The 224,648-nt window shown below is 44.9% G+C and overlaps 1 protein-coding gene across 2 annotated transcripts; it reads left to right on the top strand.

Moving 5' to 3' along the window:
• Positions 1 to 62,013: 62,013 nt before the first annotated feature.
• On the top strand, positions 62,014 to 222,812 carry LOC147105148 (ras association domain-containing protein 5-like). 2 transcript variants are annotated; one of them, XM_086011241.1, is made up of 6 exons: positions 62,014 to 62,611; positions 105,064 to 105,182; positions 203,295 to 203,405; positions 207,387 to 207,684; positions 209,015 to 209,130; positions 217,104 to 222,812. In XM_086011241.1, the coding sequence occupies exons 1-6, from the start codon at positions 62,104 to 62,106 to the stop codon at positions 217,251 to 217,253; spliced, it is 1,302 nt and encodes a 433-aa protein (XP_085867367.1). In that variant the 5' UTR covers positions 62,014 to 62,103; the 3' UTR covers positions 217,254 to 222,812. The 2 variants fall into 2 exon arrangements, with proteins under 2 accessions (XP_085867367.1, XP_085867368.1); XM_086011242.1 differs by lacking the exons at positions 62,014 to 62,611; positions 105,064 to 105,182 and adding an exon at positions 151,407 to 151,956.
• Positions 222,813 to 224,648: the final 1,836 nt, after the last annotated feature.

Consider the following 224,648-nt stretch of genomic DNA (forward strand, 5'->3'; position numbering starts at 1 on the left):
CTATAGAGAGAGAAACAGAGTTAACGTTTCAGATCAATGACCCTTGCTGCCTGACCTGCTGAGTGCACGGCCGCTATTGCAACGGCACCGGACCTCAGGCGCTAGGCAGGGGGAGGGGCCGGAGAGAGGGACAGAGGGGAGGGGAGTGGGAGGGGAGTGGGGGAGGGGAGGGGAGGGGGTGGGGGAGGGTAGGTGTGGGGGTGGGGGAGGGAGACAGGGGAGGGAGAGGAGGGGAGGGAGAGAGGGGAGGGAGAGGAGGGGAGGGAGGGATAGGACAGGGAGAGGACATGACAGGGAGAGGGGGCACACACAGGGGCAGGGAGACCAAGCGCCACAAAATTGCCCTCGCAACGCGGGGCTCCCCAGCTAGTATATTATATACAGGATATATTTATAATATAACATTTTTAGATGCTACCTGTCAGTGATTTCAGACATGCATTCTACTGCAAACTCATGTCTTTGATTTTTAAAAACAAAGGTCATTTGCAATAAATGGGAAAAACTCCAAAACAGAAATTCGGACCCACAATGCTGTAGTGTATGTACCTTGAAGAAGGAACTATATTCTGCAGCCCCTGTATACTGCAGTACCAGTAGTGACCACCCCTGTATATAAGCCTGTGTAGTAACTTTGTATAGTAGTTCCAGTTTTGTCTCCATTCAGTAAACACCTGTTATAACCAACTTCTGCAGACCATGTCTCAATTACACACGGACGTTACAAATGTTTGCAGCTCTTAATTGCGTTTTCCATAAACAGGGGGACCTATAATAAGAGGGGACAGTAGCATAGTAGTTTTATATTACTGGATTAGTAATCCAGAGGCTTGGCCTAATGATCCAGAGACATGAGTTCAGATCCCACCTTCAAATTCAGTTAATTAAATAAATCTGGAAGGTAGTATCAGTAATGGTGACCATGAAACTGCTGGATTGTCAATAAAAACCCAGCTGGCTCGCTAATGTCCTTTCAGGAAGGAAATCCACCGCTCTTACCCGGTCTGGCCTATATGTGACTCCAGCTCCACAGCAAAGTAGTTGACTCTCAACTGCCCTCTGAAATGGCCGAGCAAGCCACTCAGATGTATCAAACCGCTAGGAAAATCAATAATAATAAAACCGGACGGGCCACCCGTCATCGACCTAGGCACCGGAAAATTGCCCAGGTGTGTCCTGTCCACCAAAAGTAGGACAAATCCGGCCAATTACTGCCCCATCAGTCTACTCTTAATCATCAGCAGCTGGATTAGCGCTATTAACCGGCACTTCCTCGCCAATAACCTGCTCACCAATGCTCAGTTTGTGTTCTACCAGGACAACTCGGCTCCAGACTTCATTACAGATTTGGTCCGTACATGGACAAAATTCTAGCTGAATTCTAGATGTGAGGTGAGAATGACTGCCCTTCACATTAAGGCAGCATTTGACTGAGTGTGGCATCAAGAAGCCCTCGTGAAATGGGAATCAGGGGAAAATTCTCCACTGGCTGGAGTCATACCTAGTACAAAGGAGGATGGTTGTGGTTGTTGGAGGCTAATCATTTCAGGACAGTGTCCTAGGCTCAACCATCTTCAGCTGTTTCTCAATGATCTTCCCTCCATCATATGGTCAGAAGTGGGCATGTTCCCTGATGATGACCCTCTAAGAGAAGAAATTCCTCCTCATCTCCGTCTTAAATGGGCGACCCCTTATTCTGAAACTATGCCCCCTAGTTCTAGATTCCCTCACGAGTGGAAACATCCTCTCTGCATCTACCCTGTCAAGTCCCCTCAGAATCTTATATGTTTCAATAAGATCACTTCTCATTCTTCTAAACTCCAATGAGTATAGGTCTAACCTGCTCAACCTTTGCCCATAAGACAACCCCCTCAACTCAGGAATCAACCGAGTGAACCTTCTCCGAACTGCCTCCAATGCAAGTATATCCCTCCTTATATAAGGAGAACAAAATTGTACACAGTACTCCAGGTGTGGTCTCACCCATGCCCTGTACAGTTGTAGCAAGACTTCCCTACTTTTATACTCCATCCCCCTTGCAATAAAGGCCAACATTCCATTTGCCTTCCTAATTACTTGCTGTAATTCCATTCGCAACTCCTCAGATAATGAAGCAGTCTGTGCCTGCAAGACCTGGACAACGTTCAGACTTGGGCTGATAAGTGGCAAGTAACATTTATGCCACTTAAGTGCCAGGCAATGACCATCTCCAACAAGAGACAGTCACCTTGACATTCAACAGGATTACCATCACCGAATCCCCCACCATCAACATCCTGGGGATCACCATTGACCAGAAACTTAACTGGACCACCCACATAAATACTGTGGCTACAAGAGCAGGTCAGAGGCTGGATATTCTGCAGCGAGTGACTCACCTCCTGACCCCTCAAAGTATTTCCACCATCTACAAGGCACAAGTAAAGAGTGTGATGGAATACTCTCCACTTGCCTGGATGAGTGCAGCTCCAACAACACTCAAGAAGCTCGACACCATCCAAGACAAAGCAGCCGCTTGATTGGCACCTCATCCACCACCTTAAACATTCACTCCCTCCACTACTGGCGCACCGTGGCTGCAGTGTGTACCATCTACAAGATGCACTGCAGCAACTCGCAAGGCCTCTTCGATAACGCATACCAAACCCGCAACCTCTACCACCTAGAAAGATAAGGGCAGCATGGGCATGGGAACACCACCACCTGCAAGTTCCCCTCCAATCACACACCATCCTGATTTAGAAATATATCACCATTCCTTCATCATCGTTGGGTCAAAATCTGGAACTCCCTCCCTAACAGCACTGTGGGAGTACCTTCACCTCACAGACTGCAGCAGTGCATGAAGGCGGCTCACCACCACCTTCTCAAGGGCAATTAGGGATGGGCAATACATTTTGGCCTTGCCAGCGACACCCACATTCCATGAATGAATTAAAAAATGAGTCAAGGGGAGGAACTTAATGGATTTAATGTAAGTTTTTTAAAATGCTAATGGAGAACATAATGGGACTTAAGGTCGATAAATCTCCAGACCCTGATGGCTTCCACCCTAGGGGATTAAAAGAAACAGGTGGAAGGAAGTGCAGATCTCTTCTTAAATAACAATAGAAAATGCTGGAAAAACTCAGCAGGCCAGGCAGCATCCGTGGAGAGAGAAACAGAGTTAAGGTTTCAAGTCTGGGACCCTTCATCAGAACTGGAAAAAGCTGGAGATGTAACAGATATTAAGCAGGTGCAGAGACAGGAGGGCATTGAAGGAACATACTGTGCTTTTGTAAGAGGCAGGAAAGATAAAATGTTGCAAATGGGAATGGCAAAATCATACAGCATGAAAAATGGGGGCAGGGGTTATAGTTTGAAATTGTTGAACTCGATGTTGAGGCCAGAAGGCTTAAAAGTGCCTAATCGAAAGATGAGGTGCTGTTCCTCGAGCTTACGTTGAGCTACATTGGAATAATGTAATAGGCCGAGGACAGAGAGATCAGAGTGGGAGTGAAGCGGTGAATTAAAGTGACAGGCGACTGGAAGCTCAGGGTCACCCTTACGGACTGAACGGAGGTGTCCCGCAAAGCAGTCGCCCAATCTGCGTTTGGTCTCCCCAATGTAGAGGAGACCGTATCGTGAGCAGCGAATACAGTATACTAAATTGCAAGAAGTACAAGTAAATCGCTGTTTCACCTGGAAGGGTGTTTGGGGCGCTGGACAGTGAGAAGGGAGGAGGTAAAAGGGCATGTGTTGCATCTCCTGCGCTTGCACGGGAAGTAGCCAGGTGAAGGGGAAGGGCTGTTGGGGGTGATTGAGGAGTGGACCAGGGTGTCGCGGAGGGAGCGGTCCCTTCAGAATGCTGAAAGCGGAGGTGAGGGGAAGATGCATTTGGTGGTGGAATCACGTTGGAGGTGGCAGAAATAGCGGAGGATGAACCGTTGAATGTGGAGGCTGGTGGGGTGAAAGGTGAGTGCAAGGGGAACCCTATCATGGTTCTGGGAGGGAGGGGAAGGGGTGCGAGCAGAAGTGCGGGAAATAGAACGGACATGGTCAAGGGCCATGTCAACCACAGTAGAGGGGAATCCTCAGTTGAGAAAAAAGGAAGACATGTCGGAAGCACTGGTATGGAAGGTGGCATCGTCAGAACAGACGCGGCGGAGACGGAGAAACTGGGAGAATGGAAAAGAGTCCTTACAGGAAGCAGGGTGGGAGGAAGTGTAGTCCAGGTAGCTGTGGGAGTCAGTGGGCTTGTAGTGGATGTTTGTTAAAAGTCGACCGCCAGAAATGGAGATAGAGAAGTCAAGGAAGGGAAGAGAAGAGTCGGAGATGGACCATGTGAAGGGGAGGGAAGGGTGGAAATTGGAAGTAAAGTTAATGAACTTATCTAGTTCAGGGCTGCCTCACAGCGCCAGGGACCCGGGTTCAAATCCAGCCTCGGGTGACTGTGCAAACTCCACACAGACAGTCACCCCGTGTTTGCGTGGGTTTTCTCCGAGCGCTCCGGTTTCCTCCCACAGTCCAAAGATGTGCGGGTTAGGTTGATTGGCCATGATAAAAATTGACCCTTAGTGTTAGGGGGGATTAAATACGTGTGGTTACGGGGTTACGGGGATAGGGGTTGGGTGGGATGGCTGTCGGTGTAGGGACCGGGTGCTAGGGTTTGGATGATCAGCCATGATCTCGTTGAATGGCGGAGCAGGCTCGAAGGGCCGAATGGCCTACTCCTGCTCCTATCTTCTATGTTTCTATGTTTCTATGAAACGGCACCAATAAATTAACGATATACCGGAAAAAGAGGTGAGGGAGGGGACCTGAGTAGGACTGGAACAAAGAGCGTTCCACATATCCCATGAAAAGGTAGGCATAGCTAGGGCCCATGCGGGTTCCCATAGCAACACCTTTAATTTGGAGGAAGTGAGTGGAGTCAGAGGAGAAGTTGTTCAATGTGAGAACAAGTTCAGCCAGGCGGAGGAGGGTGGTGGTGGATGGGGACTGATTGGACCTCTGTTCAAGGAAGAAGCGGAGCGCCCTCAGGCCATCCTGGTGGGGGATGGAGGTGTAGAGGGATTGGACGTCCATAGTGAAAAGGAGACAGTTGGGGCCAGGAAACTGGAAACTGTTAAAGTGACGGAGGGCATCGGAAGAGACGCGAATGGAGGTGGGAAGAGACTTCTTCTTCTTCTTAGGCAGTCCCTCGGAACCGAGGATGACTTGCTTCCACACTAAAAATGAGTTCTCAAGTGACCGATGAGTCCAATGTGGGTCCTACAGTCTCTGTGGGGCAGACGGTGGTTGAAGGGGCGGGTGGGTGAGGGGCTTGGGTTGACGTGCGCTCCTTTCACTGTTTGCGCTTGGCTTCTGCTTGCTCCCGGCGAAGAGACTCGAGGTGTTCGGCGCCTTCCTGGATGCTTCTCCTCCACTTTGTGTGGTCTTGGGCCAGGGATTCCCAGATGTCGGTGGGGATGTTGCACTTTTTCAAGGAGGCTTTGAGGGTGTCCTTGAAGCATTTCCTCTGCCCACCTGGGGCTCTCTTGCTGTGTCGGAGCTCCGAGTAGAGCGCTTGCTTTGGGAGTCTTGTATCGGGCATGCGGACAATGTGGCCTGTCCATCGAAGCTGATCAAGCGTGGTCAAAGCTTCGATGCTGGGGATTTTGGCCTGAGCGAGAACACGGACGTTGGTGCGCCTATGGCAGGATCTTGCAGAGGCAGCATTGCTGGTACCTCTCCAGTGCTTTGAGGTGCATGCTGTACATGGTCCATGTCTCTGAAGCATACAGGAGGGTGGGTATCACTACTGCTCTGTAGACCATGTGCTTGGTGTTGGGTTTGAGGTTCTTGTCTTCAAACAGTCTCTTCCTCAGGCAACCGAAAGCTGCACTGGCACACTGAAGGCAGTGTTGGACTTCGTCACCGACGTCTGCCCTTGTTGACAGTAGGCTCCCGAGGTATGGAAAGTGGTCCATGTTGTCCAAGGCCTCATCGTGGATTTTGATAATCGGGGAGCAGTACTGTGTGGTGGGGGCAGGTTGGTAGAGGACCTTTGTCTTACGGATGTTTAGTGTAAGGCCCATGCTCTCGTACGTTTCAGTGAAGGTGTTGACAATGGTTTGGAGTTCGACCTCAGAGCGTGCGCAGATGCAAGCGTTGTCTGCATTCTGTAATTCAATGACAGCAGATAGGACGACCTTGGTTCTGGACTGGAGGCGACGGAGGTTGAGTAGTTTCCCGTTTGTTCTGTAGATTAGCTCCACTCCAGTGGGGAGCTTACTGAAGGTGAGATGGAGCATTGCAGCAAGGAAGATCAAGAAGAGCGTTGGTGCAATGACACAGCCTTGCTTGACCCCGGTCCATACGTGAATTGGATCTGTGGTGGATCCATTGGTCAGGATCACGGCTTGCATGTCATCGTGAAGCAGGCGGAGGATGGTGACAAACTTTCGAGGGAAGCCGAATTTGAGGAGGACACTCCATAATCCCTCACGGTTGACAGTGTCGAAGGCCTTTGTGAGGTCAAAGGAGGCACTGTACAGCGGTTGGTGCTGTTCCCTGCATTTCTCTTGTAGTTGACGTGCGGTGAAGATCATGTCCATTGTGCCCCTTAGTGGGCGGAATCCACATTGCGACTCTGGGAGGAGCTCTTCAGCCACTGGGAGAAGTCGATTGAGGAGGATTCTTGCGATGACTTTTCCTGTGGCAGACAGCAGGGAGACTCCTCTGTAATTACCGCAATCGGACTTGTCACCTTTCTTGAAGATGGTCACGATTACGGCATCTCTGAGGCCCCCTGGCATGCTCTCCTCCTTCCAAATAAGAGAAATGAGTTCATGTATTCGCGCCAGTAGTGCTTCTTTGCCATGTTTTAGTGCCTCGGCGAGGATTCCATCTGCTCCTGAGGCCTTGTTGTTCTTCAGTTGTCGGATGGCCTTTTCAACCTCATGGTGGGCTAGGGTTGTGCTGAGGTGGTGGCGGGTAGCATGCTGTGGGATGGCGTTGAGGACACTCGCGTCGAAGACAGAGTCTCTGTTAAGGAGATCTTCGAAGTGCTCCTTCCAGCGGGCACTGACTGCCTCTCTGTTCTTGATGAGTACCTCTCCGTTCTTGGCCCGCAGTGGGGTAGGACCTTGGGTGCTTGGGCTGTAGGTGGTCTTGACTGCGCTAAAGAATCCACGCACGTCATGGTTGTCGGCTAGCTGCTGGATCTCCTGCGCTTTCTCCACCCACCATCTGTTCTTTAGGTCGCGAGTTTTTTGTTAGACCTTGACCTTCTGTAGAGCTGCTTTCTTGCTCTCGAGTTCTGTTGCTGTTTCCAGATCAGGAATGCCTTGCGCTTGCAGCTTATTAGCTCCTGGATCTCCTGGTCGTTCTCGTCGAACCAGTCTTGGTGTTTCCTGATCGAGTGACCGAACGTCTCTTCACAGGTGCTGATTATGGAGGCCTTGAGTGCAGACCAGGCGCTGTGGACACTCTGTGTCTCTGAATCACCGGGAGTCGCCAGCTTGGTTGTGAGGCACAGGCTGAATAGAGCTTTCTTAGCAGGGTCTTTGAGTGCTCCAGCATTGATTTTCCTGTGGCATTGCTTCTGTTGCCGCTGCTGTTTTGGGGCTATATTGATGGAGATGACAGAGCGGATTAGGCAGTGGTCTGTCCAGCAGTCGTCAGCTCCTGTCATGGCGCAGGTGATGCGGATGTCCTTGCGGTCCCTCGCTCGGACGATGACATAGTCCAGCAGATGCCAATGATTGGAACGATGAAGCCTAGTGCTATTCTCTCTGACGGAACAAGGTGTTGGTTATGACAAGGCCATGTTCTAAGCATTTCGTCAGGAGGAGGGTACCGTTGGAGTTGGCTTTCCCTACCCCCTCTCTGCCGATCACACCTCCCCAGAGGTCTGTGTCCTTTCCAACTCTGGCGTTAAACTCGCCAAGGAGGATCAGCTTGTCGCCCGTTGGGACTCGGGACAGGGATTGTTCGAGGCTGGAGTAGAATTCCTCTTTGGTCTCATCTGTGGCTTCCAGTGTTGGGGCGTACGCACTGATGACCGTAGCGCACTGGTTCCGGGCTAGGGTGAGCCGTAGAGTCATGAGGCGTTTGTTTATTCCACAAGGGGAGTCTCTGAGACGTTCAACTGGCTCATTTTTTATGGCGAAGCCGACCCCATGGAGGCGGTGATCTTCTTCAGGTTTGCCTTTCCAGAAGAAGGTGTAACCACCACCTTGCTCCTTGAGGTGGCCTTCCCCTGCCTGCCGGGTCTCGCTTAGGGCGGCGATGTCCATGTCAAAACGTCTGAGCTCCCAGGTAATGATAGCAGTACGGCGTTCCGGTCTGTCGCTGTTGGGGTTGTCCGTGAGGGTCCTGACGTTCCAGGTCCCAAACTTCATTTTAAAGGGTGTAAGATGCCTGTGCGTGAATTCTTTTAACATGGGGTGGCCGTTGCAGACCTGCTACCATACGGGCTTGACAGAGCAAGGTCTTGGTTCAATGGCAAGGGGATCCAAGGTGATTGGAGACCAGGCTCTGCTACATCTGCCTAGCACACACACACAAACATACTCCTCCCTCCTTCCCTCAGGTCCTCTCTGCTTGGGTTTCATAGGCTGCAGTGTGGTCCTTCCGACCCCGCTGCTGGTCCACGCTGCGCTACTCCTGGGCCCCGTCCTTGCCCCTGGGCCTCATCCTTGCTCCTGGGTCCCGACCTCACTCCTGGGCCTCGACCTCGCTCCTGGGTCCCGTCCTCGCTCTTGGGTCCTGACCTCGCTGCTCCTCACGTCCCTGCTCCTGGGTCTCGACCTCACTCCTGGGCCCCGTCCTTGCTCCTGGGCCCCAACCTCACCCCTGGGCCTCGTCCTCGCTCCTGGGTCCCGACCTCACTCCTGGGCCTCGTCCTCGCGCCTGGGCCTCGTCCTTGCTCCTGGGTCCCATCCTCGCGCCTGGGCCTCGTCCTTGCTCCTGGGTCCCATCCTCGCTCCTGGGCCTCGACCTCGCTCCTGGGTCCCGTCCTCGCTCCTGGGTCCTGACCTCGCTGCTCCTCACGTCCCTGCTCCTGGGTCTCGACCTCACTCCTGGGCCCCGTCCTCGCTCCTGGGCCTCGTCCTTGCTCCTGGGTCCCATCCTCGCTCCTGGACCTCGTCCTTGCTCCTGGGTCCCGTCCTTGCTCCTGGGTCTCGTCCTCACTCCTGGATCCTGCCCTCGCTCCTAGGTCCCTTCCCCGCTCCTGGATCCTGTCCTCGCTCCTGGGTCCCGTCCTCGCTCCTGGGTCCCCTCCTCGCTCCTGGGCCTCGTCCTCGCTCCTGGGCCTCGTCCTCACTCCTGGGCCTCAAACACCCAGTGTAGGCCTAAAGCCCCGAATAAGATGCCACAGGCCCAGTGTTTGCCCCGGTTAGTGACTGCCCGGGTGAGCGGGGTCACTGGCCGCCATCTTGTGAAGCCTTGATAACCTGTGAATTACTCCAGTTCTCCTCTCCCCGACTCCCACTCTCTCTCTCCCCGACTCCCGCTGGGGATTGCAGATGTATTTTGTCATAAATCGCAACTTCTACAAGAAGTAACTCAGGAAGTACTACTGGACGGCCAGCTGAGGGCACTGTCCGAGGAGTATAAATGCTTGGGCGTGGGCCCAACTTGGCCAGAGACAATCTGGAAACAGGAAGCTAGTGACTACTAACTAGACCGTCATGTTTTGTTACAAGTCGATTAAAGCCTTGCTTTATGTTTAACCAAGTGTGTAGTGAGTCTTTATTACGTCAATTTAATCGACTTGTTATCGTCTCCGTGCTTTGGGTGATTCAGAACAACTAGCTGCAACTCGAACCGCAGAAAGGAACTTGGGCAAGAAATTGATCCATCATGGAAAAACTCCTTAGACCCGCTCGTCTCAACCTGGACCCGAATGCACCTGTGGCAGCGAAGGTATGGAAGCATTGGTTTCGTACCTTTAGCAACTTTCTTGAAGAATGTGAGGCGGATGCCCCTAATAAGTTACGAATGCTTATTAACTACGTATCCCCTCATGTGTATGATTATATTGAGGACTGTATAGACTACGACGCTGCTATCCAAATTTTACAGCAGCTATATGTCAAGTCCCCGAATGAAATTTTTGCTCGACACCTACTGGCCACAACTCGGCAGCAGCCTGCGGAATCACTCAATGAATTCCTCCAGAAACTTCGCAGGCTCGGCAAAGATTGTAACCTTAAAGCGGTTACAGCTGAACAGTATCAAGAGGAACTAATCCGCGATTCCTTTATCAATGGGATTGCGTCTCCTTTTATACGTCAGCGTCTGCTGGAAAATAAAACCCTCAATTTACGGGCTGCTTATGACCAGGCGTGTTCCCTGGACTTGGCCAAGAAGAATGCAGACACTTATCTCCCACCACGTGCACGGACGATGGCTACCACCTTTAATGAGTCTTTCGATAGGTCTCGGGCGGATGCCCCCGCTGATGATGACTCTACTCTAATGGACGATGACCCTACCCTAGAGGCCTTTGCTGATGACAACCCCACCCTAGCAGCATCCTGGCAATCAGGAAGAAAGTGTTTCTTTTGTGGAGGTACTTTCCATTACAGAAAATTTTGCCCGGCTCGTAATGCGACCTGCAATCATTGCAGCAAGAAAGGACACTTTTCCAAGGTATGCCAGTCACGGGCCTCTTCTAACAAGAAAGGCCACTCCTCTAAAGTATACCGGTCGAGAGCTCCTGTTAGCTTCACAGCTGCTATCTATGGAGCTGCTCCTCCCCCAAGAACCACTGCTAAGGCTACAGCTGCCGAAGGAAAAATTACCCCTCCTCCCATCACAGCTGTTTTTCCCCAAAGTTTGTCCCATGCAGCCATGAAGGTTTCAGTAAATGGGCACACTCTAAGCTTGCTAATCGACTCCTGCAGCTCTGACAGCTTCATCAGTAAGTGGGCTGTCAGCAGGTTAAAACTGCGCATTTATCCCTCAGACAGGGAGATTGCAATGGCTCTGAAGACTCTGACCACCAATTCTTCTGGCTTCTGTCTTGTCAACCTCATCCTCAATGGCCGCACTTATCTCTCCACCCGGCTCGGAGTACTCGAAAACTTATGCAGCGATGTGCTTCTGGGACAGGACTTCCAGAAGCAGCACAAAAGACTCACTTTTGAGTTTGGAGGGTCGAAGCTGGAGCTTACCATTTCTAAGGTGCCGTTTTGTGCGCTCTCGGCGGCCTTACTCGGTGAGCCCTCCCTGTTTGCCAATCTCTCCCCCCGCTGTAAACCCATAGCCACCAAATCGCAGCACTTTAGCCAAGACGACCGAGCATTTATCGAGGCAGAAATCTCTGGCCTTTTAGCTGACGGTATTACCGAGCCGTGTTCATCTCCCTGGCGGGCTCAAGTCGTCATTGTGAAAAACCCTTTAAAATAACATAAGAAACGTCTGTGTATTGATTATTCGCAGACTATTAATCAATATACCGAGCTGGATGCCTACCCACTACCACGCATAGATGACATGGTCAACAACCTTGCCAAATACAAGGTATTTTCAACCTTCGATTTAAAGAGCGCGTATCATCAGGTACCGCTGAAAGACTCTGACAAAAAGTATATGGCCTTTGAGGCCATTGGTCAGCTTTATCAGTTTCGTCGCCTTCCATTTGGGGTCACCAATGGGGTGGCCGTCTTCCAACGGGCAATGGATGGCCTAGTCCGGCAAGAGAACTTGACGGATATGTTGTGTTTGCAAAGATAATCCAGAGGCCGTATGAAGAACTCAACTCATGTCGCTTTTAATGGCTGATGCAACCACACTCTTACAGGCAAAAGCAATCGAATATCTATATCCAATGTCAGACATAATATAACGATAACAGCACTATCAAACTTCATGTGCTCAGGCCAAGGCAATCGAGTACCTATCCCCAATGTCAGACATAACATTTCCTCCCCCCTCACAGAATTTCAAACGTGAAATGTAGTGACAAAGTCCTGTAGGTGGCCAGGGCGAGAACGTGTACGAACAGGCCGAGGTGCGGACTGGTGAAGAGCAGGCCGAGGTGGGGACTGGTGAGGAGCAGGCCGAGGTGGGGACTGGAGAGGAGCAAGCCGAGGTGGGGACTGGGGAGGTTTTGGCTGAGGCACAATATCCGCTTGAGGGTTGGCTGGCTGAGCCACATGTGCATCTCGCCACTCTGGGGGTAAGGCTTGGGGATTAGATCCGTGTAATCCCGCATCAGCGGGTGCTGGCACCTTCCGAAAGCGGCTGGCATGCCACCGAGAGCCGTCAGTGAGGCAGAAAGTGGTTGGTCCAAGTTGGCGGCTGATTTGGAGAGGGGAGGACCAGAATGAGGCCATCTTATTGTTGCGGTGAGGCCTGCGGACTCTGACCCAATCGGAGACTGAGCTGTTGGGTGCCTTGGCCCTCTTCAACTGGTCGAAGCGGAGTTTCATCTTCTCCTGCTGTCTAGCGACTGTGGCTTGAGCCCGTGGAGCAGGGCTCTGAGCTAGCGAGGGGCGGAGCCTGCCAAGGGGCAGCATGAGCTCACGGCCTAGTATGAGGGATGCGGGTGAGACCCCTGTAGTGGAATGCTGGGAGGCTCTGTAGTGCAGCAGTGTGTAGAGGAGGGCCTTGTCAAACGCACACCCCTGGGATAGGTATGCTCTGAGGCCATTTTTCAGTGTCTGGTTAAAACGCTCCACCCCCCCATTTGACTCGGGGTGGTAGTGCGCCGTGCGTATGTGACGGATGCCCTTGCTCTCAAGATAAGAGGAGAGTTCCAAAGAGACCATTTGGGGGCCATTGTCTGTGGTGATGGCCTTTGGATGCCCCCAGCGGGAGAAGAGGGACTCAAGGATATCGATTATGACCCGAGAGGTGACGGAGCCCACGGCAGTGACCTCTGGCCATTTTGAGTGCAGGTCATAGGTCACCACTAGGAACCGTTGATGGTGGGGGACACCATGGATCTCCCCGCAGACGTCCAGCTGCAGGTGCTCCCAGGGCTGAGAGGGCCAGGCAAAGGGTTGCAGGGGTGGAGGACCTTGGTGGCCAGTCTTGCCACTTACAAGGCAGGCTGCACAGTCCTTGACTAGGGCCTCGATTTCCCTGTCGATACCCGGCCACCACACTAGGTCTCGGTATCGTTGTTTGAGCTTCACTATGCCCAAGTGGCCCTCATGCGCCATGGATAAAACACGCACACGAAGGGCACTTGGGACTACAGTGCAGAGCCCACGTGCAACACAGGAGTCATTCCAGCAGGAGAGCTCCTCTTTAACTCTGGAGTAGGCAGACAGTTCCTCAGGCACCTTGCGAGGCCAGCCATCTCTGATGAAGGTGCACAGCTGGGAGAGGGCCGGATCCTATTCAGAGGCCTCTTTGAGCTCCTGGAGAGAGACTGTGGTTTGGAGAGGCGTGTGCAGCATCTGGACGATATCCTGTTCCACATGTTCAAACCCGACGAGTGGGGCTGGGGTAGAGACAGTGCGGGAGAGCAGATCTGCAACAACATTGTCATGTCCTGGTGTGAACTGGAGACTGAAATTGTATTGGCGGAGGCGGTCAGACCAGCGGTGTAGACGCAGTGGTCTGTGGCCCGTGCCGGATGTTGACAGCAGGGCAGTGAGAGCCTGGTGATCGGTTCGCAGGGTGAAGGCACGGCCATACGTGTACAGGTGCCACCGCTCACATGCCCAGACGCACGCCAGCGCCTCACGCTCGCCTACTGAGTACTTCTGTTCAGTGGGGCTAAGGGCTCGGGAGGCAAAGGCGATTGGTTTCTCCACTCCATTCTGTATCTGCGATAACACTGCCCCCACAGCTGCAGCGGACGCGTCGCAGGTGATGAGGGTGGGGCTGGCGACGTCAAAGTGAGCCAACACTGGAGGCGACGTGAGCTGCGATTTGAGGAGGCGAACAGCTTCCGTACAGGCTTGTGACCACACCCAGGGCTCATCCTTTCACAGGAGCTGGCGCAGTGGGGCTGTGGTGGCTGAGTACTGGGGCAAAAACTTCAGGTAGTACCCAGTCATGCCAAGGAAGGAGGCAACCTGTGCTGCAGAGCTGGGTTCTGTGATGCTGTGAATGGCATCCACGTTTGACTGGAGTGGGGATATACCGTCAGCCGACAACCGAAACCCCACAAATTCAATCTCTGAAACAGCAAGGACACACTTTTCGCCATTCAGTGTGAGCTTGTGTTTTGCTAGAGCCGTGAAAACTCTGTGAAGGCGTTCGTCGTGAGCGGAGGTCAAGGGCCCATGCACGACGATGTCATCCAGGTAGATGGCCACCCCAGGAATGCCCGCGAGCACAGAGGACATCACCTTTTGGAAGCAGCTGGGTGCAGAGCTAAGTCCAAATGGCAATCTGGTGCACCGAAAGATGCCAGCATGTGTCACAAAAGCAGTGAGGTCCCTGCTGCTGGGGTGGAGGGGAACCTGTAGATAGCCCTGTCGAAGGTCCAGTTTCGAGAACACGATGGAACCATAGAACTGCGCTGTGAGTTCCTCTGACGTGGGCAGTGGATATTTGTCAGGGATTACGGCCTTATTCACTGCTCGAAGATCGACACAGACGCGTAGACCACCTGACTTTTTCTTTGCGACCACCAGGTTGGAGACCCATGGGGAGGCATCAACTGGTTCGATGATGCCAGCTTCCAGTAGCTGCTTTAGTTCAGCTGTGACCCCGTCATGGAGAGCAAACGGGATGCAGCGCAGTGGCTGAATGACAGGGGTAACGGTGGAGTCAACCATGGGCTGGTGGGTGAAGGCAGTCAGGCAGCCCAGACCCTCGAAGAGTGCTGGCCATGTTTGGCGCCACGGTGAGGCGACGTGCAGAATCGCAGACCCGCCGGTGTCCAAGAGAGAAAAACCCAGGGCAGTGAAAAGATCCAGTCCCATCAGGTTAGCTCCTTGGCGTGCCACATGAAAACAAAAATCTGGCAAAACTTTTGTTCCATAGCGTACAGTGAGGTTGACTGAGCCCACTAGTCCAATTTTCGAATTACCATACCCGCAAAGGGCAGTGGAGGGCGCAGAGAGTGGCAGGGAGCTGAAAAAATGTTTGAATGTGTCCACATTCAGCAGTGAGACGCTGGCACTGGTATCCAACAACAGAGGGATGCACACATCATTCAGGTTAATTGTGCATGACTTGAAAGACACTACTGGCCCAGAGCTCACGTTGTGAATTATAGGCCAACTGCTTGAGGACTGAGTGTTCATTTGTAGCAACAGGGGCAGAGCGGCAGACGTTGGCAAAGTGATTTTGTTTTCCACAATTGCGACAGGCTTGGCCGTGCGCGGGGCAATTCTGCGTTCTGGTAGCATGTGAACGAGATCCGCAGTTTCCACACTGTTGCCGCGGTGTCGCGCATTGCTGCCGTCGTGCGAGCATTACAGTGTCAGAGCTGTTGGGGCCGAGGGCGCTGTCACTGGGTGCGTGTGCTAGTTTCGCTGCACATTCGGCTGCAGACTCCACTTGAAAGGCAATGTTAACTGCCTGTGACAATGACAGATCGTCGGACTCGAGTAACAGTCTTTCACGCACTCTCACGTTGTTGGTGTGCTCTATTAGTTGATCACACACCATCTCGTCTTGTAGTGCACCGAACTTGCATGAGCTAGCTAACCCCCTCAAATTAGCCACGTATTGATGCACCGACTCGCCGGGAAATTGGTGACGCTGTCTAAAAATGAATCACCGCAGGAGGACACTTTGTGGGGCAGAGAAGCGTGTGCTTAACAGAGCCACAGCCACATCATATGTTTGAATTGAGTCTGCTGTGCATAATGTCCCAAGAACACGCTGGCCCTCCGCTCCCAAGCAATGGGATAACAGTGCCTTTTTCCGTGCTGTGCTCACATTTTCTAGTCCGAGAGCGATGAGGTAGGTTTCAAAGGACTGTAACCAGCAAACCCATGGGATTGGGGGCTCACCGGGTAGTGCAAGGAAGGGAGGAGGTGGTGGAAGAGAGATTTCAGCCATCCTCGTCGCCAAATGTTGTGTTTGCAAAGATAATCCAGAGGCCATATGAAGAACTCAACTCATGTCGCTTTTAATGGCTGATGCAACCACATTCTTATAGGCAAAAGCAATCGAATACCTATATCCAATGTCAGACATAATATAACGATAACAGCACTATCAAACTTCATGTGCTCAGGCCAAGGCAATCGAGTACCTATCCCCAATGTCAGACATAACAGGATACCTTTCCATATTTAGACAGTATCACTATTGCCGGCCATGATCAAAAGGAGCATGATGCCAATCTTCAGAGATTTTTTGACGTTCTCCATCGTCGCCACTTAACATTAAACGAATCCAAATCGGTGAAATTGGTGCCATCAGTGAACATTCTTGGCTACTGGGTGGGCAACGGTGTTATTAAACCGGACCCAGAGCGACTTCGTCCACTTCAGGAGCTCCCTCCCACTACAAATCTCGGCTCTCTTCGTCGGGCACTTGGCATGTTTGCTTATTACGCAAAGTGGATACCTCACTTCTCCGATAAAATACAGCCCCTGCTTCATGCAAAGTCTTTTCCATTGGAAGCAACGGCTATTTCTGCCTTCAACCTCCTCAAATGACAGCTGGAGAAAGCCACGCTTCGCTCCATTGATGAAAACCTTCCTTTTGTGGTCGAATGCGATGCATCGGAGGTGGCGATCTCGGCTACCTTGAATCAAGGTGGTCGACCCGTGGCATTCCTATCCAGAACCTTGCAGGGTAGCGAGCTCCATTACCCCCCCGTCGAGAAGGAGGCTACAGCCATCATCGAGGCTGTACGCCAATGGAGTCATTTTCTTGCTCGGCGTCATTTCACGCTCATAACTGACCAGCGCTCTGTGGCCTTCATGTTGGATAACCGGAAGCGCATGAAAGTCAAAAATAATAAAATTCAACTCTGGAGGATGGAGCTGGCCACCTTTGGACATACTATCCGTTACCGACCCGGCAAACAGAATGTGGCCCCAGATACCTTCACACGGGCATTTTGCTCTTCAATGTCAACGTCGACTCTGGCGGATCTGCATATGGACTTATGCCATCCTGGCATTACCCGTATGTTGCACTTTGTGCGCTCCAAAAATCTACCATTCTCAACGGAGGACATAAAGAAAACATGCTCCTCCTGTAGGATTTGTGCAGAATTGAAACCACAATTCTTCCGCCCATCAGATGGCTTACTCATACATGCAATGCAGCCTATGCAGAGGCTCAGCATAGACTTTAAAGGGCCATTGCCTTCGTCGACGCGGAACACCTACCTACTTACGATGGTAGACGAGTATTCACGCTTTCCCTTTGCCTTCCCCTGTCCTAATATGCTTACCTCTACGGTAATTAAATGCCTCGATCAGGTCTTTTCCCTTTGCAGGACGGCCAATTTTATCCACACGGATCGGGGTCCCTCCTTCATGTCGAGTGAACTTAAAGGTTATCTCTCCCAACGGGGAATCGCCTCGAGTAAGACGACACCATATCACCCAATCGGCAACGGACAGGTTGAACGATACAATGCCATCATCTGGAACGCTGTCCGTCTGGCACTGAGGTCACGCAACCTACCAGACCAGCAGTGGGAAACTGTGCTCCCCGACGTGTTACACTCTATCAGGTCTCTTCTCTCCACATCCACTAATGTCACGCCTCATGAGCGATTCTTCAAGTTCCGGCGTCGCTCTACACATGGGACATCTCTACCGTCATGGTTGGTGGCTCCAGGCCCTGTGCTACTCCGGAGGGTCGTCTGGTCTGCCAAGAATGACCCTCTCGTTGACGAGATGGAGTTAACGGAGGTAAACCCCACGTATGCGCACGTGCGGTACCCTGATGGCCGGAAGTCCACCGTCTCGCTCAGAGATCTGGCTCCCTGCCCAACCGGTCACACGGGCCCGAATGATGAAGGATCCCATGACGATGATGTCAACACTCCGCACCCCTATGAAGATGACGCCCTACCTGGGACATCGAGGGATCTGCCGGCAGTGCTACCGGATCAACTCAGGGAGCCGAATGCTCCCCGTAGGATGGCCGCCCGAAACCAGGATGCCGGACAATCTCCGGCTATGACCCAGGATGAGGCCAGCTCTGCGCCTGTGGGGACCCACACCCGGAGTCATGATATTCCCAGACCTCCACAGGATGATCAAGACGACGCGGACTCTACCGACTTACCGGTACGGGCCAAGTGACCCAGGGACCAGGACACGGTCCGGGGAGACATGCCTTCCGGTCACAAGCAGAAAGCTAAACAACTACGGCTATTTTTGGTCCGCCTAGTCCGTTAAAGGAAGACTGGACTTCCAAACCTTTTAGGGAGGAAGAATGTCATAAATTGCAACTTCTACAAGAAGTAACTCAGGAAGTACTACTGGACGGCCAGCTGAGGGCGCCGTCCGAGGAGTATAAATACTCGGGCGTGGGCCCAACTTGGCCAGAGACAATCTGGAAACAGGAAGCTAGTGACTACTAACTAGACTGCCATGTTTTGTTACAAGTCGATTAAAGCCTTGCTTTATGTTTAACCAAATGCGAAGTGAGTCTTTATTACGTCACATTTATAATAACTTTCCAAAGCTCTTTGTGAGACCTTTTGTGAGCAAATTAGCTGTTGTGTTTGCCTACTTAACAACACTTCAAAAGTACTCCACTGACTGTGAAGCACTTTGGGACATCCTGAGGATGTGAAACGCACTTTATAATTGCAAGTTTTTTCTTTGTGTCTTGCATGCAACTTTCACACTCCAGTTGCTAACTTCAGAGCGCCAGACTTTAGGCAAAACAATCTTTTTAAAAAAGAGAAAGAAAACTAGTTATTCATCTGGAAACTAAAATTTATGAAAAAAAGTTCCCTTTTTTCACATAGTTACATAGTACGTAGTATTTACAGCACAGAAACAGGCCATTCGGCCCAACAGAGGCATGGAGTACAAAAGCCAGGAAATTATGCTAACTTTATTTTTTTTAAAGTGTTCAGGCCCAGCTGGAGTATTGTGTCCAATTCTGGGCACCACACTTTAGGAAGGATGTGAAGACTATGCAGAGGGTACAGAAGACATTTACTAGAATGGTTCCAGGGATGAGGGATTACAGTTACGTGGATAAACTAGAGAAGCTGGGGTTTGTCATGAATCTTATCATTCATGAAGAAATGACTCATGAAATAACACTGGGCAGCCAGCTAGTGGCGCTGTCCAAGGAGTATAAATACTCGGGCGTGGGCCCAGCTTGCCCAGGACGTTTCTGTAACCAGGAACTAGTGATGTAACTAGAATCTCATGGTTGATTAAAGCCTTGTTTTATACTCAACCAAGTGCTTAGTGAGTTTTCTTACGTCAGGGTTGTTCTCCTGGGAGCAGAGAAGGTTAAGAGGAGAACATAAGAAATAGGAGCAGGAGTTGGCCATTCGGCCCTTCGAGCCTGCTCCGCCATTCAATGAGATCATGGCTGATCTTCTGCCTCAACTCCATTCACCAGCCCTATCACCATATCCCTTGATGCCCTTACTAGTCAGAAATCTATCGACTTCTGTTCTGAATATACCCAATGACTGAGCCTCCACAGCTCTCTGGGGTAGAGAATTCCAAAGATTCACTGCCCTCTGTGTGAAGAAATTTCTTCTCACCTCAGTCCTGTGTAGCGGTTCGTGTAGATCGCCACTAAATAAGAGAGTTTGACTTCGACGAACTATAAATAAGTTGTTTATTTACAGGAACAGGCTAATTACATCAGGTAAGATAGCAGGTAAGATGGATGACTGTAGGAGCACCGTGGTGTAGGTCTTGTCCCAGCGGGGACTCCACAAGGACTGAGTTCGCAGTCCTGTGGGGAGCCTGATGATGTCATCGCGTTTGTGTTGTGGCGTCATCACGTTGTTCGCGTTTCCCGCGCTTAGGGCATCACGTGATGCGCGTCGTTGCGTCGCTGGCCATTGAGGCCGAAGTCGGGAGGCCGGGCTGTGCCGGTGCTTGCCGCGGGAGCGAAAGATCGCGTCGCTCCCGTCGGCTGGCCGTTGAGGCCGAAGACGCTAGGCCGGGCTGTGCCGGTGCTTGCCGCGGGAGCGGAAGATCGCGTCGCTCCCGTCGACTGGCCGTTGAGGCCGAAGACGCTAGACCGGGCTGTGCCGGCACACGCACATCACGTCGTACGTGACGTGACGTCAGCGCGCTAGGGCGCGTCTTAAAGGGGCAATGGCCCCAACAGGTAAGTTAAAAGGGCAACGGCCCCAAAAGGTAAGTTAAAGGGAATTATGTGTCTCAATGTGAGGGACAACCAGTGGTACCGCCACACCTGAATGGCCTACCCTTTATCCTGAGGCTGTGGCCCCTGGTTCTAGACTCCCCAGCCAAGGGAAACATTCTCCCAGCATCCACCCTATCAAGCCCTGTAATAATTTTGTATGCTTCAATGAGATCCCCTCTCATTCTTCTGAATTCAAGAGAATACAGGCCTAGTTTACTCAATCTCTTCTCATACGACAGTCCCGCTATCCCAGAAATCAATCTCGTGAACCTTCGTTGCACTCCCTCTGTGGCAAGTATATCCTTCCTTAGGTAAGGAGACCAAAATTGTACACAGTACTCCAGGCGTGGTCTCACCAAGGCCCTATATAATTGGATGGAGTAAAACTTCTTTACTCCTGAGATTTGACAGAGGTGTTTAAAATCAGGAAGGGTTTAGATAGAGTAAATAAAGGGAAACTGTTTCCAATGGCTGAAGTGTCAATAACAAGAGGGCACAGATTTAAGTTGATTTGCAAAAGAACCAGAGGCCACATGAGGAAAAACTTTTTTACACAACGAGTGGTTAGGCTTTGGAATGCACTGCCTGATAGGGTATTGGATACAGCTTCAATAGTCGCATCCAAAAGGGAATTGGATAAATTCTTGAAGGAGAAAAAATTGCAGGGATATGGGGAAAGAGCGGGAGAGTGGGACTGACTGGATTGCTCTTCGAAAGAGCCAGCGCAGACTCGATGGGCCGAACGGCTTCCTTCTGTGCTGTACTATTCTATGATTCCAGGCCGGTGTTTACGCTGCAATAACTTCCCCACCACCGATGTTAGGCTGACTGGCCTGTAGTTTCCTGATTTATCCCTCTCCCCTTCTTGAATAGAGGTATAACACGAGCAACCCTCCAGTCCTCCGGCACTACTCCTGTATCCAAGGAGGATTGAACGGTTGTGACCAATGACTCGGCTATTTCTACCTTTGCTTCTTTCATCAACCTCGGATGCATTCCTTCTGGATCAGTTAACTTACCAACTTTCAGTAATGCTAATCTTTTTAGTAAATCTCTAACTATTACTATCCTGTCCATAACTTCCCTCTCCTCTTTTAGTGTAACCTTCACACCATCTTTTCTGAAGACAGATGCAAAGTACTCATTTAATACTTTAGCCATGTTCTCTGCCTTTACATGAAGATTTCACTTTGGGTCCTTAATAGTGTACTTTGCAGAAGGAACTATATTCTGCAGCCCCTGTATACTGCAGTACCAGTAGTGACCACCCCTGTATATAAGCCTGTGTAGTAACTTTTGCATAGTAGTTCCAGGTTGTCTCCACTCAGTAAAGACCTGTTATAACCAACTCCTGCAGTCCGTGTCTCAATTATACACGGACATAATACTGGCGACGAGTAGATCTGAACTTACCTACAGTCTGCACCACCTCATGGGGATCCATCCCCGAAGCGAAGTTATCAGAGGTCGAGGCCAGAAGGAAGAAAGAAAAAATAAATAAAATAAAATAAAACGAACAGAAGAAACGGGCGTCGACCGTGGGCATCCGCCTCTGATTCATCGGAGTTGAAGATTTGCAGGAGAGGCTGTCGAGAGCGGGGCTTGGTTATCCTGTCGATGGTGTTTCAGCTAATCAGGCTGGTGGCAGGTAGTACACTGATCCTTCCTGGGCTGCGGCGGTTTAGAGCTCGATCAGGTGGCTTTTCAACGGGGCCGAGCAGCGTTGTCGGGAAGAGGAGAGAGAGAGAGGGTGGAGCACACAGGGCGCGGCCGGTGCTACGAAGCCGGGCAGCGTACAGACCCGAGAAGAGGGAGGCAAGTGTCCCGCAGGGTTGCTCCGACGACGGGGAAATAATAAAAATTAGAAACGCAGAAAGCCGCGAGGAGCTGCAGTTTACCACGGGAACCGCGGAGAGCGGCGTTAGCAGCAGCGCGGGGGGGAAGTGCGCGAAGACCATAGGGCGTCGCCATCAAGGCATAAAACAGCAGCAACAGCGCTAGCAGCAGCGGAGAAGACAGAAAGCGCGGGAGGCGCCATCTTAATCCAGCGGGGAAGAAGGCAAAGCGCGGGAGGCGCCATTTTGTTAAATCGGGGAAGAAGGCAAAGCGCGGGAGGCGCCATCTTAGATTTCCAAGATGTCGAAGACTGGCAATATCACTGCCTTCGATAATGCAATAGAAGACTGGACCACGTATGTGGAAAGAGTCGAGGTATATTGCGAGGCAAACGAAGTAGCCGATGAGAAAAAGGCATCGGTACTACTAAACTTAATGGGCGCAAGAACGTACGGCCTATTGCGGAACTTGATTACTCCAGCCAAACCGAAGGCGAAGAGTTTTAACGAAATTGTTGATATCCTACAGGAACACCTAAATCCTACACCGCTGCTGATAGCAGAAAGATTTAAATTCCACAGGAGAAATCAGCATAAAGATGAGAGCAATGCTGATTACCTTACGGAACTACGCAAGCTATCAAAGCACTGCCAGTTCGGAGCAGGACTGGCAGATACCCTACGGGACAAATTTGTCTGTGGACTCCTGAGTGAAGGAACCCAGAAGAGGTTACTCTCAGAGAAAGAGCTGACGCTAGATAAGGCTTTCAGCGTGGCAGTATCGTACGAAGCAGCAGCAAGGGGAGCTGCGGAAATACAGCAAAAGCCACAGGAATATGGCACCCACGAAATGACACGGGGATTTGAAAAATGTTATTGCTGCGGCAGAACAACCCATGACCAGAAGGACTGCTGGTCCAAGGACAAAATATGCAGGCAATGCGGAAAGATGGGACACATTGCACGAGTTTGCAGGTCTGGGAAGAAGACTAACGACAACAAAAAGGCTACTAAGGAACAGTACAGGAAAGTACAAAAGATGACGGACAGTAGTTCCGAAGACCAGATGAGCGATAGTGAATCCGGAAACAAGAGACTAAGCTGTCTCAAACTTCACAACGTAATTGCAAAAGAGGATCACCGAACCATTTGGGTCACCCTCACGATAGCAGGGTCCCAAGTCAAAATGGAATTGGATACAGGATCAGCTCTGACCGCCATGAATCGACGAGACTACGAGCGGCTATTCTCACACATACCCTTGAAAGAGACATCCATTGTCTTGAAGACGTATACGGGGCAAAAAGTATACCCCAGAGGAAAAATAAGGGCGCCTGTCGAATACAACGGCAAGGAAATACAGAAATTGTATCTGTACATACTGCAAGATGGTGGACCACCGTTAGTGGGACGTGAATGGATCAGAAAGATAAGTTTAGACTGGCACTCCATTCAAGCACTGACGGTGGCTGGTAAAAAGGATGACGACGTCACTCCTGGACGATTGTCAACAATCTTAGCTAACGCCAAAGAGGTATTTCAACAAGAACTGGGAACTCTTAAAGGCGTAACCGCCTCGATAAAAATAGAAGAGAATGCAATTCCCAAGTTTTTCAAAGCAAGACCGGTACCATATGCAATTCGCCCAGCCGTCGAGGCAGAGCTGGAGAATCTGGAGAATGCAGGCATGTTATCTAAGGTAGACTGGAGCGAGTGGGCGACACCCATCGTTCCTGTCATGAAGAAAACGTTAAACAATAAGTCTGAGGAGCCAAGGAAGGTTCGCATCTGTGGGGACTTCAAGGTGACGGTGAACCCAGTCCTTCACACAGTACAATATCCTCTTCCGAGGATAGAAGATATTTTTGCCTCACTATCTGGAGGGAAGCGTTTTACAAAAATTGACCTAGCACAAGCATATTTGCAGATGGAGGTTGAAGAATCCTCCAGGAAGTACAGGTAGACTACCTTTTATCCGAACTTCCGAAAACCGAAACCCTCTAAAAACCGAAGGTTTTTTCGTTCAGCGTAAGTCGTGCGCACGACATGACCAGAGTGGCGCACGACCCCGACCCCCGCCGACGACCCCCCGTGGACCCCCCCGCGGACCCCCACCGACCCCCCCGCCGACCCCGACCCCCGTCGCCGACCCCCCGCCGACCCCCCCGCGGACCCCCACCGACCCCGACCCCCGCCGACCCCCACCGCCGAACCCGACGACCCCCACCCCCGACCCCCCGCCGACCCCCCTGCGGACCCCCGCCGACCCACCCCCGACAAATTTCCCAGTCTTACAAAATACCTTCCGAAATCCGAAATTTTCCGAAAACCGAAACACGGCTGGTCCCGAGGTTTTCGGATAAAGGATAGTCTACCTGTATCTCACGATAAACACTCACAAATGTCTTTACCAGTATAATCGACTCGTATTCGGAGTAGCATCAGCTCCGGCGATGTGGCAAAGAGCGATGGAACAAGTCCTGCAAGGGATTCCGGGGACTCAGTGTTACTTGGACGACATCCTAGTGACAGGTGAAGATGACAGTGAACACCTTGCCAACCTAGAGCAGGTGCTCACTAGACTAAGAGAACATGGGCTACGAGCCAATCGCCCCAAGTGCGAGTTTTTTAAGAAACAGATATCGTATTGTGGCCACGTGATTGATGAAGAGGGGTTACATAAGTCCCCTGACAAAATTGAAGCGGTAGTTAAGGCTCCAGCGCCTGAAAATGTGTCGCAACTGAGGTCATTCCTCGGATTGGTGAATTACTACCATAAGTTTTTACCGAATTTGTCCACAATTCTGCACCCACTGAACGCCCTACTACGAACGGGAGTAGCATGGAAATGGAGCAATGAATGTAAGCGGGCCTTTCAGAAGAGTAAGGACTTAATCACTTCAAGAGAAGTATTGGCTCACTACAACCCATCACTACCGATAAGACTGGCATGTGATGCATCTCCCTACGGCATTGGAGCAGTACTGTCACATAAATTCCTTGATGGTTCAGAGAGGCCGATAGCTTTTGCGTCACGCTCGTTAACTTCAGCCGAGCGTAACTACGCCCAGATTGACAGAGAGGCCCTCAGCCTGGTGTGGGGGGTGAAGAAGTTCAATCACTACCTGCACGGTCAGAAATTTACTCTACTAACTGATCATCAACCTCTTGTCTCCATTTTCAACCCTCAGAAGGGCGTACCGATAATGACAGCACAACGGCTACAGAGGTGGTCCCTTTTCCTAGGGGCACACCAATATGACATTGAGTACAAAGGAACTAAACAGCATGGGAATGCTGATGGATTGTCGCGCCTACCGTTGCCGACAGTGGAAGAAGCACCTGCAGTGGATCCAGTGGAGCTTTTCCACTCGACCATAGTCGAATGTCTCCCTGTGACGAATGCAAACATAGAAAAGGAAACACGAAATGACTCGACACTCTCCTGGGTCTATGATTTAACGGTGAAGGGATGGCCAGCACATGGCGAACCACTGCTGCCAGCATTCTCGCCGAGAAGAGAACAGCTGTCAGTGTGCAGAGGAGCCTTGATGTGTGGATCCAGAGTAGTAATTCCACCCAAATTGAAGGATAGAGTGCTCAATGAGCTTCATGAGGGTCATCTGGGAGGGGTAAAAATGAAGAACTTAGCCAGAGCGTTTGTGTGGTGGCCGGGAATCGATAGAGAAATCGAAGAGATGACCAAGAGCTGTACAGGATGCCAGAAGGTCCAAAACGCCCCACCACAAGCCCCTCTACATCCATGGGAGTGGCCCTCATCTCCATGGCAAAGGGTGCACATTGATTTTGCTGGTCCATTTATGGACTCGATGTTTTTAATTGCGGTGGATGCACATTCAAAGTGGCCAGAGGTAATAAAAATGTCCTCAACCACCACAGAAAAAACTATCACAGTCTTACGAACCATATTCGCCAGAAATGGGCTGCCTGAACAGATTTGCTCTGACAATGGACCACAGTTTGTGTCTGAAGAGTTCCGGAGGTTCTTAAAGAACAATGGTGTTAAGCATTACACATCCGCCCCATATCATCCAGCCACCAATGGGTTGGCTGAGAGGTTCGTTCAAACATTCAAGAAGGCTTTCAAGGCAATGTGTAATGAAGGTATACCCCTACAACACAAGGTGGATAACTTCTTGTTTGCCTACCGGAATGCGACACATGCGGCTACCAACCAAACTCCAGCCATGATGTTCTTCAATCGAAGACTACGATGCCGCTTGGATTTGGTTAAGTCAAACATCAGAAGAGATGTGGAGAACAGGCAGTTTCAGAATATGAATGAAAGGCCGACCAGGAGTTTTAAGATAGGTCAACCAGTTTTGGCCCGGGACTACCGCACAGAGAAATGGCAGCCAGGAACGATCTGTACACGGCAAGGACCTCTAATGTATACCATGGACGTTGGAGAGAGCATTGTAAGACGCCATGCTGACCAGATTCTAGAGTCACTGGAAAACGTCAATTCCACACCACGAGCCGATACGCCTGGTCATGAAACCGAAGTACCAATTGCATCTACCTCAGAATCGGTGATATTGGAAGCAGACGAACCAAACAACGACGTTGATTCCGAATCAACTTTGCCAGAAGAACCTGATACCCCAAAGAGGCGTTATCCAGACAGAATCAGGAAGCCTCCTCAAAGACTGAACTTATAATTGCTTAACTTCAACTAATGTATCTAGCAACTGTAATTGTAAATATGTTATTTAATTATTAATCGAATGTTATGTACTGTTTAGCTAAAAGGGGAGGAATTGTAGTGTATGTACTTTGCAGAAGGAACTATATTCTGCAGCCCCTGTATACTGCAGTACCAGTAGTGATCACCCCTGTATATAAGCCTGTGTAGTAACTTTTGCATAGTAGTTCCAGGTTGTCTCCACTCAGTAAAAACCTGTTATAACCAACTCCTGCAGTCCGTGTCTCAATTATACACGGACATAATAAATAGGCCCAACTTTTTCCCTTGCTAACCGTTTACACTTTATATGGTTATAAAATGTTTTAGCGTCCAATTTAATGTTGCCTGCTAATCCATTCTTGTAACCTCTCTTTGCCTCCTGTATTAACTTTTTCAATTTCCTACTCTACATTCCATACTCTTCCTGGTTATGCCTTCCATTGCCCCATTACTGTACAGCATGACCATGTACAGCAGGCACCTCAAAGCACTGGAGAGGTACCACCAACGCTGCCTCCGCAAGATCCTGCAAATCCATTGGCAGGATAGGCGCACCAACGTCGGTGTTCTTGCTCAGGCCAACATCCCCAGCATCGAAGCTTTGACCACGCTCAGTCAGCTCCGATGGGTGGGTCACATTGTCCGCATTCCCGATACGAGACTCCCAAAACAAGCGCTCTACTCTGAGCTCCGGCACGGCAAGAGAGCCCCAGGCGGGCAGAGGAAATGCTTCAAGGACACCCTCAAAGCCTCCTTGAAAAAGTGTAACATCCCCACCGACACCTGGGAATCCCTGGTCCAAGACCGCACAAAGTGGAGGAGAAGCATTCGGGAAGGCGCCGAACACCCCGAGTCTCTTCGCCGGGAGCAAGCGGAAGCCAAGCGCAGGCAGCGCAAGGAGCGCATGTCAACCCAAGCACCCCACCCACCCGCCCCTTCAACCACCGTCTGCTCCACCTGTGACAGAGACTGTAGGTCCCGCGTTGGATTTATCAGTCACCTGAGAACTCATTTTTAGTGTGGAAGCAGGTCATCCTCGGTTCCGAGGGACTGCCTAAGAAGGAGAAGACTGCTTTACCCTGCAATCACCTTTTCCACTCTACCTGTGCTAGGTCCCCCTTCTTAAATCACAGTCCACTTGCCTGGCTTCATTTCCCAGAACCAGATCCAACACTGCTTCCTTCCTTGTTGGATTGGAGACATATTGATTGAGAACGTTCTCTTGTACACATATCAGAAATTCCTCTCCTTCCCTACCCTTAGCACTATGTTTTTCCCAGTCTATATTAGGGTAATTAAAGTCTCCTAATATTACTGCTCTATATTTTTGTTACTCGCCTTTGAAATTTGCTGACAAATTTGCTCATCCATCTTCTTCTCACTGTTTGGAGCTCTATAAAAAAACTCCCAACAATGTAGCAGCTCCCCCTCTGTTCCTCAACTCAAGACAAATCAATGAATTCATCTAGTATATCCTTTCTATTTAAAACTGTAACATCATCCTTAATCAATACTGTCAGCGCCTCCTCTTTTCTTTCCCTATCATTCCTCAATACTCGGTAACGAAGAATATTAAGAACACATTCCTAGCCTTGCTTGAGCCATGTCTCTGTCTCTGCAATGCAGCCATGTCATAATCCCATGCAGCAATTGTGCCTGCAGCTCACCAACCTGATTAGTTACACAACGGACAATGAAGTACGTACAATTTGATACCTCCTTCGTCACTTTTGATATTTTCCTCTGTCTGGGCCCGGCAATTATTGGGATATTTCTAAAATCCGCCCTTTCCCCGTAGCCCTGCAAAATTTTTTCCTTCAGGTACTTATCCAATTCCCTTTTGAGAGCAGTGATTGAGTCTGCCTCCACCACCCTTTCAGGCAGTGCATTCCAGGTCATAAACACTCACTGCGTAAAAAAGTTATTCCTCGTGTCGCCTTTGGTTCTTCTGCCAATCACCTTGAATCTGTGTCCTCTGGTTCTCGACCCTTCCGCCAATGGGAACAGTTTCTCTCTACCTACTCTGTCCAGACCCCTCAGGATTTTGAACACCTCGATCAAATCTCCTCTCAATCTTCTCTGCTCCAAGGAGAACAACCCCAGCTTCTCCAGTCTATCCACCTAACTGAAGTCACTCATCTCTGGAATCATTCTTGTAAATCTTTTCTGTATCCTCTCTAAAGCCTTTACATCCTTCCTAAAGTGCGGTGCCCAGAATTGGACACAATACTCCAGTTGTGGCCGAATCAGTGTTTTATAAAGGTTCATCATAACTTCCTTGCTTTTGCACTCGATGGGCAGGATTTTCATTGGGCCGTGGAAGCGGGATTGGAGGCGTGCAGGGGGTTAAAATCCCAAAATCGGGGGTCCCGACCCCATCCTGCCCCCAACCTGCCTCCATGCCAGTTTCAAAGGAGGTGGGTGCCCGCCCCGCACTGAGACCCGCCTACCCGAGGCGGGAAGGGGATTAGTGCCAATTAACTGCCTGTTTACAGGTAGTTAACAGGCAGTTTTTAGCCTAATCCCTATTTTTATTCCTGAAGTGTGGGATTCCCAACGGCTCCAAACCACGCCAAGTTAGAGGAGGCGGACCGTCGGGATGAAGGACTTGGAGGGGTCGAGATGTCCGGTGTTCAGGTGAGTGATGGGTGCATAAGTGCAAAGGTAAGTGTGTTTGGTGTGTGTAAAGTGTTTAAATAAGTTTTACTTACATGTACTTACCTTTACAGCCTTCCTTCCTTCAGGTCTCGGGAGTCCCTCATCTCACCGGCACAGAAAGCAGAATCAAAAATTGCAGCATTCAGCTTTCTGTTCCGGGGAGATCTCTAATTCATCCTGAGAGGAAGGAATTAACTTGTAGTATAGATTGTCAGTGTTTCACAGCTTCAAACAGCTGTAAAACGCTGATATTTCATGTCAAATGGTCTTGTCAGATGAAATTTCAATCTGTGACGTCAGCTGCCATGTGGGAGAGACTTGTCGGCACTTTACAGCCTTCTGGACTCAATATCGAGTTCAACAATTTCAGATCATAACCTCGGCCCCTCTTACATTTTTACATATATATTTTATCCACACCTTTGTTTCGTGCCCTTCCCTCTTTTTTTCCCCTCCCACACGGCAGCTGTCTCTCATTCTGACAGCGCATTTCACACCTCATCTAGAGCCGTCTTTTGTCTTTCCACTAGTCCTATCACCATCTCGTCTGGTTTTGAATACCTCTTAATGTCTCTTCACTTCTCTTTTGTTCTTTCATCCCCATTTTCCAGCCCCCAAACTGGCCTTTTAATCTGTTTCATTTCCTGTGTTTTTTCAGTCCTGGCGAAGGGTTTCGACCTGAAACGTTGACTCTATTTCTCTCTCCACGGATGTTGCCTGGCCTGCTGAGTTTTTCCAGCATTTTCTGTTGTTACCCTAGTACTGTGTTGAGTGGCGGATGACTTTCGGCCCAGTGTTCAGGTTTGCAAGGGGTTTTGAAATCACTGTTAAAGAAACTGCCGTTCCATTGTGCATTTGCTTGGATGTTTTTGCATACACAATGCCCAGCTTTTTGTTTTTCTGTTTCATTTGGATTGTTTTCACCTTAAAAGCGAAAACTTAAAAAAAGTTTTTTAAACTGTAGTACTGTTTGTCGCCACCATGTGGCGCAAGGTATCTCTTCTGCTTGTTGTGTGAAACTGCAGTCATCAGAAGCTTATTTTCCCAGGATAACATGTCACCCCCACTGTACCTCTTAAATGTTTCATAAAAGTACAAGGAGAGTGTAGTGTATGTGCCTTTAAGTCAGAACTACTTTTACAGCTCCTGTATACTGTAGTACCGGCAGTGACCACACCTGTATATAAGCTTTGCGCATGCCTCTGTACCCCCAGTCTTGAGACTACCCTCCTCCAGTAAAGACCTGTTTATTGTTAATGTACAGCATCCGTGTGATTATTTAATAACAGCATATCCACTGAACCACGGATCCAACAGAGTCACTTCCTCATTTAGTGGATTCATTCTATGAAGTGTACGTGGGAACCCCCTATCTCTTAACTAGACAGATGTGACATTGCTAGCTTGTTTTTCGGCCTTGTGTAATCTGGGATTTTCCAAACTTCAACAAAGGCCAGGAGGAACTACAGACTTCTTCACACAGAGAGCTGTGAGGCGGTGAGATTCACTTTCAGGGTTAGTGGCTGATGCAGAAACTATGCCAGCATTCAAGAGTAGATTGGGTAGGTGGATGAAGGAGAAAGGGTTGAAGGGATATGCGAACAAGGTGGACAAGTGTGATTGGAACTAATGCTTGCGTGGAAGGTGAACACCAACACAGACTGGTTGGGCCGAATGGTCCGTTTCCGTTCGATGCATTTCAGCCCCGTTTCCCATATTACAACAAAATCAGCAACATCAACCTGGCTGGAGTGGACCTTCTTGTGGGTGGTGTGTTTAGTGCCTGATCTTCACTGGTTTTTACTGATGGTGAATAGATGCCATAGATCCAACTGTTGCTATATTCACATTCCCAATAGTCTTTTGTGTTTTTATAATTTTGCTTCGTTTGCCCAGGACACAAAGCTTTCCATCATCCTGGGTGAATGAGACATAAATAACCTTTAACAGAAGTAGCGCTGTCACAAAAACAGAAAAACTCCTGCTAAAAGCTTGAGTCACATGGGGAGAAAAAATGCTCATCAATGTTGAAAATAAATGGTGAGAAGATGGTCGGGTAAAGGAGCTCCATTTAGAACGTAAAGGTTGTGTTCTAAATGAATTTTGCGTTCTAAATGAAGCTCCTTTACCCGACCATCTTCTCACCATTTATTTTTAACATCGACGAGTATTTTTTTTTTCTCCACGTGACTCTAGCTTTTAGCAGGAGTTTTTCTGTTTTTGTGACAGCGCTACTTCTGTTAAAGGTTATTTATGTCTCATTCGCCCTGGATGATGGATAGACTTGCTTCTGCACAAATATTTTGGGCCACTTTAACTGAAATCGTAGAGGCGCATTTTGGCACAAACTCCATAAAATTGTGAATCCTCAGATAAATCCACAAATCCCCACGGAATTCACCTCAGCAGCAGCTGAAAATCTAATTTTCCAAATAAAAAAAATATATAGGAAATCCCCAACCACTGCAACTTTTAAAATGGTCTTCCGCCTCAATGAATATGGCGTCTGTTTATTCTCAGCGCAGGCAGATGAGGGCCAAGATTTTTAAAAATCTTTTGTCCCCCCTGCCTGACTGTTGATATATGTGAGCAGTAGGCCCTACAAGAGAACCTGTTTTACCCTCCCAGATTATTAATGATATCGGCATTGCATAACAGAAATGAAGGAAGGCTTCCTCGGGTCACTATGTCTTAGCGACATGGTGAACATAACAGGAACATTTCAACCGACTGTGACTTCTACAAAATCATTTTCTTTTTAAGAAGCCTTTTCTGATTTTGCTACTAATACCCATACAACGGAATTCTTCCTGCTATCTGTGCATTTTTTGCTAACTCATGGCAAGCAGTGGAAATCTTCCACCCATTATGTACTTGCCAAGATGAATGAACGAGTTCAAACTTGACAACTACTGTAAATGTTACGTCAATGTTCCTGATTTTTATCTTGACTTCTTGCGGTGTTCCAAATAAACACTGATTTTCTCCAAATTTACCAAGGGTTTTTTAGGTGCAATTCTCACCCCGATCCAGATGATCTCCCAGTTTTTGACACTAAAACTAGAGCTTGAATCACACCTGAAAAAAAATCTAGTGGGGTTGGGGGGGGGGGGGGGGGGGCGGCGGTGCTGACATTCCAATGGCTCTGCTCCACCAGTGGAAGTAAGGCAGAGTAGGACCAAACTCTGCCCACTCTGGTGAATGCTGGCTTCATCTCAAATGGTGGGGATGGGGGGGGATCATTGGCATGTTTGCGGCTGGTGCATCAGCGGCACCCGCTCTCTGTTGGAGGCCCAGAAAGTCAGAGTGACGCCGCGGCAGTGACAGCCCGGGAAGCAGTTACCGCCACGACTCCACAAGGTAATTGATCACCCCTCCGGGAGCAATTGCTTTCTTTCCCGGAAGCATTATGGAGCCTTATTGAAGGCCCATAACAGGACATCCCCTGAATGTATACACGTGGCGTGTACCAGCGCCATTATGGGCGCCCGTCAGGTGAGGGGTGCACAGGAAAAACCAACGCTTGTAATCCACTAGTACCGCGGCTGGCTCAACTGGTAAGAATACTTTAAAATTAGGCCCAATCAGTTCCCTTTATAAAGTGCAGGGGGAGGGCGCCAGGGTGATATTATTGATACAGCCACAAATTTTTACTGGGTTCCAGGCCAGGACCCAAGCCAAGGCCCCTTGGTGGGCCCTACTTGTGCCACTGGCACACGTGTATGCCGGCTGAATTTTGACTTCTAGGTCACTCAGCAGTAGAGAGGCTGGGGCCAAGGAAATTCCTCCCCTTGGGAATGACCTCCTTTTGGCCCCGCCTGCTATGATGTCAGGGGCCATGTTTAGAGAGCATGGAAATTCCAATTCCCCAAACTCCTGCATGAATTACCAGCAGGCCCTAATTCTGAACATAGACCTGGCATCCCCAGGTCCTGCCAGATATTCCACCGGCGTCCAACTCCTGCCCCAGTAGAACTATTGCAGCCACAAAAATCTGTCTGTAAAATGTGCTGTGTTTGTTATATAAGTTTAATCAAGAGGACGGTAAATCTTAATATTGGCTGTGCTTTCCAGACTATAAAGCAACCACTGCCCCTTAGAGTACAGAAGGTTTGAAAGGAATTAGATACAGGAAACTTTGGTTTATCCGGAGGTTGTATGGCCAGAAACTTTGCTCTAACGGCAGAAATCAGCAGCCGTTTTAGTTCGTTTTTTTTTCTTCTCCTAGCATTTTGTTAACAGGCAGGCTCTGGAAAGCGTCTTTGGAGCTTCGCAACAGCTTCAGAGACGCTTCAAGGTACGGGCCGAGTGTTTACGAGCTGTTGCTGAGCAACAGTGTTTGTTGTCAAATACGGAGATTTTCATCTCCGTATGCTTCAACGTTGACTTTGCATGCCCGGCACTTTTGATAGATCGGCAACACGCCGGTCCCGTCGGTGCCGGATATCAGAACTTTTCCTGTAATACTTTGTAACTAACCAGAACTGCACTTTGAAACAAAATATTGGGTGACTTACGTACACTGTGAAAGATGTTGAGCTAACTAAGGGTGAAATTTGAAAGAACTAGAAATGTTAGTAGACGTGACAGGGGGAAAAATTCAGTTGTTTGCGCCTCCCGTTAACGCCTTAAGATGGCGCTAATGGGGCGCAAAGCAACTAGCGCCCGGGCGCGGCGATATTTGCGCCGCTCGCGAAATTAACTAGACATTTTGCGGCAGCGCTAAGCACTACCGCCACGATCTCCTGCGCCGGCAGATCATGACGTCAGTCGAGTGCGCAACGCCCCGGTAGCGCCCGGGACCGGATATTGAGTGGCGCCCCCTGCCTTACCGCCTGCCACTAGCAACGACAGGTTGAGGGGAGCGTTATGCTGTCAGAAAGGGACTAGGGGAGCGCTATTTAAAGGTGACCGCTTCCTGCCTTTATTTGTTGGTGACATTTTTGCACCACGCATTCTGAGAGAGAGAGAGAGAGAGAGACTTCTGGAGAGATTCAACGCTGTGTGAAGGAGTTTTGGGTACTGAGCAGCACTTTGCAGGTTCATTTTGATTTGCCCTTCCTTGCTTCGCCAGCACTCTGAGTTAGCGTCTCGCTGCTCGGCCTTTGCACCTTAAGTCAGGTGTGAAGCGCCTGATTTAGCACTCCAATCAACTCCAGGGGCGATAAAAGCCAAGTTTGCTGTCGGAGGTGATAATTAGCACCAGGCGCTAAACTTTGCGCACGGCCGATAATGGCGCCCCAAACGGGGCGATACTGAATTTTCCCCCTTAATATTTGCAAGCATTGTGATGCAGAAATCAACAAAACAAAGAATATCGTAAATTATCAGGGGTTATTTTCAACCTAACGGTGTAAATGTTAAACTAGCGTCACGGATCAGGTGCCCATCAGAGAAACCACCTGATTTTCCTTTCAGAGTTAAAATGGAGGTGGCGGACTTACTGCCCTGTTCCAGCTCTGCCGCCACTTTTCGTGGGGCCTTCCGCTGGGTGGCCAAGGCTCCTGCCTGAAGCAGGCGGGAGTCTCGTTAATCTATGCCAATCAGGGCCCTGTGACGTACACAGCACCCCATTGTAATTTTAACTGCCGACCGGTGGAGCGTGCGCCATGGACAGCAGAAGAGGCCCCAAAAAGGTAAGTGTTAAAGTTATATTTGATGTGGCCAGGCTGGAGTGCTCCACCGGGCCCCACAGGAATAACAGGATCTGCTGCCACCCTGGGCTCCCTCCTGCCGCACTTCCTGCCCGGTCAAGCCGGCGGCGGGGTAACGAGGCCCCGCCCTCAAAATGGGCCTGCTCCTCCCACCGCCGGGATCACGTGGCCAGCCTGCTTTCTCTGCCAGTCGGCCGCCCAATAGTTAAAATCTAGCTTGGAAGAACTGAGAGGGGACCTTGTAGAGGTATGAAAAATATCAAACGCTACAGTAAATCTGACGCGCTACTTCAAGGTGAACTGTGAAACTAAGGAAAGAGGGAATATAATCAGACTGGTGAGAGACTGATGGCGGGAAGTTTGATTTTTAAAAGGTTAACATTTGGAATGGATTTCTGGTAAAGTTGTGGAGTTATTTAAAAGGTGGTTGGATGTTCTTCTGGGGCTGTTGCTGGGTGGATGAGGTAAGATAAGCCAAGCGAGCTTTATTTACTTTGTGATAGTGTATCATTATTCTAACACACTCGCAATTACTTAATGAGCCTGGAGGTCAACATTTTACTGCCATAGACCCAACTGCAGCCAATATTTTATTGTATATAGAAGTGCCATTACAAAATTGCAGCACTAATACAGTCGACAACACAAATGTTATTTGTTTTAGGCAGAAAACAATCGAAGCATCATAGTGATGGAGCATGATTCTTGTTCATCACTGACAGGGAACGGTAATGCAATGCCCTTCCTGCTATTTTTTCTCCCCTTGTTGTCTTCCCGAACAAATATCTCCTGCTTCACAGGTGCGTAATTGGACAAAAATTGATACCGAGCCAAAGAAGGAGACATTAGGACAGGTGACCAAACGCTTGATCAAAGAGGTAGTTTTAAGCAGTGTCTTGAAGGAGGAGAGAGATGTAGGTACAGTCATCTCAGAGATTATGTACCACATTAAAAAAAATCAGGGGGGAAAAATTCAGTTGATTTGCGCCTCCCGTTAGCCCCCTGACTTACCGCCGGACGCTATGTCCGACAGGGTCAGGGGGGCCTACCTGCGGCCGGGGCGGTGCAAATTAAAGGGAAGGTGCCGGGCGGCCATTTTTGTTGCTGGCCGCCTGCCAGCACCTGCCCGCTTTGCCGTCCCCGGCCTTCTGTGCAGCTCCCCCGCGAAGTGCCGGTTGCGCTCCGTGAGCCCGGCACTTCTCTTGAGTGCCGGGCTCATTTGCCGGTACTCCGATCCCTGGTGGCCCAGCTGGGCACCGGGTCGCGCTGCGTTAGGCCCCTCCCCTTTAATAGCGCCATGACATTCACTTGCAGCGCCCCGAGAGGGAGGGGGAGCGCTTCCAGTAGTGCCCCGCCTCCCTCTTGGTGCGCTACCGGTGAATTTCAGGAGTGGGGGGGCGCTAACTTTTTCGGGGTGCTAAAAGTAGCCCCCCGGCGAAGTTAGTGCCTCAAAGAGGGCGCGGCCCAATTTTCCCCCCAGACCTCTGACCCAGTGGATTCGGAATTCCCAGTGGTTTTTACGCCACTTGTCTTCTTCTTTTCCGCTGACTTTATAATTAGGAAGGAAAATTTAGTTCAACTTTTTGCGTCACAAAAGACCATTTCCTCTTTCCCAGAAGTGGATTTCGATGAGTATCTGAATATTAATTCCGTGGCAGAATCTTGTGTGTTGTGCCAGTAAATAAAACTTTTTTTGTGCCATAGTACAGAGACTAACACAAAGTAATATTTCCTGCCATGTATTTATCAGTTGAATGCACTGGATTTGATGGGCTTACTTAGTGTCGGGTTGCCAATCCAGGAACATAGCTATGTGTTCCTCTCTCCAATACAAATTTTTAAAACAAAGGGAAAATCATTGGGTTATCAGCCATACATCCTGCATTTTATGAGGCAAATTTCCTTATTCCTCGTAGTAGACAATCCTAGGAATGCTAGTCACTACATTCATTCTGTTACAGATATGCTAGTTGTTGTGAGTGTATAGGCTCCTGAATCTTTGCAGTACATAAGAACTTAAGAACATAACAAATAGGAGCAGCAGTAGACCATTCGGCCCTTCGAGCCTGCTCCGCCATTCAATAAGATCATGGCTGATCTTCTATCTCAACTTCACTTTCCCGCACTATCCCCATATCCCTTGGTTCCCTTAGTATCCAAAAATCTGTCAATCTCTGTCTTGAATATACTCAATGACTGAGCATCCACAGCCCTCGGGGGTAAAGAATTCCAAAGATTCACCACCCTCTGAGTGAAAAGATTTCTCCTCATCTCAGTCCTAAATGGCTGACCCCTTATTCTGTGACTGTGACCCCTAGTTCTAGATTCCCCAGCCAGGGGAAGCATGCTCCCAGCATCTACCCTGTCAAGTTGCTTAAGAATTTTATATGTTTCAATGAGATCACCTCTCATTCTTCTAAACTCGAGAGAATATAGGCCTAGTCTACTCAATCTCTCCTCATTGGACAATCCCCCATCCCAGGAATCAGTCTAGTGAACCTTCGTTGCACTCCCTCGAAGGCAAGTATAGCCTTCCTTAGGTAAGGAGACCAAAACTGTGCACAGTACTCCATGTGTGGTCTCACCAAATCCCTAAATAATTGCAGTAAATACGACAGTAACAAAACAATGATATAATTTAGTTATTACATACTACAACTTTTACTTTTGGATGAATCTTATGCAGATTCGACTCTGACTGAAAAATACAATGGGAATAATGTGGCATTGACCTCCCCTATTGGCTCTCTGGGTAAGAACATTGCCCGATGTAGCGCTACAGCTACTTTTATATTGGTATTGATTGATTTCATTTGGCTTCTTGGAGACTGGCAATATTCAGCTAAATTCCACCATTTGCATTGCTAAATCTGCCATTACAACAAGTGACTACACTTCAAAAATACTTCATTGGCTATAAAGCGCTTTGGGACATTGTGAAAGGCGCTATATAAATGCAAGTCTTTCTTTCAAATTGTAATAATATGCAAATGATGAAAATACATCATCTGACGTATTTCCCATCAGTTGTACCATCGCAATGCTGGACACCAAGTTCATCCCTGGTACCCAGTGTTTCTATGGATGGCGCAGAGCCATTTATAATTTAAATGCCCAAAACCCTTTGCAATCAATCACTGAACTATCGTAGGCATCAAAATCCAAAAAATATATATTTTTGATTTACACTGGCAGCACTGAGGTCAACCTCAGCCAATCCCCACCCCGACTCCAGGGGGATTTCCCATTGGAGGACGGGCAGTCCATCAAATCATGTAAATAACCCCGAGGCTGGAAAATTAGCTGGAGTCAAGGGCACATCTTTGTGGCAAGAGGAAGTGTTGCCATGTCAAGGATACGCTTCAACTCCACAAACACGGAATATCTAGGCTCGGCTGATAATACCATCTGGGTTCGCTGCAGGACCTTCCACGGTTAAAAAGACGACTGACACTTTGGGCTGGATTTCACCAACCTCGGCGGGTCCGTGGCGGGCGACGTCGGTGGCGGGCGACGTCGGTGGCGGGCGACGTCGGTGGCGGGTCCCGGCCCCACTGCCGGCTCCAGCCCGCTGTGTAGAATGAATTTACCGTGATTGGGCTTGTTAAGCCCGCCCAGCGCGTTTCCCGGCCAATTGAAGGAAACGGGTCTGATGACGTCATTTGATGACGCATCATCAGCCAGCTTACTTAAAGGGACCATGGCCAACTTTAACTTGAAAGTTGTGCTGTCAGTGTTCTACAGCATTGAGGTGCTGCAAACACTGACAAGCACTGCACAGAGGTGCACGGCTGCACCCAGGCTCTCCCATGACTATGGAGGGAGTCACAGCACACAGGGAGGTCCTCTTCCCTTCCCATGGGTGGAGAAGACCTCCCTAGGAGATCAACACAGCCTGGTTGCACATTGCGGAGGAGGGCACAAGCAGGGATGTGGTCAGGAGGACATGGGTGTAGTGCCACAAACATTTCAATGATCTCAGTAGATCATGAAATGTTAGTAAAAAGTCACACTCAACCTTATCCTGCTGTGCCTCTCATCACATCCCCATCACTCTGCCTTCCCTACCCTACTCCTGCACATCCTTACTCACACCAACTTACCTTGCACCTCCACCCTTCCCTCTTTATCTACATTATCACATCCCCATCTCACTAGTCACCCCTCACACTCACCCTCATCCTAGTGCAATCATACCAACTAATAACACACAAGCGTAGGCACTTGGGTGTTTTATCCCATGTTCATGTAAAGTTTCTGTTAATGTGCTGTCAAACACTGAAACATTTATTTTCAACACTTTGCGTTCTTGGACGGATTTGTGTGCACCTTTGGAAGTGGCTTAGTGAGTTGCAGTGAATGGTGAGAATGGTACCCCCCGCAATGGTGATGAGTGTGAAAGGAATGGCTTGGACATTGTAGGGATGCTTTATGGTGCTGATGTGGGGTGGTGCCAACCTGGCGCATCATGTGGCAGCCAGGGTGTACAGCATCAAGTGAAGTAAATTTGGCTACGGTGAGGCCATCCCTGGCCTCCCGGGCAGCAGTGTGGTCGGGTGCTGATGCCCTGTGTACTGTGCAGCATCAGTTGATTGTGGAGAAGGTTGGTGTTGTTGTTGGTGCTGCTGATGTGCCTGGTGCTGCTGGTGTTGGGGCTGACTGTGATGGGATTCTGAGGACCAAGGTGAGAGAGTATAAAATGCACCCATGCTGATGGAATAGATGGCAGGTGAAGTAGAGATGACAGAAACGATCTGTTAATGGTGGGAGAGGTAATGAGGTCAGACTGTAAAGACTTGCAGCATTCTGAATCTGCAGTGGAAATGCAGTTTAGAGAAGCTAGTGGCTAAGGGACCATTTCTCAATCAGCTGGGAGCTTTGATTTGACATTTGAAGCTGTCAACTCATCAGCTGAAACAATGGCCACTGACCTCCTGCCTCAGCTTCACGGACGAGGTCTAGGCACAACGGGAAACCGTTGGACGAATTGTCAAAATCAAAAAGCTGGGATAAAAGCATTGTTAAGTGGCTGTAAACAAGCCACTAATGATTTTAATTGCCTCCCCTGCCGCTGCGTGTTGGGTCTGCTCAGCGCTGACAGACCTGACATTTGGTAAAAGTGCGTGGCGGCGGGTTGACAGCGGGGTCCCGACCCGCTGTCAAAAAAAAACATTTTCCCACCTGACCCGCCACCGATCGCGCCCGCTGACCCCCCGCAAAATTCCCCCCTTGCTGTCTATGTTCACTCATAATTAACAGCCCTTTGGGCAAATTACAGGAGGGATGCTGGTGCCCACGGAACATAGCAAGAATGAGGATCTTCAGGAGAGGAGGGGGGAATAAAAGGAGGAAATAGGCAAAAAAGAGGGAGCTTTATCTGAGGAAATTAAAGAAAGTGGATATTATTGTTTAAAATGAACAGATTAACACCTCCATTAAAATAGTGAAGTGAGAAATTTGATATGAAAGCGTTAAACATTCAGATGATAACATTTTTCACAGTACTGTCCACACCTCAGTGTCCAAGTGGATTTAACATAAACCCCTCTAGCTTTGTATTTTATTTTAGTTCAAGTCTGCTTTCTAATCATTCTGCCTGCACCGACCCAGACAGCAGGTGCTGTTGGTATCTTTTCTTGATATAAACAAAATAGCCTTCAAAGCCAAAGTAGATCAAAGCAAAGGCATGTAGCATGACCATAGTTTGATAACACAAACCTGCCCTAAGTTATTTAGACACTAATCATCACTACAGAATGACTGTCAATGATATCCACATGCAAAAATGTTGCGCCATGTACTGATTAGTGGACAAGCATTATGACACATTATAAAGGCACGCTGCTGTGTCTTTTAGCACTGCTACAAAGTGCTGGATTTTTCTGTGTTCTGAACCATTATAAAGATGAACACTAAATTGTAAGCAAATATTCACATGTTCAAAATTGTTATTATCCTTCAATTAGCTTCGGTAAGCATTCATTTTGTAGTCTATGCATAACAGTAATTGTCACACAGTGCACTCCTGTAGTTGCAAAATAATTAATTGGGGAGGGTTGTGGGTTATAAATAAGAAACGTGCTTAGTGATGCCTGGGCTGCTGGCATTCTTGTAATGACATCAGGAAGCACCATCAGCAGAGGTGACCTGACCACTCAAAACGGAGCCATTCGATTTATTAAATAACACTGATTTGCTGCCTATCTAAGTATATTTCTTGTTGCAATTTTTACCCAAAAAAAGGGAAATATAAACTGATATGATCTACCTGAAGCATGTCTTATCTCATACAAAATTGTGTCCCTTTTTGTGCATGCTAGATGGGGGAAGAAACACTATCAGCCCATGGATGCGAACAGCTACCCTGATTACAACTGGTACATTGTTTTTTCATAAGCCATCAAATGCAATTTGCCTGTGCACAAATATTGACTGTGACCCTGGTAACTGCTGTGGGCCCCAAGTGGTTTTAAGTTGCAAAACACAATTACATTAAATTTCATATTGGTCAGACTCTCACACTATTTTATTATCGGAGAAAAGAAAACCTACTCATATGACATATTTTAACGTTTGCGATTGATACCGTGGTATAGTTCGTAGACTATAATAAAACCAGCAAATGATGAGGCTTGCTCAAATGGGCAGTCGAAGAAGCTGATGGGGAGCTTACTTACCTCAATGTGAAATCAATGCACCATTACACCAAGCTAGCAATAATAATACTAAAACTGACATATTACATATCCCTGCACACTGCAAGCATGAGAACAGGAAACTAAAAATAAATAAGTATAGGAAAAGAAAATACGGTAAAATCAATCAATAATAAAGAGAAAGATTTTTTTAAATTCGTTTATGGGATGTGGGTGTCGCTGTCAAGGCCAGCATTTATTGCGCATCCCTAATTAAAGGAAGTAAAAATTAAGAACTGATGCGAAACAGATGAATCACAAGGCAGAAGGGCAAGACCGAAAGAATTGGGGTGTGAAAAGCATTTAAATATTTACAGGTCAATGATTACATCCCTAGATTAATTTATAGGGCAGGTTATTTACACAGAGTTTAGGTGAGAGCATGGTTAGTGTTACATTACAGATTAGTTGATGTGTTGAAACAATCAATGGGCAGGTTTACACAGATGTGACTAGGAAACGGTTGGTTTTGCAAAATCTATATATTAATGTGGATTATGATGTTAAATAATGTGGTAAGTGGATTCCAATAAACGCTCAAGCAGTTGTAAACTATCAATAGATTGGGCTATCAGTTAAGATATTGCAGGTGCCACCTGCACTTGTTAGGTGTTTTTGTTGTAATGAATGCAGTATTTTGGCACAATATTTGACATGGTTCATTCTTATAGCTTGCAATAGCTTATGTGTCATTGTATCGATTTATATATTTTTAGACCCTAATGGTTATTTTTAGCCTCTTGTCTCCCTAGTGATAAACTTAGCAAGTGAACTGTCGAGTTTGAAGCACCAATTTTATGCTGCTATGTAGAACCACAAATAAAACAAGGTAGTTTCACAAAGTATGCCAAAATTCAAAAGGGTATCTACTTGAAGAAGATACCCTGAACCCCTTGTGAGCTAAAAAGATTCCTGAAGAATTATGAAGCTAATAGATTGAAGACTATAGGTGTGGACACTCAAGCCTAGATTTTCGGCTATGACTGTGGTTTAGACCCAAATGGCTACTTTAACAGACTCAAATGGAGGTATGCTGTTTTTACCCATTTTTTGGAGGTCAGTTTATTAGGTTCAGATTAGATGGGTGCAGGGAACACAGTAGGGGTTATATTTTGACTAACAACAGAAAATGCTGGAAAAACTCAGCAGGCCAGGCAACATCCGTGGAGAGAGAAATAGAGTCAACGTTTCGGGTCGAAACCCTTCGTCAAGACTGAAAAAGCACAGGAAATGAAACAAATTAAAAGGCCAGTTTGGGGGCTGGGAGAGAACAAAAGAGAAGTGAAGAGACATTAAGAGGTATTCAAAACGAGACGAGATGGTGATAGGACTAGTGGAGACAAAAGACGGCTCTAGATTAGGTGTGAAATGCGCTGGCAGAATGGGAGACAGCTGCCGTGTGGGAGAGAAAAAAAAGGGGGGGAGGGCCAAAACAAAGGTGTGGATAAAAAATATTTTGACTATCGGGCAGCCGACTGGCAGAGCACGCCAACCTATTGCCCGGTAAATAAAAGTTTGAGTGAAATATTTTCAATTCATAAGAACTCCATTACTGCAAGATGCTGGGAATGCTAGTAAAAATGGTCATTTTGGATGTCTATCTTCCATACCTCTTGATGATTGAGATCTACATAGGAAAGGTCACACTACAACAGAACAAGTATGCTTACCTATATTCACTAGCTATAAAAAGTCACCTATGTTTGAACTGAGTCAGACTGAAAGTGAGCTGAGTGACAGATTTGAACGCAATACTGGGCTGGGCACATTTAGGGAATGTGGTATGCCAGAGATTCCTGATGGTGATTCAGAAAACAGGTAAAACGCATGTTGAAGGCAGATTGTGCTTTTATATTTGTAAAAGCAAGGGTTGAATGGAAAGCCATTGCACAATGCAAAGAAACATTGGTGCAGATAGGCAGCAGTTACATTCTTGACTGTAACTTGCAGCAAAAGTAATTTTTAAAAATACCAGGAGAAATGTAGCAGAAACAAAAAACACAAATATAGTAAACTCATTTCAACCTTTGTCCTTCAACAAACTTTTGGATAGAAAATGTTAACAGCAAGCGAACAGTACCTACACATATAGCTCTTTGATTGATTCTTGGTCGCTGTTGCTTTGAGAATGCTGTAAACTAATTGGTCTCATCATAGTAATACTGTTATTTTTTGCATTTTTGGAAATTGTATTGCAATGTTAAATAAGACCTGTAATCATTTATTTTTAATAATAGGGAACAGTGTAGAGGAATCTATAAAGAAAAACATCAACACATTGATATCAGAACTTATTAAAGTGGTAATAGGGCTGTTCAGGTGAGAGCTGAATCACATTCTGAATCCGAAGTGACCCGATCTGGGCCAATTCTGATTCATATACAAAAACCCAAATTTGCTAAGTGGGTACTTTAGTTTAAAATTTGGCCTCAAAAGACTTTTATTTTAGGTTCTGCAAAGCCATTCAAATTGCTCTACGACCAGAAGCATACGGCGCCAGATTCTGCTGAAAAACTAACAGCGTCTGACTGGTGCACACCATTATTAATGCACAAATCGGCCAGTAACTCATAGCGAGGAGGAGTTACCCTGTGAGTTGCGAATTGCCACAAGTTGCTGGTTGATTTGTGCCGCTCCGCCGCAAAAACCTCCTCGTGATTTTCATGAAGTTGCTGTATTTCCATATTAATGGCCCATTAAGCTCACTACAGAAAGTTAAATCTAGTAATTAATGGCATAAGTACCCTTTTAACGATGTGATAATTGTTAATGACTGACGATCAACCTCTCTTGCCCAGAAAGGGAACAATTATAAGTATGGAGTTTCATCATTTCAGGTTGTGAATTGTTATGAGATTTTTAAAATGTCAAATTTTAAACTTTTACATTTTTTTCTTACTTTTCCTTTCTGTTTCTTTTCTCTCTCTCTTAATCCAATCTTTCTTTCCCTCTCTTTATTTTGCTTTCTATACATGATTTGACATTATATTCACCCACTCTAATTCACCCTCCATCTCAGTCTTTCCTCTGTTTATTTCTCAATCCTTTAATCTCATAGGTTAAGGAGATACACTGTTTGTCCCGTTGTTCACCAAGGTCCCAGATGTTCCGTTGCCCTTGCTGTGCCGTTATCAACTCTCACTTCCAGCAATTTTGTGGGCAAAAAATGTTAAAACCTAAACTTGCAGGAACAAGTCTAACTAATTGGCCACGCTGTGAGCTGCTCCGCTCCAGCAAAATCTAGCCCATGATGAACTGTACAGTTCCTGACATATAAATTATCTCCCTAAATTCCATGGTATTTCAGTATGTGCTGTGCCCGAGAAACTGTAGGAAGATTTTTTTTATTATTCGTTTATGGGATGTGGGCATCGCTGGCAAGGCCAGCATTTATTGCCCATCCCTAATTGCCCTTGAGAAGGTGGTAGTGAGCTGCCTTCTTGAACCGCTGCAGTCCGTGTGGTGAAGGTATTCCCACAGTGCTGTTAGGGAGGGAGTTCCAGGATTTTGACCCAGCGACGAAGGATCGGCGATATACTTCCAAGTCAGAATGGTGTGTGACTTGGAGGGGAACTTGGAGGTGGTGGTGTTCCCATGCGCCTGCTGCCCTTGTCCTTCTAAGTGGAAGAGGTCGCGGGTTTGGGAGGTGCTGCCGAAGAAGCCTTGGTGAGCTGCTGCAGTACATCTTGTAGATGGTACACACTGCAGCCACAGTACGCCGGTGGTGGAGGGAGTGAATGTTTAAGGTGGTGGATGGGGTGCCAATCAAGCAGGCTGCTTTGTACTGGATGGTGTCGAGCTTTTTGAGTGTTGTTGGAGCTGCACTCATCCAGGGCGGGTATCACCGCTGCTCTGTAGACCTTGAGCTTAGTGTCGGGTTTGAGGCCCTGGTCTTCAAACACTCTCTTCCTCAGGCAACCGAAGGCTGCACTGGCACACTGAAGGTGGTGTTGGACATCGTCATCGACAACTGCCCTTGTTGACAGTAGGCTCCTGAGGTATGGAAAGTGGTCCACGTTGTCCAAGGCCTTGTCGTGGATTTTGATAATCAGGGGGCAGTACTGTGCGGCCAGGGCAGGTTGTTAGAGGACCTTTGTCTTACGGATGTTTAGTGTAAGGCCCATGCTCTCGTATGCTTCAGTGAAGGTGTTGACGATGGTTTGGAGTTCGACCTCCGAGTGACTGCAGACGCAAGCGTCGTCTGCATACTATAGTTTGACGACAGAGGATGGAACGACCATGGATTTGGACTGGAGGCGATGGAGGTTGAACAGTTTCCTGTTTGTTCTGTAAATTAGCTCCACTCCAGCGGGATTGGCCTATCCATTGACAGGATAGGTGCACCAACGTCAGTGTTCTTGCTCAGGCCAACATCCCCAGCATCGAAGCTTTGACCACGCTCGATCAGCTCTGATGGACGGGTCACATCGTCCACATGCCCGATATGAGACTCCCAAAACAAGCGCTCTACTCGGAGCTCCGACATGGCAAAAGAGCCCCAGGTGGGCAGAGGAAACGCTTCAAGGACACCCTCAAAGCCTCCTTGAAAAAGTGCGACATCCCCACTGACACCTGGGAATCCCTGGCCCAAGACCGCACAAGGTGGAGGAGAAGCATCCGGGAAGGCGCCGAACACCTCGAGTCTCTTCGCCGGGAGCAAGCGGAAGCCAAGCACAAGGAGCGCACATCAACCCAAGCACCCCACCCACCCGCCCCTTCAACCATCGTCTGCCCCACTTGTGACAGAGACTGTAGGTCCCGCATTGGACTCATCAGTCACATGAGAACTCATTTTTAATGTGGAAGCAAGTCATCCTCGGTTCCGAGGGACTGCCTAAGAGAGAAGAAGAGACTCATCCAGGCAAGTGGAGAGTATGCCATCACACTCCTTACTTGTGCCTTGTAGATGGTGGAAAGGCTTTGGGGAATCAGGAGGTGAGACACTCGCTGCAGAATACCTAGCCTCTGACCTGCTCTTGTTGCCACAGTATTTATGTGGCTGGTCCAGTTAAGTTTCTGGTCAATGGTGACCCCCAGGCTGTTGATGGTGTGGGATTCAGCGATGGTAATGCCGTTGAATGTCAAGGGGTGGTGGTTAGACTCTTGCTTGTTGGAGATAGTTATTGCCTGGCACTTCTGTGGTGCGAATGTTACCTGCCACTTATCAGCCCAAGCCTGAACGTCGTCCAGGTCTTGTTGCATGCGGGCATGGACTGCTTCATTATCTGACGAGTTGTGAATGGCGCTGAACACTATGCAGTCATCAGTGAATATCACCATTTCTGACCTTATGTTAGAGGGAAAGTCATTGATGAAGCAGCTGAAGATGGTTGGACCTAGGACTCTGCCCTGAGGAACTCCTGCAGCAATGTCCTGGGGCTGTGATGATTGACCTTCAACCACCACAACCATCTTCTTTTGTGCTAGGTATGACTCCAGCCAGTGGAGAGTTTTCCCCCTCGATTTCCATTGACTTCAATTTTACTAGGGCTCCTTGATGCCACACTCGGTCAAATGCTGCCTTGATGTCAAGGGCAGTCACTCTCACCTCACCCCTGGAATTCAGCTCCTTTGTCCATGTTTGGACCAAGGCTGTAATGAGGTCGGGAGCCGAGTGGTCTTGGCAGAACCCAAACTGGGCATCAGTGAGCAGGTTATTGGTGAGTAAGTGTCGCTTGATAGCACTGTCGATGACACCTTCCATCACTTTGCTGATGATTGAGAGGAGACTGATGGGGTGGTAATTGGCCGGATTAGAAATGTCCTGCTTTTTGTGGACGTTGAATAGTGAAGGAGGGTGCTCAGCCAGGAATATCTGTTATAATATTCATTTCAAAAAAAGAAAACCTGTACTGTTTGTAAACCTCATGCTGCACTGGGGATGATGATTCTAAATTAACCATCCAAAATAATGGATTGAAATTCTGAAGTTTTCAAAATATACAGTGGTATTGATTGATTGATGCTTTAACCTTCAAGATGCAAGAAACAGGAGTGCCATATCTGTTCAGTCAGATAAGGCACTGCCTCCCCTTAGTTATGCAAAGATCGTCTTTGAAGCATATATTCATCATCTCCACATACTGCGCATCAATCAGGGGGGAAAGCAGGCTTAAGATCAGAACAATACGGATTGCAGAATCTGCAGAATTTCAGTGCAAGCCACTTTGATTGTAACAAGTTTAAACAATTTCCTGTGTTATTGTTTAATAATTGGGTAAAATATCAGACCTTGATCCTTTTTCTATAAACATCTGAATAATACATCTACACGCTAACAATTTAAAAGACAGCAATATTTAATGGTCCAGCCACGACAACGACAATGACATCTGGATGTTTATTTCTTCAGGAAAAAAAAAACTGTCAAAGCTTCCTTCCTCTTTCGAAGAGCTAAGATGTAGAATGAATTGCCTGTAGCTTTATGATTTACACTGTCCTTCATCCTTGAACAAAAACATTTAATGAAACACCTGTTCTCAGCAGTTCAGTGTGGTATGCAGTAGAAGGTTCTGTAGTTATTTTTAATCCGTTTTTAAAATGCGTTTCACATTTTGTTATAGCAATACATTTTGATTGTAAATTTCTACAAAATCCATGCTTTTTCTTGTAAATTTTTCTGCAGCTATGTATTCTATATGGACAAGATAGCGCCAAATTATATGTAGTGTTGTGTTTCTGCATTGACTCAGAACATTTTACAGACATTCTTTTCTAGAAACTGCCTGTGATATTTCCCTGATCTAACAGTGACAGTTGACAATGAAAAATTATGCTGCGACTCCAGCCAGCAGTTCTGTTCCACATGTATTAGCAACTGTAAATATCTTGAAGTCTTATGATTACTGGTACAAAATTCTGTGGGGGAGAAATTCGGTTGGTGTCGCCACCGATTAACGCCTAAAGAGGCCGAGAAGTGGGGCACTAGCCAATTTCCGGGCGGGCGCAGGGTGCCTAGCGCCTCACCCCATATTGACCATGCATTTAGCGCCGGCGCAAACTCGTAGCGCCCGCTCATGGGCGCAGGCAGATTATGACATCATTTCAGTGTGCAACGCCTTTTGGGCGCCCCGGACCGGAAATTCAGTGGCGCCCCCCTCCGTAGCGCCTGGCGCTATTAGTGACAGCTTACAGGGAACCTTACCCAATCGCTCTCGGCCTGGGGGGGCGTTATTTAAAGGGGACTGGTGTGGTTTAAAAACGGCAGCCATTTCTGGAGCACAACTTCCTCGAGAGCTACAAAGAGTTGCTGAGCTGCACACTGAGAGCCATTTGACCACTGAGCCAGCGCAGGCAGACGATCTTCAGCCTTCTGACCATCACCATGCTGTTGGTGAGCCTTAACAACGGGGAACCTTCCTGTGGGCACTTATTATGGGGGCTGCATTGGAGGGGAACGTCCTGCTGCTGAATCATCTGGAAAGGGCACTGAGACGCTGGGAGAGGGGGGCGGGCATGGCCAGACGGAGGAGGGCCAACAGACGTCGCCACAGCAGACCTTACACTGGCAGGGTTTTCCTACATGAACATGTCGGAGGAGCAGTGTGTCAGAAGGCTGCGATTTAGAAAGGAGGTGGTGACTGAGCTGTGCCAGCTGCTTCAGCCAGATCTGCAGCCTCAGATAAGGTGCAGGACATCTCTGTTGGTGGCTGAGAAGATGCCTGCTGACCTGAACTTCTACGCGAGCGGCTCTTCTCAGGCTGCGCGTCAGAGGCTGATCAGAAGTAGCTTCTAGGCCCCTCTCACGGAATGCTTGCTGCCATTCCAAGAACAGGAATGGAACCGGTCTGATACCCCCAAGCCTGTGAAGGGCAAGATGCATGTAAATAGCAGGCATGGCCATTGTAAATGAAGAAAGTGTTTCATTACACAAAATGTGATTCCTTCAAACATGAGAAAGCTATGGCAACAGAAAGCAAAACTAATACATTGACACATAACTGCCTCTCACACCCGGGAGACTGTCCAAAACATAAATCACATTCCGACCATCTTCCTTGGCCTTGATTCCACTGCGCCAACCAAAGCATCCAATGCCCCATCAGTGAGGCGTTCCGCCCTCTGCCTCACCCTTTCCATGTCTTGCTAGGCTGGTGCGCCACAGGTAGGCTCCCACCGCTTTGAAGGCCTACAAGGCAGTGAGTGTGTCTGGTGATGCCAATTGACCTGCCCCTTTAAGAGCTGGCCGGCGCCACTGTGTCTCAGGGAAAGTGATTATTGACAGCGCCTGTGCTGCGCCCCGCTGCCGCTAAATTGGGTTGCGCCGCCAGGTGAGCGCCTTAAGAGCCTCGTGCAGCGCCTGATTTAGCGCCGCAATCACCCTCAGGGGCGCAACGACCCAATATCGCGCCAGGTGGCGCTAAATCGCGACTGGCGCTAGGCTTTGCGCTTCGCCAGAACTAGCGCCCCAAACGGGGCTATACCCAATTTCTCCCCCTGTGTGTTTTATTATTTGATCAAATAAAATGTAATTTAACAGCAACAATATAAGTGCCCTCTTAAAAATTAAGCTTTAGCTAATTCAGCTCTAACTGTCTGAGCGCTATAAGACCTAGGGGGAAAAATTCAGTTGTTTGCGCCTCCCGTTAGCACCTTAAGAGGGCGCTAATGAGGCGCAAAGCAACTAGCGCCCGGGCGCATCGATGTTTGCGCCGCTCACGAAATTAACTAGACATTTTGCGGCGGCGCTAAACACTACCACCACGATCTCCTGCGCCGGCAAATCGTAACGTCAGTCGAGTGCGCAACGCCCCAGACCGGATATTGAGTGGCGCCCCCTGCCTTACCGCCTGCCGCTAGCAACGACAGGTTGAGGGGAGCGTTTTGCAGTCAGAAAGGGACTGGGGGAGCGCTATTTAAAGGCGACCGCGTCCTGCCTTTTTTTGTTGATGACATTTTTGCACCACGCATTCTGTGAGAATGAGAGAGACTTCTGGAGAGATTCAACGCTGTGCGAAGGAGTTTTGGGTACTGAGCAGCACTTTGCAAGTTCATTTTGATTTGCCCTTCCTTGCTTCGCCAGCGCTCTGAGGTAGTGCCTCGCTCCTCGGCGTTTGCGCCTTAAGACAGGTATGAAGCACCTGATTTAGCGCTCCAATCATCTGCAGGGGCGATAAAAGCCAAGTTTGCCGTCGAAGGCGCTAACCTTTGCGCACGGCCGATAATCGCTCCCCAAACGGGGCGATACTGAATTTTGCCCCCCTATAGTTTTAATAAAAGTTTTTTTTTACTGCTACATACACTGGAATAGTCCTACCTGCACCTGTCTTATGCTTTCTCTGGCTCTTGAGCAGAAAAAGAGAGAGAAAATACTTGTAAATTTCACAGCAATGTGAGCCATGAAGAGAGAAAGAAATGGAGAGAAAAAAACAGAACGTTGGACCAATTAGCTTAATGTCGGTGGTAGGAAAGATATAATGGAATCCTCACTCAAAATTGTAATAGAAAAACATCTAGAAAATGAAAATATAATAAAGAGTAGTCAGCATGGATTCCAAAAGGGAAAGTCATGCTTGAACAGCCTTACTGAATTCTTTGAAGAAGTAACAAAATGGGTAGATAAGGGTAATGTAGTTGACATAAGATATTTGGATTTCCAAAAAGCCTTCGATAAGGTACCAGATAGTAGACTCACGATTAAGACCAGAACATGTGGAGTCAGGGGACAAGTAGCAGAATGGATAGCAAGCTGGCTACAAAACAGAAAACAGAGAGTAGGGGTTAAAGGTAGTTACTCAGATAGGCAAATGATGGAAAGTGGTGTTCCACAAAGATCAGTGCTGGGACCACCATTTACATAAACGATTTGAACTCGGGAATCAGAAGTACAATTTCAAAATTTGCGGATGACACCAAATTAGGGAGTGTAGTTAATACAGAGGACTGCGACAAAATACAGGAAGACATTAATAAACGTGCAGAATGGGTGTGTAATTGGCGAATGAACTTCAATATTCAATAAGTGTGAGATCATACATTTTGGTAGGAAGAATAGGGAGGTCACATACTCCTTGGAAAAGAAGTGTCTAAATGGGGTAGAGAAACAGAGGTGATCTGAGGGTACAGATACACAAATCACTAAAAGTAGCAACGCAGGTTAATAAGGCCATAAAAAGGCAAACAAAGCACTGGGGTTCATTTCTAGTGGGATAGAATTGAAAAGCAGACAAGTTATGTTAAACCTGTATAGAAACTTGGTTAGGCTACACTTGAAGTACTGTGAACAATTCTTTTCTCCATATTGTAAAAAGAACATAGAGGCACTGGAGAAGGTGCAAAAAAGATTGACTAGAACGATACCAGAACTGAGAGGTTATATCTATCAGAAAAGATTGAACAAGCTGGGGCTCTTTTCTCTAGAAAAGAGAAGACTGAGGGGTGACCTGATAGCGGTCTTTAAGATTATGAAAGGGTTTGATAGGGTAGACGTAGAGAAGATGTTTCCACATGTGAACAAGTCCAGAACTAGGGACCATAAATGTAAGATAGTCACTAATAAATCCAATAGGGAATTCAGGAGAAACTTCTTTACCCAGAGGGTGGTTAGAATGTGGAACTCGCTACCACAGGGAGTAGTTGAGGCTAATAGCATAGATGCATTCAAGGGGAAGCTAGATAAGCACATGAGGGAGAAATAAATATAAGGGTGTAGGAGTCTACGTACTCCTAGCAAAAAATACTGAACTCGGAGAGGTTCAACAGAAAAGGTTTAATTGTTGAGGCTGCATGCTGAACACAAAATGGAGTCAGAGGCTACACAAAGTACGACTGCCTTTCATCAGTGCACAGCTTCGACTGCTCCTCCCCCGCTCTGGGCTTAACTATGTTGCAGATCAAGTTTCTTAAAGGTGTGATCCTTCTTAAAGGCATGACGCCTGATTAATAGCCTACGGACCGGAAAGCGGATTGTGTCCTTTCTGTGATCGGTACGCCACACAGCTCCCACCAGAATCCGCTAGTAGGGAGTGTACGAACCGGCGTGGCGGCTTGATGGCACGGCCGGAACGGCTCGGGGCGGTCGGACGCGTCGGGCTCTTAGGCGGTCTGCCCCGCGGTGGGGGTTGGCCCACTTGAACGGGTTCGTCGGGCTCTAGGTGCGCCAGCTTGAGCCGGTCGACCGACACCTTGTCAGTTCTGCCGCCCACTTTGAGGAGGAAGAACTTGTTCCCCGTCTGGAGTACCTTGTAGGGTCCGTCGTATGGGGGCCGTAGAGGTCCTCGGTGGGCGTCATGGCGCACGAAAACAAATTTGGCCATGTGCAGGCTAGGTGGTACGCGGGTTGCTTGTTCGCCGTGCCGGCCGGTGGGTACCGGAGCGAACTGTTGTGCTCGGTTGGCGAAGGCGCGGCGTTGCTGGTCAGCCGACCAGGGGGTCGTGGCGGTGGGCAGGAACTCTCCGGGTACACGCAGCGGCTGGCCATACACGAGTTCTGCCGCCGAGGCTTGCAGGTCTTCCTTGACCGCGGAGCGTAGGCTGAGTAGCACCCACGGGAGGCGGTCGATCCAAGCCTCGTCCTCGAGGCTGGCGCGGAGGGATGCCTTCATGGACCTGTGAAATCGCTCGCACAGTCCGTTGGCTTGGGGGTGGTAAGCCGTGGTGCGGTGAACGGCCACCCCGAGGTTTCGGGCGATGGCGGCCCACAGATCAAAGGTGAACTGCGGGCCTCTATCCGACGTCATGTCGGAGGGGACGCCGAACCGAGCGACCCAGGTACCGATGAACGCCCTCGCGATGTTGGCGGTGGTGGTGGACGTCAGTGGAATGGCCTCGGGCCAGCGGGTGGTACGGTCCACGATTGTCAGCAGGTGCGTGTGACCTTGTGATGGCAGCAGGGGGCCGATGAGGTCGATGTGGACGTGGTCGAACCTTCTTTCTGGCACGGTGAACTCCTCGAGTGGGGCTTTGACGTGCTGGTGGATTTTGGCACGCTGGCAAGCTATGCAGGATCTGGACCAGATGCGCACATCTTTGCGCAGGCCGCGCCAGACACGGTTGGCCACCAGTCTAATGTACGCGCGGGTGCCGGGGTGTGAGAGGCCGTGGACGATGTCGAACACCCGTTTTCGCCAGGACGCCGGGACTACGGGGCGGGGTTGCGCCAAGGAGGTGTTGCATTTGACTGTGACGGCGGACGGGCGGCAGGCGACGTCGGTCAGTCGCAGCCCTGAGAGGGTTGTGGGCGCGGAGAGCAGATTGGGGTCGGTGCATTGCTCCGCTGCCAGTTGAGCATAGTCCACTGCCAGGTGGGCGCCGTGGACGGCGAGGCGGGATAGGCAGTCGACCACCACGTTGTCTCGACCGGCGATGTGCCGGATGTCCGTGGTGAATTCGGACACCGCGGTGAGCTGGCGTTGTTGCCTGGCTGACCATGGGTCCGCAGATTTCGCCATCGCGAATGTCAGGGGTTTGTGGTCGACAAGTGCGGTGAAGGGGTGGCCCTCCAGAAGAAATCTAAAATGGCGGACTGCCAGGTACAGTGCGAGGAGCTCGCGGTCAAAGGCGCTGTATTTGGCCTCCGGGGGGTGCAGTTGGCGGCTGAAAAAGGCCAGCGGTTGCCAGGCCCCGTCGACCCACTGTTCGTACACGGCGCCGACTGCATGGTCGGAGGCGTCCGTGGTGAGGGCCACCCTGGCGTTGGGCTGTGGGTGAACGAGCATGGTGGTGTCGGCGAGCGCCTTTTTGGTCGAGTCGAAAGCGGTCAACATGTCCGCCGACCACTCGATCGCCATTCTGTCTTTCTTACCCCGGAGGGCCTCGTATAGGGGCCGCATGAGGGAGGCCGCTCCGGGAATGAAGCGGTTGTAAAAGTTGATCATCCCCAAGAACTCCTGGAGGCCTTTGATGGTGGTAGGCTGGGGGAACTGCTGGACGGCTTGCACCTTGGCGGGCAGGGGAATGGCTCCGTCCTGCGTGATGTGGTGGCCGAGGAATTCGATCCTGCTGAGGCCGAATTGGCACTTGGCTGGGCTGATGATGAGCCCGTGCTCACTGAGCCGCTGGAACAGGGTGCGGAGGTGCTCGATGTGTTCCTGCTTGGAGGAACTAGCTACCAGGATGTCATCCAGGTAGACAAAGAGGAACTTCAGGTCCTGGAGGACTGAGTCCATGAGCCGCTGGAAGGCCTGGGCCGCGTTTTTGAGGCCGAAGGGCATTCGGAGGAACTCGAATAGCCCAAAAGGGGTGATTATGGCCGTCTTGGGAATGTCCGTGGGGTGGACTGGCACCTGATGGTAACCGCGCACCAGGTCGACTTTGGAGAAGACTGAGCGGCCGGCCAGTCTAGCCGAGAAGTCTTGAATGTGCGGTATGGGGTACCGATCCGGCGTGGTGGCGTCGTTTAGGTGCCGGTAGTCCCCACAGGGGCACCATCCCCCGTCGGGTTTGGTGACAATGTGGAGTGGGGAGGCCCAGGGGCTGTTGGAGCGGCGGATGATGCTGAGCTGTTCCATCGTGGCGAACTCGGCCCGCGCGATCTCCAGCTTGACCGGGTCCAGCCTGCGAGCGTGGGCATACACCGGTGGGCCTGTGGTGGGGATGAAGTGTTCTACCCCGTGCTTAGCAACCTTCGCGGAGAAGGTCGGGTTGGTGAGGGCTGGGAACTCAGCCAGGAGTGCTGAGTAGTCGTCCGTTGAGTGGGCGCGGCACTGCCATGCCATATCGGTGGGTTGGGGGAGGCCATGGCGCCCGGTATTGGTGACATGGTGTTCATGTCCACGAGGCGGCGCCGAGGCATGTCGACCAACAGGCCGTGGGCTCACAGGAAATCTGCACCGAGGAGCGGGGAGAGCACCTTGGCGGTGATAAACTCCCAGTGGTAGTGGCGGCCTGCGAGGTCGATGGTGACGGTGCGGGTGCCGTACGTCCGGATGTCGGTGCCGTTGGTGGCAGCCAGCGCAGGGCCGCGGCCGCCTCGCTGGATCTCGAGGGCGGACGCGGGGATGATGCTGCGCTGCGCGCCCGTGTCGCATAGGAAACGGCGTCCGGAGGCGCTGTCCGTAACGTACAGCAGCGCGCCTGCTTGCCCCACGGCCATCGTGTAGGCCGGTGTGGGGGCGGTTGGAAACGTGCAGGGATGGCTGCAGCGGCGTGCCCGTGTGCCGAACCGGGTATGGAAGTAGCAGTAGCCCTGGGTCGGAGGGCTTGGGGGACGTGGGGGCCTGGGGGGCCTCGTGGCCGAGCTGTGTGGCCACGCGATAGAGGGTGGAGCGCGCACCGACGCTGCGGAGGCCAGGTCGGGGGTGATGGCGTGGTTGGAGCTGGCTGACGGGAGCTTATCGGCTTCGTCGGCCAGGGCCTCAAGGTCCGTGAGGCTGGACGCCATGATCACTGGGCGGATGCTGGGAGGTCGTTGGCGGATAAAGAGCGTGCGGAAGAGGGAGCTGGGTGGTTTCTCGTCGGTCAGAGCAAGCATGTGTGAGAGCAAGTCTGACGGCGTGGAGTCACGGAGGCCCGGGAGGTCAAGGAGGTGGCAGTTGCGCAAGAATTGGGAGGCTGTGAATTTTTTAATGAGCGCGGCCTTGAGATCTGCGCACTTGCCTTCCTCCAGAGGGTTTTGTATTGTTGTCCAGACTTTCGTGATTGTGGAGCTGCCCAGGGAGGCGAGGAGGTAGTCGTACATCGTTGCGTCATCGGAATTGCGATTTGGCTTGAAGGAACCAGGCGGTGGCCAGGTTCTCCCAGAACTCCGGCAGCTTCACAGAAACTGCGTTTGTGTCAGCCATGGTTACGCTTAGGAGTTGTCCTGAACGTCGGGGTCACCAATGTAGGAGTCTACGTACTCCTAGCAAAAAATACTGAACTCGGAGAGGTTCAACAGAAAAGGGTTAATTGTTGAGGCTGCATGCTGAACACAAAATGGAGTCAGAGACTACACAAAGTACGACTGCCTTTCATCAGTGCACAGCTTCGACTGCTCCTCCCCCGCTCTGGGCTTAACTATGTTGCAGATCGAGTTTCTTAAAGGTGTGATCCTTCTTAAAGGCATGACGCCTGATTAATAGTCTACGAACCGGAAAGCGGATTGTGTCCTTTCTGTGATCGGTACGCCACAAGGGTATGTTGATGGGGTTAGATGAAGAAGGGTGGGAAGAAGCTCTTGTGGAGCATAAAACGCTGGCATAGATCTGTTGAGCCGAATGGCCTGGTTCTGTGCTGTAAATACTTTGTAACTTTGTAATTTAAAGTTATGCCCCCCTAGTTCTGGACTCCCCCCACCAGAGGAAATAGTTTCTTTCTATCTACCCTATCAAATCCTTTAATCATCTTAAACACCTCAATTAGATCACCCCTTAATCTTCTATACTCGAGGGAGTACAAGCCTAGTCTGTGCAACCTGTCCTCATAATTTAACCCTTTTATCGGGGTAGTGTTTCATCAATATTTCTCTCTCAACAAACACCACCAAAAATAGATTATCTGGTCATTCATTCATTTGTTGTTTGTGGGCTCTTGCCAGCCACAAATTGGGTGCTGTGTTTGCTTACAGCGCAACACAAATGTGTAGGCAACCAACACAGCAACAGTAAGTGCATTTAAAAATAATTAATTGTTGCAAAAGTGTGGTTAAGGCAAAATATGAATCGGATTTCTTTTATTCTTAATTACCAGTGCGGACGAATGACACCACAGTGGCAACTATTCATGCGGGCATTCTGTACCTATGAATACAATTAATAATCAATCAGAAATCCTTCTGTGAAAAAGTCCTATCACACTGCTTCACAGACCAGAACCAATTTATGATTTTATGATGTTTAAATCAAACACTCTGTAGATTTTCAATGCCAGTGCCAGCATGAGCTCCTGCTTACTTCAACACTTGAAATCTGTATGGAGTGCTGATATTTTTCATCCTAATCATAAATATTATTCCACTCCACCTCCTCATTTAGGTCCTGCAAATACCAAACATTGTTCTCTGAGAGAATGGCCCAAAGCCGCTGCAATGCCACTCTGGAACTATGTCTGAGGAAGTGAGCCAAGAATGGCCCGGTCACATTTTCTCACTTCATGTGGAAAATGTTTAATTTCTGTGCTTTGTCTTTCCTTGAAGTTCTGGTTAACATTCTGTGTCATTAGACTGCCCACAATAGAATCATAGAACCCTACAGTATAGAAGGAGGCCATTCAGCCCATCGAGTCTGCGCCGGCTTTCGACGAGCAATCCAGTTTATTCCACTCTCCCGCTTTTTCCCCATATCCCTGCAATTTTTTCTCCTTCAAGCATTTATCCAATTCCCTTTTGACGCTACTGTTGAATATATATCCATCACCATATCAGGCAGTACATTCCGAATCCTGACCACTCATTGCGTACATTTTTTTCTCCTCATGTCACCTCTGGTTCTTTTGCCAATCACCTTAAATCTGTGCCCTCTGGTTATCGACCCGTCAGCCATTGGCAACAGTTTCTCTTTATTTGCTCTATTTAAACCCTTCATGATTTTAAACACCTCTATCAAACACCTCTGCTCTAAGGAGAACAACACCAGCTTTTCCAGTCTATCCACGTAACTGTAATCCCTCATCCTTGGAATCATTCCAGTAAATCTCTTCTGTACCCTCTCCAAAGCCTTCACGTCCTTCCTAAAGTGTGGTGCCCAGAATTGGACACAAGACTCCAGCTGGGGCCGAACTAGTGTTTTATAACTTCCTGGCTTTTGCACTCTCTGCCTCTATTTATAAAGCCCAGGATCCCATACGCTTTATTAACTACTTTGTTAACCTGTCCTGCCACCTTCAAAGATTTGTGCACAAGCACCCCCTTTAAAATTGTACCATTTAGCATGTATTGTCTCTCCTCATTCTTCCTATCAAAATGTATCACCTCACACTTTTCTGCATTAAATTTTATCTGCCTCGTGTCCACCCATTCCACCAGCCTGTCTATGTCCTCTTGAAGCCTATTACTATCTTCCTCACTGTTTACTACACTTCCAAGTTGTGTGTCATCTGCAAATTACGAAATTGTGCCCTGTACCCCCAAGTCCAAGTCATTAATGTATATCAAAAACAGCAGCAGTCCTAGTACTGAACCTTGGGGAACTCCACAGTATACCTCCCCTCAGTCCAAAAAACAGCCATTCAACAAAACTCTCTGTTTTCTATCCCATAGCTAATTTTTTACTGCCCCTTTTATCCAATGGGCTTCAATTTTGCTAACAAGCCTAATATGTGGTACTTTCTCAAATACGTTTTGGAAGTCCATATACTACACTGCCCTCATCTACTGTTACCTCATCAAAAAACTCAATCAAGTTAGTCAAACATGATTTGTCATTAACAAATCTGTGTTGGCTCTCCTTTATTAGTCCATGCTTGTCCAAGTGGCTGTTAATTTTCTCCCGGATTATTGTTTCTAAAAGCTTCCCCACCACCTACATTAAACTGACTGGCCTGTAATTGCCAGATTTATCCTTCTCCCCTTTTTTGAACAAGGATGTAACATTTGCAATCCTCCAGTCCTTTGGCACCACCCCTATTTCTAAGGAGGATTGGAAGATTATGACCAGCACCTCTGCAATTTCTACCCTTTCGTCCCTCAGCAACCTACGATGCATCTCACCCGGACTGGGTGGCCTGTCCACTTTAAGTATTGCCAGCCTTTCTAGGACGTCCTCTTTATCTATTTTTATCTCATCCAGCATCCTGGCAACCTCCTTGTTTACCATAGCTTTGGTAAAGTCCTCTTCCTTGGTAAACACTGATACAAAGTACGATGTTCCGATGAAAGCAGTGCAATGGTGTACCCACTGGGTGTTCCACAGTTCCTGATCATGATGGACAGGGCTGCTGGTTCTATACTTCATGCTTGTACATTGCGCACACCTATAATGTTGTTCACTCATTAACTTCTCAAGGACCAATACAGCAATTCTCAGACACAACTGGGCTAGAATGACCTATTTTTCTGCTTATTCTTTTAATACATTTTCTTACATTTCCTTTCTGTCTTTTTCTCTATCTCTCTTAATCCGCTATCTTTCTTTCCCTCTTTTTATTCCTCTTCCTGTCTATATTTCGTTTGACTCTTAATTCACCGTATTTCCTTCTCTGTCTTTTGCTATGTTTTTTTCCTCTATCCTTTTCTTTCATAAAGGAGATAAGCCCTTGGGCACAATGTTCACGAGGTCCCAGATGCGACATTGACATCGGTGCGCCCTTATCAGATCAATGTTCTCGAGATATGTGACGCAAATATAATGCAATGTCAATTGTGAGCATCGAAGTTCACTTAACGTCATTCGCCAGCAAACTCGCTATTGCAGCAATTTCTGGTCCAAAATGTGTGGTAAACGCAGACACAAAACCATGTTCTAGCACTGTGTGGCACTACATGTTGTAAAATCAATATAGTAAATTAGACTTTTAAGGGACGTCAAAAACAAAGGGAAGAGAAAGGAAATTTTGAAACAAAAAAACTAAAATGATTAAAAAGGGAGGAAATAAATCAAATAATAACTTCTAGTGTCTACAGATAATGGACACTCAGATGTTCATTAAGTTTTAAAGTAGGAGAGGTAATAGGAGAGAAATGATGAAACACCACACCAGATAGAAAATGGGAGCATTTCCCTGAAATCTGGTGTTCATTTCAAGAAGGAAGATTTCCCTGAAATCTGGTTTTCATTTCAAGAAGGGAGATTTCCCTGAAATCTGGGGTTAATTTCAAGAAAGATTTGCCTGAAATCTGGGGTTCATTTCAAGAAAGATTTGCCTGAAATCTGGGGTTCATTTCAAGAAGGAAGATTTACCTTAAATCTGGTGTTAATTTCAAGATTTCCCTGAAAACTGGGGTTCATTTCAAGAAGGATTTCACTGAAATCCGGGGTTCATTTCAAGAAAGATTTGCCTGAAATCAGGGGTTCATTTCAAGAAGGAAGATTTACCTTAAATCTGGTGTTAATTTCAAGATTTCCCTGAAAACTGGGGTTCATTTCAAGAAGGATTTCACTGAAATTTGGGGTTCATTTCAAGAAAGATTTGCCTGAAATCAGGGGTTCATTTCAAGAAGGAAGATTTACCTTAAATCTGGTGTTAATTTCAAGGTTTCCCTGAAAACTGGGGTTCATTTCAAGAAGGATTTCACTGAAATCTGGGGTTCATTTCAAGAAAGATTTGCCTGAAATCTGAGGTTCATTTCAAGAAAGATTTGCCTGAAATCTGGTGTTCATTTCAAGAAGGAAGATTTGCCTGAAATCTGGTGTTCATTTCAAGAAAGATTTGCCTGAAATCTGGTGTTCATTTCAAGAAGGAAGATTTTCCTGAAATCTGAGGTTCATTTCAAGAAGGAAGATTTGCCTGAAATCTGGCGTTCATTTCAAGAAGGAAGATTTCACTGAAATCTGGGATTCATTTCAAGAAGGAAGATTTGCCTGAAATCCGGGGTTCATTTCAAGAAGGAAGATTTGCCTGAAATCTGGCGTTCATTTCAAGAAGGAAGATTTGCCTGAAATCTGGGGTTCATTTCAAGAAGGAAGATTTGCCTGAAATCCGGGGTTCATTTCAAGAAGGAAGATTTGCCTGAAATCTGGGGTTCATTTCAAGAAGGAAGATTTGCCTGAAATCTGGGGTTCATTTCAAGAAGGAAGATTTTCCTGATATCCGGGGTTCATTTCAAGAAGGAAGATTTTCCTGAAATCCGGGGTTCATTTCAAGAAGGAAGATTTGCCTGAAATCCGGGGTTCATTTCAAGAAGGAAGATTTGCCTGAAATCCGGGGTTCATTTCAAGAAGGAAGATTTGCCTGAAATCTGGAGTTCATTTCAAGAAGGAAGATTTGCCTGAAATCTGGGGTTCATTTCAAGAAGGAAGATTTTCCTGATATCCGGGGTTCATTTCAAGAAAGAAGATTTCCCTGAAATCTGGGGTTCATTTCATGAAAGATTTGCCTGAAATCTGGGGTTCATTTCAAGAAAGAAGATTTCCCGGAAATCTGGGGTTCATTTCAAGAATAATAATTTTAAAAAATGACCAGCAAAGGCAGGGGTTTCCCTCTGGGGCGGGAAGGAGAGTAAAAAAAGCATCGCTGCGTGAGGAGACCGTGCGTGTTTGACTGAAGAAAGCCCCTGATTAGTGTTCCTGCAGCAAAAACCCACGCGCAGCTTGTCGACTGCAGGCTGAGTGAGTGGTGCGAGCGAGCGAGCGCGGCCAGTGAGCAGCAGCCGCGCGCGCCCAACGGCTCCTGCTGTCGCGGCGGGGGAGGGGGAGGCGCGCGCGGAGGAGGCGTGGCGCGCGCGGAGGTATTTAAGAGGCAGCCGCGCGCGCCCAACGGCTGCAGCTGTCAGCCTGGGCTAAGCGCGAGCGACTGCTGCGTGAAGCGAATCATAATCAATATTAATAATAATGCCCATAGCGTCCGCCGCGCAGTCACCAGCACCGCCGCCTCTGGGCAGCACACACCTCCGCTATTCCTTCGCCGAGCAGGAGAAGGAATTCGGTCCCCCCCGCGTCTCCTTCCACCAGAGGCCGAGGACAGTGAGGCGCCCGGCCGGCGACATGAGGCACCATCCCCGCGGCCAATCCGACCAGCTCCTGCTGCGCTGCGTCTTGCTGGGCAACTGCAGCGAGATGCCGGCTCACCACGCCGCCGCCGCCGCTGCCAGTCAGAGTCTGGCCAAGCTGGGCAGAGGTGGTGGTGGAGCAGGAGGGATGGCGCTGGGCTGCCGGGTCAGGGTGAAGCAGGGAGCCCATCGGCCCCGAGATGTTCGCACCATCTTCCACCAACCTGAGGATCCCAGAGTGCCGGAGGAGAGGGGAGAAGGGCATTGCTTCGTTCGGTGCTCTGTGCACACCTGGTGCGACCTCTGTGGCAAGCAGATTAACCTGTGCAAAGAAGCTGTCAGGTGTAAAAGTAAGTACAGTGCAGCTGCAATTCCGTGACTAATATTGGGCTACAAATGACTATTATCTTAAAAGTTTGATTCCATTTTGCAAAATGTATATTGCAATAATTCTAATCTAGTAGGTGGCACAATTTATTTTCTGGATATGTTAGCGTTGTGCATAAATGCAATCCAGCCATTTTCCAATCTTAAACCTGTAATTGTTGCTGTTGGTGAGAACGTACTACTCCCCTGCCTGTGCTTGTTTGGGTGTGGAGCTATTTGTTGATGTCAGTCATGTGTAGACTGAATTACCTAGGGAACTGTCCAATCTTCCCGATTTTGATTGGTTTTGGCTCGTCATTTATCGCCACTGTACAAATCCATCCTTTGCTTCCCCCTTCCCACCCCGCTCATTCCTGCCCTGACGGGAAGAGAAGTCTCCTGGAGGAGGGGGAAATAAATGTTTTTAAATGAAATGTACCAGTGTACACAATAGATCTTGACTATGATCAATTTGTTCTCATGCAAATTTGAAAAGGGTAAACTGGACAGTATGGAAAACAAGTCCTGTGCGTGTATCAGATAAAGACATTTTTTGATTTTTTTTCAGTGAGCAGACTTCATAACTTATGAGTTGCAAATGAATTATGGTCATTGCCTTGAGTTGGGTATAGTTTGGCTCGGAGAGCCCCCAGGGATCTTAATTTGCTCTGTTTATATCTTGTATATTATTAAAAATCTTACATAGGATATGTACTCCCTGTTCACAAATATTACTTTCTGTTGCCACAATTTTTGGTCATGCTTTTCTGTTCACATTTACCATTGTATATTGCTATGTAATCATTTTCCATTCAATGTTGCTATATTAAGGGGTAGTTGCAGGCTCTGGACACTAGGCAGCTGGTTGGAGTAAGTTTCTGAAGTCTGTCTGTCTAACTGCTCAAGGGAAATGCCATGGGCAACTTGTGTTACAATAAGTGGAAAATTAATTGAACAATGTTTTGCTGTCAAAATAATGGAAAGGCTAATGCTGCTTGCCATTATTTATGTGCAAATGGTATACAGCAACTTCAAGCAGATGCGCGGTCAAATTCAAATATCCAAAAGTTGCTGTCCGAGTTGCGCCAGTCCGCCATTAGTTTTGCGAAAATGACGTCTCGCTGTCTGCCTCACCATTGAAATGCATTGAATGGCATGAAGTTGCTGTACTTGCGTGGTACATACGGACTAAACTCACCATAGAAAGTTAAGTCTTGTCCATTCCAATCTAAGTACCCTTTTAATGACATGCTAAGTGGTTTTTTTTAGTTTTGCTCTGTGTAGCTTTTTTAGTATTCCCTCTCTTAATCCAATTTTTATTTCCCTCTCTTTATTTCTCCTTCTTTACCTGATTGGACATTGCATTCGCCCACTCTAATGTACACTTCCTTCTCAGTCCTTGCACAATCCTTCAATCTGATTGGGTAAGGAGATCCACAGTTGCTTGCCCTGTTCACTCAGGTCCCAGATGCCCAGTTTCCCTTGCTGCGCTGTTAGCAACTCGCACTTTCGGCAACTTGCCATGCAAAGTTTTTTAAACCCGAAACATGCAAAGGCAAGTCAAGTCTAACAGCAGATGCTGTTAGATGCCCTGCTAAAGCAAATTATGGCCCAATAAGATAAAAGTTAATTAAGTAAAGAGGTCAAATAATGGGCATGATGATGTACTATGTTACTTTGTGATTTATTTTTAATATAGCTAGAGGCAGTACAAATGCCAATTGGACTATTGGTTTGGCTTTAGAATATCTATGTTTATGCTGCTTCTGCCTGTGCGCTCATAACGTTAAAATGAACTGCCCAGGAAGCAGAGCTTTGTACACATGTCAAAACACCAACAAACACAGAACTACTAGGTCTCTGAACTCAATGTGATGTCTAGCCATCATATAATTCTGGACTGCTGACTGCGCATTGCACTGAGATTGATATCTATTATAATGATCCTCTTAGATTGTTAACAGTTCCAAAGAATGTCTTCTGGGCTGGACACTTTGCAAGTTTCCTGCTCATACGCCACAATGTTGAAACAAACATCAACAACTTGCATTTATATAGTGCCTTTAACATAGTAAAACATCCCAAGGTGCTTCACAGGAACGTTATCAAACAAAATTTGACACTGAGCCACATATAAGGAGATATATTAGGACAGGGGACCAAAAGCTTGGTAAAAGAGAGAGGTTCTCAGGAGCGAGAGGTAGCGAGGCAGCGGGAATTAGAGAACTTGGGGCCCACGAAGCTGAAGGCACTGCTGCCAATGGTGAAGCGATTAAAATCGCGGGTGCACAAGAGGACAGAATTGGAGGAATGCAGAGATTCCGCAGGGTTGTAGGGCTGGAAGAGGTTAGAGAGATAAGGAGGGACAAGGCCATGGAGGGATTTGAGCACAAGGATAAGAATTTTAAATTGGAGGCGTTGCCAGACTGGGGATTATTTATGTAGGTCATCGAGCACAGGGGTGATTGGTGAAGGGGACTTGGTGCGAGTTAGGACATGGGCAGCAGGGTTTTGGATAAGCTGAAGTTTACGGAGGGTGGACGGTGGGAGGCCGACCGAGAACATTGGAGAAGTCTTGTCTGGAGGCAATAAAGGTAGGAGCAGATTAAACATTGGAATCACTTTATTACAGTAATAATATGAGGAGCAGAATTATTACAATAATGTTGATCCTACAAGAACTGAAATAAATGCTTAAGACACAACAATTAAAATTAAAAAAGTAAACACTTTGATTTTACTGACCGTTGCCCTTATTCTCTCTTTCTCATTTCCTCTCTGTCCTACTTTTTAACTTTAATTTTTCTTCTTTTTCTACCTAATTTTTCTTCTTTTTCTACCTAATCAAACCTATCTTTTCTTTAATTGAACCTTTCTTTAAAAAAAAAAAGCTTTTCAAATATTTTACTTATCTTTATTCTTTGTCCATTTTGGCAGTGGGATCAACATTTCTTTAAAGGCAAATTTTTTAGCCAATCGGGGAACATAGATTTGTAAAATTAAAAAGGTTGCAAACATATCAACATTTAATGTTTTTTATGTGCCAAAGTCGGAAGAGGCTCTGTGAATGAGTAAACTTGTTGGCACTGGAAGAGTTAATAACTGTAAAAATCAAAACAATAATGAATTTAGTAGTGCTATTTTGTAGCAGTGTGGGACTGCTAAATTAAAATTACAGCAGGTATATTCACAGTTAATAACTAGAGACTAAAGAGCTGATTTTATTAGCCTGTATTACTGGTGTGGAGCCTCACTTGCTGAGAATGTCTTATTGAGAAACAGGTGCAAACCCCACAATTTGCCTTCTGGAAATTTGGCCCTCTGACATTTTACAATGAACTGGAAGATAAGCGACGGTGGGCAGTTGTTTTACTGCAAAATAAACCAAAAAATAATTTCAGACCGCAGGACCTGTATGCCTGTAGGTTTTTGCTGTACTATCAATGTTTCTGTTTATTGAAATAGTTAGGTAAACTGCTCCCTGTCTAATCACAACAGGCAAGTAAAATAGCCTGACTGCTGTATATGGAGTTATGACATGACCAATGGTACGGCAAAATTGATTAACACAAAATTTCTGTAAATCTCAGCATCAATATTTATTTTCTTTCCCTCCCTCCTTTTCCTCCCCTCACTCCCTCCCTCCCTCCTTTTTCCTTCCCTCCCTCCCTCCTTTTCCTTCCCTCCCTCCCTCCTTTTCCTTCCCTCCCTCCCTCCTTTTCCTTCCCTCCCTCCCTCCTTTTCCTTCCCGCCCTTCCCTTCTTTTCCTTCTCGCCCTTCCCTCCCTCCCTCCTTTTCCTTCCCTCCGTGCCCACCCCCCCGCTCCCTCCCTCCTTTTCCCTTCCTCCGTGCCCCCCCCCCACTCCTTTTCCATCCTTGTAATAGCATAGGGAGTTCCAGTCTGCTGCTTTTTGATATTATCTTGCTTCTTGGTTGGGAGGGATGAAGCTCTTGAGAATTGCCCAAACTGTGACCCATTTAGTTTGGAGATTCTGGATGCTAAGGCTTCATTGTAGAGGGTTACATGTGAGAGCAGGGAACTTATTATTGATATTTGTGAAAGGCGGCCATTTATATTGCCTTTAATGTTAATTAAATGAATAATCATGTCAAAAATAACATTCTTGCAATTCTCAACATTAGAAAGAAAGAGGATAAAATGGTTAACATTGAAGGTTGATTTGGTTTAGTTTAGTAGCAGAGTGATGAAAGATAGTGTAGCCTATGTCCTTTATATTCTTTGTCCCAATTTTTTTTTGCTGTATAGCAAAATTGTAAATGTATTTATAATGCATGCGCTTATAGTTTCGCTCTAGTGAACAGCGGAAGCCTTCTCCTGTTGATCTTACAGGTCAGGAAAAATGTCAATACAGTTTGTCTTTTGTGGTCTATAGATTAGTCTGTGTGGCCAGAACAAGTATACATCCAAAGCAGTAATGCAGATGATAAAATTTGTGTTTTCAGAAGTGTCGTTTTCTGTAAAATGTAAAATGTTTGTTTTACAACATAAACGTTTATATTCTCTGAACTGTACATATTGGAATATGCAGTAGCAATTGACCCATTTCACTGCAAGTTCTGTTCTGTTTGAGCTCGATTGTTTTTGGGTAGTTGGAGTACCATCACTGACTGTCCCGCTCCGATCCTGGGAAGGAGAGGTATTCAACAAGATAATCAACTAAAAGCAGTAGTTAATATATTAAAAAATAAATCTGCTAAAATAAACAAGTCACAGGAAAATAATTAAGATATAGCAATAAGTGACAATAGTTGAGAATGCAGACCCATTTCGGGCTAACTTGGGATCCATAGCAATGTTTCTACGGGGCTCATAAAGGGTCACACTACCATCTCAAAGTCAATGTGGCTCAGCTGGTGGGGGGAAACTCTGATCTCCCATTAATTAATTAAAAATAAAACAAGAAAAAAGGGGGGAAAATCACATGAAAACAAAATATCAATCTAATTTTATTACAAATTTAATCTGTTATTCTTTCCTTTGAAAACAGCCTAGAATTTTGAAATCTTGACCTTCGATTATATAACAGTTGTGGCGTGAAATTCAATCCTCATTTTTCGTTTGGGTACCGCATGCATAATTCTGCATGAGTTTCTTACGCTTGGCCTTTAACAAGTTCTTAGCAAGCAGAAAGTCTTTATTTTACAATTTTTGTGAATTTCCTGCAGCCTATTTTTACACAGGAGTATTCCACACGGCATCGATAACAATGGACAAATAGTTGTTCATGCTTTCTACGATATTGCGCCATTGTTAAAACACATCTACATTTTCATTAATGAACAGAGGAATATATAGCTCATAGTGTGAGATTATTATTGTTTGTGATTTCTGTAATCAGCAGACACATTAAACTTGAAAATGCTAATATGCATGTGGAAAATACATTGGCCCAGATATTGCAGTGGTAATGATGGCGAAACTGTCAGTGTTCGCTGTCATTACCCCTCTGAAATTGACAGCAATTTCAGGACTTAGCGCATGCGCAGATAAACGTGGAAATCCTTAAGTTGCGGTCAGTCATTCACTGCTCCACCAGAGGTTGCGTTGTGGAAGTCCCCAGAGCTGGCAGTCAATTGAAATCACATATAAGGATGAAAACTTCCTGTTCTGCTGGAATATCGCTGTTAAATCCCCCCCCCCCCCCAATAAAGTTAGCCTTGTTGAAAGAGGTTTAACTGGGTTTTTAATGGGTATTGACTGCAGAACAACTGTTCTGGCCCTGAAAAACTAATGTTATATTTGTGGAATGTCAAATTTTTCCATTAATATGATTAAGAATTACATAGTTTAAATTTTTTTAAAGTTTGTTTATAATAATTCAGCTTCTACCTTAATCCTATGTGTATGTCCCAATCTTTATTTTGCTCTCTGTAAAATTTATAAAAAGTAAATCAGAATCTGTGTATTTTACTTCTTGGTTTGCTGTCTCTGAGAATTCTTCAATGTGATTGGCTGCTTAGCCAGTTTGATGACATCACTGTTGCTGGACTCTGGAGATTCACTTGATTTGACATCAGATTCAAACAAAGATCGGGAGAGCTGAAATGATCACAGAGATCACTAGATCATTGTGGACAGCTTTCTTCGTGGTCAGCATCGAGCATCGTCGCTTTGTTGCTGACCGCAAATTCCGGGCCATCATATATTTTAATGTATTGTAGGTACATTGTGAAAACAACCCGTATAACTTGATGGGATGGGGCATGAATCTCCAAAGTAAAAATCAGTATTTCAACCAATCTCCAATTACAAAAAAGTTCAAATGGATCCTTAATTTAGATAGAACTCTGCTTGATAGTGGTGTAACATGTTGGTGCTCCAACATATAGCTGCAAGGGTTAAAAAACAACATGGTTTGGGGGGGAAAAAACACAACACTCATTTCTCAAGCTAGAATCAACTTGCAGAGGTACAACAATATCAGTCTTTTGAGGGCCACATGTGGAGCCTCTTTTGTACAAACATGATTTGTAGAGTTTCCAAGTCTCTCACATCTGGTATGAGACTCAAGCCCTGTAAGATGTACAACTGCCCTGTGAGATGCACAAATTTGGCAAGAGCATTACATATTTCAGTTTTTGGCTTGCAGATATGCTGACGGAAAAGGTACTTTAAGAAATATGTAAAATGTTTAATTCTCATTGAGCATTTAACAGTCTGCCTGTAAATATACCATTGAGAGAAATAAGTCATCTGTCCCTAATCTACTGTTTGAGACTTTGAACATTAGACCCCAGTTTTGTCTGTGGAACTGTTGTAATAAAAGCTGAATGTTTGCAGCTTTCCCCTGGTAGAATGAGTAGATGTTTTGCTATAATTATGGGATGTTGATTTCCTGAAATGTTACTGTTCATAAACTAAGGAACATATTGTAAATTGTGTCATTTCATGGAACTACATTTGGTTTAATTTTCTCAACATAAAGGCAGATGCAAAGTCCATGAAAATAAAACCTTATGTATGACATAATTTATAATAGTTAAATAATTGATTTATTTTATGGGCAGAAATCATAGTTTACTCTGTATTCACTTTTCAATTGTGTAACTCTTCACATGACAGTAAGAAAATAGGAACAGATTAAATCTATCAGTCCGCTGCTTTGCTCTACTGAAACCGTACCTAATTATTTCATCAATATAGTACAAAGGGTGTACTGTCACTTCACTTCCTATTGCCATATCACATCTTCATCCTAATTTGATATAGGTGATCAACTGGTTTGACCCATTCATGTAACACATTCTTAGTACTGTCGAACTTGTAAAATGTCCTTTTTAAAATGGTCAGTTGTTGCCTGACTCAATTGTAATCTCATAGCTATGGTAAAGCTCTATGATGGCCACTCAAGGGATTATTTAGCAGTGGCATTTATTGACAAATAACTTCTTATAAACAGGCTTGTTATCCTTTACATACTGGATTTGGGTTGCATTATAGTGATCCATGTGGACAGGTGACCCCTGAATCGATCTCATTTAATCAATAAAGTCTGGTCGGAGAGAGTTTATGAGGCAATGCTGGATGAATATTAAAAAAGAAATGGTGTTGGTATGGGACTGTTTGTTTCTTAATGTGCCTAAATTAAATTTTTAGTCTACCTGTTACTCCGTCACTTAAACTTGAACAAGGAAGACAAATCCCAAGATGGATAACATTTATTTTCAGTACTAATAGTGAACTGATCCATGGGATAGGGAAGTGCAAAAACAGGGTACAAAGGATTAAATGCACTAAGAATGTGGACAAAGAGCTAATGATGGATTGGAAATTGAGGGATAAACAGACTGGTTTTAATGCAAACTACCAACGTCTTTCATTTTGCCAACACTACAAGTTAACTTGACCCAGGCTAGTTGGCAGGTGGAATATTTCTGCTGTTAAGTACAAGTAAAGTTAGAAATATTTCTGTAACTACTATATTTATCACCGCACATTTTATTTTGTTTATGGTTCCTTTCCTATATTAACTTATGTATCTGGTATAAAGCTGGTCAGACCTCAAACAACTGTGAAGCCAGTGACAGCCCAAGGCCAGAACTAAGAGTTGTAGTCTTGAGTAAAACTTTCAGCACTGACTAGGCATTGCTAGGATATTTTGTAAACATAGTAGACACTTGCAACTTAATGTGCTACTTTTGAACATGTAGCAAGGCGTGTGGTGCTAAAGGAGAGCTTCTACTGAGTCCCAATGCAGGTGCTTCACTTGCAATGTTAACCGTGAAGAAGTCTGATACAGCAGCATTTGGAAAATCACATTGGATTAAAAAGAATGATTGAAGTATTAGAAGCAACATGGGGTAGTTTAATTAAATCAATAATAATGGTACTATATTAAGCAGCAGAGGAAATGTGATTAAAATTAGTAATGACAGCACTGCATTAACGAGCAGCCTGAGACTTACTGAACAAAGTGAAAAGGAAAGACAATGCAAGTAGCAGAGTAAGAAGGTATGTGGGAAATGTTGGGAGCTTGCTAACTGGTAATGCTATAGTGTTGGGAACTAAACTCCTCATCTTCAGTAGGCTAAATATTCTAATTTAGCTCAGCTCGACTACTTTACAATAAAATGGACTGTCATTTAAAAAAAAAATGAGAACACTGCACCTGTAGAGAAATATTTTGTACATTTGTACAGTATTTCATATCCTAGCATGGTATCGAGAGGAGCAATAGTAGCAAGAGCAAAACCATTCTCTCTCGTAGTTTGCCAAAATGTTGGTCTGCGGGGAGGGGGCAGATATCCCACTGTATTCAATTTTTGTCATTTACAATTGCTAAAATTAAAATAACATACTGACCTCCATTTACATATATTCCAGATTTCATGATACTGTACTGAAGTTTTTGTGATATTGATATGGTGCATGTGTAATTCCGTTCAGATACGTACATTTTATCCAAAACCCTCATTTAACAGTATGTTTAAAATCCTTTCTTCAGTGATTTCATACTTTAAAAAAAAAATGTCATTTGATCTTTTTGCTTAGTGTTAAATCAATGACCAAGATTCATTACTGACATGCATTGATTCTTGCAATACTCATCAATACACGCATTTAAAAATATTAAAATTGGCGCCAGACAATAACGTATTAACAAATTCCATTCTCACTACTTTTCTTTTCCTTGACCTGGGAAAATAGATTTATGACCATAGTTGTGTGTATATGACCGTTGGAATGGTTATGATTAAATAGTTCCTTATGTTAGCGGTGCAGGGAGAGTGCTTTGAGGCTGTGACTGATATTACATTCTTTTACTGCCAAACATGTCTGTTGGCTCATTTGATCTAACCTGAGCACATAACCGAGTCACAAGATGCAAAATGTAAATAAATCTATTTTCCAGCAATAATGGAGGAAACCGACAAAAGCAGAATAGTGGAAACCACTTGAGCATTTAATCTAGGAGCAGAAACTCTGTGAGGAATCATGGATATGAGCCCTTATCCTTCCACTCTGAGGTACAACACATTAGGCCTGAATTTGCGGTCGGAGGCTTCCCGACCGCAAATAATTGAAAAACATTATTTTTATATTCATTTAAGCTCTTACGCTGGTAAAAGCAGACCGTACACCAGCTTTTACCAGGCGTAAGAATTTCATGGGCATTTGCTGGGCAGTAGTTGGGCAAATAGCCCAACTCTCTGCCCGCGAATGCCCTTTTCCTGGGGATGGGTACGGTCTGTCAAGAAGATTCTTGACAGATCATAAATTCCGGGTTTTTGCGCATGTGATTTGCGTGCAAAAACCCGGAACTTGCGTGGCCCTTATGGGTGTGTACGCACCCGTAGGCCCCAGAAAATACGAGCCAATGTGCTACACCATTATAACCTGCCTTGGGTATCTAACGTTTAAAATGGGTGTTGTAGTTAAATCTATATATCAAATCAACAATCTGTGGGGGCATTACACAAATTGCATTGCAAAACAATTTAAATTATATAGGATACATGGAGTGGAAATCGGGGTGTAATATTAGGTACCAAATTGGAGCCATATATAGGGTAATGGGTTGTATGGAATATTTATAACGATAAGAGTTGATCTCCTGTGGCATTGTAGTCATCAAGACTAATCTGATTTTTTTTTCATGTAGAGCAGGAATTGGGAAGTGGGGGGGATTATGGAGGAGTGAGGGGGATGGGCAGGGTGGGGTAAAGGAATGGCAAGGGAGAGGAATGGTGTGCTGAGGAAGGGGAATTTCCATCAGTAGGCATAAGGAGGCTGAGGCTTTGAATAATTGGCCATCAGGAGAGGAGAAATAGAGCCAGTGGTTGGGGTGCTGTGGCTGGGAAATTCTGACATGGGGAAATTACCATAAAAGTGGAAATAAAAACAAGAGAACTACCAGAATGATTTGAGGGATTGGATTATGAGGAGCAATTATGTAAATTGGGCATGTTCTTCCTGAAAAGGAGAAGATTGAGAGGTGATATGATAGCTGTTTTAAGGATTCTAAAGGGACTAGATAATGTAGACCATGACCAGCTATTTCACCTTGTCCTGAACAGTAGAACCAGAGGAAGAAACCTGCGGGTGAAGGGGGATAAATTCAAAACCAATCTGTGGAAAATGAGCGAGTGATTCCTGCTCGGCTTGGGTGACTCTATGAATGGTGGAGAGGCAGGGGTGCTTGCTTATCAGGCGGTGGTGGGAAGCTGTTGGTTTTGTTTCCTGCTTTGTTTCACCGATTGTTTCACTCAAGTGCTTAGATTTCCATTGGTGCTTCAGTGATTCTTGATACTCGCCGGCTACTTGGACTCGCTGCCTTGTAGCAAACCCCCACCTATAATTTTTGAATGTGCTCCGATGTCTGTTTCTTCTTTTTCTGGGGTGGGTGTGTTCCCAATATATGCTTCAAGGTGGTGGGTGGAGGGAGTGTGTGCTGCAAACTTGTTCAATGGTGGAAGAGGGGGGAGTGGGGAGCGGCTGAAATCTTATTTGGGGGAAGGTTGTCAAAATCTTGCTTGTGGGGAAGGGGCTGAAACCTTGTTGGGGTGGCGGGAGATGAAGTCTTGCTTGGGGTGGGAGGTGGCTGGGCTTTGCTCGGTAGCGGCAGGAAAGGTGGAAAACTGTTTTACTGTACTTCCGGCCATTTACAATAGTTTAGAGGCTTTCTACAGATGTGATTTCTCTGATTGTAGCCTTCTACATTTTTCCTTTGGGCCTCTGTTCCTTTCCATAATTCACTTTGGTTCCACCCATTTACATTTTTTTCCTCTGTGGACCGCATTCCTTCAGGCATTCACAAGCACACTTTTTGTGAACTTCTTTTACTTTGGCTTTCAATTTAAAGGCTTAACAGATTAAGTCATTTATTTTGCATTTGCTTCATTTGACTTTTTTTGATACCACAGATAGTAATTCTTTCTTGGGTCAGATATGAATAATTTATTCAGAATGCCATTTGGACAGTCACGTAATGTTAGGTGGTACTGCATTGTTTTCAATTTGTCATGTATTGATACATTGACAGCACCACCTGCTAGTGCAGTACCTTTTGGAATCCTGAGGCCACTTGCCATTTTTAACTATAACAGATAATCTAATTCAGAGGCTCGGTTAACATGAAAAGCCTTCTCCTCAAGCCCAACATCAGAGTACTAGAATCTTGAAATGATCCACTTCTGTCAGTTATATATTTAGCGCATTTCAGTGTATATGTTTGTAAATTTGTTTAATCTTACCTTTCTTAGCATGATTCCATGAATGAAATGTTCATGAGGTAAGGAGGTCATGTACATGTTGCTAGACAGCATTGGTCTTTTAAGTGCATTGCAGCTCTAGTGATATTGTGGATATAAAGCTGTCCTCCTCATCAGTAATAATGATAATGTTGACTGAAAATAATTTCAGTGTCTTCAACATTTTTTTCCACTACAGTTGTGAGATATTGCATTTTTAGCCCCTTAATCATTTCTGTGGCCAGCTGTAAATTGAGAGCTGGTCACAGATTAGTGCCATTAAGCTGTCTTATCATCACTTTGCTGCCTGGACCACTTACAAGATAACATGTTGAACTGTAGGACGACTTTATTTGATGCGAGAAAATCGCATTTAGAATTGACCTGCTCATGTGTATGATGTGACATATGCCAATCTTAGGCTTTGACTGACTGAAAAACTGGACTTAGGATCCAAAATCCAGTTTCCAGGATTTAACTTCCACCTCTGGAAAGGAGGATGGGAACCAGGAGGCAGAGGAAAATGGGTGTGTAAAGTGTTTTTAAAAATTTTTAACCAAGGAAAGGTGTCGAGTAAATTAGATTAGATATTAAAGTTAAGTTTAAAAATAGGAGAGAATAAGGAAGGAGAAAATGATTTAAAATTTTTTTTGAATGTTACCGCGAAAAAATAACAGCTAAGAGAATTTATATGCCAAGCACGTTTTCATAGGTTTAGGGTCTCTGGTCTCTTGATTTGATACTTCAGTATGATTTTAGTAGATATGGGAAAATTCCATGAAGTCCCAAATCAGGCCCAGTTTGCAGTGGTCTGTCTTGTTTATATAAAAAAAAAATAGAATGTTTTCTGTAGAAAATTGAGGCACATTGGAGCAAACTGAACTGACTAACTCCACCCCACCCACCACCGCCCCCCCCCCCCCCCCCCCCCCCCAACCCCAGGCCCAACCCCCCACACAAACTAAAGAATAGCAGTAGTAAGTAAGTACAACATACTTGGGATGGAGTTTGGTTAATTTGAGAGTCTGTAGAGTAAAGTGGCACATAGCTACTGACGGTACACACTGCATACCACACTATGGTGCTAACTCCCTACAGTCTTAGTTTTTTGGGTTGCTCTAGTCTAAGGTGCTTCTTCTCATCAGCAAGTATGACCACAAACCGGATAGAGATGGTTGTGTATTTTAGAAAAATTATTAGGAGAATCAGCAGATTTTTTTGCAGTTTCCCCACATTGGGTTCTCTTTCAGGAAGATTAAAACTGCGTTGGAGCTCTGAGGGTGAGTTTGTACTTGTGAGCTCTCATTAACTATTTCTTTAGTGATTTAAACAAACTTTACTATCACGTATTTAACTATTGGCTTTTAGAGGAAAGTTCTGTTTTTGGGAATTACATTAATTATTAGAATATATAAAAGAAGGCAAGAATAGCAAACTTCTATATCACCTGTTTTGATCACAAATATCACTACAACATATCTTTGTGCAAGCTGTTGTGATATGAAAATGCAGCAGATACCAGGCGTTTGCAAACTTTTGGTAAAAGAGGCTTAACTTTTTGATCCCTCTAAGTTCAGAGACTTTTTTTTGAATCCTAGAATTAATTTTTCAAATGCAAGGTTTGCACTTTTCAAACGTTTTAAACAGCCTTCAATGAATATATTAACTACGTGTTTTTTTAATCAAATAGAATTGTAAGGCTATTTTGTGAAATTAATGATTTTACTTGTTCTAATGTTAGAAATTGTCACAAGGGAAAGGGTTTTGTCAAGTAGAAATAAAACAAGACCAGATTGCGAAACTTTAACTTGTTTTGATTTAAACAGTGGTATGCTATGCCCAGCGTGACCATTTCCTACTGATTGGCACTTTATTGCCAGAATGTTGTAGAACTATGCATTTCTCTAGAAAAAGAAGTCACATTATTCATGCAATAGTAGTAAAGTATAGATATATTTTTTAACCATGAAAAACTGACATTGCTGCATAATTAATATTCAGTTATTATAATGACAAAACGTTTGGGGGACCTGAAGCAAAAATGCATTGAATTGAGAATTTGTAGTTATCCATTACTTTTCCTGGTTTTGGAACTCTTGTTATCTATTTATAAATTAAAGAGCAGTTTTTTTTTCTTAACTACTTTACTGCTCCAGAATAAAACACTCCACTATGTGGCAATCTCTGGGTAATAGCTGCTTCTAAGAACCTTATAGAATGCCTTGTTTTGTAAAATGCTCCTCCAAGCACCTGGAATTAATGTCTGGTGATGTTCTTGTCCTGGGGCAGACATCAACCAAATTACTTGCCTTATAATATATATCTACCTCCTTGTGAGTAAAAAGTTCTATTCACATTTACCTACCCAGTTCTCATAACTCTTCAACCCCTTTAATATGCCATGAACAACGAATGGTCGATTGATATTTAAGGCCTGGAATATTTTATTTAGTGCCTTTGCAGATGGATTATAGAAGTAACAAAGTATAACTATTCCTTCACTCCCCTGTCCCTATACAGGAATATTAATATTGCCCATTTAAAAAAATCAAATTTTGGACAGTTATTATTTTCCAATTATTTTGTTAATCTTAAAAGGAAACACAGGCTTCCCCCAGACCCCTGCCCCCATTTCCCAGTAATCCTGTAACAAAAAAACATTTATGGAACACTGATACAAATAAATGTTAGAACAAATGATCATGAATTAAAAAGAAAACACCAGAATGAATTATTGAAAGTGTCACTCATGTCAGACATGAATTATGCAATTTTAATCTTGTGTCTTGGCTGAAAATGAATACATTATTGTACTTGTAACACGATGCTTCAAAGAATGAAAAATCATTGTCCTTCAGTCTTTGAGAAGAATATATGTTTATTATTTTACCTGTCAAAGAACATCCATTATCTTCTCGATCAAGTTTGTTTAGCTTAACTTTAAGGAAAGATTCTTAACCTTCAGTGGGAGTAAGCTGCTGAGCAAATGAAATTTGAAATGGTCGCTGGCAACTGCTATAAGCGAGGAGGCCAAGTCGAATTCTAGAACTGCTCTCTCTGGATTGATCTCTGCATGGGACTTAGAGATTTAATAGAATCAATGAAGCATTGTAAATGGAACTGTAACCCATGTGGTATGCAACAGACTATCAGTAAATGCATCTCAAGGACACTTATTAAGGGGGAATGCAATGAGCAAGATCCCATATTTAAGTTTTGAAACATATTTTTGCTCTATTAACTATATCTAAAACAAAGATTACAGAAAATATAATGATTGACTAACCACATCATAAAGTCCTAGTGGTTTCACAATTTTGGGCACATTAGCCTGTTTGACCTTAAATACTCATAGGATTTACAGTTTCCTGCAAATTCCTGTTTGATTTCCGCCACAAAAATAGCTTCAGTAGAGAATCTTACCCAATATTTTAAGGTGAGGTGCCATTAATAGTCATTAGAACTACAGTTCATCCCTGGGGGATGGATGCTGGGGGGGGGGGGGGAGAGATTAACTGACCTCACATTTGAATGACATTACTCTTGGTGTCACTCAGTATATTTTGGCGTTAATTTTAATCCATGAACTTGTATATCCATATGTTCACACTTGCCTTTTGTAATCAATATATTGCAGACTAAAGATTTAAAAACCTGACATTTGGCTTTATTCAGCAGGTCGTGGTCCAACTGCAATAGATATCTATTTTTGTCATATTATCAATTTTAACTTTTTACTTATTTTTCTGATGATTTTCACTGGCAGGATTGGTATGGGCTCCTCCTCCACTCCTTTTCCATCCTTGCCTGTGTCTTCAAAAAAAAATGGATAAAAAGTCTCATAGCTGTATGAAGTTTGACTAAAAGTTACAATAATGGAAAGAAAAGTCAGACTGACTGCCAGGAGGAAAGAGAAATCCAATTTTGGAAGTAGTTTGAAATAGCAATTACCGAAACATTACGTGATCTGTCTACTCTGTCTGCATATGACTGTCTGTATGCTTTGCTATACCCACAGCATAGATACTGTGCTGAAGGCATCACAATACCATATGGGCTTCTCTGGAGACTGGCCCCACACCAACCTGTTCTGATAATACTGTCTCACTTTGACAGAGTAGCGTCGAGACTTGATTGTTCTTCAATGCAGAGCCTATGCATAGCCTATTTTAAAAGGAAATTTTTCTCTGATCAAACCAATAACATTTGTAAATTCAAGACCCGTAAGAGCTTTGACTCTCTCGCTTCCACTCGTTAATGTTTCAGCTTTCCAAATATGTCCATCTGCATCATTAGGGATTATTTATATTGCTAATGAGGAATGTTTATAAATTAGAATTAGAGAACTGAAAAACATAGAACATTTCCTAATATCTAACACTCGGGGAATAAACTGAAACAAAATGATCATATGTTGGATTATGGCCCAGAGCTAATCATAGAATCTTACAGCACAGAAGGAGGCCATTTGGCCCATTGTGCCAACGTGTGTTATGACGAAAGGTCACTGACCTGAAATGTTAACTCTGCTGAGTGTTTCCAGCATTTTCTTTTTTTATTTCCGATTTCCAACATCCACAGTATTTTGCTTTTTTATTAATCTTTATGAATCTTGCTGTACTTTATTTGTGTAGAATCTAACACCCTGTCAGGGAGTGTTAATTAGTTTGAGGTATTTTTAAATACATTTTAAATCTCCTCCTCAAACCACTGAACTGTATTTCACCTCTTGTTTCAATCATTTATCACTTAAGTTTTACATAGTGTTGCAAATCAGTATTTGAGTATTGCCAAAATGCCTGGATAACGCTTTGATTCGCTAGTGCTGTACCATGAAATGTGGCAGTGTGAGGGAAAGTGTGCCAAAATCACATGACTGTAACCATGATGCATTATCCCATCTCTCCTCCTCGACTTCTCTGCAGCCTTTGACACTGTTGTCCACACCATCCTCATCCAAAGTCTCCTCTCTGTTGTCCTTGCTTGGTTTCATTCCTACCTATCCAATTGTAGTCAGAGCACTGATACCAATGCCACCTCTTCCCAACCCCACACTGTCACCTCTGGAGTCCCCCCAAGATCTGTCCTTGGTCCCCTCCTCATCCTCACCTACATACAGCTTCTTGTGACATCATCCATAGGCATGGGATCGACTTCTACATATACGCTGATGACACAAGTTCTACCTCTTCACCACCTCTCTCGACCTTTCCATTATCTGTGCTGTCAGACATCCAGTACTGAAGGAACTGTGATTTCCTCCAGCTAAACATTGGAAAGACCAAAGCTATTGTCTTCAGCTTTCATCTCAAACTCCATATCCTTGCCACCAACTCCATCCTCCTCCCTAGCCACTGTCTCGGCGGAATCAGACCCCGAGCTGAGCAGCTGACCCTCTTTCCTTTCCACTTCCGTAACATCGTCTGTCTCTGGCCGCTGAAAACCTCATCCATGCCTTTGTCATCTCCAAATTAAATTATTCCAATGTTCTCCTGGCCAGCATCCCCTCTTCCAGCCAACATAAACTTCACCTTCTTCAAAACTCTGCTGTTTATATCCAATTACACGTAATCATCACTCCCAACCTCACTGACCTACATTGGCTTTTAGTCTCCCAGTGCCTAAATCCATCTGTACACTTGAAATCCCTATATCTGTAACTTGCTCCAGCATTAAAACCCCCTCCTCCCTGAACTCTCCATTCCTCTGAGTCTGGCCTCTTTACATATCCTCTCCTCCCTTCACCTCACCATCAGCAGTGGGAGTCCATCGGTAAATCCCTCTGCCTCTCTATCTCCCTCTTCCCCCTTTAAGGCCTTTCTTAAAAGCTACCTATTTGACCAAGCTTTTGGACACTACTCCTGATATCGCTCTCTTTGGCTGAGCGTCTATTTTTCCTTGCACCTCTGAAATGCTTTGGGCTGTTTCTCTTCGTTAAAGGCACTATATAAATCAAGTTAAATAAAAACAGAAAATGCTGGAAATACTCAGCAGGCCAGGCAACATCTGTGGAGAGAAACAGAGTCCTGAAACGTTAACTGTTTCTCTCTCCACAGATGCTGCCTGACCTGCTGAGTATTTCCAGCATTTTCTGGTTTTATTTCAGATTTCCAGCATCTGCAGTATTTTGCTTTTATATAAATCAAGTTGTTTGTTTATTTGTGTGTTTATGCAGGCAGTGTATAACATATCCTGCATTCACTTTTGCTGTTTTTTGGAGTCACAGATATTTAGAAAAAAGAAAATGCTAGATTATTCATTGTTTATTTTATTGCTAGGCCCTTTAATATTTGCACAGTTACAAATCAAACTCAGCAGTAGTGAGGAAGCTGTTTCCTAAAGCCAGCTTATCAGTGAGAACAAAAGCTTTGCCATTTGGCTTTGCACCATTTGACAGGAAGAGGGGGATTTTACAAGATTATGCCACTGGACCAAGAATTTTAACTTGAAAATATAATGTGTTGTCTTTTCATATTTCAGACGGGTAGTGCATTATTTTTGTTGCGTCTCCCTGCTTTCAAATTGTACTAATAAGAGAAGGGGAATAATTTTTAGAAACTAGAATTAACATGATGGAAATAACACTGCATTTTCTGTTCAGAGGACTGAATGCACCACAGAACACCAGCCATCCTCGGTTGTAAACGGAAACTCCCATTTGAATTCTGCTGACATAAGAAAACTGAGAAAAAGCAGAAATAGCTGGTGGAATTTTCAGTTATTGGTTTTTAGTGAAATTCCCCATTTATGCTAGTGCAGGTTCTGCTTTGCCTGGGATTTTCCACAAATAGAAGAGCTATGCAAGTTATTTCCCTAATTTGAGCTGTGTGTTTTGGCACAGGTTCTTGTGTTTGATTTCACCGTTGTACCCACTGAGCTGCCAACTGCTTATGTCAGACTCTGTGATCGTTCATAACATGAGATTTTAAAAAGATAAGTCCAGTTGGTTGTAGAGTCTGGGTGAACATTTTGGAAAATATGTAACACTGCAGCCAGAGTTTTACAATCTAGAATATTTTTACTTCTGGGGTAACACTGTACTTTTCTCCCCAGTCCTTCATCTCCCTATGTCAGACACAAATTATAGCCTAAATAGCAGGCAGATAACCGTCTCCAAAAATCTCCTTCAATACTGTTCTAAATTAGTTGCTAGAAGATATGTGACCCAAGGATGAAACCACAATGATGCTGTTTAAATTTTTTTTTTTTTTAACAATATAAAGTTTGTGCAGTAAAGTTAAGTGACCCTTGTAGAACAGAAGAACATGGAGCAGGAGTAGGCCATTCGGCCCTGCTCCGCCATTCAATGAGATCATGGCTGATCTTCTGCCTCAACTCCATTCACCGGCCCTATCGCCATATCTGTTGTGTATGTACCTTTAAGGGAATAACTGGTCTCAGACTGCAGTACCGGCAGTGACCACCCCTGTATAAAAGGCACTAGCAGCCTTCTGTAGTTTCAGTTTCCAGGTTGTCTCCATTCAGTAAAGACTTGTTATAATCAACTCCTGCCGTCCGTGTCTCAATTATACACGGACATAATATTGGCGACGAGCAGATACGAACTTACCTACAGTCTGCACCAGCTCATGGGATCCATCCCTGAAGCGAAGTGAGCAGAGGTCGAGGCCAGAAAGAAGAAAGAAACAGTAGAAACGGGCGTCGACCGTGGGCATCCGCCTCTGAGTCAGCGGAGTTGAAGATTTGCAGGAGAGGCTGTCGAGAGTGGGGCTTGGTTCCTGTCGACGGTGCTTCAGCTAATTGGGCTGGTGGCAGGTAGTACACTGATCCTTCCTGGGCTGCGGCGGTCGAGAACTCGAGCGGGTTGTTTGCAACGGGGCCGAGCAGGGTTGTCGGGAAGAGAGAGAGGGTGGAGCACACAGGGCGCGGCCGGTGCTACGAAGCCGGGCAGCGTACAGACCCGAGAAGAAGGAGGCTAGAGTCCCGCAGGGTTGTTCCGACGACAGGCAAATAATAAAATTTAAAAAAATTAAACGCGCAGAAAGCCGCAAGGAACTGCAGTTTACAACGGAAACCGTGGGAAGCAGCGCTAGCAACAGCGGGGAAGAAGGCAAAGCGCGGGAGGCGCCATCTTAATCCAGCGGGGAAGAAGGCAAAGTGCGGGAGGTGCCATTTTGTTAAATTGGGGAAGAAGGCAAAGCGCGGGAGGCGCCATTTTAGATTTCCAAGATGCTGAAGATTGGCTATATCACTGCCTTTGATAATGCAATAGAAGACTGGACCACGTATGTGGAAAGAGTCGAGGTATATTGCGAGGCAAACGAAATAGCCGATGAGAAAAAGGCATCGGTACTGCTAAACTTAATGGGCGCAAGAACGTACGGCCTATTGCGGGACCTGATTACTCCAGCCAAACCGAAGGCGAAGAGTTTTAACGAAATTGTTGCTATCCTACAGGAACACCTAAACCCTACACCGCTGCTGATAGCAGAAAGATTTAAATTCCACAGGAGAAATCAGCATAAAGATGAGAGCAATGCTGATTACCTTATGGAACTACGCAAGCTATCAAAGCACTGCCAGTTCGTAGCAGGACTGGCAGATACCCTACGGGACAAATTTGTCTGTGGACTCCTGAGTGAAGGAACCCAGAAGAAGTTACTCTCGGAGAAAGAGCTGACGCTAGATAAGGCTTTCAGCGTGGCAGTATCGTATGAAGCAGCAGCCAGGGGAGCTGCGGAAATACAACAAAAGCCACAGGAATACGGCACCCACGAAATGACACGGGGATTTGCAAAATGTTATCGCTGCGGCAGAACAACCCATGACCAGAAGGACTGCTGGTCCAAGGACAAAATATGCAGGCAATGCGGAAAGATGGGACACATTGCACGAGTTTGCAGGTCTGGGAAGAAGACCAACGACAACAAAAAGGCTACTAAGGAACCATACAAGAAAGTACAAAAGATGACGGACAGTAGTTCCGAAGACCAGATGAGCGATAGTGAATCCGGGAACAAGAGACTAAGCTGTCTCAAACTTCACAATGTAATCGCAAAAGAGGATCACCGAACCATTTGGGTTACCCTCACGATAGCAGGGTCCCAAGTCAAAATGGAATTGGATACAGGATCGGCTCTAACCGTCATGAATCGACGAGACTACGAGCGGCTATTCTCACACATACCCTTGAGAGAGACATCCATTGTCTTGAGGACGTATACGGGGCAAAAAGTATACCCCAGAGGAAAAATAAGGGTGCCTGTCGAATACAACGGCAAGAAAATACGGAAATTGTATCTCTACATACTGCAAGATGGTGGACCACCGTTATTGGGACGTGAATGGATCAGAAAGATAAGCTTAGACTGGCACTCCATTCAGGCAATGACGGTGGCTGGTAAAAAGGATGACGACGTCACTCCTGGACGATTGTCAACAATCTTAGCTAACGCCAAAGAGGTATTTCAACAAGAACTGGGCACTCTTAAAGGCGTAACCGCCTCGATAAAAATAGAAGAGAATGCAATTCCCAAGTTTTTCAAAGCAAGACCGGTACCATATGCAATTCGCCCAGCCGTCGAGGCAGAGCTGGAGAATCTGGAGAATGCAGGCATGTTATCTAAGGTAGACTGGAGCGAGTGGGCGACACCCATCGTTCCTGTCATGAAGAAAACGTTAAACAATAAGTCTGAGGAGCCAAGGAAGGTTCGCATCTGTGGGGACTTCAAGGTGACGGTGAACCCAGTCCTTCACACAGTACAATATCCTCTTCCGAGGATAGAAGATATCTTCGCCTCACTATCTGGAGGGAAGCGTTTTACAAAAATTGACCTAGCACAAGCATATTTGCAGATGGAGGTTGAAGAATCCTCTAGGAAGTATCTCACGATAAACACCCACAAAGGTCTTTACCAGTATCATCGACTGGTATTCGGAGTAGCATCAGCTCTGGCGATATGACAAAGAGCGATGGAACAAGTCCTGCAAGGGATTCCGGGGACTCAGTGTTACTTGGACGACATCCTAGTGACAGGTGAAGATGACAGTGAACACCTTGACAACCTAGAACAGGTGCTCACTAGACTACGTGAACATGGGCTACAAGCCAATCGCCCCAAGTGCGAGTTTTTTAAGAAACCGATATCGTATTGTGGCCACGTGATTGATGAAGAGGGGTTACATAAGTCCCCTGACAAAATTGAAGCGGTAGTTAAGGCCCCAGCGCCTGAAAATGTGTCGCAACTGAGGTAATTCCTCGGATTGGTGAATTACTACCATAAGTTTTTACCGAATTTGTCCACAATTCTGCACCCACTGAATGCCCTACAACGAACGGGAGTAGCATGGAAATGGAGCAATGAATGTAAGCGGGCCTTTCAGAAGAGTAAGGACCTAATCACTTCAAGAGAAGTATTGGCTCACTACAACCCATCACTACCGATAAGACTGGCGTGTGATGCGTCTCCCTACGGCATTGGGGCGGTACTTTCACATAAATTCCTTGATGGGTTAGAGAGGCCGATAGCTTTTGCGCCACGCTCGTTAACTTCAGCTGAGCGTAACTACGCCCAGATTGACACACAGGCCCTCAGCCTGGTGTGGGGGGTGAAGAAGTTCAATCACTACCTGCATGGTCAGAAATTTACTCTACTAACTGACCATCAACCTCTTGTCTCCATTTTCTACCCTCAGAAGGGCGTACCGATAATGATAGCATAACGGCTACAGAGGTGGTCCCTTTTCCTAGGGGCACACCAATATGACATCGAGTACAAAGGAACTAAACAGCATGGGAATGCTGATGGATTGTCGCGCCTACCGTTGCCGACGGTGGAAGAAGAACTTGCAGTGGATCCAGTGGAGATATTCCACTCGACCATAGTCGAATGTCTCCCTGTGACGAATGCAAACATAGAAAAGGAAACACGAAATGACCCGACACTATCCTGGGTCTATGATTTAACGGTGAAGGGATGGCCAGCACATGGCGAACCACTGCTGCCAGCATTCTCGCCGAGAAGAGAACAGCTGTCAGTGTGCAGAGGAACCTTGATGTGTGGATCCAGAGTAGTAATTCCACCCAAATTGAAGGATAGAGTGCTCAATGAGCTTCATGAGGGTCATCTGGGAAGGGTAAAAATGAAGAACTTAGCCAGAGCGTTTGTGTGGTGGCCGGGAATCGGTAGAGAAATCGAAGAGATGACCAAGAGCTGTACAGAATGCCAGAAGGTCCAAAACGCCCCACCACAAGCCCCTCTACATCCATGGGAGTGGCCCTCATCTCCATGGCAAAGGGTGCACATTGATTTTGCTGGTCCCTTCATGGACTCGATGTTTTTAATTGCGGTGGATGCACAGTCAAAGTGGCCAGAGGTAATAAAAATGTCCTCAACCACCACAGAAAAAACTATCACAGTCTTGCGAACCATATTCGCCAGGAATGGGCTGCCTGAACAGATTTGCTCTGACAATGGACCACAGTTTATGTCTGAAGAGTTCCGGAGGTTCTTAAAGAACAATGGTGTTAAGCATTACACATCTGCCCCATATCATCCAGCCACTAATGGATTGGCCGAGAGGTTTGTTCAAACATTCAAGAAGGCTATCAAGGCAATGTGTAATGAAGGTATACCCCTACAACACAAGGTGGACAACTTCTTGTTTGCCTACCGGAATGCGACACATGCGGTTACCAACCAAACTCCTGCCATGATGTTCTTCAATCGAAGACTACGATGCTGCTTGGATTTGGTTAAGCCGAACATCAGAAGAGATGTGGAGAACAGGCAGTTTTAGAATATGAATGAAAGGCCGACCAGGAGTTTTAAGATAGGTCAACCAGTTTTGGCCCGGGACTACCGCACAGAGAAATGGCAGCCAGGGACGATCTGTACACGGCAAGGACCTCTCATGTATACCGTGGACGTTGGAGAGAGCATTGTAAGACGCCATGCTGACCAGATTCTAGAGTCACTGGAAAACGTCAACTCCACACCACGATCTGATACACCTGGCGATGAAACCGAAGTACCAATTGCATCTACCGCAGAATCGGTGATATTGGAAGCAGACGAACCAAACAACGACATTGATCCCGACTCAACTTTACCAGAAGAACCTGATACCCCAAAGAGGCGTTATCCAGACAGAATCAGGAAACCTCCTCAAAGACTGAACTTATAATTGCTTAACCTCCACCAATGTATCTAGCAACCGTAATTGTAATTGTAATTAGTTATCATTTAGTTGTTAAATGAATGTTATGTACTGTTTATCTAAAAGGGGAGGAATTGTTGTGTATGTACCTTTTTAAGGGAATAACTGGTCTCAGACTGCAGTACCGGCAGTGACCACCCCTGTATAAAAGGCACTAGCAGCCTTCTGTAGTTTCAGTTTCCAGGTTGTCTCCATTCAGTAAAGACTTGTTATAATCAACTCCTGCCGTCCGTGTCTCAATTATACACGGACATAATAATATCCCTTGATGCCCTTACTAGTCAGAAATCAATCGACTTCTGTTTTGAATATACCCAATGACTGAGCCTCCACAGCCCTCTGGGGTAGAGAATTCCAAAGATTAACCCTCCTGTGTGAAGAAGTTTCTTCTCATCTCGGTCCTGAATGGCCTACCCTTTATCCTGAGGCTGTGGCCCCTGGTTCTAGACTCCCCAGCTAAGGGAAACATTCTCCCAGCAAATGTAAGTGTACCTTTGTATACCATAGCACACTAGTGGCATGATATCAACACTACAGAGACACTATACGCAGCAGAAATTGTCAGTATAGCTTTACCTGCTTTTCTTGGATAGTATAGACTTCTTATGGAGGGATTTTCCAGTATTACATGGTATAATTAAATTATGTATCCACAAGTAACTGTAACATGGACATGTAACTTTTGAAATCAACTCTGGTGATTGTTAGAAGTACTAGAAAATTTGGGGCAGTTGTTCTTTGGTGCCACAAAGCAGGGCAAACATTTCTTGTAGCCTAATTATATGCTCCAACAATTTCTCCAGTAATTTCAATTTCTGCATGCAAAGAAGATTCTAGTTAATGACATTATCAGGCAGGAAGGTATTGGCATTCTGTGCATTCTTTTTGTATTGAATGTTGAAATGCAGCTGCCACAACTTTTGTATTCCTTGTTTTAAGCCTGAAGGCCCGATTTAGGGACTAGCAGCTTATATGTTGCCGCTTCAATCATGATATTATAGAGGACTGACTGCCTAGCTTTTTGTCTCTCAGCTGGTATAGAGAGTAGACTCTAGCATGAACCCCATATACTACAATAATTCAGTCCATTAAATTCTATCACGAGTCTGAGAACAAGACATGGATTCTCTGTACAGTCCACCAAACAAGGTTATCAGATTCCATCAATATGATACAGGCTATGTGCAATACTCAGGTACAAATTGGGCTGTTTTTTTTAAGAATTCCAATCTTCTGTCAGCTCTCCTAGTTATTTTTACCACTTGTTTGCCCAGTCTAGTTTGAATGTGATTTCCAAACCAAGGGGCAGAATATTTTTATGATGGAGGAGAATTTTGTATTCTCCTAGGACAGATACAGGTGGGCAATATAACTTTCACTCTTTCCTGATAGACCCATTGACTTGGTCTTCTCAACATTAAAAATGCAGTTTGTCCACCCATTTTCTATATCTCCCTGCATTATGTGACAGATTAATGCTTCAAGTGGAAAGAACATTAACCTGTCTTTTTCTCTTTCTGGTGCTGGCTAGCCATCTATGTATATCTAAGATTTTATGTGTTTTCTTACAATGTTGTGAACATTGCTTATCTTTCAGATGGAGAGGAGATATCAGAAAAAACATAATTTTGATAATCAGTATTTGTGTTGATGACAAACAATGGGATCAAACACTCTTCTTCAAGAGACTCATTTTTTGGGGGCATTGTGATAAAAAGATTGCCTTTTCCTTGCATCCTTTTAAAGAAATTGTGAATCCAGTTCCACAACACACCAAATGTGCCACAAGGGTCTAGTGTCTAAATGACACCAGAATACCATAAGCTGTTAGTTCTGAAATCATCAAGGGTTCTAACTACATGCAAAGGCATTGAGAGAATCACTCCCTTTCTAACTGGGTGCTGTTGTGTGCAGATGAAAAGGGAACAATTTTGAAATAATGCAACCAGGGACAATACTTTTACTGCATGTTTGCATTGCTGAAGAATGTAGAGATCTACAATACGTACTCAGACACTTGGAGCTGATGAGATTTTAAATGATTGAGGAGAGCTGACCGAACAGTTGTGTTTTCAGTCCTTAGAAATTGAATGTTACTAAATTGTTTAAAATGGGCTTTGCATTGTCTGCAATTTTAATGTAGACAATACAAAACAAGAGCACTCGTATCTGTAACACTTTTCTTGGTTTCTTTTGTGTTGGGATAGGTTAGGATAAGATAGCATTTAGTACTGAAATAAACAAGTATCCTCTACATGCGCTGTTCGTCATATTCTAAGTAAAATTTAAAATGTATGCATGGACTGACTATATTTGATCAACACTGCAGTGGTCAAAGATATAACCCAAAACTTGATGTTCAGTGAAAGGGAAATTTTCAGTGGAAACTTTTCTTCTCATTAACTAAGTTAGCAACCATTGAGCAACAAAGAATGTCTGGCTTTAGTCCAGTGCAGCATAGTGTTCGTCCAGTAAAATAGGTGTCAGCCAGTGGCATTGATTGAACTACAAGTAGTTTTACAAAGGGATAATATTACAAGTCCGATTGAATTATTAGATTGTCCCAGTTTAGAAACTGCCAATGTCTCTGTTGTCCGTAAACTACACTTGTGTACTTACTGATTAGCTTTTGAAGCTTGTATTTTCCTGAATAATATTTCTGAGCAGTAGAATCCTATTTTGTATAATCAGGTCTGGATGAATAAAATGTTGTTTATCGCAGAATGGCCTGACCAGTACTTAGAGGAGTGAAGTGTGTTTTTTTTCAAAATTTAGTAGTTTCAACTCTTTTTTTATTGAGAAACCTAGGTGAAAGGTGACGGCGCACGATGCAGGACAGCAAAAAGTTGAAAAGAGTAGGAATAAAGGCGAGATAAATCGAGCAGTAGTAATTAGGTGATAGCAAGCTCATAGGTTGTATGAGAAGGGAGCAGAAGGAGCTCCATAGTTTTGAGGTGCTGGGAAAAAATGAGTTAGACTAGGAGACTGTATGATGAGTCTTGACTCGGCACAGTTTTGTAGTGAGAAAGAAAAGTACGTAGGATTGTGTGTTGAGAGCTTGGGAGCAAGAAGTGAAGAAAGTGCAAAGGAGCAGTCCTTTCGCACTATCAATAAAATAAGGATAGATCAGGAAAGGTTGGATGTTCTAGATAAGGGAAGGATCACCTATCAGATAAGCTTCTGTGTAGTAGGTTAACTGGGCAAGAAAGATAATTACAAAGAAAAGATTGGCCTATATCAAGACTAGCATTACTGATGCAGAGCTCATCGGGAATAAATTTGAACTGTTTCGAGCTGGAATTTGCTCTTTAGGCTCAGATGTAAATTTGACAGTATTTAAAATAGTGGGTTCATAGTGAAAATTTCCAAACTTAGCTTTGCGTGAAAAGGAAAAAAAAATGTTGGGTGTTCTGTTCTGCTCTACTTGAAGGCCCTGTCATCCTGACAGCTATTTTGGGTGGATACTCGATGCCTGGAACAAGTTAGTCTGCTTCCAGTACCAACAGTATCTAAATGACATCACCTGCAGCATGAGTTATGGTCCTGGGAATACATAGCAGTAAATGTGATAACGTTGACACTTAATGATAATATTGGGCCGGATCTTGCTGGAACAATAACGGCATGTTAATGATGCACACCGTTATTAATGGGCAAATCTTCCAGCAAATTCAGAGGATTAAGAAATATGCTGTGAGTTGCGAATCTCAAGAACTTGCTGATTGATTTACAGCGCTCCACCGTTTGCTTCACACAAATGGCATCTCACCCTTCGGCCGCGATTTTACCATTTACGGTGGGTTGGAGTCGGGTTGGCTTGTCGGCGGGATCCAGTCCCACTGCCGGTTTAATCCGCTCTGAATTAACACTTCCCTTTAGCAGGACTGGTTAAGCCCGTCGTGCGTGCTACCCGGCGTAATCAGTGGGTTCGGGTCTGCTGCTCGCCTCTGCTGACATCTTCCATCCAGTTGCATTTAAGGGGCCCATGCAGCCTTGTTGTTTTTCATTCCTATTCTGATGCTTCTCAGTGTGGCAGATAGCGAAATGATTGCTTCAAGACCAAAGGCCTCTCCAAGATTTGATGATGACTCCCTCCATGCTCTTGTGGAGGGAGTGAGAGGGTGCCAAGAGGTACTGTTCCCCTCAAATGGACAGAGGACGCCTCCTCAGCAAACCAAGACAGCCTGGCTGCAAGTTGCTAAGGAGGTAAGCGCCAGGTCTTTGTGTGCACGCACCTGGGTTCAGTGCCGCAAAAGGTTCTATGACCTACGCACAGCGGACGTGAGTATAACATCACCCTTGCCTTCAATCTGCTCCCCATCTCCTCTCATCACCAGCATTCTACATTGTCAACCTACTCCTGCACATCCCAACTTACCCTTACATCCCTTACACCCTGAACCATCCCTCTCTCTCTATGTACAGAATCACTTCACCATTCTGCTATGCACCCCTTACACTCGCTATCACTTTTATGCAGTGACAGCAACTAACAACGCACAGGGAGGGCCCTTGGTATTGGCACCTCACTCCATCTTTGTCTCCCTCTAAGCATCTATGCTATGGATTCTCTACACTCACTCCAACATTCTCACTCAAACTCCACTTGTGTCCCTCATTGCAGGAAAAGAGAGCCCACAATAAGAGGGAGAGGGGCAGGACAGGAGGAAGGCCACCTTCCATGGCGCACTTGACCACCACTGAAGAGGCTGCTCTCGACATCGTCGGAGGTGCTGAGGAGCTGAAAGTGGGGGATGGAGAGACGGGCGCAGTAGAGCAAGCTGGTGACAATAGATTTGCAACCCTCTCATTTAGATTGCATGAGTGACTGATATGGCATCTGATGTTCATACAGATTGAGTTCTGATCATCTGCACAATGGGATGTGTCTGCTACATTAATATCACATGTCTAGCTCATCCCTTTACTCCCCCACAAGACCATCGAGAGCCCCTCTCCCCACTGTCCAGGAGGAAGAGCCTGAAGACTCCTCAGAGGAAGTTGCAACCTCAGGGTGCAGTGTCAGCAGAATTGAGCACACCCAGCACCAGCGCAGAGACGTGCACTTTAGTGGGTCATTTGTGATATAGATTACTTTTGTCACCTGGTGTATCATAGCTCACAAGTGAGCATCAGCAGATGGTGGAGATAGGGACAGCAGTGGCGAGTCCTCGTCGGAGGCCGCAGGGCGCTCCTAGCTCTGCTCAGCTGCATGTAAACCCTGTGCCTCTGGGGCCATCCAGAAAGAGAGCGGTGCTGGAACTTCAGGAACAAGTGCAGGAGTCTCTGACAGGGTTTGCAACCACTGTAACTGCGAGTGTGCAGTGAATGGTGGAATCCATCTCAAACATGAGCAATGCTCTGGTGCACGCGATAGCGAATGTAGGTGCCGCCATGGAAAGGATGGCAACCTCCATGGAGGACATAAATCGCCAGATGCAAATAAACATGGTTACTCTTCTAAATAGATGGTCTGCTATGGAGGATAGATGGGCATCTATTGAGGAGAGGAACCAGAAGTATATGGACATCCCCGTTATGAGGACTGAGAGTATAGAGACGGGTCCTCATGGCCCCACTGACATGCAGCAAGGTGCTCTCCAGCTACTTGCTGGCAGTGAAGTGCGGACGACCCATGAGAGGGATGTTGGTGGTCAACAACAAGGAAGTGTGGGCTCCTCCCCACTCCCATACCACTGCGGAGCCCTCGGTCAGAGCTCCAGATTCCTCACTCAACTGAGGTGGCCGTCTCAGCCCCTGCACAGCCGCAGGAGGAGCAGACTGTTGCTGAGCCCTCCCAGGCTCCCAAACCCAGAGGACGCCCGCCAAAGGTGTCGAAGCAGGAGCAGCACGAAAGTGAGCAAGGTGCCTCAACATCTGCTGAAGCCACAGGGGAAGCACCACGTAGAAGCACGCTTAAGAGAAAGTTAACACACAAATAGTCACAAGGGTAGTTACTTGGGTGTTTTGATGTAATACGAAGTGAAGATTATCATCATTACTTCAATTGTAATAAAGAAATGCGATGGCAAAGTTTCAAAGAGTTGGCCTATGTGTGCCCAGAAATGGAAGTGCCACAGTGAGGTGTCATGGCGCCTTTCATCTGTAATGATGGTGGTGAGAGTGATAGGAACCCACAGTTTATTGTACACATGGTGTATGGTGTGTTAAGAAGGTCGACCAGAAGCTCATTTCCATGTGGCAGCCATATGTATTTGCTGTGTAAACTTAAGTGAATCTGGCATGGATTAGTGCATCCCTTGCCTCACGGCCAGCAATGTGCTCGCGTGCTGGTGGAACTGGCACATCCGCCTCCGCAAGGTCTTCCTCCTCTGAGGAGGAGGCTGTGCACTGAGCCACTTATTCCTCAGGCAGCGGTAAGCCATGCTGCTGTGCAATGTTGTGCAGTGCATAGCAGACCATGATGATTCTGGAGACCCTGGCTGGTGCGCACTGTAGGGCTCCACCTGATCTGTCAAGGCCTCTGAATTGCATTTTGAGCAAGCCGATGGTTTGCTCGATGATGTCTCTGGTGGAAATGTGGCCCGTATTGTAGCGCTCCTCAGCTTCGTTTAATGGCCTCCTCATCAGTGTCATTAGCCATGTCTTCAGGGGATAGCCTTTGTCTCCAAGTAGCCATCCGGAAAGTTGGGTTGGCGGATTGAACAGCTGAGGCACAGTAGATTGCCGCAGGATGAACGAGTCATGTCAACTGCCAGGGAACTTGGCGCAAACATGCAAATTGTTCTTCCTGTGGTTACACACCAGCTGGACGTTAAGGGAGTGGAAGCCCTTGCGGTTGACTAATACAGCTGGGTTGTGATGGAGTGCCCTAATAGCCACATGTGTGCAGTCTACCATGCCCTGCACTCTTGGCAAGCCTGCCATATTTGCAAAGCCAACCGCACGCGCGGTTACACTTGCTTCATCTGTGGAGAAGTGGATGTAATTGTGCGACTTTGTAAAGAGGGTATTGGTAACCTGCGTGATGCAAGTGTGTGCGGCCGACTGGGAGATGCTGCTGATGATCCCTGGAAGGACCCTGCAGCAAAGAAATTGAGGGCGGTGGTGACTTTATCAGCCACTAGTACGGCGCGTCCACCCACTCCTCTGGGCTCCTGGTGTTGGTGCAGCATTGTGCAGATGTCAGCGACTACCTCTCACGAAAGTCTCAACCTCCTTTGGCACTGCTGCTCAGTCATGTTGAGGAAGCTCATCCTCTGCCTGTAAACCCTGTGTTGGGGGTATCTCCTGCAGCGAGGTGCATCCCTGTGCTGACGTCCTCTGCCCTGTGCAGCATCAGGTGGGTGAGGAGGAGGTTGCCGCTCCTGTTGCTGCTGCTGTTGTGCCTGGTTCTGCTGCTGCCGCGGCTGCTTTTCCTCCGAATCTGAGGACCAGGATGAGAGGGTATAAATGGTTCCCATTCCGCTGGTATATATCTCAGTTGAGGAATAGATGTTATAAGCGCTCAGTCAATGTGGGGTGAGGGTTTTCCAAGGAGGTCACAGTGCATATGGATCTCAGCTTAAACACTTACAAGCTCAACAGACCTGCAAAATGTGTTCCAACATCTTAAAACACAAGGTTCAGCCATGATACAGGTCCGCTTTTATGCTGCAGGAGCAGCTGTCAAGAAGTCAGGTAGTTGCTGAACCCGGCACAATCAGCTGGCGTGTTTGGCGAACGACGTGGAACACGCTGAAAATGTTGTAAAATGGGAAGAGACTGGTAAAATGGGATTATGTAGGCAGTTAACAAGCTGTTAAGTGCCTCTCCTGCCACTTGGTGTCTGCTCTGATCGGGACTCGCAGACCCGACACTTTGCAAAGTTGTGTGGAAGCGGGATGGCGGCGGGTTCGCGACCCACCGTCAATCATTTAGATTTTCACTCCTGACCCGCCACCAAGCCCGCCCTCTGAGCGCCGGCAAAATCGCGGCCTTAGTCGCCATTATTTTTAAGAACTTGCTGGATTGCACATTAATTGCCCATTAAACTCACTGCAGAAAGTTAGGGTTGGAACTTAACAGCGTAAATACCTTTTTAACGATGTGGTAATTGTTAATGCAATGCCAATCAACCTCTCTAGCTCAAGGAACATTTTAAACTGTTCAATCTCATTCCTTTCTGCATGTAGTCAATTGCTGTTAGAGATTTTTTAAATGTAAAATTTTAACTTTTTTTTCTTTGTTTCCTTTCTGACATTTTTCTCTCTCTTATTCCAGTCTTTCTTTCCCTCTCTTTATTTCTCTTTCTGTACCTGATTTGCCTCTAATTAACCCTCCTTTTCTGTTGTTCCTGGTTCTTTCTCAATCCTTAAATCTCATTAGTTATGGCGATGGACCATTGATCCCGCTGTTCACTGAGGTTTCAGATGTCTCCTTGCCCTCGCTGCGCCATTACCAGCTCGCACGTCCAGTAAGTTACGGCACCAAAAATGTTTGAGCTGAAGGCTGCAGAAAAAAATCTAATGGTGCAAGACGCCCTGCCCCAGCAAGATCGGCCTCTTATCACATTGAACTGTCTGTTGAGTAGAATTTAATTGTGAACTATGTAAATACTACAAATCATAACCCAATTAGTAGTGGTTCAGCAAGATTTTTTAGGAATGTTAATTACATTTTTTTTTAATAATCACCAGTTGTATATTTTTTCAATTTTGAAAGAGTATAAATCACCTTTTAAAGATTGCAACAAACAATGTCTTAGCCTCTTATTAAACCTACTAGCAAGGAAAGAATCTACATGTCTTTCTTGGAGTCAGATAATATCGACTTTGACAGGCCACAAGATTCTCTGTTACTGAATGCTTTGTAGCTGATAGCCACTTGACATTTGAGTTAAAGAATGAAACGGAGGAACTAAGGTAAACTTCTCCAGTACCACTGTAACAAGGATCTGGGTTGTCCAGATTTGGCTGCTGTTTGCTGCTTTAGTTTCCCCCGAAGGGTAATCACAGAATGCATGTCAAAAACGTAGCAACACTGCACCCCACAAAACTCGTAGATGTACAATTAAATCGAACAATGAGTAACAGGAACTATGGGACCAACAAACACAGAATGGCTACTAGTCCTCTCAAATATTTGGCCTCCTAACATTAAACATCATATTGCAGCAAAGAACTTCCTTGAGAAAATGTAGGAGATGTCATAACTGCCATATTTCAAGATATATGGGAAGCACCTTGCCAGCAGAAGACCAATCTGGACTATGCTGTCAGCCATCTTCATGGCGGATGCTGCCTCATTACATTGAACAGAATGGGGATGAGCTACTCCCTCTGCTTTTATATTTAAAAAAAACTCCTTCCTCTTCCCCCAGAGAGGCTGCATGGCTTCGAGCTACCACACCATCTCTGGTGCAGGCTCAACCATTTTAGAGGAGTGGTGGTAAGGCTTGCGGTAAATGACTGCATCTGGGGATGCAGGAAAGGCCCCTTGTGTATCTGTGTTGCAGTTGAGGACATTGCACATCTCCTGAATGGATGCTCACTTCATGCTGGTCTACCAGGAGGACTTTCCAGACTCCACAAAGCTGACCCCCGTTCTGGATGTTGCAGTACAAAAACGATATTGCAGCTATTGAAAGGATGCAGAAGACAGCAACCAGAATAATTGAAGTGATGGAAGGATTAGATTATGAGGAGCGATTTATGTAAATTGGGTATGTTCTCACTGGAGGGAGACTATCTGGCAGGGAGGCTGATTAAGTGAGGAGCATTTCATGAGAGTGAAGAAGGGCCAATTGACCAAATGCACTTTCTCACCTTTTGCTAGATGATTGCAGAAAAGCACCACAAAAGAGTGAATTTGTAAGTATTGCTGCCATCTCAAGTGGGAAATGGTGCATGGCGGGGAAGGAGGAATCTTGAACCTAAAGATGGAGAGCAAATGTAACTTATTTAAAATTGTGAAAATAAAGCACGGAACCAGAAGTAGTCCATTCGTCAAATCGGCCTAGATTTCCTGGGCATTGATGTACACTCTGAATGAGTCAGTACAATGCTGCCATTGTGCCTTCTTGAAATGTACAAAAATAGATTTGCTGAAAATTATGAAAAATTATGATATATCAGAGAAAACAATACACAAAGTTGGGAATGGAGAGATTACTATTAGCCATATTATTAAATAGCATCAACTGGGATTCCATAACTAAAGTTCATAACTTTTCTGCTGCAGAAACCTATTTTAATTATCAGTACTGAAGGTGCAGCCATAAAGTAACAGTTCAGATGAAATCTTGGTGACCTGATATTCCTGTGAAAATTGGGACTCGCTATTCTGGACACAAGTTTGGTATATTTCACTGGGATATTATAGAAGGGTAATGTTATAATGGGTTTTTACATCTCGCATAAGCTGTATCACTGACCTTTAGCGATCAACTGGCAGAATTAATTTCCAAACTGGAAAAAATGAAATTTCACAGTAAAACTAACAAAGCAATAAAAAGAATATTACCATATAAAACAATAGTACAGCTTTTTGGTGTAGCACTAATTTCAATAACACCACATACAATGGACTGGCATTGTTGTTAAATTTCCTGTTGGAAGCATAAATGACTCTGAATTTTGATTACATTGCTTTCCATTTTAATAGACTTTTTTGGTTATCTATAACAGCAACATCTTGTCTTATCAAGGCAAAAAACAGCTTTTGTAGGATACTGCAAAAGTCACTGCATTTGCAGCAATGGGTTTAACCAGATTGGCATTCCTGATCTGTGGCAGCTCCAAAACAATAATTTAACTCTCGATGAGATTTGGGTAGTGAGGCGAGTTAGAAACTCGCCCTCTGTTCCAGAAATTAGTCCTGAGCTATTTAACTCCTGGACCTCATTTAAATCCTGCCAGCTAACTTCCCACCTGGAAAGGATTCAGGTAAGAGAGAATTTTTAGGCAGGGGAGACCCAAGCTTTCCTTGTGGGGCCCGGAGGAGCACTCCCCACAAGGAAAGTGAAAGAAAAACCTTACCTGTTTGGTACTCTTCTGGCCCTGGCTTTCCACTCAGGCCACCAGTTAAAATTGCTGTGGATCCCAGTGACACCAGTGGGACCTGACATGCATATGTGAAGAAGGACCTCACTGTTTTTGGGTTGGTGTCCTTGCTGCCTGCTCAGTAGAGCAGGTTAAAATCCCGAGTGGTGGGATTCTGGCCGTTTTCCATAGAGTAAGCAACCTGGATGGTTTTAACTGCCCAGTTTCTGCTGGGTGGGTAGGGTTAAAATTGCCCCCAATTACTAACCCCACTATACAAGAGAGTTGGCGGTGCTTTACTAACAATAGCAAAAATGGGAATGTTTTAATGGGACCATTCAGTCTGCTGCGTACTAAAGGAAACCCAAGTAGGATGGAAGTTTACTTTAACATTAGGTATTATTGAATAGTGATTATGGATTCCAGTGAAGTAGTCGTGTACATCCTTTTGAGACGCACAACTGTGCATCATTTGCGATGCAAAAACTTTTGAGCAAAGTGAATTGTATTACCATGTTGTGTGTACTTAAACTTACGACTAATTTTCAAGAGATAACTGTGCCCCTTTCAAAATAATTATCCTGCACATCATATCTTGTGTATTCTCTGCACATCTTAAAATGAGGCCAAGTATGAACTTTTATTTTGTAATACAACATATTAAACCAGTCGATCTAGTAAACTTATTAAACTGGTAGATCTGGTAAAAATGCACGTACTAGAATTTATTGTGCAATAAAAATTGGTACATTTTCAGTACCTACAAGTCAAACATCATCTCTCAAATTATTACCCAGTCTTAAGAAAGCAGGGAAATTGGGTGTGATAAATTATTAACTCCATATGCTAGTATAGTTAGGACACCAGCTAAGACCTCTAACTTGGTGCTCCAGTGGTCACCTTAGACGCACTGTTCTGTGCTTTTTCCCCAACTAAAGGGATATTCTGTGTGGCTGTACGGTATGGCATAACATTGATCTAATTTTCTTGTTTTGCTGGGTTTTCATCTGTAGAAGGAACTGTTAATTTCCTGTGTACTTGGTCAAATGTTTAATTTTATTTTATTTCTCATTTTTGGATTATTACACTAAATAGTCTTTCAAATTCAGTGTCAACCAACCACTATTGTAGGTAAGCCTTATGATCTGGAGTGCACTTTTTTCTTCCCAAAATCTTGGTAAATTATAATATGACCAAGGGATTGTAACAGAATCCTTAATCTGTACACCGGCTACTGGATTGTGTCATGTACTACCATAGGAATTCTCTTCTCTCCCTGTCGCTCTCTTGTGTGTGTGCTCTCTCTCGCTCGCTCTCTCTCTGGCAGACTGGATAAATACTCATACCTAATCAAGACACAGGTTGTAAACTAATAAATGTTTTTTTATACCAAAGACGGTCAAATGATCTGTACACAGTTTAATACAGTGCTTCTCCAGGTCCCACAAGGAAACCTTGGGCCTCCCCACTCCGGGATTCCACCCAAGCCCTGACTATCCATTTAGCTTAGTGCCGGGGATTGTTCCCTTTGGTTCCTGGCGGCTGCCTCCAACCGGCATGATTTTAATGATGAGGCAGCTGCTTGCTGCCGACTTCCCAGCTGATTTGGCTGGGAAATCAGCAAGCGACATGCAAATGAGACCCAGCCGTTCTAATCAGCCGAGCCTGCCTGCTGCCACTCCTGGATGGGCTTGCTGCTCGCTTTGCTGCGTTCCTGCCTAGGAGTAAAAATCAAGGCCCTGGTCTAGGCTTGGAATTCAGTGACTCTTTCATCCCAACAGCACTACACATACTCATTGGTGGACATTATAGGGTTTGAAATTGGACCTCATTGTGCCTGTTTTACAGGTGCATAATTGGTGCAAAGAGGCCCAATTTTGGGTACCTGTAAAACATCTGAGCCAAAATTGGGATGAGTCATTTTTTTCAAGTGTCTGAGGCAACTGCCAAAAACAGGCATTGGGCCCCTCATTGTATGCAACAGACCTAACACCTGTTTTGTGACACCTCGGGGAAATTGGGCAGCCCCGAGCGGACCTTTCTAGGGCTGGCTGTGGCCTAGCCAGCAGCCACACTGAAAAGGTAAGTTTAATTCCACAGTAATCCTGCCGGCAACGATTGGGCACCTTCCGCTGTCCTCCCCCCTCAGGACTTACCCAAGAGCTGGTGCCGGCGAGGCAGGCGGCCCAAAATTCGCTTCTTCAGTCAGGCGAGTTGTCTCTAGAGGCTCGATAGGCACCAGCAGCGTGCCGTGTTTCCATAGTTGAGGCCCACGATCTTCCACGACATCCCATTTGGTACTTAAAAACTTACCGAAATGAATTTCTGGAACAATTTTTCAGTGTTGAGTTCTGTCTAAACTCCAGTGGGATCTAAAACCTTCTTGGGAATCTCCAGGACACAGACATCCAAATGGGCTGAATGATTATAACTTCTCATTGTGTGAAAAGGCCAAATTGCACATTGTCATGCATAAGCTAGTACTGGCTCTATACATTCAACAGTTTAAACATTTTACAGTTTTTAAAAAAATCTCTTATTAAAATATAGTTTTGGTCGCCTTATCTGAGGAAGGACGTTCTTGCCATGGAAGGAGCGCAGCAAAGATTCACCAGGCTGATACCTGGGATGGCAGGAATGACGTATGAGGAGAGATTGGGTCGATTGGGCTTATACTCACTGGAGTTTAGAAGATTGAGAGGGGATCTCATCGAAACCTATAAAATTCTGTCAGGCCTGGACAGACTAGATGCAGGAAGGATGTTTCTGATGGCGGGGGAGTCCAGAACCAGGGGTCATAGTCTAAGGATAAGGGGTAAGCCATTTAGGACTGAGATGAGGAGGAATTTCTTCACCCAGAGAGTGGTGAACCTGTGGAATTCGCTGCCACAGAGGGCGGTGGAGGCCAGTTCATTAAATATATTCAAGAAGGAGTTGGATATATTTCTTAAGGCTAAAGGGATATGGGGAGAAGGCAGGGACAGGGTACTGAATTTGGATGATCAGCCATGATCGCATTGAATGGCAGAGCAGGCTCGAGGGGCCGAATGGCCTACTCCTGCTCCTATCTTCAATGTTTCTATAAATCTGGTTTTAACTGGAATTCTAACCTATAAGTCTATTGTCTCAGAGACATTGTAATGCACTTTTGAAATACTTGAAATGCTCTCGTGCCTGTATACAGGAATTACACAATGGAAACTTGGAATATAATGAAAAAGTTTCCCTTGGGGATTTCTGTATTCTGGAAAATCAATAAAAAGTTTTATTCAAAAGATTTTTGGCCCAGATTTACACTCATCCCTACAGAATAGATGTATGTAAAATACAAAGACTCCAACATTATGGGGAATTGGGACCCTGCAACCAGTCAGGTTTGGTATACCAGATCCAATAAACTTAGCAGATGTACTGTAAATTTTATTGCTGCAGAATAACAAATAATTTAATAAAACACGGATGGAAGTCTTCATTACTTGAATATGGGCAGTCCAAAAGGAAACTGATCGGTTGAGGCCTATAATAAAATCAGTCTGTAGCAGAATGGAAACGATGGGGCCGATTTTCCACTCTAGATCTCTGGTGGGTGCCTGACTGATGCAGCGGCCTAGAAATTTGTTGATGCCGCACTCGTTTTGCAGGCATAAAACAGGTGTCTAAACGTCTGTCCAATGTGATGGGTGAAGTGCGCATACTCATTCCGTGCCAGAAATGTGCCGTCTGCCATATTGGTAAAGGCACAGACATTAGTGCCTTTGCATATGCAAATAGGGGCCCTAATGCCTGTTTCAGGCCCCCTTGCCGAAATTGGGCTGCCCTGAACGCAGCCTGAGCCGGGCCCACTGCATTCAGGATAACCAAGTCTATATGCAGCTTAACCAACGGTCCCAGTGAGCTGCCTAGGCACGCAGCAGGTGTCTGCAGCTTGCCGGTCTAATTTAAAGGAAGCCTAAGGCCTAATTTTGATCGGACCTTGGGCCCACCCGTGGTGTGCCAGTAGGCCAGTGCTATCCAATTTCAACCCAAGTGTATCCGAGGTGCACTGTGCCTGTAAGGGGAGGCGTGCACTCTATTTACGTGGCACGGGCACACTTCACGCTGGCCTGCTCCCTCTGGTAGGGCCAAGCACTGGAATTGGTGAACCGAAAACCAAAGCAAAGTTGCAGGTTTGAGAGGCCTGCAGCTACATTCCTGGCCACTGGCCTCAGGCCGATAAGGAGAGTAGCAGCCAGAAGGCCCAGAGCCCTGAACATTGCTCTAAGGATGGGTGAGATTAAGCTAAAATACTTGCACAAAATCTTCTTTCTTCAGGGTGCTGCTAGGACTCCTGTCGATCCTCCAGTCCTCAGAACTCCACTTCCAAGTCCGGTTTTTAAAGGTGCCCTTCTGTTTGGGTGCCCCATGGGTTCAACGAGAGGAAATTGGGACAGGAGCCCAGGAGCAGTTACGTTATTTTGGGTGAGCCCTGAAAATCTTGGGGCAATGCTGTGGTGGCAGAGAGCTGACTCAGTGGGTTCCCCTCTCATTTCCTCTTAGCTGCGCCTGGGAACTGAGCGTTCACCAATCACAACAAAGATGAGAATTTCCCCTTCTTCCTTAATTTACAAATAATATTCTAATTGAACAACTCCCCACTTTCTCTTCCCCCCCCCCCCCCCCCAAATAAATTAAGAACAAACTCAAGAAATTCCAGTATATTACTTCTGCTGTTTTGGGGCGGGGATTGTAAATGCGAAATTGAGTTGCATTTAGTGCATTGTGGTTAGTGCATTGTAGCTGTGTACACTACACTGCAGTTACATTTAACCAAGGGTAACCCCAAGTGTCATGTGACCTCGCCACACCAAAAAAAAACCAAACGGGTCATCAGTTAGTGAGCAAGAGAAATTTCCCAGCCCTGACCTCTTCAACCTATGATGCATGAAAATAACATACTCTGAAACTGGAATTTATTTATTGTGTGGGTGTTTTTTTTATGTAATTGGTAATATTGCTAACAGCTTAATCAACAACAAAAATTAACATGGTGTGAGAGTTGATTTAGTATTCTGATTAGTTGTCTCTTTAAGCTGAAGATGGTACTGTATATCTGAAGAATAAATGTGTCCATTTTGAGCTGGGTGAAGTTGCAGCAACACCAACGCTGAAGGTTCATATTAGACTGATTTCAGCTACTGAAACCATAATTCAATTTAAAATCTTTTCATGCAGAAATGTAGCAGCTGCTTCAGTTGTATTTAAAGTTGTTTGTTTTTTCATCAGGCAGAATTGGCTCTGTTCCTAAGTTGAAGTGATCTACATTTGAAATTTCTGAGAATAAGGACTCTTTATCAAAAGGAATCCTGGAAGAGAGGGGAAGGGAATATTTCCAGATTTATCATAGAAATCCAGCGCGCCCCCCCCCACCCCACCCATCTCACATTGGGTTTTTAAACCCTTATGTGAGGATTCCAGGCAATGGATGGCTCTATTTTTACAATCAAAAGTAGATGTGATTCTGCCAGTATTGCAGGTTATGTTTGGTTGGAGACCAACAAACTTGGCAAAAATAAAAAATCTAGTGGGAGGGTAACGGTTATTCAGCAAGATAAATTTTTCGAGTCAAGGATCACATCCTGAAACTGGCACCACTATGGTCATTTTAATTTTTCTTTGCTGTTTTACATTCTGATTAAAACTGGAAACTCTTTGGTGAATACCTTTTAACGCTTTTAACAACAGTGACTACACTTTTTAAAAAAAAAAAAAAGGAATTAATTGGCTGTAAAGTGCTTTGGTATATCCTGAGGTCATTAAAGGTGCTATATAAATGCATTCTTTCTTTTCTTAAAATGTTTGTTAAAATTAAACCATTTAATGTGTATGACAGCAATAACATACAGTCCCATACTCCTTACATACAGAAAAATGTCTTAAAGCACTTCACAGGACAGAGAAAATGCTAACACTGAGCAGGAGAGAAAAAGAAAAGATTGGAGTGGAGATGCTACAGCATAGTCTTCGAGAAGAGTTTTAAGGAAGAGAGTAGATTTTATTGGCAAATAAGGTTTGAATAATTCCCTCCCCTTGTACATGTTGTGGTGGTGTGGGGGAACTTCAATGATAGGAGTTGCTAACAAAGATTGTGGCTTTGATATATACACATCCAGCTATACTGAGACTTAGGGACCATATAGCCACAATGGAAGGAAGGGAGCATAATGACATATTAATGTTCTTGAAAATCTGGAAGAAAATGTGGATTATTATTCTAATCTACTAGCATACATATAGCTTTGCATATAGACTTCACATTACACCATAACATCTAAATCCCTTTTAATGTACTGTACAGATTGACTTTCTTGAGTTTTAAATGCTAGTTAAAACATCACAGAGTAAATTTATGAAACCATTAACCTAATAAAGGTCAGTCTGTAATTATTACAATTCCTGTAGAATTTTGACAGACTCATGTTGCACTCTATTATGAAAATTAATGGGGAATGTTAAAGTGATCGATTCTCAGTTGGGAGATGAGAGTTCCAATTCTAGCTTTTGCTGACCTTTCCCTTTGGTTCATACCAGGGACAAGTCTGTTCTCATTTGTGTCACTTGTGAAGAAAAACTGAGTATGATGGAAGTCGCACCACTGCAGTCCTTTAGCCACTCACCTGCACCATCTAGTGGGATATCATAGAATAACATGGCTGACAAGCCATGGCCTGGACTTTCCATTTTTGTTTGAGGAGCACAATATTGATGTGGTTAATTTGGAAGAAGGGGAAGATGATGGGAGAGGGGGAAAGGCAAAGTGAATCCTGTTTATTCTTTGCAATTATTTAATATTATTTACCTCCCTACCTTTTTTTTCCCCAAAAGGCATTCATTCCTTGCTGAGGTACAATTCTTCAAGTGTGGGTATCCCTCCAGTTCTTTTTCCTAAATCTGTAACCCTTTTCTCAAACTTATAACCCATTCTATTTAATCATATTACAGTTAACTCTAGGTTCCCACCCAACAGCTGAGCACAGACACGATGTAAGAATTACACAATATAATTTACATGCCAGTTAACATTTCTTCATTCTTTCATTTGTTGCTGCAATGGATTTATTGATGGTCTGAACCTTTAATTCGAAGAGCCTCCGTGCCAGTTGTGGTTCTGTGCTAAATGAGTTGTACAAAATTATGTCTTTATCCTGCCAAAACTACCTGGTGATAGAAAATCTCTAGTTTTAGTTTTGATTCAGAATATTTAAAATTGTAACTATTTGATTGCCTCTGCAAACTTAAATTATCCCGTCACATCTACTGCCATGACAAGCTATTTCACCTTGTCCAGAACAGTAGAACCAGAGGACACGGCCTACGCTTGAAGGGGGATAAATTCCGATGGGCCTTGATCTTTATTCGTCTAGCATTTCCTGTGTTCCTTAGCTATTAGAGTGTATACATTTTCTTAGCCCATTATTGTATATTTCTTGTTCTTGTCTTAAACTATATACAAAACCTGCATTGTTTAGCAGAATTCCATTTGATTTTGATTGTATGTTTCTTAATTTATTCTTCTACTTATACAGATTGCAATTGCACCACTCATCAGGTGTGCAGGAACTTCATCAAACTTGACTGCCAGCAAGAACAACTTTCAGAAGAAAAAAAATCTCCTGAAAACACAGTGGTGCAGCCTGCAAGTGAGGTATTTATTAATGTTTTCATTTGCACAGTAATTTTCTAAGAATAATGAGAAAAAATCTTTTTAAATTCTCTCCTGTACCATTGCAGACAAGCATTCCTAGTCAAGAATTTACTAGAGAGCCACTTGGTTGATGTCAACAAGTACCAGTTTAGTGATTTTCCTTTTACACAACCATTGAATAATTTTGCTTTAAAATGGAACACCTCTGCAGTGGTGAATGTTCTTTTGCATAGCATTACCCTCTCTCCTCTCGATTTAATAATTACTTAGTATGGTTGGCTAGCCTGTATTTGCATGGCAATTTTTCCCTGTTAATAATTTGGGTAAATTAGGTCACATGTAAACCATATCCTACAACCTAATTAACAAAACTGATAACACAGGGATGAGGCATGAACTTTGAAACCTTAATCAGATTTTAGAAGAGCAATCTTGCTAGCTTAAATAATTGAACACAATACTCTACCCAAAGGGGAAAAAAGAATGTATGAACACTCATTAAGACATGCTTGGAATTAGTCTCCAAGAAGCATGGGTTTTGGTAGTCTAGTGGTTATGGTACTAGAGTAGTTCAATAGAGTAGTACTGTACCCAGAGCATTCAAATACCCCATGGAAAATTGTGAAATTAAATTCAATAAATGTGGTAATTTGTGGGCGGGTACCAGGAAAGTTACCAGATTGTTGCAAAAACCGACTGGCTCACTAATGTCCTTCAGGGAAGGGAACATACTACCCGTACCTGTCTAGCCTACATGTGACTCTAGTCCTGCGCTACGTATATGACACTTAATGTGAGACGGGCAATAAAAACTGCCTTGTCAGTGTCGCCCACATCCCAAGAACAAATCTAGAAAAAGCAACAACATTTTTCTTTATGAAACAGAAGGAATACACATATTGATAATTGTATTATAAAGATATTGGAAATTATATGAAGAAAGATCAGGTGGATTGCTTTACAGGCATATGCCTGATTCTCCTGATATTTCATGTGCTGGGCGATCCAGTGTGCCTGGTCACAGACCCAGGAAAATCTCACCTAATGTGCTTCTTTAAGTTATTTAATTTTTTGTGATATTTAATGCTGTTAACTTGGAGTAGAGGGTGCTGAAGATTGTACATTTTTATGCCATAGTACCTGTATAATATGGTTCGGTACAATGTTTTGTTGTACAGGATGCTTTGCAGAAGAATGATTAAGTTGTGCTTTGTTCAATTTTTTTGTATTGGCACCAGTCAGTGTTTTCTTTGATATGGAATCATTGTTTGTGATGCCAAAATATTTGTTTTCACTCCATTTCTGGACTGGGTGTATACTTACTCCCAGAAAACACGAGACCGTAGCAGGTTCTGTAGTTGCAGATCTTGTGCTGGCATCCAGTTTGGCACCTTCCACTCTCCCTGTACAGCCTATGCTCTTGGTACAATTCCTTCTACTATTAAGGAGTTGGTGTCAGTTTTAGACTTGGTTTCTTCCTTTTACTTGATGCAGATATTTATTTCCATCTGCATCTTATTTAATTTCTACAATCCTTATTTGAAATTGTAATTGTCAGTTGTGCTACACTCACTAAAGTAGATGATGGTAGCGAGCCAGGAGATGTTTACTTTGATTGTTGAGTATGTGTTCAAGTGATTTATTGTCATATTGTCCTGTTATTGCATCTATAAATTTAACTATAGATTTTCTTTTGGTGCCTTGTCCAAGTTGCTTTAGTTCCTACTGTGTAGCTGTCAAATGTTGTTGTGCTTTTTGTAACGAGTTTATGGTCTTTGAAATTGGTGTTAACCGGGTAGTAACAAGCTCAAAATGGGGTCGATAGACTTACTGCCCTCTTAATGTTGACACTTTGCCTGTTGCAACCTTTACAGGGGCCTGCTATTGGGCAGACGACTTGCCTACCTGTTTAAGCTGGCGGTAGACCCCTTTTAATATGCAAAACCGGGTCCCATGACATACATAGGACCCCGAAAGCCATTTTAAAACAGAACTGGTCGGAGCAGGCGCCGTGCGCTCTCTGACCAGTTTTACTGGTGATGGAGCTGAAGAGGCCCTGAAAAGATAAGTTTTACATTTATTTTTGTGGTCAAGTGTAGGAGTTCTCCTTTGGAACCCTACAAAAATAACGTGGGCTGTTGCCACCCTCGGGCTCCTCCACTGCCCTCCCCCCACCCCCAAACTTACTTTGCTGCCAATCGGCAGCCTCTGGCCCACTTAACATTGTACCAGCGAGCTACATCTGGATGCTGGTTTTGCTCCTGCTGCTCACTAGTAAAACGTCTCTGGCCTCTTAGTGCTGGGTAGGCTGCCAGTGCACTCCGCCATTCCGCCACCCAAAAGTTAAAATCAACCCCCTTGTGTGCTGCAGTGGCAGTTCTTGGTCCCAACTTTCCTTAGTTGGAGACCAGGGGAACCCTCCCCCCGCCACAGAATATAAGAACATAAGAAATAGGAGCAGGAGTAGGCCATTCGGCCCCTCGAGCCTGCTCCGCCATTCAGTGAGATCATGGTTGATCTTCTGCCTCAATTCCATTCACCGGCCTTATCGCCATATCCCTTGATGCCCTTACTAATCAGAAATCTATCGACTTCTGTTTTGGATATACCCAATGACTGAGCCTCCACAGCCCTCTGGGGTAGAGAATTCCAAAGGTTCACCACCCTCTGTGTGAAGACATTTCTTTTCATCTCAGTCCTGAATGGCCTACCCTTTATCTTGAGGCTGTGGCCCCTGGTTCTAGACTCCCCAGCCAGGGGAAACATTCTCCCAGCATCCACCCTATCAAGCCCTGTAATAATTTTGTATGCTTCACTCTTCATTCTTCTGAATTCAAGAGAATACAGGCCTAGTTTACTCAATCTCTTCTCATATGACAGTCCCGCCATCCCAGGAATCAATCTCGTGAACCTTCATGGCACTCCCTCTATGGTAAGTATATCCTTCCTTAGGTAAGGAGACCAAAATTGTACACAGTACTCCAGGCGTGGTCTCACCAAGGCCCTATATAATTGGAGTAAGACTTCTGTACTCAAATCCTCTTGTAATGAAGGCTAGCATACCATTTGCCTTCCTAATGGCTTGCTGCACCTGCACATTCACTTTCAGTGACTCATGTACAAGAACACCCAGGTCCCTTTGAGCATCTGCATTCCCCAATCTTTCACTATTTAGGAAATACTTTTCTGTTTTTTCTACCAAAGTGGATAACTTCACATTTATCCACATTATAATCCATCTGCCATGTTCTTGCCCACTCACTGAGCCTGTCGCGATCCCCTTGAAGCCTCTTCACACCCTCTTCGCAATTGACACTGCCACCTAGCTTTGTGTCATCAGCAAATTTGGAAATGTTACATTTAGTCCCCTCATCCAATGGTTACATCGGTTCTCCAGCGTTTCTGGGAGCTTCAATATTGATTTTGTAAGAGACAGAACTTCCATCGACCTCTTGCAAAGCAAATGCAGGGGCGGGGTGGGGCTGGAGGCAGGGACTCCCTAAATTGTGAGTTCCCAAAACTACCCATGCTCAGGATGTGACGTAGTGGTGGTGGCTGAGAAAGATGAGGATTACCGACCTGCACAAGGGCTAGTGTGGGCCCCACCTTCGTTTTTTTTTAGCCGTTCATGGGATGTGGGCATCGCTGGCAAGGCCAGCATTTATTGCCCATCCCTAGTTGCCCTTGAGAAGGTGGCGGTGAGCCTTGAAGTCTGGGTATCATTCTGGTAAACCTACGCTGTACTCCCTCCAAGGCCAATATATCCTTCCTAAGGTGTGGTGCCCAGAGCTGCTCACAGCACACCAGGTGTGGTCTAACCAGGGTTTTGTATCGCTGCAGCATAACTTCTACCCCCTTGTGAAAGTGTGTGCAATGGGTAGCAAGATAATAGCATGAATAGAGATAAAAGGAGTGATCTTAACTCCCTCTGCCCAGCAGAATTAAAATCGCCCCTCTTTCCACTTGCTTCCCACCTGCTATGTTGCCTCCAGAGTTTTCCTAGGCAACCCAGGTACATGTCTGAAACAAGCAGGAACTTAATTAATGTATTCAGATTGGGGTACTGTGAATCATTTGGACCCTGAATCCATTTTAACTCGTTGCAGCACTAAACCCGCTCAGTAATACTGGGCGGGATTAGTTTTAAAATGGCAATCTGATGTGGTATTTGAAGGGGGCACTCAATTGCAAACACTCAGATCATTGGTAACTATTTGCTATAGTAGTGTTCGGGTTTCCACTGGCGATTTTGCTTTGGAGATTCCTTTGTTGAACATTTATTCTGCTTCTCCACCCTCAACAAGCGAATGTCAGTTTGGCACTTGAGTTTGTTTGCAGGAAAAGGAGGAAGAGGAGCTCCAGGAGCAACAGAAGCAGCAGCATCAGCTGGGTAGCCACAACAAGCAGCAGTTGGTCCTCTTGGGAGACCACACATTTGGTGGTGGGGGTGGGGGCTGCTCGCAGAAGGCCTTACCCACCCCATGGGGTTTACAGGCCTAGAATCACTTGTCAGTAGTCAGAATGAAAGTGCTGTGGGCTTTGCTGCAGTATCAGGCTTCCCACAAGTGCAGGTTAATTTATTCACGGGATGTGGGCGCCGCTGGCAAGGTCAGCATTTATTGCTGTCCTAGACGCCATGCATGTAGCCATTCGGTCACCCGACAATCAGCCAGCACCCTTCATCGACAGGAAAGGCTACCATTCAATCAATGTACAGCCGGTCATTGATCACGGCCACAGAGTCGTGCAGATGTTAGCTGTCACAATGCTTCCATTCTGTGCCAGTCAAATATTCTCTCACTATTCCACTCATCTTTAGAATGTCAAAGGATGGCTACTAGGGGATAAGGGCTACACGTGATTTATGGCACCTTTTAATGTAACCCGAGCTCGCTCACCGAGATGAGATATAATCTGAGCCATTGGAATGCAAGAATCATTACCAAACACAAAATTGGGCTCCTCAAGAAATGTATTTGGTAACTGGATAGGTCTATGGACTCTCTACAGTACAGCCCACTGAGAGTCTCCCGCACCTTGGCTGTGTGCATAATCTTACTGTGCAATGTTAAATGTACATAGAGCAGAACAGGAAGAGGATCCCACATCTGACAAGAAACTCTGATGAAGACAAGGAAAGAATAGAAGTGGGAGGGCAGCCAGAGATGTTTGGGATCAGTTGATTGTCCAGTGTTTCTTCTAATTTATTAATTTGCCTCAAACATCCCATCCCCCATTAACCACCTCTAGTACTCAGTCCTTCCACTCTGCGATAAAGAACCTCCATTCATAAAGAGCCCAGAACCTCTGCGCCAACTTCATATACACACCTGATGTACCTGCTGTGAAACTATACTGCAGACAAAGTTGAAAAGTTTTTTAAAAGGTGACATTAATGGCTCACACAATATTAGCCTCAACATCATTTGTCATTCATGTGTCAACCCATAGTGCTTTTCTTAAATGCTTTCTTAATTACCCTACCACTCTCACAAGGTGCTACCTCAGTGGCTTCAACACGGCTAGTGGAAGACTGTCTGCTCAAGTGAGGACCCTTGAGTTTGTAGGATATCCGCTGCACGATTGAAGCCTCCATCGATGTTGTCCACCAGCCTTTCCCAGGAGGTGCAGATCATAGAATCATAGAAAAATGACGACAGAGAGAGGCCATTCGACCCATCATGTCCGTGCTGGTCAGAAAAGAGCTACCCAGCCTAATCCCACCTTCCAGCACTAGGTCCGTAGCCCTGTAGTTTACGGCTCTTCAAGTGCACATCCGAGTACTTTTTAAATGTGATGAGGGTTTCTGCCTCTACTTTTATCTGCCAGAAAGGTAAACATTTCTGCAGAGCACAGAGCGGGATTAAACGGAGTAGACTTGAACAGAGTGCTTTGTTTGGGAATTTGGAAAGAGTGGGAAGGAGTTGTTGCTTTTTGACTACACTACTTGTAGTGCTTTGTGTTACAGGTACATGTTTAATTGCGGTACCCTTAACTTAATCTAGATCAAGTAAGTAGTCCGGAAACTACACTGTAAACCAAGTTACCTAATTACAAATTTAATTAAATAAATCAAGGTCACATAGGGATGGCAGTGCAGGTGGTGTGCTGCAACTGTAGCATGTGGGAGTTTGTGAAGAGCATTGTGATCCCGGACAACCGTGTTTGCAGTAAGTGCCTGCATCTTGAGGAACTTCAGCTCAGAGTTTTTGAGCTGGAGTCTGAGGTGCAGACATTGCAGAGCATCAGGGATGGGGAGAGTTACCTGGGCACTTTGATCTAGGAAGCAGTCACACCTCTTAGGTGGTGGTACAGGTCTGGTTAGTGGGTCAGGGACAGGAGGGTGTGACTGCAACTCAGGCAGGTAAGGGGACACCAGGTGCAGTGCTGGAGGAGCCTCAGCCTTTGCCCTTGTCCAACAGGTATGAGGTTCTTGCTGCCTGTGTGGATGAGTGAAAAGCCTGTAGGATGGATGAGCAGGGCTGACCATGGCACTGTGGTGCAGGAGGCCATTCAAGTGGGGGGAGTGAAAGGGAATGTAGCTGTGGTAGGGGTCAGTATAGTCGGGGATAGCCGCGACTGAGAGTTCCCATGTGACCATAATATGATAGAATTTTATATTGAGTTTGAAAGTGACTACATTAAATCCAAAACTAGGGTCTTAAATCTAAACAAAGCAAACTACGTAGGTATGAGGGGTGAGTTGGCTAAGGTAGATTGGGAAACTACATTAAAAGGTATGATAGTGGACGAGCAATGGCTAGCATTTAAAGAATTAATACATAATTTACAACAAATATACATTTCTTGAAGGCACAAAATCCCCACAGGAAAAGTGGTCCAGCTATGGATAACAAGAGAAGTTAAAGATCGCATTAGATCAAAGGAAGAGGCCTGTAATGCTGTCAAAAAGAGTTGTAAGCCTGAGGATTTTAGAATTTAGCAAAGGAGGACCAAGAAATTGATAAAGAAAGGGAAAATAGAATATGAGAGTAAACTAGCGAGAGACACAAAAACAGACTGGAGAAGCTTCTATAGGTATGCAAAAAAGAAAAGATTAGTGAAAGTAAATGTGGGTCCCTTACAGGCTGACATGGGAGAAATTATAATGGGGAATAAAGAAATGGCAGAGAAATTAAACTAATACCTTGGGGGGGGGGGGGGAATTTTGCCGGCGCTCGAGGTGGGTTTGGAGGCGGGACTTCTGGCAAAATTGCAAAGATTAACAGTGGGTCCCGAACCTGCTGTCAATCCACCTCCATACAATCTTCCCAAGTGTCTGGTCCCCGATTTGCGCAGGGACCTGACACCTAGCGGTGGGAAAAGGATTGTAGGCACTTAACTGCCAGTTAATAGGCAGTTAAGAGGCCTTTTTCAATTTTGCCAGGTCGACTGCGGGCTTCCTGACGTCCGGACAGCACACCAGGGTAAGTGTGGCGTGCTGTGGGTCTACTGTAATGTTTCTTCATTGATGACAGCTGCAGAAGTGGTGTGAAGGATCCAATGGTACACTGGTGAGTTTCAGAGGTAAGAAAATGTTGTGAAAATCATTTTTAATGTATTTAGACTTTTCTGTAGGTAACAAGGTTTGAAGTGTTTGTGTAGTCCCACCTCATTGGGAGAACCTCACCCACCAGTGACAGATTGCTTCTGTAACCTCACCTGCAGCTGCCATCTGTTTATCCTAAGGAGAGAGTCTCTGGAGAGCCTGGGTGCAAGGGCTCACCTTTGTACAGTGATTGGCAGTGTTTGCAGCACCTCTATGCTGTCAAATACTGAAAAATCATGTCAAAAAAAATGTGCGTGTCCCCTTTAAGAAAACCGGCAGATGATGCATCATCAACTGACATCATCTGACACCGGCTTTCTCTTAATTGGCTGGCAAGCCCGCAGGGCGGGCTTAACCAGGCCAATTGACGTAAAATTACATGTCTGCGTCGGGCATTGTTGGTGGTGGGATCAGAGCCCGCAAGTCAGCTGACCCGCTCCCAACTCGCACCAAATGGTAAGATCATGCCCTTTGTGTCTGTCTTCATGAAAGAAGACACAAAAAACTTCCCAGAAATAGTGGACAACCAAGGCTCTAGCGAGAATGCGGAACTGAAAAATATTAGCATTAGTAAAAAAAAGTACTACTGGAGAAATGAATGGGACTAAAAGCCGATTAAATCCCCATGACCTGATGGCCTACATCCTAGGGTTTTGAAAGAGTTGGCTATAGAGATGGTGGATGCATTGGTTGTCATTTTCCAAAATTCCATAGATTCTGGAACGGTTCCCGTGGATTGGAAGGTAGCAAATGTAAGGTAGCAAATGTAACCCCACTATTTAAGAAAGGAAGGAGAGAGAAAACGGGGAACTACAGACCAGTTAGCCTGACATCAGTAGTAGGGAAAATGCTAGAATCTATTATTAAGGACGTGGTAACAGGGCACTTAGAAAATAATATTAGGATTGGGCAGAGTCTACACGGTTTTATGAAAGGGAAATCGTGTTTGACAAATCTGTTGGAGTTTTTTGAGGTTGTAACTAGCAGAATAGATAAGGGGGAACCAGTGGGTGTAGTGTATTTGGATTTTCAGAAGGCATTCGATAAGGTGCAACACAAGAGGTTATTAAACAAAATTAGGATTCATGGGATTGGGGGTAATATACTTGCATGGATTGAGGATTGGTTAACGGATAGAAAACAGAGTAGGAATAAACGGGTCATTTTCGGGTTGACAGGCTGTAACTGGTGGGGTACCACAAGGATCAGTGCTTGGGCCTCAGCTGTTCACAATCTGTATCAATGATTTGGATGAGGGGACCAAATGTAATATATCCAAGTTTGCTGATGATACAAAGCTGGGTAGGAATGCAAGTTGTGAGGAGGATGCAAGGAGGTCTCAAGGGGATATTGACAGGCTAAGTGAGTGGGCAAGAACATGGCAAATGGAATATGATGTGGAGAAATGTGAAGTTATCCACTTTGGTAGGAAAAATAGAAAAGCAGATTATTTTTTTAATGGTGAGGGATTGGGAAATGTTGGTGCTGAGGGACCTGGGTGTCCTTGTACATGAATCGCTGAAAGTTAACATGCAGATACAGCAAGCAATTAGGAAAGCAAATGGTATGTTGGCCTTTATTACAAGAGGATTTGAGTATAAGAGTAAATATGTCTTACTGCAATTATATAGGGCCCTGGTGAGACCACATCTGGAGTATTGTGTACAGTTTTGGTCTCCTTACCTAAGGAAGGATATACTTGCCTTGGAGGGAATGCAACAAAGGTTCGCCAGACTGCTTCCTGAGATGGGGGGATTGTCCTATGACGACAGATTGAGTAGACTAGACCTATATTCCCTTGAATTCAGAAGAATGAGAGGTGATCTCATTGAAACATACAAAATTATTACAGGGCTTGACAGGGTAGATGCAGGGAGGATGTTTCCCCTGGCTGGGGAGTCTAGAACCAGGGGTCACAGTCTCAGAATAAGGGGTTGGCCATTTAGGCCTGAGATGAGGAGAAATTTCTTCACTCAGAGGGTAGTGAATCATGGAATTCTCTACCCCAGAGGGCTGTGGAGGCTCTGTCGTTGAGTATATTCAAGACAGAGATCGATAGATTTTTTTAATATTAAGGGAATCAAGGGATATGGCGATAGTTCTGGAAAGTGGAGATGAGGTAGAGAAGATCAGCCATGATCTTATTGAATGACAGAGCAGGCTCAAAGGGCCAAATGGCCTACTCCTGCTCCTATTTCTTATGTTATGCTCTTATGAGTTCCAGACCCCCACCACCCTTTGGGTGAAATTTTTATTTCCTCATCTCCCCTCTAATCCTTCTACCAACTACTTTAAATTTATGCCTCCTGGTTCTTGACACCTCTGCTAAGGGAAATAGGTCCTTCCTATCCACTCTATCTGGGCCCCTCATAATTTTATACATTTCAATTAAATCTCCCCTCAGCCTCCTTTGTTCCAAGGAAAACAACCCCAACCTATCTAATCTTTCCTCATGGCTAAAGTTTTCCATTCCTGGCAACATCCTCGTAAATCTCCTCTGCACCCTCCAGTGCAGTCACATCCTTCCTGTAATGTGATGACCAGAACTGCACGCAGTACTCAACCTGTGGCCTAACCAGTGTTGTATACAGTTCTAGCATAACTTCCTTGCTCTTCTAGTCTATGCCTCGGCTAATAAAGGAAAGTATTCCATATGCCTTTTTAACTATTTTATTGACCTGTCCTACCTTTTAGGATCTGTGGACATACACTCCAAGGTCCCTCTGTTTCTCCACACCTCTCAGTATCCTCCCATTAATTGTGTATTCCCTTGCCTTGTTGCCCCTCCCCAAGTGCATTACCTCACACTTTTCCGGATTGAATTCTATTTGCCACTTTTCAGCCCAACTGACCAGTTCATCGATATCTTCCTGCAGTCTAAAGCTTTCCTCCTCACTGTCAACCACACGGCCAATTTTTGTATCATCTGCAAATTTCTTTATTATGCCTCCTACATTTAAGTCTAAATCATTAATATATACTACAAAAAGTAAGGGACCGAGTACTGAGCCCTGCTGAACCCCACTGGAAACAGCCTTCCAGTCGCAAAAATTCCCCATAACCATTACGTTTTGCTTCCTGCCACTGAGCCAATTTTGGATCCAATTTGCCACTCTCCCTTGGATCTCAAGGGCTTTTACTTTTTTGATCAGCCTGCCATGTGGGACCTTGTCAAAAGCCTTGCTAAAATCCATGTAGACTACATCAACCGCACTGCCCTCATCGACTCTCCTTGTTACCTCCTCAAAGAATTCAATCAAGTTAGTCAGACACGACCTTCCCTTAACAACCATGCTGATTGTCCTTGATTAATCTGTGTCTTTCTAAATGAAGGTTTATACTGTCCCTCAGAATTGATTCCAGTAATTTGCCCACCACCGAGGTTAAACTAACTGGCCTGTAATTGCTCAGTTTATCCCTTCCTCCCTTTTTAAACAATGGTACAACGTTAGCAGTTCTCCAATCCTCTGGCACCACTCCTGTAGCCAGGGAGAATTGGAAAATGATGGTCGCTCTAGAGCCTCTGCAATTTCCTGCCTTGCTTCTTTTAAGAGCCTCGGATATATTTTATCTGGCCCTGGCGATTTATCTACTTTCAAGGATGCTAAACTCCTTAATACTTCCTTTCTTACTATGTTTACCCTGTCCAATATTTCACAATCTTCCTCCTTAACTTCAACGTCAGCATCGTCCCCCTCTTTTGTGAATACAGCTGCAAAGTATTCATAAAGTATGTTACCACATCCTCTGCCTCCACATTATAGATCACCATTTTGGTCCCTGATAGGCCCTACTCTTTCCTTAGTTATCCTCTTGCTCTTTATGTAATTATAAAAGATCTTTGGGTTTTCTTTGATTCTACTTGCCAGTATTTTTTCATGCCCTCTTTTTGCTTTCCTTATTTCCTTCTTAATTTCACCCTTACACTTCTATACTCTTCTAGGCTTTCTGCAGTATTGAACTCATGATATCTGATATAAGGCAAAAAAGGGAAGCCTATCTTACCCTGTATGCCCCTTGTCATCCAGGGGGGTCTACATTTGGCAGTTCTACCCTTTTTCTTTGTGGGCATATGTTTATCCTGAACTCCATGTTGGAGCCCAGAATCTGAATGGCACCAGTTTGAGCTTGTATCAAAGCTGAACGAGCTTGTGAGACAGACTCCTGGCGTGAGATCCTGGCTGCAATGTCCATGGAGATGACCACACGCTCTGTGGTAGACTACAGATTGCTGACTCCCTGCGACAGAACACCACACAAGCTGGAAGCAGACTACAACATATTTTCAAACATAATGGCCCAGAAATTTGGGTCAGGGGCTTCCCGCGGGTGCAAGCCCCTGACCTGCACTTACTTTGTGCGCTGGCCGTTGAGCTGTGGGCCCCCGTGGGATTCCGATCCTGGGCCGCCTCCAACTGCCGGCGTGCAGTGCTTGCGTATCCCAGGGGCGCAGTTAGTTCGATGCATCCCCTGGGATCACGTGGGCCATGGAGAGCCAATCGGAGCAGGGAATGCTTCATTCATAAGTTTGACAGGAAGGGCTGTCAAACTTATAAATACTATAAGCCCCAAAACATCACTAAATCGTCAAATAATTTTTTTTTTAAATCACATTTTTTAAATAAACTATAAATTACATGAAATAACTATTTTAAACAATAATTTTATTTTCTAACAGGGCTAAAAATAAACTTACCTTTCTTTAAAGTATTTAAAAATAATAAACCTGTGGAAAAAATGTTTTAATTTTAATTAATTCACCACTTACCTTGTGAAAAGCAGGCCTTGCGACTTTTTTATATGTGTAACTTCTGGAGATTTACCCTCCCGGAAAAACCTGCAAAAAAAACGTAAGTTCGATGCGCACGCGCAGCCTCTCCTGTGCATGTGTTCGACCTCTGAACCCCTTCTTTCAGGGGAACGGAAGTGCTGGTTTCCCGCGCATGCGCAGTGCATCCTGGAAACCGGCACTTCCATTGGGCTTACGGGTGAGTACCCCATGCGGGCTTACGGGTGAGTACCCCATGCGTACTCACCCGTGGAGACCCGAATTTCTGGGCCATTACAGCAGCTCCTAGTCAGGCTTTCCAGTACCTCAAACAATTGCATATTTGCAGAAAGCGGCTTTGTTTTAAAGGCTGGTCCTTTAAAGTCAGCATCTGTCCTCCTCAGCAGAGCTAGGAGCTGAGCCAATGTTGTTGTTGTTGTTGTAAATTAACATTTAGTTTTGACATATTAAATGCTCTCAAAAAAATATTTTTTGGATGTGCTTGGATGCTATTTCCAAAGATATTGCGCACATGCCTGAAACCTTTATTCTTGGTGTTGGCGGTGTCCTGTATATGGGCCTTGAACTGTTGCTGTAACATGACTTGGCCAGAGGAGGGAAGTGTGTGCGTGTGCACTAGAAGTATATTTTCCTCTCAAATGTTTTCATCACAATGAAGCAGATCATTCAGACAGATGCCCTTCAGATGCCAAATAAATCTTAGCTCTTGTTCGGAATAATATCTACAGCATGCATGCATCTATTCTGGCCAGTTGTATTGCAAATGGTCTTGTAAGATGAAGGCCCCGATTTTCGGCTTGTGTGGGAAATGGTCGGGTTTCCCCGAATGTGGGGTTTCTGACACACATAAAAAAGTGTCAGCCAGCTCCACGCAATTTTCCCTCAAGTGGCCAATTAATTCCCAGCATGTGGGAAGCCTTGCTAATTGTCCAATTCGAGTCAGAAATCCCCACAGTATGATGTCATCATTCGTGGTGCTTTCAAAGTGTCCAGCAAGCTTCTCCACCTCTGCAGGCTTCTCAGCCACTCTTGCACAATGGCAGAGGAGGCTGCACCAGCTGCTGCCAGCGGCAGAGGCCGAGCTGCCTTCAAATTCGACGAGGCTTCACTGCAGGCATTATTGGATGGGGTTAGGGCCCACAGGAGGTCCTCTTCCCTAGGTCAGGGAGGAAGAGGCCTCCCACTGAGACCAATGCTGCATGGATGCAGGTGTCAGCAGATGCCAACTCGCTGGGAGTCACCAGAAGAAGCTTGGCATTACATCTCTAATTCCTTCCTTAACTCCCCCACAGTTCCATCCAGAGCCCCTGTCCTCACTGTGGAGGAGGAAGAGGCTGTGCAGCCAGACTCCTCAGAGGAAGCTCCAACCTCTGAGGGCGCAGCGTCAGCAGAAGTAAGCGCACCCAGCACCAGCGCAGACACTCACACCTCGGGGGGACCTTCGGAACATAGAGTAGCGTTGTCACCTGGTGTTTCACAGCTCACAAGTGAGCCTCAGCTGAGTCTGGAGACAGAGACAGCAGTGGCGAGTCCTCATTGGAGGGCGCAGGACTCTGCCAGCTCAGCTCAGCTGTGCTGCATGTCGACCTGCTGCCTCTGGGTCCATCCGCAAGAGAAGAGGTGATGGATCTCCATGCACAGATGCAAGAGTCTCTGGCAGGTTTTGTCTCCAGGGTCGCTGTGAGTGTGGAGCGAATGGAGGAGTCCATAGCGACCATGAGCAGAGCCTTTGTGGAGTCATTGGCGCATGAACGCATCACCATGGAAAGGTTGGCAACCTCCATGGAGGAGATAACTCGCCAGGGTACGGAAAACATGGTGAGTGCTCATAAGAGAATGACATTTCTTGAGGAGCATTGGCCATCTATTGAACAGAGAAACCAGACCTTCATGGAAGTCCTGAGTAGGACTGCCAGTGCAGATACGGGTCCCCATAGCCCCCTAAAGCGCAGCAAGGTGCTCTCAAGCCACTTCCAAGCGCTGGCCCCTTCTAGCCTGTGCAGCTTCAGGTGAGTGAGCAGCAGCCTGGTGCTCCTGTTGCTGATCCTGCTGTTCCTGGTTCTGCTGCTGCCGCCTCTGCTGCTGGAGCTTCTCGAATGGCAAGATGGGAAGGAAAAAAAGGCGTCCCATGCTTCTCGTAGATGCCTCCGCTGAGGAAGCGCTGGGTGAGGGTGGCGAGAGGGGCTTCCCAGGAGACCGCATTGGAGAAGTGTGTGAGGCTGCAACTTTCCACAGCTGTGCCTAAACCTTGAAGAAGTAGCCCCAAACCTGCAACAACAAGGTCCTTCAACATACAAGTGCTGTCCCTTTAAATCACAGCTTCTCCGATTGACCTGCAGCTGACAGCAAGCAAGCCGGCAAGCTTCACGCCAGGTCTCAGCAGCGGGATTCCCCGCAGGTGGGTTTGATGTGGGGAAAGCCCCAAAGTTGCAACGGCCCCGGGAAATCTACCTCAACAAGCTGATAATTGCTTATTAGTGCTCCGACGACCAGTCCCGCCAGCGGCGGCCGGGACTGAAGCGGGTCGCGGGGAAACGGCAGTCCGAAAGTCGGATGGGGCGGGGAATCAGGCGGGGTGGGGGTGGTCCCTGTTAAGTCTGTGTGTCCCAGTTATGCTTATTATAAACCACTGGACACAGACCACAAGAATAACTTTAACAGGTCTTTACTATTCGGAGGTCAAGGCTGAACTGCCCAGCAAATCCCTACACAACACTTATATACCGGTGTGGTCACCACTGGTATTACAGTATACAGCAGCCAAGAGAAAGTAGTACATCTCTTAAGGTAGTTCTCTTGAGGTGGAACAGGTTACATACACCACAATCCTCCCTTTTTAGCTTAACAGTTATATCCCCATTTAACATAACATAATAACATATATATATACAACTTCATGCAAAACAGTTCAAAGATTCAGTCTCTGAGGAGGCCTCCTGATTCGAGTTGGATAACGCCTTTCAGGGGTCTCTGATTCTCGTTGCTGGGGTGACTCATCTAGTTGGTCTCTTATGGATTGGACATCATCATCAGGTACATTCACTTCTGAGGTAGATGCTTCAGGGTCACTAACTTCTTCCACGGTTGTCTCTGCCGTAACCATGGGTTCGACCCTTGTTCTCGATTCTACCAGTTGGTCAGCATGACGCCGTATTACATTTTCACCAATATCTACCGTGTACATCAGGGGTCCTTGTCTGGCCCAAATTGTTCCAGATTGCCATTTCTCGTTTTTATAGTCCCGGGCTAACACTGGTTGTCCTATTTCGAAACTCCGAGTGGTCTTGTTATTTATATGCTGGAACTGTTTGTTTTCGACTTCCCTCCGCACATTTGGTTTTAACAAGTCCAACCTGGACCGCAACCTCCTGTTATAGAACATCATGGCAGGACTTTGGTTTGTCACTGCATGAGTGGCGTTTCGATATGCCAGTAGGAATTTGTCCACCTTGTGTTGTAGTGGAATCTGATCTTCGCTCATGGCCTTTATTGCTTTTTTGAACGTTTGTACAAATCTCTCGGCCAAGCCGTTTGTAGCCGGATGATATGGGGCAGAGGTATAATGTTTCACCCCATTCTTCTTCATGAATTTCTGGAATTCTTCTGACACGAACTGCGGTCCGTTGTCTGAACATATTTGTTCTGGCAATCCATTTCTTGCAAATATCGTTCTTAACACCGCGATCGTCTTTTCCGAGGTAGTGGTAGTCATCTTAATCACTTCTGGCCATTTAGAATGTGCGTCCACTGCAATTAAAAACATGGAGTCCATGAATGGACCAGCAAAGTCAATATGTACACGTTGCCATGGGGTTGAAGGCCATTCCCATGGATGCAGCGGTGCAATCGGAGGTGCATTTTGCACTTTTTGGCACCCTGAGCAGCTTTTCGTCAGATCCTCTATCTGTTGGTCGATACCCGGCCACCACACATAAGCCCTAGCAAGGCTTTTCATCTTGACTCCCCCCAGATGACCTTCATGCAGTTCCTTTAGAACTCTCTCTCTTAACTTAGGAGGAATAATCACCCTTGTTCCATACATCAATGTTCCTTGACAGACGGACAGCTGTTCTCGTCTTGCTGAGAATGCCGGTAACAGTGGATCACCATGTGCTGGCCATCCCTTCACTGTCACTTCGTAGACCCGGGACAGTGTCGGGTCGTTCCTGGTTTCTCTTTCAATACTTGCATTGGTGACTGGTAAACATTCGATGACGGTCGAGTGAAATAACTCAACAGGGTCAACCGTCGGTGCCTCCTCCTCTGTAGGTAGTGGCAGGCGCGACAGCCCATCAGCATTACCATGCTGCTTTGAACCTTTGAATTCGATCTGATATTGATGTGCCCCTAGGAAAAGGGACCATCTCTGGAGTCTCTGTGCTGTCATCACCGAAACACCCTTCTTAGGGTTAAAAATGGATACCAACGGCTGGTGGTCTGTCAGAAGCGTAAACTTTTGGCCCTGCAGGTAATGATTAAACTTCTTTACTCCCCACACAAGGCTGAGAGCCTCCCTATCTATCTGAGCATAGTTGCGCTCAGCGGAGGTCAATGATCTGGATGCGAACGCAACTGGCCTCTCCAGGCCATTTGGCAACTTGTGTGAGAGTACTGCCCAATACCATATGGAGAAGCATCACAAGCCAAACGAATAGGCAGCGTTGGGTTGAAGTGAGCCAACACTTCTCTGAGGTGATCAATGCCTTGCCTTTGTGAAAGGCCCGCTTACAGTCCTCGCTCCACTTCCATGGTACTCCCTTCTGCAAAAGAGCGTTCAGCGGGTGCAGCACCGTGGATAAATTTGGCAGAAACTTATGGTAATAGTTAATCAACCCTAGGAACAACCTCAACTGGGATACATTATCCGGAGCGGGAGCCTTCACAACAGCTTCGATCTTGTCAGGAGACTTATGAAGCCCCTCCTGGTCAATGACATGACCACAGTACGAGATCCGCTTCTGAAAGAATTCACATTTCTGGCGATTAACTCGAAGTCCATATTCTTTCAATCTGGTGAGCACCAGTTCCAAATTTGCAAGGTGTTCCTCGTCATCATCTCCTGTAATCAGAATATCGTCCAGGTAACATTGTGTGCCTGGAATTCCCTGTAATACCTGCTCCATGGCCCTCTGCCAAATTGCTGGAGCCGATGCCACTCCAAAAACCAGTCTATTATACCGGTACAAGCCTCTGCATGTTGATCGTGAGATACTGGCGTGACTCTTCCTCAACTTCCATCTGTAAGTACGCCTGCGCCAGGTCTATCTTGGTGAAGTGTTTCCCGCCAGACAACGAAGCGAAGATATCCTCAATCCGCGGAAGCGGATACTGCACCGTGTGAAGCACCGGATTAACAGTGATCTTGAAATCTCCACAGATGCGAACCTTCCCTGGTTCCCCCGGCTTGTTGCTCGATGAAAGCTTCATGACGGGGACAATGGGCGTGGCCCACTCACTCCAGTCTACCTTAGACAGTACTCCTGAACGTTCTAGCCCTTCCAGCTCCGCTTCCACAGCAGGTCGTATCGCATAAGGTACCGGTCTGGCTTTGAAAAATTTTGGGTTTGCATGTTCTTCAACCTTGATATTTGCCGTAATTCCGCTGTGTTCCCAGTCCCTGTTGGAACACCTCTTTAGCATCGTCCAATATTCTGGACAATCGTTTAGGTTTGACATCTTTTTTACCGGAATCTACCGTTAGTGCTTTTAAGGAATGCCAGTCCATATTTATTTTCCTAATCCACTCCCGTCCCAGTAGTGGTGGACCTCCCTCAGGTAGCACATATAAGTCCATTCCTCGGCTTTCTTTGCCCTTGTGGACCACCTTTACCTCTATCTTCCCGATGGGGTATACTCTTTGCCCCGTGTATGTTTTCAATTCAATCTCCGTATCCCGTAGGGAAATATGTGGGAATAACCTTTTGTAATCTTGCTTATTCATGACCGTCAATGCCGATCCAGTGTCCAATTCCATCTTCACTTGGACTCCTGCTATCTGAAGTGTGACCCAGATTGTTTGGAGGTCTGCCTCCTTACCAACATTGTGTACTCTTAGACTACCCAGTTCATTACTGCTGGAGTCTGAATTTGACTTCTGTTCGTTCGAACTGTTCTCTGTCACCTTGTGTACCTTTCTGTACTTTTCCTGCGGTGACTTTTTGTTGCTGGTCTTCTTTCCTGACCGGCATACTTTAGCTATGTGACCAAGCCTGCCACATTTTCTGCATTCCTGATTTTTGAACCAGCACTGGTTCTGATCGTGTGTTGTCTTTCCACAACGATAACATTTTACTGTACCCAAGACCATTTGATTGGTGCTGAGTTCCGGTGACCGTAGCTGCATTTCCGCAGTGCCTCTCGCTGCGGCTTCGTGCGATGCTGCAATAGTGACAGCTTTATCAAGCGTAAGATCATTCTCCTCAAGCGGTCGCTTTTGTGTTCCTTCTTTTAACAATCCACACACAAATTTATCTCTCAGCGCATCTGCTAGTCCTGTTCCAAACTGACAGTACTTTGATAGCTTACGCAGTTCAATTAAAAATTCAGCGTTGCTTTCTTCTTTCAGCTGCGTTCTTCTGTAAAATTTAAATCGTTCCGCTATCATCAGCGGCGTGGGGTTTAAATGATTTTTCAGGACAGTAACAATATTCGCGAAAGTCTGATCCGCCGGTTTATCTGGTGACAGAAGGTGCTTCAATAGCCCGTATGTCTTCGCACCCATTGAGCTTAATAAGGTTAGTGCTTTCTCATCATCTGGTACCTTATTTGCTTTACAATAAACTTCCATGCGTTCTACATACGTGGTCCAATCTTCGATATCACTATCAAAGGTATTAATGTTCCCATGTTTAGGCATCCTTGCAAGTTTTTTAAATTTTTCTTTTTCTCAAAATGGCAGCTTCCCGCGCTTGTCTTCTTCCCCCGCCTACTAAAATGGCGGCTTCCCGCGCTTGGTGGTCTTTCCCGCACTCGTCTTCTTCCCCCGCCGACTACAATGGCGGATTCCCGCGTTTGCCTTCTTCCCCCACTGGCTGCAATGGCGATTGCCGTGCTGCTGCCGTTCTCGCCTCCCCAGCGGTTCTCATGCAGCCCGGTCCTTTACACCGGCTGCGTTTGAGTTCTCCGCGGCTCTCGTGCCTTAAGCTGCCCCAGTCGCTGCGCCTCTCGGCCTCGATTGCAGCCCGGCCCTTTTCACCGGCCGTCGTCGAGTTCTCCGCCCTTTTTCCTCCGTTTTCCCTCCCCCACTCCACAGTCAACGCGGCCGACTTTCTGCTCGTGTCGCTGATCGGCTTACCCACCACCGTGGTAGAAGGGATGATCACTGCCTGTCGCTGATGGAGGGCTTCGTGGTCAGAATTTTCTTTTTAACCCGGTTTCTCGATGCCTCCCGTGCGATGGTGCTCAGCAGGATGATGAGGGCGGATGCCTCTTCTCGACGCCCGTTCTGAGGACGAAGCTGCCTTGGATGTGAAACTGCCGCAGGGTAAGATCGGACTCGTCGCCACTCAAGTCTGTGTGTCCCAGTTATGCTTATTATAAATCACTGGACACAGACCACAAGAATAACTTTAACAGGTCTTTACTATTCGGAGGTCAGAGCTGAACTGCCCAGCAAATCCCTACACAACACTTATATACCGGTGTGGTCACCACCGGTATTACAGTATACAGCAGCCAAGAGAAAGTAGTACATCTCTTAAGGTAGTTCTCTTGAGGTGGAACAGGTTACATACACCACAGTCCCGACCCGCTTTATCGCCGATTTTCGGCCCCCGGCCGCATGCAAAGCCGCCCGACGGCAGCCAGAAAATTGACCCTGAAATGTTTATTGCTGGAGCTTCATTTCGAGTCTGCTTGTGTTCCTGGTTGTACTTTTCCAATCCTGCAAGTGATATAGTGGTTTGTAATTGTACAGCATCAAGCTAAGCAAAGTACGTGAGTTTTGCACAATAGACATACAAATTACAGTAACAATTAACTGGGTCTAATTGTTGAGTGGTAAAGTTAGATCTGCTTTTTTCAGTCTTTTAGGCTAGATAATTTGGTGCAGCTTCCTATTTTTCCCCTCCCATCAACATTCATTTTTTTAAAGTAGCTATAAATATGTGCCATTCCCAATGAAAAGGTAACGGAAATGAAGTTATTTTGAATTACTACTTGGATATCTCCTGTTGCAGATTCATCTGTAAAATGTGGCTGAACTGTAATTTCAACAAATATTCTACAACTGCAAAACAGGAAGTGGGCAGAAGCCTTTATCCGGAGGCAACCCAATCTTGTATGTGCCTCGTTTTACTCATATTTGAATGAAAATAATCTCGATGATGAGGTACATTATGTATAAAACTGGACATTTAAACTGTGGGATATCCCTGCAAAAGCACACGTTTCATGTGAAAGTACACTATCATGTGGTATAACAAATGCAGATGCAAAAGTATAGGCAGAAACTGCATAGTCACTTCCTCTCCACAAGTTAATGTTCTGGATAGTCATTAAGATAATTCATAAGGAGAATAATGCATAGTATTTGGTAGCTTTCTTTTTGTAATCTTTTTACACAATTTTCAATAGTAATAAAAAGTCCATAGAATCGCTGCTTCCTGATTTACTTCACCTTATTCTTTTGAACCTTTTTCTTGGATTATCAATAAAAACAAGTGCAGACTTTTTATTGCCATAACTGTCGATTAGCATATTCAGTCAAGCATTCAAATACCATGCTAACTGAGAGCAACACCATGGAAGATCAGCGAGTGATATTTAATGTATTGCTCTGGCTCATGCCCATCATGAATTGAATTATAGTTAGTGTGCTGCAGCAGCTGGACTTCAATTCAAGCTCGCAATATAAACATTACTCACGAGCTGGCCTGAGCTATCTCTCACCACCAGCATCGCCTTTCTTTCCCCCTTCCTTTTCTTCTGATAAGCCATCATTTTGACTGTCTTTGAAGCCTTGTCTCTGTTCATGCAGAATTTAACAGTGAATAGTCTAAGCAAAAAACCCAATAATGTCACACTACACATATATACATACATATTCTCACTAAGTAGTGTAGGGCCTTTTAAGTAAAAGCTGCAGAAATTTCATTTTCTTTAAAATGCTTGCAAACCACAATTTACATATTTGCTGGCTGTGCATAGTCTAATGCAAAACTTATTAGCTTCCCCAATGGTTTAATGGGTACTTTGATGCACAAATCCGAGGATTCCAGGTTTAATCCCAAATCTGTGCTAAGTTAGCTGATCTCAATTGGGACAGTGATATATGGATGCTACAACTGTCCTCTGCAGCTCTGGGCTAAGCAGGGAAAAAGTCAGCCATGGTACCTGGTGCTGGTGACTATCCAGTGATGATCAATGGAAAACATATGTGTTTGGATATTTGGTGAAGAGAGGATCAAGCTCTGCTGCAATGCTACTGAAGATGGAATGGACTGCCAAATGCTAGCTGTTGAATCTCCGGCATGAAGAATGTTGTCTATGGAATTGTTCCCCAGGGAAGAATCAACACCTTAAAGGGGAGAAAATTAGGAAAAAGAAACTGCTCTGCCCAGTACAATTTGCCTCTGCATTGGCATTTACAGTGATGCTGGCTGCAAATGTAGAAGTGTGTTCACCGTCACCTATACTTCTGCAGATGATTATGTTATGAAATGGACATGAGAATGAAAACATGCAAAATTACCAAAAAACTGAAAAGCTGTAGGGCTAGAAATTTGTTCGCGACAGCCTGCAGGTGCGAACTGGGCACAGTCCCTGGGCCTGACTGGGTAGGTCCAAAGGCGTAACTGATATTGGATCTCGGGCCTCATTTTAAATGAGAGTGGGTTCCCATGTAGCCTGCCGGTGAATAGGCTTTGAATTTTGGACCGCTGCGTCACTGGCAGTGCTCCTCAGGTGAGTGCTTATATGGGAAAGCGATCGGGAGGGGAGGGACAATCCGAAGGGGAGCGATCAGGACAGGGGACATCCGGACGAGTGGTGACTGGAAGCGGCCCACAGTTTTATTGTGAGGTCAGGAGGAACATGTCTTCTCCCTTCGCTACTTTTTTTTTTTTTACAAATTTACCTTTTTGGGGACGGCTTGCAGCAAGTCCTTTAAGGATTACCGATTAGGCCACATGTAGACCAGTGTTTTACAGGTGGCCTCAAACAAGTGTTGGGCCCTTATTTGCATATATAAAGGGGTAGATTTTCCCGAACCTGTCGGGGAAAAAGGCGGGACTTCAACTTTCGGGTTTTTGACCCGCCTACATCGACGTCCGGCCAATCCGCGTGATTTTCCCTTGATTGACCTTGTTGAGCCCGCCCAGCGGGCTCAGCAGGCCAATTAAGGGCCACCCGGCAACAGGTGACGTCACAGACGGCAATTTCATCTGTCAAGATTTCTTGACATGAAATATCTGTGCTTCACAGCTGTTTGAAGCTGTCAAACACTGACAGTCTGAGTTCTAACATGAGTCCTTCTGCACAGACTCAGATAGAACTCTCAGCAGCACTCAAAGCTGAAGGCTGTCACTTTTCACAGATCGCAGCCGTTCAGCTTTAAGTTCCGGCTGAGTGATGGGCTCCCGACGGCTACAGGAAGAAAGGCTGTTAAGGTAAGTACAGGTAAGTAAAAGTTCTTTACACACTTTAGACACACCAAACACACTTACCTTTGCACTCATGCACCCATCACTTACCTGAGCACCGACATCGCGACCTCTCCAACTCCTTCAACCCGACGGCCCGCCTGCTCAACATGGCATGGTTTGGAGCCGTCGGGAATCCCACACGAAACCCCTCAAAATAGGGATTAGGCTAAAAACTGCCTGTTAACAGGCAGTTAATTGGCACTAATCCCTTCCCGCCTGGTTTCGGCGGGTCCCAGTGCGGGGCAGGTACCCGCCGCCTCTGAAAGTTGCGTGGGGCGGAGTTTTGGGCGGGATGGTGTCGGGACCCCCCAAATTCGGGATTTCCCCCCCCCCCCCCCCCCCCCACACGCCTGAAACCCCGCCCAATGGCTCGGGGAAAATCGGGGCCAAAGAGTCTAACACGTGTTTCAGGCAGGGGCCCTGGATGTCTTTTTTTTTGCCCTACAGCTTTTTAGGTTTTTGGTAATTTTGCATGTTTTCATTCTCCTGTCCATTTCACAACATGGTGGGCAGTGCACTTGTGGCTCATAATGCGTGTCTGCTTCCTATCTGTTTATTTCCAACACCCAGATTTCTGATTGGTCACCTTGGAAGACAAGACCTGATTTCTGATTGGTCCCCCTGGAGGACAAGACACACCCAGCAGTTTCTCTGGAATGTGTAATTATATCCTGCCCGCCTAAGTAATCAATTAACATAAGAACATAAGAAAAAAGGAGCAGGAATAGGCCATATGGCCCCTTGAGCCTGCACCGCCATTCAATAAGATCATGGCTGATCATCAATCTCCACTCCACTGGGATGTGGGCGTCACTGGCAAGGCCAGAATTTATTGCCCATCCCTAATTGCCCTTGAGAATGTGGTGGCGAGTCACCTTCTTGAACTGCTGCAGTCCTTGTGGTGAAGGTACTCCCACAGTGCTGTTAGGGAGGGAGTTCCAGGATTTTGACCCAGCGACGATGAAGGAACGGTGATATATTTCCAAGTCAGGATGGTGTGTGATTGGAGGTGAACTTGCAGGTGGTGGTGTTCCCATGCCCTTGTCCTTCTAGGTGGTAGGGGATTGTGAGTTTGGGATGCGCTGTTGAAGAAGCCTTGGAAAGTTGCTGCAGTGCATCTTGTAGATGGTACATACGGCAGTGAATGTTTTAAGGTGGTGGATGGGGTGCCAATCAAGCAGGCTGCTTTGTCTTGGATGGTGTTGAGCTTCTTGAGTGTTGTTGGAGCTGCCCTCATCCAGGCAAGTGGAGAGTATTCCATCACACTCCTGACTTGTGCCTTGTAGATGGTGGAAAGACTTTGGGGAGTCAAGAGGTGAGTCACTTACTACAGAATACCCAGCCTCTGACCTGCTCTTGTAGCCACAGTATTTATGTGGGTGGTCCAGTTAAGTTTCTGGTCAATGGTGATCCCCAGGATGTTGATGGTGGGAGATTTGGCGATGGTAATCCTGTTGAATGTCAAGGGGAGGTGGCTGTCTCTTGTTGGAGATGATCATTGCCTGGCACTTGTGTGTCACAAATGTTACTTGCCACTTATCAGCCCAAGTCTGAATGTTGTCCAGGTCTTGCGGGCATGAACTGCTTCATTATCTGAGGAGTTGCAAATGGAATTGAACACTGTGCAATTATAAGAACATAAGAAATAGGAGCAGGAATAGGCCATACGGCCCCTCGAGCCTGCTCCGCCATTCAATAAGATCATGGCTGATCATCGACCTCTACTCCACTTTCCTGCCCGATCTCCATATCCCTTGATTCCCCTAGAGTCCAAAAATCTATCGATCTCAGCCTTGAATATACTCCAAAGACTCAGCATTCACAGCCTTCTGGGGCAGAGAATTCCAAAGACTCACAACCCTCTGAGTGAAGAAATTCCTCCTCATCTCAGTCTTAAATGGCCTACCCCTTACCCTGAGACTATGCCCCCTAGTTCTGGACACTCCAGCCAGGGGAAACAACCTCTCCGCATCTATCCTGTCAATCCCCTTCAGAATCTTGTATGTTTCAATGAGATCATCTCTCATTCTTCTAAATTCCAGAGAGTATAGGCCCATTTTACACAATCTCTCGTCATAAGACAGCCCTCTCATCTCAGGAATCAATCTAGTGAACCTTAGTATCAAACTTAAAGAAAAAGCATATAGTTGCACAAAGATGGGTGGCAGGTCAGAAGATTGGACAGAATATAAAAAACAGCAAAGAGTGACTAAAAGATTAATAAGGAGAGAAAAATTAGAGTACAAGAGAAAGCTAGCTAGAAATATAAAAACAGTAAGAGTTTCTATAGATATTTTAAAAAGAGTTAACAAAGTGAGCGTTGGTCCGATAGAAAGAGTCTGTGGAATTAATAATGGAAAATAAGGAGATGGCAGTTGAATTGAACAGGTATTTTGCATCGGTCTTCGCTATAGAGGATACAAGTAATATCCCAGAAATCGCTGTAAATCAGGGAAGGGAGGGAGGAGCTCCAGAAAATTACAATCCCCAGGGAAGTGGTACTGTGCAAATTGTTGGAGCTGTGGGCTGTCAAGTCCCTGGGTCCTGATGGACTTCATCCTAGGGTCTTAAAAGAAGTGGCTAGTGAGATAGTTGATGCGTTGGTTTTAATTTTCCAAAATTCCCTGGATTCAGGGAAGATTCCATTAGATTTGGAAATAGCGAATATAACTCCTTTATTCAAAAAGGGAAGGAGTAGGAAAGCAGGAAACTACAGGCCAGTTAGCTTAACATCTGTCATAAGGAAGATGTTAGAAGCTATTATTAAAGACGTTATAGCAGGCCACTTGGAAAAGTTCACGGTAATCAGGCAGAGTCAACATGGTTTTGTGAAAGGGAAATCATGTTTAACCAATTTATTGGAGTTCTTTGAGGAAGCAACGTGCTGTGGATAAAGGGAAACCGGTGGATGTACTGTACTTAGATTTCCAGAAGGCATTTGCTAAGGTGCCACATCAAAGGTTATTGTGGAAAATAAAAGCTCATGGTGTAGGGGGTAACATATTGGCATGGATAGAAGATTGGCTAGCTAACAGGAAACAGAGAATAGGCATAAATGGGTCATTTTCTGGTTGGCAAGATGCAACGAGTGGTGTGCCACAGGAATCAATTTACAATTTATATAAATGACTTGGATGAAGGGACTGGGTATGGTTGCTAAATTTGCTGATGACACAAAGATAGGTAGGAAAGTAAATTGTGAAGAGGACATAAGGAGGCTACAAAGGGATATACAGGAAACTTTGTGCTATCCGGCACCCACGGGACCGAGCTGCTGCCGTTGCCTAAAAAGTGCCGTACTCTCCAGAGTTAATGTTGAGAGATACGGAGATTCTTATCTCCGTATTTGACAACAAACACTGTTGCTTAGCAACAGCTTCTAAACACTCGGGTGTGGCCCTAAAGCTCTGTAGCTGAAGCTGTTGCTATAGCTACAGACCTTGCACAGCTTGACTGTTCAAACAAAGCAAAAAAAACAAACAAAAAGAATAAAAAACGGCTGCTGATTTTTGCCGGTGGCTCCAGATTGCCGGATAGCTCACCTCCGGATAGCACAGAGTTTCCTGTAGATAGGTTAAGTGACTGGGTAAAGATCTGGCAAATGAAGTATAATGTGGGAAAATGTGAAATTGTCCATTTTGGCAGGAAGAATAAAAAAGAAGCATATTATCTAAATGGTGAGAGATTGCAGAGCTCTGAGATGCAGAGGGATCTGGGTGTCCTAGTGCCTAAATCGCAAAAGGTTAGTATGCAGGTACAGCAAGTAATTAGGAAAGCTAATAAAATGTTACCGTTTATTGCGAGGGGAATTGAATACAAAAGTAGGGAGATTATGCTTCAGTTATACAGGGCATTGGTGAGACCACATCTGGAGTACTGTGTACAGTATTGGTCTCCTTATTTAAGGAAGGATGTAAATGCGTTGGAAGCAGTTCAGAGAAGGTTTACTAGATTAATACCTGGAATGGGCGGGTTGTCTTGTGAGGAAAGGTTGGACAGGCTAGGCTTGTATCCGCTGGAGTTTAGAAGAGTAAGAGATGACTTGACTGAAACATATAAGGTCCTGAGGGGTCTTGACAGGGTGGATGTGGAGAGAATGTTTCCTCTTGTGGGAGAATCTAGAACTAGGGGTCACTGTTTAAAAATAAGGGGTCGCCCATTTAAGACAGAGATGAGGAGAAATTATTTCTCAGAGGGTTGTGAGTCTTTGGAACTCTCTTCCTCAGAGGGTGGTGGAAGCAGAGTCTTTGAATATTTTTAAGGCAGAGGTAGATAGATTCTTGATAAGCAAGGAGGTGAAAGGTTATCTGGGGTAGGTGGGAATGTGGAGTAGTCCGATCAGCCATGATCTTATTAAATGGTGGAGCAGGCGCGAGAGGCCAAGTGGCCTACTCCTGCTCCTAATTTGTTTGTTCATTGCACCGCCTCCAAGGCAAGTATATCCTTCCTTAGATAAGGAGACCAAAACTGTGCACAGTACTTCAGGTGTGGTCTCACCAAGGCCCTGTACAATTGTAGCAAGACTTCCTTACTCTTATACTCCAAACCCCTTGCAATAAAGGCCAACATGCCATTTGCCTATCTTATTGCTTGCTGTACCTGCATGCTAGCTCTCTGTGTTTCTTGCACGAGGACACCCAAATCTTTCTGAAGACCAACATTTAAAAGTTTCTTGCCATTTAAAAAATATTCTGTTTTTCTATTCTTCCTACCAAAGTGAACAACCTCACATTTCCCTACATTATCCTCCATCTGCCACCTTACTGCCCACTCACTTAGTCTATCTATACCCCTTTGCAGACTCCGTGTTCTCCTCGCAGCTTACTGCCCCACCTAGCTTTATATCGTCAGCAAACTTGGATACATTACACTTGGTCTCTTCATCTAGGTCATTTAAATAGATTGTAAATAGCTGAGGCCCCAACACCCAATTTGTTACAGCCTGCCAACCTGAAAAAGACCTGTTTATCCCTACTCTGTTTTCTGTCCATTAACCAATCCTCTATCCATGCTACTATATTACCCCCAAAGTGTAATTTGAGCCGTTCTGACTACGAGGCTCCAGACAGAACAGAGCTCACATAGAACAGATAGGGCTTACCCTTGCAGGTGAAGACCTTCTCCCACCCGCACCCCCCCCCCCCACCCCCCCCCAACAACAAGTTCCTAACCTTCCTCCCACCCCCTGAGTTTCTGACCTTTTCCCTCCCAACAAGTTCCTAAGAACATAAGAAATAGGAGCAGGAGTAAGCCATTCGGCCCTTCGAGCCTGCTCCGCCATTCAATGAGATCATGGCTGATCTTCTGCCTCAACTCCATTCACCGGCCCTATCGCCATATCCCTTGATGCCCTTACTAGTCAGAAATCTATCGACTTCTGTTTTGAATATACCCAATGACTGAGCCTCCACTGCCCATTGGGGTAGAGAATTCCAAAGATTCATCACCCTCTGTTAAGAAATTTCTTTTCATCTCAGTCCTGAATGGCCCACCCTTTATCTTGAGGCTGTGGCCCCTGGTTCTAGACTCCCCAGCCAAGGGAAACATTCTCCCAGCATCCACCCTATCAAGCCCTGTAATAATTTTGTATGCTTCAATGAGATCCCCTCTCATTCTTCTGAATTCAAGAGAATACAGGCCTAGTTTACTCAATCTCTTCTCATACGACAGTCCTGCCATCCCAGGAATCAATCTCGTGAACCTTCGTTGTACTCCCTCTATGGCAAGTATATCCTTCCTTAGAGACCAAAATTGTACACAGTACTCCAGGCGTGGTTTCACCAAGGCCCTATATAATTGGAGTAAGATTTCTTTACTCCTGTACTCCAATCCTCTTGTAATGAAGTCCAGCATACCATTTGCCTTCCTAATGGCTTGCTGCACCTGCACATTCACTTTCAGTGACTCATGTACAAGGACACCCAGGTCCCTTTGAGCATCTGCATTCCCCAATCTTTCACCATTTAGGAAATACTCTGCCTGTCTGTTTTTTCTATCAAATTGGATAACTTCACATTTATCCACATTATATTCCATCTGCCATGTTCTCGCTCACTCACTGAGCCTGTCGAGATCCCCTTGAAGCCTCTTTGCAACTGACACTGCCTCCTAGCTTTGTATCACCAGCAAATTTGGAAATGTTACATTTAGTCCCCTCATCCAAATCATTGATCTAGATTGTGAATAGCTGGGGCCCAAGCACCGATCCTTGCGGTACCCCACTAGTCACAGCCTGCCATCCTGAAAAAGACCCGTTTATCCCTACACTTTGTTTTCTGTCTGTTGACCAATTCTCAATCCATGCTAGTATATTACCCCCAATTCCATGTGCCCTAATTTTGTTCACCAACCTCTTGTGTGGGACCTTATTGAAGGCCTTCTGAAAATCTAGAAACACCACATCTACCGGTTCCCCTTCGTCTACTCCACTAGTTACATCCTCAAAGAACTCCAATAGGTTTGTCAAACAGGATTTCTCTTTCATCAATCCATGTTGACTCTGCCCAATCTTACTATTAGTTTCTAAGTGCCCAGTTATTGCATCCTTTAATAGATTCCAGCATTTTCCCAACTACTGATGTGAGGCTAACAGGTCTGTAGTTCCCCATTTCCTGACCTCCCCCAAGTTCCTGACCTACACTTGCCCAAGTTCCTGACCTCCATTCCCCGCCCACCCCACCTCCGGATTTCGTCCAGTCCAATGATGTCACTTGCCACACACGCACCAAACTTTGAGAACTCAACCAGGTTTAGGGGGAGGAGAGGGAGAACGTGGTGCGGGTGTAAAGGGGTTGGGGTTGGGGTTGGAAGAACGTGATCCGTCTTACCATCTGGATCACGTTCTTGCTCTTATCTCTTTTCCCCCCGCCCAACCCTTCCTTTAGACCTGGATCATGTTCTTACTCCATCCCCACTGTGCCTTCCATGCTCTTTACTTTCCCCCCCCACCGAGTTCCTGATCTCCTCTCCCCTGACTCTCTTTCCCCCTCTCTCTCCCTTTCTGCCACACCCCCCACGGGCCCGGCTACCAACAGATCAAGTGACTTCTTACGGAGCCGAGGAAAGCGTGGCCCACGGCGCAGGCTGCAACCGTTTGGTACTGCGCTTGCGCGGCTTCAGTAAATAGCGCGCATGCACAGAAAGGGATCGGGTGCACATGCGCAGAACACCGCAAAGATGGTTGTGCAGATAATCACTCCGCTCGTTTAGCGCTTGAAAATTGGGCGTGGCACCATCGAATTTCTAGGCTGTAAGTTTCTCAGTTTACAATGGGCATGTTATCGGTCGTATTTTCTGATTGGACAGCTCGGAATTTCCAAGGGGATCACCAACCAAACCACAACCTCCTGTTAAAAACATTGACTGCCCTGAGATCAGTAAAAACACCCGATGAAGTAGCATGGCTACTGTTCTAATTGTAGCATGCAGCATCATTATCATTATTAGAGTGTCTTAAAAAAATTACTGTATTAAGTACAACCACATGGTTCCATCATTTTTATTGCTACACTTGGAGCCTACATTCTAACTGCCACAGGCTTTTTGGAAAATGTAATTGTTTTATTAACTGAGCCTCCATTACAAAGTGTTAGCACTTTGGGGAGTAGACCCAAGTAACTAACTGCAATGTATTGTGTGATCTGTGGTTAGAAGTGGGCTGTAAATGTGCAACAGGGTTGTCTGCTCTGTCTGCCGGAGGTGATGTGGATTCTTCGGACTGACTGGTGCCCATGTTGTGCTAAGTTGGCAGTGTGAGTGGGATATATTAAATAAGAACCTCACGCTTGAGCCAGATTATACCGCCCACACACACTGGAGCAGTCTGCCTTCCTCCGAACTTCAGGATGTCACTAGGCATTCACAAATACTGGGATGATGCACGTGCCTCCAGATACAGTGTTGCTTGGAGTGTTACAGGAAGCCAGTGTGTCGGACTGTGTGTGGCTGGTAGAACCTGGGTGCATGTACGTTGTAGCGACCGCCCACCATCTACCAACCTAAGGATCACGCTCGTGCCTCAGTGTCTGGCAGGTACAGAAGCTGAGAGGAGATTGGGGAATAAATATCTCTTGGCTGAGACTCAAGGAAGGCATGACTGCAATTTGAAAAAGGTTACTAGTTCTAGGCACAAATGGCCAATATATAGCAAACGAGGATCTTTAAGTGTGAAAATAAAAATCTTTTTGATGCTCTCACGTGTCTTCACTAGTTAGTTAATCTTTTTGTTTTGTGACCTAAAATAAAATACTGAATGATTTCCTGTTTTTCTTAAAAAAAAAAAAAAAAAAAATTAAAAAAAAAAAAAAAAAAAAAAAAATTCCTGACCTAAATCGCATGCAACTGTATTTTTGTCTCAAGTCAATTACACTTAAGTTAGCTCCATTCTGTCAACGTGCCTTAATGGTAAACGGAAAATGCTGGAAATACTCAGCAAGTCAGGCAGCCAGAACGAAGGGTCATCAACCTGAAATGTTAACTCTGTTTCTCTTTCCACAGATGCTGCCTGACCTGCTGAGTATTTCCATCATTTTCTGTTTTTATTTCAGATTTCCAGCATCTGCAGTATTTTGCTTTTGCTTTAATGGTAACACTTTTTCCTCTGAGTCAGAAGGTTGTGGGTCTAAGCTGCATTCCAGAACCTGAATACATAACCTAGGCTGATGTTTCAATGCAGTACTGAAGGAGTACTGGATTGTGGGAGGTGCCATCTTTCGGATAAGATGTTAAACCGAGCCCCGGTCTGCTTGTGCAGCTAGACATAAAAGATCACCTAACACTATTCAAAGAAGAGCAGGGGAGTTCTCTTGGTGGTTATGGTGTTTACATAGGATATACGGCACAGTAACAGGCCATTCGGCCCAACCAGTCCATGCCAGCGTTTATGCTCCACTCGAGCCTCCTCCTGTCTTCCTCATCGAACTCTATCAGCGTAACCCTCATTCCCTTCTCCCTCATGCTTATCTAGCCTCTCCTTAAATGCATCTATACTATTCGCTTCAACCACTTCGTGGTAGCGAGTTCCACGTTCTCACCACTCTCAGGGAATGCAGAAGGAACTTCTTTACCCAATTTGATTTCTTGGTGACTATCTTATATTGATGGCCTCTAGTTTTGCTCTTCCCCACAAGTGTCTACACTCTCTATGTCTACTCTATCAAAACCTTTCATAATTGTAAAGACCTCTATTAGGTCACCCCTCCGCCTTCTCTTTTCAAGAGAAAAGAGACCCAGCCTGTTCATCCTTTCCTGATAGGTATAACCTTGCATTTCTGGTACCATCCTTGTAAATCTTTTTTGCAGCCTCTCCAATGCCTCTTTTTATAATATGGCGACCAGAATTGTACACAGTACTCCAAGTGTGGTTTAACCAAGTGAGCCATAGTACTTAAATAAAGGAAAAATACTGCAGATGTGGGAAATCTGAAATAGGAACAGAAAATGCTGGAAAATACGCAGCAGATCAGGCAGCATCTGTGGAAAGAGAAACAGATTTAACGTTTTGAGTCGATGACCTTTCATAGTACTTGGCAGTTTCAGAACTGCATCTACACATGCACAAGTTTCAACTGCTGCCAGGGCAGTAGAAATGTGAAACAAATGTCTTCACCACTGTGCTACTGATTAGTTATATAGTATCTGAATTACATTATCACCTTGTAAAACCAATTAGTACAGTAATTTATATAACGAGGACTTTAACTTTTAATGACTCACTTTAAATCCAGTGTAGAAATGCATGTTAGGTGGTTGTTCAACTTGCATAAAATTACATGATGCAAGTAAGTGTGATTTAGCATTAAACTACTTACTGCCTGTTATGCAGCTAACATAAAAGGTAATCCAAAAGTCTTCTATAGGCATATAAATAGTAAACGGGTAGTAAGAGGAGGGGTGGGGCCGATTAGGGACCAAAAAGGAGACCTACGCATGGAGGTAGAAGGTATGGCTGAGGTGCTAAATGAGTACTTTGCATCTGCCTTCACCAAGGAAGAAGATGCTGCCATAGACATAGTGAAGGAGGAGGTAGATACTGGATGGGATAACAATTGATAAAGAGGAGGTGCTAGAAAGGCCGGCTGTACTTAAGTCACCAGGACCAGATGGGATGCATCCCAGGGCGCTGAGGGAAGTGAAGGAAGAAATTGCGGCGGTGCTGGCCATAATCTTCCAATCCTCCTTAGAAATGGGGGTGGTATCAGAGGACTGGAGAATTGTAAATGTTACACCCTTGTTCAAAAAAGGGTGTAAAGATAAACCCAACAATTACAGGCCAGTCAGTTTAACCTCAGTAGTGAGGAAGCTTTTAGAAACCATAATGGGCAAAATTAACAGTTACTTGGACAAGTGTGGCATAATTAAAGAAAGCCAGCATGGATTTGTTGAAAGTAAATCGTGTTTAACCAACTTGATTGAGTTTTTTGATGAAGTATCAGAGGGTTGATGAGGGCAATGCAGTTAACGTGGTGTACATGGATTTCCTAAAGGCGTTTGACAAAGTGCCACATAATGGGCTTGCTAGCAAAGTTTAAGCTCGTGGAATAAAAGGGACAGTGGCAGCATGGATACGGAATTGGCTCGGTGACAGGCAACAGAGAGTAATGGTGTACGGTTGTTGTTCAGACTGGAGGAAGGTATACAGTGGTGTTCCCCAGGAGTGAGTTCTCGGACCACTGCTTTTCTTGATATATATTAATGACTTGGACTTGGGTGTACAGGGCACAATTTCAAATTTGCAGATGACACAAAACTTGGAAGTATAGTGAACAGTGAGTGATAGACTTCAAGAGGACATAGACAGGCTGGTGGAATGTGCTGACGTGGCAGATTAAATTTAACGCAGCAAAATACGAAGTGATACATTTTGGTAGAAAGAATGAAGAGAGGAAATATAAACTAAAGGGTACAATCCTAAAGGGTGTACATGAACAGAGAAACCTAGGGATATATGTGCACAATTGTTGAAGGTGGCAGGGCAGGTTGAGAAAGCAGTTAAAAAAGCTTATGGGATCCTGGGCTTCATGAATAGAGGTATAGAGTACAAAAGTGTGGAAATTATGATGAACCTGTATAAAACACTGGTTCGGCCTCAACTGGAGTATTGTCCCAATTCTGGGTACTGCACTTTATGAAGGATGTGAAGGTCTTAGAGAGGGTACAGAAAAGATGTAAGAGAATGATTGCATGATGAGGGACTTCAGTTACATGGATAGACTGGAGAAGTTGGGGTTGTTCTCCTTTAGAGCAGAGAAGATTGAGGGGAGATTTGATAGAGATGTTCAAAATCATGAGGGGTCTGGACAGAGTAGGTAGAGAGAAACTGTTCCCATTGGCAGAAGGGTCGAGAACCAGAGGACACAGATTGAAGGCGATTGGCAGAAGGACCAAAGGCGACATGAGGAAAAACTCTTTTACTCAGTGAGTGGTTAGGATCTGGAATGCAATGCTTGAAATGGTGGTGGAGGCAGACTCGATCACTGCTTTCAAAAGGGAGTTGGATAAGTACCTGAAGGGAAAAAAATGTGCAGGGCTACGGGGAAAGGGCGGCGGAGTGGGACTAGCTGAAGTGCTCTTGTAGCGAGCCGGCACGGGCTCGATGGGCTGACTGGTTACAGCAAGGAAGGTGGCCATTCAGTGATTCTAGTGGCAGCTTGGCTCAGTTGGTATCACTCTTGCTCTAAATCAGAGGTTGTAGGATCAAACCATAATCCAATCATCATTGAACATATAATCAGATAGACCTGTCAAAAGTATGAATGGGGATCACTGAAAAAAGACATCAAAACATTAAATACATTTTTTAAAACCATCAAGAAATGAGTTAAAAATGCATTAAATTAAATATTTTAATCAAATTTAATTTTTTGAAAAAATAAAGTTTTTAATGGGGCTAAAAATAAACATATCTTTTTTTAAAAGTATTTTAAAATTATAAATGAGTGGGGGGGAAAAAATATTTTTTTTAGTTTTTTAAAACTCTCATGCTGGTAAAGGCAGGCCAGGTTCTGCAGAAAGCAGATCTCTCCACCCACAGAGGCCCTTCTCCAGGGCAGGCATCCGATCTGTCAAGAGGATTCTTGACAAATCGGAAATGCCGGTTTGCAGCGCATGCCTGAAACCGGCATTTCCGATGTCCCTACGGGTGTGTACACAGCTCGTACACACCCGTAGGGATCGGAAAATACGGGCCATTGTGTCTTGTAATGTCTTTCCAAGCATTTGCAACATTGAGCCTTTTTACCTATTTTAACTTTTAGAATTATAAGCATCTTAAAACAGCTATCATTGTATCATGAGCCTCATTTCAACATCTATGTTTTTATTAAAAGAAATATGTGTTAAAGATGTAAATATAACTATTGCCTCAAACAAAAATGCATGTTTTTTTTTTAAAGAATGAATATTGAGTTATATGCCTATTTCCCATGCCTAGATTATTTAAATATTACTTGAATCACTTGGATGTCAATCCTTTGTGTTACGGTTCATTAAAGCTTATCGGTTTTTTTGGGGGGGCGGGGGCAGATGCTTAATCAAAATTTCATTGCACTTTTTGGTAATACAGTTTCATTGACTGTGGCATTAAAACAAAAGAATATCCAGAACGAGAAACTTGATTGCTCGGTCTGTATTTTTTTTTAAATTATTCATTCACGGCATGTGGGTGTCACTGGTAAGGTCAGCATTTATTGCCCTTGAGAAGGTGATGGTGAGCTGCCGCCTTGAACCATTGCAGTCTGTGTGGTGAAGGTACTCCCACAGTGCTATTAGGTAGGGAGTTCCAGGATTTTGACCCTGTGACAATAAAGGAACGGCAATACATTTCCAAGTCAAGGTGGTGTGTGACTCAGAGGAGAACTTGGAGGTGGCGGTGTTCCCATGCGCCGGCTGCTCTTGTCATTCTAGGCGGTACAGGTTGCAGGTGTGGGAGGTGAGGAAACTGATCTCAGCCAGGACAGGAGTGATGGGATTGCAATTGGCCTGAATGTCCCTATTTGTTGAGGACAGGAATTAGATTTAGTTGAATAGCATGCAAATCCGACACATGAAGAAGGGCCACTTGGGGGGTCATACTGAAGGATGGCCCATACCAATGGAACACTACTCCAGCATGAGACCAGCATCTTCAGGAGAGATGGGGAGAAGAAAAGATGGGAAGGTTAAATATGAGCACAAGCTGTAGTATCTAACAAAAGGTCAGAGTCTGTGAACACTATGGCCGCGATTTTCTCATCGGTGTCAGGATGGGGGCGGGTCAGCTGGTTTCCGGGATCCAGTCCCGCTCCCAGCTGCCTCCGCTCTGCAGACGTGATTTTCCCATGATTGGCCTTGGTAAGCCCGCCCGGCCAATTAACAGGAAGCCGGTCTGATGACGTCATTTGATGTGCGTCATCTGTTGGTTTCCTTAAAGGGATGATGCACAATTTTATTTTGACAGTTGATTTTTCAGCGTTTGACAGCATTGAGGTGCTGAAAACACTGACAATCACTGCACAAAGGTGAACTCTTGCACCCAGGCTCTCCAATGACTCCCTCCATATGCTTATGGAGTGAGTCACTGCACGCAGGGAGGTTCTCTTCCTTTCCAAGGGCAGAAGAGACCTCCCCAGGGCACCAACTTACATTGCACCTCCGCCCAACCCTCTCTATCTACTTTATCACTTCCCCATCTCACTAGCCACCCCTCACACTCCCCCTCCTACTGCAAGCATACCAACTAACAACACACAAGGGTGGGCACTTGAGAGGTTTAGCCAATGTCCATGTGAAGTTTCTGGTAATGTGTTGTCATAGTGAAATCTCTTTTTCAAAAGTGTCCCTTATTGGACAGATCTGAGCGCATATTGAGAAGTGTCTTACTGAGTTCCAGTGATTGTTCAGTCATAACTCCCCACCCCCGGCCCGCCCCGCTACAGTGATGTATGTGCATGGAATGGCTTGGACATTAAAGGGATGCTTCATGGTGCTGGTGTGGAATGGTGTCAACCTGGCGTATCATGTGGCAGCCAGGGTTTACAGCATCAAGTGAAGAAAGTCTGGCCATGGTGATGCCATCGCTGGCCTCCCGAGCAGCAATGTTGTTAGGGGCTGATTTCCTGTGTCCAGTGCAGCATCAGGTGATGGCGGTGAAGGTGATGTTGTTGGTGTTGGGGGTGATTGTGGAAGGATTCAGAGGACCATGGTCTGATTGTTTCATTGGCTCCGATGTTGCTGGAATAGATGGCAGCTGCAGGTGAGATGACAAGCGATCTGTCACTGGTGAGAGAGGTTCTCCCAATGAGGTGGCATTGGCAATAAAGTTGGATTTAAAAACTTGTAAGCTAAAGAAACCTGTATATGTATTAAAAATGCAGTAACCAGCATTTTCTTTGCTCTGAAACTCACCATGTGCAACATGGCATCCTTGACACCATTCTGCAGCCGTCAACTTTTCGCAGACATCAGACCAGACTCCCAACACGCCACACTTACCTGGCGTGTTGTCCGGACGTTGTAAAACCTGACCCAGAAGCTGGAAAATCGAAAAAGACCCTGAAAACTGCTCAAGTACCTGTTAATAGGCAATTAATTGCCTTTAATCTATTTCCCGCCGCTAGGTGTCGGGTCCATTCGCAAATTGGGGACCCAACACTCAGGAAGGTTGTGTGGAGGCGGGATGACGGCGGGTGCGGAACCCGCTGTCAATCAAAATGACTTTAACCTCTGACCTGCCTCCAAACCCGCCCTCTGAGCGCCGGCAAAATCGCGGCCTATGTGTTTGAACTTACATAAAACAAACATGTTTGAAATAATATTGCCTTGATTAGTACAAAAGCTGACTGACCCAGATCTCATAAATATCACCTGAAGGGAAGGATGTTCAAGGGACATCACACCTATGTGCAGGCTCTGAGGTCAGTCTCTGAGGATGTGTGTCAACTGACGGGAGTGACACAGGAGTGTGCTTTTAATCCAGTTTGTACAGACCCGTAGCAGACTCATAGAAAAGAATAACTAGCAGGCTGAACTGTAAGATGCACTGCATTTCCAGTGCGTTGTCATATTTGTAACAGATCCTCCTTTTGTTTAATACCGTTGATATAAAGAACAAAACTGAGGTAATGTGGTAAATGGTTTAATGGAGCCAAACCTGAGTGACAATAATGAGCAGAGAAGATGAATGTATCAAAGGTTGTGTTCCAGTTACTCATTTACAATTAAAATAAGCAACCAGTGATTTGTATTCTTTCAGAAAATGTTTGCCAAGAATGTACTGGATTCTTGGTGGTAATGGAGGTAAAAGGGGAAGGAAAATGTACAGATACAGAACAAATAATTTCTTCATTAGTTTTGAGTTTACAAGACAACAGTGCAAATAGCAGGTCATTCAGTCTGAGTAGTAATTTACATTGGAACTATAGGACAATAAATTCTAACTAAATTATTTACAATAAAATGAAGTACTGCATTGCTATGCCATTGGAAATAATGTTATATAGATTTTTTTTTTGGCGAGCAGTATAATAAAATGTGCAGCCAATTCCTCAACAGAGATACAGTATAATTAAATAAAAATGGAAAATGCTGAAAATACTCAGCAGGTCAGGCAGCATCTTTGGCGAGAGAAACATGTGGTGTATGTAACCTGTACCACCTTAAGAGACTACCTTAAGAGATGGACTACTTTCTCTTGGCTACTGTATATTGTAGTACCGGTGATGACCACACCGGTATATAAACTCTGTGTAGTAATTTGCTAAGCAGTTCAGCCCTGACCTTCGATTAGTAAAGACCTGTTTTAGTTATTCTTGTTGTCTGTGTCCAGTGATTTATATTAAGCATATCTGGAACACTCAGACTCAACAGTGGCGACGAGTCCGATCTTACCCTGCGGCAGTTTGCATCCAAGGCAGCTTCGTCCCCAGAACGGGCGTCGAGAAGAGGCATCCGCCCTCATCATCCTGCTGAGCACCGCATTCGCACGGGAGGCATCGAGAACCCGGGGAAATTACTGACCACGAAGTCCTCCATCAGCGACAGGCAGTGATCATCCTTCTACCACGGTGGTGGGTAAGCCGATCTAGCGACACGGGCAGAAAGTCGGCCGCGTTGTCAGTGGAGAAGGGGAGGGAAACCGGAGGAAAAAGGGCGGAGAACTCGACCGCAGCCAGTGAAAAGGACCGGGCTGCAATCGGGGCCGAGAGGCGTAGCGTTAAGGCCATGAGAACCGCGGAGAACTTGACCGCAGCCGGTGTAAAGGGCCGGGCTGCAATTGGGGCTGAGAGGCGCAGCAACAAGGGAAGCGTTGATGCCCATGAGAACCGCGGGGGAGCAAAAGCAGCGTCGGGGGAAAGTAAGAACCGCTGGGAGGCGAGAACGGCAACAGCGCGGTCAGCGCCATTGTAGCCAGCGGGGGAAGAAGACAAGCGCGGGACAAGCCGCCAAGCGCGGGAAGCCGCCATTGTAGTCGGCGGGGGAAGAAGACAAGCGCGGGAAAAGCCGCCAAGTGCGGGAAGCCGCCATCTTGGGAAAATAAAAAAAAATAAAAAATTCAAGGATGCCTAAACACGGTAACATCACTGCTTTTGATAGTGATGTTGAAGATTGGGCCACGTATGTAGAACGCATTGGAGTTTATTGTACAGCAAATGAAGTACCAGATGATAAAGCAATAACATTATTAAACTCAATGGGGGCGAAGACGTACGGGTTATTGAAGCATCTGATAACACCAGATAAACCGGCGGATCAGACTTTCGCGAAAATTGTTACGATCCTGCAAGAACATTTAAACCCCATGCCGCTGATGATAGCAGAACGATTTAAATTTTACAGCAGAACACAGCTGAAAGAGGAAAGCAACGCTGAATTCTTAATTGAACTGTGTAAGCTATCAAAGTACTGTCAGTTTGGTACAGGACTAGCAGATGCTCAGAGATAAATTCGTGTGTGGATTATTAAAAGAAGGAACACAAAAGCGTCTGCTAGAAGAAAAGGACCTTATGCTTGAGAAAGCTGTCACCATTGCAGCATCGCACGAGGCCGCAGCAAGAGGCACTGCGGAAATGCAACTAAGGTCATCGGAACTCAGCACCAATCAAATGGCATTGGGTGCAGTAAAGTGTTATCGTTGCGGAAGGACAACGCACGATCAGAATCAGTGCTGGTTCAAAAATCAGGAATGCAGAAAATGTGGTAAGCTCGGTCACATAGCTAAAGTATGCCGGTCAGGTAAGAAGACCAGCAGCAAAAAGTCACCGCAGGAAAAGTGCAAAAAGGTACACAAGGTGACGGAGAACAGTTCGGATGAACAGAAGACGGATTCAGACTCCAGCAGTAAGGAACTGGGTTGTCTAAGAATACATAATGTGGGTAACACAGCAGACCACCAAACTATCTGGGTCACACTTCAGATAGCAGGAGTCCAAGTGAAGATGGAATTGGACACTGGATCGGCATTGATGGTCATGAATAAGCAAGATTACAAAAGGTTATTTCCACACATTCCCTTAAGGGATACGGAGATTGTTTTGAAAACATACACGGGGCAAAGAATATACCCCATTGGAAAGATAAAGGTAAAGGTGGTTCACAAGGATAAAGAAAGCCGAGGAATGGACTTATATGTGTTACCTGAGGGAGGTCCACCATTACTGGGACGGGAATGGATCAGGAGAATAAATATGGACTGGCATTCCTTAAAAGCACTAACTGTAGATTCCGGCAAAAAGGAAGATGTCAAACCTAAACGACTGTCCAGAATATTGGACGATGCTAAAGAGGTGTTCCAGCAGGGACTGGGAACACTGAAAGGAATTACGGCAAACATCAAAGTTGAAGAACATGCAAACCCGAAATTTTTCAAAGCCAGACCGGTACCTTATGCGATACGACCTGCTGTGGAAGCTGAGCTGGAAGGACTAGAACGGTCCGGAGTACTGTCAAAGGTGGACTGGAGTGAATGGGCCACGCCCATTGTTCCCGTCATGAAGCGTTCATCGAGTAACAAACCGGGGGAACCAGGGAAGGTTCGCATCTGTGGCGATTTCAAGATCACTGTTAATCCGGTGCTTCACACGGTGCAATATCCGCTTCCACGGATTGAGGATATCTTCGCTTCGTTGGCTGGCAGGAAACACTTCACCAAGATAGACCTGGTGCAGGCGTATTTACAGATGGAAGTTGATGAAGCGTCACGCCAGTATCTCACGATCAACACGCATAAGGGCTTATATCGGTATAATAGACTGGTTTTTGGAGTGGCATCGGCTCCAGCGATTTGGCAAAGGGCCATGGCGCAGGTATTACAGGGAATTCCAGGCACACAATGTTACCTGAACGACATTCTGATTACAGGAAATGATGATGAGGAACACCTTGCAAATTTGGAACAGGTGCTCAACAGATTGAAAGAATATGGACTTCGAGTTAATCACCAGAAATGTGAGTTCTTTCAGAAGCAAATCTCATACTGTGGTCACGTCATTGACCAGGAGGGGCTTCACAAGTCACCTGACAAGATCGAAACTGTTGTGAAGGCTCCCGCTCCGGAGAATGTATCCCAGTTGAGGTCGTTCCTAGGGTTGATTAACTATTACCATAAGTTTCTGCCAAATTTATCCACGGTGCTACACCCGCTGAACGCTCTTTTGCAGAAGGGAGTGCCATGGAAGTGGAGCGAGGACTGTAAGCGGGCCTTTCACAAAGGCAAGGCATTGATCACCTCTAAGGAAGTGTTGGCTCACTTTAACCCAATGCTGCCTATTCGGTTAGCTTGTGATGCTTCTCCATATGGTATTGGGGCAGTGCTCTCACAAGTTGCCAAATGGCTTGGAAAGACCAGTCGCATTCGCATCCAGATCATTGACCTCCGCTGAGCGCAACTATGCTCCGATAGATAGGGAGGCTCTCAGCCTTGTGTGGGGAGTAAAAAAAAATTAATCATTACCTGCAAGGGCAAAAGTTTACGCTGCTGACAGACCACCAGCCGTTGGTTTCCATTTTTAACCCTAAGAAGGGTGTTTCGGTGATGACAGCGCAGAGGCTCCAGAGATGGTCCCTTTTCCTAGGGGCACATCAATATCAGATCGAATTCAAAGGTACAAAGCAACATGGTAATGCTGATGGGCTGTCGCGCCTGCCACTACCTACAGCGGAAGAGGCACCGACAGTTGACCCTGTTGAGCTATTTCACTCAACCATCATCGAATGTTTACCAGTCACCAATGCAAGTACTGAGAGAGAAACCAGGAACGACCCGACATTGTCTCGGGTCTACGAATTGACAGTGAAAGGCTGGCCAGCTCATGGTGAACCACTGTTACCGGCATTCTCAGCCAGACGAGAACAGCTGTCCGTCTGTCAAGCAACAGTGATGTATGGAACACGGGTGATTATTCCTCCTAAATTAAGGGAGAGAGTTCTAAAGGAACTGCATGAAGGTCATCTGGGGGGAGTCAAGATGAAAAGCCTTGCTAGGGCTTATGTGTGGTGGCCGGGTATCGACCAACAGATAGAGGATCTGACTCAAAGCTGCTCAGGGTGCCAAAAAGTTCAAAATGCACCTCCAATTGCACCGCTGCATCCATGGGAATGGCCTTCAACCCCATGGCAACGTGTACATATTGACTTCGCAGGTCCATTCATGGACTCCATGTTTTTAATTGCGGTAGACGCACATTCTAAATGGCCAGAAGTGATTAAGGTGGCGACCACTACCTCAGAAAAGACGACCGCAGTTCTAAGAACGATATTCGCAAGAAATGGACTGCCAGAACAAATATGTTCAGACAATGGACCGCAGTTCGTGTCAGATGAATTCCAGAAATTCATGAAGAATGGGGTGAAACATTATACTTCTGCTCCATATCATCCGGCTACAAATGGGTTGGCCGAGAGATTTGTACAAACGTTCAAAAAGGCGATAAAGGCCATGAGCGAAGACCAGATTCCACTACAACACAAGGTGGACAATTTCCTAATGGCATATCGAAACGCCACTCATGCAGTGACAAATCAAAGCCCTGCCATGATGTTCTATAACAGGAGGTTGCGGTCCAGGTTGGACTTGTTAAAACCAAATGTGCGGAGGGAAGTAGAAAACAAACAGTTCCAGCACATAAATAACAGGACCACTCGGAGTTTCGAAATAGGACAACCAGTGTTAGCCCGGGACTATAAGAATGAGAAATGGCAGTCGGGAACAATTCGTGCCAGACAAGGACCCCTGATGTACACGGTAGATATTGGTGAAACCGTAATACGACGTCATGCTGACCAACTGGTAGAATCGAGAACAAGGGTCGAACCCATGACTACGACAGAGGCACCAGTAGAAGAAGTTAGTGAACCTGAAGCATCTACCTCAGACGCCAATGTATCTGATGATGTCCAATCCATAGAAAATCAACTACATGAGTCACCCCAGCAACAAGAACCAGAGACCCCTGAAAGGCGTTATCCAACTCGGATCAGGAGGCCTCCTCAGAGACTGAATCTTTGAACAGTTTTGCATGAAGTTGTATATATGTTATCCATGTTATGTTTAAATGGGGATGTACACTGTTAAGCTAAAAAGGGAGGAATTGTGGTGTATGTAACCTGTACCACCTTAAGAGACTACCTTGAGATGGACTACTTTCTCTTGGCTACTGTATATTGTAGTACCGGTGGTGACTCTGTGTAGTAATTTGCTAAGCAGTTCAGCCCTGACCTTCGATTAGTAAAGACCTGTTTTAGTTATTCTTGTTGTCTGTGTCCAGTGATTTATATTAAGCATATCTGGAACACTCAGACTCAACAAAACAGAATTAACGTTTCAGGTCGATAACCTTTCGTCAGAACTGCTTTTGCTTTCGATGCAGTGTAATTAGTTCCACTAAAATGGATACCTGATATGTGACTATTTCTGAATACCTGATATGTGACTATTTCTGGAACTTTTAAACCTCAAACTATTTTTTAACTGCACCCAGTATAAATTTTCTTAATTCTTAATCTTAGCTGGAAATCCAAGTCGAAGTTGTATTTCCCCACAATTCATTTTGTTAAAATCAGTGGTGTTCACCAAAATAAATTGCTTCTGGATATGAAATTCATTCCATTTTTGAGATAAAAGAATTAAACATTTGTGAAACTGAATGTACCCAATCACTTTTTATTATGATGCAACTTTCAGTCCTACTTTGAGTCAAGATGTCCATAGAGATCCTATAGCTTAGTTATACATCATACTGAATCATTCATGAAGTCAGAGTGGTGCTATCTTACCATTAGTAAGTGTAGCCGCTAATTGTATTGTGAGTTGCCTTGAAATAATAAAGATTTAGAAGAATTCAAAATTTAAATTAAATACAATAAAGCATGCCTGGCTTTAGTCTTTTCAAAAATATTAAATTGAATTTATTTCCCCCCCTTCCCATTAGTAACCAGGGTACATCCCACTGATATATCTACAAAGCATGGTCTGTAGCTGCCAGGTTGTTTTATTCCTTTTTTTCCCCCTCTGTTCTTCAAGACTTTGACGGCTTCCCTGGGTATGGTACAATAGATGCCAGATGCCCTTTGGTAGCTCACGTGACATTCTTTACGTGTAAGCTTTGGCAGTGACTATTTTCAGGCTAATCATCCATAAAGTCATAACAGCCATGCTGGATTCTCTATCATGAACTAATATCCACACAAGTGCACTGCCAGCAGAGGTCATTTTCCCCCTCCATAACCCAAGGGCTTCAGGGCTAATTATAGCATCCCTGACTGATTTCAGATAATTCAGTATAGGCCTGGGGTCAGATATGGTCAATATGGCTCAGCCATTAGATAGATAAAGTCCTTAAGCCATTGGGTTAACTTGCTTCAATGTTTTTAATCCTTAGCACACCAATTATCTGTTGCTAGCCCTTGGCTTAGTGTTGCTGCTCTCACCTCTGACCTCAGAGTCAGAAGGTTATGGGTTCACGTCCCACTCCAAAGATTTGAGCATATAATCTAGATTGACACTTCAGTGCAGTACTGAAGGAGTGCTGCACTGTCAAAGGTGCCGTCTTTTAGGTGAAATGTTAAACCGAGTATGTCTTGGGTGGAAGTAGAAATGCTCTTCTGGTGTCCTGACAAACGTTTATCCCTCAACACCACTGAAACCGATTATCTGGTCATTTGATCTCATTGCTGTTTGTGGGACCTTGCAGTACAATAGTGACTACACTTCAAATACACTTCATTGGCTGTGAATCGCTTGGGACTTCCTGAGAACGTGAAAGATGCTATATAAATGCGAGTGTTTTCTTTCCTGTTTGACACAAAAAAATGCACTAAATATCGATGGGCATCACTTCATAATGGAATTTAATGGAGCTATGACCCAATAATTAAGGAAGAACTTAAGAAATAGGAGCAGAAGTAGGCCATACGGCCCTGCAAGCCTCTTCTGCCGAAGAGTAGACTACATGTTAACTTTTACTACTGACTTAATTCTTAATTTATAGGCAAATAAGCTATTAATTTAAGAAGGATGATCTAGAACTAGTTTTTGCATTTTCAGTAACCAAAAATAACTCCTTTTTAAGAATTTTTCATTTTCCTAGTTTCTATTTGACTTTAAAGTTGGTAAATACAAAGACAATGCTCTGAAAGAACTGTTGTTACATTATGAAGTTTTTGGAAAGACAAACTTCCTGGTGCAATTTTATTACATTCAAATGCTGCTCTCTTGACTCCAGGCTAAATTTCCATGGCAACAGATGCTAGAGTTGTCATAGTTTCAATTTTTGCAAATTTTTAAAAATGTATCAGGCAATCCAGTCAGTGATGCAACTACATCATTGTGTCATGGTTAGAAATGTTGCAAGACATTTCACCAGATGAGCCTGCCCATTTAAAGGGCTTTGCTGTTAAGTGAATTAGCTTGTATTCATATATTCTGCAATTCTATGACAGTCATATTACATGCAAGATGTGAGGACATAGTGGGTTTGTGTTTTTTGGAAGTTGGATTAATGAAGCATTGCTGATCATTTTAATTCTGTTCCAGATTACACTAACAGGGTAGGAGTGTTTAAATGCTATGTGCATTCTTTAAGAATGTCACAGCTGCTTATAAATGCAATGCCATATGCATTTTGTGAGAATTTCAGGGGCACTTAAAATGGCTGTAATAAATCAACATGTATGTGTGAACTTAGTATTTTAAATCTTGCAGCAGGAAGTGGCTTTGCTTTGTTGAAACACATAGAACTAGAAGGCAGGAAGGAGCTGACCTCACTCAGCTCGTGTATGCATGCAGATAGCTGATTAGCCACAGATGGTGTGCAGCACAGCAGCCAACAGCTCCACAGTCAGGCTGTCAACTACACCATGTTAAGCCGGCTGCCAGCAGTGAAAGATAGGTACACAGCCCATGTGTAAATACAGTAATTTGGTGACAGAGGCGAAGACTTAAAGCGCATAGAGGATTAAATTGTTAAACATTAACAGCAACTGAAGTAAAAGCAAACAGCTGCAGCTGGTCCAGGAATAGTGAAGAATCTGCGTGTATGTATTGTATGATGCCCTTTTCCTGCCTTATGCAAGGCAACTCCTGTCTGTATTGGGAAATCACAGTACAGTGGTCCTGTGTTTTAAGCTCGCAGGTCTGTTAAATGGCACACTAAATCCTCTAGGATATTCTGATGATTTTTGACCACCAAATTAAGTCATTGGATGACGTGGAATACCAGTATGAGCAGTGGATATTGCAGCCAAGATGAAGACTTAGAAGACTGCTTCTTTACTGCCAAGACCTCATTCTTCAGGAAACCTCAGAAAAAGCTTTTAGAAAAGGTAACTTTTTTTTATATACTGTGAATTAAGTGCTGTAATGACTATGAAATCAGTAAGTCGTCCACTGTTGGATTGCAATAACTTCGAGAATATCTTTTGTTGCATTGAAACCATTTAGCATGTAAAATTGTTAATATTGAAAGAAAGGTAGGAACCTCAACTGCTTGGCAGTAACTGGCTTCAGACAGGACACCAAAATTGGTCTGCTTTAATCAGTATTTTACAAAATTGCATGGTGAAAGTACCAGTTTTTTGAGATTCAAATTGGTGCTCCCTTCATTCAGACAGCAATCAGCCTATTTAACGTACAAGAATCTGTACCCCAGATATCCTTTCAAATCATTTGTCGTACTTTAATCACAACAGCGGACACTAGTTAAAATTAGATTTCTAGTAGGTAGTGATGTGACTTAACTTATCTTTTTCAAGCAGAATTAAATGTGTCAAATGAATATGCTACGATATACTGTAGTTTGCTTTAAAGCAGATGCAGTTATTAAAGAATTAGAGATTCATTATAATTAAAACTTACAAAAACTATTTGTGGACTGAGCAGTTTTGAGTAAAATGCTGATTGCTTCCACCCCCCCCCCCCCCCCCCCCGAAACTTCAACAGATACCAGTTTAATGTGTTTCACATGAATGATTTGGCTTTTAATAGGTCACTCTTTGCACATTTGGTAGGAAAAGACTTTCAGTGTCAACTGCCAAATCTAATCTTGCCGATTTTAGAAGAAATGCAAAATTCCAGGAAAATGTTATGTGCCGTGTATTAGCTTTAGTAATGCATTAATGTAGCCACCTTGAAGTTTTAGATTTTTAAAAATCCACTGGATTGTCATGCAAAGTGTTATACTCTCGGAAATCCCCTGCAACTGAGAGTGAGACTGGTTTAATTTTCCATAGTTCTTTCTCCAGCAATGTAAATTTGTCACACATCTTCACCTAAAGAGTACATAAAAGTAACAATGCTACCACTAGTTAATAAGAGATTTACTCAGTAATGACATTGATAAGCAATACATTCTGGATTTCAGCCCCCCTGTGCCCAGTTGGTGTAAACTAAGATCTAGTGCTAAAACCGATACTATTGTGTTCATCTCTAGAAAACACTCGCCTTTATGGGTGATGTATTGTCATTTGCTGCCTTCTAAAAGTTTGACTTTTGCTTTGCTTTCTGTGATTTTTTTTTTTTTCCCCCCAACATCACAGCAATAGTCTTAGGGCCGATTCATACTGCATCTCTACATTATTCTCATCCTGTCAGAAGCCTTATTTGTGACTGGTCATGTAGTGTATGTGAATATCCAGAGCAGCAGGTTAACATGTAAATGATGCTGAAGAATCAAACCAAAAAAGGAACATTTAAGACTTGGAGTATGAGAATTTGCAAAAAAATGATATGCTTATGTAAAATAAATGACATTTCAACTCTCGCATACTGAGACACAAATAGCTCATACCCTTTATGCTTTAGTAGTGAGATTTGTAACTGGTATTCATGCAAATAGAGTCTTACAAAATATGATTTAAGTATTACTGCATATTTGGAAAATTCAGTAGTCTCATTTTTAGTAGACATTCCAATGTTGGTGAACTATTTTTCTTTATACATCATAACATTGCCCTCAGTGTGGTGTTGTGAACCCATGTGCTTTCCATAGCAGATAAAATGTGTTGATGGTGTCCATGGCAAATGTCCCACAATCTGTGGAAGGAATGGGCTTATTGGACTGAGTGACCTTTTCTTGTTCATGCTTCGAGTTAGTGGGCAAGAGCATTTTGATTTTTTTTCAGTTTTAGATTCTGACTATTCTTCTGCTTTTTAAAATTCAGGTGTTTCTGGTCAGAATTTATGAATATACTTTGTCTTTTTTGTTGGAACAGTGAACATAAAGCTGGGTTTTGGATTTGTGTTGATAATTGATTTTATAGTTGGGTTTCAGGTGATGCTTGTCACAATATCCTGTCATTGTACTTGCCTAGAAGGGGCCATCAAAATGATCGGAACTATGCTTAATTCAGATTTAGAAATGATTTTGGAATTTATCCCCAGGTGTTAATTTAGTATCGTTACTAGATCAAAAGGTTTGCTAATTAAGTTAAATAATACAAGCTGTTAAGAGGATGGTATTGCTATATTAAGGTATTTTGGAGGACACTTTACCATGTTTGTACACAGAGGTGTATTTAGCTTGACTATAAGAAAATTGGATACATTTTTTTTGTTAAAGCAGCCATGGTTCAAACAGTCCAAAGCAGCCATCATGCAAGATCCGAGGTGGGGTTTTTGAAGCAGACTGTTCTTGCCAGGAACTGAGCCTGCATGAAAACTCCCTGACCACACCCTCCTCTATAATATGCATCATGTTTGTGCAAAATAATTTTGTGTTTGTTTGAAAGTTTCCTCCTCCAACAGAAGTTTAAGAATTGAGTTGGCCTTGCTTACACCCACACACATGGTCATGTCTCTGCAGTGTACAGTGGCCCAAACATAACTAAGCAGATTAAAATAAATGAGTTGGTATGGAACTTCTTCTTAGGCAGAATTTATCAGCACACATTTATCAGCCATGGACCAACAATGGAATAAAAGTCTTGCCTTTGTACAGATCTTGTTTGGTGGTTGAGCCAAATGAAACAGCTTTTGCTTACAAATAATGCTCGTGGTTAGAACAAGACTGGCAAATTTGACTCCCAAAAATACAATGCATTTAAGAGTTGATATATGGACTAATATAACTTGGATCATTTGGTGCAGCGGCTTTTGTGTTTCAAAGTACAGTCTTTGAGAGTGCCGCAATATTCTGTTATATCAGTGCACCATTCCATTCCTACATTCCAAATGTTCTTTGAATGGTCGAACATTTTACTCTTATCTATTTAATGCAAAAAGAAATGCAACCATAAAGGTCAAATGACAAGGATTCATTTAGTGGCAGAAACATAGGCAGGGCTAATTAACATTTTTATTGCTTGTGAAATTCTTTTCTTTATACAGTACAAAATATTCATAATATAGGGAAAGGGTGTAAGGGCAAAGTGAAAGCCCATGATCTGTTTGAAAAGTTGCAGTTCAAACAAAAATCTAAATTTTAAAAGAAAGATAAGAAAACGTGGTTAAAAATTCCAATAGAATTCTTAATATGTCTTCAAGGAGGTAATGGATCTAGAATATTAATGAACACCTTTCTTTATAAAAGTTGTAAATGAATATTTATTCCAGTGTATAATGAAGCTGTTCTTCAATCAGTGAAGTAATAATACAAGTGTGTACACAATTGTCAGGAATAATTCGTGTGCACAGACATTATTTAACAGCTTTATTGCTACATTTATTTCATTTCATCGTGATGTTGCCCACTTTTCTATATCTTGTACAGGGCGCCATAGTGTGATTGGTTAGCAGTAATCTTTTGGGCTCATCAGTCACGTGCTATAAACCTTATGAATAAGGATTAGAGAAAATTTAATATTAAATAAACTGGTTTCAAAGTCCAAAGTAACATTCATGTAAATCATTCATGAATTGTAATATCAATGATTAAAGCAACCAAAGTAAATATCCCAGTAACGAATTTCACACAATTCATTTTTATTCGAGGAAATGTAGTGAACAGTGCAGAGAGGACGGTTCATAGGAAACATACTGGTGCAAAGAGAAAGGAAACTTTAGCAGTTGATCTCTGAGGCAAATCAATTAAATTTAATAGAGTACAAAGTAGTTTTATCTTAACGTGAATGAAGATTGTTTTCCTGTACATGCAGGCTACAGAGTTTTGGGTGCTTATTCCATTAGTTCATGTGTGGTAGAATGCACACGTAAGTTTGCAGTGAGTTGTAAGACATATATTCAATGATCTAACAATATTTAGCAATGTATTTGTGGTTGTATGATCATAGAAATTTATGGCACAGAAGGAGGCCAATCGGCCCATCGTGTTTGCGCCAGTTGAAAAAGAGCTCTCCAGCCTAATCCCACTTTCAGCTCTTGGTCTGTAGCCTTGCAGGTTACGGCACTTCAAGTGGAGATCCAAGTACCTTTTTAAAATGTGATGAGGGTTTCTGCCCCTATCACCCTTTCAGGCAGTGAGTTCCAGACTCCCACCACCCTTTAGGTGAAAAAGGTTCTCATCAACACCACTCTAATCCTTCTACCAAGTACTTTAAAACTATGCCCCCTGGTTATCTCTGCTAAGGGAAATAGGTATTTCCTATCCACTCTATCTAGGCCCCTCATAATTTTATACACCTTAATTAAGTCTCCCCTTGGCCTCCTCTGTTCCAAAGAAAACAAACCAAGCCTATCCAATCTTTCCTCATAGCTAAAATTCTCTAGTCCTGGCAACATCCTCGTAAATCTCCTCTGTACCTTCTCTAGTGCAATCACATCTTTCCTGTAATGTGGTGACCAGAACTGCATGCGTTACTCTAGCTGTGGCCTAACTAGTGTTTTATACAGTTCTAGCATAACCTCTCTGCTCTTGTATTCTATGCCTTGGCTAATAAAGGAAAGTATCCTGTGTGCCTTCTTAACCACCTTATCTACCTGTCCTGCTACCTTCAGGGATCTGTGGACATGCGCTCCAAGGTCCCTCTGTTCCTCTACATTTCTCCATATCCTACCATTCATTGTGTATTCCCTTGCCTTGTTAGCCCTCCCCAAATGCATGATCTCAGGTGAATGTTTAGAATAATTGTTCCTGGTTTCTAGATAATCATATATTGCTGCTAGTTGATATGTGGTACAGTAGCAACCCATGGCAATGACTGATGCTCATGTAGCAGTTATTAAAACAACAATTTTACTCCAGTGTACAGTTAAGTAGGACAGGAAGTTCGTTTGATTCAAGACATACATTTTAGCTGTTTGGCATAAATAGAACAGTTTGAGGTTAATAGTCCTGTTCAGTCTTGCCAATTTCCAGTGACAATCACTTTTTTATGAAAAATGTAAACTTTTTGTCTGTCTCACTGTTTCAAAAGAATATGCTAATTTTAACAAGTTGCAATGTTGTCTTTCTGAGAAAAAAACAACTGATCAGATTATAAGTACTTAAGTATTTATGATAATGGCATGGAATACTGGCATCAATTTTATTTGTAGACTGTTGAACGATTTAACTGTAACCTTTTCAAATAGTTGATCTTCATGCTTATTTCTGCTGGATTCTGTTGTGCAAAGTGCAATATAGTCTGAGATTTAAACATGATGATACTGGAGAGTGTACAATATTGATGAAGGTCCCAGCAGAGTTGTTTGAATTTTGGGGCTTGGGAGTCCTCATGAAGCTTCTATTTCAACAATTTGAATTTTGTTGTCCACTGAAATCCGGCAATACTGCACATTACCAGATTTCAGTAGACATCAACATGGACATTAGGACATTATTATAGAGTCCAAATCTCTTCTTAACCTGATACAGTCTCAGATTATGTTCAATCACCACGTAAGATGGAAGAAAGGTTAATTGAAGTGGAATGACTCTACTTCACTTGTACAACTGTGGCTATACATTATGTCCTTGAAATATGTCCAAAGAATGTAACTCTTCACATGTGACTCCACAAAAGGAATTAAAGTTTTAGAAGTTAAAATGGAGACCGGTGGGACAATGGGTTGGATACTAACCTTTCATGTCTGGGAACTGGGTTCAAATAGGATGAAAAATGTCTCTATTGACTGTAAGGGTCCTATTTGAAATGCATTTGCAGAGTCTCAATCTAGTTTCCAGTGGATGTGAGCCCATAGCACAAAACTCTGCTTTTGGCAATCTCCCTCAGAAAAACAACACGATAACTGTTATGGGTAATTGAAAAATGGCACATTAATGCATTTGGAATTGTTCTTTTGAGGCTACAGCTAATGCACATTGTTGGGACATAATATTAAACAGCTTTAGTCAGCATCTAATTGTGTTGCACCTGACTTGAGAGTGCTTGAAGCTGACATCGACCTGAAAGTGTTCCATTTTTCAGCACTATTGGTACATCCAAGGGTTGATGGTGGATAGGCAATGGCAAACATTCAAAGACCGCATGGATGAACTACAGAATTTGTTCATCCCAGTTTGGCATAAAAATAAAACAAAAAAGGTGACTCAACCGTGGCTAACAAGGGAAATTAGGGATAGCATAAGATCCAAGGAGAGGACATATAAATTGGCCAGAAAAAGCAGTAAAGCTGAGGATTGGGAGCAGTTTAGGATTCAGCAAAGGAGGACAAAGGGATTAATTAAGAAGGGGAAAATAGAATATGAGAGTAAGCTTGCAGGGAACATAAAAACTGACTGTAAAAGCTTTTATAGATATGTGAAGAGAAAAAGATTGGTGAAGTCAAGCGTAGGTCCCTTGAAGTCAGAATCAGGGGAATTTATAATGGGGAACAAAGAAATGGCAGACCAATTAAATACATATTTTGGTTCTGTCTTCACAAAGGAGGACACAAATAACCTCCCAGAGATGTTGGGGAACATAGGGTCTGATGAAAGGGAGGAACTGAAAGAAATCAGTATTTGTAGGGAAATGGTGTTAGGGAAATTGACGGGATTGAAGGCCGATAAATCCCCAGGGCCTGATAATCTACATCGTAGGCTACTTAAGGAAGTGGCCCTAGAAATAGTAGATGCATTGCTGATCATCCAACATTCGATGGAATCTGGAACAGTACCCATGGATTGGAGGGTAGCTAATGTTACCACACTATTCAAAAAAGGTAGTAGAGAGAAAACGGGGAATTACAGACCAGTAAGCCTGACATCGGTAGTGGGGAAAATGCTAGAGTCCATTATAAAAGATGTAATAGCAGAGCACTTGGAAAACAGTGACAGGATCGGACAAAGTCAACGTGGATTTACAAAAGGAAAATCGTGCTTGACTAATCTACTGGAATTTTTTGAGGATGTAACTGGTAAAATAGATAAGGGAGAACCAGTGGATGTGGTGTATTTGGACTTTCAGAAGGCTTTCGATAAGGTCCCGCATAAGAGATTAGCGTGTAAAGTTAAGGCACATGGGATTGGGGGCAAGGTATTGACTTGGATAGAGAACTGGTTGGCAGACAGAAAGCAAAGAGTTGGAATAAACGGGTCTTTTTCCGAGTGGCAGGCAGTGACTAGTGGGGTACCGCAGGGATTGGCCCTTGGACCTCAGCTATTCACAATATATATTAATGATCTAGATGAGGGAACTAGATGTAATGGCCCCGATTTTCTGCCAGCCGTTGAGCGGGTTTTCAGGCTGGCGGGGGCCGAAAATCGCAGAAATAGGGGGTCGCGACCCCCCCACCGCCCCGGCCTGATTCCCCGCCCCGTTCGACTTTCGGACCGCCATTTCTCCGCGACCCGAATCAGTCCCGCCCGCCACTGGCGGGACTGGCCGTCGGAACACTAATCAGCAATTATTACCATCTTTAAACCTATTTTCAGGGGCCGTTGCGATTTTGTGGGGTTCCACACGCTAAACACGCCTGCGGGGAACCCCGCTGATGAAACCTGGCGTGAAGCTTGCCGGCTTGCTTGCTGTCAGCTGCAGGTCATTCGGGAAAGCTGCGATTTAAATGGGGAGCATTTGTATGTTGAAGGACCTTGTTGCTGCAGGCTTGGGGCTACTTCTTCAAGGCTTAGGCACAGCTGTGGAAGGTTGGAGCCTCACACACTTCTCCAATGTGATCTCCTGGGAAGCCCCTCTCGCCACCCTCACTCAGCGCTTCCTCAGTGGAGGCATCTACGAGAAGCATGGGACGCCTTTTTTTCCTTCCCTTTTTGCCATTAGAGGGTCTCCAGCAGCAGAGGCGGCAGCAGCAGAACCAGGAACAGCAGGATGAGCACCAGGCTGCTGCTCACTCACCTGAAGCTGCACAGGCCAGAAGGGGCCAGCGCTTGGAAGTGGCTTGAGAGCACCTTGCTGTGCTTTAGGGGGCCATGGGGACCCGTATCTGCACTGGCAGTCCTACTCAGAAGGACTTCCATGAAGGTCTGGTTTCTCTGTTCAATAGATGGCCAACGCTCCTCAAGAGATGTCATTCTCTTATGAGCACTCACCATGTTTTCCGTACCCTGGCGAGTTATCTCCTCCATGGAGGTTGCCAACCTTTCCATGGTGATGTGTTCATGCGCCATTGACTCCACAAAGGCTCTGCTCATGGTCGCTATGGACTCCTCCATTCGCTCCACACTCGCAGCGACCCTGGAGACAAAACCTGCCAGAGACTCCTGCATCTGTGCATGCAGATCCATCACCTCTTCTCTTGCGGATGGACCCAGAGGCAGCGGGTCGACATGCAGCGTAGCTGAGCTGAGCTGGCAGAGTCCTGCGCCCTCCGATGAGGACTCTCCACTGCTGTCCCTGTCTCCAGAATCTGCTGAGGCTCACTTGTGAGCTGTGAAACACCAGGTGACAACACTACTCTATGTCCCGAAGGTCCCCCCGAGGTGTGAGCGGGTGCGCTTACTTCTGCTGACGCTGTGCCCTCAGAGGTTGGCGCTTCCTCTGAGGAGTCTGGCTGCACAGCCTCTTCCTCCTCCACAGTGGGGACGGGGGCTCTGGATGGTCCTGTGGGGGAGTAGAGGAAGGAGTTAGAAATGTGATGCCAAGGTTACATGCACATTCGAGTTGACATCTGCTGACACCTGCATCCATGCAGCCTTGGTCTCAGTGGGAGGCCTCTTCCTGCCTGACCTAGGGAAGAGGACCTCCCTGTGGGCCCTAACCCCATCCAATAATGCCTGCAGTGAAGCTTCGTCGAATTTGGAGGCAGCTCGGGGTCTGGCACTGGCCACAGCTGCTGCAGGCTCCTCTGCCATCCTATATGGTTCGTTTGGAAGCCAACAGAGGAAGCAATGCTTGCTGTGGACCTTGAAAGCACCACGAATGATGACATCATACTGTGGGGCTTTCTGACTAGAAATGGACAATTAGCAAGGCTGTCCACACGCTGGAAATTAATTGGCCACTTGAGGGAAAATTGCGTGCAGCTGGCTGACATTTTTTTGTGTCAGAACCCCACATTTGGGGAATCCGACCATTTCCCACACAATCCACAAAATCGGACCCAATATCTCCAAATTTGCAGATGACACAAAGCTGGGTGGGCGTGTGTGCTGTGAGGAGGATGCCGAGAAACTCCAGGATGATTTGGACAGGTTGGGTGATTGGGCAGACGCATGGCAGATGCAATATAACGTGGATAATTGCGAGGTTATCCACTTTGGTGGCAAAAACAAGAAGGCAGGTTATTATCTGAATGGCAATAGATGGGGAAGTGCAACGAGACCTGGGTGTCCTTGTGCACCAGTCGCTGAAGGTAAGCATGCAGGCGCAGCAGGCGGTTAAGAAGGCAAATGGTATGTTGGCCTTCGTAGCGAGAGGGTTTGAGTACAGGAACAAGGATGTCTTGCTGCAGTTGTACAGGGCCTTGGTGAGACCACACCTTGAGTATTGTGTGCAGTTTTGGTCGCCTTATCTGAGGAAGGATGTTCTTGCCATGGAAGGAGTTCAGCGAAGATTCACCAGGCTGATACCTGGGATGGCAGGAATGACGTATGAGGAGAGATTGGGTCGATTGGGCTTATACTCGCTGGAGTTTAGAAGAATGAGAGGGGATCTCATTGAAACTTATAAAATTCTGACAGGACTGGATAGACTAGATGCAGGATGTTCCCGATGGTCGGGGAGTCCAGAACCAGGGGTCGCAGTCTAAGGATAAGGGGTAGGCCATTTAGGACAGAAATGAGGAGGAATTTCTTCACCCAGGGAGTGGTGAACCTGTGGAATTCTCTACTACAGAAGGCAGTAGAGGCCAATTCATTAAATATATTCAAGAAGGTGTTGGATATATTTCTTAAGGCTAAAGGGATCAAGGGATATGGGGAGAAGGCAGGGACAGAGTACTGAATTTGGATGATCAGCCATGATCGCATTGAATGGCGGAGCAGGCTCGAGGGGCCGAATGGCCTGCTCCTGCTCCTATCTTCTATGTTTCTATCCACACTCCACAAATTTAGCTTTGTTGCAAAGCCAAACCCGCTTTGCAACACTAAACTTGTAGTGTAAATTAAATATGCAGTTTCAAAGCACTTCCGAAGTACAGCAAGGGAGTCTTGTTCTGCTTTATTCTGGCATAGGTTGCATTTACACCACAAGTAAAAAGCAAAATATAGCAGATGCTGGAAATCTGTGGGGAGGAAACCCCCAGAAAATGCCTGAAACACGCAGCGGGTCAAGTCAGCATTTGTGAAGAGAACAGACGAGTTAACGTTTTCATGTATCTTAAGGTCTTTCACCATGATTAACACAATTGAGAACAAAAAATTAAAGGGGTTTAAGTCTCGTGTCAAATCAACAGAACTGTTAAGTGGTCAAAGTCATTTCCTTTGTGGTGTTGACTAAGTGCACTGCAGTAATAATAAAGTAAAAACGGTTGGTGTGAAAACAAGAGACGCAGGCTGGAGCATGTTTCACATGCTCTCCTTGTAACTAATCTGCAATTAGTTTACTGAGATGTAGGTGTAATTTTGTTTGTGTTAGTTGTTAATTATATTTTTTAGTTACCAAGGCAGTTATATTTATTAGTTATTCATTGATATTCTTTCACCTCACATGATGTTTAATTATTACACAGATGATCCACATCATTAACCCATTTTCCCCATATGAAGTACCACTGTTGAACTCAATCTTGAGAAACAGTGATAACTATGAACGATTTTATCAATCAACCATTTGTGTGCTGCTAATGCTTTTGTTGCTCATCTCTAGTCACCCTGATCTAAAATCACTTACAAGACAAATCTACTTATAATAGACTTGGTGTTACAACTACTTAAATAGACCTATATTTTTTCTTCTTGCACAGAGAAGTGCAACTGTAAGAATATGTTTTACAAAAGCATTACCCCTTGCTTGCATTAGGACTGTAATACTTAGAATTTTCAATAAAAGTTTTTGATATAGGAGTTTGTTTTTTATTGATTCAATTAAGTCATTTGAAAATTTGAGCATCCCTTTAGGTTCTCCCACACCTTGTCCCATTTTGCAAACAAAAGAAGGAAAGTAACATGTTCCCAGCCTCTGCCCTTGCTGTTATCAATCAGCATTAGGAAGTGCAGTAGAGCAGTCCGTGCTGACATGCCGTCAGTCCCCTATCCACCTTCCCAACCCAATAATAGCCCTACTGAAAATGGGAGTTACTTTATGGAAAACAGTGGCACAAACTTGTATGCTAATACTTCATCGGACAGTACAATGGTACACCATCTTGTTTAGTCACCGGAATACGTTTTAGCTAACCTACTGCTGCAAGGAGGGATGATATCTTAGCAGGTTCCTCTAATGAGGCCATATGGGTAGATTTTAAAAACAAAAAGGGGGCAAGCACTTTGCTGGGAGTGTACTATAGGCCCCCAAACAGTCAGGGGGAGATAGAGGAACAGATAGGCAAATCTCAGAAGTGTAGAAATAATAGGGGATTTCAACTTCCCCAATATTAATTGGGATAGTCAGAGTGTGCAAGGCTTAGAGGGTGCGGAATTCTTAAAGTGCATCCAGGAGAGCTTTTTGAGCCAGCATGTAGAAAGTCCTACAAGAGAGAGGGCGGTACTGGACCTAATTCTAGGGAATATAGCCAGGAAAGTGGTAAAAGTGTCAGTAGGAGAGCATTTTGGTGGCAGCGACCATAATTCAATGAGATTTAAGGTAGTGATGGACTGGAAATAAAGATTCTAAATTGGGGGAAGGCCGATTTTAATATGATAAGGCAGGATCTGGCCAAAGTGGACTGGGATCAGCTACTTGTAGGAAAATCCACATCAGAGCAGTGGGAATCTTTCAGAAAAGAAATAGAGAGAGTACAACGCCAACATGTTCCCATAAAGGTCAAGGGTGGGACCAACAAGCCCAGAGAATCCTGGATGTCAAGGGATATACAAGAATGGATTAGGAAAAAAAGGGAGGCTTTTGGCAGATACAAAAGACTAAAAATAGTGGAAGCCCTAGAAGAGTATAGAAAGTGCAGGAGGGTACTTAAAGAAATTAGGAGAGCGAAGAGGGGGCATAAAAAACACTGGCGGGCAAAATAAAGGAAAATCCCAAGGTGTTTTATAAGTATATTAAGGACTAGAGGATAACCAGGGAAAGAGTAGGGCCCATTAGGGACCACAGTGGCAATCTGTGTGTAGAGCTGGAAGATGTAGGTGAGGTGTTAAATAAATATTTTGCATCTGTGTTCACGATGGAGAAGGACGATGTAGGCATAGAAATCAGGCAGGGGGATTGTGATATACTTGAACAAATTAGTATTGAGAGGGAGGAGGTACTAGCAGTTTTAGCGGGCTTAAAAGTGGATAAATCCCCAGGCCCAGACGAGACGTATCCCAGGCTGCTGTGTGAGGCAAGGGAGGAGATTGCAGGGACTCTGACACAAATTTTCAGAACCTCTCTGGCCACAGGGGAGGTGCCAAAGGACTGAAGAACAGCTAACGTAGTACCATTATTCAAGAAGGGTAGTAGGGATAAACCAGGGAATTACAGGCCAGTGAGCCTAACATCAGTGGTAGGGAAATTATTGGAAAAAATTCCGAGGGACAGAATTAGTCTCCACTTGGAGAGGCAAGGATTAATCAAGGATAGTCAGCATGGTTTTGTCAGGGGGAGATCATGTCTAATCAATTTCATTGAATTTTTCGAGGGGGTGACTAGGTGTGTGGATGAGGGTAGTGCAGTTGATGTAGTTTACATGGACTTCAGTAAGGCTTTTGACAAGGTCCCACATGGGAGACTGGTCAAGAAGGTAAAAGCCCATGGGATCCAGGGCAATTGGCACATTGGATCCAAAATTGGCTTAGTGGCAGGAGGCAGAGGGTGATGGCCGAAGGTTGTTTTTGTGACTGGAAGCCTGTGTCCAGTGGTGTACCACAGGGATCGGTGCTGGGTTCTTTGCTGTTTGTAGTGTACATTAATGATTTAGATATGAATGTAGGAGGCATGATCAGTAAGTTTGCAGATGACACGAAAATTGGTGGAGTGGTAAATAGCGAGGAGGGAAGCCTCAGGCTACAGGACGATATAGTTAGATAGGCAGAACAGTGGCAAATGGAATTTAACCCTGAAAAATGTGAGGTGATGTATTTTGGGAGGACTAACAAGGCAAGGGAATACACAATGAATGGTAGGACCCTAGGAAGGACAGAGGATCAGAGGGACCTTGGTGTGCATGTACATAGATCCCTGAAGGCAGCAGGACAGGTAGATAAGGTGGTTAAGAAGGCATATGGGATACTTGCCTTCATTAGCCGAGGCATAGAATATAAGAGCAGGGAGGTTATGATGGAGCTGTACAAAATGCTAGTTAGGCCACAGCTGGAATACTGTGCGCAGTTCTGGCCGCCACACTAGAGGAAAGATGTGATTGCATTGGAGAGGGTGCAGAGGAGATTCACCAGGATGTTACCTGGGCTGGAGCGCTTCAGCTATGAAGAGAGACTGGACAGGCTGGGGTTGTTTTCCTTGGAGCAGAGAAGGCTGAGGGGGGACCTGATTGAGGTGTACAAAATTATGAGGGGCATAGATAGGTAGATAGAAAGGAACTTTTCTCCTTAGTAGAGGAGTCAGTAACCGGGGGGCATAGTTTCAAGGTGAGGGGCAGGAGGTTTAGAGGGGATTTGAGGAAAGACCTTTTCCACCCAGAGGGTGGTTGGAATCTGGAACTCACTGCCTGAAAGGGTGGTAGAGGCAGGAACCCTCACAACATTCAAGAAGCATTTAGATGAGCACTTGAAACGCCATAGCATACAAGGCTACGGACCAAGTGCTGGAAAATGGGATTAGAATAGACAGGGCTTGATGGCTGGCGCAGATACGATGGGCCGAAGGGCCTCTTTCTGTGCTGTATAATGACTCTAGAAAGTGGGTATCTATTGAAATAGTCCACTACATGGTATTTATTGCGCTGTCGCCTTATACAAGTGCCCTGCACTAGCAACCCACAATGAGGATTAATGAAAAATTTGAAAACTTTTGTCTATTTATTAGTCATTTAAAGTATCATGAAAGCAGGCATAAAAGTGTTAATCTGCCTTTAAACTGCAGTTCTAAAGAGCTACCACATTCTTGGTAAGATAAGATACTGATTTTTATTTTTTACTCTCTATTCTTTCCACATAAGACTGGATATAAAGTTAGTTACTGTACTGACATACACCTTCATCACACTCTACATTGGGCATTTCCTACAAGAAATAATTATTAACATATCCAGTGTAACCAGTTTTTTTTAAAGTGCAGAATATATACACAAGTTCATAGAATAATAAATAATTTGAATAAGCTTTTGCAGCTAGACTTTCTACACGAGGGATGGCTTACAACAGAAACTTTCTGTCCTATATTTTGCTATTACCTCTACAGCACAAAGCAGTTTGAAGTAGAACAAATTTAAAAATGCAATACAATGAAGTATATGGAGGTGCTGTATATTGACTCACTTTTATTTTGTAGCAGATTGTAACATGCCTTGCCAGTGCAGTATTTCTTTGCTACATATTACAAGATTTGGAACTAATTATAAGCTTGTTCTCAGTTTCAGTGAGATTTCAGAGCTCTTACTGGACATGAGAGAGCTGTTCTCTAAATTTATAAGACTTTCAGATTCCAGAGAACAGTTGCTGGCTGTCCTAAACAACCCTGTAGTTTCCAAAAGTATAGATGTGCTCTGTGTCGTCCCTGCATCAACAGCAGTACTGAACGGTAGTCAGTTTAGAAATAAAAGCTATCTTGCTATTCTTTTAATCTTTAAAACTAATTTTTAGAGAACAAAGCCATTGATAACATAATAGAGCAGAAAGAGTTTGTATTTTATTGATGTTCCGGTACTGTCGAGTAGACTACTCCTTTCATTTTGTCAACTCATGGTAAATAGGAAATTACTGAAATGAGTGCAGCCAGCACATCCACAGTACATCTTTGCTCATTTGGTTTCCTCTTTAAACTGTTTTTGCGACATTTTGCGGTATGTTATTGCAGACATTAGAATCATAGAATCTTATAACACTGAAGGAGGCCATTTGGCCTATCATACCTGAGCAGGCTCTTTGAAAGAGCTACCAAATGAGTCCCACTCCCGTGCTCTTTCCCCATAGCCCTGCGTTGCTCATAACCATCTACCTATTAACTATTCAACTTTTGTGAATTTACTTTCTTGACCACAGTTTTAGTTGTAACAGCATTCACTGACTGCTAATAATATAATTATTGAGATGCAGTTATACTGCTACCTTTGCATCGCTGTAAAAGTTGGAGTATAAGCTTTAGAGCTGTGTCCCAATCTGACCCCTAGAGGAGTCCACTTCAGCGTCACGCCGTGTGGAATATAACTCTAATGCAGTGTCAAGCCTACTACTGTTAATTTTGAAGTTCAGTAAAACAGGATTAAAATAAGTCTTCCCAACCTAAACTTTACCAGCTACCAGGAGGATTGCATTACATTGATTGTATAGGTGTGCAAGGCGATTGGCTGGCGTTTCATATAGCAGCAACAGCAGCATCATGCTAAATTGATTACTAATTATAAATCAATAAATTGCTTTAACACACCACTGGGTATGGGCCTGTACACAACAGATATTTGATTGGGTCCTTCAGGAGGTGCTGAAATTGTTGTGATGAGATATTAAAATGTATTTTTGTTCTTCAGTTTATTCATTAGGTAACCATATGTAGTGATACAACAACAATGTGTATTTATATAGCGCCTTTAGTGTAGAAAAATGTCCCATGGCACTTTACAGAGGAAAACGATAGGAAGACAAGGTCATTGAGGGATTAAACACTAGGATAAGAATTTTAAATTTAAGGCATTTGAGGGGCTGGGAACCAATGTAGGTCAATGAGTGTGTGTATGATGGGTGAGCTTGACTTGGCATAGGATAGGATAAGAAGCACAATCTGACTGAGTTGGAGTTAGTTCAGGAGACTGATGTATCTGCTGCCTAGTAGATGCTGATTAGCAGCTGCCTGACCTTGAGTGTTCCCCGCACATTCTGATTTTATTTCAGATTTCCAGCATCCACAATATTTTGCTTTTGTTTCACTGATGTATCCGTCTGCAAGATGCAGAACACTTGCTTATCTATATTTAGTCAGAAGTGTATATCATTTTTAATTTAGGGTATTTACAGATTTAATTATAGTATCTGATAGAATCTTGTATTAATAAAATGGCTGACAGCCTTAGAATGGACAGCTTTTGATAGCTGTTTTTGTTACTGACACAAGCTGTTGCTGTGCTTTAGCTCCAATCTTATCAATTGCTTGTAGTTTTACACCTTGAAATCGTTTTAAGGCACCCTAAATTATGAAAGTGTTTTAATTTGTGCCATTTTTAATACATGTGGAAAGAGGTACGTGTGGAAAGAGGAAGTGCAGCCATGGTTTCCGTTTTTTGAGAGATGCAGCCTCAAGAAAAAAACTGAAAATGACTTCCGCAGCTGATCAGATCATATCATTTATACTTAAGAATTTATGGTAACTTTTTCCAGATCAGACTGAAAAATGTAACTCTTTCAAATGTGCATTTTCATATATGCATGCTTTACTGGCATGGGATAATTAATGAAAACTTTGCCTCATTTGTAGACAGCACAAATTGTATATCCTTGTTAGACTACTACATTAAACTATATTCAGATAAATTATGTGCTGCAAGACAGCAACAAAATACGGATTTCCAGTGCAAAAGTTTGCTAATTTCCTTCTATGTACCTACAGCAGTGGCTTGGAACATTCAGTTTAGACTGAGGTTGAAAAACACCTCTCAGTTGCAGGGGTTCAAAGTGTTAACATAGTTCTAACTGGGATGATGACTGCATAAAACTACCCAGGACTGGACATTAAAGTGGCATTGTCACTTAGAAAGGCCACAAAGATGGGACATAGGAATGTAAAACTATTGCAACAAAAAAATATTCTGAGCATCACATCTGACTTGAGTGTTTCTAGTTGCACAAAACTGGAGCAGGTTAATAGTGTAAAAAAAATTGCAGTTATCCACTCTATTTTACATTCATATATTGCCTTGCAGGTTTTATATTTTTTGTTGCCACTGTTGAGTTTTGCATGTGGGTTTTGTGTGCTCCATTTTGCTGCCTGGGCTCGTCTGTTACTACAGTTGAGGTGAGATGGGCCGGATCCATAAGGGAGTGCCTTAACAGCAATGCTTTTGGGCCAGGATGGGCAGGAGTGTTTCTTCTAGGCCCAACAAGCTAACCTGTAAACACCCCCCAGTCTCCCCCCACCCCCCGCGGCCACCATCTCGCGCCCCCATCTAAATTATAATACTACATAATACTCATAATATGAAAGTGCTGCTTGTAAAGAGTGTTTCAATAATGCTTTTAAGAAAACAGGGGGGAGAAATTGAGTATAGCCCCGTTTGGGGCGCCAGCCTCGCCAGGGCGCTAAAAGTAGTGCCCCGGAAACATTCGCGCCCCGCACCGGAAATTGGTCGGTTGTGCCCCAAAGGGAAGCGGGGCGCTACTGGAGGCGCCCCGCATCTCTCTTGGGGCGCTGCGAGTGAATATCGTGGCGCAACGTGCTGCAGCGCCACACGCTGCGGCACGTCGCGCTGCGGTATTGCAGGCCTTCCTCCCCTTCTTAAAAAGGAGGGGCCTTGTGCAGCGCGATCTGGGGCCCAGCTGGGCCCCCGGGGATCGGGCGTGCAGGCAAAAGAGCCCGGCACCCAAGAGAAGTGCCGGGCTCTTGGAGCGCAGCCGGCACTCCGCCGGGTGGGGGGGGGGGGTGGTTCAGGAGGCCGGGAACAGAAGCGCAGGCAGGTGCTGGCAGGCGGCCAACAACAAAAAGGGCCGCCCCGCACCTCGCCTTTAATTTGCGCCTCCCCGGCCGCAGGTAGGCCCCCCTGAACCCGTCAGACATAGCGTCCGGCGGTAAATCGGGGCGCTGCCGAATATCGCGGCCGGGGCGCTGCGCACACCGATTACGTCATCGGCAGCGGTGCAGCGCTAATGGTGAGCGCCACCACTAACGCCCCGCGGAATTTAGCGGGAGGCGTGGGCAGTGCCGCGACCAGGCGCCAGTTGACTTGTGACCCACTTAGCGCCCTCTTAAGGCGCTAACGAGTGGCGTAACCTACTGAATTTCTCCCCCCCCAGGTACCTACTTAGATATCAGTGAGATGGGAGTGCGGCACACCCGGCACAATCATCGATCAACATTTTGACGCCCACCACCAACTTTGGTAACTGCGGGTCAACCTGCCGATCACGTGCCGCTTTCAGCGCTCCTCCATGTGCGCGTCCCTGCTATGTGAGACAGCTAGCCCACTCTGCACTGTACATTTGCCGGCCGGACTCCGCTCCCTGCTCGCACCAAGCCCGCCTCCGGCTATGGCTCAATCACTTACTCCTGACCACAGCTCCTGCAGCCCCCCCCCCCCCCCCCCCCCCCCAAAAGCCTGGCCTTGCTCGGTACTCATTATTTTGCGGACCCCCCTGGGAAGTCTCTATGGACCCTCGGGTCTGCAGACCGCAGTTTGAGGACCACCGCCCTAGAACGACCTGCTCCCTGGCTGCGTCCTTCTGCTCTGCCCGACAGGCAGCCAGCCTGTCAATTGGGCTGGCTGTCGGGTGGGAAACCTGGAGAAACAATGTAAAATACGTCTGTCCTGTAGTTTAAAAACATACTTCCGGGTTTCCCATCCATAGCTCTACCCGCTCTGAATATGTGCTTCGGTAAATATCTGTGCCACCATTTCTAACCAACAATATTCCAGGCCACTGACTTAATGCTTGAATAAGTCAAATTCTGTTTTCATTACATGGATTCAATCATTTTTACCAGTGTCTTGGGGATCACATTCTGTGATTCTGTTTGTTTACAATTAGGATGATTGGTTTATGGTAATTAAATAAGTTAAATTCCATTTTTGTTGTATGGGATTCTGGAACAATCCAAGATTTTTACTGGTATTTTGCAGATATGAATTTTTTATGAAAACTATAATTCAGTAGTCTTGGCAGTATTGTACAACCTCTTATACCTAACTGGATAACAAGATTTACCTGGGGCATTTAATGACCAGACTGTAGACTAACCCGCCTAACCTCAATTCCTCACTGCAGTACATGACCAAAAATGTTATTGATATTGTGCCTGCAAAAGCTGAACAAATGATTCCTTTCAAGAAAATGGGCATATTTTTGTTTAAAGGAACATTCCTACATAAGGCCCTAAGTTGAAGTATTACTCTTAAAACTCATCAAAAATTGATTATTTATAAATTAAAACTTGTTTTTGACAATCATGAAGTGGCCAGTCTCTTTATCCGTGTCGGGCTCTTTGCTGTACTTACAATACTGGGTCAGAGAAAGCTGTGATCTTGAGTCCTAGCATTTATTTCCCTCACTCACCAATGGCTCCTATTTGCTTTCAATTGTTTTTTGGTTTAAAACAAGCCATACTCCATGAGATGAAGGCTCATTTCCTCTGTGTTAAGGCACCTCGATGTGTGAAATGGGGTTGGAGCAATTCCTACTGAGCATATTCTGCAGCACAAAACTGCTATTAATTGAGCACTAACTGGCACAAAATTGACAAATGTGTTCTAGTGTGATTTTTGTATCAGTAGGGACATGAATATGACATGAAAGTCATAATGTAGTGCAGTTAAATGACTTGATTTAATTGCCTAGCTCAGTGAAACCCACTCATATAGTTGTCTTGATGCAGCACAGAGTTCCAGCAGGCAGTGCCTCTTGTGATGTTTTCATGTGTACTGTGTGTGCCCAGTGCCACTCCAAGCTTTGGAACTCAATTGATGAGGGTGAGTATAACATTGTCAGAATGAATGAGACAGTGTTATTTACTGAGCCAAGTTAAAATTATAAGCTTTGTTCACACTCGCCATTTTCAAAATGGTGGCTAACTTAAGCATGCTACTGCTATTTTTTCATCTGCATTTAAATTGCCAGAACCATGGTTGTTTAAATTACCACATAAAAATTAATTATATATTCTTTAAAATTCTGTGATGTATCAGTAGGGTATTTAGATTATGAATGCTGAAATCTACAGTACACTGAGACTGTAGCATATCTAAAATTAACATTAAATCTAAGCATTTATTAATAAGAGCCTTTCTGCTCCAGGTGATGTATTGTGTGGGTGAGGGGGAGAAAGAGAGAGAATAATGGATACAAAAGTGGCAGTCAGAGAAATCAACGGTTTAACTCAAACGTGGCCACAGTAAATAATAATTCTAATAGGTCTAAGAGCGTTAAAAAAACAAGCCTGACGGCTTTGTGTCTTAATGCGAGGAGCATTTGTAATAAGGTGGATGATTTGGCTGCGCAAATAGAGGTAAACGAATATGATTTGGTTGGGATTACGGAAACGTGGCTCAAGGATGGCCAAGACTGGGAACTCAACATCCAGGGGTATTCGATATTCAGTAAAGATCGGCAAAAAGGAAAGGGAGGTGGGGTAGCATTACTGGTTAAAGAAGGGATTAACACAATTGTAATGAAGGATATTAGCTCTGATGATGTGGAATCTGTATGGGTAGAATTGAGAAATACTAAGGGGAAAAAACGTTAGTGGGAGTGGTATATAGACCTCCAAACAGTAAGGCGGAGGTTGGGAATGGCATTAAAAGGGAAATTAAAGAAGCGTGCAATAAGGGCGCAGCAGTCATCATGGGTGACTTTAATCTACATATAGATTGGGCCAACCAAATTAGTAACAATACTGTGGAGGAGGAATTCCTGGAGTGTTTACGGGATGGTTTCCTGGACCAATATGTCGAGGAACCAACCAGAGATCAGGCCATCTTAGACTGGGTATTATGTAACGAGAAAGGATTAATTAGCAATCTTGTTGTACGAGGCCCCTTGGGTCGGAGCGATCATAATATGATCGAATTCTTCATTTAAGATGGAGAATGAAGTAGTTGACTCAGAGACTAGGGTCCTCAATTTAAATAAAGGAAACTACGATGGTCTGAGGAGCGAGTTGGGTAGGATTGATTGGGGAATGGCGCTCAAAGGGTTGACGGTGAATAGGCAATGGCAAACATTCAAAGACCGAATGGATGAGCTACAGAATTTGTTCATCCCAGTTTGGCATAAAAATAAAACAAAAAAGGTGACTCAACCGTGGCTAACAAGGGAAATTAGGGATAGCATAAGATCCAAGGAGAGGACATATAAATTGGCCAGAAAAAGCAATAATCCTGAGGATTGGGAGCAGTTTAGGATTCAACAAAGGAGGACAAAGGGATTAATTAAGAAAGGGAAAATAGAATGAGAGTAAGCTTTCAGGGAACATAAAAACTGACTGTAAAAGCTTTTATAGATATGTGAAGAGAAAAAGATTGGTGAAGTCAAGTGTAGGTCCCTTGCAGTCAGAATCAGGGGAATTTATAATGGGGAACAAATAAATGGCAGACCAACTAAATACATATTTTGGTTCTGTCTTCACAAAGGAGGACACAAATAACCTCCCAGAGATGTCGGGGAACATAGGGTCTGATGAAAGGGTGGAACTGAAAGAAATGAGTGTTTGTAGGGAAATGGTGTTAGGAAAATTGATGGGACTGAAGGCCGATAAATCCCCAGGGCCTGATAATCTACATCCCAGGGTACTTAAGGAAGTGGTCCTAGAAATAGTAGATGCATTGCTGGTCATCTTCCAGAACTCAATAGACCCTGGAACAGTACCCATGGATTGGAGGGTAGCTAATGTTACCCCACTATTCAAAAAAGGTGGCAGAGAAAAAGCGGGGAATTCCAGACCGGTAAGCCTGACATCGGTAGTGGGGAAAATGCTAGAGTCCATTATAAAAGATGTAATAGCAGAGCACTTGGAAAGCAGTGACAGGATCGGACAAAGTCAACATGGATTTACAAAAGGTAAATCATGCTTGACTAATCTACTGGAATTTTTTGAGGATGTAACTGGTAAAATAGATAAGGGAGAACCAGTGGATGTGGTGCATTTGGACTTTCAGAAGGCTTTCGATAAGGTCCCGCATAAGAGATTAGCGTGCAAAATTAAGGCACATGGGATTGGGGGCAAGGTATTGACTTGGATAGAGAACTGGTTGGCGGACAGAAAGCAAAGAGTTGGAATAAACGGGTCGTTTTCCGAGTGGCAGGCAGTGACTAGTGGGGTACCGCAAGGATCGGTCCTAGGACCCCAGCTGTTCACAATATATATTAATGATCTGGATGAGGGAATTGGATGTAATATCTCCAAATTTGCAGACGACACAAAGCTGGGTGGGAGGGTATGCTGTGAGGAAGATGTCGTGAAACTCCAGTACGATTTGGACAGGTTGGGTGATTGGGCAGAAACATGGCAAATGCACTATAATGTGGATAAATGTGAGGTTATCCACTTTGGTGGCAAAAACAGGAAGGCAGATTATTATTTGAATGGCAATAGATTGGGAGAAGGGGAAGTGCAAAGAGACCTGGGTGTTCTTGTGCACCAGTCGCTGAAGGTAAGCATGCAGGTGCAGCAGGCGGTTAAGAAGGCAAATGGTATGTTGGCCTTCGTAGCAAGAGGGTTCGAGTACAGGAACAAGGATGTCTTGCTACAGTTGTACAGGGCCTTGGTGAGACCGCACCTTGAGTATTGGGTGCAGTTTTGGTTGCCTTATCTGAGGAAGGACATTCTTGCCATGGAAGGAGTGCAGCGAAGATTCACCAGGCTGATGCCTGGGATGGCAGGAATGACTTATGAGGAGAGATTGTGTCGATTGGGCTTATACTCACTGGAGTTTAGAAGATTGAGAGGGGATCTCATCGAAACCTATAAAATTCTGTCAGGCCTGGACAGACTAGATGCAGGAAGGATGTTCCTGATGGCCGGGGAGTCCAGAACCAGGGGTCATAGTCTAAGGATAAGGGGTAAGCCATTTAGGACTGAAATGAGGAGGAATTTCTTCACCCAGAGAGTGGTGAACCTGTGGAATTCTCTGCCACAGAGGGCAGTGGAGGCCAGTTCATTAAATATATTCAAGAAAGAGTTGGATATATTTCTTAAAGCTAAAGGGATCAAGGGATATGGGGAGAAGGCAGGGACAGGGTACTGAATTTGGATGATCAGCCATGATCTCATTGAATGGCGGAGCAGGCTCGAAGGGCCGAATGGCCTACTCCTGCTCCTATCTTCTATGTTTACCTGGGAGTAAGGTGATAATCTGATTCAGAGAACACTGCAGACCACAAAAATAAAATTTGGCCAATTTATAACTGTCAGTTAAACTGCAGGGTGAGATTATAGTCTGTGATTTATAATATGAACGCCTGTATTTTTGGTTTTGACTGGCTGCTACCTTATACACATCTTATATTTCACAATTTTTATGTATGTGCAATGTGGTCTTCTTACACTGCTCCATTGCAAGATCTGCAGTATAACCTTTGCAATCCATTGCTAAGTTGTTGTTGCCTTTTTTCTGTACCAAGTTATTGAAATCAAACCTCTCAACCACTTTGTACAATTGGAAATTACCTTTATTTCCCTCACAATAAACAATCCATGGGAAGGTTTTTATAACAAATCTACACAGCCTAAGGGCATGGATGAGTGATTGGATGTGCATGTGTGTGTTATAATTATCCAGCCAAGGGACTGGGTGGAGTGCAGTAGGTTGGCACATTGTCTTTTTACCTCTGGAACCTTGTTTGAATGTGGCCCAGATTGATGGATGAAAAGAGATTTTCTATAATTTCTGTAATAGTCCTATGTAAAATGAATTTGCAGTCTTAAGCCAGCATGGCTGACAACCTAGAAATCTACCAAAAGGTGCCAACAGCTTCAAAAACATTGAAAGTGCTTGTACGTTAAGCTGTACGTATAAAGAGAAAGACTTGCATTTATAAATAGCCCTTCATGACCTGGGAGATCCCAAAGTGCTTTACAGCCAATGAAGTACTTTTTTGAAGTGTAGTTACTGTTACAATGTGGGAAACGCAGTAGCAAATTTGCACATAGCAAGGTCCCACAAACGGAAACAAAAACCAGATGATTTTTTTGGTGATTTTGTTTGGGGGCTAACTATTGGCCAGGACACCAGGGAGAACTCTCCTCTTTTTCGAAATAGTACCGTGGGATCTTTTACGTCTCATCCGAAAGACTGCACCTCCAAAAGTGCAGCACACCCTCAGTACTGCACTGAAGTGTCCGCCTATTGGCCCTGAATTTCCGATTGGAGTCTTTCTGCGTGCGGATGCCTCTGATCGGAAAAAATCTACGCACTTACCTGCTGGTTCTGTAGGTCCCGAGACTTGCGATCCTGGGCCTCTGCTCTACGAAATGCAGTTCGCAGGTGCCCCTGGGATCACGTGGGCCTTGGGGAACCAATCAAAGGGAATCTCCCTTCACACTTTTTTGACAGGTCTCTATGCACAGATCTGTCAAAAGTATGAATGGGGATCACATTTTAAAAACAGTTAAACATTAAATATATATTTTTTAAATCACGTATTTAAAATTAGTTAAAATTACATTAAATTAAATATTTTCAACATTTAATTTTTGAAAAAATAATTCGTTTTTTACAAGGCTAAAAATAAACTTACCTTTTTCAAAAGTATTTTTTAATTATAAATGAGTGAAAATTTTAAATTTTTTAAAACTCTTATGCTGGTAAATGCAGGCGTAAGATTTTTAAAGGTTTTCAGCGGGCGGTAGTTGTGCAGAAAGCGCAACTCCCTGACCACAGAGGCCCATCTCCCGGGCAGGCGGATAATCTGTCAAGAGAATTCTTGTCAGATCGCAAGTGCCGGTTTTTAGCGCACGCCTGCAACCGGCACTTGCGAGGCCCCAACGGGTGCATATGCACCCGTGGGGGTCGGAAAATCCAGCCCATTGTCATTGCATTTTTTTAAAACTAAAATGGAAGGTAAATTTGCTTAATTTATTAAAAACTACTCTCTGTTTGACATTTGGAGATTAATTATTTTTCTTTATATTATAAAAATTGCCCATTAGCAAATAGAAGTTACAAACCTGTTAATCATTCTAGTCAGGGCTGTTGGAAATAATGAATTTTTACATTAACAATGTTGCATTCTGATTTATTTTAAACAGGTTTAGACTTCGCAAGTAAATCTAAGAAAAATAGGAATAATAAGTGGCCTATGCATTTTCAAAAGACCAACCAGACCATCACTTCCCCAAAAGTTACCTCAACAGTCACTCTCCCCCTCCAACCGCTCACACAGTTCACAGAAACACTACCCCCTCTGCTTCTGTACATAGACTTTCTATCCCTTCTATACTACGTTTACAGAGACACTTTATTCCCCTCTAAATCCTCATTCAGTTCAGAGACACTAGCTCCCATTGCAATCCTTCCAATTTATGCTGCCACTCTGCTCCGTCCCCATCTCCATCCAGTCTATGCTGGGCCTCTCTTTTCCCCCACCTTCTACAGTTCATGCCAAAATTCTTCTCCCCCCCCCCCCCCCCTCCTCCAATTGATACTGGCAATCTTCTCTAGCTCCAAGTTCACGTGGGCATTCTCCTACAGCCTTGCTGAAGATCCTGCTGGCATTCTCCTCCCCTACCTCCATGCTGTAACTCTTTCAATCCATGCTGGCTCTCTCCTCCTCCTCTTTCCCCCTCCTGCTAGCATTCTCCTCTCCCTTACCCAAGTCCAAGTCACTGCTGGCACCATCTTTCCCCATCGCCCTCACCCCAGTGCCACTCCCGGACTCTCCTACCCATTGGTGCTGCTGTAACCCAAAGTGATTGAATGAAACTGCATATTGTGGGCAGAAATTTCTGATCTTGTTTGAATTCCCACCCACAGTATGCCACCATATGCAATTGCTATGGCTTGCAACAGGAGCGGCAATAGGACTGGGATAGGAGTTATGCAGAGTGACGTTGTGGAGGAAGGGACCTGATCTGAACTGATTTTTGTTTGCAAATATAGAAACACAGATTGGGCTTCCAAAAAGTTGGTTGTTTGTGTCAAATGCGAATGGATGGGCTGTGTGAGTTGATGCCTTGTAGGTGTGGGTGTGATTCAATCTTGGCAGAGGAGATTTTGTGTCCATCACTGTGACATGGGTTGGAAAAGATTTCTAAGTTTAAAGAAAACTTTAGTTGACTCGACGTACCACATTTCAATTTCTAATGAATAAAAAGAACTGACTATCCTAATGAGCCTAGCGGCAGGACCACAGCAACTTGGTCCACTGGGCTCATTTGCTTATTATCGGCGGGCTGCAGGCACCGGTCGCACCCCAGAGGCATGTAGCTCAACCTTGTGCGGGGGGACAAAGATTGGTTGGCTTCAACACCAGCCGAGGCCATTAGAAACAGGCAATTGGGAGGCGAGTAAGGAACACTCCTGCTCCTCCCGGCTCCACAATAAGGTACAGGAAGTAGAAAAATATTTAAATTGGGGGGGGGGGGGAAATAAAATTTTCTAAATCTGCTTTTATTTGGTATGAATTTGTGTAACAGTGCTGATCTTTAATAGCTCCCGTGGAATACAATTGCCTGAGCCTCTCTTTGTTCAAATCAACAGCGTGAGATGTGAAGCATGTTTGTTATTTGATCTAGATGAACAACTGTTGCCAGACAGTGGAAACTACTACTGCACGTTCGCCACATTCCAGGTCTGGCACATTTTAGGACCAGCCACACTGACTCTCTCTCACTTGATGCCTGATTTAACTGACTGAATCAATTCTAGTTTGTACTTTAGAAAAGAACGAAATCTTATTTGATACATTTTTTACAGCTTTAGATGAGGTGGTGCCAATTGCAGTATGTCAGTTACGAAAACAAAACATACATGTTTAATAGATAAAACCAAATCGATAAAACCAAATACATATTAACATACAATGGCCTAGAAATTGGGTATAGCCCCGCTTGGGGCGTTAGAATTGGCGCAGCACAAAGTTTATAGCCAGGCGCAACTTATCGCCATCTGGCGCGATATTGGGTTGCATCGCCCCTAAAGGTGATTGAGGCGCGAATTCAGGCGTTACACGGGACTCCTAAGGCGCTAAACTTCCGGCACAACCCAATATCGGAGCGGACGGGCACAGCGCAGGTGCTCTCAATTACCGATGACCACAAGACTTCCAGGTGCCGGCCAGCTCTTAAAGGGGTGGGTCAGTCAGCTTCAGCATCCACACTCTGCGCCTTGCAGGCCTCAGAATCGGCGCAGGCCCTTCTCTGGCGCTAAAAACTTGGACCAGATGGAGAAGGTGAGACAGAGAGCAGAGCGCTTCACCAATGAGGCTCTGGAGCAATTGGTGGCCGCAGTGGAGCGCCGGCGAGATGTTCTCTACCCAGACAATGGCAGGAGGCCGAATCATAAGGACTACCGACGAGCTTGGAGGGATGTATGCCAGAGGGTCAACTCCAGCAGCATGGTGACCAGGAGCCCTGTCCAATGCAGAAAGAAATTCAACGACCTCACTCGGGTCGTGAGGGTGGGTGTTTTTTCTGCAAACTTCTGCATCCCTTCATTTGCACCTGACTTTATGGCTACAGGGTGGCCTTTGGCCATCTGCCAGCAAGCACCCATGGCCCTTTCTGGGCACACATGCACATTTGACTCAAGGCGCCATGTAAGGGCTCTTGCACCATGGGGGGCATGAGATGATCACTCAGGGCATCATGTAAGGGCTCTTGCAGCATGGGGGGCATGAGATGATCACTCAGGGCATCAGGTAACATAACTTCCCCTCCTTTCCCCTGCAGTCCAAACTGGCGAGGATTGGCAAAGACCAGCTTCGCACCGGTGGAGGACCTCCACAAGTGGTCACTCTCACTGATCTCGAGGAGAGAGTCCACCAGATTCTTGGAGGACGTCTGTGTGGTCCTGTAACCACTGCAGCTGCCGACCCCATTGTCGACAGCGGTGGTAAGGTTCTCACCTTTTACAACTGTCTCCTTCCACTTGTTCCCCCCGCCAGCATGCTTTCTCACTGTGGACCCATGTCATAGCCTTGCCACAATCTGGCATCCCTTGCTGCCAAGCTGTCCTTTTGCTAAAGCCACTCTTCCACCTCCCTGCTTTCAGATGCTGCATCACCAGCTCGGGAGCCGGGCCCTCAAGCTGCCAGTGCCAGTGCCTCCAAAGGCTCTGAGAAAAGTACTGTCCAACAGAAGGTCAGCAACGATCAGATTGGCCAGCCCAAATGGCTGCAGCTTTTATACTAGTGCTGTCCCCTTTAAATAGCGCCCCCCGAGTCCGAGAAGGGCCTGGGAACGCTCCATCTAACTGTCAGTAATAGCGCCAGGCGGAAAGGTTGCGGGCGCTACCGAATATCCGGTCCAGGGCGCCAAAAAGGCGTTGCACACTGAAATGACGTCATGATCTGCCTGCACCCGCGGGCGCGCGCAAAGAGTTAGCGCTGGCGCTAAAAGGATACTCAATATGGGAGGTGGCGCTATATTCACTGTGCCACCCAAAAATTGGGTAACACCCCAATTCTCGGGCTCTTTAGGCGCTAATCACTGGCGCTACCAACCGAATTTCTAGGCCAATATATTTCCTATCAAAGCTGGAACAAATAATGTTAGATGTTGGTAAGATTTCACCAGTTTGTGCCTGCTTATAAGGTTAATATTTTTCACTTCAAAAGATTACTGATTGATTACATTATATGTGGTGTTCTTCAAGTTTAGGGCCTAATTGTATACATTTTCAGTCCTGTGGGATGAATTATTACATTTTGTAATTGGATCATATTTAGCAATTTAAAGATCCATGTGCAATTTTAGAGGATGTTGGTTCTAAATAATTCCATATGCTGCCACTGAACTAAAGGGACGTGCATTAATATCAAAGACCTGGGATTGAATCATAATTAAGATAAAAGTGGAACTAGCAGCACAAACAGCTGTGTAATCCATTTGTCCTCCAGTAGACAGCAACAGAATATAGATTTTTGCCTACAATCCCCTCATGATGATTTCCTGGTTTTGTCTGGTGTGTAAAGGAAGGCACAAACACATTTACGCATCCCTGAAATGGAGGGAGGCTTGAAAGGAAAATTTAAACCTCTGCAAGCTGGTTTTACAGTGGCAATAACAGAAGCTTACGAGCCGGTCATTTAGCCAGATTCTACAGATATTGCAACAGACTTTACATAGTAGAAAAAGGGGAAGTTGTGTCCAGAAATGACATGCGAGAAGTTTTGAAATTCAGCCCGAGGTGACCATATACCAAGAAATTGTGACTTATATGCCTGTCCTGAAGAATCAGGCATAAACTCTGTTATTAAAAAAAACAAATTAGAACAGCTACTGAATAAAAAAAAATACCAGGTGAACTTTATCTACAATGAGATCCTGTATTTATTTTTTATGACACATTTTCTAAAAGACTTTTGGAAATTAAATGGTGAAATAGATTTTGGGTAGTAGCGCAAAATGGGTAACAGCAAATTGGCAACCTGTTTCAGACTCCACCCACTTTTCTTTTCCATTGTGCTACCGCCCAAGACAAGTTTCACCCCCTAAATTTTGAATATTCTGGCAAACATCTAGTGACATCCCCAGTATGCTAGACCACAAATTTCAATGGCTTGTTATGAAAGACATATAGAATATTGGATACCGTGAAGGCAGTTTGAAGGCTAATTTAATTCAGGGGCTCTGGGGACATCTTAAACCCAAGGAAAGGAACTTAAGCAATATATGGATGTCAGCAGATCCTCAAGATTGAATTACAGCCTTTAACTCTCTCCACAACATCTGCTATATAACCTAATAGAAACTAGAGGACCAATTTTAACTCTACCCGGCCAGATGAGAATGGGGTGGGTGGGTAGTTAAAATGGCGGTCATGCACTTCTAGCTGGGTTCATGATGCTCTCTTGCCCTTCCTCCATTTTAACCATGCAGTTTTTGGTTCGAGAAAGGCACCCACCATAGGTAGATGGGAACCTCATTAATATGTAAAAATTGTGGTCCAATTTGGACCCCGACACCATTTTATGTCCCGATCACGCAAGTCACACACACTGCTGGGAGCTCCAATAAAGCAGGTGTGAAACTAGAAGAGGCCCAGGAAGGTATGCAATTATAATTTTCTTATGGTTTCCTTGTGAGCCAGGAGGAGCAGGAGTGTTCCTCCGGGCTCCACAAGGAAACCTTGGGGTAGATTTTCATAAAGCTGTCGGGAAGGAGGCGGGACTACAACTTTCGGGTTTTAGTCCCGCCTACATCGACGTTCGGCCAATCCACACAATTTTCCCTTGATTGACATTGTTAAGCCCGCCCAATGGGCTCAGCAGGCCAATTAAGGGCCACCCGGCAACAGGTGATGTCACAGACTGAAATTTCATCTGTCAAGAGGTCTTGGCAGATGAAATGTCAGTGTTTCACAGCTGTTTGAAGCTGTCAAACGCTGATAGTCTGACTTCTAACCTGAGTCCTTCTACACAGACTCAGACTCAGTTAGAAGTCTCACCGGCAATGCAAGCTGAAGGCTGTCACCTTTGACAGCTCGCAGCCATTTTGCTTTTGGTGCCGGCTGAGTGATGGACTCCCGAAACCTAGAGGAAGAAAGGCTGTTAAGGTAAGTACAGGTAATTTAAACTTCTTTACACACACCAAACACACTTACCTTTGCACTCATGCACTCATCACTCACCTGAACACCAACATCGCGACCCCTCCAAGTCCTTCAACCCGACGGCCTGACTGCGCCAACTTGGCGTGGTTTGGAGCCGTCGGGAATCCCACACGACAACCCTCAAAATAGGGATTAGGCTAAAAACTGCCTGTTAACTATCTGTTAACAGGCAGTTAATTGGCACTAATCCCTTCCCGCCTCAGGTTGGCGGGTCCCAGTGCGGGGCGGGTACCCGCCTCCCCTGAAACTTACATGGTGGCGGGACCCCCAATTTCAGGATTCCCCCCCCCCCCCACACGCCTGAAACCCCGCCTGACGGCTCCAGGAAAATCGACCCCAGTCTCCCCTGCCCCGGGCTTCCCTCCCCTTCCACGATGGTAATTCCCTCTGGACTCCACCCTCCCTACCAATTACCATTCCCTCTGGTGCCTGGCAGTAGCTTCCTGCTGCTGGAAATTCTGCCTACCGGCCAGGTAGTAATGACCACCAGGTTCAGGCGGGAGTTGGACATTCAACATGGAAATGAGGTCCGGGAGTTAAAATCTCCCAAGCCTCAAGCTGACTAAGTCATAGTGGCTTTCCACCTGCCCAGTTCACTTCACTCCCAGAGTTAAAATTCGGGCTTCGGGTTCTGCACTGAAGAATTAAATCTTCGCTTGAAAAATGGTCGCTGTAGCATCCAGTTTCTAGGACTGTATTTCTATAGTGCATCTTACTATTTAATAGCAAGGCTAGTGCGTATTACATAATAAATAATGAATACTTGATTGATTCAGGTGGTAATCTAGTGAAAGTGTTCAGAGCAGTGCTACTGCTATTATGCTGTTAATAATGTTGTTTCAAGTTAGGAGGCTAATTCGGGTTTCTTTGTTGAATGCTGGCAGTGTAGGCAGCAACTGTCAGTGTACTTCATATGGAACAATTCTACATTGAGTATGGAACATAATGATTAACTAGCTAAACAAAGGGAAATGTTTGAAATTTACAGTATATCACAAAAGAATATTTTTGTTGGTGTGCACCTGCTAGTTTTAGCTCTATTCAGGTTTACATATTTTGTTACGAAAATTGAGTCAGGCAATATTGCAAATCTAATAATGGTTTGTGGGCTGTAGTTTTTTTATTTGATATTCATGCACTGATGCACATACCTCATGAAAATATTTGAACTGTTCTATGCACTTCATATTTTAAAAATATGAATGAGGCCATTTATATCCATTTCTGGCATGCTTTTGTATTGACACACTGTCTATAGATGAATTGGGAATAAAATGCCTCACAGTGCTACATGAAGTGGAGGCAATTTCTTCCCTGCTTTGAAAAGCTCAGATTAATATAGAAACCTGATCTACATTGGCTACCCAGTCTAGCAATGCCTCGTTTTTAAAATTCTCATCCTAGTTTTCAAATCCCTCCATGGCCTCTCCCCCTTAACTTTGTATCCTCCTCCAGCAATAAAACCCTCTGAGATCTCTGCACTCCTCCAATTCTGGCCTCTTGCGCATCCCTGATTTTCATCGCTCCACCATTGGTGGCCGTGCCTTCAGCTGTCCAGGCCCTAAGCTCTGGAATTCCCTCCCTAAACCCCTCTACCTCTCCTCCTTAAAACCTACCTCTTTGACCAAGCTTTGGTCATCTGTCTTAATATCTCCTGTGTGGCTCAGTGTGAAATTTTGTTTGATAACACTCCTGTGAAGCGCCTTAGCACGTTTTACTACATTAAAGGCATTATATAAATGCAAGCTGTTGTTGTAAAAAGAGAGTGCCACTTTGGTCTTTCTAGCTACCTAACCTTGATCAGGTGTATTTTTTTATATCCTGATATAATTTGTTTTTCTTAGAATGATAATTCACTCCAGTATTCTGTGATGTGATTGTTATGGCAGCTCCAATGCATCAAGCACTTTTAAGGAGACACAGTTAACTCTTTTATAGTAAAACATTGTCTGGAGGGTGATGAATTCCTTTATAATTCATCATCATGCAAAAGAACCCAACAGTCAGTGAAGTCTTGTCACAAGCCCACTATTCTGCTGGATCTCCGATCATTTTGAATCTTCCCCCAATGACAGCCGCACGCAAGGACTCAGAAAATCTCCTCTTTAAAGTTAAAATTAGAACTCTGCCTTGGACCTTCCATTTCAGATATGTATCATTTAGTAAGTATCTACAATGTTAACTGGCAAGGGTGACTTTCTGGTTGCCTTCTACATAGGTTAAGAGGGCACTCCTAACTGGTAGTCTTGCAAGATGTAATTGTTTTAACAACTATGCCCAGCATTACAAATTCATTATTTTATACTAGTTTGATTCTATTTTGAAAAGAAGATAAATACATGGAAGTATTTTTGCTGCATCAGAAAGTGTGTGCAACAGTGCAAATTTTCCCAGCAAATTTCTAAACAGATAATTAATGATTGTTCTGGTCTTTGAGCGTGATTGAAAAGTCCCCAGTATGGCATAGCTTTCCCTTTAAAGAGGCACTGATTTTATCATGAAGGAGGAAGAAATGAAACAGCTTCTTGTCAATTGTCACAATGACATTTCATCACTGCAACGTGATGCAGTGAAAGATTTCAACTCTGGTTGTGTGATTGTTTTTGCAAATGGACTGAAAAAGACTTTGGTGATTGATGGGTAAAAGCTCAGCTTCTGCACTCACCACTGCACGACTTTCCCTTCAATAAAGTGAATGGGTGAAAAACGATCAGTGGGGAGCACAGAAACAATGGGGAGCAGAGAAACAATTTCTACCCATGTGCCTCTTTTATACTGTACATGTTGGTAGATACACTAGACTAATGAAAAATTGTAGACAGTACTCCAGCAGTTCTAACTTTGGCAGTGTGGCTGTGGGGCATATGGTCAGTGTGATGTTGGACTTTCTTGCTTCCACCATTAAGCCTTTCAACAGCTGATTGAAAGTCTGTCTTTGGGCAAGTTAACAACTGTCTTTGTTTAGTAATTCAAACCCTTGGAACTCAACTGGAGTAAGTATGAGAGACATTTGCAAGTGAAGCATAGCCAAAGATACGGAGGCTCTGCTTGGGTCGTGTGAACCTTCCTGCTTATTACAGAGCAAAGGCAAATGTGGACCTGCTGCTCACATTACCAGATCTGACTGCCATTACCGTGCCATTAAGAAAGAAAGAATACACTTGAAATTATATCCTCAGGACATCTCGAGGCACTCCACAGCCAATGAATTATTTTTAAAAGGGTCACTGTTATATAGACAAAAGTAGAAACCAATTTGAACATAGCAAGGTCCCACAAACAACATTGAGATAAATGACTGGTTAGTCTGCTTTTGGTGGTGATTGGGAGATAAATAATGTTTCAGTAGAGCACTGGACACAGCTCAATAAAACAAAAGCAGTTTCTTGAGACACAACTGTCCAGCAGTCAGTACATCAGACCATAAGTATGTTGCTGGTACTCCCAAATATGCTACACTTTTGATCAATATGTGGAATAAGCTTCCAGGTGGAGTAGTGGAGGCAAAAAACCTGGAATCATTTAGGAAACAATTGGATGCCACAACGTTGGTTTTAAAAACAAATGTTTTTATTTATTGCCCATCCCTAATTGCTGTGAGAATGGCTGTAGTCCTTGTGCTGATGGTGCTCTCGCAATGGTGTTAGATAGGGAATGCCAAGATTCTGATCCAGTGATGATGAAGGAAGGGTGATATTCAGGATGATGTGTGAGTTGGAGGAGAGCCTGGAGATGATGGTGTACTCACAACATTGCTGCTCATTTTCTTCTTGGTGGAGGCGGTTGCAGGGAAGGGAAATGCTTTTGAACTAACTTTGGATCGTTGCTGTAGTGCGTCCTGTAGATCGTACATACTGCAGTCATAATGCACTGTGCTGGATATTGGGTCTAGTGCCAGAGCAACAATCAAGTGAACTACTCTGTCCTGGATGACGTTGAGCATCTTGAGTGTAATTACTGCTGTACTCATCCAGGTGAGTGGTGAATATTCCATCACACTCCGGACTTGAGCCTTGTAGATACTGGAGAGGCTTTGATGGGTCTGGAGGTAAGCCATTCATCAGATTACCCAGCTTAGGCCCTGCTTTTGTAGCCATGGTGTTGATATGGCTGGTCCAGTTCAACTTCTGGTCATTGGTGACCCCAAGGATGTTGATGGTGGGAGATTCAGTGATGGTGATACCATTAAAGGACAAGGGGAGGTGGTGAGGCTTTCTCTTGTTTGAGATGGTCATTATCTGGCACTTATGTTACTTGCCACTTGTCAGCCCAATTTCTGGATGTTATTTAGGTCCAGTAGTAGGCTGGTATAGCTACTTCATTATCAGAGGAGTTTTAATTGGAGCTGAATGCTGTGGAATTGTCAGTGAACAACTCCACACCTGACCTTGCGATGGAGGGAATTGATGAAGCAGATGATGGTGATGATGATGGTGGTTAGGCTGAGGACACTTTCCTGCAGTGATGTCCTGCGGCTGTGATGACTGGCCTCTGACAACCATCTTGAGTGGAGTTGAGGTCTAAGATCAGCCATGATCTTATTGAGTGGCGGAGCAGGCTCAAGGGGCCATATGGTCTACTCCTGCTCCTAATTCTTATGTTCTTTATCTTCGTTTGTGTCAGGTATGACTCTAGCCATTGGAGGATTTTCCATTTGACCTCCTCTTTTCCCCCCCTCCCCCACATTGACTTCAGTTTTGCTAAGTATGATACCATGCTCGGTCAAATTCTGCCGTGATGTCGAGGGCCTCTCTCTGTCATTCAGCTCTTGTGTCTATGTCTGGGTCAAGACTGTGATGAGGTCTGGAGCTGAGTGGTTTTGAGAGAACTGGAACTGAGCATCAGTGAGCAGGTTATTGGTGAGTAGGTGCTGCTTGATGGCACTATTGATGACTCCTTCCATCACTTTACTGATGATAGGACAGTAATTGGCCGGGTTAGATTTGTCCTTTGTGGATAGGATATAATCTGGGCAATCTTCCACATTTCCGCCCGCCCCCCTCCCCCCCAACCACACAGTCATGTAACCATTGAATAGCACAGGTAGCACTTACTGCATGTCTGAATAATTTTAATGAGATCTCAGCACGAATATAGTTTGCTGCCTAGTACCACTGAACAGGTGTGTGCAGCGCCGTCCCGTACCCTGCGCACCCATTCTCGGGCACAATCGGGTTTAATTTCATCAGATGGCACACTGCTTCACGCATGTAAATGTTTGTTGCACACTATTTTACTACTGTCGTTAACTGGTTTGTTTTAAACTGCATTAAAATAGCACATTAATTAATTTTACACACATGCATTAGGTAGTCTGCTCTCAGAAAATTTAAGCCTCAGAAGTTTACCAACATAGGAGCACAAGACTACAAAAAGCTTGTACTCATCAAGATATATGACTTGCCCTTTGGACTGGAAATACCACAAGAAAATGCATACAACATTTCAGGGAAAGTGAGTAACGTTCAAATAAAGGTTAATGTAATACTTCTTGAAAACAAGAAGTCACTAGAGTGTGCTAACATTTCACATACTTGGACTTGCAGCATTTCTATGATAATTGCTGATTCTGTTACATTTTTGCTCAGTTTATTGACCTAGCATTTCAGCCAGTTAATTACATTATTTAATTGTTTTTTTTTAAAAAAAACCTTCCAACTATAGACCTACAAAAATGAAATAGTGGGACAGATTTTCATTGGCTCTGACGGGCAGAAATGGAGCAGTAGTGTCCTGAAAATCACGGAGAAATTACCACCTGATTCCCACTCCCGATCCAGCCGCCACCGTCCTGAAAGGGGCCTACCGCTGGCTGGCTGGAGCGCCCGCTTGTTTTGGGCAGTATCCCCGTTTAATATGCATATCTGGGTCCTTTGACATACCTAGCACCCTATTGCTTTTCGGGAGACAGCTGGGCATGCCCCAGTTTTAACTCACAGTACAGCTGAAGAGGAAGCTTGAAATTATTTTCATAGAACAGGAGAGCTCCTCTCTCCATAAGAAGAATGTGGGCCGCTGCCGCCCCTGGCACTCCATACCTACTCCCAACGCGGTCTCCCCCAACCTCCTAGATGTGCCTTGTTGCTGGTCGGGTCAGCACCTGGGCCACATGGTATTGCGCTGGTCCAGATCCAGCAAGCTGCGGCATTATGCCTCTGGCATCTGCAGCCTGCTAATGGCAATGAGGCTCGACCGCAAAATGGACTGGGCGCTCTGCTGGCAGTACCAGCAGGCGTGCACCCCAGGTCAGCCGCCCTATAGTTAAAATCCACCCCAATGTCTCTGACTGCCAAGTCTGGAAAATATCTTGCAGAACATCCTATTCAAAGATTGGGGAAAAAGCCCTTCCAGAAACCCTACTGTTTTATCCAATTCTGAAAGGCTAGCCAAATTGTATTGTTTATTAGACAACATAAGAATTTGAGAACTAGTTAGCCAACACATAGCATATTGGCGCAATAAGCTCATCCTTTAAAGATCATTTTTATGTGTTAAATGTTCTACAATAACAGCCACATAAATTTAAGTAGCACCTTTCGGATAACAAAATGCTCCAAGGCTTTCTTACAATTAATTTCTACGTGTAATACATATAGAAAAAACAGCTCACCAGAGCTGCAGCGAGTAACAGTCTTCGGGGGGCATTGACGGTACAACTAAAGCATCAGTTACACCATAAATAAAACCTGAATTGGAGTTGGGGCCTGACCTGAGATTCCCTGGTAATTGGGAGGAAATGGTACAAGTCTTCTCCCTGCACTTCACTTCAGGATCAATTCGGGGCTTAACATCTGATTTATACTCCACGGCCTAGAAACTCGTCTCGAACGGTGATGCAAAACAGACGGTATTAGATTGGCCGCCCATTATACGCAGCACCTGATATTCAGCTCCGTTGACTGCAATTCATAGAATCGTTACGACCCGTCGAGCCCAAGCCGGTTCTCTGCAAGAGCACTTCAGCTAGTCCCAATCCCCCACCTTTCTCCGTAGCCCTTCAAATTTTTTTCCTTCAGGTACTTAACTAATTCCCTTTTGAAAACCATGACTGAATCTGCCTCCACCATCCTTTCAGGCAGTGCATTCCAGATCATAGCCGCTCGCTACGTTAAAAAAGTTTTTTTTCATGTCGCCTTGGGATCTTCTGTCAATCATCTTAAATCTGTGTCCTCTGGTTCTCGACCCTTCCACCAATGCGAACAGTTTCTCTCCATCTACTCTGCCTAGACCCCTCATGATTTTGAACACCTCTATCAAATCTCCTCTCAATCTTCTCTGCTCTAAGGAGAACAACCCCAGCCTCTCCAGTCTATCCACGTGACTGAAGTCCCTCATCCCTGGAACCATTCTTGTAAATCTTTTCTGCATCCTCTAAAGCCTTCACATCCTTCCTAAAGTTAAAGTGCGGTGCCCAGAATGGGACACAATACTCCAGTTGTGGCCGAACCAGTGTTTTATAAAGGTTCGTCATAACTTCCTTGCTTTCGTACTCTATGGGGGTGAAATTTCCATCGTTAGCGCCTCCGGTGGGACTCCCGCACCCCGGTACTCCAGCAGATGCCAAAAAAATGCAGAGCTCGCAGCGGGGGGGCCTTTACCTTTAATTGAGGAAAGAGCCCCTGCAACGCGGCATAGCCCCGGATCGGGACATTCTTGATTTAGCGCTCCACTTCTCTCTTGGAGCAAAAAATGGGAATTTCTCATATTTCAAAAGGTTAGTGTCTGGTGCTAACTTTTCAAACATTTTTGACTTGGTGCCCCAAATGGCCCTCTAGGGGAATTTCTCCCCCTATGCCTCTATTTATAAAGCCCAGGATCCCATGTGCTTTTTAACCGCTTTCTCAACCTGTCTGTTTTGTGCCACCGCCCAACAAATTTCTAGACCCACAAGTTTAACATTGGTGCGAGGCTGAAACTGTTTTGCACTAACATTAAACTTGTATTGTAGATGAACTCTTCAGCTTCAGATCTTACAGCATTTCCAAATTGCCTTCTATTTTATCCGCGTAGCTCTATGCTTTGGTTAAAGTATTTTAACGAGTGTGACTATGGAGACTGTTATTGCTCGAGTATCCTCCATGATAGTCAGTAATAATGATGCCATACAGCACAGGAAGAGCTGTAATATTTTTGCGGTATTGAGAAAGTACTGTTGTGATACTGGGAAATTTCATAGCCTCTAAATGTTAATTAATAACCAAATATAATTTTCTAATCCTCCAGGATCATCTGAACACTATTTTGAATATAATGAAGTACTGTACTCAAAGTTTTACTTTGTGTTCAAGGCCATACTTCAAAAAATTCAGCAAAAGGAACAGAAAGTTTACTGTTGTGTCACACGGAAGTGCTGCGCATATGTCACAGCACCCCATGTAATTTAATTACAGCTAATCACTGACAGCATTACGCTCAACAGCAAGTCCAGTAACTCATTCTGGCAGTAAAAGAGAAAGTTGCCAAATGTATTCTGCTATAAAATGAACACACGATGCATATTTTCTTGGAGATGTTTGATTTAGGAAACTGGGGGAGAAAGTGATGAAGTTAGGCTGTTAAACTGTACATTTATTTTATATTACTTTGCCTCGTATTTACCTTGCCAGATTAGATCCTACTAAGTTTTCTTTTCGTTTCTCTTTATGTTAGACTATAGGGTATTAAGCTCAAAGACAAAGCAAAAGAAAAACAAATTGAGACAAGACTGGCACTGATTGTTCCAAAAATAGATTTGCAGCAACACCCTGGGGGCTCGGTGGTTTAGTTTGGATTGCAGCATCAGCAAATGAATGGAGGCATTTAGAGTTGGTATAAGACTAGTGTATGGGAAATTACTTTTACTCAGATCTCCCATGACAGATTGTAAGTTTTTTTCTGTGTCAAAAACAGCTGACAGAATGCGTTAAATGAACTTTACTTCTAATTCTTAAAGAAGTAGTATGCCACAGTAATGTGTTGCTGGTGGTTAGAATTCATAATAGATGCAGCTGCTGACGTGACATGAATTTTAAATATTCCGATTTTAAAAATACATTGTACTTGTCTCAAAAACAGAGCAATATTGATGGTCCTGTTGGATTTTAGTCAGATGTTCAGGTGGCTTACCTGTGGGGAGGGGAGTAATCCCTTCCTTCTGCACTCGGAAAGTGTTTCTAGGACAATGTGCTGTACGGCATAAAATGCAAAAGGATCACAAAGCGTGTATGTCACTATATCTGACTCCTGAGGACTGGTATAACATGGCAAAACTGGATTTTGAATAGATGACCCCTTCTAGAAAGAAGTAATAAGGTCACCAGTCACTCAGTTGGTGAATTCACAGCCCAGTCTGAAACTGAGCCATACAGACTAGGAAAGCCTGAGATTCCATTGCTGGTTTGTCTCGAGCTAGCTGATCTCAGCCAGTGAGGTAACAGGGGTGTTATCATTGGCTTCAGCACCCCTGGGCCAGAGATGAGAAAAAATTAGAATGGTCTTCACTCCTGATTGCTATCCACTGACACTTGAGTCATAAAGTATGTAAACTATTGGGCTCATGGTGATGCCCCATGGTTGAATATAGTGTTGATATTCACTACCTTCACTTGGATGAAGTACCCTGAGAGTGTCTGGTGCCGTTTGGAACTGTACTTCAGTAGGAATTGGCACCTTCAGGAGAGGAAGGGAGAAAACTGAAAGCAGAATTATTTTTAAAACCCGGACAGATGCATCCATACCTTGTGTAATGAAGTTCTAAAAAAATATATTTTTTCCACAAATGTTTAAAATGCTGCCTAGCCTCTTTTCAAGAAATTGCAGTCATTATGGTAAACATTGGTTCTATAATTGTTTGTCACCTATGTATGTATGTGAAAATCAGTCAGAATCAGAGCTACAAACACCAGTTACTGAACAGAGATCTCTGCTTTTACATGTGTTATCAATGTATTATTAATACTCTGCCCTAGGGTGCCTGCCAACTGATTACGGCAACTAGATCAAAGTATTGTTATTTGAGTATCTTGTGCAAGATCCAGGAGAGAAATATTTTTGAACTATTTCCAGTATCTGAATGTGCAAAACTTCTTGGATGTCACTATGCATTAAAATTGTAAATACTGAACCAGTACAGTGAGATTGAAGTCTGGTCTCGGACTATATTCTCTGGTCTCGGACTATAACACATAATGTAGTTACCATTGTAAACAAAAATCAGAAAACTGCAAATGCTGGAAATCTGAAACATCGGGGCACACTCGGAAAGTTTGTCAGCATCTATGGAGAGTCTTTGTCAGAGAGAATAGTGAAAATACAGCAAGGGGTGAGATTGGAAGGAGAAATTGGGTTAGAAGAAAGTGAAGAAGAGGGACCAGGAGATTGGTTGGCCTCCAAGAGCTTACGATCCTTGTTGCCTGAAATGAAGAAAAAATGCTTTTGTTAAAGCACAGCTAGTTAACATTGTGATCAGAGGTGCAATACAAATCGATTTGTATTCTTCTGCCACTTTTATATTCATGCTGGAGCACCAGGCGAATGATGCTTAACTGGAAACCTGTGACCTCCTCCTACTGCTACTCTCCACCTTTTACTTTTACTGGTAGAGCTGTTGGGAAGGTCAGTAGGAAGCTGCCCTATCCTCCATGCTTTTGGCAGCCACTCTTACAACTCAAAAGAAAAGTCTGGTCCTGAAGTGCATTGGAAAGATGGTGGTGGATTTCTGTCTTTTTAGTGCCTGGGCATAAAGCATTGCCTGGGGGCAGTCTGTGTCTTTCATGGCCTCTAAAGTCGACTATTCCAATGCTCTCCCGGCCGGCCTCACACCTTGCACCCTCCGTAAACTTGAGTTTATCCAAAACTCTGCTGTTCATATCCTAACTCGCACCAAGTCCCGTTGACCCATCACCCTTGGGTCGCCACATTGGCTCCCGGTTCGGCAGCGCCTCAAATTTTTAAATTCTCATCCTCATTTTCCAAGCCCTCCATGGCCTCGCCCCATCCTATTTCTTTCACCTCCTCCAGTCCTACAACCCTGCGTGATCACAAAAGCAAAACACTGCAGATGCTGGAAATCTGAAATAAAAACAAAATGCTGGAAATACCCAGCAGGTCAGGCAGCATCTGTGGAGACAGAAACAGAGTTAACGTTTCAAGTCGATGACCTTTCATCAGAACTGGAAAAAGTTAGAGATGTAACTGGTTTTAAGCAAGTACAGGGGCGAGGGGAGGAAAGTACAAAAGGGAAAGTCTGTGATGGGGTGGAACGCAGTAATGATTAAATGACAAAAAGGATGATGGTGCAAGGCAAAAGGGGTGTTAATGGGACAATAAAAGAAACAAAAGATAGGCCTAGATCCCTCCGATCTCTGCGCTCCTCCAATTCTGGCCTCTTGCACATCCCTGATTTCCTTCATTCCACCAGTGGTGGCCGTGCCTTCAGCTGCTTAAGCCCTAAGCTCTGGAGTTCCCTAAACCTCTACAGCTCTCTACCATGCTCTGTTCCTTTAAGATGCTCCTTATAACCTATCTCTTTGACCAAACTTTTGGTCACCTGTCCTAAAATCGCCTTATGTGGCTCGGTGTCATATTCTGTTTGATAACACTCCTGTGAAGCTCCTTAAGATGTTTTACTACATTAAAGGCACTATATAAATGCAAGTTGTTGTTGCATAGAAGAATATTGGGTAGGGAGCTTTGTATAACATTAACAGAGTCCATCCAATATTCCGTCCATTAATGTAAATGGAATAAATATTGGGTGGACATTGTTACAACCATGCAATCCTTTCTGCCCAATTGTCCTTGCTATTGTGCCCAGGCAATGCCTCAGACCTGGAAAAAATCTACCCCATGCAGTTCATCTCCTAGTTATATGACCGTATGCCAGCTGGGGTAGGAATACTGTGCATCTGCCACAGACAGCACATTGTGGTACAGTCAATACATGTCATCAGCTTATCTGTACTGAAGCATTTCTTATATAAAGCATCAAGGATATGAATGGAGTACTAAATAAGAAATTGTGGATAGGAGGGTGACAAACCAGTCAGTTGCTAGGTTTTATTTAAACCATACACACATTTATAATGAATGAATATAAAGTAGCACTGAAAACTCTTTGGGGTAAGTCATTGACGCTTTCGTTGCCCCATTTTGTAAAGTCTTTTGGGGAACTCACTAGTTAGTGATCTGCATTGCCTTCAGTGCAGACAAACAGATGATGTGCATTGATTGCACCAGCCCACATCCTACCAGGTGGCACATTGTACTTGAGCACAAACTCTCTGCTTCCTTTTTGCCATTGTGGTCTATTTCTAATCATTTTGAAAGATAAGTGTGCAAATATTCCAAACTGTCTGCCCTGGTGCTAATATTTTTCTTTGTTGAAGTCCAAAGCATGTCTAGAAATCCTGCAGAGCTAACTAAATTAAAAAACCATTTTTTTAAAAACCAAATCCTATTTGTCGCCCATAATACATATTGGTAAGAATTGCCATGTCCCCTTCGCCGCACTTTCAGCACATAATCAGAGTAAGTCACTTTTTGTGGCAGGAGAGATTTATGCCCGTTTTCCACCACACAATTTCTCCCCGATTTCCCTTGCACAATTCACCCACTGAATCCTGAGTGAGTGCATTTACATATATAATATAATAATGAGGACCAGTGGCGCTTTAGTTCTCCGTTTCCTGCTTTTATGCAGACAAAGCACTCGGTAACTTAGACTGAGAATTATAAGGCACAGCAGTTGCCAGCATCAGCTGAGATGAGGAGTTTATGAGCACAGTGAAGATTGTGGAGAGTTTCACTAGTGATTTCTGCAGCAATTTGTTTGCCATTCTGCCTATACAGACTTGGGCCACTGATCATACAATACAGCACAAGATCCATGTACTGTAATGGGCTTTACAAATAACGCAAGACTTTTTTTTTCTGTTACCAAGTTGATTTTGTGGTAACTAGTTTCTCTAGTGAGGGAACTGATTTCTGTAGAAGAACTGTTTGGTGGCCACCTGCTTATATTTTAGCAGTTTAGCTCTGTGGAATGTAGGTGCAGGTTGGGAGGCTAGCCGAATAATTCATAAAATGTATAAACATTACTGGTATGAAATAAAGTTTTCTTCCAGATCATATTTTTTTGTTTACAAATTGAAGTAAGGATAACATTTTTATAATTTCAAAAATTTTTGGAAGAATTTGAGCATTTTGTTTTATAATGAACTTTACCTTCAAGTAGGCCACTTTAAATTGGGGAAAAATAATTCTCAAGTAGGTCTTTCTCTCAATATGACCTTTAATAAAGAAATACTAATTTAGCACCTCTTCTAATTTGATAGCAGCAGTAATCTTACAGTCTTATTTAATGCAGTCAATAAACACCAGCAAGAAACAGATGAACTTTCAGCTTGTTAGTTATAAATTAAGTGCCATCTTTCAAATGTCCATTTCTGCTTTCAAGTCATGAATGCACAAATTGGAATTCTGAAAGAGAATGGATGTCAGAAACCTACTCTGCATGGTCTGTGGCACTGAAGTCCGATGTAGATCAAAATAAATCCTCACAGATTACCCACATGCAGCTGTCTTTATTGCACAGTCAGCAGACTAGAGGATAAAAATGCCTATGAGATGCTTTGATATATAACCCAGTTTCAACCGACTAAATGAGTTACTCTGAGTAGAGTAAGAGTTGGGGGAAGGGAAGAGGAGGAGGTTGGGGGAGATGGAAATCTTGAGAACTGCTATCTCTTTATTGCACACTACTTTTCTACCTTTGAATGGTGGAACTTATGTTACTTTCATATTGTAAAATTTTCAGATTAATAAACTAATCCACTTAGGAAGCCGTTCAAAGTACACTAAATGACGTAATGATAGGAAACATTTCTCTAGAAAGCTCTAGCTGTGCATATTCAACTGTGATATTAAATAAATTGGGGGAGTGTCTGTGACAGTGCACTGGACCAAACAACATTTTACGACCAGATACATTTTCTGAGTTGGCACTCACAGCACAGAGTCTCACTCGACTGGCGGGCATATCAAACAATCTAGCGTGCAGCCCTTCCAGTTTTCTAATTATTAATTTTAATGACCAAAGCATTAAGCATAGTTAAATAAAAGCAGAAATTGCTGGACATGAGCAGCAGATCAGTCAGCACCTGAAAGTAAAAAGATAAGTTAATATTTTGAGTGGGACTCCATCAACACTCAATAAGGAAACTGTTCTAACAAGGGCATCAAATACAGTGAAGGAGCCTCTTTGTTTGATGGTTACTATAGTCACAAATGTAGGGGGGAGGTATGTAAATTGGTAGGTTAAGAAATTAAAATAAAGAAAAGATGAAAAGCAATCGAAGAAATAAATAATTCTGTACATTAAGCACTGTTTATTGTTTTCCATTAATTAGAACCAAATCTGATATGTGGGAGCAAAAAGACTTGAGAGTTTGAGTTGGTCTGTAATTTGTCTCCTTTGAGAAAAGCTTAATAATTGTACAGAACCGAGACCAAATCAATCAGTAAAAGTTAATGTGAACAGATTAAATAGAGGGGAAATCATGCAGTGTGTAGGGTCAGTGTATCACTTGGTAAAGGTCTTCAATGCCTAATACACTTGCTGCATTTGGAAAGTAATCTATTTTTGAAGATGCATAGTTCAAGAGAGCTTTGTTAATAGGAAGCAGCTGTTCTGAGTCTTGCTAAATATTACCAGATGATACCTTTTGTGAAAAAAGAAATATGTAATTAATTCATTGTATCCTGTTTCAAATTCAGGGTGCAAGATGAAGGTTTATTAGCGTAACGTAATATTTTTTATTGAATCTCCAACTATGTTCCCATACCTCACCTGACGGTGGCGACTACTACTCGAATATGGTTCCATGGGCTGTTACATTGCCCACATGGTTATTCTTCACAAGTAAGTCTGGATAGTGAGTGCCAATGAGCTATTTGACTACACAACCTCAAAGCCAAACTAGTCCTGTTCTCACCAGGCATCTACAGACACATATTTCCACTAGGTGTGATGAGAATTGGGATTTTTTTTTGCCGCCTTACAGCAGGGGCACATAGGGCAATGATAACGCCATTGTAGCCCTGGCTAACTTGATACAAAGAGAGGCTGAACCGGAGACATTCTTGGTCTGTATAGTTAAGCATTACAATTAGGGTGACTTTACCCGTAAACCATCTGATGAGTCACTTTAGCAAGATTATATAACACAGTGACACTCGAAGACAGAACAAGACCTACTGAAGATAATGGCCTAGAAATTGAGTTTGCGCTGTGCCAGGGCTTTAGCGCCGGAAGTTAGCGCCGGCGCTAAGTCCCTTTGCGCGCGCCAAAAATTCAGTAGCGCCGCGCCCAAACGGCTGCCGGCGCTACTGAAGGGTTTTAGCGCCTGAAAACTGGCGCAACGCGCCGCATTGCGGCGCTATTCCGGCGCTGCGGCGCCCGCTGCGGTGCGGCAGGCTCGGGAAGTGCAGGCCTCCTCCTTCCGTTAAGGAGGAGCTGCCTGCACCCGGCCACGGCCCGCGCAAATCTCTTCAAAAATGAGCCCGGCACCTCGGACAAGTGCCGGGCTTGCATCTGTTCCGGGGGGTGGGGGGGGGGGAGAAGTCCGGGGAGGGAGCTGCGGGCCGGCGGGAAAGCGGCCGGCCGCCGCGGGGCCTTTAATGCGCCGGCGCAAACACATGTTGGACTCTGTTGCCAGAGTCTTAGTTGCGGCTGCCACGGGCGAGGCGGCCGCAACTGAATTTCGGCGCTGGGGCCCGTCGGCATGGCAACCGGGACGCTGCGCACACCGATGACGTCATCGGTGCCGGCGCAGCGCTACCGGTGCAACGCCGCTTTAGGGCCCCAGGGAATTTTCCAACTGGCCATAACTCTGGCGCTAGTCCCTCTAGCGCCTCAAAAGCGGCGCTAAGGCTAGTGAATTTCTAGGCCAATGTTTGCTGTTTATTGGCCTCCATGACTTACTTCTGATCTCAACTGGGCTCATGAGGGGGTAAAGAGGGATTATTTGAATCTGTCAACCTGCATTGCTACTGTGCATTTCCTAGCAGGCAGTTTCAAAGTGACAGTGAAAATTTGGAACAGACTGGGCTAGAAATTTGTCTCGGGCGGTGGCACAAAACAGGCAGTATCTGATCGGCCACCCATTATATGGAATACCTGTTATCTGTACCATTAACTGAATATAACAGGCAGCCGATCCGATACTGCCCGTTTTGCGCCACCGCCCGAGATGAATTTCTAGGCCATTTTCTTTTTAAAAGCGAAATCTAAGGAGCTTACCTAAAACCTAGTAGGGCTAGAAATTGGGTTGCTTTGCGCCTCGTTAGCGCCCCTGGGGCGCTAATGGGGCACAAATGCCCTAACGCCCGGGTGCGGTGTCACAAAATTCAGTGGGAGGTTAGCGGCAGCAGTAGCCAGTAGTTCCCCGCTCCGCTGCGCTGGTGATGATGACGTCATCGTCATGTGCTACGGCCCAGCCGCAAACTTCCCTAGCGCCCCCTAACCTATCGCCGGGCGATATGTGCGACAGGATCAGGGGGCGGTTTTGTAGCGGGCGGCGCAATTTAAAGGGCAGATGTTGGGCGGCCATTTTTATTTTGGCCGACGCCAGCACCTGCCCCCTTTCACATTTGTATGCAGGGTGCCGGCCGCCAACGTTCAGCCCGGCACTCCTCTTAAGTGCCGGGCCGTTTCCACGGCACCCCGGTGGTCCGGCAGGGCCCCAGTGCTCCGGCAGGGCCCCTCCCCTTTAATCAGAGGAGGAGGCCTGTAATGATGCGGCGCTGCTGCACGTAGCACTGCGACATTGAGTAGTAGTGCCCCAAGAAGGAGGTGGCGCGCTTCCAGTAGTATTCCAACTCCTCCTTGGGGTGCTACTACTGAATTTACAAGTTTAGCGCCCCAAAATGGGCTATACCCAATTTTTCCCCCCTAAAAAAAACACATTTTGGGGGAAAAATTCGGTGGTGCCCCCTTTGGGGCGCTACTTTTAGCACCCCGTGCCGTAAATTCAGTAGTAGTGCCCCAAGCAGGAGGAGGGGCGCTACTGGAAGCGCTCCCCTCCTTCCTGGAACGCTACACAAGTGAATATCGCAGCACCACGCGTGTCGGCACGTAGTGCCGTGGCATTGCAGGCCTCCCTCTCCTGATTAAAGGGGAGGGGCCTAGCGCTGTGCGCACCGGAGCCCTGCTGGACCACCGGGGATCGGGGGACCTGGAAAGCAGCGCAGCACTCGGAGTGCCGGACTGGGCGATCGCGGCCGGCACCCCGAATAAAAAAGGGGAAGGGGGCAGGTGCTGGCAGACAGCCCCAAAAAAATGGCAGCCTAACACCTGCCCTTTAAATTGTGCCGCCATGGCCCTGTCTGACATATCGTCCAGCGATAGGTCAGGGGGCGCTACTGAAGTTTGCGGCTGGGGTGCTCCGCTTGGTGATGATGTCATCGCCAGAGGCGCAGCACTGCGAGGCGCTACCGGTTACCGCCGCCACTAACCTCCTGCTGAATTTTGCAGGTGGCGTGAGCAGTGCCGCGCCCGGGCGCTAGGAGCTTTGCGCCCCGTTAGGGAGGCGCAAAGCAACCCAATTTTTCCCTCTTTGTATTCGGATGAGATGAGTAATTTTATTTTAAACTGGTTATTGCCTCTGCTAAAGCAGCAAAGAGAGGAATTTCTGGCAAATGTATTGGCATTTGTCCACTGCTATCCCATGGCATAATTTCAGGACCAATGTCAATATATTTACCATTTCAAGTGGAGATTTATCTCTCATTTCTGAAATAAATAATTCAGGTGCAGTTTAAATACAAATGATTGGAATAGGCCCAGTTTGCTTAGTTATTTCAGTGGGACTTTTGTCTGTTGACCAAATAGAAATAGAAAATTTTAGATCTTCCCCATGTATCTGTACAAATTTGCCAACTGCAATAGTGTTATTCTGCTTTGAATTATTTATTAGGCATATTTCCACATACTGTATTACCTTTTTAGAATCCAAATTACATTGTCACCATCTGTGGCATATCATAAGTGAAAACTAATGATTTTATTGATTAGCATGCAGCAAATTTTAATTAAACTATCTGAATAAAATGTTCTGTATTTTTCAAATATTTACTTGCAGTAAAAAAAAAAAATTGCAGCAGAAATGTTGGACATTTTGTCACAGTCATACATTTGTAAGGTTTTCTCTTGGTAAGAAGCAATTATACTTACAATTAGACAAAAGAATTCTCTGCTGTAATTACATGTTCACAGACAGGAAGGCCTGAGCCATTTACTGTATTCATTTCAGCAGCAAGAGAGATAAATCCAACCTGGACTATCTTAATTACCAATCTAATGAAGAATCACTCTGTCGTAGGGAGATTGATTTAAGTGTGTAATTACTTAATTTTAAAATCCTGCATTATTGATGAAAACCAGTCACTGTATTAGAGGGTTTGTCATTTCAATAATGTGTGAGAGCATTCATCCAAGACTGTGGAAATTGGGCAAGCACTCCATTATACATGTCAGAGATAAAGAGAGAATCGGGCAGCTCAGTTGGTAGAGGCAGCATATAGCTGAGCTATAGTAACCAGAAGCTCCCAGGTTCTATTTTTGATCATCTCAGCCAGGGTGGTAATAGGGTCCCCTCGGAAGAAAATCAGCTAAGGTTCCAGCTCCATCCTCTGCTGGAACATGCACTTGTATGAACATTGAGTGAGGACAGGATTGAGCTCTGCTGTGATGTCCCCATGATGAAATAGCCTCAGTGCTCACTGTCTATTCTGATATGAAGAATTGATACGTGCGTGAGTTAAGGGAGGGTGCTTGGTGCTCTGTCCTTCAGGAGGCGTCAACACCTTCAGGAGCAGAAAGGGGAGAAATTGGCAAAACAATAATGCAAATGTTGGAAATCCAAAATAGAAACAAAATGCTGGAAACACACATCAGGTTGGTCAGCATTTGAAAGACATTGGTTAAGAAGTAGGTTAAATTTAGGATGTTTAACATTTTCTAATGAACAGTAATACCAAAAATTTTAGCCTATCCTTCTCTTTCAGATACTGACCAACCAGTTCTGTATTTCCATAATTTTTCTGTTTTATTTTCATTTTACAATGGAGGAATTGAATGCAATATTTCAGTCTTTTTGAACTATGCTATACTTGAATATTTACCTTTTGTACCACATAAAGTTGTAAAAGTCACGTATCTATGTTGCGACTTGAACCGTTACTATCTTGAGAAATATGTACGGTAACACATGCCTAGAAATTGCTATTAGGGTGATATTAATGGACAAATGTATCCTGCTTCTAGGCCTCTTTCAATACTGTGTTGAGCTACCTGCCCGGAGCTATGCAAGAACACCCCAGTTAATTCATCCCCCTTTTTTCCTCTCATTTCATCTTGCAGCACTCATGTAGTGAATCAAACGCCAGCTGAGTTGGCCAGAAATCCATATCCCAGTCTGGCACAAACATGGACGTGTTCGCAGATCAGTGAGAGGAACAGCTGCTTTCTTTTGTTGCTTTAATTATAGTTTAGGTTAATTTTAAAATGTCTTTATAGTAGATTGTGAGTAATGGTATTGAATAATATATATCTGTATTTTAGAAGTAAAATTGAGGATGGCAATCAGACAAACCCCCACCCCCATTAGCCTGTACAGCACCTCTCTTTTGTCATAATAGAAAAGGGTCATCTTTCCTTGCTCAATAACCCCCACAACTGCTTGTGGAGGGCCAGGTGCCTCCTGTAAAACCGAATTGTGCAGTAATATTTATGTATATACAAACAACTCTAGTCAAAATAGACTGCACTATCCTGCAAACCACAGTTTGAAAAGAATGTATCATAACTGCATCCTTATATACTCTGGGGTAGAAATTGGCATAAAATCAGCACATTCCATTTTAGAAGTGGGATGGCCTGCGCCCAATCTGTGCAGGCATTGGTCCCACTGCTAAATTCGCTGGGCCCAATTTTAGGCTTTTCGGGCGGATGCCTAAAATATCCATTCGGCCCCTTGCATATGTTAGTGAGGGGCCTAACGCCTATTTTCGGATCCCGTTCCAAAATTGGGCTGCTCTGAACGCAGCTGGCGCCAGGCTGGCTACATTCAGGATAACCAGGTCTACATGCAGCCTAACTGGCGGTCCTTAAAGAGACTACTGAAGGCTGCCACTAATGAGGTAAGTTCCTTTTTTTTAAAAACGAACCTAAAGATGGAGCCAGGAGGAGCAGCATCTGCAGTTACTACTTTTTGTACATATATTCAACTTTGTTGATATTGTACCCAAGTCCTACTCTTACATCGGCTCTGTTTTTCCTAAAATTGTGACTAATTCGTAGTAGTAAAAATGGGATAACTTTGAGGATAATCAGCATGTTGCCCACAATGAATTTTGAGATTCTGGGTTATTTCAAAGATGCTGTCCAGATTGACATTGCTGCTTTAACATTGGTATAGCTTTGGGCATGGAAGGAATTGTATCTTCAGTTTGTTTTCTGACAATATTGGGCATATTTGGCTGTAGCAGGTATAAACTTGGCAAATAATACTCACGACACTGATGTTGGTATAAACGTAGGTTTTAAACAATGTTTTAAGTGATTTTATATTTTCTGAAATCTTCCTTGGGATTTAGGTGGGTATAATACACCTTGATAATTTAGGAAATAGAAAGTCCTTTCTAATTATGGTTTGTTTTTATGTTTCAGAATGTGGCAACAAAAGTGGAAGAAAAACCAAAAGTTCTCACAGAAAAAGAGATTAAACAAAAAATTGAGGACTACAATAGAAAGGCTAAAAACTGCTTGGGAATGCGCTTGGTAAGTACTCAATTTATCAGTTTTTAAAATTAAATGTAATGGTTGTTATAGAAATCACAGTAAATAATACTTTTATACTAAGATTTTCATACTCCACTCTGTTTAATTCCATGAAAGTCCTGACATGGATCAAAATTGCATTCCTGATTTAACTGCTTTCCCTGCAGTGACCCTCACTTAAGGTGGGTCAACACAGAAGTAATGCTGTGCTGGCGGCTAAAGCAGAAACTATCACGTATCATTAAAACTATCCTATCTACTTAATAACATGACTCTGAACTGCCACTCAGGCTGGTAAACCAGTGTTATTGAGTAGATGTAACTGTTTGCGACAGGTTTAAATCAAACATGCCCATTGGATATTCCAGTTTCATTCAAAATTCAGCAGAGTATTTGTGGGCGTACACATGACACTTATAACAATGATATATGCCTGTGCAGTAACACTCTGATAGAGAACTAAAGCCCTACCATCTGTGGAAAATACAGCCGAGCTGGTGCTTATTGATGTATTTCACTCTATTCCCCATTTATAACCATATGCACCAATGATGCTGCATCTCACCACTGTGTGGTGCAATATGTTAGTCCTCCAACATACCACATTGCTTCTGATTGCTACTTCTATATAGCATGTACATAACATAATAAGCATGCTGCTAATACACAGCAAAAAAAATCTTTGAGCTGCTCCCATTATGTGAAGCTGTTCCATTGAGAGAGCCAGACAAGTTGCAAAAGGTAGTAATTTAGCTAGTCCACATCAAGGAGCACTTTCACCCAAGTTATTTTTCTAAGCATACATCTTTTTTTTTTCTTTTTCATTTTGCTGTTGTGTTTACAATTTGTTAAAGCATCCTCCAGTTAATGCTGCACTATACACTGTATACAAAACTGTGTTATAAATTAAACTTCCTTCACAATTAGGAAGGCGCTGAAGACGCCTACCCCTCTGAGAATCCCAGAATTGCACAATTTCAAGTTGTGTGATTTTAAGAAGGCTTTTTTTTACTGCTTGAGAAGTTTAAAAAATTTAACATTTTTCAAGACCCATATAGTTTTTAACATTTCTTGCATGAATTCTGTATATTAAAAAAGCTTTCTAAAAATTGCTCGGCTTACGATCATGTTGCCAATGCAGGTGTCCTTTGTGCCATCTGCTAAGAAATGTTTTATAGTCGAGCTGCTAACCTTCGCTCCTTGTTCCAGGAGTTTAGCTCTGTGATTGGCAGGAACCCACTGCTGTGAGCGTACTGAGATTGATCACTGCAAATATATATAGGCCTAGAAATTGGGTTGGGGTGCCAAAGTGGCGCAAAAGTCGGCGGAGCGCAGGATTTAGCGCAGCGATCGGAGTGATACCGATCGCCAGAAATTCAGTTTCAGTGCCCCTCGAGGGAGACGGGGCGAGGCTCGAGGCACTCCGCGTCCCTCTTAGGGCGCTGAAACTGATTATCGCAGCGCCACATGCTGCGGCACGGCACGCTGCGGTACTGCAGGCCTTCCTCCCACTGTTAAGGGGGAGGTGCCTGCAACAGCGCGATCGCGAGTGCCGGCAAATGAGCCCGGCACCAAGGAGAAGTGCCGGGCTCTCGGGAAACAGTCAGCAATGCCGCGGGGTGGTGGGGGGGGTTAGGAGGCTGGGGACGGAGGTGCTGGCAGGCGGCCGCCAAAAAAGCGGCCTCCTACACCTCCACCTTAATTTGCGCCGCTGCCGGCACAGTAAGGCCCCGTGAACTGGGCGCGGGTAGCGAGCGGCGCAACTGCGGCGTTCGTTGCCAAATATCGCGAACGGGGCGCTGCGCACACCGATGACATCATCGGTGGCGGCGCAGCGCAAATGCCTAACGCCACAATTAGCGCCCCTACTGAATATTGCCGCAGACGCAGCCAGTGGCGCTACAGCCACTGACTGCCTCTTTAGGCGCTAACAGGTGGCGCTACTCACCCAATTTCTCCCGCATAGGATTTTAAAACTTGTGAAATGTAGGACAGTTATTTTCAATGTAGATAATTCCAGCTTCTACTTATACTTGATTGAAGTCAGACACTGAGGCATCAATGGGATCCTGTAGCAACAGGAGCAATACATGTTGAATTTTTTCTCAAATTAAAGTATAAATTTATTCCTATTGCGTACACTTTTGTGTTTTATGCTATATGCGCTTGACTGGTTTAACAAATAAGAATGATCCACCATTATAGCCATTGACATGTTTGCGTAACTTCGCTGTAGCTGCATCTGTTAGTTTCTACATTAACACAGTTTTATATTATTACTTTGTTTAATAGAACAACTTTTAAGGTTGCTACAGTAGTTAATTTAATCTCAGCTGGTTTGACAGCTCTTCTGTACGCAAAAGTTGTATCAGTTCAGTTGTAAATAAGACAATGGCCCCGATTTTCCCCGAGCCGTCAGGCGGGGTTTCAGGCGTGTGTGGGGGGGGGCGCGAAATCCTGAATTTGGGGGTCCCGACACCATCCCGCCCAAAACCCCGCCCCACGCAACTTTCAGGGGCGGCGGGTACCTGCCCTGCACTGGGACCCGCCGAAACCAGGCGGGAAGGGATTAGTGCCAATTAACTGCCAGTTAACAGGCAGTTTTTAGCCTAATCCTTATTTTGAGGGGTTTCGTGTGGGATTCCTGACGGCTCCAAACCACGCCAGGTTGAGCAGGCGGGCCGTCGGGTTGAAGGAGTTGGAGGGGTCGCGATGTCTGTGCTCCGGTGAGTGATGGGTGCATGAGTGCAAAGGTAAGTGTGTTTGGTGTGTCTAAAGAACTTTTACTTACCTGTACTTACCTTCACAGCCTTTCTTCCTGTAGGCGTCGGGAGCCCATCACTCAACCGGAACTTGAAGCTGAATGGCTGCGATCTGTGAGAAGTGACAGCCTTCAGCTTTGAGTGCTGGTGACAGTTCTAACTGAATCTGTGCAGAATGACTCATGTTAGAACTCAAACTCTCAGCGTTTCACAGCTTCAAACAGCTGTGAAATGCTGATATTTCATCTGTCAAGAAATCTTGACAGATGAAATTGCAGTCTGTGACGTCACCTGTTGCTGGGTGGCCCTTGGCCTGCTGAACCCGCTGGGCGGGCTTAACAAGGTCAGGCAAGGGAAAATCGCGCGGATTGGCCGGACGTCGATGTAGGCGGGTCAAAAACCCGAAAGTTGAAGTCCTGCCTTCTTCCCGACAGGTTCGGGAAAATCAACCCCAATGTCCTTGTAATATTAGACATATGAGTAGCATTAACTACAGAATCTAAAAATATTGCGATTGTAGCCAAGATGTCAAGTAACAGAATAACACCGTTGATGCTGGTATAAAGGTAGGTAGAGTCTTATTGCCTGAGTAGCTTGGAGCCAATTGTAACAATGGTGCAAGAAGGAACATGTTATTTGTTGTAATGTGTGTAACCAGATGTTTTATCATTTCTTCAATGTTATTGTCTGAGATGTCCCCACTCAGAAAGCCAGCACTGTCTGTCCATCTACACACCCCTACATCCTCAGTATATTGATACTGTATCTAGATTTATTTCCTACATATTCTATCCGAGGATTTGAAGACTATGGAATAGCTTACTTACCTCAGTCATCCGTCCCTCTACAGGCTTTTAACCCCAAGCGTCGTGCCACCTAACCACTTCTTCTTTTCATTTTCCTTCTAAATTTTTCAACCTTCCTGGGGTGAGGTGGGGAGAGATTCGGTCTGTTTCGCTACACATAGTGCTCTGAGGAAATCTTCCTCCTGGTGTACTGCATGATGGGCTAAACAAAAGATTAACCTTTTAATTTTGTTTTAAAAATATTAATCAACTGCAACAAACCTTCTGTTGGCTTACACACGTCATAGGAACTGAGGGGTCAGAGAGTTCATGAAACATTTACTTCTTCACACTGACGGAGGATGCATATAGTTTAGCAGTTATTGAAACAGGAATTTTCTTTTTAAATTCTCACGGTTGATCATATTTTTCAGAATCCGGATGGCACATACACAGGGTTCATCAAAGTTCATCTCAAACTCCGCCGCCCTGTCACTGTCCCAGCAGGCATCAGACCACAATCAATCTACGATGTGTTGAAGGAAGTGAATCCAGCAGAAATCACAGACAAACGAACATCATTTTACCTGCCACTGGACGCAATCAAACAGCTTCACGTCAGTAGTGGAACCACTGTTAATGAAGTGATCACAGGCCTGCTAAAAAAGTTCATGGTGATTGATAACCCTCAAAAATTTGCTCTCTTCTACCAGACAAAAAAAGGCAATGATGGTAATCTAAACATTTGTGTTATATTTTCATGACTTATTTTACATATTTTAAATTGTGTTCACTTTTGGGGGCGAAGGAAAGGAAGAACAAATTTGGCGAAGTTTCTAAACCTTATCGAAACACGGCAACTGCGTAATACTAAAGAAATATAGATCAAAGCATAACTGCCAAAAAAGTTGTCTTTATGACTTGCCTTTATATCTATTGCTTCCAATACAAAAGTGTTTATAATGGAGAATTTTAAAGCTGCAGTGACCAGAAGTTTTTTTTTTTTTTTTTTTTTTTTTTTTTTTTTTTAAGTGTTTCTGACTTCGATGTAGAAACAAAAAAAAAATTCTAGTCAACCTTCACAGTAAGAATATTAATAGCCCAAAGTTGCACGGGGCCAGCAGCACACTCCCGGCATGAGCTGGCCAGGAGCGCAGCATAGCCACAGAAAAATCAACAGGGTTACACCTGGTGTCGGACCAAGCTATGAGTTTCCATCAGGCCCTGTTTGGGGGAACACTCCAAACATAACCCAAAATGTCGGAAACACCGGGGGAGCGAGCTTACATGCCTGGAATTTCCTTAGCTCCAACCTCCTTTCCGATGAGTGACCTGGATGCCCGAATTAATCCAGTGTACAAATCAGTTATGGGGCAAAAGTGAGACCCATTGGGGTCGCCAGGCCTCGTCCCCAGGTCAAAATTATGAGATTGTGATGGTTCGGAAAGGCTATTCAAATTGTACTCATGTTCTTGTACAGACACTAGTAGGCACTTTTTTTAAAAAACAATTCACATCAAAAAAATATTTACTTTTACTAAGAAACTCACTATTGTACACCAATGAAACTTAAATGGTTCAGTATAGTTTTTTTAAGTCCATTTTCAGTGATTTTAAATTAGGTGGAGGACTCCACACCCTTATTAAAAATGTTTATTTTTGCTGATAAATCCATTTTCAACTTTAATAAAACTGCACCAGGTTACCACTCTTAAATATATCAAGGAATACTTTTTAATGGAAAAAAGAAGAAACTATTACACTGCCCGATTGTGCTGGTTCATGGAAGATTTTACGTTTGTGATTATGCAAATGAATTTTAGTGGAAACTTGATGCCTAACCTAACCAGTGCATTTTGGGCCCAATTTCCCAATTGCATCCAAAGTGGAAACTTTACACCCTGATACTTTACATCTGATCCTTAGCCTGTTATATAAGCAGCAGCAAGTGCTTCAAGGGTTAGTAATTCTGCTGATTCCTGTGTCTGTTGTTTCAGTGTAACATAAAGGACTTAATAATTATAATCAGTACACCCACATTTTTTTAAATTTCTTTTGTTAGTGCACCTGCAGAAACTTAAAGAAAATGAACATCCCCTTTTAATCCGTCTTTTGGCTGGCCCAGACACAAATGCCTCAAGTTTTGCATTGAAGGAGAATGAAACTGGGGAAGTTGAGGTATGTTTTTGAAGTGATAAGTTTGCAGAAATAAACAAACAACAATGGTTGTGCTGTACGGTTTTTAATTTAAGTACCACAGAAGCTATTTATTGTTCATGTTATTCTAAAATTCTGAAGAACAGTGAAGTGATTTATTGGACTGCCCTTGTAGGGAAAAATTGCAGCACACAAGTTGTGTTTCTTCAGAAGAAATCCGAATGTGATAAGAGCATCATATGCAAGATTATGTTAGCAAGCAAACTGTTGGAAGTTACAGTTTTTGAAACGGGGTTGAATTTACCTGGAAAAGCCATGTGGCCTGCTTCTTGCTGCTCAAAACCCGAATCAACAGAGAACAGCATGTGACTAACATTCCTTTCCTTCTTGCGACCATATAGTCAGTAGGATCACTCGAGATTCATTTTTAATTACTGCTAATTAGTTAGTTGCATGGTGATATACCTATCAATTCCTCCAATAAAAGGCGAAGAGTTACGAAGGTGACTAAAGGTTTTTATTGACTAAATAACAGAGCCCACTCTCGTGGGTGATCCGATCCAAGCAGGAGGAATACCAGCCAGTCGCTCACCTTTATACCTGGCCTGGTGGGTGGAGCCAAGGCGGAGTCGGCAGTGGTCATCCCAGGTATAGCAGTGTGGCAAGAGGCGACCTCGTACCGTGATACAATAGTGGTCAGTGATACAGTTATAACGAACAGTGGTGAACAGTGCTAACTACTAACAGTGATACGATAGTGAACGTGGTTTACCACATTCACCCCTTGTTTAGAATTAAGTCCGGCGGGGTGAAGTGTACTACCAATTCTGGTAGGTCAGTCTGTCCGGAGGCTTCGTAAGCCTCTCCGATCGCCGCAGCGGTGGTGTTGCCTTATCCGGTGCTGGTGCCTTATCCGGTGTTGATGCTGGTGTTTGCGTGGTCGGCGAGGGCTCGTGGGGTTCCGGCATGCCGTCTACCTGGACTGAGGTTGGGGGGGGTGGTGGCGGTGTTTCCGGATCGGCTGAGGGTGCGAGGTCTCGTAGGGAGACAGTGTCCTCCCGCCCGTCTGGGTACGCCACGTAGGCATACTGGGGGTTGGCGTGCAGGAGGTTCACCCTCTCGACCAGGGGGTCCGTTTTATGGGTCCTCACGTGTTTCCGCAGCCAGACCGGCCCCGGGGCGGTCAGCCAGGTTGGTAGAGTGGTTCCCGTAGTCGACTTCCTGGGGAAAACGAACATTCGTTCATGGGGGGTGGTGTTAGTGGCCGTGCAAAGTAATGACCGGATGGAGTGCAGCGCTGTCGGGAGGACCTCTTGCCAGCGGGAGGTTGGGAGGCCCTTAGACTTTAAGGCTAAGAGGACGGCCTTCCATACCGTCGCGTTCTCTCTTTCCACCTGACCGTTACCTCTGGGGTTGTAGCTGGTGGTCCTGCTTGCTGCAATACCTCTCTCTAGGAGGAATTGCCGGAGTTCCTCGCTCATGAAGGAGGAGCCCCGGTCGCTGTGTATATAGTTCGGGAACCCGAACAAGGCGAAGAGGGCATTCAGGCACTTAATGACCGTGCTACTGGTCATGTCGGGGCAGGGGAAGGCAAAGGGGAAACGGGAGTACTCATCAACGATGTTGAGGAAGTACACATTACGGTCAGAGGACGGGAGGGGCCCCTTAAAGTCGATGCTCAGGCGCTCGAAGGGGCGGGTGGCCTTGATCAGGCTTGCTCGGTCCGGCCTATAGAAGTGCGGTTTGCACTCCGCACAGGTCTGGCAGTTCCTGGTCATGGTCCTGACCTCCTCGATGGAGTAGGTCAGGTTGCGGGCCTTAATGAAATGGTAGAGTCTGGTGACTCCGGGGTGGCAGAGCTGGTCGTGGAGGGTCTGAAGCCTATCGATATGCGCGCTGGCGCATGTCATTCGTGAAAGGGCATCAGGGGATTCGTTCAGCTTGCCTGGCCGGTACAAGATCTCATAATCGTAGGTGGAGAGCTCGATTCTCCATCTCAAAATCTTGTCATTCTTGATTTTGCCCTTCAGCTTGTTATTAAACATGAAAGCCACCGAACGCTGGTCGGTGAGGAGGGTAAATCGTTTGCCTGCCAGGTAGTGCCTCCAGCGCCGTACTGCCTCCACGATCGCCTGGGCCTCTTTCTCGACCGACGAATGTCGGATCTCGGGGCCCTGTAGGGTCCTTGAGAAGAAGGCCACTGGCCTCCCCTCCTGGTTTAGGGTGGCGGCTAAGGCGAAGTCGGATGCGTCGCTCTCCACCTGAAAGGGGATGGACTCGTCCACTGCGTGCATCGTGGCCTTGGCTATGTCTCCCTTAATGAGGGAGAAGGCCGCGCACGCCTCCTCCGTGAGGGGGAAGGAAGTGGCTTTCAGGAGGGGTCTGGCTTTGTCCGCGTAATTGGGTACCCATTGGGCATAGTAGGCGAAAAGCCCCAGGGTTCTCCTAAGTGCTTTAGGGCAGTGGGGGAGGGGTAGCTCCATGAGGGGGCGCATTCTTTCTGGGTCGGGGCCGATGATTCCGTTCTCCACTACGCAGCCGAGGATGGCAAGGCGCGTGGTGTTAAACACGCATTTCTCCTTATTGTAGGTGAGGTTCAGCCGTTGGGCCGTACGGAGGAATTTCTCCAGATTCGCGTCATGTTCCTGCCGGTCGCGGCCGCAGATAGTGACGTTATCTAGGTAGGGGAATGTAGCCTGCAGTTCGTTCTGGTCAACCATCTGGTCCATCTCCCTTTGGAAGACCGAGACCCCATTAGTGACACCGAAGGGGACCCTAAGGAAGTGGTATAGGCGCCCATTCGCCTCGAAGGCGGTATACTGGCGGTCCTCAGGGTGGATAGGGAGTTGGTGGTAGGCCGACTTCAGGTCGATGGTCGAGAATACTTTATACTGTGCAATCTGATTGACCATGTCAGATATGCGGGGGAGGGGGTATGCGTCCAGCTGGGTATATCTGTTTATGGTCTGGCTGTAGTCGATGACCAGGCGGTTTTTATCGCCGGTCTTTACGACTACGACCTGGGCACGCCAGGGGCTGCTGCTCCCCTCGATAATGCCCTCTTTCAGGAGGCGCCGCACCTCAGAGCTAATGAAGGCTCTGTCCCCGGCGCTATACCGCCTGCTTTTGGTAGCGACGGGTTTGCAGTCAGGGGTAAGGTTAGCAAACAGAGAGGGTGGCGGGACCTTGAGGGTGGAGAGGCTGCAGGTGTTACGCGGTGGGCGGTTTAACGTTTGCTGGTTGTTGACTGTGAGTGGGGGGAGGGGTCCACCGTATGCTAGGGTTACGCTTTGGAGGTGGGATTGGAAGTCCAGCCCTAGTAGGACGGCAGCGCAGAGATGGGGGAGGACGAGGAGTTTAAAGTTTTTATACTCCGTGCCCTTAACCGACAGGGTCACGACACAGTAGCCGCTGATGTCCGTGGCGTGGGACCTCGATGCCATCGAGATTCGGCTGCGCGTTGGTAGGACAGAGAGGGAGTAGTGGCTCACCGTGTCTGGGTGGATGAAGCTCTCCGTGCTTCCGCTGTCGAACAGGCAGGTCGTGGCGTGGCCGTTCACTTTGATGTCCATCATTGACTTGGACAGATGGTGCGGGCGGGCTTGGTCCAGGGTGACGGAAGCTAGTGTGTAGCTGAGCGAGTCGTTGTCATCTGCGGGCGAGGCGGTCGGGCGTGGTGAGTAAAATGGCGTCTCCCACGAGGTAGGGCCCCATGAGGCACTATTGGGGTCGGTTGCCTTAATCAAAGATGGCCGCCCCCATGACTCATGTGTGGGGATGCTGGCCTCAGTTGCCCTAAACAAAGATGGCCGCCCCCATGACTCATGTGTGGGGATGCTGGCCTCAGTTGCCCTAAACGAAGATGGCCGCCCCCATAGTTCGCATGCGGCACTGCTGGCCTCTGCGGATCCGCTCCTGCAGGCCTTGGAGAAGTGGCCTTTCTTCAGGCAGGTTTTACATATGGAGTTCTTGGCTGGGCAGCGCGACCTCGGGTGCTTCTCCTGGCCACAAAAAAAACAGCCGGCGGCCCGATCGCGGATGCCCGATGTCGGGGCCGGTGCCGGGGGTGGCGGGGCCGGTCGGGTCCGGGACGCCGACGCAGAGGTAGGTCCCGGGGGCGGCGCTGGGAAGGGTGCTGTGGTAGGGGTCGGGCCCGAGTCCCAGGGTCGCGAGCAGTACCTGGTGAATGCTTCCTGATCTTGGTGGGCCACTTCCAGGGAGATAGCAAGGGCTTCAGCTTTTTCCATGCTGAGGTCTTTAGCTTCCAGCAGTCTTTGCCGTGAGTACTCGGACCGTAGGCCTTTCAGGAATGCGTCGCGGATATTATCTTCAGTATTTTCGGCTGCCGACACCGATTTAAACTCACAGTTCCTGGCGAGTGCATATAGCGCCTGTGAGAATTCGGCTACTGATTCTCCTGGCTGTTGCGGCCGTGATCTTAGGAGGTGCCTAGCGTACATGTAGTTTACCGGGGTCCGGTACTTCTGTTTCAGCAGGTTGATGGCGGTCTCGTAGGTAGTCATGTCCTCGATGAGAGTGTATACTCTCGGGCTCAGTTGTGCCTGCAGGACACTTAGTTTGGATGCCTGAGGGACGCTGGATTCTCTCAGGTATGATTCGAAGCAGACCAGCCAGTGTTTAAAGTCTGCGGCTGAGTTTGCTGCTCGTGGGTTCAGGTCCAGGTACGGCGGTCTGAGGGCTCGCAGCCAAGCTGGCTGGTGTGGCTGTGCTCCTGGGAGCTGCGCTGGTGGCTCCTCCGCCGGTTGTGACTCGTTGTCGGACATCATTAAATTTAGTCAATAAAATTGATATACCTATCAATTCCTCCAATAAAAGGCGAAGAGTTACGAAGGTGACTAAAGGTTTTTATTGACTAAATAACAGAGCCCACTCTCGTGGGTGATCCGATCCAAGCAGGAGGAATACCAGCCAGTCGCTCACCTTTATACCTGGCCTGGTGGGTGGAGCCAAGGCGGAGTCGGCAGTGGTCATCCCAGGTATAGCAGTGTGGCAAGAGGCGACCTCGTACCGTGATACAATAGTGGTCAGTGATACAGTTATAACGAACAGTGGTGAACAGTGCTAACTACTAACAGTGATACGATAGTGAACGTGGTTTACCACACATGGGTAACCACTTTACACCGGATTACATAGAATTTATGGCATAGAAACAGGCCTTTCGGCCCAACTGGTCTACGCCAGTGTTTATACTCCACACGAGCCTCCTCCCACCTTACTTCATCTCCCCATATCGACATTTCCTTCTATTCCTTTCTTCCTCATGTACTTAACTAGTTCCCCTTAAATGCAACTGTGCTATTCACGTCAACCACTCCATGTGGTAGCAATTTCCACATTCATACCACTCTGAGTAAATAAGTTTCTCCTGAATTTATTATTGGATTTGTTAGTGACTATCTTATATTTATGGGCCCTAGTATTGGACTCTCCCACAAGTGGAAACCTCTTCTACGCCTACCCTATCAAACCCCTTCATAATTTTAAAGACCTCTATCAGGTCACATCTCCGCCTTCTCTTTTCTAGAGAAGAGAGCCCCGGCCTGTTCAGTCTTTCCTGATAGTTGTACCCTTTCAGTTCTGGAATCATCCCTTTAAATCTTTTTTGCACTTTCTCCAGTATTTCTATATCCTTTTTGTAATATGGAGACCAGAACTGTGCACAGTACTCCAAGTGTGGTCTAACCAAGGTTCTATATAAGTTTAACATCACTTCTCTGCTTTGGAATTCCAATCCTCTAGAAATGAAGCCCAGTACTTTGTTTGCACTTTTTATGGCTTTGTTAACCTGCAGTGCTACTTTTAATGATTTGTGTATCTGTACCTCATTTAGGCCTAGAAATTGGGTTTTGGCGCAGCGACGGCTTTAGCGCCGGAAGTTAGTGCCGGAGCTAAGTCGCGCTGGGCGGGCCAAAAATTCAATAGTTCTGCGCCCAAACGGCTGCCGGCGCTGCTGAGAGCTGTTTGCGCCTGAAAACTGGCGCTACGCGCTGAATATCGGCGCTATTCCGGCGCTGCGGCGCCCGCTGCGGTGCAGCAGGTTCGGGAAGTGCAGGCCTCCTCCTTCCCTTAAGGAGGAGCTGCCTGCACCCGGCCGCGGCCCGCGAAAATCATTGTAAAAATGAGCCCGGCACCTCGGACAAGTGCCGGGCTTGCTTCTGTTCCGGGGGTGGGGGGGGGGGAAGTCCGGGGAGGGAGCTGCGGCCAGGCGGCCGGCGGGAAAGCGGCCGGCCGCCGCGGGGCCTTTAATGCGCCGGCGCAAAGTCATGTAAGACTCTGTTGCCAGAGTCTTAGTTGCGGCTGCCACGGGCGAGGCGGCCGCAACTGAATTTCGGCGCTGGGGCCCGTCGGCATGGCAACCGGGACGCTGCGCACACCGATGACGTCATCGGTGCCGGCGCAGCGCTACCGGTCTACCGCGGCGGAAGGGCCCCAGGCAATTTCGGCGCCGGCGCCAATTGCAGCGCTAGGCCCTCTAGCGCCGCAAAATCGGCGCTAAGGGCACTGAATTTCTAGGCCTTAGACTCTTATTTTCCAAGGAGTAGGTGGCCTCCTTATTCCTCCCACCAAATGCACCACCTCACACTTGTCTAGAATGAAATGTATTTGCCATTTACACACCGATTCTGTAAGTTTGTTAAACCCTCTTTGTATTTTGTCGCAGACATCCTCCGTATTAACCATACCCCCAATTTGGTGTAATCACAAATTTTGATACTGCGTTTCTGATTTCCAAGTCCAAATCGTTTATGTAAATGATGAACAACAGTGGTCCCAGGACCGATCCCTGTGGAGCACCATTTCCCACCTTTGTAAATGTCAATAGCCACTTATAGAACTACGGCAATTGTGCAAACAACCTGTTACAACTGTAGGCCTCTTCATGACGACAAAAGATTTCAAATTTGAAATGTAAATTGTTTTAGTCTGAGTCCTTTATTTTAAAATATTTCCACATTTTTTGCTGAATTACATTGTCAGAAAATATAACTTTCTGAGCAAGTAAATGTTAAAATTATTTGGCATTTGATTAAAGCTACATGTATATATAACTATCAAGCTGGAAAGCTTTGAAAGGACAGAGAAAAAATGTCAGCAGCTGATTTCTGCCCTGCCAGTCTTGTTTATCTGAGTAAGGTACAGGTAGTATGCAAAGTTTTGAAATGCATGAGGGGATTATAACGTTAGCAGAAAATTGAATTTAGGCTATACAGTCTGGATTGTAAAAATGTTGTGCTATATAAATTGGCCTACTCCTGCTCCTATTTCTTATGTTCTTATGTAACACATTTATTGCTACCCCAATTAATAACTTAATAAAAATAGTGCATATAGGAATTTGACATGCATTAACCAGTATGCTAAAAACAATATATAACAGGAATTTGAACTCCCTAGTGAGAACAGGATTGGGCTCAGTTGTGATGCCCTGTTGGCACTCACCTATCTAGGCTCACATGTGAAGGAATTGGGTGAAGTACCAGACAGATGCCAGTACCTCGGCAACCATATCCCATGAAGAATTAGCTCCTTCAGCAGAAAAGGGAAGAAACATTGGAGAAAATACGTGTTTTTTTAAAGTAATTCTTCCTTTTTAGCTGTTTGGGATTGCTAACACTTCTTCTGCGCCTCTATCAATGTCTACAGGATAATGGATCCCTGTACATTCGTTACATTATTAGACAATGGGAGTAATTTTAACTTTGGCCGATGGTTTAAATATTGAATTAGCCACCCATTATACACCAGGCCTGATTGCCCTTTCCATTGAAGTCAATGGAAGGAAAAATCGGTGGGGCGTTTAAGTGGCCAATTCAATATCGCCTATTTTACACTATCGCCCAAAGTTAAAATTACCCCCATTGTCTAATAATGTAATGAATGATTGTAAAGGTTCAGGTTGTATTTTAGATTCAAACTAATATTTTAGAACAAGATATTAACGTTTTTAGGATTTTTTTTCATTCCTACAGTGGGATGCCTTTAGTGTGCCGGAATTGCAAAATTTCCTCATTATATTGGAGAAAGAGGAAAAGGAACGGATCCAACAGGTGCAGCAGAAATACATCACATTTCGTCAAAAACTGGAGCAGGCCTTGAAGGCGGTTGGGAAGCCTGGATAACTGGATCGCAGAGAAACCAAAAAATCAACATAAGACTATCTTTAAATGTTGCTCAGGACGCTTGGGCAGGATTATCTCGAGGGACAAGTGCAACAACAAGGCAACAACAAATGTTGCTTTTAAAACTGTAAAAGTGCAGAGCTGGTGCCAGGAGTTAGAAACATTACTGCCTGTATGGAGCTACCACTCTGGACTGACCAAAAAACAGCTGCTTTTCATAGTGTGTTTTAATTTAACCCTTTGAGTACTGAAGACGGAACATAATTACAACATATTTCTAGATAATTTTTTTTAAGTCTGTTCAAAGAATACTGTGAATTATAAACCTCTTTCTGGCTCTGTGTATTTCTTTGCTTCTTAATACTGAACATAGCAAATTTACAGAAAATTTAGGTATGGTAGCAATGGAGTTGCAGTTCAGAAGCTGCAGAGAGCATTCATTCAGTGCTCAAAGGGTTATGCTGGTTATTTTGCATTGCACCAAATCACTATTTGGGGCTTCAGAGTGTCTATTAACAGTTAGTACAGGAAACTTTCTGGTATCCGGCATGGACGGGACCAACGTGGTGCCGGTTCAGCAACAATTCCGGATAACCGAACGCTATAGTAAAAGATAAAGCAACAAACCCTGTTGCTTAGCAACAGCTTCAGAACAACGTCCACAAGTTGCGAGCGTCTCTGTAGCTTAGCAACAGCTGCAGCCAAACCCTTGCCTTCCTCCATTTGTTGTTCAAGTAATAAAAGTTACCTGAAACCGACTCCTGAATTTTGCCGGTTAACCGACATTTCCAGTTATTTAGGGGCCGGTTAATCGAAAGTTTCCTGTAGTTGCTTTGTGCATGTTAGACAAAAATCATTCATTCTTGTCCTCTTTTTAAAAAAAAAAAAAAAAAAAAGTCTCTAATCAAGTGTTGCATGTCTGGGTGCTGAATGTAATTGCATAGAATGCCATCATGTAATCAAAGTTGTCTCAAAGTATACAGCTTTCTTAATTGGATACTTTTAAGGAGAGCTGTACCATACATAATTATCTGAATAGTGATGATCTATAGTAACGAGGAAGCACCTACATATCTCTTTAAATAAAACATTGAGGGAAGATTTGCACTGTTTGGCATTTATAATAAAATCCTAAACACACGTATAAAGAATGCGTTTAAGATTTTACTATAAAACTAACAGTAGAAATCTTCCTCCTTAACATTTTTGAGTAGATTCGGGTTTTTTTCCTGTTAATGTTGCTGTTTCAAACTGGCTGAAAATGGCTTTGCATTTTTTATTCTTGTGGCCTGACGACATCCTGCATGGGGTAGTGTGCCTTTCCACTTCCTCTACCATTTTTTCTTTCTGTACTATATCCTCTTTGATTGATTGAAGTTCATTTTAATTTTTAAATTACCTTGATTGAAGATTACTTTCTGGATAATGCAGTGAGTTAGCACATCATCTTATCACTTGTAGGACCTGGATTTGAATTCAGCCCAGACCCATGGGCTAGAAGTCTCCGGTCCTCACAGATCTTGTGTGAAATGAGTTTAGGCAGTTGCTAGTGGGTGTGATACTAATTCTCAAAGGCCCAAAGGTTAACTAATGTAGGAAATACAATTGTCACATAACAGAAGTGAGGTTAAGTGTGCTAAGGTGCTTTTTGGGGCAGATTGGAAGAAGCTTTATCTGCAACTGTGCTAATCCGAATCTGGGAGTTTTGATGATGCTGGCTGTTTAAATGTTTCAACAACAACAACAACAACATGCATTTATATAATGCCTTTAACATAGCAAAACTTCTCAAGACACTTCACAGAAGCATAAGGCAAAATAGATGCCGAGCCAAAGAAGGAAAAATTAGGAAAGGTGACCTAAAGCTTGGTCAAAGAGGTTTGGTTTTAAGAAGGGGAGATGGAGAGGCAGAAGGGTTTAGGGAGGGAATTTCCAGAGCATGTGGCCTAGGCAGCTGAAACTCCAATGGTGGGGTGAAGGTAGCGGGGGGAGATGCATAAGAGGGGGAAGTCAGGGGTTGCTGGAGGAGATTACTGAGACAGGGAAGGGTGAATCCATGGGATTTAAACACAAGGACAAGAATATTATATTTAAGAATTTTCAGTGAGTTTGATAATGTACCATTGTTATAATTGGATAGCTTGATTCAGAATGTATTGATGGGGTTAAACAATACTCCTCACATCCGTTCCATTCATGACTCTGGCTGCATTATAAAAATTGAAACTTGACATTTTGGGGCATTTTTGCATAGGTGCTTCTTACTAAACTTCATCACTACCAGGTGACCTAAAGTATTATTTTCTTTTACATACTGCCCTGGTATATTGGTGTGATATTAGAATATACCAAAAATATTCATATTATAAAATTGTGCGTTATTTTTCCAGTGTTCTGCATTATGACACTCTTCATTTTTATAGTTCTGCTTTTATGTTTCCAAGGGGATGAAATTCACCTTGGCGGTGTGCAAAACAGGCAATAGCGAACCAGCAACCCATTTTACAATCTGTCTGATTTTCCTTTCCATTGAAGTCAATAGAATAGAAGATTGGGTAGAGTGTAAAATGAGCTGCCAATGCACTTAAGCCCCTCCAAGGTGAATTTCACCCCCCAAATATGCATTTAGCAGAGCAAAAAATAAGTTCTATTTTTACCCTATTCATGTTACTTTGACAGAGTGAAAAGTCCAGGACAGGTATAGTGCCATGAATAGAATAAGACTGCTGACTTCAAATCATTGCACTGAAGCATGTCCATTACCTGAAGCCAAGCCGAATTTCTCCAGTTAGTTTGCTGGGCAAATTTAGCAAAAAACTGTTTTATGTGGCCATGTTTTCTTTAAGTTATCCCTACTGTCTCACTTTTTGAAAATGGAAATATAACTGTTTAGAGTGGAACATTTAGGCAATACTGTTCCTGAAACTGTGACTCATTTCTATTCCATTTGAAAGTACATAAGCTTGTATCAGAATTTTGAGTGAGTTTGTATCAGAATTTTGAGTGAGTTTGCAATTTTAAACAACTTCCAGATTTGTTTTTAGCTAGAAAATAATTATTATCCTGGTCATAATAAAATTTTCTTCCCAACTTTTTACTTCCAAAATAATTCTGAGGAGGCTAAATACAGATGAGACTGGTTTTATCTGGTGGCTTTGAATGGTGGTTTTCATTACGTAGGCAAACAAAATGGGACACTATCTCATTAAAGATTTTCCACTAAGATTGTGCTTTTTGAAACCACCCAAAAATCTTTTTTGGCAGCCTCGTGTCTATTATCATATTTTGTAAATAGGAATTTCTGAAAATTGCTGTTTAACATCTTGCATGCATAGTTTCCTCCTATAACTCATTTTGCAGATTAAATACCTAATTAATTTTCTCTTTGTAAAATCCTTCTTTTAATAAATTTGCTGGACACTCAACTTTTTGACAATTTAACTGAGACCTTTGCAAATGGAGTATTGCCCAGAATGCCCAAACCTTTAAGTGATGACTTTAACCTATATGTATATGGTAGTAGGCTTAAAAGCTATTAAAGGGACATCACAAGCTAAAAATACATTTCTTGGTGTATGAAAGGAGTAAGTAGATCCAGTCTGTAGATTAGTAATTGAAAACTAATGAACTAGCGTTCAAAAATAATTTGGAAGCAAGGTGGACGCAAAGGATCCCACTATTTGAAGATAAGCAGGGGGTTCTCCCAGTATCTTGGCCAACATTTATCCTCCGATCAACACCAGCAAAACAGATTAACTGGTCATGTATCTTACCGCTGTTTGTGGGACCTTGCTTTGCACAAATTGGCTACTGCATATGCTTACAAAAAATCAGTTACTACACTTCAAAAGTAATTCATTGGCTGTAAAGCACTTTGAGATGTCCCGAGGACATAAAAAGCGCATATAAATGCAAGTTCTTTCTTTCTGATCAGTCAATGTTCAAGGAATAATTAGATATTGTAAAGAGTTTATTAATGGACTACTGGTTTAAATGCTGAGTCAGCTTGTCTGCATACTTCTGAAAAGGGCAAACTTCCTTTGACAGGCAGTCATTATAACCGTGGAATACTCCTGCAGTAGAGTGTTAGGTGGAAGGGCAGTGATGCTCACTATTTAGAGAAACAGCCGATCTAATGGCAGACAGTGTCTTTGCTTTGTTTGACAGTTCCACATGAGTACAGTAACTGCATATTGTAAAAATTCCAGCAAGAAACCATTGGCCTTAAATGGCAGAGGAGATGCATATGTGTATATTGTGCTTTTTAATTTATTTTATTTTATAAACTTACCTTCCAAAAACAGAACAAATCTCTTATTGAACAATCCTGCACAATATTACACCTATCCCATAGGAATGATTGACCATGAAATATCTGGTTTAACAATAAACAGGAGAGTGTCTGATTGATTGTCTCTAATTTAAGACCCATTAATGAAATTGGCAGAAATTGCATGTTACAAACCCAAAATTTGATTATCAGGTCTTTAATTACAGAGAAAAACTGACATCCCATTTTTAAAACTTCGCCACCCATTGTTGATGGGATCTTAATGATACATCCTAGGATTAAAGAGACCTTTCCAAAAGGCTTTTGTAACATATTACAACCCTTCTGACAAAACTTTTTTTTTAAGTCATATTTTCTCTTCTATTTCAATTATTGCATAAATTACAGTTCTCTAACATAAAACACAGGATGGTAAAAGTTAAATAAGGAACTAAATGTTAAATTGGCACAAAAACTGTCCATTGAATTTTCTACAATCTGATGAAATCAAATAGGAATTTGATCAAGCGGATAGCATTGTGTAGGATTTGTTTCCAAATATTTTTGTAAGGAATGAGGTAAAACAAAACAGTATTGTTTCAAAAGCCAGGGCCTGATTCTATATTACTGCTTGACATGTAACTGCTGTTTTCTGTGAATGAATCTTGTCCCCATCGCTGAAGATTTGCACTTGAACAATTGCAGAAGAGTTACACTCATTTAAATTTGGTGTCTGTAAGCACTATTTGTGTCACATTACTACTTTATGTATTGTGCAAACTATGATTTTGCTGCCCTGAGCTATCGCCTAAACCAACAAAATCGTTGCTCTTTTTCTACATTAAATAAAATATCCAGAAAAAGGGGCTTGACCCCAGTGGGCCAAGTGCCCAGGAATACAATGTGGTCACTTTATTTCATTTCTGTACAAATTATTTGATTTATAGAGAATGTGGGGGAGGCGAATGGCTCTGAAATTACTTGCACGTGGACCAGTCATTCCTTCCTGGAACACAGCACTGAGAATGTTGCTGGCAATAAACCACCATAGGAAGAAATGGAAATTGCAAAATAAATATTAAAATAGCAATGATCAACAAAATGCTACACTATAGAGAATGCTGTTTCTGCTCATATGTAGAAATCACTATTGGCAAGCTGCTAATAGTGAGTATGGAATCAGGCCTATATTTTCATCATAAAATGTATTTGACAATTGTAAAGACTGGAAGGCTATACAAGTATTGTATTTTATGACATTTTTTCTTTCAATAAATTTTTTAAAAATATTTTGAACAAAAAACACCATAAACAATCAATGCGTGTTTACAGTAAAGGTGTTCTTGTTTATTTTGGCACAGTAGGCCCAGCAAATTTTCTTATTCCCTATGAGAAAGAGCTCAACTAGCGGGTATAGGAATTCTCCCCTGCCACCCCCCCCCCCCCCCCCCAAAACTCGGAATCACATTATTAAGCCCTATAAACCAAAAGGTCCCAGGATCAACCAATTCCTGGTCTGTGGTGAGTTAGCTGGTCTCAGCCAACACAGCAGTTAAGATGTTACATTTGGCCATCCTTGGGCTAGAAGTGGGAAAGAAAATCAAAATTCTTGCATGTATTCTTGGTGGAAAGTGAGCATATGTAGATGTTGAGTGATGGAATTGGGTCCAGCTGCGATGCCATCCATAACAAGTGAGTGTGATGGAATACTCTCCACTTGCCTGGATGAGTGCAGCTCCAACAACACTCAAGAAGCTCGACACCATCCAGGACAAAGCAGCCCGCTTGATTGGCACCACATCCACCACCTTAAACATTCACTCCCTCCACCACCGGCGTACTGTGGCTGCAGTGTGTACCATCTACACGATGCACTGCAGCAACTCGCCAAGGCTTCGGTAGCATCTCCCAAACCCGTGACCTCTTCCACCTAGAAGGACAAGAGCAGCAGGCGCATGGGAACACCACTACCTTCAAGTTCCCCTCCAAGTCACACACCATCCTGACTTGGAAATATATCGCCGATCCTTCATTGTCGCTGGGTCAAAATCCTGGCACTCCCTCCCTAACAGCACTGTGGGAGTACCTTCACCTCATGCACTGCAGCGGTTCAAGGCGGCGGCTCACCACCACCTTCTCAAGGGCAACCATAGGAGAAAGTTGGGAAAATAAAAAATATCAATTATGTGAATATGTTTCACAAGTTTCCTTACAACTAGTGTGAATGTCTGCAATTCTGTGCAAATAAATTTGCATTCTTTACTGGTGTTGGGGGAAGATGCTAGTCACTTCCATCATGGAAGGGGGGAGGAGAAATCAGGGGCCAAGTTGCCCTATGCTGTTATTCACAGTTGTAGCAGCAATTTACTGAGTGTCGTCATCTCAAGACTGAGGAATGAGCAACTTCCTTTCCTCCACTCAAGGAGCAGCACATAGTGTATGGTTGGGGAAAGGAGAGGAATTAATTTTTTTAAATAAAGACAAACTCTAACAAGGATCAAATACTGCCACCCACATTCTGCGTACTTTACAAAGCTGTCAGTCATATTGCTTTCCAATGGTGGGGGGAATTTCCTCTCTGCACTAGGTGTAGCAAAATTTAAAACTTGTTCATCCAGACGTGTTTATGATTATGCTAAGTGGATTACACCGAGCATAAATACGAAATCCTCCCCTACAAGAGTGAAAATGGGCACATACACATATTGGAAAGCCAATGATAGGCAGGTTCCTAAATAGAATAGATCTGCTGTACCGAATAAGATCTATTCTACTTAGGAGTTCATTACCAATGACTGAATTTGCAGTTGGAGGCTTACCAGAAGAATACACCTCCGAACCGAAAAAAAATCCGAACGTACCTAGTGTCTCCGGAGCTTCGGACTCTTTGGGTCCTGGGCCTGCACGCGTACGCCTGCGTAATGGCCCATGGATCCCAGGGGCGCACGTGGTTCGCAAGCGCCCCTAGGATCAGGTGGGCCCGATAAACCAATTGAAAAAGGGGACTCCTAAAAGGAGTCTGAGTGAGCGGACCTGCGGGAGGAACGAAGTCGGAGACCGGGGATAAAGGCAGCGCGGAACAGAGACCTGGGTGTCTGAGCGAGTGGACCTGCAGGAGGAACGGA

This window comes from Somniosus microcephalus, chromosome 18 (genome assembly GCF_052327205.1).
Source record: "Somniosus microcephalus isolate GS21.2 chromosome 18, FLI_Smic_1.0, whole genome shotgun sequence".
NCBI lineage: Eukaryota > Metazoa > Chordata > Chondrichthyes > Squaliformes > Somniosidae > Somniosus > Somniosus microcephalus.

What these genes read in the sequence shown, in the direction of transcription:
- LOC147105148 (XM_086011241.1), top strand. Translation starts at nt 62,104, where the DNA reads ATGCCCATAGCGTCCGCCGCGCAGTCACCAGCACCGCCGCCTCTGGGC. An exon ending in GACAAAAAAAGGCAATGATG is followed by an intron (nt 207,685 to 209,014) that starts GTAATCTAAACA and finishes TTCTTTTGTTAG; the next exon opens with TGCACCTGCAGAAACTTAAA. An exon ending in ATGAAACTGGGGAAGTTGAG is followed by an intron (nt 209,131 to 217,103) that starts GTATGTTTTTGA and finishes TCATTCCTACAG; the next exon opens with TGGGATGCCTTTAGTGTGCC.